Source organism: Cetorhinus maximus, chromosome 30, assembly GCF_964194155.1.
Source record: "Cetorhinus maximus chromosome 30, sCetMax3.hap1.1, whole genome shotgun sequence".
In the NCBI taxonomy this organism is placed as follows: Eukaryota; Metazoa; Chordata; class Chondrichthyes; order Lamniformes; family Cetorhinidae; genus Cetorhinus; species Cetorhinus maximus.
In genome coordinates, this window is record NC_135908.1 from 21,432,340 (window position 1) to 21,720,697 (window position 288,358).

Consider the following 288,358-nt stretch of genomic DNA (forward strand, 5'->3'; position numbering starts at 1 on the left):
AGTCAACAGTGAGGTTGGTGCTGGCTGTACACTGAAATCCTTCAAATCAGCAGAGAGCACATAGCTGGTGTGCTATCTTCATTGCAGTGAAAGGCCGCAGGATAATTACAAACCCACTGTCCGCTTTCAGGGACTGTCCAATTTAGCCCCCAGTTAAAGCACCAGGGGGCAGCAGTCTACAGCACATCTTGGACTGACTGGTATTAAATTAGTCTCTATTTAAATGTTAATGTGTGCTGGATCGGAAGATAGACACAGATGAGTGAGGCCATTTAATCCACCTTGGTTTATCCCTTCATTGACTCCTGATGTGAAGGTCTCGTGGAATTAGTGGCTCTCCCTAGTGCTCCAGCAGTGATGAGAGTCTGTTGTTGCCTCCTGGTGAATGCCGTAAATCTGCAGGAGACTAGTACCAGACTCCGGGGGCAGAATCTTCCGGTCAGCGTGCGGGGTCGGGCCCGACACGCTGACGTGTTAAATGATGCGCGATGATGTCGGGCAGGCGTCCCGAAGTCATCGCACGCCGTCACGATATTTTGTTCGGTGGACGCGCGCCAGAGTCAGCTGCGTGCCCACCCAAATGTCAACGGCCTATTAAGGCCATTAAGAAAGTAATTAAAGTAGTTAAGAACACTGCCCATCCAACCGGGATGAGGTTTCCTAAAGCTTTTATAAAATCAATAAATTAACTTTCCCACCTTTACAAACATTTCCCAACTCATGTGACACTGTCACACGAGGGGACATGTTTGAATAAATTTTTAAATCCATTCTTTATTCATTTTCATAACCATTCAATCTCCCTGAAGCAGCTCCGTGTCTCAGGGAGATTGCTGCGCTCTTTCGTGTGCATCCACGAAACACGCTGGCCCCAACTGTCCCTCCTCCCCCCGCCCGCACAGGTAGCGCTGAGCACTACCGGCCACGCATTACGCTGGGCAGGCCTTAATTGGCCCGCCTGCTTAAAATGGCGGCACGGAGCCAATCGCCGCCGGCTATCGGCTCTGCGCCCTCCTCCGCCCGCTCCTGCCCAGGCCACCCGCCATAGGAAAAATCCAGGCCCATGTGTAAAAGAGGTGAGAGACAGAAGTGGTTCTGGTGTTGCTTTCCCGGTGCTCCGAGAGCACAGAGCCGTAAGGTGAAGATACTTATTGGAGCCCACCAGAATGACAGCTGTCTGATGGAAATGTCACACTGGCCTGCATGCTTCTGTGAGGTTGAGACTGAGGTGTGTTGTGCAGGCAGAGTAAGTAGAGGGGACTGACGTGTAGCACCTAGAAGCGTCTCCACTTGAACTGGCAATGCTGAATGCTGATATCAACTGGAACAAGTAAAGAGGTGGGAAATCCTCCATGTATCACCACTGATGGGGTTTGACTTTTTGAGCACAAATATTCAGTGATAACAGATCTGCTCAAGTCAAACTGTACAACCTGTCATTAGGAGGGTAGGCATCCTGATTGATGATGTTCGCAGGATAACACTTGCCTAATGTAGCACACAGGAATGTAACGTGAATGCTTGAAACATTCAGACAGGACATTGGTCAATCAGCATTGTTACCCTGTGGCGTCATGGAGACTTGTCGTGGTTCCTTTAGTTGAGGAACCAGCATGTCTGTTCATGGCACAATGTTACTGGCTTTTATTTCTTGAGATCCACTTTGGGAAGGAATGGCTATTTTCAAATCCTCACCCACCATTTGGATTTGGGACACCCTTGTGTGAATACCCCGATAGTGACTGGTGTGATTTGGTATTAGTTAGTCTGGAAGTTGCTGAAATGCCTGATGTGACACTGATTTGGAGAAGCAGGGAGACCCAAGGTGATCAGCAGTGGATGAAACTGGGAAAAGAAACAATTAATCCAGTTTGGATCGCATCCTCGCTACTTCACAGGATGTGTGTGTGTGTCCATTAGCACCTTGTGACTCAGAGAATAGGTTCTGGAGCTGTAATAGTATTAACATTGCAAATTGGAGTGCATACAAAGACAAATCGGCATTCACAGCACAGATTCCTGAAGATTAAGTATACATTTTAAAAATAGATAGAGAAAAAAGATATTAAAAAAAAGAAACACATTGACATTTTGAAGTGAGCATTCTCAGTCATTGGTCATCGCACAGATCATGGATCTTTTCCTGGGCGTATCAGTAGAGTTAGAGTTCGTGGGGGTGGTGGTGATTGGGGGTGGGGGAGTGGGGGGGGGGTGGGTGTTGGTGGTGTAGGGGCTGAAGATTGGGGAATGGGGTGTTTGAATATTTTGCTGCTGCTCCTGCTTTAACAACACTGACCTAAACACTGTCACCCCATTGGAGCCTGTCTGAGAGCCATTAACATGCAACCAAAACAGTTTGACACAGTCATTAATGACCACAAGTTGGACTTGATAACGTATTTAATTACCCTTTCAGATAAGTAATGATTGATACTGGAGTGAGTCATTCAGTTCTGATGGCTACGTGTTTAGCTAGATAATACAAAATAGAAATGGGTGACATAGGAAGAACCTGTGGAAATATTGTTCTTGATTACTTGTGTGCTGTTTACATTAGATAAACAGATCAGTTGACACAATTCTATTCCTAGTACCACAGACTAAAACCATTTCAAAGAGTTTCCTACAGTTGTGCTACACATAACTGGACCTCCGCCAGGGAGATTGGATCAGTGGTGCTGATAAAGTAAGAGCCAATGGACATAATCCCAGATATCAGTGATACCTCTGTTCCCTCTGCTTGCTCTGTGCCCTTGGCTCGTGAATCTTGGCTGGATGATTGCACTGACTGACAGCCATCCTGAGAACACCATTATATAAAAAGGAACAGATTCTGGATATCATGCTTCTGCTGGACTACTTCTGTCACAGGCAATTGTGAGGCTAAAATGTTTTATTTTCCCACACCAGTTAAACATTGCTTAAAATGATCCTGGCTATGAAATAAGTGCTTGTGTGCAATCTGAGAATGGTGAATGCTTGCTGTCGAAGAACCTACTAGAGATTATATTCCTGCTTATTTCAATTTTAAGAAGAGCCTTAAACATTAGCATTTTACCTTCTGTCTATCCTTCATGGTATAGAGGTACAAATACAATGATTTGAGCGAAAAAAACCCTAAAGTTTTGCTATACTTCAACGTAGGAACAGCAGTAGGCCATTCAGCCCCTCGAGCCTGTTCCACCATTCAATTAGATCATGGCTGACCTGTATCTTAACTTATTTATCGATATCCTGCAATACTGGAAGCTACTGAAAATCCGTCAATCTCAGTCTCGAAAACTTCCCTTGTTCCAACATTCAGAACTGTTTGGGGTGGGGAGGGGCCCAGATTGGCTTCCCAGAGGAAGTCCTTACTGATTTCAGTTGTGAATGGGCGGGATCTTATTTTGAGGTTATGGCTCTTATTTTAATGTTCCTGGATTCCTCCTTATTTTCTGTTTCTATCCTATCGAATCCTTTTATCACCTGAAACATCTCAATTGTGCTTGGAAAAGTGAGGACTGTTAACGCCATTTTGGGCATGCACTGTTAGCAGCAGACATTCTCCAGATCTGGTGCAGCAGATTGATGCAGAGCCACCTCTGCTTTGCCCCATTGATGTGTCTTTGTCCCCGCCTCTGAACAGTACACTCTGCTGCACAGATGGAGACCTTTCCCGTTCCCCACAACAACCATTGTTGGGCCTATTGGAACAATAGTGCCTGTTAATGCCAAATCAGCAGCTTCGTGCTCTGGACCCATGCCCGCTAGAAACTGGATGAAGACAGTCCAGATCCATTTCAGATAGAACCCTTAGAGCCATCAGACTGAGGAGACCTAGCCACCTCATCTATCTAGACTGGATTTGAATCAGATTTATAAACTGAAGTGAGAGGGAATGAATTCCCACTGCTTTTCTCATCATCAGTTCTAGGATTTCTGTCAACACCTCCATCAAAATGCTGATGATCAATTAGATGAATCTCGATGAAAACTCTCTCCAGTGCTGCACAATGCAGCTCCTCAAAACACAGTTCCCCACTCCTTATGAAAGTTTTTCTTATAAGACTGACTCTAGCAGTTTATTGCTTCGAATATCAATGAACAAACTCGTCCCATCTAATGAAGGCACAGTGCTTGTAATGTGGACCAAGAAATATAAAACTTAAGGCAAATTAAACTAGTTTACAATTTTCCTTCTTTATGGAATATCTTTGTGATAGTCATTATTTTTAACAAAAGATTCTGATTTAATAAGCAATGAATTATTGTTCTGAATTTGAAAATTGATACATCTTTGTCAGAATTCACTGTCCTTATACTCAGTTTTTCTATTATTCTTGAATTCTCTTTCTCACACACGTATAAGTAAATGTTCTTGTTCACATCAAATCATATATGCAACAACTTGCATCTATATAGTGCCTTTAATGTAGTAAAACATCCCAAGATTTTTCAGCAGAGGAAAGCAGACAAAAATTGATACTAAGGCAAAGAAGCAGACTTTAGGACAAATGACCACAAGGTTGTCTAAAGAGGCAGGTTTTAAGCAGCGTCTTAATGGAGGAGAGAGCTGTGAAGTTGCGGAGGTTCGCAGAGGGAAGGCATGGCTACTAATGGTGGGGTGAAAGGAGCGGGGAATGCGTAAGAGGTAGGGTTGGAGGAATGCAGAATTCTTGGAGGATTGTAGGCCTGTAGGTTACAGAGATAGGGCTGGGGAGACCATGGAGGAATTTGAACATGAGGAAGAGGAGTTTAAATCGAGAGCTTGGTGAACCAGGAGCCAATCTACAGAGAGTGATAACTTCAATTTGCGACTTAGTTGCTTAATGAACAACCCATTAAATGTAGTCACTTATATTGCTTTTCCCTGACAAATTTATCTCAGCCCACCTTAGCTAAAGTTCAAAGGTTCATGCTTTCCAGTGTTTTAACCTTTTTTCTAAAGATAAGACCCTGATAATGTCAATGCTTCTTACCTTTGCTTCCTCTCTGTCGGTGTTGACAGTCATCTGTACTTTTCCATCACTGGACAGGAGGGCTTTCAAAAAGTTATTTTTAGTATTCTATGTGAATGGCCAATCTCACTGTCAATCATATAAAGAATTTGGGAAGTCCTAGATGAATTGTTTGCAGAGCATTATGCTGATGTGTTCATGGCGTTTAAGCACTTAAAAAATTACATTCACACCATTGAAAGGACAGGGAATGGAGATTCCAGTAGTTGGAGGCATGTGATGGGGCTAATAGTCTCCTTTGTGCGGTTGAATTGTATGATCTATCATTGTTGGTCCTTTTTTACTCATTCAATTGAATGACAGCTTAACTCATCATCTTAAGTGCTAGGCCCCTCAGAGAGGCACAGGCCCCTGGCATTATACACCTATAGTTTCTTGTACAGGTAAATTTAATAATTTTCTTGCTTATTTAACATTAATACTTTTATTGCATTACAAATATTTTCCAGCATCAAGTTCCTCAGACATTCTGGCTGAAAGGGTATTCAGAAAGTGTTTAGAATAGGTTAATTGACTCCCCCTCCTGCTTCCTCTCATTGATACCTTCCTGCTGATTACCCAGTGCTGATTGTCAGCCTTCTTCCATTTATTGGTGGGTTCCGGACCTGTTAACTCACGATTGTGACATTGTTTTATGAATATGCAGTCTCACTTAATTGAGTGTGAGTGTGACACAGAAATTTTCCAGACTTCTGAGGTGAAATGTGAAACCTGATTCAAGACATTGATGGATATTTTGGTGTATCTCCCATGGCATTGCTCACAGACCCAGATGATTATTGCCCTCTTGTCTCTGTGTTGTAAGTTCCTTGTATGCATACACTTCCCATTGCTTATATCTGTGTGTCTATCTCTCCTTTGCTGTTTCACCCTCCATTTCCCAATCTCTTCTGTTTCTCTTCTCTTTGTTCTGTCTCTTTCTCTCGCTTTGTGTAGTTGCCTCAGCCCCCTTCAGTTTTTCTGTGTCCCTTGAGTTTTTACAGATGGGAGTTAGTGGCAATGTAGCAGAGAATGTATTTCTTTGTGCTGTGTAATGTAAGGAAATCAACTGCTGCTTGGAACATTAGCACTGGGGAAATTCAGGCAAGGTGTGAAAGGCTTCATTGTAAAGACTGAGATCAAAACCATTTGACCAAGAAGGGAGGGTTTAGAAGTAACGAATGCATCAGGGTGGATGATGAAGGAGAAAATGGTGGAAGAATCAGACACTGCTTTAGACTAGCAGTTCAGTGGTGTGTTTTGCATTCACGGTCTCAGTTATAGTTAGTGAGAGAAATAGGTTGTCTATTAGCAAATACAGACTAAGGACCAGTGAGGGCATTGACCAGTGGTAGGATACTCTAGAAGAGAGCAGGGGGTGGGGTGGTGGCAGTGGCTGATGGGTTCAAAGGAATGGGCACTTGAGTTATTTGGGGCAGGAGGTGGTAGGAGTGAGTGGGAAATAGTGAAGGTCTGGCATTCAGTGTAGAAGTAAGATGGGAGGACAGGGTGAGAATACTTGTTCTTTTTTATTCTTTCATGGGATGTGGTTGTCACTTACAATGCCAGTATTTGTTGCCCAGCCCCCACTCCTAATTGTCTTTGAATTGAACTTTTCAGAGGATAGTTAGGAGTCAACCACATTGCTGTGGGTCAGGAGTCACATGTAGGGATGGCAAATGTATTAAAGGACATTTTAATACCAGATGGGCTTTTACAACAATTGACGATAATTTCTTGGTCACCATTACTGAGACTAGCCAGATTTATGAATTGAACTTAAACTCTACCAATTGCGATGATGGGATTTGAACCCATGTCCCCAGAGCATTAGCCTGGGCCTCTGGATTACTAGTCCAGTGACATTACCACTACACCACCATCTCTCTGCTGTGCTCTCAGCTTTAGATATCTACTGATAAAGTTTTTTCAATTTAAAAGAGGAAAATCTGGCGGACAGCATAACACGCTTGTAATAGGCACCCCACCCCACCCCCACCACAAGCCACCTCCCCTCTCCCCGAAACCCCACCTCCCCATGCCTCTCCCAATTTATCCTACCGTGCAACCCCTTGCCCCAATATTCACTCTGTCCAGGCGATCTAACACATCAAGTTCAGGATCAGGAGAGTTTTCCCCAAGATCTTTCATATTTCGTGAACAGGAGGTTTAATCAGGATAATTCCAGGGATGAAGAAAATTCATTTATGCTGTGACTGTTCTCCTTTGAGGAGAGAAGATTAAGGAAAGACCCAGTGGAGTTACTCAAAATGAAGCAGGATTTTGACAGGGACAGTAATGAGAAACTGGTTCCTCTGGCAAGTGTGTCAGTGACCAGGGGTCAGAGTTCAAATAATTGGCAAAAGAACCTCAGGGGAAATGAGGATAAACTTCTTCATGTGGAGGGTTATTCGCTGAAATCAGATCCCATAGGAACTTGCAAAAGACAATTAAACACGTGCTTGAAGAGAACTAATTTGCAGGATTATGGGGAAAAAGCTGGGGTGTGTGACTAAATTGGACAGCTGTTTCAAAGAGCCAGCATGGCAGGCTGAATGGCCTCCTCCTTCTGTACTGTAAAATTCGACGCTTCTCATCACTCTCAGACTGTTAGAGAATGTTTAAAAATCAGGCTTGGTGTGGAACGAAGTAAAAACACTGTCTTCACATTTGTCTGATGTGACAATTAACTGTTATCTGATCAAAGCAACTGTATGTTACATTAAGACTGTTTAGACAATTCCTGTTCAACTGTAACTATAATACAGTGGAACCCCCTTTATATAAAGTATCTAAATTACATTAACACAATGTCATTATGAGGAGTTTCATTATATGAAGAATGAAATGAATAACTATTTCCACCAGGAATTTAGTAATGTTTCACTATTTGGGAGTTTAATTATCAAGGGGAATTCTGCTACAAAGGAGATTTTATTCTAAATCTTATTCTTTTGCTGTAAAATTCTAAAAGGCGATTCATTATAAAGGGTGTTTCATTGTAACAATTTCATTATAACAGAAGCTTGATTTTCAACGCATTGACTATGTTAATAATTGTGGTGATGAGGTTAATATGCATCCCTCAAACTCAAGTCTTTTCAAATTCACATCACTGTGTATCAGAGTAGGAGAAAAGCAATAAAATATTGTCCAACTGAATTTGCAATTGATTGGGTGTTTCTTTTAGTTAAAAAGAAATCAGTATGTGTTCAAACCAGCTTCCCTCTACCACAATGTATTCGAAAAGAAAAGAAGCACAATGTAGAACAAGCTAGTTCAAGGCCCGACTGTCCCCACCCCAATTCTCTGCCCCTCAATGATCATGCTCCAAATCCCTTCCCCAAGTCTCCTTTCTTCTCTGCCCCAGCGGGTCTTTCAAAGTTGAAACCCTAATGTGCATAATCTTTAAAGGCAACACAGTTATACAGTAACAGTGTTAACTGTAATTATTAGCTATTGAAAGTTGTTCTGATTCAGTGTCCAACAACTGTGCTGGTTCAGTTTGAATTCTGACTGTGCTAAAACAAAATGGTGGACAGGCTAATACTACACTGTTACATCCTGTAAAATGTTTGTGTCCTTTTGCCTTCTGTAAAAACGTCCATACCAGTGTTCAGTACATCTACCAGTTTGTATGTAATAAACCAGATCTTTTTTATTCAATCATGGGACGTGGGTGTCACTGGCTAGGCCAGCATTTATTGCCCATTCCTAATTGCCCTTGGTGAGCAGCCTTCTTGAACCCCGGAAGTCCATGTGCTGTAGGTACACCCACAGCACTGTTAGGAAGGAGTTCCAGGATTTTGATCCATCGACAGTGAAGAAAAAGTGATATATTTCCAGGTCAGGAAAGTGAGTGGCTTGGAGGGGAACTTCCAGGTGATGGTGTTCCCATGTATCTGCTGCCCTTGTCCTTCTAGATGGTAGTGGTCGTGGGTTTGGCAGGTGCTGTCTAAGGAGTCTTGGTGAGTTCCTGCAGTGCATCTTGTAGATGATACACACTTCTGTCACTATGTGTCGGTGGTGAAGGGAGTGAATGTTTGTGGAAGGGGTGCCAATCAAGCAGTCTGCTTTGTCCTGGATGGCTTCTTGAGTGTTGTTGGAACTGCACTCATCCAGGCAAGTAGAGAGTATTCCATCACACTCCTGACTTGTCCCTTGTAGATGGTGGACAGGCTTTGAGGAGTCAGTAGGTGAGTTACTTGCTGCAGGATTTCTAGCCTCTGACCTGCTCTTGTAGCCGCAGTATTAATATTCCATTATTATCCACTTCAGAGAGAAAGAACGAAAGACTTACATTTATATATCATGTTTCATAACCCCAGGATGTATCAAAGTATTTTATAATTAACAAGGAACTTTTGGAAGTCTAGTCACTGATGTAATATATAAAATATGGCGGCCAGTGTATGCACAGCAAGGTCCCATAAATGGCAACGAAATAATGGCCAGATCATCTGTACTTGGTGTTGTTGTTAGAGGGATAAATATTGCCTAGGACACAAGAGAGAACTCCCCTGCTGTTTTTGAAAATAGTGCAACTGGGTCTTTTGTGCCTAACTGAGAGAGCACCACCTCCAACAATGCAGCACTCCCTCAATACTGCACTGCAGTATCAGCCTAAAATTTTGTGCTCAAGTCTCTGGAGGAGGCAACGAAACACAACCTTCAGTCCCAGCAGCAGGAGTGCTACCGACCGAGCCAAGGATGACACTTAAAAGCACCTTCTGCCCCCACCAACTGCCTGCCACACCAATGGCAGCTCTCAGCCTCTGGAGTTTACCTGTATGCAAGTCACCAAAATAGTGACTGCTTGAGGATATGCCGTGAGATAACGACAAGTCTGCACCCTGAAGCAGTTCGCTCTGACTGCATCTCTCTGTTCCATGTTCTCCTCCAAACACCTAGGTGCCCCTGGAGAAGAGGCACGGGCTGTTCGCCATCACGTTTGAGGCCTGTGACTGGTGGGCTCCTTGGCTGGAGGGCAGTGTAGACACGGGGAATGATATTAGATCAATTTTCCTTGTTTAATAGTTTAATTCCTTATGGGATTGGTCCTGTAGAAATGGGTAATTTCTGTTTGATACTTGTTTGGTAGCACTGGGGCAAACCTGAGTCCAGTTAGAAAAGGCATTGTGCACCGGTCACAACCAGTGACTGGCGCACCACAAACACTGAAAATGTATCCTGGACACCAGGGACAATATTATTATTTTGTTTGGTAATTTTATGTTTTCCTTTTGTTTAACTTCTGTTATTAATTATGCCTCTTTTTTAAAAAAAAGGTGAACATTTATTATTAATTTCCTTCATTTGATATTACAGGTTAAAGGATAAACTGAAACATCTGCACAGATTCAAAGTCAAATCCACTCTTTATTCAAGGCAACTGTTATGATTTTTCTTTACAATGTTCTGTTAAGGATTAACTGCATATTAAGTAATTAGTTCTTTGGCAATTCTAATTGAGTCAATAATGGTTTGTTAGTCACAATGTTCTCGGTAAATTTGGCTCCAGGTTTTTCTGACTCAAAACTGTGAGGTTGCTATTTGTGTGGATATTCCGTCTGGTTTGATAAGGCGGTTTCCACTTTGACGTAAGAATAACGAAGCAAGGCAAATGAAGCAGCCACCGTTGGAGACACTTATTTAAAGCTGTGGCAGGATAAGCTATCAGGTACATGTCTAACCACACACTGGTGGGACATTAATCAGTAAATCGGTCAATTGGGAGTTCAGACCTGCGCCAGAGTGAGTTATTGATCTGCTGTCTGACTGGCTGCCATCAGACTGATCCATTTTATTTTCTTTTTTGATGATTGCACACTTTGTTGGGTAACAGCGCTTGCAAAGAGCGCTGTGCAGGTGAAAACTTCCTGAGTGCAGAGCTGGAATCCTCATACAGTTTACGGCCTGGGGTGGCCAACCCTCCAGGAGTGTCCTAGAGTTTCCAGTAATTGATCCCAAGGGCAGTGTAGCGAGGAATCCGGGGGGAGAATTAATAGGATATTAACAAGATTCTGAATTTTATTGCTGACATTGTCTTTCCCTTAGTGGTTATAAGGAAAGATGTTGGAGGCGGGGGTTGAAGGGCTGTTTAGCTAAAGTTGAGAGTCATCCAGTCAGCCAGCAAGGACCCTGATTGCTTCTCAACTGGAAGATGGTGAGCCGTGAGGACAGACATGTCGGCAGACCAAAAGGAGGGTGGAGGGGCAGTTGGCGCCGGAAGTCATGAGATGAAACCACCAGGGACCCTAGCATGGCTGGGTGACTATGGGACACAATCACAGGTGCCCACCGACTGGCTCACCACTGGATGTGGCAAGTTATAGCTGGCCTTATTGCCAACGATGCTCAAATTGCTATCTCCCGTCACCAGCATGCATATTTAGTTTGCCTGGCTCTTTGGTTATGTATGATTGGTGTCTGGCCTCTGGGATTTGTCCAGGTGAGGACTCTCTATTTTCATAGACAAAGTAGCATCAAAGTATGAGGTAGTTCCCGCACTGGACAATATAAGACCTGATTAGCTGAGAGGAGAGATTAGCAGGAATGCTGGGTTTATAATGGAGCTGCATATAGTGACATCACTATTCCAGATCAGAAAGAGATGATTGGATAACGGTCCTGTCAATCACACCCAGAAGCCTCATCGCTGCAAGTGACTGGGATTGATTCCATGTACATTGTGTAACTATCTTCCACTCGGTGGAGATACATTCAAGCTTTTATTGGGAGAAGTCACTGTGATTTTGTTCATGAATTCTGTTTGCTGTAGTGTGTGGTTATTCTTTAACTAGACTCTGTAGAATATTTGCTGTAGCTCACTGCTGAAACATTTTGTTTTCTGAGTCAATAGACTGTTCTGTGAGTTCTGCTGTAAGTCCCGCACTGCCTCCAGCTCATGGGCTGACACAGTGATGTCAATTGACACTCTATTCCAGTTACTGTGGAAACCGTTTTAGGTGTACTCAAATGCAACCTTCATTGGTAAATGAAAAACAGTTTGAAACAAGTATTGAAGCAGCAAAACATTGTATTTAATTGACAAAGCCAAAAATACTTCATTCAACAAAATTTTAGTTTGACCCTTGTGAAGCCAGTTGACACCTAAATGGCAGCTCTGGCAGAGGTAGCACCAAATTTATTTTAGGTACAGTTTACCCCAGGGTGGCACCAGGTCCTATTACAGGAAACCTGTGCTGAGGCGTCTGACATTCATTCGCGCATCATTTTACGATGCTGTCCTCTCAGCAGAGTCAGGTATTGGTCAGCAGATAAGCTCCTCACCTCCAAGTCAGAAGATTGAAGTCCCTCCAGAGATTTGAGCACATAATCCAGTCTGTCGCTCCCTGTGGAGCACCGAAGGAGTGCTGCAATCTTGGACGTGCCGGCTTTTGGGTGAGGTGTTAAAACTGAGGCTGGATCTGCCTTCCCGGGCAGAATGGAGGAATTCTCTGCAGTATTATTCTTCCGCCAACATCACTAAAGATCATTATCTGGTCATTTATCTTATGCTTTTTATGGGATCTTGCTGTGTCATGTTTCCTACATTCCAACAGTGACTAGATTAGACTTCAAAAGGCACTTAATTGGTTTGGGATATTCTAAAGTTGGAAAAGGCACTATAAATAAATATACATCTTTCTTTAGGCACCTGGAAAGCAAGGCAGAAAATTCAGGAACAGAGCAATTCAGGCACAGAACATGGACAAAGGAATGGCATCCAAGTTCATGTGCCTTGTGCCTGCTTTCAGTTGCTATTTGAGTGCTAAACACACAACAATCTGCTGTATAGTTCCAAATGAAGGTTCCTACCAATACCATTATTCAGTTGATGGTTAGGGAATGGGTCTTACTTGCTTCCTTACGGTGCAGATGCACTTGTCTTATTGGCCACCCCCTGCACCAACAGAAAAGAATGACTGGGGATACTCACAGCTATACCTGACCGAGCCACTAGAAGGTGCAGCAATGTAGCTCGCATGCACATGAATGTCAAATATTTCTGCACAGGGATTACCTCCTTTGAGAGTGGTTCCAATTATAGAGACAGTCTGGCTGTAGAAAAATCTGTCCAGGCAGAATACCATGTCAGTCCCCTGGGAAGACAGGTATAGCTGTTGGGAGGCTACATCTGTGAAAAACCTTTGGAAGCAAAGAACTATTGAAATTGGTGGTAACAATCTGAGCAACACTTTGGGAAGAAAAGGCTGAATCTCCTTTAAGAGAAAGGATCCAACAGCTGAATAGGGGAACATCTATTTCTCATGGCCCAAAGCATCTGGAGCCTGCTCCGCCATTCGTTAAGATCATGGCTGATCTGATTGTGGCCTTAACTCCATTTTCCTGTCTGGCCGCCATAACCCTTGACTCCCTTGGCTGTCAAAAATCGATACTACCCAGTGCAGTCGGGTATTCTGACTGCACCTCTGACAGTGCAGCACTCCATCAGTTCTGATATCGACTTCCAAGTCTTGGGAGAAACTCGCCCAGGATCGCTGCACCTGGTGCAACCAAATAAAAAAAGCAAACGCGTATCAGGAGCAGAGAGAAAATGGCAAGGAGGGGAAATCCCCAGCCAGTAGCTTGTCCAAAACTCAGTCATCTGTGTTATCCTGTCCGATTTGCAGCAGAACCTTTCAGGCACAGATTGGCCTTAGTGGTCACCTACATACCCACCGGAACCCTGCCAAACACTGCAGATGATGAACGTGATTACCTTCACCTCAAAGGGCAAAGAAGATACTCCATCAGTATTTCAGCTGAAACACTCACCCTAGTCTTCAGGCTCTCATCCCCAAAGGGGCTTCTAGATCAGGTAATTGAGCATCAGGCCTAATGAGCAGCCTCAGTAGCAACAAGTGATGGGGAGCCCCAATTCTCAATAGGGAGAGCTGCTGAGCCATAGAAGGGACAATCCGCTATTTATACATTTGCTGCAAGAATTTTCATCCTCAGTCACTGGGAGTCGAGAACTACCCCCATTAAATGCCAGAAGGGATGCCAGTTCCTCTGAATGCTCATTTTAAACCTGTTAGCATAACCAGGCCTGTGTAAATGACAGTGAAACATTCTATCACTAGGTCCTCTGATCCCTCTCTATACCAATATGCTTACTGCAATTTATAAAGAGCCGGAACCTAAACTCCCTACAATGGATCAAATGAATTGTAATTTCCATACATTGCAATAGTGACTACACTTCAAACAGTTACCTCAGTGACAGTATGATGCTTTGAGGTTGTGAAAGGTTCTGTATAACTAGGAGATCTTTCTCAACTTAATACACAATATTGGTGACTTCAAATGGCATGTAAGGTTCTGAGGGAGTTTGACAGGATAGATGCTGAGAGGATGCTTCTTCTTGTGGGGGGGTATCTGGAACTAGGGGCACAGTTTCAAAATAAGGGGTCTCCCATTTAAGACTGAGATGAGGATCTCAGAGGGTCGCTAATCTTTGGAGAACAGAAGGATGTTGGCCCATTGAATATACTCAAGACTGAGACAGATTTTTGATTTGGGAATTGGGATGGAAGAAGGGAAAACGCAAAACTAGGCTCGATTCTCATGTTGTGGAGTCACAGAAATGATCAGAACAGGAGATGGCCCTTCAGCCTCGCTGTTTAATCACAGAGCCACTTACCCATCGCAAAACAGTAGGCAATAGACAAGCCGTGTGTGTGGCTTAGCTGTACCTCCCTCACCTCCAAGTCAACAAGTTGTGGGTTCGAGAGACTTGAGTACAAAACCTTTGCTGACGCTCCAGTGCAGCACTGAGGGTGTGCTGCACTGTCAGGGGCAGTACTGAGGGGAGTGCTGCACTTTCAGGGGCAGCACTGAGGGTGTGCTGCACTGTCAGAGGGGCAGCACTGAGGGTGTGCTGCACTGTCAGAGGCAGTACTGAGGGTGTGCTGCACTGTCAGAGGGGCAGCACTGAGGGGAGTGCTGCACTGTCAGAGGGGCAGCACTGAGGGTGTGCTGCACTGTCAGAGGGGCAGCACTGAGGGAGTGCTGCACTGTCAGAGGCAGTACTGAGGGTGTGCTGCACTGTCAGCGGCAGTACTGAGAGGAGTGCTGCACTGTCAGAGGCAGTACTGAGGGGAGTGCTGCACTGTCAGGGGCAGTACTGAGGGGAGTGCTGCATTGTCAGGGGCAGTACTGAGGGGAGTGCTGCACTGTCAGAGGGGCAGCACTGAGGGGAGTGCTGCACTGTCAGAGGCAGTACTGAGGGGAGTGCTGCACTGTCAGGGGCAGTACTGAGGGAGTGCTGCACTGTCAGAGGGGCAGTACTGAGGAGAGTGCTGCACTGACAGAGGGGCAGCACTGAGGGGAGTGCTGCACTGTCAGGGGCAGTACTGAGGGGAGTGCTGCACTGTCAGGGGCAGTACTGAGGGGAGTGCTGCACTGTCAGAGGGGCAGCACTGAGGGTGTGCTGCACTGTCAGGGGCAGTACTGAGGGGAGTGCTGCACTGTCAGAGGGGCAGTACTGAGGGGAGTGCTGCACTGTCAGGGGCAGTACTGAGGGGAGTGCTGCACTGTCAGGGGCAGTACTGAGGGGAGTGCTGCACTGTCAGGGGCAGTACTGAGGGAGTGCTGCACTATCGGAGGGTCAGTACTAAGGGAATTTTTTATTTCATGGGATGTGGGCATTGCTGACTAGGCCAGCATTTATTACCCATCCCTAATTGCCCTTGAGAAGGTGGAGGTGAGTTGCCTTCTTCAACCACTGCAGTCCATGTGGTGTAGGTACACCCACAGTGCTGTTAGGGAGGGAGTTCCAGGATTTTGACCCAACAACAGTGAAGTAACGGCGATATATTTCCAAGTCAGGATGGTGCGTGGCTTGGAGGGGGTTTTCGAGGTGGTGGTGTTCCCATACATTCTGCTGCCCTTGTCCTTCTAAGTGGTAGTGGTTGTGGGTTTGGAAGGTGTTGTCTAAGGAGCCTTGGTGGGTTCCTGCAGTGCATCTTGTAGATGGTACACACTGCTGCCTCTGTGCGTCAGTGGTGGAGGGTGTGAATGTTTGTGGATGGGATACCAAAGGGCTGCTTTGTTGTGGATGGTGTCAAGCTTCTTGAATGTTGTTGGAGCTGCACTCATCCAGGCAAGTGGAGAATATTCCATCACACTCCTGACTTGTGCCTTGTAGATGGTGGACAGGCTTTGGGGAGTCAGGAGGTGAGTTACTCACCACAAGATTCCTACCCTCTGACCTGCTCTTGTAGCTGCAGTGTTTATATGGCTGGTCCAGTTCAGTTTCCAATCAATGGTAAGCCCCAGGACGTTGATAATGGGGGATTCAGTGATGGTAATGCCATTGAATCTCAAAGGATGATGGTTAGAGTCTCTGTTGTTGGAGATTGTCATTGCCTGGCACTTGTGTGGCACGAATGTTACTTGCTATTTGTCAGCCCCAAGCCTGGATATTGTCCAGGTCTTGCATTTGGACACCGACTGAGTCAGTATCTGAGAAATGGTGCTGAACATTGTGCATTCATTAGTGAACATCCCCAATTCTAACCTTCTGATGGAAGGAAGGTCATTCACGAAGCAGCTGAAGATGGTTGGGCCTAGAACATTACCCTAAGGAACTCCTGCAATGATGTCTTGAGCTGAAATGATTGACCTCCAACAACCACAACTATCTTCCTTTGTGCTAGGTATGACTCCAACCAGCGGAGAGTTTTCCCCCTGATTCCCATTGACTCCAGTTTTGCTCGGGCTTCTTGATGTCGTACTTAGTCAAATGCTGCCTTGACATCAAGGTCAGTCACTCTCAGCTCACCTCAACTCAGTGCTGCACTGCAGAACATCAGTCCTGAGTGAGTGTTGCACTGTCGGAGAGTCAGTACTGAGGGAGTGCTGCACTGTTGGAAGGTCAGTGCTTCGGGAGTGCTGCACTGTTGAAAGGTCAATATGGAGGGAGTGCTGCACTATCAGAGGTTCAGTACTGAGGGAGTGGTGCACTGTCAGAGGGTCAGTACTGAGGGCGTGATGCTGTGTTGGTTGGTCAGTACTGAGGGAGTGCTGCACTGTTGAAGTGTCACTAGTGAGGGAGTGCTGCACTATTAAAGGGTCAGTACTGAGGGAGTGATGCACTGTCAGAGGGTCAGTACTGAATGAGTGTTGCATTGTTGAAGGGTTAATACTGAGGCAGTGCTGCACTGTCAGAGGGTCAGTACTGAGGAAGTGATGCACTGTCAGAGAGTCAGTACTAAGGGAGTGATGCACTGTCAGAGGGTCAGTACCGAGGGAGTGATGCACTATCAGAGGGTCGGTACTGAGGAAGTGCTGCACTGTCAGAGGGTCAGTACCGAGGGAGTGATGCACTATCAGAGGGTTGGTACTGAGGGAGTGATGCACTGTCAGAGGGTCAGTACCGAGGGAGTGATGCACTATCAGAGGGTCGGTACTGAGGGAGTGCTGCACTGTCAGAGGGAGTGATGCACTCTCGGTGATGTAGTCTTTTGGATGAGATACTAAACTGAGGCCCTGTCTCTCTCTCTCAGATTGAGGTAAAAGACCCCATGCCACTATGTCAAAGAAGAGCAGGTGAGTTATCCCCAGTGTATAAACTAAAAATTGATCCCACAACCAACATCAGTAATAAAGCAGATTTCCCAATCATCAATTCAAAAGGAAATTGGATAAATACTTGAAAGGGGGGAAAATTGCTGAATGAACGAGAGTGGGACCAATTAGAAAGCTCTTTCATAGGGCTGGCACAGACACAGGGGGACTTTAAAGCCCTTTGTCTCTGCAGTATGATTCTACTGGCATGGGCTCTTGGACATTTCTGCCCAATCCTTTGTTACAGGTCTCAGGTTGGTATTTAGAAGCCTACGCTTTGATCTGCCAATTGACAGAGTGCTTGGAGGTCATGGTGGCCCTGGTTCTGTCAGCTTTACTGATGGCTGTTTCAATCCACAGGAGACCATTGTTAACGTTCATGCCAATAGGGCATTGGGTGAGGGGGTGAAATTCTGCCCTTATCCTGCACATTTTCAGCATGACAGCCTCAGAAATTCTGGGGGACAAAATACTGGCAAAGATGCCACTTTGTAGTGTTGCCAACTCTGGTTGGACATTTCCCTGGAAGCTTCATCACATGACCCTCACAATGCCCCACCCCCATTCTCCTGCCATTGGTTCCCCAACCTGTCCATCCTCGCAATGCACTAGGTTCCTGCAAACTATTTGAAAACGAGCAGACGCTCCATGATCTGATTGGATGATTCTTAACTGTCAATCAAGCAGCCTTTTTTCCCATCTCTCTTGCCTTTATATTGGAAATGTCAAAATAATTTTTTTTGAAAAAAACAAATTTTTTAATCCCCAGGAATTTTTCCCTCAGGATTTCCTTTACTCTCTGCGATGTCCTGGAGACTAATCTTCAATTCCCAGAGACTCCAGGGCAATAATGGAGGGTTGGCTATACCTATTTTTAACGGGGTTCCTGCAGTGATCTCAGATATGGAGGAGAATCTCTCCCCTCCCACCTCATCCCCATCCTGGAAATTCATCACCTTGTACCTTAGCAGACCTCATTTGGATAGGATCAGCTGGGTCCTAATGACTTCAGCCACTCCATTAATCTGCATTTTGAATTCTTGAATTGAGTCAATTAACGAGATAATTTGAGCTAGATTTTCTCCTTGGGGAAAGATCCCAAGTGAATGGAGCTGATCCTCTGGAAAAGTCCCAGCCATGAATAGTCCAGCCTCTGATTGGGTGCTCGCTGTGACTGGTGCTAACTCTATGCTGCAAGACATAAAGACTTACAGCGTGGGCCAGAACTACAGAGAGGTCATAGGTCAAACTGTTCCAAGAATGGCTTCATTCATGGTTAGCACTGCTCATTATTCACGAGACGCTTGACAGCCTGGATATCCTGGGGTATGATCAATTATTGTTCTCAGGGTCTCCATCATTGTTGGGGACAGATTGACAAGGCATTGATTATGTATGTAGGTCAGGACAGGGATCCTGTTAATGTTCACCACTGTAAGGACATTGGCATCTTGTCCCCATAGCTCTCCTAACAGATTGATGATTAGGCTACGCAGGGATCATTGAGATGATGTCACTGCTTGTGTGTCATGGTCTCCCTTTCCCCGCCGCGATCCAACACAATCTGGGCACATTCTGATGTTACTGTCTCTCGTTCTCATCACCCTCCCACACAGATGCCTCTGAGGCCACTGGAAGTGGGGACAATCAATGGTTTCAAAAGGAAATTGGTTGGGCACTTGAAGGAAGTAAACTTGCAGGGCTATGTGGATAGAGCAGGGGAATGGGACTGACTGGATTGCTCTACCGAAAGCTGGCATGGACTGGATGGGCTGAATGGCCTCCTCAGCTCTCTCCACTCTATGAGGCTCACAGTGATAATGTCACAATGTGTAGGCCGACCACATTAAAACACAACACAAAGAGAAAAAAATTCAGTAAATCAGGTCCTAATGGACAGTCACTGCTGCACTTGTAACTACACGTACATGTAACAGGACTCAGAACTCCAGTCCTCGTCCTGTGGAGGATCTCCACATTTCAGGGTTGCATGATTTATCATATTAAGAAGCAAATGTTTGTTTGGTTTGTAGATGTTATCTTCTTCACAAAGGGAAAATGCATCAACTCATAACGTACAGACACTATTGTTATACAGACCAATACAGTTACTCAAAAATGTTACACTCTGATTGACACTTGACCATTGTCCAATGAAAGAAATCGTTCCATTTCCACTGGTCACCACACTGTGGAAAGAAAAGGAGGGTCAGTTCTGACAGACAGTGACGTAGCAACAAGAACACAAGAGAGTGTGTAGCAGGAAAAGGCCATTCAGCCTAACCCCTGCATCAAACTTACAACATTTGAACTTATCTATGCCTTGAAGTAATGACCTTGCAGACAGCTCTTTAATGAGGGCTGCTTTCTGTTGTGCGGTTACTTTGAGGCCCATATGTTAGCTCTCTTTGGCACTGTTTGTCATCTCTGTAGGTTGGCATCTGCGAGGTTTGGTTTTAGGCAACCTGAGACACTGCGACAAGCCATGAATCATTGGCTTGGAATTGCTTTCGATGATCCAGAGAAGATGGCAGCAAGATTATGGGAGAGGGAGATGGCAGATCCCACATAGTGGGCCACATTGTAAATTAGGTGGTGTCTCCGGCAACAGCTGCCTGGTCAAGACATCCACTGGATTTTGGACTGGCAGTGCCTGGATATTTAGCTAGCGAGATGGGGCAATATTGCCAAGGTGTTCAGGCCTGTAACGTGTGAGGCTGGAAGTTAGTTTGGGGGCGGGCGGGTGGTCATAAGATGTGTGGAAGGGTGAATGGTGGAAGGACCATGGATTGTGCATGTTTTGTATCGTTTTGGATTTAAATATAATAACTTGGCTTTATGCTTTTTTAACTTTGGGAAGAGAAGCATAATGAAATTATCAATGCTTGTGCAGCACAGCGATATTTCACTTTGGTCGTTGGGAACTAAATGGACGTTTGTTCTTTCAGAAAAAAAGTAGAATTGAGGTTCTGATGGAATGTGAGTGGTCATTCTAGGAGTCTTGAGAAGTGGTGTACCTTAGATAAGACAGCACTGAACAGAAACGGATCACTGGAGTGTTAAGCCAAATAATTCCTGAGACCAGCTTGCATTTCCCTGCTGGGAGTATAGACCTCTCCCCCGCCCTTCCACATGTGAAACCTTCCTGCCTCCACCTAGAGCTGACCATTATTGCTTTAATCTAGCTCACCAGAGTTCTAATTTAAGAAAAAAAATAACCTGCAAAACAGGAATTGCTTGTAAAAAGTTGGCGTTCCAGGTGTGAAAGAACAGTTATCAACCAAGTAACATCTGCGCCATACAAGTGTCAGGCAATGACCATCTCTACCAAGGGAGAATCCAACCATCTCCCTTTGATGTTCAATGGCATTACCATCGTTGAATCCCCCAATATCAACAACCTGGGGGTTATCATTGACCAGAAACTGAACTGGACTAGCCAATTAAATACAGTGGCTACGAGAGCAGATCAGAGGCTAGGAATCCTGTGACGAGTAACTCACCTCCTGACTCCCCAATGCCTGCCCACCATCTATAAGGCACAAGTCAGGAGTGTGATGGAATACTCCCCACTTGCCTGGTTGTGTGCAGCTCCAACAACACTCAAGAAGTTTGACACCGTCCAGGACAAAGCAGCCCGTTTGATTGGCATCCCATTCACAAACATTCACTCCCTCCACCACCATACACACAGGCAGCAGTGTGTACTATATACAAGATGCACTGCAGGAACTCATCAAGGCTCTTTCATCAGCACCCTCCAAACCTGTGATCTCTACCACCTAGAAAGATAAGGGCAGCAGATGCATGGGAACACCATGATCCGCAAGTTCCCCTCTAAGCCACTCATCAGCCTTCACTGTTGCTGGGTCAAAATCCTTGAAGTCCCTCCCTAACAACACTGTGGGTGTACCTACAACACATGGACTGCAGCGGTTCAAGAAGACAGTTCACCACCACCCTCTCAAGGACAGTTAGGGATGGGCAAGAAATGCTGGCCCAGCCAGTGATGCCCACATTCCGTGAATAATTTAAAAAACAGCAGGACTAGCAACCAATCGGTCTTGAGGGATTCAGGTGGGAAAAGTCAACTTATGACCACCTGAGCAAACTCTCCTGCTAGCCTGAAAGTGGACTAAGAAAAGGGGTGAAATTGATCTCTGTCAGTGGTGCGAAAGTCAGTAGAAAAGGTAACCAAGCCTGGGTGTAAAAGAGGCATTTGATTTGCAGTTTCTGCAGTACTGGTGGTGTTCAATTTCACCTCCAGGATTCAGCATCGCATAGCGGAAAAACTCACCTGTCACAAAGATTCTCACAGCAAGTGAAGAGGTCACCACTGGTCCCATTGAAGGCACTGTTGTTGAGGTATCTCGCACAGTCCACAGACTCCCGGGGCACAAAGAGAATTCCTAATGTACAGAAAATAAATGTGAGTAGGGTGGCTATTAGAGCATTCAGTCACTGACATCTCTTCTTTTACAGAATGTTTAGTACATGTTTAGTGGGGGGTGGGGGGGTGGGGGTGGGGGGGGGGGAGGTGGAGAGGAGTGAATGCGCTACAGAATTAAGAAGGATTGCACGCTGCATACCTGCGACACATGCATTCACCAATGAGACGATGAATCCTGTTATTAGAGCATGGATGACGATTTCCGCCATGTCACTCTTACGCTTTGGAGCTATGGCGGCTGTTGAGAGGGAGAGAAAATGTAGCTGAGTCTCATGGAAAGACAGACTTGCATTTCAAAACCTCAAGGCATCCCATAGCACTTTACAGCCAATGAAACATTTTTTTTTTACTTGGAGCGGTGATACAGATTAGATCATCTATTTTAGTGATGTTTGTTGAAGAATACATTTTGGTCAGGGCACTGCAGAGAGACTCTTGCCTTTAAAATAGCGCCATGGAATGTTTTACATCCACCTGAGAGGGAAGATAGGGGGCGGGATTTTCCAGCCCCTCCTGCCGGTGGGATCTTCCTGTCATCCTGCCAAAGTCAATGGACTTTTGGCTGCCTCGCCACATCTGCCGTGGCAGGACCCAACGCACTGGAGCCGGAAAATCCCAACCAGGGTCTCAGTTTACCATCTCATCCGAAAGACAGCACCTCTGACAGTGCAGCCTTCCCGTGGTGCTACGTTGAATTGTTCATCTGTATTATGTTCTCAAGTTTCTGGAGTGGGACTTGAACCCACAACCTTCAGACTTAGAGCCACGAGAGTTACAGCTGACACTGTATGATCAGGTCTTAGGCGCAATTCTTCTAAGGGGATAGGGCAGCTCCAGATAGATTCCGTGCCTGAAGTAAGCTGCTCTGAACACTAACTGGGATATTGGAGCTTGAACATGTTAGTTTGTCTCAGTGTGTCAGAATGTGTAGGTTCTGCTGGACTTGAGTACATAATCCAGGCTGACACTTTCCACGCAGTACTGAGGGTGTGCTGCACTGCCAGAGATGCATCTTTTGGGTGAGATATTTAACCAAGGTCCTGCCTGCCTCTTCAGCTGGGGTGAAAGATCCCACGGCACTGTGCAAAGATGAGCAGAGAGTTCTCCCAGTGTTTTGGCCGGCATTTACCGTTCTATCAGCGCCGCCACTGACAGATTATCTCACTTGCTCTCTGTGGGATTTTGCTGTTTGCAAATTGGCTTAAGGGGTTCTTGACATTACGAGAGTGACTTCACTTTAAAAATACTTCATTGGTTGTGAATTGATTTGGTGCATTTCCAGGATGTGAGAGGTGCTATAAAATTGTAAGTCCTTTGTTTCCAAATCTGGTGCAGCTCAAATTCTAAGAGGTAGCTCTAGCCATTTATATTGTTATTGACATTAAATTACTTTAATTATGTTTTTATACCCCAAACGACATGATAAAATAGTGACTTTTGCCACTTAACTATTATAAAGCAAGCTTCTCGAACCGACCTCACAGTCCACAATGACCCAGGGATAACTGTAGAACTCGGCTCAGCAAAGTTGATCTCAGCTGAGACAGCAGTTGGTGCAGTAAAATTGGCCTCAATCTGCCTGGAATAAGATTTGGAAAAATCGGCCAGGGCTCCTTATGATTATTATCCAGGGAGCCTTCACTTGATTAAAGAAACATGGACCCATGCTCCAAAAGTGTCTTCTTAGAGGAGCATAATAGGGAAAAACTGAAAAAACAGATCAGAGCGGACAAAAATCAGAATGTAGTGGTTGGGTGTCGTGATTTTGAAACACTTGGCGAGTAACTTGTCACATTGAAGACCTCTTGGACATTGACTGTGATTGGTTGGTTTTGCATTAGCTACTTACAGAGTCCTCCAAGCATGATACCAATTGAAGAGAAGTTAGCGAAGCCACAAAGGGCATATGTAGATAACGTCTCTGCTCTGACCTACAAAAATAAAGCAGAAAACGTAAACATTTTCCACAGGTTCCTCTGCTAAAATTTCCCAATTTGGGTTACACAACTTTTCTTTCAACCTAACTGAATGCAAAATCATCAAACCCGGTGGCTGAGCGTGTTAAGGAGACAAGCCCTTTCGTCTCTGGGACCTGGGTAAATTGAAGGGTAAGCAGAAAATGCTGGAAAACCTCAGTATGTCTGGCAGCATCCGTGGAGAGAGAAACAGAGTTAACGTTTCGAAATGTTAACTCTGTTTCCCTCTCTCTCTATAGATGCTGCCACACCTGCTGAGTTTTTCCAGCATTTTCTGTTTTTGGTTCAGATTTCCAGCAACCACAGTATTTCGCTTTCACTAAATCGAAATGTTTTGCCTCCCGTGAGTTTCTTAACTGAAATGTGGGGGAAAATTTTCCCGCAGGCTTTGGGATCTCAACATTGAGACTAAACGGGGGTCCTGAGCCTGTACTTGCCAGGAAGGAGGCTGGCTGGGCAATCTTACGGGAGGCGGCCTCCTAATTGGTTACTTCTGCACTCCCTGGTCCAATTACGGACAGCAGGTGAGCTCCCGATGCTCCCAGTCCAATCAGAGGGCCGGCAGCTCTAAAACCTTAGCAGCTCCACCCAGGAGGGGTGGGCACTGCTGAGCAGGTTGGAGAACGTGGGGCTGCTTCAAAATGGAGGTCCCTGCGGAGACGTAAATCGAAATAAGAACTCCAGAGGGGCCAAGCTGTGGTAGGATGCTCCTCTGGCAAAAGTGTTTGAGCCACAGGCAGGGCCTTTCCTGATGGCAGCCCCGTCTCTGGGGCGTGGAATCGCTGGGTCTAATTGCAGCCCTCGGGCAGAATCTTGCCCTTGTCGGGCGGACTTGGCAGGTGTCAGGTGGAGGCAGTCGGGAAATTGACTGCCGCCCGCGATTGAGGTTGGAAGGCAATTTCACGCTGGTGGGTCAGTGTTAAGGCCAGCCCAGTGTGAAACGCAAGCAGCAGTGCTCAGCGCTGCCTGTGCGGGCGGGGGGGCGGGGGGAGGAGGACGAGTGGGACAAGTGGGAACTTCGCGCATGCACACAAATGCACGTTTGAGAATCTCCCTGAGGCACAGAGCTGCCTCAGGGAGATGAAGAGTTTTTTTAAAAAAACTAACAAAGAAAAGGAATAATATAATAAGACATGTCCCTTCATGTAACTCTGTCACATGAGCAGGGACATGTCATTAATTACATTTTAACTTTTTTGTTTTATTATCAGTTGCTTTAGGAAACCTCATCCCGCCCGTGGATGAGGTTTCCTAAAAAGTGCAAAGGCCACTTGGCCTTTTCACCTGCCCGCCAATTGTATCTGACAAAATGAAACTGTACTTTAACAGAAGACATGAAATAACCAGCCAGGATGGCATCTTATTGTGGGGAGCACGAGTGATAGTTCCTCCACAGGGAAGGGAACTACTTTAATTGAACTACACAGTGCCCATCCAGGAATTTCCCAAATGAAGATCATATCGCGCAGCTATCTGTGGTGGCCAGGGATGGATGACGAAATGGAGAGTTTAGTAAAGCATTGTGTGCAACGTCAGCAATTGCATAAGTTGCCAGCGTCAGCTCCATTGCACCCATGGGTGCACATCGACTACGTTGGACCTTTCCTGGGAACAATGTTTCTGCTCATTGTCGATGCCCATTCAAAATGGTTGGACGTATATGAGGTGAAGTCACCAATGTCAGCCGCTACAATTGAGAAACTACGTCAAAGTTTTGCCATTCACGGACTACCAGAAGTAGTTGTTTCTGATAATGGCACGGCATTTACGAGTGCTGAGTTTCAACAGTTTATTAGCCTCAACGGTATCACTCATGTGAAATCTGCACCGTACCACCCTTCATCAATCAGACCGGCCGAAAGGGCAGTTCAAACATTCAAGGCAGGCATGAAAAAGCTAACTGGTGATTCCTTGCCAACCAACCTAGCACACTTCCTTTATCATTGCAGGACTACCTCTCACAACAACAGGCGTCATACCCCCGGAGCTATTGTTGAAACGCCGTCTCAGGATGAGATTGAGCTTAATAATGCCAAATTTAGGGGGGAAGGTGGAAAGGAGTCAGGGAAGCCATAAAACTAGACATGACTGGCATAGTCGCAGAAGGAAGTTTACCATGGGAGAGCCGGTGTAAGTGAAAAATTTCGGGGAAGGACCAAAGTGGTTACCGGGTGAAATAAGTGCAGTGACTGGACCCCTATCTTACCATGTGGAGGTGGAAGGCCGGATCATCCATAAACATGTGGATCATTTAAAGAAGAGAGAGACAAATCATCAAGATTTGGTTCCACCAGTGATCATGACTGGGTCTGTGTTTCCTGTTGAGGATGCTCAACCCAGGACTGATGTTCCTGTAAGAGTTGAGGATACAGAACGACAAGTGCCCACTGAAGCACTGGTGTTCAGGAAACTCCGGAAAAGGAGGTTCCTGACAAAGCACCTGAAGTTGTGGAGCTGTGATGTTCCACATACCAGGAAACCACCTGAAAGGCTGAACGTGTAAATTCCTTACCCAGTGTAAATATTATGTTGTCTTGTATTATATGTATAGCCAAGTTAAAGGGTGAGGAATGTAGTAATTATGGTTTTATTTAGTGTGTAATGTACCTTTCAGATTAATACATGTTAGGCAAGATCACATGATCTGTAGTAACCAATAGGGGAGTAGCCAGGCTACCTTAGCAGTCAGTGCATAGATGGAGTTGGAGTTGAAAGCACATGTGTAGTTGCTGCTTGTGTATTTTAAATAAACTTAATGTTTCCACACAAGAAGTGTCTGCAGATCAACTCTATCACTAATAGTAAAACTTGGCCATGGTCATCCTACAACAAGCCCCCAGTCTAAATTGCTCCTAATTGTGACCTTAAGCATGTAAAGTGACTGGCCACCTCTGTGCAGTAAGCAGGAAATCCACTTGCCAGGCCTCACTTAGGGGACTTGATATACTGTGGAAATGCATCAGGAAACTGTCCTGATTGAGGATATCCCCTTTCCGCTCCCACCGCTATCTCCCAATCTACCATCCCTGGGCCGGAAAAATCCAGCCCCTAGTTTCAATTGATCCCCTCCTTACTCAGACTGGCAATAAGGTTATAAACCATGACTTGTTGGAATCAATGGCATGTGGAGTTAGCACAACCTCCGGGATTTGAATCCATGAGGTGAAGGGTTCCTCACGCCATTGGCTATCAGCTCCTTTGGTGGTGGACTATTTGTTCAGGTTTAACTTAAACCGCTGTTGACACTGTGTGTACTCACTGAAATCCACTGTTTTTTGCCACTGATGTATTCTTCTACACCATCCAATCGTTTTTTCTGATACACAGAAAGTTTCTGGTAGGCTACAAACTCATTGAGAAAGAGTTTGACTCCAATCAGTTCGGCAACGAGGAAAGAATCATTCCAGTCCACACCCAACATGAAGGCAAGCGGCATGAAGATATAGGAACAGATCACCTGCATATACAATATAAGATAAACCTCACTACAGAAACAGATATCCTGCATATCCAATACAAGATATACCTCACTACGGGACTGTCAGCTTTAACCAGCATGAGAGTCTTTGCACAGTACAGTTGCAGTGTCCCACAGAATGCAAATCTGAGACTGCTTTTGTTGAATATATACATTAATGATTTGAATATTGACCTAGATGGAATAGTATCCAAATTTGCAGACCATATTAAAATAGGAATCAAATTAAATAATTCTAAGAACCAAAGGAAGCTGAAAGGGGATATTGGCATGATTAAGGAATGGACAAAAAAGTGACAGATGGAATTCAGTAACAGTACGCCTGAGGTGGTCAATTATACTTCACAAGACATTAAAAGCAGCACATCAAGTGGACAAGGTCATAAAGTAAAACTATTGTAATACTCAGGTTTATGGTTAAGATCCTGTGAATACAGAAACCTTAAGAACATAAGAAATATGAGCAGAATTAGGTCATATGGCCCCTTAAGCCTGCTCCACCATTCAATAAGATCATGACTGTTCTTATGTTCTTGAAATGTGGTGATAAATCTGGCGTGTTCAATGGTTTATTTGATCTGCATTTGATTATGTTAGTCTGTTCCCTGATCTATATAACTGTACTTGATTGCTTAAGCCTGTGTGTGGAGCTGGAGAGAAGCTTCCAGAGAGAAAGACCTGGGTTCTAGCTGACATCATGTGTGTGTACAAATCCTGTAGGTTCTGAGATGTTTTAAAGTATTGTAAATTAAACAGTTGCAGATTTAGTTGTATTGTTCTGAGATTAATCAGACATCTAAGATATATAGCAAATCAGTGAATACATAACAAAACCTATATAAAACCTTAGTAAGACCACAGTTGGAGCAGTGTGTACATTTATGGGCTCAACTATAGGAAGGATATTGAGGCAACAGAGAGAGTATAGGGTAGATTCGCTAGGATGTTGCCTGGTAGGATGATTATGTGATTCATTTCCTAGAGATGTTTAAATTATGAAGGGATGTGACAAAGCAATATGAATAAACTGTTTCCAATGGGTAAGGGGTCTAGAATGAAAAAACATAGATATCATACAAACTGTAGGAGACTTAGAACCATGCAGGAGAAACATTTTCATAGAAAGCATTGCGAAGCTGTGGAATGCACAAGCAGAGTTAGTGACTGAAGCAGACACCACATCAACATTTAAGTTATTTGAGATGGTTAAAGGAAAGCAGGAGAAAGGGATAAAGGAACAGGGTGGGTACACAGTATTAGGATAATCATGCGGAGGATAATCACCAACATGGCCTGTTTCTGCGTTGTAATATCTGCACAATACCTTTTGCTAAAGTAAGTAATTCCTTTCACAAAGTGGCTCCCTTGTCTCACCATTTTATTGCTTCTTTCGGATATTTCTCAATTATTTAGGTTAACTGGGTTGCCATTGTAGTATTAGGGTGTTTGGCATAGCAAGGGTTAATGGGGGATTGGAGAACAGTATCACCCACGGTATGATGTAGGCAGGGGACAGAGTTGTATGGAAAGGGTCAAGGTGAAGACAACATGAAGTTAGTTCCCAGTCTGGGCTGTGCTTTGTACATATGTAAATAGTTATGTGTTACCAATAAACACTACTGTTCAACCTTACAAGCGTCTGGACCAACACATACAACAGCCATGACATCTCTCTGTAGCTATAAGTTGGGAGGTGGAATTACCATAAACTGATTTGGACAGCCCTTTGACAATGGTGTCCTTTAGGTGGTGAAGTGGACACAGCCAAAACAGCAAGTGCAAATTCTTGATCGATTGTTAGATGGAGCTACACAGAATAACTATACTGTACCTGGAAGCTAAGCTCTGGGTAGTCCACCATACCTCCAAACCAGGAGAGAGCTGCATTTAAAAACTCCAGAACAGCCAAAAATGCAAGCAGGTTCACAGCGATGTTAGCAACCAGACTAATAGAGGCAGAGGCGCCATTACTTGCAGCTTCTAGAACATTCTGTTCTCCTCTGAAGGGGAATAGATGAAAATAATAGTTACTTTCACTCCAATGTGGAATTGGATAATCTACTCTCTCATGTGGAGGAATTCATACAGCACAGAAAGAAGCTATTTTTCCCCTTCTGCCTGGGCCCTCTCTTTCAAAGATTAGTTCTACTCCCCGGCTCTTTCCCCCCCCTAGCCTGGCAAATTTTTCCCATTCAAGTAATCGTGCTCTTTAAATTTGCTTTTTCTCATCAGCCCTCTGGCTCTTTTACCAATGATCTCAAATCTGTGTCCTCTGCTTACGGACTGCTCTGTCACTGGAGTCACTTTCTCGTTATTTGCTCTTAACAAAACCCCTCATGATTTTGAGAACTCTATCATAACTGAACATAACCTTCTCTGCTCTAAGGAGAACAATCCCAATTTTTTCCATTCTCTCCATTTAACTGAAGATAGTTTTAAAAAAAATTCAGTGATTATTGTTAGCTTTAATATTCTGAGTCCCCAAACTCATTGTTAAAACTACAGCGAACAGCACCTCTCGCGTACATCAGGGTTCTTTCTGAGGGGAGGATAGTTAAAAAATCACAATAGTGAGGGTGTAAAGTCAATCCTAGTCACTTCCAGCAGAGCGGGTTCCTGCGGTGATTGGCAGGGGAATTAATCAATCATCTCGATTCTGGGCGGGATTTGTGGTGTCACTCTAAATATCACCTCTTATTTTTGGTTAGTTAAATTTTGCCAGCTGGTAGTTCAGTGAAACAGGCCTCCAAGGCAGCTCATGAGTTCTAAGTGGGCAATATTGGGTGGCCTGTGGGCACTCAGGTAAATCATTGGTGGATTAGGGGGATTTTGGGAGGGTAGCTGGCCCATGAGAGGGAACCCAGGGTGACTGTGGCCCAAATCTTCATTGTGGGGCATGAAGGGGTACTCCTGGCCCCTCAGAAAGAAACTTTTGAACTACCTCAGAGCTGAACAGCTGGCCAGTTAGAGACATAGAATTATAAGAGTCAATATGACACAGAGGGAGGCCATTTGGTCCATGGTCTACTGCGTAGCAATCAGTCTGACTTTTCACAATTCACACACCATCCAACGCCATCAAAGTGGCCAGCAATTTAAAGCCAATTTCTGCATAGCCAGTTGCTTTGGGCCCATAGGAGGTGGATTGAGGCTGGCCAACTCATTTCAATGGGAGATCGAGTTTCTGAAAAGGACTTTCTCCTGATCTCCCATTATAATATTGGCGGGAGCACTAGATGTGGCCACTTACACCCAAGTTAAGGCAGAAGATCAGGAGAAGTTCCCATGGAAATCCGACTCTGGGACCTTCCTAGCCAGTAGAAGGTCACATTTACATCCCAATCCCTCTGGCTGGATTTTGATGCTGGGTCTTTGAGGGTAGTGCACTGAACCTATGGCACTACATACTGCTGAACGTAAGGCAGTCCAAAGTTTCTACATCCTAAAATGAACATTATGGTCACTATCAGGTAACAGGCTAATGTCACACACCCACAATCCAGTTTCACTCCTTCTTCACTCATGAATTTGGATTCTTCTACTTCTGGGTAGCTGAGTTTCGATAGAGCGAGTGCACATGGTGCAGCCATCACTGAGGCTGCTATCAAACTGGAAGGATTAATCTGCAACACAAGATCAGAACTTCATTTAATTGAAGCAGTTGATCAAAAAGACACTGACCAACACCACAGATTTTCCTGTCAATTTCTTGATAACTCATGGATTATTTACTAAAAAAAGTTAGGAATACTGTTTAGCAATTGGAACTGGAGTTAAATTAACCTCCAGATTATGACACCAGTCCTATATTAAGAAATATTCTCTATACTTGCATGTGCTTTAGACAGTGTTGTGGTTCGTCTGGTGGATCTTGTCCAGGGAACTTGACAAGGAGTGGGAGAAGCCAGAAGAAGCTGAAATGATTTGCTGAAAAGATTTCCAGCGGCTGGGAGAAGCAGGAGTTCTCCATTCTCCAAAAGGAATTTGTGCACTTGGAGAAGAGGATTGAGCTTCTTTTCATACAAACACATGAATTAGGAGCAGGATTAGGCCACTCGGCCCCTCGAGCCTGCTCCACCATTCAATAATATCATGGCTGATCTGATTGTAACCTCAACTCCACTTTCCCCGATAAGCTTTCGCCCCCTTGCTTATCTATAATCTATATAGCCCTAACTTAAAAATATTCAAAGACTCTGCTTCCACTGAATTTTGAGGAAGAGAGTTCCAAAGACTCACAACCCTCTGAGAGAAAAAAATTATCCTCATCTCTGTAAATGGATGACTCCTTATTTTTAAATGGTGAGCCCTTGTTCTAGATTGTCCCACAAGAGGAAACATCCTCTCCACATCCACCCTGTCAAGACCCCTCAGGATCTTACATGTTTCAATAAAGTCACCTCTTACTCTTCTAAACTCCAGTGGATACAAGCCTAACCTGTCCAGCATTTCTTCATAAAACAACCCTCCCATTCCAGGTATTGGTCTGGTAAACCTTCTCTGAACTGTTTCTAACGCATTTACGTCCTTCCTTAAATAATGAGACTAATACTGTGCACAGTACTCCAGATGTGGCCTCACCAATGCCCTGTATAACTGAAGCATAACCTCCCTACTTTTGTATTCAACTCCCCTCACAATAAATGATAACATTCTATTGGCTTTCCTAATTATTTTCTGTATCTGCATACTAACCTTTTGCAATTCATGCACTAGAACACCCAGAACCCTCTGCATCTCAGAGCTCTGCAAACTCTCACCATTTGGATAATAAGCTTCTTTTTTATTCTTCCTGCCAAAATGGACAATTTCACATTTTCTCAATTATGCTCCATTTGCCAGATCTTTGCCCACTCACTATCTATATCCTTTTGTATCCTCCTTATGTCCTCTTCACAACTTACTTCCCTACCTATCTTTGTGTCATCAGCAAATTTAGCTATTATAAAAAGTTGAGGTCCCAGCACTGATCCCTGTGGCACACCACGCATTACATCTTGCTAACCAGAAAATTACCCATTTATGCTTACTCTCTGTTTCCTGTTAGCTAGCCAACCTTCTATCTATGCCAATATGTTACCCCCTAAACCATGAGCTTTTATTTTCTGCAATAATCCCTGATGTGATACCTTATCAAATGCCTTCTGGAAATCTAAATACAGTACATCCATTTGTTCCCCTTCATCCACAGCACATGTTACTTCTTCAAAGAACTCCAATTGGCTTACACATTTAACCAGTATGATATGTTGTTTGATTTTTACAGGGGACAGCAGTGAGTGCTAGGCAATCTACATGAAGCTCTGGTGCTTAGCTCATCAGTAAAGGGTAATTGTTAGCTGAGTGATATGCTACGCCCATTCATAGGATCAGGAGTGAACCGTTCAACCTCTTGAGAGTGTCTACCATTCAATTGCACCATGGGTGATCTGTCTCTTAACTCCATCTAACCACTTTGGTTTAGGAACCCATAATATCCTTTCCTATCAAAAACTATCAGTCTCAGTTCTGACATTTTTAATTGACCTACAACCATGTCAGCTGTTTTGGGGCAATAGTTCCAGATTTCCACTATCCTTTGTGTGAAGGGTACAAGAGAAGAGACAGTTTCTAACTCTAGATAGTGCATTGACAGAATGGAGAGAAAGGGCCTGAACCATAAAAAGAACACTTACCCCAAAGGAGATATAAGCTCCTAGTACACTGCCAGCAATTGTGGCAAAACCTCCAGTCATTACGCAATGAATTTCGGACTTGGTCATTTCCATTAAATAGGGTCGGATGAGAAGTGGAGCCTCTGTCTGAAATAGAACCAACATTACTTATGGTTGTGTTACAAAAACCTTGGCCTAAAGTTTCCGTTCAGCGGGCAGGCAGAACTGAAGCTATTGCGGGCAGCCACGGACCTGATTGCCGGTGGCGATTGGGGCCACGCTGCCATTTTGCACGGACAGGCCAATTAAGGCCCGTCCAGCACATTTCCCACTCCCGTGGAGAGTGGGAGTTTTAAAATTGCGGCGGGCGTGCACAGACCGCCAGGTCCAATGGCGACCCGGCAGCCTGTACAAAAAAAGGCCGGGTAGCCTCCTTTAGGCTGTTCGCCATGGCCAGCTACAGGTGGCACCGCAGGGGGTCTGCACAGCAGGCCGATGTTGAGGGAAGGCCAGAGGAGGAGGGCAGGCTGCAGGGTAGGCCAGCGGAGGGCCAATGTGCCCCTCGCTTTTCTGATGACTGCCTTGCTGCCCTTGTCGAGGAGGTGGCAGCACGGTGGGAGGTGCTGTTTCCCCAGCATGGGAGGAAGAGGCCCCCCTCCACATGACGAAGCGTGCCTGGGAGGAGGTGGCGGAAGTGGTGAGCTCCCGCAATGTGGTGCGGCGCACCTGGATCCAGTGCTGTAAGCGGTTCAACAATTTGTTGCGCTCTAGAAGGGTGAGTACCATGTTGGCCTTGGGCATTTAACCCAGCTGGTAGCCTTAGCCTTTGAGGGCCCCTCCCACATCTTAGTGTCGTGACTGCATTGACTCATGTTCAGCATTTGGCATACGCTGGGTGGGCAAGCAGATAGTGCCCATGCTTACATCAGCCTTAGTGTTTAATGAGAAGATGGGTTTTCCCCCGCACCATGTGTTGGTCTTAGTCGCACTTGAGTAGTCTGGAGGCAACCTGCAGGAGATGCAGCTAGGCGCATACTCATAACTCCAACATATGTCCTATTCACGGTGATGAGATAGCGGAAGGGGAGCCTCAAGGTGTCGTGGCCAAGAGCCATCTGTTGGCCTCAGCGCCGCACCTAATTGCACCTCCTTGCCATGGAGGCTAAGACCGTGTGTTTCTGAAAGTGATGGACGCTGAATGTGTCCAAGGTGGCTGTTGGTGGGGGGGGGTGGGGTGGTTGGGAGCAGGCACACTATATTTTGGTGATCGTGGACAGGAGGTACTGGAGGCCTCAGATGGGCCACGGTGGTTGGGGTGCGGCGTGCATGTGCAGAGTACGTGAGCAATCAGCCCCAATAAATGGTGTTCTCTGTTCTGCAGGAGAAAAACGCGCACAATGTGCACGAATGTTCATGCACTGGAGGTGGCCAGGCCCAGCTCGTCATCTTGAGCTGTTTCGAGCAGTAGGCCCTGGAGCTAGAAACGCACCATGCGCCCAGGTCCACAGGTGTCAGTGAGGCTGGGATGCAGCGACCAGGTACTTGAGGCCCACAGTCCCATCCGCTCTGTCTTCCCATCATCCAAAGCACTGATGATTGTTGGAATCGTTAATGCAGCAAAACTGCCCATTCACAGGCTGATAGAGTCAGGCATGTGGGTCATAGACAAAGGTCCCGCAACCCTTCGAAGATGCGCGTCTCTAGCATCTTCCAAAGTCGCCTTATCCCATTTCTGACCACTATCCCCATGGCCTTACATGCCATGGCATCGCTGCTGCACATCCAAATACTTATTACATCTTAGGAGGGTTTCTGCCTCCACCTCCCTTTCAGCCAGTGCGACCCACATTACTCTGTCCAAAAGTTCCTCATCACCTCACCTGTCAACCTCATGCCCCTTAAATAAATGCCACCAGGTTAGTCATCCCTCCGCCAAGGGGAAATGTTGCTTTCTGTCCATCCGATCTATGCCCCTCATAATGGTACGAAGCTCAATAATGTCACCCGTCAATCTCCTGTGCTCCACAGCAAATTTCACCAGTGTATGGTATGTGTCCTCATAACTCCAACTCTCCAGGCCAGCCAGCATCCTGGTCACGAACCTCTGCACTCTCTCTACTCCAATAACATCCCTCCCGTGAAGTGCTGATCACAACTGAATGCGGAAGTGTAGCTGTGGCCTAGGCAGCGTTTTCTGCACTTGCAACATGACCTCCCTGTTCCTATATTCTATTCCTCAGCTAATAAAGGCAAGTATGGCTTTTACCTCCTTAAACGCCTTATGTACCTGTCCCGCTACCTTAACGGGCCTGTCGACATGCCCAGCAAGGTCCCTCTAACCACCCTTACTTTCCACGGTCCTACCATTCATCGTGTATTCCCGTACCTTGTTTCTCCTGCCCAAGTGCATCACCTCACATTTATCCACATAACATTCCATGTGGCATTCCTTAGGGCATCTGGCCAGCCTGTCTGTATCCGCCTGTAATGTTTGGGCCTCCTCCTGACTATTTGCCACCCTACCAATGTTTGACTCCTTAGGTTCTTGAATGTTGAGCGCATTATGAGCCTGGGGGGGGAAGGGGATGAATTGTGTTACTGACTGAACGCTAACTGATCCACTGTCCTTGTTGTTAATTTCAGCATCATCAGAGCATGGTCGCCAGGAGGAAGTGCAGATGCCCCCTCTCACACCTGAGGGGCCTGAACTGTCACCTGTGTCACACCATTTAAGCGAGGTAGGCACCAGCGCAGAGACTAGCACATCGGTGGGAATTGTAACATCGGCTAGTGTCCCGGGGCACAGTGGAGAGGGCACTTCACAAACGCTGGAGGAGATGGCAGAGACAGAGAGTGCCGATGGCACCAGCAGCTGGAGGACTGCAGGGGACCAGGCATATGCTGAGTCGGGCCGTGATGATGTGTCTCTGGAGTCGTCCGCCACGCAGCAGCTGCAGGAAATGCGGCCGGGTGCGCGGGAGCATCTGGGAATGTTGCATGAGAGTGTGCTTCACTTGGTCTCCATGGTGGAAGAATCCACGTGGAGCATCAGTGATGCCATAAGCCTCATGTCAGAGCGTCAGGCTTCCTTCATGGAGAGTTTGGCGACTCTCATGGAGAGGGGCTTCCAGCAGAATAACCAGCTTCTGCTGGGACAAAAACTAAAATAACTGGGTGTAGTTGTTGTTGTTGTTGTTTCAGATTTCCAGCATCTGCTTTTGCTTTTTTCAGCTTCTGCTGGAGATACGTTCGGACCTGCAAACCCTCACAGCGCTAGTGGCCACAGGTGGTCATTGGCAATGTGGGAAATGGTCTGGGCACCAAGTGTCCCAGCTCGGTGCCCATCCATCTACGGTGAGCAGGGAGGTCCGAAGCGACCTCACGTCGGCGCAGCAGCTGCCTGTCGTCTCTGCGGGCACCTCTCGGCGCTCCAGACGAGGGCAGCAGCTCCTCCACCCCTCTCCCAGTGACTGTTGCATCTGTTGAGGCTGCGATGACTGAGGAGGTGCCAGCTGTGGAACTGGCAGATCCCTCCCAGGTGGGGCCAGCACAGGCTCCACGGGCCAGAGGACGTCCGCCAAGGTCATCGACGCCAACAGGACAGCAGAGTCAGCAGGTTGTCTCAGATACCACTCCGAGCGATGTCTCCCAGATGTAGCACCCATAAACATAAGCATAAGGCACCCTAGGCTCACCATGGGTTTCTCACTGGTGCTTTTGTGTTGGCCCGAGATTAGGGAATTTACATTTTTTAATGTTGTAACAACGTTATGAATTCATTTTGTTGCACCATATGATGGATGAAAATAAAATCCACACGTGTTACCATGGCTGAGGGTGGCTCCTTTATGCTGCATTTGTATGTTTCACAGACATATCATGAGTGTTTGAGTGGCCATTGAGGTTTATTTACTAAGCCCTTAGTTGCAGATGATGAAGTGGCAGATTTAGCACTTAAGTGTCGAGTGTGGAAGCACCAGGCAAGGCTGGTCTCTCCTGATCCATGTGTGTGGAGCTAGCTGAAGGTTCGTTGGATTAAAGTCTCCCGGGTGTCCCTGCCTCCTTGGTGTAGTCCCGGGTCAGCGTTCAGCCCCTCATCATTCCCCTGTGCTTCCTCATCCTCCGAACCACTGTTGGAGTTATCGTGTGCAGCTGCATCCACTGCGTCAAGGTCTTCATCGTCCACTGCATCGCCCCTTTCCAGCGCAAGATTGTGCAGAGCGCAGCATGCTACCACTATCACAGAGACGCGATCTGGGGGGTACTGGAATGTGCCCCCTGAGCAGTCCAGGCATCGGAAGCACATCTTGAGAAGACCGATGGCTCTCTCCACCACAGCCCTTGTGGTGCCGTGGCTCCTGTTGTACCGCTGCTCAGCTTCTGTTCTTAGATGGCAGAGAGGCGTCAATAGTCACCTTCTGAGGGGACAGCCCTTGTCACCCAGCAGCCACCCATCAAACCGGGCTGGAGCACTGAAGAGCCCCAGCACCTGGGAGTGTCTGAGGATGTAGGTGTCGTGGGAGCTGCCTGGGAACCTTGCACAGACTTGTAGAATCTGCATCCTGTGGTCACACACTATCTGCACGTTCATGGAGTGGAAGCCCTTCCTGTTGACGAAGGCACCGGGCTCACCTGCTGGTGCCTTGATGGCCACATGTGTACAGTCTATAGCACCCTGGACACGGGGGAAGACAGCAATGGCCGTGAAGCCTCTGGCTCGTTGTGTCTGATTTGCCTGGTCCCAGTGGAAGTGGATGAAGGTCAATGCATGCCTGAACTGAGCGTCTATAACCTGCTTGACAAAGTGTGGACAGCTGATTGGGAGACACCGCAAATATCACCCACTGAGCCCTGGAAGGAGCCAGAGGCATAGAAGCTGAGGGCAGCTGTGACCTTCAGAGCCGCTGGCATGGGGTGTCCACCCAAACAATTAGGGGAGATCTCAGGGCCAATCATCTGACAGATACAGTTGACTGTTTCACTTGACAGTCAGAGTCTCCTTCGGCACTGCACCTCAGACATATTGAGGTAGCTGCTTCTCCGCCTGTAAACCCTGGCAGCAGGATAGTGGCGTCTTCTGCGGCCCCTTCCACCTTGGACAACCTCTTGGTCCTGCGCCCCTTGTGCCTGCGCCTGTCCTCCCAAAGATGGCTCCCCTGGAGGCTGAATGTGCACTCCTGGGCTCCTCCTTATTCAGGCCCTCCCTTCCTCCTCAGAGGAGCTGCCTCCAGTGGAGAGTTCATAACCTATACCCCCAGGCTAAATGGAGGCCTCTGGAAAGCTGCAGGCCCAATAAAGATTACTGACTGCAGAGAGCTGAGCTGAAGGTTCAAAGTACACAGAAAGCTGTTGGAATTCGTTCTGAACTGCTGCAGATCACACAGGCAAGTTTAAAACACTTTCTGCAATAAATACTTCACATAAAACATTGACAACCCCACTGAGCCCTCATATCCCGCCCGTGGGTGAGTTTTGTTAAAAAGTCACTTACCCGCCTGCCCATTGCACCCGTGCGCCGAGACAAAGATCACACGGGCGCCTGAAAATCGGCGTCGATTGCTGAGTAAAGGGCCTTAACTAGCCCTTTAATTAATGGCGGGCGCGCGTCACACTTCATCGCATGCTCGCCCAACTAAATATCGCGATGGCGCGCGGTGACATCGGGACGCTCGCCCGAGGTCAACATGCGCCATTTTACACGCTGACTTGCGGGGCCTGTCCCCCCGCACATCACCCTGAAAATTCTGCCCCTTGTCTGGAAAAAGTCCCCGTCTGCCACATGTACAATAAGTGGAGAAGATATGCTCCAGATCAATCCTTTGACATGTTCCTTGTCATTGACTGCGACCTGGAGTTCTGCCCTCTAGGTTTAATAAGCGTGTTGGCCTTCACCAAATCAAAAGAGGGCTGGGAGAGTGAGAGTAGAGCGGCTGAGGAAAAGCTTTGCCGTCGCTCATCTACATACCTGCCCCACAAAGATATTGCCAGCGACGCTCAGAGATTCCGTTGCTGATGTTCCCATTGTAATTTGCATCAACCATGCAATCTGATCCAAAAACAAAACACCAAGTATGACCAAGGAGTTCGCACAAATGGCATATTGGAATGAAATTGGATACAAAAGTGGTTTATTTAAAACATTGAAAGGTTGATGGCGTGGATGAGTGTGGTGGGGTAGCAATGTTTGGTGGGGTTGCAGAGGACTGCAAGGAGAGCTACCTCACATGGTGATGGCAGACGGACTTTCCTTCACATTGCGAGCACCTGCTGACTCCTCACTCAAGAGTTGTGCTGCCGTGAGGAAGTGCTGAAGGAAGCCCTTCACTCCCATGTGGGCAATGTCCTTATCAATCCAATCACACCTAACAATTGAACGTAACATCATAGGGACGGACGTGGGAGTAGACCATTCCTCGACGCTTTTCACCCATGGATGATGGTGCAGCTGAGGTAAAACTATGAGAATCGGTGAGGGCAGAGTATCACTACCTTAACTAAAGAGAGGGAGAGGAGCTCACATCAAACTGAATTCATCAAATAACAACAAAAACATTTCTTATTCAACCTTATTATTTTCAGCCTTAAAGAAAGTTGAGGGGGTAACATAACAGAGGTCTTTATAATTATGAATGGATTTGATAAGGTAGACTTGATGAAGATGTTTCCACTTGTGGGGGAACCAAAACAAAAGGTCATAAAAATAACAGAAGAAACATCTTCACCCAGAGAGGGCTTAGGATGGGGAATTTGCTACCACAGGAATAGGTGAGGTGAATAGCTTAGATACATTTAAGGGGAAGCTTAGTAAATACATGAGGGGACAAGGAACTTAGGGTATGGTGATTGGGTTAGATAAAATGGGGTGGGAGGATGCCCATGTGGAGTATAAGTGTTGGCATAGAGCAGTTCGGCCGAATAGCCTGTTTCTGTGCTGTACCTTAATAATCAGCCACTGCATCACACCAATGTAGTAGAGAATAGACATCACACAGCTGAAGAAAACAATAATTGGCAATGCCTGTGGACAAAGAGATGGAATATCACAACAAAGAATAAAAGAGCTAATTCAGAAAACCTGCCATGAGGTAAAGGACTCGTATTCCTCCACTGATGGCTACAGGACTTGAGTACGTGACCAAGACTGCCATCCCAGTGCAGGGGAGTGCTGCACTGTCAAAGGCGTCTTCCTTTAAGTGGGATATTAAAAACTGTCTGCCCATCCAAGTGAATCTGAAATGTCTCCTATTAGAGATAGACCGACTGAGTTCTCCCTGTGTTCTGAACCACATTCAGCCCTCAACCAATGGCAGCCTCGTTGCTTGTTTAACTCACCCTATAACTCCATGTTTCACATTCCTCCAATCAGGTTTCTGCTCCTGCCGCAACTCTAATCATAGTCACAAGAGACATCCTATGTGACTGAGACGATGGTTAAATGATCCTTCCTTGTTCTTCATGATCTGTCTGCAGTCTCTGATACAGTTCTGCTCCAACATTGTCCAGCTGGGTGACACTGTGCTTACCTCTTTCCATTTTTACCTATCCAGTCACAACCAGAGAATCTACTGCTTCTCTTCCCAATCCTGCATCACTACCTTCCATGTCCCTCAAGGATCTATCCTTGGCCCCTCACCTATTTCCCATTTACTTGCTGCCCCTTGGTGACAACAATCAAAGACAAGGCATCAACTTCCACCATTGACAATGTTTAGTTCTATCTCACCACCAACTCTCCCAGCTCTTCATTGACTCTGTGCTACCAGAATGCTGGCCCAACACTGATATCCTCTCCATCGCCAAGACTATTTCTGCCTCTATAGTCTTGTCTGACTCTGCTGCTATGTCAGTGCTATTGGAACCCTCACCAATGCTTTAGTTGCTCACATGAGACCTGTTCTCACTCTTATGTGCAAATCTCTCCAGGTCCTCCAACCTCCCTAACCTCCAACCCTACAACTCCAAAAGAACTTTGCATTCTTTTAGGCCGGGGCCTATGCATTCCAACTCTCTTCACCCCACCATTGGCAGCTGTGCCACCAGGCTCCCAACCTTGAAATCCCTCCCTAAAGCTTTCCACCTCTCTCTTCTCCTTTGAGAGGCTCCTTAGTACCTACCACTTTGACCTCACGGCCCAATGCCTTCGTTCATTGGCTCCTGTGAAATGCTGTGTGACCTTCTCCTGAGTTAAAGGTGTCATATAAATGCAAGTTGTTGTTGTAGTAGTGCTGTTTGTGGGATCTTACTGCGCACAAATGAGCCATCTGGATGACAGAGGCTACACTTCTGAAGGCCTGCTGATTATTTCAACAGACCTTTTCACTCAATTGAGGAGAAAGATCACGGGGACTGGTGGGGGTGGGGGGTGGTGTTGGTGGGGGGAGCAAGTGAAATAGCACAGGCCAGACAGGTTTCGGCCTCTTCTAGTTAACTGACCAATCTCCCTTTTTCTTAGCACAATGACAGCATCCTCAGAGGGGCAAAAATTGCCATTAAGAGCTGGCTCGGAGAATATTTCCATTCATTCCACTGTCAGAGTGAGTAATGCTGCCATTGTGTTGAAAATTTTGCATTTAATCACATAAAACCAGTTTTTAAGTGTGTTAATTCCTGTACTGAAAAAAACAAGAGATGCCTATATCAAGAATGAGGAATTTACCCCCTCCCAACCTTTTACATCCTGTGTCACCGTCAAGCACTTCCAGGTCAACTAGAACTTGGGCTAAATGCAAGTGTAGCTCAATACTGATCTAGCCACATTATGCTGATTATGTCACAGGAAGAAACTGTCGAGTATTTAGGTTTGGTAGAACTGAAATTTGACCCGGTTCACTTGACTAATATCTGGGATGGGGGGTGCTTTACCTTACAAGGGAACGGTGGACAGGCTGGGCCTGTATAGGTGATCTTATTGAAACAGATAAGATCTTTAGAGGACTTGACTGGATGCTGAAAGGATGTTTCCCCTCGCTCGAGAGACTAGAACTAGGGACACAGTTTTATAATAAGGGGTCTCCCATTTAAGATGGAAATGAGGAGACACTTTCTCTCAGGGTGTCGTGGGTCTTTGGAAATCTCTTCCCCAGAGCCCAGTAGAGGCAAGGTCACTGAATATTTTTAAGGCAGAGATAGATAGCTTCTTGACTAACAAGGGAGGGAAAAGTTATTGGGGGTAGGCGGGAATGTGGAGTTGGGGCCTGGATCAGATCAGTCATGATCTTATTGAAAGGTGGAGCAGACTCAAGGAGCCAAATGGCCTTATCTTGCTCCTAATTTGTATGTTTGTATGTATGAAACATTGTGCTAGAAGCAGGTCAGAGAAGGTTTACCAGACTAATACCAGGAATGTAATGCGGATGCTGGAAACCTGAAACAAAGACAAAAAATGCTGGAAAAAGTCAGCAGGTCAGGCAGCATCTGTGGAGAGAAAGACAGAGTTAACGTTGACTGTCTTTCTATCCACAGATGCTGTCTGACCTGCTGAGTTTTTCTAGCGTTTTTTATTTTTGTTAATACCAGGAATGGGTGGGTTGTCTTATGAGGAAAAGCTGGACAGGTTAGGCTTGTATCCACTGGAATTTAGAAGAGTAAAAGGTGGCTTGATTGAAACATATAAGATCCTGAGGGGTCTTGACAGGGTGGATGTGGAGAGGATGTTTCCTCTTGAGGAGAATCTAGAACTAGGGCCCACTGTTTAAAAATAAGGGGTCGCTCATTTAAGACAGAGATGAGAAGAACTTTTTTCTCTCAGAGGGTTGTGAGTCTCTTCCTCAAAAGGTGGTGGGAGCAGGGTCTTTGAATATCTTTAAGGCAGAGTGAGATAGATTCTTGATAAGCAAGGGGGTTGAAAGGTTATCAGGGGTAGGTGGAATGTGGAGTGGAGGTTACAATCAGATCAGCCATGATCTTATTGAATGGGGGAGCAGGCTCGAGGGGCTGAGTGTCCTCCTCCTGCTCCTAATTTGTATGTTTGTATGTATGTTTGCATGTTCGTACGATGTGACGCACACTGCTGAGCGTTTCCAGCATTTTTCCTGCCTTTAATATTCATTAATAATTGCAGCCACATGAATTCCTCCAACATCCCCTTTAATTCTAATTCAATCATTTCAATAAGGCCAGGCTTCATGAATGATTGACCCTCACATCTGAACTGGCCATCTTCAGCCGCTGAACTAACTAGCTGCATCGACAGTTCTCATCGCTAGATGACCAGAATTGGTGCTGGGTAGGTAACATTTTTTTAAAAATTCATCAGAACACCAATAGTTTGTACAGGTAATATTCCTTAATTTCAATATCGTTGATGGGCAACAATTATATAATTTTAACTTGACTTTTACTTGTGACTAGAATTTGGTCAGACACCACAATTCACCAGAATGTTAGAAAGTGCAAGACTTACCTGAAAAGCAAAAATACCATTGATCAGTTCGTTTCCAAACAGGAAACTGGAACCGGCTACCGTGTAGTTCAAAAAGATCTGTAAGATTAAATAAAAGAGGTTAACAGATATAGCAGGCAACTGTAATGTTTTCATTTTGAAGTTGACTCAGGATTTTTCCTATCCAAGATTGAGTGAAGTGGGATAGTGTTATTGAGGGCAAAAAATAAATATGGGGTAACTCAGCCTTTACCATCGTCCATCTTCAGTCCCTCTTCCTGGATTTTAAGCCATTTGACCAATCAGAACAGTGTCACCATGTTAATTATTATGTTAAAAAGTACAGGTCCAAGAATTGGATCAGGTCGGAAACAGGCCATGATGCAATGTATATTCTAGAGGCCAGTGTATACTCCAGAGGCTAGTGTGTATTCTAGAGGCCAGTGTATACTCCAGAGGCCGGTGTGTACTCCTGTAACCAGTGTGTACTTCAGAGATGAGTGTATTATTCTGTAACCAGTGTGTACTCCAGAGACCAGCGTATACCCCCGAGACCAGTACATACCCCAGAGACCAATGTGTATCCCAGAGACCAGTGTATACGCCAAAGACCAGTGTGTACCCCAAATACTAGTGTGTACCCCAGAGACCAGTGTGTATCCCAGCTACCAGTGTACACCCCAAAGACCACTGTATACCCCACAGACCAGTGTGTACCCCAAATACCAGTGTGTACCCCAAAGACCAGCGTGTACCCCAGATACCAGTGCTTATCCCAGAGACCAGTGTATACTCCAGAGACCCGTGTGTACCCCAGAGACCAGTGTATACCCCAGAGAACATTGTTTACCCCAGAGACCAGTGTATACCCCAAGAGACCAGTGTATACCCCAGAGACCAGCGTGTATCCCAGAGACCAGTGTATACCCCAAGAGACCAGTGAAAGAGACCAGTCTCTTATAACCAGTGTGCAATGGAAGTACAAAATCATTTCAGAAAATTTGTTCATTAAAAAATGCATTTTTTGGAGGTCCTATTCTTACTCATCACCTGCACACCCCATTCCTGTCCTTTCCCCTTGATCTTACCTGAACTTGTTTGCCAAGCCAGTTGAAAGCCTGAAAGCCAGGTTCCGTTCTGATGATGAAGATGCCAAGAACAAATTGCATGCCCAGTCCCACAAACAGAGCTCGAAAGGACACCTGAGCAGTGAGAAGCAGCAGTTAGCACACAGGAGAGCAAAGCACCAAAGCATGTACCGAAAATATTGCAAAGGCCTCCATGTGGCCCACTCAAACCATATTGGCACAACTACTTTGGGACTTTCCCTACTAGTTTGGGGTGAAGTGTTTGCTGTTCACATTTTGTGGGAGATGTTGGTGACTTTGGTGGTCAGCCTGAGCAGAGGATCAGAGATTCAGAATAATACAGCACAGAAGAATGCCATTCGGCCCATTGTATGTGTGTCAGCTCTTTGAAGGAACTATCCAATTAGTCCTACAGTTTCTCCAGAGCTTTGTAAGGTTTCCTTTACATGTATTTAACCAATTCCCTTTAGGGGTTATTGTTGAATTTGCTTTCATCACTCCTTCTGACAGTACATTCTAGATCATTACAAATTGCGATGTAATAATGTTTCTTTTTATTTCCCCTCTGGCTCTTTTGACAGTTAACTTAAATCTGTAACACCTCTATTAAATCTACTCTTAATCTTAGCGTTCCCCACAGCTTGCTGTGACGCTGTTGTGTGTGTGACTGAAGAGAGTTAGCGCGCTTCTGCTTTTGATGTGCTCAGTGCTTTTCACTCTCAGCCGACACCACTGGCTAGCAGCAATGTGAAAAGGAGAGCCAAAGGTGTAAGCCTCTCCCTGTCAGTACTCAGCCTCTCCATTGCTCCTCACTATGTCCAACCCTGCATTGGGAGGACCACCTCTCATTGCCACCAACTGTGCCATCCAACCAGCTAGGTGCTCCAACAATTGGATGGAAACAGGGCCTCACATGAAAGTTGGCTGGGCCTTTTAGCTTCATCCATTGGGTCTGCTGGTAGCGTACAGCCCTGGCAACCCCTCCCCCCCCCCGCAAACCCCACCTTTTTGGCAAGATTTGGAAATAGTCCATTGCAGCCTCCCCCCATCGATCTCTCCCCACTCCCTTTCATCCCCGGTGACAGGATCTGACTGAATCAGGCCGAATTTGGCGGAATTCTGCAAGGAAGAAGTGACTCACCGCTCGATGCCTTTTGGAGAAGATGAAGAGTAAGAAGACGAGCAGGCACAATCCTCCGAAGGAGATCAACTGCTCCGGCCTTCTTGCTGTGTCAACGACCAGCCAAGCAATCAATCCCACCAAAGCCAGAAAACTAATTATCCTGACAGAAATAAGCCAAGTAAAGTCAACAGTCATCCCATTTCTTTATTTAAATGCATTTTGCTTAACCGTTTATGAGATTGAGGTCAAAGATCACAAGGGTCTAATTTGCCCTGGTGAGTGCACCCACTTGACAGTTCAGTGAAGTACTGAGGGATGCTGCACTGTTGGAGATACTGGCTTTCAGGTGAGATGTTAAATTGAGGCTGCATCTCAGCCATATGTAAATGATCTCAAGGCACCATTTGGAAGAACTAGCTAATGGTGCTGTAAACAATATTTACCACAATATCATTAAGGAGAAACAGATATGTTCATTAGCTTAAAGTACTTTAGGATGTCCTGTGGTCATGAATAGGTGCTGTTTAAATACAAGTTATTTTCCTTTATATCATCCCGTGGGATCAAGGTGGACCCTACAAGGCTAAAACCCAACATTAGAAGACACAGAGGAATAGCAGCGTCCGTGCGCAATTCCTATGGGAATGACTTACCATTTAAACCATCGGGAATGCTCCTGGAGGTAGGAACTCACAGGGCTGAAGAGGTGAATGATCTGTTTTCCCAGAAACCTTTTTATGAGATCATAAATGACGAAGAAAGCAACCACGCAAGTTATGATGAGGAGGGCGAGAGCTCGTTGAAGGTTCAGGATGCAGGCAGTGATGAGGAATCCCAGAAAGGCTGAGTTGGAGAGTAACAGAACAAACCATTAGCTGATTTCCCTTTCATTTCTTGGGCATATTCTTTTATTCGCTCAGTAAGATTTGGACTTTCATTACCGTCAAACGTTGTTTCCCTCTCCCCCACCCCTGTTTATCCATTAAACAGCATCACGCTCCGAGTCCCAATGATGAGGCAGAGCGGCGGCAGAGAAGGAAAGAAAAGGAAACAAATTCCGCACTCCAGATCCCATTACCTTGTGGGACATCCTGCACCATGTGCCCAAAGACCTGTGGCTCGAGAATCGGTCTGTTCAGTCACATAAAGACTCGTGGCAGAAACTCATGGCCCTGAGTTGACATCATCCTCGAATCAAGAGGCAGCCAGCAATTTTAAAATTCTCACCCTTCTTTTCAAATCCCCCCAGGGCCTTGCCCCTCCCTATTTCTGTAATCTCCTCCAATCCCACAACACTTTGAGATCTCTGCACTCCTCTAATTCTGGCCTCTGGTGAATCCCTAATTTTAATCCCTCCACCATTGGCGGCTGTGCCTTCAGTTGCCTAAGATCCAGGCTCTGGAATTCCCTCCCTACCTCTCTCCGCCTCTCTGCCATGCTTTCCTCCTTTAAGACACAGCTTAAAACCTATATCTTTCATCAAGCTTTTGGTCATCTGACCTAATAGCTCCTTGTGTGTCTCGTTGTCATACTTGGTTTTATAATGCTCCTAAGAAGCGACTCCGGACATTTCATTACATTAAATATATAAAAATAAGTTGTTGTTGTTAACATGAGGCAATCTGGACTGTTTTCTCCAACATTAGAGGAACACCTCCCTCTGTACTGGTCTAATGCTTCCATCTTTGTAACTGTTCTGAGTGAGGTCTGCCTACTTAGTCCAAGTGTGGAGAATATTTGAGGCTGGAAAGACGATAGACATACATCTTCTGGGATGAGTTAAGACTGCCCCAAGTTGTAATTCGTAAGGAAAGGGAATTTTCATCTTGTCACTGGGGTCAGAATTGAAACCCAGATGGGAAAAGATGATTTACTGTGTCAACCTGTGGCCTCAGTCAGTAACGTTTACCTGCGAGGAGGATGCCTATGACGATACGTTTGATTAGAAGAGAGCGAGTTTTGAACGCCAACTTTGTTCTTGAGATGGACTCAGATACTTTACTAGAAAAGAGAAACATCAATATGTCAACCCATTGTTCAGAGTAAAGGATTCAAGGTTATTCTGTGATCTGAACGTTTGAGCCTAACTTTTGAGAAGCTCTATTGTATTGTTGAGTCTCTTGGAATCGCGTCAATGCATCAAAACCGCACAGTAGGCAAATCATCACTTCATCATCACTTTAGTTGGATTGAGAGGTCAACTGGTTATCAGCCTCAGGGTGACCTTGTGTCCACCTTCCTTCATTAAAACTCCTGCTCCATATTGTGTTCGTGAAGTGATTCTCCAACTAATGTTCTTCCCTTCTGAATTTTTCTGGGGGGAATGTTAATATCTTTGGGACATGAGAGGAAGAGGGAGAATTGATTGGGAATAATTGGTGAATAAAAAAACAAAATTGGGTGACCTTGCGTTTATTGACCTGAAAGCCATTAGTTCTCAAAGTGTGGAAATAATAAGGTAGCAGTTTCCTGAGCAGACATGTAAAATGGGCAGTTTCAGATCAGCTGCCCGTTATGTTCCTCACCTGAGAGTTTATTCTATTCACTTCTAAAGAGGTGAATATGAAGCAATATAATATCGCTCATTTAGAACCTCTTCTCCTGACGTCATCATTGCTTTTCTTGCTGATTACCTTTTGCCCTCTGGTTCTCAATCCTTCTACCAATAGGAACAGTTTGTCCCTATCTACTCTGTTCCTGTGCTTCATGATTTTGAATGCTTCTATCAAATCTCCTCTCACTTCTCTTCAAAAAGAATAGTCCCAACGTCTCCAATCTTTCTACATAACTGAATTTCCTCATCCCTGGAAACATTCTCATGAATCTTTTCTGCACCCTCTCCAATGCCTTCACATCCTTCCTAAAGAGTGGTGCCCAGAACTGGACGCAATACTCTAGTTGATGCCAAACCAGTGTTTTATACAGATTTAACATAACTTCCTTGCTTTTGTACTCTATGCCCCTATTTATGAAGCTCAGGATCCCGTATACTTTATTAACAGCTCTCTTAACCTGCCCTGCCACCTTCAATGATTTATGCACATATACACCCAGGTTCCTCTGCTCCTGCACCCCCTTTAGAGTTGTACCCTTTATTTTGTATTGTCTCTTTCCGTACTTCCTATCAAAATTAATCACTCCAAACTTTTCTGCACTAAATTCCATCTTCCACTTGCCTGCCCATTCCACTAACATGTCCATCTGAAGTTCCACACTATCCTCTTTACAGTTCACAATGCTTCTAAGTTTTGTATCGTTTACATATTTTGCAATTGTATCCTGTACACCAAGGTCTAAGTCACTAATATATATCAGGAAGAGCGGGGATCCAAACGCTGATCCCTGGGGAACTCCACTATAAATCTTCTTCCAATCTTAGAAACAACCATTCACCTCAGCTCTTTGTTTCCTGTTACTCAGCAAATTTCTTATCCATGTTGCTACTGTTTTTTTTATTCCATGAGCTCTAACTTTGCTCACAAGTCTGTTGTGCAGCACTGTATCAAATGTCTTTTGGAAGTCCATGTACACCACATCTACAGCATTACCCTCATCAACCCTCTCTGTTACCTCATCAAAAAACTCAAGCAAGTTAGTGAAACACAAATATTCCTTAACAAATCAATGCTGGCTTTCCTTAATTAATCCACATTTGCCAAGTGACTATTAATTTTGTCCCAAATTATTGTTTCTAGAAGCTACCCCGCCACCAAAGTTAAACAGACTGGCCTGTAGTTGCTGGGCTTATCTTTATACCCTTTTTCAAGTAAAGGCTAACATTTACAATTTCCAGTCCCCTGGCATCACCCTGAGTCTAAGGAAGACTGGAAAATTATGGCCAGTGCCTCCACAATTTCCACTCTCACTTCCCTCAGTATCCTTGGGTGCATCTCATCCGATCCAGATGTCTTATCAACTTTAAGTACAGGCAGCTTATCTATTACCTCCTCCTTTTTAATTTTAAGACCTTCAAGTGCCTGAACTACCTCCTCTTCCACCAAGGCCTGGGCAGCATCTTCTTCCTTGGTAAAGACGGATGCAAAATATTAATTCAATGCCTCAGCCTTGCCCCCTGCCTCCATGCATAAATCGGTCCCTACACAGCCCCACTTTTCCTTTTATCACCTTATACTATTTATATGCCAATGGAAAACTTTTGGATTCCATTTTATGTTAGTTTCCAGTCTCTTCTCATACTCTCTAGTTTAGCCAGTTGCAGAGTAAATGTTAATCTCCTCTATTCCCGCATGGTGCCTTAGTGCCCAGCCTCACAAGGGCATCTCCTACAGTACAGGTGTGCAATATTTCACTTCCCACATCATCCAACCTTTCTGTAAACCTGTCAGTTTAATTCTGAAATCATGTTAATTGACGGGGCTAAGGTGGTGCAGTGGTTAGCGCTGCTGCCTCACAGCTCATGAGACCCAGGTTCGATTCTGACCGTGAGTGTCTGTCTGTGTGGAGTTTGCACATTCTCCCTGTGTCCATGTGGGTTTCCGCCAGGTGCTCTGGTTTCCTCCCACGACCCAAAGACGTGCTGGTTAGGTGGATTGGATGCACTACACAGACTAGATGCCCTGTGATGGACTGGCAGCTTGTCCTGGATGTACCCAGCCTAGTGCCCATTGCATGTCAGGATAGGTCCTGACTCCTTGCAACCCTGAATTGGATAAAGCAGTTCTGGAAAAATGAGTGAATGGAGGGGCTAAGATGACTCTTCGCCCAATGATAAAGCACTAGATGCCCTGTTGATAACTACAAATACTCTGGTAGCACAGTACGAGTGCTTTGTAGCCTCACTGGTCCAGGCTTGGTTACTGGTCATTCTGGTGTCCTCCCCATGGAGTAAGAGTAAGGGGACAATAACTATACCATGATAAAATTGATTTAAAAAAAGGCTGATGCTTCTTTATATATTTGTTAGGAAGTGTCCAATTAATTTCAAGAATTTCTTTTTTATCCTTGTGAAGTGCTTAGGAATGCTTCCTGACTGTTGCAATTTCAATTGTACATTGCTGCCAAGAGAGACATTTTATTGATACTTTTTGTCCTGCACTCATCAGGACAATTGCAGAGAACAGGCCCCTGCTTATGAATACATGTCACTTCTAGAATGTGTAAATGGGTCACATTACGAACTCGACTGATTATCTTAAATATCTTGTTAGTGTAGCTATTAGCACACTCAGGATTGCTCAGCATGTGCCGCCCAATTATGGAATAACATCTAACAGTAGGTATTTTGTTTTGGTTTTGCAAGCACGTGCTGGCTGAGTGCTGCCTGTACTCTGTCTATTATGAACAGATCAGATCATTGTTCACTGTGTAACGCTTGCAAAACTTGCAAATGGGCCAAAGGCCACCTCTTTCGGACATAAAATTGCCTTGGAAAGGAAAAGTACCTCAAATATTTGAACAACAGGTTAAGTAAACTGCTACTATGTATTGGCAACACTCGTGGTATTTTCCACTAATCGGATGCTGGCGTCAGGCCAAAAAGATGTTCCGGCTACCGCACAACTGAGCAACTTCATGTATGAATTTAATTGCCAATACAATGCCAGATACGAAGGCTGTAATTTCCAATGATTGGCTGACTGAATCAAACAACCGTTCCTCTAGCTGTTTCTAATGGGAAGAGTACAGACTGCACTCAACCAACCCGGGCTTGCAAAACACAAAACAAAACCTTTACTGTTGGATGTGATTCCATGATTGGGCAGCACTTGCTAATCAATCCTGAGTGCACTAATAGCTACACTAACAAACTAAGATAATCAGTTAAACTCATAATGTGACCCATTTACACTTGCTCGAAGCAACATACATACACAGGGATCTGTTCTGAAAATGAAAGGAATACATTCAAGCCTCACACCCTTTTGAATTACCCAGGAGCTTGGGGAGCCCATAGTTAGTTTCCTGCTGCTTTCTCCATGGCAATGCCTCAGCCACTCAGAGTCAACTTGGCAACCGATCTGAACCCTTTTTTTCTGGTTGTGCAAATTGTTGAGATCGTTTGAAATTTGGCACTCTTGTGTTTGTCCTGATGAGTGCAAGATGAAAAGCTTTGGCACCATGTCTCTCTTTTCAGCAAGATTCAAGTTCTGTACTACCAAGCTCTTCAAGACCAAAGCAATGGAAGAGCAGTGTTGTTCAGAGATAGTCAGCTATAACAGCAATGTCCCATTTCGGTCAAGGGCATGACTGAAGGGATAGGTCTCTCTACCAGAGGCTGGTTTAAAGAGGCGCTCAAGTCTATCAGGCCTAGCTAGTGAGGTCCCAATTTGGATAGCATCATCAGGAGACATCTAGAATGAGGTGCACCATCTTAAAATGTGATCTGGGCTGTTGAAGGATGAAATCAGGAAGGCCTTTTACACACGAAGGAGATTGGAAATCTGGAACTCCCTCCCCCTGAAGACTGCGAATGCTGGGACAGTTGGAGCTTTCGTGACTTGAGATGGGTCAAGCTGTGTTGGGTAAGGCTGTCAAGGGATATGGAACAAAGGCAGGAAAATGGAGGTGAGGCGCAGATCAGCCATAATCTGATTGAATGGTGGAGCCGGCTCAAGGAAGTGAATGACCTCCCCCTGTCCCTAACATCCTGAGAAGCCCTTTAGAAGCAAACAGTGCTGGTACATTAAGAAAATAACTCATTTGGTTTCTACCTCAGGACTTTGGGATTCCTTTTCCTTCCAGATGATTGAGGCTGTGGGTCATCCGAAGACTTGGCAGATGCAATCTCCTGCAGAAATACAGCACAACTAAAAGAATCCAGTAGGATTAACAATCTCACTCTGACTGAGGTGGATCAGAAATATTTGAAGGACAAATAAGAGTGCTTACCTCTATTTCAAATGCTGCATTTTCCACACCCTGCTTATTTTCGGATACAATCTTCATGTCGTCCATTCCCAAAATTCACTTCAGTGCACATTAAAAAAAAGGATTCAACAAATAAAGAAAAATAGTCACATATCAGAATTGAGGAACAGTAGAGTTCAAGAATGAAGAAAGGTCATCAAGCTTGAACCTCTGACCCAGCCAATAAATGATGCAGATCAATTGTTGCTGAATATTTTGCCTGTTTTCCACCCACAGTTGGACATTCCTGTATGTAAACTGTCAAGCAAACCCATATACCCACAGTCATCAGCTTTCTGTATTACACTTCAACAGGTTGTAGGTCTCCTTAGCTCAGCACCAACAAGTAACTAAGAAGGCTAATGGAATGTTATCCTTTATTACAAGAGGAATTGAACATAAAAGTAAGGATGTTTTGCTTCAGTTATACATGAATTGGTGAGACCACACCTCGAATACTGTGTGCAGTTTTAGTCTCCTTATTTAAGGAAGGGTGTAAATACATTAGAGGCGGTTCAGAGGAGGTTTACTAGATTGATACCTGGAATGAACGGGTTGTCTAATGAGGAAAAGTTAGACAGACTGGGCTTGTTTCCACTGGAGTTTCGAAGAGTGAGGGGTGATTTAATTGAAGTATATAAGATCCTGAATGGCCTTGACAAGGTGGATGCAGAAATGATGTTTCCTCTTGTGGATAAGTCCAGAACTAGGGGGCACTGTTTTAAAATTAGGGGTTGCCCTTTTAGGACAGAGATGAGGAGAATTTGTTCCTCTCAGAGGGTTGTGCTGCTTTGGAACTCTCTGCCTCAGAAGGCAGTGGAGGTGGGGTCATTGAACATTTTTAAGGCATAGGTGGATAGATTCTTGTTAGGCAAGGGAATCAAAGGTTATCGGGGGTAGATGGGAATGTGGAATCCGAAACACAAACAGATCAGTCATGATCTTATTGAATGGCAGGGCAGGCTCGAGGGGCCGAATGGCCTCCTTCTGCTTCTATTTCATATGTTCGTATTTTCGTACCAACCGTCATTGAAAAATCCAACAAACATATCCCAGCATTTTTAACAGGTGATCAGATCTTTTTTCACACTTGCTGCTCATCCCCTTTACCACGCAAGGGGATGGTAACTTTCTGGTAATGTTGCTGGACTCGTACTCCAGGGACCTGGACAAATGCTTTAGGGATTATAGAGTTAGAACCCAACCATGTCAGTTGGGGAAATTTAAATCTAATGAATAAATCTGCATTAAAATGCAAGTTTAATGAAACTAATAAATTGCTGTAGAATCCATTTGGTTCACTACCTTCAGAGAGGAACTCTGCCTCCCTTACCTGGTCTGGTCAACATGTGTCTCCGAGACCCACAGCAATGTGGCTGACTCTTCACTACCCTCTGAAATAGCTTGAGCAACACACGCAATTGTACCAAACTACTGAGAGGAAAAAGCACTGTGGGTGTACCTACACCTCATGGGCTGCAGCAGTTCTAGAAGGTGGTTTACCACCAGCTTCTCAAGGGCAATTAGGGGTGGGCAATAAATGCTACCCTTGCCAACGATGCTTGCTGTTATATGCCTTTGAGGGATATCAGCATATTGAGAATGCAACGTGGTGACTGGGATAACTTTGGAGGCACAGTGCTGAGCTAGTGCTCAGGTAAAGAGCTGGTAAACAGAGGTGGTGAGATTGCAGTGCACAGCCGGTCAGTTCTGTGAGTGGGACAGCACGTCGAGAGGACCAGCCCTGTGTTAGTACAGTCGGCAAAGGTGAATGGCTAGGATGTGGGCTGGATCAATAGCGAGCAAGGGAGAGTCAAACAAACAAAAATTAGTCAAAAAAATCGAGAGAGAGAATGGTGGAGGCAAGTTCAATCGAAGCATTCAGGAGGGGATTGGATTATTATCTCAAAAGGAAGAATGTGCAGGGCTAGGGGAGAAGGCGGTGCAGTGGTACTGAGTAAATTGCTCCATCGGAGAGCCAGTGCAGACACAATGGGCTGAATGGCTTCCGTCTGTGTTGAGGGCGGACTGAGCAGGGAATTTTCCCAGCTCCCCTACCCACCTCAAGGATGAAAATCCAGACCTTGTTCCTATAGTTACAACATCTGCAACACACATAAAGGTGTTTCCTTGGGACCAATTATAGACTTCTGTCGGGAATTGGTGCGGTAGCCATATTGCCTGTTGTGGTGCCGAGTCTCAATTATCGGCCGCTCTGTGTAGTTTGTCGGTTGTGGGGGAAGGGGCAAGAATCAGCTGACCCTTCCAGGCTGAACCAAGGGGCAGGCCGGGCCTGGGAATAGGGGTGGGGGTGGGCGGGGGGGAGAGATGAGTTGCAATTGGAAAGACCTGAGCGTGGGCCAGGAGTATTTTTGTGGAAGTAGGTGTCACACTCCTTCTGGCTTCACAAAAATGAAAGATGAAAATATTCGGGCCCCTTTCTTGAATGTCCATGATTGGACCCTTTAAGAGCTGCTGAAGAGGCACCTCAACACCTGTCAGCAATAAGTGAACTCTGCCCATTTATACCTGAAAATTTCAAAGTGGGTCCTAACCTTTGTATGGGACTCAGGTTGGCATTTTTAAAGAGCCTCCATCTATTTAGGGACCCAACTGAAAATTACATGAGTGGGTGAAAGGACTTTGGCTTCAAGGGGCAACCGAGGTGCTACACTCCTGCAATTTTCAACGATCGGACACCCTTACCTTCAGACAAAAAAAGCAGTGAATAACAGCCCCCTTCCATCTACTATAGCGGTGTGCTTACATTGGTGCTATATGAGCTAATACTGGTTCACAATATTGTCCCCAGTTCAAAAGCACTTTCTGGGCCTTTACTTTTATTCATTCAAGGGATGTGGGCTTCGCTGGCTGGGCCAGCACTTATTGCCCATCCATAATTGCCCTTGGGAAGGTGGTGGTGAGCTGCCTTCTTGAACCGCTGCAGTCCATGTGGTGTAGGTACACCCACAGTGCTGTTAGGAAGGGAGTTCCAGGGTTTTGACCCAGCGACAGAGAAGGAACGGCGATATATTTCCAAGTCAGGATGGTGAGTGGCTTGGAGGGGAACTTCCAGGTGGTGGTGTTCCCATCTATCTGCTGCTCTACATTTTAGAGGTCGTAGGTTTGGAAGGTTCTGTCTAAGGAGCCTTGGTGAGTTTCTTGTAGATGGTACACACTGCTGCTACTGTGCATCAGTGGTGGAGGGAGTGAATGTTTGTGGATGTGGTGCCAATCAAGTGGGCTGCTTTGTCCCGGATGGTGTCGAGCTTCTTGAATGTTGTTGGAGCTGCACTCATCCAGGCAAGTGGGGAGTATTCCATCACACTCCTGATTTGTGCCTTGTAGATGGAGGACAGGCTTTGGGTAGTCAGGAGGTGAGTTACTTGCAGAGTTCCCAGTCTCGGATGTGCTCATGCAGCCTGCTAGCACACAGTCCCATTGAAACAGCAGAGCAAACTCCACCCCCTTCTCACAATGTCCTGCAAATTGCATTTCATCATTACACAAATATAAATCTCAAAGGAATGTCACTGGACAAGTTCACTAATCAGTCAGGTAACATTGTGTTTTGTTTGAGGAAATACAGGGTACATAATATGACAAAGCCATACAGTTAAGTTCCAAGTTACTACAACACAAATTGTCCAGGTAAATACAGGAAGTGGGAGACTGGAATTTTCCAGTTGGCTTTTAGCCCACCCCACCCCCCGAGGCTTCAGGAATTAGGCCGGGGATTTGCGGCCCTCCCTGCCTGCCTGGTTGTCTCAGGTTGCCCAGCTGCTGAGGTCATTTTTTTGAGTTAAAAGTTTTAAAATGTGCAGAGAGGGGCAGCACAAAATGGGGGTTCGCCCTCTCTCTCTCTCTCTCTCTCACCTGAACTGCAGGATTCTTCCCCTTCTATGTTGGAGGGGCCTCCTATTATCCCTCCAGCTTCAATAGCCTGCCCGCCATCTTTAATTCATCGGTGAGCCCCCTCCTCTAATAATTGGCCAATTGGGGAAAAATCACTGCCAGTCACTCTTCCCCACACAATGCGATGTTGTGACTCCCATTTGATCCCAACACCGGGGTCCGGACACAAATCTCCAAAATCCTGCACAGGATGTCTTAAAGTCACAGTCTACGTCTTCTGCCATTTTTTTTTAACATAGTCCCAACCAGGCAATTAACCCTGAAGACTATCAATTGCCCTACTGTAGATTATCAGATTATCTAAGGGCAGATTGCCCTATCCATCCCCTTCCCATTGTGTTCCAGTTTTTCACTGCACGTAGCTGTTCTCCTGCCTGACCCCTCACCTTAAACCCCTCTGTAAAATTCAGCTCAACAAAACTCTGCTGCCCGTACCCTAACTCAGACGAAGTCCCGTACACCCATCGCGCCTGTGCTCACTGACCTACATTAGCTCCCCGTCCAGTATAGCATCTCAGAAAATGATGATGGGGACAAAAAAACAGCGTCATTGTTATGTTCCTTCTATCAGGCCACTTTGCTCAGTGAAGACAGTTGCATGCTGATCTACTGAGTTGGTATTCAAGATGATGCAGATGAAGAGACCATTGTGAGATGAAGCACATGCTGTTTATTAACATAAGTAATGGAGCACTAACACAAGTGCCTTCTCAGACCAAACCCTACTCTAACACAACTGATTAACAATGTAGCCCCCGCTACACAGCAATTGGGTAATACAATCGCATAGTCAAACTGCTCACATTCTCTTAAAGGTGTACTGCACCTCAGATTACCACATCCCTCCCCCTTTACTCGAAGGTACAATTTACAATCTTTACAATATATCAACTATTTACATAAATAAACTATTTACAAATTCAGGCTCTCTGGAGGCTTCTTCAAACGTGTCGAATGTCATAGTTCTACGACTTTGGATGATTTATCTGAAGCCTCCCTTTCAGGAGTCATCTGTCCACTAGGCTCTCGAGTAGGAACCTGTAAGTTTGTTTCTTCGACTCTCTCAGGCTCAACGGATCCTACAGGCACTTCCAAACCAAGTGGAGTTCCTTCCGCATGTGGTGTAGACTCCAATGGGAATGCTTGGCGCATCCTTTCTTATAGATCTGTTTCCCTTTTCCTGAGGTGATCTGTGTGTCTCCTAATTATCCGACCTTTGACTGATATGTGATAGGACAGGGGTCCTGTCACTGCACTAACTTCACCTGACAGCCATTTGGGCCCACCTCCAAAGTTCTTTTCAAAAACAGTGTCTCCAGCAGTGAAGTTTCTTTCATGACTGTGGTAATTGTGTCCATTTTTCTGGGCCTCCTGACTTCTTTCTACCATTCCCCTCTAAATTCGGCCCCATGAGACTCAAAAGTATCTGGAGAATTCTTTTCATCAATAACTCTGCGGGGGCCTTATTGGTGGTCGTGTGTGGCATAGTTCTATAGCTGAGTAGGAAATGTGATAATCTAGTTTCAATAGAGCCTCCATCCAGTTTTTTCATTCTAGTCTTGAAGGTCTGGACTGCCCTCTTGGCCAATCCATTGGCTGCAGGGTGGTATGGCAAGGTCTTGACATGCCATTGAGACTTGTGAGTCTTTGGAATTCTCCGCTGGTGAAATCCATTCCATTATCAGACACCATTATCTCCAGTAACCCATAAATCGCGAAACTCTGATGCAATCTGTTTATGGTGGCGGCAGATGTGAGTGGCCTTACTTCGTACACATCCATCCACTTCGAGTGAGCGTCTATAATCAGGAGGAACATTGTGCCCAAAAAAGATTCCACGTAGTCAATGTGGAGGTGGACCCATGGCCTTCCTGGCCATTCTCAAGGATGCAGTGGAGCAGAAGGGGGCAATTTCTGTATCTGTTGGCACTGCATGCAGCTCTTGACTAAGTTTTTGGTTTCTGTATCCATCCCTGGCCACCATAAGTAGCTGCGCACCAACATTTCCATTCTAGACATGCCGAGGTGAGCACTATGCAATTCGGTCAATAATGGCTTTCTTCCTCTCAGAGGCACAATGACTCTGGCTCCCCACAGCAAGATACCATCCTGGCAGGTGAGCTCGTATCTCCTATTAAAATAGGGCTTCGTTTCGTCAGACTTTGGCTTGTTAGACCATCCCTGTAAGACTTGTTCCCTTACGTGAGACAAACTGAATCGTGGTTTGTCCACTCTCTTATTTGTTTGGCATGTTCTGGTGACAAATACAGAAATTTTAATAACAAGACAAGTTCTTGGGGAATTGGGACCAGACTTGCCGCATGAGCGGCAAAGTTTGGGCTGCCCAGCGTGGGCAAGGTAGCCATGGCTTCCCCTAATAGCGAAGCTGGAAGGAGGGTGGAGGATGGCTCCCTTACCATCGGCCTTGAGCGTGACCTTGACCTGGCTTTTGCTTGTCCAAATCCCGAAGGCATCTTTAACCTCGGTGCAGCTCCCAACCTTGTCGTCGTACCTGCTGAGGAAGGTGAGCAGGGACGTAGGGGTTGTAGAGATGCACAGTCACCACATGGTCCCATTGCGACAGCAGAGCAAAGAGCGACACCACCATCAGGATCCTCATCTGCGGCTGGTCTCTTTTCTCCTCGAACACCTTCAGGAACTTGACGCAGGCAGCCACACTCTTAAAGGTCACGTCGAAATATCCAGCGCTGGGGAAGTCTTGCAGGCAGTAGATCTCCGCAGCTTCAAATCCACACGACTCCAACAGGATCCGCTTGATGAAGAAGGCATGACCCATGGGTGCTCGCCCTTCACTGTCCTTCACCGCCATCCTGACGGTATTACGTACCCCCTGGTTTGGGGCTCGACTGGTTATAGCCATCGCTTCACGTCTACACTTGATCTTAGCCAAAAGGCAGAGAGTTTTCCCCTGATTCCCATTGACTCCAGTTTTTCTAGGGCTCCTTGGTGTAGGAGCTGATTGGCCCTGGTGGAACCCAAACTGGGCATCAGTGAGCAGGTTATTGCTAAGTAAATGCCTCTTGATGGCACTGTTCATGACCCCTTCCATCACTTTACTGATGATTGAGAGTAGACTGAAGGGACGGTAATTGGCCGGGTTGGATTTGTCCTGCTTTTTGTGAACAGGACATACCTGGGCAATTTTCCACATAGCTGGGTAGATGCCTTTGTTCCAGTGTTGTAGCTGTACTGGAACAGCTTGGCTAGGGGCGCAGCAAGTTCTGGAGCACAAGTCTTCAGTACTATTGCCAGAATGTTGTCAGGGCCCATAGTCTTTGCAGTATCCAGTGCCTTCAGCCGTTTCTTGATTTCACGTGGAGTGAATCGAATTGGCTGAAGACTGGCATCTGTGATGCTGGGGACCTCCAGAGGAAGCCGAGATGGATCATCCACTTGGCACTTCTGGCCGAAGATTGTTGCAAATGCTTCAGCCTTATCTTTTGCACTGATGTGCTGGGCTCCCCCATCATTGAGGATGAGGATATTTGTGGAGCCTCCTCCTCCAGTGAGTTGTTTAATTGTCCACCACCATTCGCGACTGGATGTGGCAGGGCTGCGGAACTTAGACCTGATCCATTAGTTGTGGGATCGCTTAGCTCTGTCTATCACTTGCTGCTTATGCTGTTTGGCACGTAAGTAGTCCTGTGTTATAGCTTCACCAGGTTGACACCTCATTTTTAGTTATGCCTGGTGCTGCTCCTGGCATGCCCTCCTGTATTCTTCATCGAACCAGGGTTGATTCCTTGGCTTGATGGTAATGGTAGAGTGGGGGATACACCAGGTCATGAGGTTATAGACTGTGTTCGAGTACAATTCTGCTGCTGCTGATGGCCGACAGCGCCTCATGGATGCCCAGTCTCAAGTTGTTAGATCTGTTCGAAATCTATCCCATTTAGCACGGTGGTAGTGCCCCACAACACGATGGATGGCATCCTCAATGTGAAGGCGGGACTTCATCTCCACAATGACTGTGTGGTGGTCACGCCTACTGATACTGTCATGGACAGATGCATCTGCGGCAGGCAGGTTGGTGAGGGTGAGGTCAAGTATGTTTTTCCCTCTTGTTGGTTCCCTCACCACCTGCCGCAGACCCAGTCTAGCAGCTGTGTCATTTAGGACTCGGCCAGTAGTGGTGCTACCGAGCCAGTCTTGGTGATGGACATTGAAGTCCCCCACACAGAGTATATTCTGCGCCCTTGTCACCCTCCAAGTTCAACGTGGAGGAGCACTGATTCATCAGCTGAGGGAGGGTTGTACGTGGTAATCAGCAGGAGATTCCTTGCCCACTTTTGACATGATGCCTAAGACTTCATGAGGTCCGGAGTCGATGTTGAGGACTCCCAGGACAACTCCCTCCCGACTGTATACCACTGTGCAGCACCTCTGCTGGGTCTGTCCTGCCGGTAGTACAGGGCCCAGGGATGGTGATGGTTGTGCCTGGGACATTATCTGTAAGGTATTCAGTAAGTATGGCTATGTCTGTCGCACGAGCCTGTTAGTGAGGAGGACTTTGCAGGGTCAAGAGGGCTGAGTTTGCCATTATCGTTTCTGGTGCCTAAGTCTATGTTGAGTGGTCCGTCCGGTTTCGTTCCTTATAAACTTTGCAGCAGTTTATAGAACTGAGCAGCTTGCTGGGCCATTTCAGAGGGCAGTTAAGACTCAATCACACGGTGTGGGTCTGGAGTCACATGTAGGCCAGACCAGGTGAGGACGGCAGATTTCCTTTCCTAAAGGACATTAGTGAACCAGATGGGTTGTACGACAATCGACAATGGTTTCACGGGCCAGGATTTTCCGGCCCCCATCGTGGGTGGGACCCAGCCAGAAGTCCATTGATTTGCAGCGGGACTGGAAGATCCCAGCAGTGGGCATCAAGCTCATCGTTAGACTTTTAATTCCAGATTTTTATTGAATTCAAATTCCACCATTTGCTGTGGTGGGATTCGAACCTGGGTCCCCAGAGCATTACCCTGGGTCTCTGGGTTACTAGTCCAGCGACAATACCACTACCACACTGTGCCTCGACAGCGCCTCCAAAAGGGTGTCTGCAACATGTGCATTTTGGGGGCCAAATTACACTGGATGACATATTGGGGAAGCCATTAGTTGTTGTGAGAGGTGCTGAGTTGGTACTATTGATAATGTTGATCAGCAGACACTTCTTAGGTGGAAACTTAAAGTTTATTTACAGAGGTGCTCAGCAGCAACTACACATGTGCTTTCACTTCAGACTCTTTCTCTACACTGCTAACTACTAACTACAGAAGTAGCCCGCACTACACTCCTATTGGGTATTGAAGATCATGTGATCTTCCTTAACAAGCATTCTCCTTAAAGGTATATTATACATCAGATAAAACTATAATTACCACATCCCTCCCCCTTTACTCAGATATACATTTTCTATTTACAAGTACAATTTTCTCAAGACAGCAAATTATTTACACCGGTCAGTAATTTACAAATTCAGTCTTTCTCGGGGTTTCCTTATGCGTGTGGAATGTCACAGCTCCACAACGTCAGATTCTTTGTCAGGAACCTCCTTTTCCGGAGTTTCCTGAACATCAGGTGCTTCGATGGGCCCTTACAGTTCTGTATCCTCAACTCTTACAGGAACATCAGACAGGTCAGACATGTCAGTCCTGGGTTGAGTATCCTCAACAGGAAATGTTAACCTGGTCATGATCACTGGTGGAATCAATTCTTGGTGATTTGTTTCTCTCTTCCTTAGATGATCTCCATGTCTCTGTATGTCTTGGCCTTCCATCTCCACGTGGTAAGATAGAGGTCCAGTCACTGCACTTATTTCACCCGGTAACCACTTTGGTCCTTCTCCAAATTTCTTCACATATACTGTCTCTCCTACAGTAAATTTTCTCTCGCAACTCTGCCAGTCATGTCTAGTTTCCTGGCTTCCCTGACTCCTTTCCACCTTCCCCTCTAAATTCGGCATTATTAAGCTCAATCTTGTCCTAAGACCGTGTTTCAACAATAATTCCACAGCTGGGACACCTGGTGTTGTGTGAGGGGTGGTCCTATAATGGAAAAGAAAGCGTGCTAGCTTGGTTGCTAAGGAATCTCCAGTTAGCTTCTTCATGTCTGCCTTGAATGTTTGAATTGCTCTTTCGGCCAGTCCGTTTGAGGAAGGGTGAAGCTTTTACGAGTGATACCGTTGAGGCTGATAAACTATTGAAACTCAGCACTCATAAATGTACTGTTATCAGAAACATCTACTTCTGTTAGTCTATTAAGGGCAAAACTTTAATGTAGCTTCCCAATTGTAGCAGAAGACGTTGGTGACTTCACCTCATATATGTCCATTCATTTTGAATGAGCATCAACAATGAGCAGAAACACTGTTCCCATGAAAGGTCCCACAGTCAATGTGTAACCCCACCCAGGGTCTTCCTGGCCACTCCCATGGGTGTAATGGAGCTGTTGAAAGCAACCTTTATATTTGCTGACATTGCACACAATTCTTCACTAAACTCTATTTCACCATCCATCCCAGGCCACCATAGATAGCTGTGTGCTATGGTCTTCATTCGGGATAGTCCTGGATGGGCACTGTGTAGTTCAATTAGAAGTGGCTCCCTTCCCTTTGGAGGAACTATCACTCGTGCTCCCCACAATAAGATGCCATCCTGGCTGGTTATTTCATGTCTTCTGTTAAAGTATGGTTTCATTTCGTCAGATGTGGGCTCTTGTGACCAACCATGAAGCACTTGTCCTTGTACTTGTGGTAGGACAGGGTCCCGGCTTGTCCAGTCTCTGATCTGTCGAGCGCATACTGGCGAGGAATCTAAGAAATTTAACAATAAATCAAGTTCTTGTGGAACTGGGATGTCCTCATCATTTTCTTGTAAAGGCAAAAGACTGAGTGCATCAGTGTTTGCATTTTGACTTCCAGGCCTATGTACAAAAGTGTATTCGTATGCTGCCAGGATTAAAGCCATCGTTGAAATCTTGCTGAGGTTATGGGTGGTATAGCCTTGTCTTCACAAAACAATCCTAACAATGGTATGTGGTCTGAAACGATTGTAAAATGGCGGCTGAGTTAGTACTGGTGAAATTTCTTCACACCAAAGATGATGGACAGGCCTTCTTTTTCTATCTGTGAGTATCCCTTTTCCGCTGTGGTGAGCGTTCTTGATACGTAACCTATTGGCTGTTCCTTGCCGTTGTCCATCCGATGAGAGAGCACCACTCCCACTCTGTAGGGAGATGCGTCACATGTCAACACCAATTCTTTCATCTGGTTATAATGCACTAATAGATTGGACAAGTGGAATAATTGCTCCACCTTTACGAAAGCTTCTTTCTGGGGTGCCTCTCAAGACCACCGTTGGTTCTTTTTGAGTAGAGAATGCAGGGGGGCAGCACTGTAGACAAATTGGGTAAGAATCGCCCATAATAGTTGATCATTCCTAGGAATGATTTGAGTTCTGAGGAGTTCTTTGGTGCAGGTGCCTCCCTTATGGCTCTCATGTTCTCCTCAACCGGGTGGAGGCCCTGTGAATCTACCCAGTGACCTGAATAGATTACCTCCCTCGCTTGGAACGTGCACTTTTTTTAAAACACACTCCAGCTTGCAAGAAACTTTTTAAGACTTCTTCTCAGTCACCAAAACATCCTCTAAATAGGCTACAACGTGGGGCAGTCCCTGCAGTAAACTTTCCATTGCTCCCTGAAATATGGCACAAGCTGAGGAGACGCCGGAAGGTAATCGAGTATATTGGTACAACCCTTTGTGGGTATTAATTGTGACAAATTCCCAGGAGGCGTTATCACACTCTAGTTGTTGATAAGCATGACTCATATCAAGCTTCATGTAGCTTGGCACACAGGCCTTAGATTTTTCGTATAGGGTGTCTGTCTAGCTTGGCCACTTTATTAACCGTCAGTTTGTAGTCTCCACAAATTCGGACGCTTTGGACGGGCTTAAGGACAGGGACAATGGGCGCTGTCCATTCTGAGAACTGAACAGGTTGTATAATGCCCAGTTTTTCTAGTCTGTTGAGTTTGGTGTTGAGTTTTTCTCACAGTGCGTGAGGTGCTAAGTCTGGCCTTCATGAATCGGGGGGTTGCCTCTGGATCACATGAAATTTTGGCTGCAGCCCCATGATCTTCCCCAGTTCATCCTTAAAGATGGTGGTGTACTTTCGTAGTAGCTCTGGTAGCCCACTTGCTCTCAACTGGAAAATTTCAGCCCATTCTAACTTAATGCCCTTTAGCCAGTTTTGCTCCAGGAGGCTTGGCCCCTTCACCGGCTACCACCATCAAGGGTAGCTTTGCCGATTGGCTTCCATACTGGACAGTTACTCTGCTTATGCCTCTGACTTGAATGTCTTCACCCGTGTATGCTTTTAATTGGGCAATTGTTTCTTTTAAATTTAATTGGTGTTCCCCATTATTCAGATATCTGAAGGTGTGTTCCACAATTAGTGTAGTGGAAGCTCCTGTGTCCACTTCCATTCTAATAGGTCTACCATTTACTACCAGTTTACCAAAATTTTTCGAATCTGGGGCACTGGGTGTCGCAAACTTCGAATGAGAAGGAATTACTTCTTCTATTCGAATGGAACTTCTACTTACAACTACTGGGCGAGGTACAGAGCCAATTTTGTTTTACTTGATTTCTTCTGTTAAACTTATTTTATCCTAGTCGCCAGTTTGTTGTGAGAGGTGGTTGAGTTGGTACTATTGATATGTTGACCAGCAGAGACTTCTTAGATGGAAACTTAAAGTTTATTTACGGAGGTGCTCAGCAATAACTACACGTGTGCTTTCACTTCAGACTCTACCTCTACTACTAACTACAGAGGTAGCCCGCGCTACACTCCTATTGGGTACTAAAGATCATGTGATCTTCCTTAACAAGCATTCTTCTGAAAGGTATATTACACATAAAAAAAACCATAATTACCACATTAGTATAAAGGGTTAACAGGTGGGATATGCTAATCTATGACACAGATAATGATGTACCACCTACTCTGTAACCTGTTCAGAAGAAGTACTCATAAACAAGTGTCAAGCAAATACCAGTTCATGTCTGGAGTCCGTCTAAGAACCAAGACCTATACCTAGAGTGCAGGACTGAAGGACCCAATCTCAGAACACCAGCACGCCCACCAGTGGCTGCCCCCTCAAAGTGCTCATCTGGTGCCTCTGCGTTGGAACTCATGTATGACCTTGCCCTCCGGTGAGCTGGCACCAATGCCGACTTGCCCCCCTGCCATGGCTTCACCCACTCTTGCTCGGGGTCTTGCCACTTACAGATTCCGCCTCTAAACTATCCTCTAAGATATGCGCAGTGTCCCCAGCGAGCTGGTCTCTGTGAATGTGAAATCAGGGGCTGATAGTTCATCACTAGCCCAGGTTGCATATCTGGGATATTCAAATGGAAAAGGGTAAGTCTGTGCAGTGGGAAGGGGGCTAAGTAAGAGGTTAATGCTTCTGCCATCTGCAGCTTATAAATCAGGGGAGATTGTAGGATGAGGGGAAAGCAGGATGTGAGTGGGATGACCACCTTCTCCTCCATGCGGGTGAGGACATGTCTGTCTCCCTCCGGTTAGCCCCTCTTCCTCTGGTTATGTGCCACCTTCTCCCGCAAGAGAGAGGGGAGTGTTTCAGTGAGTGTGCTAATGTGTTTGGGTCATATGGATGTTGAATAGCTGGCAGCATTTGGGGGAAATGGTGACCTAGCTGTAATGTCGCTACGCTGGTAATCCGGAGGTCCAGACTAATGCTCTGTGGACATGGGTTCAAATTTTAATTCTATTAGTTAATAAAATCTGGAATTGAAAGCCAGTCTCAATAACGATGACCATGGAGCTATCATCGATTGTCATAAAAACCCATCTGGTTCACTAATGTCCTTTAGGGAAGGAAATCTTCCATCCTTACCTGGTCTGGTCTACATGTGGCTCCAGACCCACAGCAATGTGGTTGACTCTTAAATGCCCTCTGAAATGACCTAACAAACCATCCAGTTCAAGAGAATTAGGGATGGGTGCCAAATGCTGACCTTACCAGTGACACCCACATCCCTTAAAATAAAAGTATGTGCAAGCTGGTTGTAAGGCTTGGTAAGCAGTGGTAACTCTATGAGAGTGAAATGAAGCAATGAATGTTAGGTATGAGTTTAATAGAGATTGTTGGTAGGTGAGTGATGAGACTGTGGTGCATTGAGCAGTGCCTGAGGCTATTGGTGCAGTTGGTGGGGTACAATTTGAAGATGTGTTCACTCATCTTGACCACTCGTGCGAGGTCATTGACCTTTTATCCGCACTGCATCCAGGTTCTCAAGGCTGGACTCCTGATTTTGACTAAGACAGATATCTGCCCCCACTGCCTTTTGACTGTGTGCCTGAAGGGCCTCCTGGTCCTCTGCAGATAAAGGACATGTCTTCTCCTTTCCAACTCCTCTACCAAGACCTCCGGAGCAGTGTTTGAAACCCTTGGAGGCCACTCTCCCACATGTCGTGCCATTCTTCACTGTTCCCCAGGCCGGATTCACTTCTCCGCACCTGCTCCAGCCACAATACATGTTCCCTTTAAGAGGTGAAGACTAGCGTGAAAGGGTGCTGGGTCAAGGCAACCTGAAGACACAGCCACCAATGGTGCAGCGATTAAAATCGGGGATAGAGAAGAGAGCAGAATTAGTGGAGTGCAGATATCTGGGAGGGTTGTAGGGCTGGAGGAGATTACAGAGATTTGGTTGGGGGGGGTGGGTGAGCGAGGCCATGGAGGGATTTGAAAACAAGGACAAGAATTTTAAAATCAAGATGTTGCTTGACTGGGAACCAGTGTAGGTCAGCGAGCACAAGGGTGAAAGGGGAACGGGACATTCTGCGAGATAAAACCTGGGCAGCAGAGTTTTGGATAACTTCAAAGTTATGGAGGGTAGAATATAGCCAGGAATGTGTTGGGTTGGTCAACTGTAGAGCTAACAAAGGCAGGAATGAAGGTTTCAGCAGCAGATGAGCTGAAACAGGAGGGAAGCCGGGCGATGCCATGGAGGTGAAATTAGGCACCCTGAGGTCATGAATATGAGGTCAGAAGCCAATCTTAGAGTCAAATGTGACACCAAGGTTGCAAACAGACTGGCTTAATCTCCAACAATTGCTACGGAGAGCAGTTGCAGACATGCTACAGTGGATGTGTGAGGATGGTACAAGACAGATGAGTGTGACGTACCATGACAGCAGATCTCCTCTTAAGAGTAGCCACGAGCCACAGATAATAGATAATAGAAAGTGTTGGAAATACTTAGGGGGTCAGGCAGCATCCGTAGAGAGAGAGAGAAACACAGCTAATGCTTCTGATTGATGAACCTTCATCTGATCGACTGGAAACATTAACTCTGTTTCACTCTCCACAGGCGCTGCCAGACCTGCTGAGTGTTTCTAGGTTTTCTTTTGCAGATTTCCAGCATCTGCAGTATTTTGCTTTTGTTTCACAGAAAACTTGTCTCGTAATCTAACATTTCAGCTGGTCTCAAACCTTAACTCAGAGATCTCGGGGGTGATAGTCCCGTGAGATTTCAGAAACTGGCTTTCGTTAAGTATGTGAAGAGGAAAGAAAATAACCAACGAATCACTTGTATCCTTCTTGGCCTGTGAATTTACATGGATTGACTCACGTTTAATAGGGAGTGAGTGTACAGATGTCAGAAAGGGAGGGTTTTGTTTTAATACAATGTCACTAAAACAAATTCACGATAAGAGAGATTGTGTTGCTAGTCTCCGGAAGTTTTGTAGTGAGATAGATTGTCTTCTCTTAAAAATGTATAAAGAATTCGACAAATCTCTCCCAAAGATCAAGGTCACAGGTGTTGCTGTTTTGTGACCATCTAACTTTACTGTCGTACCACACAGGACACAATAGCAGACCCTCGGATGTTCTTCCCTGAATCTAGGGGGGCTGGAATTTCTTGTTCTGAATGGTTTCACATCACCAAGGATCACCTACCTTGGTTTATGTGGTGTGATTATTACTTTTCAGACAAGATAGCTGAATTTGACTTCACTTGTCCTCAAATTTCAAAGAAAACGAAATAATAGCTCGCGTCAGATTTGTTGACTGAAAACGGCTTTGCGTGTGTGTCCACATCACTGAGCTGCTCACTAAACTTTCCTCCCAGGCCACTGTACAGTGCGGTAGCAAGCTTCCCCCAGTCATTAATGTCAATGCTGCCACGCTTCAAGGGGAGCTTCAGAGTGTCTTTGAAGCTTTTTCCTTGTCCTCCTCTAGAACGTTGGCCATTTGAGAGTTTAGAAAACAGGACCTGGCAGGGGAAATGCTTTGCGGCCATCTGGGCAGTGTCCAGTCCATCGAGGCTGCTCCCATCAAATCCAGAGGGCGTGGTGGATGCATTGCTAATGGAATTTCTCTCGCGTTCCTTTGTGTTGCTGATACACAGTCCAGGTCTCACTGTCGTACAGGAGTGTGGTGGTGAAAACCGTTCTGTACACCGGGACTTGTGTTGACTTGCGGAGGTCTTTGTTATCAAACACTCGCTGCCATAGTTTATGGAAGGCTGAGCTGGTGCAGTTGATCTGGTGTTGGATCTCCTTGTCAGTGGTGGCCCTTTGAGAGAGGTGGCTGCCAATGTATAGGAAGTGCTCAACATATTCCACAGTGTCTCCTTCAATATATATGGGAGGTGGAATATTCGACTGACCAGGAATGGGTTAATAGGAGGTCTGCTTTGGCAACATTCAAGGACAGGCCAAGTTTCTTGTGCGCAGAGTTTAGGAGATCGAGGGTGGCTTGCAAATCTGGTGCAGAGTGGGCAACGACACTGCAGTCATCCACAAACTGTAGATCATGTGTGTCTATGGTGGTCAGTTAAACTTTGGCACAGAGGCAACTGAGGTCAAAGAGTTTTCTATCTAGATGGAATTTAATACTGACAGCAGGGGGCAGTTGATCTTTGATGAGGTGAATAGTCACTGTCAGGTAGATTGAAAATATTATGGGAGCTATCACACAGCCTTGCTTGACCCCAGTCTGGGTTTTGAAGGCATCTGTTTTGGATCCTACTCATATCATCATGAAGCAATCGCGAGATGATGATGAAGTTTCTTGGACGTCCAAATCTTTGGAGCACAATCCACAGAGTCTAATGATTTACTGAGTCAAATGCTTTGGTCAGGCTGACGAACGCAGTGAAGAGTTCCTGGTTTTGTTCTCGACATTTTACTTGGATTTGTCCGGCAACAAGAACCATGTCAGAGGTTCCTCTGGAAGGTCTAAAGCCACATTCTGTCTCTGGGAGGACTTCCACAGACACAGGAAGTAGGTGATTCAGGAGAATGCACGTCAGGATCTTTCCTGCTATAGACAAGAGAGAGATACCTCGATAGTTTCCACAGTATGATTTATCTCCCTCCTTGAAGATTGTCACATCCCTGAAGTCAGGGTGGGGGATGAGGGGGATCCTTTCTCCTCATAAATCTTTAGGGTGAGTACATGGAGTCGTGATGTGTGCATAAGCCCACCAGCTTTGAAGGCCTCAGCTAGAATAACATCGGGGCTACTGGCTTTGTTGTTTTTCATTTGTTTGATTGCTTGTTGCAGCTCTCTCACCCATAAGTTCTGCCACAGGGCCTGGAGAGTACCAGCTGTCACTGTGGATTCACGGTTGAGGAGTTGTTGAAAGTGTTCTTTCCAGCATTGACGGATGGCATCGTCATCCTTAAGGAGAGAAACACCATTCTGTGAGTGAAAGGGATTTTGTCCATTTAGCCTCGGTCTATAACAGCTCTGACCATTTCAAAAAGCTTTGCCAGTCCTGATGGTCACTATATTGTTGCATCTCTTGGACTTTCTCTCCCAGAGTTGTCTTTGGGCGTCAGCCTTGAGCTGTTGGAATGCAGCAACTTGCGACCTTGGGTTGTTCTGCCAGGCAATAAAGGATGATCATCCAGGAAGTCACATATTTCAGCATCGTTTTCATCAAACTAGTCCTGGTGACGATGATGCTCGAACCCAGTGGTCATGAGCACAGGAGTCTAGTTGACTTTATTTGATCCCATTGTTCTGGAATTGAGTTGAGTGTGTGAAGATTTTCCAGATTAGCTGTGAGCTGCACTTGGAATTCTTTTTTTCAGTCAGGCTGCCGTAGGGCATTGATCTATTCATTCTATACATTGATCTCATCTCTCCTGGACTTTTGGTTCTTGCGATGTGGCAGGTGCTAGGTGGAAGTTCATCGCCAATTGAACAATTCTATGACCTGTCCTGATGGCATTAGCCCCCCTCATGGATCGAGTGATACAGACAGCACTTGGGTCTTTGACCTGAACAATGACATAACCCAAGAGGTGCCACTGTTTTTATCTAGGATGCCTCCATCCTATTCTATTTGTCCTTCTGGTGGAAGAGGGTTTGTTATGATGAGGCCATGTTGAGCACATTTGAGCAGCAGGAGGACACATTTCCATGGGCTTCCCACCCTGTTTTTCCCAATGATTCCTCTCCAGACATCAGTGCCATGGCCAATCCTGGCATTAGTCCCCCAGATGAAGGACCTTTACTTCCTTTGGGATGGCAGTGAGGACTTCATGAAGGTTGGAGCATAATTTTTCCTGAATATCTTCATCGGAGTCAAGGATTGGGACATAAGCGCTGATCATGATCATGGTGGCGTATTAGTTACAGCTGAGCTGTAGGTGAAGTGTAATTGATACAATTGGGAATTTCTGGCAGAGCATCCAAGATCCTATTCCGGATGACAAAACTAACCCGGTGGATGTGAGGGTCACTGCCAGCCTTTCCTTTCCTTTAGAAGGTGTATCGCCCCCCTGCTTGTTCCTTCAGCCATCCATCCCCAGGAAGACAGGTCTCACTGAGGGCACTGATGTCAATGTGGAGTCTCGATATCTCCCATGATACAATTACTGTCCTTCTTTCTGGAGATTATCCATAAGTTTTCCAACATGCCAAATTTCAAAATGTAAAGTTTTCATTCTTCGAAAGATGGTGATCCCAGCCAGGAGAAAGTGGGACAGCCTGTATTTAGGGAGCCTTTTCTAGCCCCCTCCCCATTTGGGGTGAGCAGAGGGTATCCTGAAGAGGACTGCTCAGTCACAGATGCTGCTGCCCAAAGAGACCTCTGTCCCAATACAGGTGTCCTACGGTCTTCATGCATCTGTTGTCTACGTGCAGATTCTTGACTAGGAACTCCAAGGTTCACAGCCCTGCCCCGCCTCTCCAATTCTCCACAGGAGTTGGCAAATGGACCCTGGAAGAAACCTGCGTGTGAATTTGTTTAACGTGGGGGCAATGCGGCACTATCATTGTCCACATGATCTTGATGGATTGGTGATTTTGGTGATGTGTTGAACCACGATGACTGGGACTACCTTGCCGCTGCTGCCTCCTTCTGCCTTCACAGCCAGCGAGACACAGTCTTCCTCTGCCTGTTTCACTGTGGAGAGCTTTCTTTTGGACAGCACTTTGTCTGGCACCTACCCCTGACCTTGCCACAATGGGTGGCCCTACTAGGAGCAAGGAGCTCCTGATGGCATCTCTCAAGGGTTGGTGGGAGTGCACAAGCCTGTCCACCATGTTAAGATGGCGATCAGCAGAGGAATATAAATATATGCTGTATGGTCATTTTTAAATCTGCAAGTCAGAAAAATCGCAGATACACAAGGAAGGGGTATGGGTAAATCAATACCCATGTTGGGCTTTCTCTACCTTGTTCAGTGCAATGTTGGAGATTTGCTGTCAGAGGGGGCTTGCAAATCCTGTCCTTTTATCTGTTATGACCTCTCGACTGGAACCTCCACATTCCCAGCATGTTGGAAAGCCAAGTGGCATGTTAAATCTGTCCAGTCATCCCATTCCATTATTCCATTACAACTGGCTCACACTTAATTAACCACCTCGTTGTCCGGATGGAGCCAGCACTGAATCAGCTGATCAGCTTCTTTATCGATGTTTAAACATTGTTCCATCCCATCAAGACTGTGCAGCATAGAGAATGGTCTTCAGTATAGATATTCTGAAGAGTACATTTGAATTATGGGGGGGTTCCTCCAAATGGGATGTGCCTCTTCAGAATGCAGAACATTAGGTGACAGTTTGTAAGATTGCCTCTGCACAGGAAGCATTTGGGAAGCTGGCAAGGAGACCTAGGATTGGCTATTCACAAGGAAGTGCTTTACCCCTTGACCCCATTCTCCAGCAGGGGTGGCTCTGATCCCTATAGGTTCTCTTGTGTTTTTATTCGGAACAGAGAAACGCAGGAATTTAACAAGGGAGGTTATTCAGCCCCTTGAGTCTGTTCTGCCATTCAGTTAGATCACAACTGTACCTTAAGTATCACCCCCTATACCTCAACCCCCTCCCACGGCACCTTCCTATGCAACTGCAGAAAGTGCAACACCTGCCCCTTTATTTCTCCTCTCCTCACTGTCCAAGGGCCCAAACACTCCTTTCAAGTGAAGCAACATATCACTTGCACTTCCCTCAATTTAGTCTACTGCATTCGCTGCTCCCAATGCGGTCTCCTCTACGTTGGAGAGACCAAACGCAGACTGGGTGACCGCTTTGCGGAACACCTTCGGTCTGTCCGCAAGCATGACCCAGAGCTCCCTGTCGCTTGCCATTTCAACACACCACCCTGCTCTTATGCCCACATGTCCGTCCTTGGCCTGCTGCAATGTTCCAGAGAAGCTCAATGCAAACTGGAGGAACAGCACCTCATCTTCCGACTAGGTGCTTTACAGCCTTCCGGACTGAATATTGAGTTCAACAACTTTAGATCATGAACTCTCTCCTCCATCCCCACCCCCTTTCCGATCCCCCTTTTTCCAATAATTTATATGTATTTTTCTTTTCCCACCTATTTCCATTATTTTTAAATGTATTTCCATCCATTGTTTTATCTCTACCTTTTAATCTATTTCGATCCCTTCCCCCCATCCCCACTAGGGCTATCTGTACCTTGCTCGTCCTGCTTTCTACCCTTAATGTCCCCCTTAGCACATTTCTTAGCTAATATCACCACCGTCAACACCTCTTTGTTCTTTAGTCTATGACATCTTTTGGCTATCTCCACCTATCACTGGCCCTTTATCCAGCTCTACCTGTCCCAAACCCCCTTAAACCAGCTTATATTTCACCTCTTTTCTATTTTTCCTTAGTTCTGATGAAGAGTCATACAGACTCGAAACGTTAACTGTGTTCCTCTCCGCAGATGCTTTTTGGGGAAGAGATTTCCAGATTTTCACTAGCCCATGTGTGAAGTATTGCTTCCTGATCACCCTGCTTGATTTAGTTCTAATTTTAAGGTTATGGACCCATTGTCCTGGATACCCCATGTGTAGTAAACATCTCTCTATAAACCCATCAAGTTCTTTAGTCAACGTAAACACATCAAAAGGTCACATTTTAATCTTCTATACGCAAGGGCATACAAGTTAAACCTCTGCAATCTGCCCTCATCATTTAACTCCATGTTTAATATGATGGTTAATCATGGTCAGGGGGATGGTGTAGTGGTATTGTCGCTGGACTAGTAATCCAGTCAGACCCAGGGTAATTCTCTGGGGACCTGGGCTCGAATCTTGCCACAGCAGATGGTGGAATTTGAATTCAAAGTCTAATGATGACCATGGAACCATTTGATCCTTGTTTTAAAAATCCCATTAATGTCCACTAAATGCCCTTTGAATTGGCCTAGTAAGCCACTCAGCTGTAACAAACCACTACAAAGTCACAAAAAAGTAACGGAAACTGGCATCAACCTAGGCACCAGAAACAATAACAGCAAACTCAGCCTTGTTGACCCTGCAAAGTCCTCTTTGCTAACATCTGGGTAGCCCCAAAATTGGGAGAGCTGTCTCACAGACTAGTTGACAGCCAGACATAGTCATCCTCACGGAATCATACCTTACAGATAATGTCCCAGAGACCAACATCACCATCCCTGGGTACAGCCTGGGCAGGACAGACCCAGCAGAGGTGGTGGCACAGTGGTAGATAGTTGGAAGGGAGTTGCCCTGGGAGTCCACAGCATCAACTCCAGACCCCCTGAAGTCTCATGGCATCAGGTTAGACATGGGCAAGAGAAACCTCCTGCTGATTACCATGTACCACCCTCCCTCAGCTGATGAATCAGCGCTCCTCCATGTTGAACATCACTTGGAGGAAGCCTTGAGGGTGGCAAGGGTGCAGAATGTACTCTGGGTGGGGGACTTCAATGTCCATCACCAAGAGTGGCTTGGTAACTCCACTACTGGCTGAGTCCTAAATGACATAGCTGTTAGACTGGGTCTGCAGCAGGTGGTGAGGGAACCAACAAGAGGGAAAAACATACTTGACCTCATCCTCACCAACCTGCCTGCTGCAGATGCACCTGTCCATGACAGTATCAGTAGGAGCGACTGCCACACAGTTGTTGTGGAGACAAAGTCCCACCTTCATATTTTTGTGTGGCACTACCACCGTCCTAAATGGCATAGATTTCAAACAGATCTGGGCATCCCTGAGGCACGGTGGGCCATCAACAGCAGCAGAATTGTACTCAACCGCAATCTGTAACCTCATGGCCTGGCATATCCCTCACTATACCATTACCATCAAGCCAGGTGATCAACCCTGGTTCAATGAAGAGTGCAGGAGGGCATGCCAGGAGAGCACCAGGCATACCTAAAAATGAGGTGTCAACCTGGTGAAGCTATAACACAGGACTACCTGCGTGCCAAACAGCATAAGCAGCAAGTGATAGACACACCTAAGCAATCCCACAACCAACGGATCAGATCTAAGCTCTGCAGTCCTGCCACATCCAGTCATGAATGGTGGTGGACAATTAAACAACTCACTGGAGGAGGAGGCTCCACAAATATCCCCATACTGAATGCCAATTCAATTCACTCCACATGATATCAAGAAACGGCTGAAGGCATTAGATGCTACAAAGGCTATGGGCCCCTGACAATATTCCAGCAAAAGCACTGAAGACTTGTGCTCCAGAACTTGCCGCACCCCTAGCCAAGCTGTTCCAGTACAGCTACAACACTGGCATCTACCCGGCTATGTGGAAAATTGCCCAGGTACAAAAAAAGGACAAATCCAACCCGGCCAATTACTGTCCCATTAGTTTACTCTCGATCGTCAGTAAAGTAATGGAAGGGGTCATCAACAGTGCTATCAAGTGGCACTTGCTCAGCCATAACTCGCTCACTGACACCCAGTTTGGGTTCCGCCAGGGCCACTCAGTTCCTGACCTCATTACAGGCTTGGTTCAAACATGGTCAAAAGAGCTGAACTCCTGAGGTGAGGTGAGAGTGACTGCCCTTGACATCAAGGCAGCATTTGACCGAGTGTGGCATCAAGGAGCCCTAGCAAAACTGGAGTCAATGGGAATTGGGGGAAAACTCTCTGCTGGTTGGAGTCATATCTAGTACAAAGGAAGATGGCTGTAGTTGTTGGAGGTCAGTCATCTCAGCTCCAGGACATCACTGCAGGAGTTCCTCAGGGTAGTGTCCTCGATCCAACCATCTTCAGCTGCTTCATCAAAGACCTTCCTTCCATCATAAGGCTAGAAGTGGGGATGTTCACTGATGATTGCACAATGTTCAGCACCATTTGCGACTCCTCAGATACTGAAGCAGTCCATGTCCAAATGCAGCAAGGCCTGGACAATAGCCAGGCTTGGACTGCCTAGTGGTAAGTAACATTCATGCCATACAAGTGCCGGGCAATGACCTTCTCCAACAAGAGAGAATCCAACTATTGCCCCTTGATGTTAAATGGCATTACCATCACAGAATCCCCCACTATCAACATCCTGGATGAGTACAGCTCCCATGACACTCAAGAAGCTTGACGCTGTCCAGGACAAAGCAGCCCGCTTGATTGGCACCACATCCACAAACATTCATTCCCTACACCATCGATGCACAGTAGCAGCAGTGTGTACAATCTACAAGATGCACTGCAGGGATTCACCAAGGCTCCTTAGACAGCACCTTCCAAACTCAAGTCCACTAACATCTAGAAGGACAAGGTTAGCAGATGATGGGAACACCACCACCTGGAAGTTCCCCTCCAAGTCACTCACCATCCTGACTTGGAAATATATCGGCCGTTCCTTCACTGTCGCTGGGTCAAAATCCTGGAACTCCCTCCCTAACAGCACTGTGGGTGTACCTACACCACATGGACTGCAGCGGTTCAAGAAGGCAGCTCACCACCACCTTCTCAAGGGCAACTAGGGATGGACAATAAATGCTGACCCAGCCAGCGAAGCCCACAATCTGTGAATGAGTAAAAAAATATATAGTGGAGGGGTTACAAGAGAAGAGTGTGAAGATATGAAAACAGCAGTAACTATATCAAATGCTTTAGGACAGAACAAAGAACAAAGAGAACAAAGAAAAGTACAGCACAGGAACAGGCCCTTCGGCCCTCCAAGCCTGCGCTGATCATATTGCCCGTCAACTAAAACATTTTGCACTTCTGGGGTCCGTATCCCTCTATTCCCATCCTATTCATGTATTTGTCAAGCTGCCTCTTAAACACCACTATCGTACCTGCTTCCACCACCTCCTCTGGCGGCGAATTCCAGACACTCACTACCCTCTGCGTAAAAAATTTGCCCCGCACATCTCCTCTATAGTTTTCTCCTCTCACCTTAAATCTATGTCCCCTAGTAATTGACTCTTCCACCCTGGGAAAAAGCTTCTGACTATCTACTCTGTCCATGCCACTCATAATTTTGTAAACTTCTATCAAGTCGCCCCTCAATCTCCGTCGCTCTAGTGAGAACAATCTGCATTTCTCCAACCTCTCCTCATAGCTAATAACCTCCAGACCAGGCAGCATCCTGGTAAACCTCCTCTGCACCCTCTCCAATGCCTCCATATCCTTCTGGTAATGTGGCGACCAGAATTGCATGCAATATTCCAAGTGTGGCCTAACCAAGGTTTTATACAGCTGCAGCATGACTTCCCAGCTTTTATACTCAATACCCCTGCCAATGAAGGCAAGCATGCCATATGCCTTCCTGACTACCTTATCCACCTGCGTTGCCACTTTCAGTGACCTGTGGACCTGTACACCCAGATCCCTCTGCCCGTCAATGCACTTAAGGGTTCTGCCATTTATTCCTACCTGTATTAGACCTTCCAAAATGCATTACCTCGCATTTGTCCGGATTAAACTCCATCTGCCATTTCTCCGCCCAAGTCTCCAACCAATCTATATCCCGTTGTATCCTTTGACAATCCTCTTCACTATCTGCAACTCCTCCAACCTTATTGTCTGCAAACTTACTAATTAGCCCAGTTACATTTTCCTCCAAATCATTTATGTGTACTACAAACAGCAAAGGTCCCAGCACTGATCCCTGCGGAACTCCACTAGTCACAGCTCTCCATTCAGAAAAGCACCCTTCCACTGCTACCCTCTGTCTTCCATGACCAAGCCAATTCTGTATCCATCTTGCCAGCTCACCTCTGATCCTGTGCGACTTTACCTTCTGTACCAGTCTGCCATGAGGGACCTTGTCAGAGGCCTTACTGAAATCAATGTATATAACATCCACTGCCCTTCCATCGTCGATCATCTTTGTCACTTCCTCGAAAAACTCAATCAAGTTAGCGAGACACGACCTCCCCTTCACAAAACCATGCTGCCTCTCACTAATACGCCCATTTGCTTCCAAATGGTAGTAAATCCTGTCACGAAGAATCTTCTCCAATATTTTCCCTACCACTGACGTAAGGCTCACCGGCCTGTAATTTCCTGGATTATCCCTGCTACCCCTCTTAAACAATGGAACAACATTGGCCATTCTCCAGTCCTCTGGGACCTCACCCGTAGCCAGTGGGGATACAAAGATTTCTGTCAAGGCCCCAGCAATCTCCTCCCTTGCCTCCCTCAGTCCTCTGGGGTAGATCCCATCTGGCCCTGGGGACTTATCCACCTTAATATTCTTCAAGACATCTAACACCGCCTCTTTTTTGATCTCAGCATGATCCAGGCTATCTACACACTCTTCCCTAGACAAATTGACTGCTAAGTCCTTCTCTCTGGTGAATACTGATGAGAAGTACTCATTTAGTGTCTCTCCCATTTCTTCTGACTCCACACACAGATTCCCACCTCTGTCCCTGAGTGGGCCTACCCTTTCCCTGGCTACCCTCTTGCTTTTTACATATGTATAAAAGGCCTTGGGATTTTCCTTAATCCTGGTTGCCAGTGACTTTTCATGACCCCTTTTAGCCCTCCTGACTCCTTGCTTAAGCTTCTTCCTACTTTCTTTATATTCTCCACGGGCTTCATCTGTTCCCAGCCTTCTAGCACTTATGAATGCTTCCCTTTTCTTTTTGACTAATCTCACAATATCCTTCGTTATCCAAGGTTCCTGAAACTTGCCATGCTTATCCTTCATCCTAGCAGGAACATGCCGGTCATGAATTCTTATCAACTGATGTTTGAAAGCCTCCCACATGTCAGTTGTTGATTTGCCCTCAAACATCCGCCTCCAGTCTAGATTCCTCAGTTCCTGCCTAATATTGTTATAATTAGCCTTCCCCCAATTAAGCACCTTAACCCAAGAACTCCTGTTATCCTTATGCACCAGTACCTTGAAACTTACTGAATTGTGGTCACTTTTCCCGAAATGCTCCCCTACTGAAACTTCGACCACCTGGCTGGGTTCATTCCCTTATACCAGGTCCAGTATTGCCCCTTCCCTAATTGGACTATCTACATGTTGTCTCAGGAAGAATCCTCCTGGATGCACCTTACAAATTCTGCACCATCCAAACCCCCAGCACTAAGTGATTCCCAGTCAATATAGGGAAAGTTAAAATCACCCACCACAACAACCCTATTGCTTTTAGATCTTTCCAAAATCTGCCTACATAACTGTTCCTCAATCTCCCGCCGGCAATTGAGAGGCCTATAGTAAACCCCCAACATTGTGACTGCACCCTTCCTATTCCGGAGCTCTACCCATATTGCCTCGCTGCATGAGCCCACCGAGGTGTCTTCCTGTCGTACAGCTGTGATATTCTCATTAACTAGCAGTGGAACTCCCCCACCTCTTCTACATCCCTTTCTATCCTGCCTGAAACATCTAAATCCTGGAACGTTTATCTGCCAATCCTGTCCATCCTTCAAACAAGTCTCTGTAATAGCAATAACATCATAGTCCCAAGTACTAATCCAAGCTCTAAGCTCATCTGCATTGCCTGTTATACTTCTCGCATTGAAACAAATGCATTTCAGACCCCCAGTCCCATTGGTTTCAGTAATTTCTCCCTGCCTGCTCTTCCTCTTAGTCCTACTGGCCATATTCACTGGTTCCCATTCATTTATTTCACCTGCTGACCTATTGCTCTGGTTCCCACCCCACTGCCATACTAGTTTAAACCCTTCCAAGTGACACTAGCAAACCTCGCAGCCAGGATATTGGTGCCCCTCCAGTTTAGATGCAACCCGTCCTTCTTGTACAGGTCCCACCTGCCCCGGTTGAGACCCCAATGATTCAGATATCGGAAACCCTCCCTCCTACACCGTCTGTTCAGCCACGTGTTTAGCTGCACTATCTTCCTATTTCTAGCCTCACTGGCACGTGGCACAGGGAGTAATCCTGAGATTTCAACCCTAGAGGTCCTGTTTTTTAACTTTCTGCCTAACTCCCTGAACTCCCGCTGCAGGACCTCATCACTCTTCCTGCCTATGTCGTTAGTACCAATGTGTAGCACGACCTCTGGCTGTTCTCCCTCCCCCTTCAGAATGTCCCGGAGGTTTAATAAGTGAAGCTATCGGACTTGAATCAGTTAGAAGTTCACAAGGTCAATATAAGTTCATTGCAGAAGGAAAAACCTATTCAAAATTTTCAAAACCCATAAAAAAATCAGTAAGACTGGCACCAGTAATACTGGAGTTCCATTTTCAAGTATTCAAGACCAGTTTTACTGCTACCCTTCATTTCTAATTCATTTTACTGGTTTTGCATTTTGGGATATGCTAGGCCAAATGTAGCCTCAATTTGCATAGCAACAGGGAGTAGAAATGAAAAATAGGGAAGATCGTTAAATTCTTCAGCAGAGAAAACTCCTCATCTCTGAATTGAGGGAGGTTAACACTTGGGGAAAGCCTGGGGATTAGAACAGCCCTGATTGGAGGAGGCCTTACTCTAGATGCCCTCCAAAGAGCCCTCCATATTCCTTCTCTAGCGGAGAGCATCCTGCAGATGGTGACTTAGAGCTCTGCACCCTGAAAAGGTACTTGGACCAACATCACCTCTGAATTTGTTCTTCAGGAAGAGAATGACGCATTGAATTTCTTGCATTTTTTTAGGATGAGAGAACCAAAGAGTTCCGGTGACTGGAAACACAACCCCCTTATCATATATTTGCTTAGCAACATTGTATTAATACAAAACCTTCCTTTTCTGATAGCTCATTCACTCCCTGCTTTGTATCTGCCTCTGTCAATTTACACAGCAATATCATTGAAGAACATGAAGGTTTTCTTTTACTGATCCAATGAAACCTAGTTTCTGGTCTCTCACTGGACTCTCACTGCAAGTTAGAGTTATGAGTTGAAACATTTGATTGCATGAACATACTGTTTGGCTATAAAACTGGAGCCTGGCCATGGGTGGGTGGGTAAGCCAGGACCCACTTAATTACCCTTGGCTCACCCAAATCTGATTGGCACTCGGCAGCAAAGTGCAGTCTTGGGGGCGTGGGGGAGATAGTCTAGCAGAAGCAGCAATCGAAAAAATTCTAAAAGCAGGCAGACGAGAGGAGGCAGTGCAAGTTGAGCCTCGGTATGTACCGTCCTGTGTATGAACATGTTTCTACTCTTCAGTCTCTGGAATAATTGAGTAGCCGCAGCATTTACAACAAAGCTTCAATTTTAATTATCTGTACAATACAAATACGATACATAGAAATGCTGTGACCTTTGACTGATGTGGATGTCCCTTCCTGTCAATGCCTCTGGTATTAAACTTCAGAATTATTCTGATATTCTGGGATGTAGCAAGTAAGGTTTTGTGAAGGTCTGCACAGTGGCAGTATTCAAGGCAAGGGCTTGCTGCATCCCTTTTAAGCAAATAACTAATTTAGAGAGGCAGAGAATATTTCCCTACAATACTTACATGTAACTTGACTCCAACTATCACCAGCGCAGCTCGAGATATGCAACACTTAGCAATCTTCGCTGTGTCTCAATTGCAGTGAAACAACCTTTTCCAGTCTCTGTCGGAGGGCCACTCCTTCTCATTCAACTCCAGTACTTTGATTGATTACACTTCAAGCACACCAGTTTATGTTCTAATTATCAATCTCCCTCTGCTTCTCATGCCAAGTTTGGTGATGAAACAGGGAAATGATATGAAAAGATTTACATGTGAATCTATTGCCCATGTGCAGGCTGGGCTTCGGGAACAAGTTTGCTTTAAGAGAGGTTTGGAGGTCACAGAATAGAAAGAGCTCCTATTGACACAACACCATACACCGCGTCAGGGCATTCCAAAGTGCTTCGCAGCCAATAAAGTACTTTCAAAAGTATGGTCACTGCTGTAACTCAAGAAACACTGTAGCAACCAATTTGCACACAGCAAGCTCCCAAGACCAGCAAGGTGATAATGTCCAGGTTATCTCTTTTTGTTGTGATGTTGGCTGAGGGATAAATGTTGATGGGAACATATAGGGTGGAATTTTACTCTGGCTGGATTTTACATTCCTGCCGAAGTCAATGGACTTTTGAATGGCTTGTTGGATCTTATGGCCTCGCCCCCAACGCGATGGGGCAGTAAAATCCCACCCATAAGATCCTGAGGGGTCTTGACAGGGTCGATGCGCAGAGGATGTTTCCTCTTGTGGGAGAATCTAGGACGAGGGTTCACTGTTTAAAAATAAGGGGCCACCCATTTAAGAGAGAGATGAGGAGAATTTTTTTCTCTCAGAGGGTTGTGAGTCTTTGGAACTCTCTTCCTCAAAAGGCGGTGGAAGCAGAGTCTTTGAATATTTTCAAGGCAGAGCTAAGCAGGCTCTTGATTAACAAGGGGGTGAAAGGTTTATCAGGGGCAGGCAGTAATGTGGGGTTGAGGTTACAATCAGATCAGCCATGATCTTATTGAATAGCAGAGCAGGCTTGAGGGGCAGAGTGGCCCACTTCTGCTCCTAATTCCTAATTCGTAATAAATGTTGGTTAGAAAGTCCACTTTGAAGAGCGCCGATGGATCTTTTATGTCCCCTTCTGAGGGCAGGCAGGGATTCGGTTAAATGCCTCGTTCAATAGGTGGCAGGACTGACAGTGCAGCACTCCCTCAGTACTACACCAGTCAGACTAGGTTTTGTGCACAAGCCCCTGGAGGGGGACTCGAACTCACTCAGTTGGCAGAAATACGACACACTGTGCCACAGCTGACACTGTAAGGAAGAGGCCGGGCTGGGCTGGGCTATTAAATGACTGCTGTTCAGGACTCCCCATTCTTCACGCTCCCCAGCTGAAAGCTCACCATTAGAACAGTTTCTCTCTGGCCGGGGCTGTTTGGGGAGCTTCCAAAGGGAATCCCCAAATTGGTGCCACGCTATCAATACCCCGGGGTGAGTTTTTAGGAGGGGCATGGATGTGGTGGGCATGGAATTTTGAGCCCGTTCCCTGGCTCCATCCCGTGGACGCCGGACCATTTTCCTGAAGGCAGGATGGGGTCCGGCAGCACTGCGTACCCACAAGCAGCAGGTAGCCAACTGAGTCAAGACCAGCATCGGACGCTGACTGGAATTGCCCAGGTTGCCTCCAGGCGTCACTGGGGGACAGAGTAGCTGCCTGGGGGCAGCCTCCTAATGGCAAACCCGGAGCCATGTGCTCCAGGCAGGCTCAGAGGCCCTCCCTCTCTGCCTGTTGTGGCCACAGACAGGCCCAAAGGAAAACCAGGAGGTCTTGTCTGAACTGCCCTTGTATGTCTGAAGATGGAACTTCAGTATTGCTGGTGCCAGCGTTACTGATTTCGATTGGGATTTGACCATTTTGAATTGGTTTTTCCTTCTGGGTATGGAGTGACAATCCCTCCATAATGAAGGCCTGGTTGCTAAGCCTATCTTTGTTTTAAATTTTAAAAATTTGGACACCTTCATCTTGGGGCACCCTCTCTACCTGAAAGACTGGCTTCTGTTTTGTCAGCGCTGGAGGGCCTCCTATTGGCCCTCCAGCTTCACGAGGCCGCCCACCATCCTTAATTGGACAGTGAGCTTGGCCTCTGGTCACTAATCGGCCAATTTGGCTAAAATCACAGCTGAGTGACTTCTCGATCCCCACACCGTCCAGGCTTCTGACCACCCCCATCCCACCACTTGAGCCTGATGGCCAAAATCCTGCCCTGCACCTCCCCCCCACCATCCACATCTTTGATCACCCCACAGTCACCCCCTAACCTGTTTGAGAAGTGGCTGGACAAACACGCCACAACAGTTTGTTCTAAATGGATGTGGAACTGACCTTATAGAAAAAAAGCTTTGTGATTTCATCACTAACACACGGAGGAAAACTTTCCCCAGTCCACCAAGAGGGTCGGATTCAGGTTAGACTCCAATCTGTAGAGCCAGCAAAAAGCCCATTCGGGGGGGGCTTTAATTCAATCACCTCTCCCACAGGACTACCATTGATGAGGAAGTCCAACACCGGGTCAACTGAACCAGCACTGCCTTCTTCAAGCTGTGCCAACTGTATTTCACAACAGGGATCTTTGCAAGACAACAAAGGTTCTGGTCTAAAAACAAAAATACCTGGAAAAACTCAGCAGGCCTGACAGCATTTGTGGAGAGGAACACAGTTGACGTTTCGAGTCTGTGTGACTCTTCATCAGAAAGGTTCTGGTTTATAAGGATGTTGCGTTGACCACCCTCCTCTACTGCAGCGAAACATGGACTGTCTGCCAATACCACATTAAGATCCTTGAGAGCTTCCATCAGTGGTGCTTGCGTCGAATCCTGGGGATCAAATGGGAGGACCGGCGGACTACCATGAGCACCCTCCATGAGGCTGCGTCTACCAGCATCGAAGCCCTGCTCCTGCGGGACCAACTCTGATGGACGGGCCATTGTGTCCGGATGCCCGGAAGCCACCTCCCTCAGCAGGTTCTCTTCCAGCGGCTCTCCGTTGGCTATGGCTGAAAGGGCGGCTTAAGGAAATGGGATAAGGATACGCTCAAGGTCGTCCTGCAGCACGGAGGCATTAACACCGCCGACTGGGAGGAGAGTGCTGCAGATCGCTGGGCACCACCTGGTCAAACCACTTTGAGTTTCAGCGGCTGGACCGTGAGGTGGGGCGGCAGCAGCAGCAGAGGAAGGAGAGGGGCCCAAACCAGGGCAACGATTTCCACTCCCCTGCTCAACAATGTGACCCCTCTGCGGAAGAACATGTGGACCCAGAATTGGGCTCCTCAGTCACCTGAAGTCTCACCAAGACTGACGGACGTCACCCTCAATTCAGGGGGACCGCTGACGACGATTCTTGTTTAAGGCATTGCTTGTAAATGTTTGACCATCTCGATTAAAACAAGGCAATTCAGTGTCGAGTGTCACTTTTAGACTGAACAAAGTTCTTAACTAATGTTCTTTCTAATGACTGTAATGTCATTCAGTCCGGTGCACACTCTACACTTTCTTGTTCAAGTTAGAATGCAGACAGGAGATGGGCCGAATGGCCTAGCTCTGTGCTGTAACAGTTCTGTGATTCCGTGAGGAGAGAGCTTTTATTTGTACAGTTTTGAAACTCTGCTACACTTTCTCAATCCTGTAGCGAGCACCTTAACATTGGCAAATAGAGTTTTGGAACTTTGCCCAGCGTTTGACAAAACAAACAGCCTGAAATCCTCATGCTGCAGAAATCCAGGGAGACATTTCCTATTAACCCTGTAGGGGATGGGGGCCTGGCCTGTAAAGTTCGAAGATAGCTGCACTGATTGGTTTCTGCAGTTTGTGTTTAACTGCTCTGGACCTCTGCCAATGGAATTCCTCTTTCACCACTTTTCCATGTTCTGCAGGGTTTTTGAGGTCAGTGTGTCCATTCAGCTCACGTTGTGCCCATGTTGAGGATTGACTTGGAGGTCAAAGGGGAGATGTTTCCTGTGGGCTTCGATGTCAGGGCCAAATGGGGATCCTGACCCCCCTCACAGGCCAGGAGCGAGACCGCGGGAGCAAGGCTTCCAGAGGCAGCCTCCTAATTGGCTGCCTCCGCGCTGCACTGTCCAATCAAGGATGGCGAGCAGCTCTCGAATGTGCCAACGCAATCACAGGACCAGCAGCTCCAGAACCGCAGTAACCCGACTGGGAGAGGTGGGCGCTGCTGAGGCAGGTGGGAAACTGGAGGGGGGTGGGCGACAGTTAAAAAACCGTTTAGAGGGACCAAGCAGGTAGGCTGCTCTGGTCAGAGGGGAAACTCTTCCGGTGGTAGTGTTCGGGTTGCAAGGCGTGGCCTTTGCTGTTGGCAGCCCCCTCTTTAGGGAATGGCCTCCTGAACTGCCCTGGAGAGGCTTTCTCCGACTGGCTGCCTCCATACAAGCGGAGGGTGGCGGAGGGCATACTGATCCTGGCAAAGCGCTGGAAAAACCACTCTTAATTATAGAGCCTTAACTATGCAGATGAGCTACTCGTTGCCTTGCAACTGACCTGACTTGTGACAATGACTTGGCAGCACCAATTTCACAGGAACAAGTGTGTGCAGCGCCCGCCCCACTCATGGTGCACCCCCCATTGTCAAGTGCAAGTGAAAGTGTAGGTCAAGCTGTTGCGGTGAATCTAAAGGGGCAAGTCCGTGATGCAGGGCTCCCACTGGGTGGAGTGGGGGGGGGGGGGCAGTGCCAATGTGGGGCACAGGGTGGAGAATTGGCACGACGCTCTTGGAGCCTGGTGCTTCCTTTGAACTCAGTCACTTCCTTGCTGGGAGAGCAGAATTATGGAATTACCAGTAAACCTCCCTCAAATGAATCTGTTTTCGACAGGTGTAGGAGTCAATGCAGCCAGGAGGTTAACCAATGATCACAATATAAAATAAATGCATTTTCCAATCTCTTGGCCTTTTTGCTCTGCAAAATAAATGAGCAGAAGAGGACACCTTCTCGAGATCAGTTTGCTCACTTATTCTACCCTTTATTTTATGACAATTTCATCCTTAGCTGGTCAGCTCCAATTCATAAACATTTCCTAATAATGCTAATGTTGTTTAAGAACATGAACAGGACCTTAATCTGTCATGACATGCTTAGGTTGCTTGATAATTAGTTCTAAGTCCTTTCTCCGTGATTAGATCCCAGTTGTTCATGGTTTCATTACAACCTAATGATGCCAAAAGAGCTATCAGTTCCAGCTGTGGCTCAGTTGGCCGCACTCTGAGTCAGGAGATTGTGGGTTCAAGCCCCACCTCAGATACCTGTGCAATCCACGAGACTGGAACTCCAATGCAGTGCAGAGGGAGATCCGCAATGTTGGAGGGACTGTCTTTGAGATGATGGGCAGGGTTTTTGGGTTTTGCGAACCGCGAAGTCGGGGTCCAGTGGGGGTCAGGAACCCTCAATGTGTGGGAAACAGTCACCAGGGAGTGATTTTCCCCAAATTGGCCAACTGGTAGCCAGAGGCCGGGCTGGACGTTCAAATCAGGAGGGCAGGGGGTGGCTCTCAGAGCTGGAGAGCAAGTAGAGGCCCCACCAGCTTGTAAGGAGTGGCAACCTACCTTGTAGGTAAGAGAGAGAGAGGGCACCTCCATCTTGAGGCACCCTGTCAGCACTTTGAAAACTTTCAAGTTAGAAAATTGCCACGTGGCTATCAGGCCACCATTGCCGAGTGGGAACCGTCCTACAGGGAGGCCTCTGGCTACAGGCTGGTGGGGAAGGCCTCAAAGCCTGACTTGAGTGCTGGTCCTGGAGGCTGTTCCCTATACCACAGGGAGAGGGGGGGAGGTGGGGAGTGCCAAAAGGCTGCCTGGAAAAATCCAGTCGTCCTCTGTTAATTGGCCTTAAGAGGCCATTTACTCCCCTTAATTGGCTACCCACTGCTTGTGGTTGGGAAGCTCCACTTCCAGGAGGATGGCCCAGAGTGTGGGATCGAGCACATCGATGCCGGTGTGAATGTCCATGCTCCTTCACCTCGGTACTTGCCCTCATAAGGGGCTAAAAATTCTGCCCCATATCTCAGGTGGATGTAAAAGAGCTCATGGCACTATTTTCAGATAACACGGGGGTTTTCCCCTGGGGAAGATTAAATCCTCAGACAGCATTTGACCGAGTGTGGCATCAAGGAGCACGAGCAAAATGAGTCAATTGGAATCAGGGGGAAAACTCTCCACTGGTTGGAGTTGTACTTAGTACAAAGGAGGATGGTTGTGGTTGTTGGAGGCCTATCATCTCAGTTCCAGGACATCACTGCAGGAGTTCCTCAGGGCAGTGTCCTCGGCCCAACCATCTTCAGCTGCTTCATAATGACCTTCCCTCCATCATAAGGTCAGAAGTAGGGATGTTCGCTGATGATTGCACAATGTTCAGCACCATTCGCAGCTCCCCAGATACTGAAGCAGCCTATGTCCATATGCAGCAAAACCTGGACAATATCCAGGCTTGGGCTGACAAGTGGCAAGTAACATTTGTGCCACACAAGTTCCAGTCAATGACCATCTCCAACAAGAGAGAATATAACCATTGCCCCATGACATTCAGCAGCATTACCGTCACTGAACCCCCACTATCAACATCCTGGGGGTTACCATTGATCAGGAAATGAGCTGGACTAGACATGTAAATACTGCGGTCACAAGAGCAGGTCAGAGGCCAGGAATCCTGCAGCGAATAACTCACCTCCCGATTCCCCAATGCTTGTCCACCATCTACAAGGCACAAGTCAGGAGTGTGATGGAATATTCACCACTTGCCTGGATGAGTGCAGCTCCAACAACACTCAAGAAGCTCAACACCATCCAGGACAAAGCAACCCACTTTATTGGCATCCCATCCACAAACATTCACTCCCTCCACTACAGAAGCAGCAGTGTGTACCTTCTACAAGATGCATTACAGGAACTCACCAAGGTTCCTTAGCACCTTCCAAACCCACGACCACTACCATCTAGAAGGACAAGGGTGGCAGACACATGGGAACACCACCACCTGGAAGTTCCCTTCCAAGCAATTTACTATCCTGACTTGGAACTATACCGCCGTTCCTTCAGTGTCGCTGGGTCAAAATCCTGGAACTCCCTTCCTAATGGCACTGTGGGTGTACCTACACCACACAGGCTGCAGCGGTTCAAGAAGGCAGCTCACCACCACCTTCTCAAGGGCAATTAAGGATGGGCAATAAATGCTGGCCTAGCCAGTGACTCCCACATCCCATGAACAAATGAATACAAAAAAACCTTGAAAACCTTGAAAATCTGGCCATTATCTCATTGCAGATTGTGGGAGCTTGCTGTGTGCAAATTAGCTGCTGCGTTTCCTACATTACAACAGGGTCTGTACTTCATTGGGTGGGAAGCACTTTGGGATGTTCTGAGGTCGTGAAAGGGGCTATAGAATTGCAAACCCATTTCTGTTTTCACTTTTCTCTGTGTAAGGCCTGTCATTGGAGAGAATATAGATTCCAAATTTGATATGACCACTCTCATGAAATCACTACAGTTGTTGAAATGAATTCCTGGAATGGATTCAAGACTTTAATCCAATGTTCAGGTTCAAATGATGATCATAAAAACCACTCGATATTTGCTCTTGTGTTTTATAGGCACTGGACCAACTCCCTCAGTTGGATTACAACCTCTTGCATTTGCCTGTGGCAGTAAAAATATAATTGAACCATGGCGATGTTGTTAAACAAAAGGCTGGGAGTTACTGTAACAAAGGCCATTACTGCCCCCACACTCAGCAAAAAGCACTAGGTAAAAGCCACACCAAATACTCAACCAGTGGAATATTCCACCCTGGAAACGAGGAAAAAGACTGAATAATGGCACAACATGGGAAAGCGCAGCATCCAAGATCCTGGGGTTGCTGCTCTGGAGAACCTGGAGGAGATGGGAAGGAGGAGAAATGTCCTGTATCCGCAGGGCACCAGGCGGCCCTCCAGACACACTCTGGGAAAGCAGAGGGAGCAGATAACCCAGGAGGTCAACCTCAGGGTCAGGCTCTGATGTAGTTAGGGTTGCCAACTCTCCAGGATCGTCCTGGAATCTCCAGGAATCTCCGGATCAATCTCCAGGACAATGCCGTGTGCAACCCCGGAGTAAAATTATTGGGGCATTAAAAAAGATCGTTTTTTTGTCATTTCCTTTGAACATTTCTCTTTACCAGATATGAATATGTTGCAAATGGAGCAAATTGGTTGAAAGTCAGCATCATCCAATTGGGTAATGAGTCTTTTTGCTTTCCAATTGCTGTAGGAAGGCAGTGCATCACAAGGATGGATGTGTTGGCCAACTAATGGCTGGAGTGTGGAGGCAAGTCAACTGATGAAACCTCCAGGAATACTTTTAATCATAGTTGGCAACCCTAGTTACAGTGCTGCAATGATGACCTCACATGAGTGGTCAAGGTCAGTGAATGCATCATCAATTTTCATATCCCACAAGCCTCAGCCGCTATTGAATGCAGCACATTCACCGACCAATCATCTCCATTAATCAGGACTCTTACTTAAACTTCATAGCTTCACCTCCGCCTCATAGACTTAGCTCTGCTCCAAGCCTAACATCCACATCTCACAGATGGCACACTGCCAGCTGCTGTCTGCTTTGTCTAACCCCTTTAGCATCTTATATACCTCAATTAGATCTCCTCTCATCCTTCGAAACTCTAGCAAGTATAGGCCTAAACTGCTCAATCTCTCCTCATAAGACAAGCCCCGCATCTCTGGAATCAATCTAGTGAACCTCCTCTGAACTGCCTCCAGTGCAACTACATCCTTCCTCAAGTAAGGGGACCAAAACTGTGCACAGTACTCTAGGTGCGGTCTCACCAATGCCTTGTACAGTTGCAACAACACTTCCCTATTTTTATACTCTATTCCTTTAGCAATAAATGCCAAAATTCCATTTGCCTTCCTTATAACCTGCTGTACCTGCATACTAGCTTTCAGCGATTCATGCATGAGGACACCCAGATCCCTCTGGACTGAAGCATTCTGAAGTTTCTCTCCATTTAAATAATAAGTCGCCTTTTTATTTTTCTGACCAAAATGGATAACCTCACACTTATCCACGTTAAACTCCATCAGCCAAATTTTGGCCCATTCACCTAACCTGTCCATATCCAGTTGTAAATTTCTTATTTCTTCATTGCAATTTACTTTCCCACCTATTTTGGTGTCATCTGCAAATTTAGCTATAGTACCTTCTATCCCTGAATCCAAGTCATTAATTTAGATTGTAAATAGTTGGGGCCCAAGGACCGAACCCTGTGGCGCCCCACTAGTTACAGCTTGCCATCCAGAAAAAGACCCATTTATCCCGACTCTCTGCTTTCTGTTGGTTAGCCAATCCTCTATCCAAGCTAATATATTACCCCTAACTCTGTGTGATCTTATCTTGTGTATTAATCTTTTGTGTGGCACCTTATCAAAGGCCTTCTGGAAGTCCAGATATACAACATCTACAGGATCCCCATTATCCACTTTGCTTGTCACAGCTTCAAAGAACTCTAGCAAATTAGTCAAACATGATTTACTCTTCGTAAAACCATGCTGACTCTAATGGATTGCATTTTGACTTTCCAAATGCTCCATTACCACTTCCTTAACAATGGATTCCAACAATTTCCCAATGATAGATGTTAAACTAACTGGTCTTTAGTTTCCTACCTTCTGCCTCCCCCACTTTTTGAATAAGGGCATTATATTAGCATTTTTCCAGTCCACTGGAACCTTTCCAGAATCCAGGGATTTTAGGAATATTATAGCCAATGCATCCACTATCTCCGCTGCCACTTCCTTTAAGACCCTGGGATGTAGGCCATCAGGTCCTGGGGACTTGTCACCCTTTAATCCCAATAGTTTGCTCAGTACTTTTTCTCCAGTGATGGTGATTGTTCTAAGTTCCTCCTTCTCTATATCCTCTGCACTACCTGTTACTATTGGGGTGGTACTAGTGTCCTCCACTGTGAAAACTGAGGCAAAATATTGATTAAACGTCACTGCCATTTCTGTGTTCCCCACTATTAACTCCCCAGTCTCGTCCTCTAAGGGACCAACATTCACTTTAGCTACTCTCTTTCCTTTCATATACTTGCAGAAGCTTTTGCTCTCAGTTTTTACATTTTGCACTAGTTTTCTTTCATAATTTACCTTTGCACTTTTTATTATTTTTTTAGTAACTCTTTGTTGATCTTTAAAAGTTTCCCAATCTTCCGGCCTCGATACCATTTCACTTCCTTGTTAGTCAAGAATCTACCTACTTCTGCCTTAAAAATATTCAATGACACAGCCTCCACCACTCTCTGGGGAAGAAAGATGCAACAATTCACAAACCACTGACAGGAAAAAAATTCTCCTTACCTCCTTCCTAAATGGGGGACCACTTATTTTTAAAATGTGTCCACTAGTTCTAGTCTCTCCCACAAGGGGGAACATCCTTTCAACATCCACCCTGTCAAACCCCCTCAGGATCTTATCTGTTTCAATAAGATCATTCTTCTAAACTCCAATGGATACAGGTCCAATCTGTCCAATCTTTCCTCATAACACCCTCATCCCATGTATCTGTCGAATGAACCTTCTCTGAACTGCCTCTAGTGCAATTATGCCCTTTCTTAAATAAGGAGACCAAAACGGAACACAGTCCTCCAGATGTGGTCTCACCAACGTCCTGCACAACTGAAGCAAAACATCCCTGCTTTTATATTCCATTCCTCTTGCAATAAACACAAACATTCCATTTTCCTTTCTAATCTCTTGTTGTACCTGCATAATAACTTTTTGTGATTCATGTACCAGGACACCCAGATCCCTCTGTAGCTCAGAGTTCTACAATCTCTCTCCATTTAGATATTCTGCTTTTCTATTCTTCCTGCCAAAGTGGGCAAGTTGACAATTTCTCGCATACTCCGTCTGCCAAATTTTTGTCCACTCATTTAACCTTTGCAGGCTCCTTATGTCCTACTCACAATTTACTTTCCTACCTATCTTAGTGTCATCAGCAAAAAAAAACACCTACTTGCCCCCCCCACCCAGGTCATGAAACACAATCTTACCCTTGTACCTTTCTCCTTCCACATACACAGCAGATGCAACCTCACCAGACAGTGGGGAGCAATGGTAAAGCTGGACAATCACTCACTCTCACACTCATGGCCACCAGCTCAGGTACTGATACTGCATCTAAACAAGCAGATAGCTTAGAAGCAGGATCTGCAAGCGGCGAGACTGTTGGTGAGTCGAAATCCTGGAGCAGGGCCTTCCAAGGCCTGAGCTGCTCGAGGTCAGCCTTCAAGGCCAACTGCAGTACCCACCCCCCTCAGTGAAAATCACTGCAGCCACTGGCTAGCACAGTGTAGGAATACGAGGACAGGCAAAGGACGATGGAAGGCAGGCATGAAGGGATTGTAATGAAGATAGAAAATGCTGGAAAAACTCAGCAGGTCTGGCAGAATCTGTGGAAAGAGAAACAGAGCTAACAGCTGGGATTCTCCGTGCCCGCCAGTGTTGGGGGTGTTCAGAGGTGCGAGCGGACAATATGATGCGATCGGTTTCACGACGGCGCGAAACCAGTTCGTAATCATCCGCTCAGCCGGCCGATGGCGCCCGTGTTCCCCGCTTCCAGACGTCGGGAACCTCACTGTAATACATCAGCATCTCATTACTGAGCCGGCCCGCTAGAATCGTCACACCCCCCCCCACCAAAACCCCCCCGCTAGAATCGTCACACACCCCCCCCCCCAAAACCCCCCCGCTAGAATCGACACACCGCACCCCCCCCCCAAAACCCCCCCGCTAGAATCGTCACACCGCCCCCCTCCCAAAACCCCCCCGCTGGAATCATCACACCCCCCGCCCCCCAAAACCCCCCCGCTAGAATCGTCACACACCCCCCCCAAAACCCCCCCGCTAGAATCGTCACACCCCCCCCCCAAAACCCCCCCACTAGAATCGTCACACCGCCCCCCCCCCCAAAACCCCCCCGCTAGAATCGTCACACCCCCCCCCCCAAAACCCCCCCGCTAGAATCGCCTCACACACCGCCCCCCCCCCCAAAACCCCCCCGCTGGATCGTCTGCCCACGTTGGCAGGAAAGCACGTCGGTGTAGAACACGCCTTGACCACTGTGACGTGCAGAAGTCAGGACTGACCCGCCAGGGCCTTGCCCACATCGCGGACATCCCAGGAGCTGAAGATGCTGGAGCCCAACACGAACGGCTCACTGGAGGAATGTGCATGGCATGCTGGGTGGATTCTCATGGACATGGCTCTTGCCTTTCGTGGACATCTCCTCTGCGGCAGCCGTGGGCCGGGAGCGTTGAGACGTGTGCGCGCGGCTGCACTTTAACTATGGCGCCTGGCGTGATGAAGCAGCGAAGCGATGGCGGGCAGGCTCTCTTTGCCCGCCCACCATGGGAATGGTGTGTTTCCCGGGAATGCATAAACAATGCGGCGGGTTTGAGATGATACGGCCTGAAAAACCGTCATCGTGGCCGGCGGGTAAAACCTTGAGTTACCCGGCCGCTACCGCACTTGGTGCAAATCTGGGACGATTCCACCCAATGTTTCCAGTCCATGTGACTCTTCGTCAGAGCTGTGCAGGAGAATCACACAGACTCGAAACTCAACTCTGTTTCTCTCTCTACAGACGCTGCCAGACCTGCTGAGTTTTTCCAGCATTTTCTGTTTTTATTTCAGATTTCCTGTATCTGCAGTATTTTGCTCCTAACAAAGAGATTGTCCCAGAGCGATTACTTTATGTTTTGATGCAATACAACATGGTTTCATTTATAAACTTGGTTGGGAATATGTTTTTTGTGATGGGTTTTGTTTTTGCGTTGTGACTAAGCGGACTCAGTGATGTCCAGTGACACAGGGACGCTGAGGTGTGGGACTGTTGGTAAATGGGGAGTTGGGGTTGTGGTTATTGGTATCACAGTCGGAAGAGTTGTTCACAGAGCCCACGCAGAAAGGAGCTGTCTAGGTTTCCGTTTAACTTCCTCTTCCCCATCCTTCTCATCCTCCCCCTCCTTCTGTTCCTCAGCTTCTCACAATGTAGCTTGTGGCTGTCCGCCCCTTGTTGGCGAGGGACGTGCAGCATGCAGCAGCCTGTGAACATTGACACCGACTGTCCTGATACTCCAGAGCTCCTCCAGAGGGGTCCAGTGTTGTTTCAGCATGTTACTTGGTCTGTTCTATCACATTTCATGAGACGGTGTGGCTTTCACCGTTTGCCAGCCGTGATGGTTAAATCACCCTTTGGCTTGTCGTGATGGCTCAAATGCAGCTGGCACAGTCAACTGCAACACAATGAGGGCATCATGACTCTTGCCAGGTCACTGGGCATTGCGCTACATGATTCTCTGTGAATGGCCGCACACCCGCTGGATATTGCGGGAGCGGAGACTCTGGCTGGGGTTTTCTGGTCCGGCTTGTGACGGGATGGGTCGGGGTTGGGGGTGGGTGGAAGGGGTGGAAAGTTTGGCCACCCAGCAAAATGTCCCATTGACTTTCAGCCGGAATTTCCAGCCCCGCCCGCGGAAAATCCCGGCCTCCGTCAATGGCTGCACATTTGTGAAGGGTGTTAGGGGAAAGGATCATCTTCCTGGGCTGCACCGCCATTTATCGGCTCCCCGAAAGCCAAGCCTGGCAATCGGCTGTGTGGCCAGTGCTTCCCTAAGGTAGCACTGCACAGGTCGCCCGCCAACCCCACCACTAGCTGCCAGCGATTGGCATCTTGGACAGTGATCTCCATGGCTAATTGGTGGGAGTGCCACTCACACCTGTAAATGAGGTGATCTAATGTCGTCACATTAGGTCAGGTCCGGCACACACAATACCGGGTGATATGTGGTCCTATCCTCTCAACCCCACGGTACTGAGCATCATTGGGAAGTTGATGCAATTTGATTGTAAAACTTATTTCATTAGTTAACCTTATATGATATGTAATATGTTACAATGTCTTTTAATGCCCACGTCAGCATATGAATCTGCACCGCAATGCTTTTTGTCAGCTGAATGACTATAACATATTTACATAAGAATATAAGAAATAGGAGCAGGAGTAGGCCATTCTGCCCCTTGAACCTGCTTCAACATTCAATATGATCATAACTGATCTTCTAACTCAACACTTTCCCACCCAATACCCATATCCCTTGATCCCCTGGTGTCCAAAAACTTACCACTCACAGCTTAATGACTGAGCATCCACAACCCTCTGGGATAGAGAATTCCAAAGATTCATAACCCTCTGAGTGAAGAAAACTCTCTCCACCTCTGCCCTAAATGGCCGAACCTTTACCCTGAGACTGACCTGGACTCTCCAGCCAGGTGGAAATGGATTTTCAGCACTTACCTTTACTGCTTTCTATGAATTTTCTGTTTCAATAGCATCACCTCTCATTCTTCTAAACTCCAGAGAGAATAGACCCAGTTTACTCAATCTCTCCTCAAAGGCCATCCTTCTCATCCAAGGACACAATCTAGTTTTAAAGTCTCCAAACCAAATTACAGTGAAATCCATGTAGATCTCCTATTGGCCAAATGTGGACAGTCCACACTATCTCTCCATAGGAAGAAACCGACTTACTTGATTCCAAAGACCATAAGCGCAATTTGTCAAGCGCTGAGTCTTTGGGAATCCTGAGTGTGCGGAATGGCACCCTGGATTTAACCAGCTAAGATTGGCACAGTTTATTAGCAGACTGCAAGCATTGGATACTTTTTCCAATTGGGTTACTCCTGCACAGTGCCAGGTTGACTTTTAAGATTGTCTAAAGTCTAATTGCCAGTGACAAATTAATCCTTTATTAAGGCCCCATTAATGGTTGCCAAGTTGCCAATAACAGTCCAACTCCTCCCGATCCCCATTATGGAGCCAATCCTCTGGTCAAACATCAACAACCCCATGGATTACATTCCTCCTGACCGGACCATTGGCTTCCAAATATGGACCATTGGGTTCTAATTTAGATGTGTGATTTTAAAGGGCTTTGATAGGGTAGATAGATACCACACTATACAATAGTATACTATATACTATAATATTTGATTCCATTGAGAGGAGGGTTGGTAATTTAATGTAATTAACAAAATATTTTTTGTTTCACACAGCGAGTTGGCTTGTTCTCCCTTGAGTTCAGGTAATCCTAAATGCCAGTCTGACAATAGTCAGAGTGATCTGTCTGGACAAGTCTCAGGAAGCTTGCAAGTCCAAGTGTAAACTGTGACAATCTCAGCTGTTTGAATTGTAGCAGTTCCTTGTTGCACACCTTCCTGAGCATTTCCAAATGGGGTGTGTCCCTAAAAGAGAGAGATTGAGCTCAACATATTGGGGAAACAGAAGTTGAGAATTTCTCTTGGTTTTGTTTGGGTAACATGTAGCAGATGAAAAATAAAAATTGTGTCACAATACACGAGGCTAATGTGTACATTAAATGACACAACCAGACACGCCACCTATAAAGACATAACAGACTTACATCTTTAGTGTAGCCTTTTACAATTCTATGACATTCCAAACACTTCACACCCACTGAAGCACTTTTGAAGTGTAGTCATTGTTCTAAGTTAGGAAGGCTGCGACAGACAGAGTACAAAAGCAAGGAAGTTATGATGAACCTGTATAAAACACTGGTTCAGCCTCAACTGGAGTATTGTGTCCAGTTCTGGGCATCGCACTTTAGGAAGGATGTGGAGACATTAGAGAAAGTGCAGAAAAGAGTCACAAGAATGGTTCCAGGGATGAGTAACTTCAGTTACCGAGATAGATTGGAGAAGCTGGGGCTGTTCTGCTTGGAGAAGGTTAAGAGGAGATTTGGTAGAGGTATTCGAAATCACGAGGGGCCTGGACACAGTTGATAGGGAGATGCTGTTCCCACTGGTGGAAGGATCGAGAACGAGAGGCCCCAGGCTTAAGGTAATTGGCAAAACAAACAATGGAGTCACGAGGAGAAACTTTTTTCACTCAGCAGATCTGGAATGTGCTGTGCGGGCAGGTTCCTGAGGCATTCAAAAGGGATAATTACCTGAGAAGAAGATAATTGCAGGGCTATGGGGAAAAGGCTGGGAGTGAGTTGCTTTTGCGGAGAGATGACATGGACAGAATAGGCCGAATGGCCTCCTGCGCTTAACCATTCTACGATTCTATAATTCTTTGAGACAGCAAAATGAGAGTGACAGGATAATCAGTTTTCAGCATGGAGCACAGAGCTGTCTAAACTGCAGCTGCAGCCTCCCTTCACCAATTAATTATTAAACTGAGTTACAAAGTTTACACAAAAACACTTACCAAAGATGAGAAATATCTCCCAGCTTGCTTATGTTTAAAAAGAGCCCCCAGTAACAGAGCAGCGGCGGGAACCCAGGTTTCAGCGATGAGCGTTACTCGTGTTAGATGGGCACAATGGTATATTGAGGCCTTGCCTGTTTTATAAGGAGAATCAGTACATTACTAATCAGCAGGAGGTTCAAAGTATTTCATGGATAATTAACTTGTTCAATTCCAAGCTGCTTCCTTGGAAAGATAACTGTAGTTCATCAGCATTCGAAGCTTAGGCCTGTTACAGGGACACTGCAACACAGAGCTGGTATGTAAAATTCACCCCCTGAGATAATTCAGCCCGGGGTCGACATTGAGCCTAAGGAGTCATCCTGAGAAAGTAAGTTTTCAAAAAAATTACTGAATGTAGAGTTGTGAGGTGCGGGAGCTTATCTTAAAAGTTCACAATAAAACTATTGGACATTGTTCCACCTCCTGATCGCACCCTCTCCCCCTCCCAGTCACTGCCTTTCATTCTCCCCGTCACTCCTCCTCCTTCTCTTGATCACTGCCTCTCTTGCTCCCTAACTGTTGTTCATAAAATTGTCATCCTCCATTGTTCCTCTTGTCTTTCTTGACTGACAGCTCCTCAGTGTTAAATATGCTCTATAGGCTCTCACTATCTCCTGATCTCGACCTTGTAACAGTGAGATAGAATTCCATCAGAAAATGTCACGCCTCTGTAGGATCGCCAGTTTATCGATTCCAAGAATTCAATGTTTTTGACATTTTGGTTTCAAGTCAGTTAATTATTGTACTTACAATTTACCAAATGTAAAACACCTTTGCTTCTGTGTATATTTATTCCTTGTGATACATTCAAGTCCCAGCCATGAATAGTCCAGCCTCTGATTGGGTGCTTGCTGTAACTGGTGCTAACTCTATGCTGCAAGATATAAAGACTTACAGCGTGGGTCAGAACTACAGAGAGGTCATAGGTCAAAATGTTCCAAGAATGGCTTCATTCATGGTTAGCACTGCTCATGACAGCCTGGTTATCCTGAGGTATGATCAATTATTGTTCTCAGGGTCTCCATCATTGTTGGGGACAGATTGACAAGGCATTGATTATGTATGTAGGTCAGGACAGGGATCCTGTTAATGTTCACCACTGTAAGGACATTGGCATCTTGTCCCCATAGCTCTCCTAACAGATTGATGATTAGGCTACGCGGTGATCATTGAGATGATGTCACCGCTTGTGCGACATGGTCTCCCTTTCCCCGCCGCGATCCAACACAATCTGGGCACATTCTGATGTTACCGTCTCTCGTTCTCATCACCCTCCCACACAGATGCCTCCGAGGTTTCAATGGTTTCAAAAGGAAATTGGTTGGGCACTTGAAGGAAGTAAACTTGCAGGGCTATGTGGATAGAGCAGGGGAATGGGGCTGACTGGATTGCTCTACCGAGAGCCGGCATGGACTGGATGGGCCGAATGGCCTCCTCAGCTCTCCCCACTCTATGAGGCTCACAGTGATAATGTCACAATGTGTAGGCTGACCACATTAAAACACAACACAAAGAGAAAAAAATTCAGTAAATCAGGTCCTAATGGACAGTCACTGCTGCACTTGTAACTACACGAACATGTAACAGGACTCAGAACTCCAGTCCTCGTCCTGTGGAGGATCTCCACATTTCAGGGTTGCATGATTTATCATACTAACAAGCAAGTGTTTGTTTGGTTTGTAGATGTTATCTTCTTTACAAAGGGAAAATGCGTCAGTTTGTACCATACAGACACTATTGTTATACAGATACTTATAGGTGGTAGAGGTTGTGGGTTTGGAAGGTGCTGTCAAGGGAGCCTTGGCGAATCACTGCAGTGCGTCTTGTAGATGCGACTCACTGCTGCCACTGTGCGTCGGTGGTGGATGGGGTGCCAATCAAAAGGGCTGCTTTGTCCTGGACGGTGTCAAGCTTCTTGAGTGTTGTTGGAGCTGCACTCATCCAGGCAAATGTAGAGTATTCCATCACACTCCTGACTTTTGCCTTGTAGATGGTGGACAGGCGTTGGGGAGTCAGGAGGTGAGTTACTCGCTGCAGAATTCCAAGCCTCTGACTTGCTCTTTTAGCCATTGTATTTGTGTGGCCGGTCCAGTTCAGTTTGTGGTCAATGGTAACTCCCAGGATGTTGATAGTGGGGGATTCAGTGATGGTAATGCCATTGAATGTCAAGGGGCGACGGTTAGATTTTCTCTTGTTGGAGATGGTCATTGCCTGGCACTTGTGTGGCACGAATGTTACTTGCCACTTGTCAGCCCAAACCTGGATGTTGTCCAGCTCTTGCTGCATTTGGACATGGACTGCTTCAGCATTTGAAGAGTCACGAATGGTGCTGAACATTGTGCAATCATCAGCGAACATCCTCACTTCTGACCTTATGATAAAAGGAAGGTCATTGATGAAGCAGCTGAAGATGGTTGGACCAAGGACACTACCCTGAGGAACTCCTGCAGTGATGTCCTGGTGCTGAGATGACTGACCTCCAACAACCACAACCATCTTCCTTTGTGCTCGGCATGACTCCAACCAATGGCGAGATTTCCCCCTGATTCCTATTAACCTCCGGTTTTGCTGGGGCTCCTTGATGCCACACTCAGTCAAGTACATCCTTGATGTCAAGGGCAGTGTTATGACACAGCAGTTGGTAAAGCTGAGTTATCTAAAAATCCCAGAGGGAAACTTTAAATAACTGTCATAACCTATATTTTAAGTGGTATGTTTGAGATGCAGTTCTAAAGTCAGGAATCAGGCCACCAGCTCTCAAAAGGTTTTTATATCAAACTACATGAGGCATTTATTAATTTACACAAGTTAAATATATACACATGGCTACAAATTACTATCATAGCTTTTAACAAATTCCCAAACTAATCTCTACTAAGGCAATAGCAACCCATAGACTTTAAGCAGACACCAGGCAAAGTAATTTCACCGTACAAATTCAAAATGAGGTTCCTTTCACTTTGGTTCCTGTGCAGACACAGTGGTAGGTTCCAGGCTTTGATCTTACATTGCCTCTGCACTGCCCACTCCAAACTGCTATCAGTTATACCCAGCACATCTCAATGAATGTAAATTCTCATTGTATCACCAGCCCCTTTGAACTCCACCTCTTCTAACAATGAAACCTCTTTCCAGAGTACCAATTTTATTAGTAATACAAACATTGCTTAGTCTCTGGTGGCTAGGTGCCAGATTTCACTCCCCTTCTTGAATGCTCTATTCAACAAAATGCAAATGCACTCTACCTCTCTTACATCACAAAACTAGTATACAAAGCACCCAGACTAGCTGGCCTTAATCCAATTAAGATACGCCCACAAACTAAACCTCTATTTAAAAAAAATAATTTCTAATAATGTTATAAACATTAATAACTTCAGGACAGGCAGTCACTCTCACCTCACCTCTGGAGTTCAGCTCTTTTGTCCATTTTTGGACCAAGGCTGGAATGAGGTCGGGAGCTGAGTGGCCCTGGCAGAACCCAAACTGTGCATCAGTGAGTAGGTTATTGCTGAGTAAGTGCCACTTGCTAGCACTGTCAATAAAACTTTACATCACTTTGCAGATGATTGAGAATGGACTTATGGGGCAGTAATTGGCCGGGTTGGATTTGTCCTGCTTTTTGTGTACAGGACATACCTGGGCAATTTTCCACATTGCTGGGTAGATGCCAGTCTTGTAGCTGTACTGGAACAGCTTGGCCAAGGGCACGGCAAGTTCTGGAGCACAAGTCTTCAGTGCTATTGCTGGGATATTGTCAGGGCCCATAGCCTTTGCAGTATCCAGTGCCTTCAGCTGTTTCTTGACAAGACGTGGAGTGAATCAAATTGGCTGAAGACTGGCATCTGTGATGCTGGGGACCTCTGGAGGAGGCCGAGATGGATCATCCACTTGGCACTTCTGGATGAAATTGGTTACAAATTCTTCAGCCTTATCTTATGCACTGCTGTGCTAGGCTGGGCTCCTCCATCATTGAGGATGGGGATATTTGTGGAGCCTCCTCCTCCAGTGAGTTGTTTAATTGTCCACCACCACTCACGACTGGATGTGGCAGGACTGCAGAGCTTAGATCTGATCCATTGTTTGTGGGATTGCTTAGCTCTGTCTATCACTTGCTGCTTATGCTGTTTGGCACGCACATAGTCCTCAGTTGTATCTGAATGCACGCAGTATACGAAATAAGGTAAATGAGCTTGTGGCGCAGATTAAAATTGGCAGGTATGATGTGGTGGGCATTACGGAGACATGGCTGCAAGGGGATCAGGACTGGGAGCTAAATATCCAAGGATATACATCCTACCGAAAAGATAGGCAGGTTGGCAGAGGGGGTGGGGTTGCTTTGTTAGAAAGAAATGAAATTAAATCGATAGCAAGAAATGATGTAAGGTCAGATGATGTAGAATCTGTGTGGGTAGAGTTGAGGAACCGCAAAGGTTAAAAAACCATAATGGGAGTTATGTACAGGCCTCCGAACAGTAGTCAGGATGTGGGGCACAAGATACACCAGGAGATAAAAAAGGCGTGTAAGAAAGGCAAGGTTACAGTGATCATGGGGGATTTCAATATGCAGGTAGACTGAGAAAATCAGGTTGATAGTGGATCCCAAGAAAAGAAATTTGTGGAATGTCTACGAGATGGCTTTTTGGAGCAGCTTGTGGTGGAGCCCACTAGGGAACAGGCAATTCTAGATTTAGTGATGTGTAATGAGGCAGATTTGATAAGGGAGCTTAGGGTGAAGGAACCCTTAGGAGGAAGTGATCATAATATGATAGAATTTGGCCTGAAATTTGAGAGGAGAAAGTTGGAATCAGATGTAACGGTATTACAGTTGAATAAAGGCAACTACAGAGGCATGAGTGAGGAGCTGGCCAGAATTGACTGGGAGATGAGCCTAGCAGGAAAGACAGTGGAACAGCAATGGCAGGAGTTTCTGGGAGTAATTTGGGAGACACAGCAAAAATTCATCCCTAGGAAGAAGAAGCATACTAAAGGGAGGACGAGGCAACCATGGCTGACAAAGGAAGTCAGGGACAGCACAAAAGCTAAAGAGAAAGCATACAATGCGACGAAGAGCAGTGGGAAACCAGGGGATTGGGAAGCCTACAAAGACCAACAGAGGACAACTAAAAAAGAAATAAGGAGGGAGAAGATTAAATATGAGGGTAAACTGGCCAGTAATATAAAAGAAGATTGCAAGAGTTTTTTTAGATATATAAAGGGTAAGAGAGAGGACATTGGGCCGCTGGAAAATGACGCTGGAGAAGTAGTAGTAGGGAACAAAGAAATGGAGGAGGAACTGAATAAGTACTTTGCGTCAGTCTTCACGGTGGAAGACACGAGTAACATCCCCAAAGTTCAAGAGAGTCGGGGGGCAGAGGTGAGTATGGTGGCCATTACCAAGGAGAAGGTGCTAGGAAAACTGAAAGGTCTGAAGGTGGATAAATCACCTGGACCAGATGGATTACACCCCAGAGTTCTGAAGGCGATAGCTGAAGAGATAGTGGAGGCGTTAGTGATCTTTCAGGAACCACTGGAGTCAGGGAGGATCCCAGAGGACTGGAAAATTGGTAATGTAACCCCCCTGTTTAAGAAGGGAGTGAGGCAAAAGGCGGGAAATTACAGGCCGATTAGCCTGACCTCGGTCGTTGGTAAGATTTTAGAGTCCATTATTAAGGATAAGATTTCAGAATACTTGGAAGTGCATGGTAAAATAGGGCAAAGTCAGCATGGTTTCATCAAGGGGAGGTCATGCCTGACAAATCTGCTAGAATTCTTTGAGGAGGTAACGAGTAGGTTAGACAAAGGAGAGCCAATGGATGTTATCTACTTGGACTTCCAGAAGGCCTTTGACAAGGTGCCGCACAGGAGGCTGCTCAGTAAGATAAGAGCCCATGGTGTTAGAGGCAAGATACTAGCATGGATAGAAGATTGGCTGTCTGGCAGGAGGCAGAGAGTGGGGATAAGTGGGTCCTTCTCAGATGGCGGCCGATGACTAGTGAAGTTCCGCAGGGGTCAGTGTTGGGACCACAACTTTTCACTTTATAGATTAATGATCTAGATGAAGGAACTGAGGGCATCCTGGCTAAGTTTGCAGATGATACAAAGATAGGTGGAGGGACAGGTAGTATTGAGGAGGTGGGGAGGCTGCAGAAGTATTTGGACAGGTTAGGGGAATGGGCAAAGAAGTGGCAGATGGAATACAACGTGGGGAAGTGTGAGGTCATGCACTTTGGTAGGAAGAATAGAGGCATAGACTATTTTCTAAATGGGGAGAGAATTCAGAAGTCTGGAGTGCAAAGGGACTTGGGAGTCCTAGTCCAGGATTCTCTTAAGGTTAACTTGCAGGTTGAGTCGGTAGTTAGGAAGGCAAATGCAATGTTGGCATTTATTTCGAGAGGACTAGAATATAAAAGCAGGGATGTGCTACTGAGGCTTTATAAGGCTCTGGTCAGACCACATTTAGAATATTGTGAGCAATTTTGGGCCCCGTATCTCAGGAAGGATGTGCTGGCCCTGGAGAGGGTCCAGAGGAGGTTCACGAGAATGATCCCAGGAATGAAAGGCTTAACATATGAGGAACGTTTGAGGACTCTGGGTCTATACTCGATGGAGCTTAGAAGGATGAGGGGGGATCTGATTGAAACTTACAAAATACTGAAAGGCCTGGATAGAGTGGACGTGGGGAAGATATTTCCATTAGTAGGAGAGACTAGGACCCGAGGGCACAGCCTCAGAGTAAAGGGAAGACCTTTTAGAACAGAGATGAGGAGAAACTTCTTTAGCCAGAGAGTGGTGAATCCAAGGAATTCATTGCCACAGAAGGCTGTGGAGGCCAGGTCATTGAGTGTATTTAAGACCGAGATAGATAGGTTCTTGATTGGTAAGGGGATCAAAGGTTACAGGGAGAAGGCGGGAGAATGGGGTTGAGAAACTTATCAGCCATGATTGAATGACGGAGCAGACTCGATGGGCCGAATGGCCTAATTTCTGCTCCTATGTCTTATGGTCTTATGGTCTCAGTTGTTGCTTCACCAGGTTGACACCTCATTTTTAGGTATGCCTGGTGCTGCTCCTGGCATGCCCTCCTGAACTCTTCACTGAACCAAGGTTGATCCCCTGGCTTGATGGTAATGGTAGAGTGGGGGATATGCGGGGCCATGAGGTTACAGATTGTGTTCGAGTACAATTCTGCTGCTGCTGATGGCCCACAGCACCTCATGGATGCCCAGTCTTGAGTTGCTAGATCTGTTTGAAATCCATCCCAATTAATACAGTGGTTGTGCCACACAACACGATGTAGGGTATCCTCAATGTGAAGGCTGGACTTTGTCTCCACAATAACTGTGTGGTGGTCACTCCTACCGATACTGTCATGGACAGAGATACACCTGCAACAAATCGATTGGTGAGGGACGAGGTCGGGTAAGTTTTCCTTCTTGTTGATTCCCTCACCACCTGCCGCAGACCCAGTCTAGCAGCTGTGTCATTTAAGACTCGGCCAGCTCGGTCAGCAGTGGTGCTACCGAGCAACTCTTGGTGATGGACATTGAAGTTCTCCACCCAGAGTACATTCTGTGCCCTTGCCACCTTCAATGCTTCCTGCACGCGGTGTTCAACATGGAGGAGCACTGATTCATCAGCAGGAGGTTTCCTTACCCATGTTTGACCTGATGCCATGAGACTTCATGGGGTCCGGGGCCATTATTGAGCATTCCAGACTGTCCCCCTCCTGACTGTCTTCCACTGCAGGGATGGTGATGGTGGAGTCTGGGGCATTATCTGTCAGATATGTTTCCGTGAGGATGACTATGTCAGGCTGTTGCTTGACTAGTCTGTGAGGCAGCTCTCCCAAATTTGGCACAAGGCCCCAGGTGTTAGTAAGGAGGACTTTGCAGGGTCGACAGGGCTGAATTTGCCATTGTCGTTTCCAGTGCCTGGGCCGATGCCTGATGGTCCTTCTAGTTTCATTCCTTTTGTAACGGTTTGATAAAACTGAGTGACATGCGCGACCATTTCAGAGGGTAGTTAAGAGTCAACTACATTGCTTTATTCTGGAGTCACATGTAGGCCAGACCAGGTAAGGATGGCAGATTTCGTTCCAATCGACAATGGTTTCTTGGTCACCATTAGACTAATTTTCTATTACAGGTTTTATTAATTGAATTTAAATTTCACCGGCTGCCCTTGTGGGATTTGAACCCACACCAGGATTTCCCGTGCCCATCGGCGTCGGGTGTATTCGGTGGCCTGAGTGGGCCAATCTGGAGCGATTGGTTTCATGAGGGCGTGAAACCAGTTCGCAATCGCCCGCTCAGCTCGCCATCCCCGCCTTCGGACCTCGGGAACTTCGTTGTGACACATCAGCAAATCATTATTAGGGCTGAGCGCCAGGATCGTCCAATCCCCTTGGATGGTCCGCCCGCGTCGGCGGGAAAGCACGTCGGCGTAGAACACGTCTCGACAACTGGGACGTGCTGAATTCGGGCCTTACCCGCCAGGGCCTCGCTCACATCGCGGATGTCCGAGGGGCAGAAGATGCTGGAGGCCGACAGCAATGGGATCCTGCAGGAACGTCCATGACCCGCTGGGCAGATTCTCAGGGACAAGGCTCCACCTGAAGCAGCTCACGGAGGTTGGAATGTCACTGTTGATGCTCACAACGGGTGATGGCCGAGGAGGTGGGAGAGGAAGAGGTGTCGGGGGAGGGTGAGGTTGGGAGGGGGGGAATGGAGGTGTCGGTGGGGGAGGTTGGGAGGGAGAATGGGGGGTGGAGGGGGTAACGGGGGAGAAGGCTACAACTGGGGAGGTAGGTGTGAGGGGGGTGGAAGGTGCAAGTGAAGGGTCGTGGAGAGGGGAGGGTGTGTGGGAAAGAGTTTGCACGAGGCTTTGAGAGACCCTGTCACACACACACTTCACCCTCCGCAATCACTCGTGGGCCAGCTGCTCCCTCCACAGTGACGGGACTTCCAGGCTGCTTATTTCCAACTCTGCAATGAGGAGGAATCCTCTTGGCTGGAGGTGAGGATGTGGATGGAGCTGAGGGACTGTCTGGCTGAGGGTGTCGGTCACTTGGCAGAGCTCCCTGTGAACCAAAGTAGAGATAATTAGTGCAGGGCAGCAGAGTCAAAAGCAGGAGAGAGAGAAACTCACAGTTGTGTTGAGGGAGGGATGATGTGGTGTAGGATCCTCATGAGGGTGTTCACTGCTGACCTCACCGTCACCGCAGGCAGGGTCCACATCCTCACCACTCAGCGCGATGGCCGCTCCTCACAGTGAGTGAGGGGCCTAATGTGGGCCACTCCACCCCCGGGTCTGGGATCTCTCCCTGCTGATGTGAGCCAGTTTCTCCTGCATGGAACCAGACAGAGAGAGTGTGAGCAGGACACATGGCACTGAGTGGAATGTTTGTGTGGTGAGCGGAGCCATGGACAGGATGAGGATGGGAGTTCCAGAGGATATGAGGCTGATGGAGATGTGAGGGTGTGTGTGAGAGTTAGTGGTGTTGTCCCTTGAGGTGTGAGATCCCTGTGGGTGTGCGATGGGTTTGTGAGTGTGAGAGTTGAGGGTGATGAGAAGAGTGAGTTACCCTGGTGGAACGGATGAGACCAGTCATCCTGTAGTGGCACAGGGTGGCTACCATCTTTTGCAGGGCATTGGCACTGACCACCGCCTCCCAAGCCTGGTTGGTCACACTGCTGCCCATCCTGGGGTAGAGGACATCGTGGCAGCCTCCACGGTGTCCGAAAGGCATTTCAGTGACGCATCACTAAACCTGGGGGGCTGCAGTCTTTTTGCCTTTTGTTGGACATCTTCCCTGCAGCAGTTGTGGGCTGGAAACACTGAGATGTGTGCCCGTGGCTGGATGTTAAATATGGTGCCCGGTGTGAAGAAGCGGTGAGGTGATGGTGTGGCGGGTGAATAAGATCCCGCCGGCCATGGAAATGGCGTGTTTCCCGGGAAGGTGTAATTAATGTGGCGGGTTTTGGACGATACGGTGTTAAAGCCACCATCGCGGCCGGTGTGGACAATTCTGTCCTGTGTCACTAAAGCATTAGCCTCGGGATTACTAGTCCAGGAACATAACCACTATGCCACTGCCTCCCCTTTATCCCTTTCAATAGTTGGCACTGTCACATTCTATTAGGCATGTCTTTAAGGACCTGCTCCTGGTTTTACTGGTATATAAACAAACTTGGGAGGCAGTGGCAGTGTTAAAATCCAGGGAGCCAGGCTAATGCTCGGGGGACATGAGTTCAAATCCCATCATGGCAGGTGGTGGAATTTAAATTCAATTGATGAATCTGGAATTGAAAGCTAGACTCAGTAATGGTGACCATTGAAACTATCATCGATTGTCTTAAAAACCCATCTGGTTCACTCATGTACTTTAGGGAAGGAAATCTGCTATCCTTACCTGGTCTGGCCTACAGGACTCCAGACCCACAGCAATGTGGTTGAGTCTGAAATGCCCTCTGAAACCAACCCATTACAGAAAAGTCAAAAAAGAATTAAATGGATTGTTGACCTGACATTGACCTAGGTACTGGAATGACAAACCCTGCCCTGTTGACCCCGAAAAGTCCTCCTCACTAACATCTGTAGCTTTGTGCCAATATTGGGAGAGCTGTCCCACAGGCTAGTCAAACAACAACCTGACATAGTCATACTCACCGAATCCTACCTTACAACCAGTGTCCCAGGCACCACCATCACCATCCCCGGGCAGTAGCATCCACTCCCTCCACCCTGGCGCAGAGTGAGTGCAGTGTGTACACACTTGGCTCGTCGAAAGTTTAGGGTTCAGACTGACTGTAAAAGGGATTCAATATCGCCGATACAGAGCTGCCGACTGTGGTTGGACATATTCCTTGAGATTTCATCGGATGACGTTTTGTCTTTGACCACCCTGTCCAGTTAAACAAACTTGCCACCCCTTCTCCAATATTTTATAAATGATTGACAGAAGTCATCAAAGAAAGTTTTTTTTTTAAATGCTTCAACCCTGTTTCTTGGGGATGAAGAATCCAGTCCAATCTTGGAGGGTTGGCAGCCTTATCACAGTGAAAACCTTTCCTCTGATAGGAATTAAGAACAAGGTTTTGGAATTTGGGGTATTTCGCCCTTTATTTTCCACTTCTGAAGTGTTAACCCTTATTAGTGACTGGTTATACTTATTCAGTTTAAATATGAGCAGGTCCATGTTAATATCACAGCAGCGTTAGACCCTGGGTTAGGCACAATCTCCACTTAAACATTCCCTGGTTGTGTCCCCAGGGTCTGTTGCGTCAGTCAATGTGACACCTAAAACGTCTTCAATTTCTGTGCTTGCAGTTTCTCTTCTCACAGTCTCTCTGCCCGGCAAAGTCGCTTTTAACCCAATCGCTACTTTGCTGTTATAAAAGCAAAACGCTGCGGATGCTGGAAGTCTGAAATAAGAAACAAAAAAGTGCTGGAAAATCTCAGCAAGTCTGGCAGCATCTGCGGAGAGAGAAACAGAGTTAACGTTTCGAGTTCAGTATAACTCTTCTTCAGAGCTGAAGAGAGGTGGGGATGTGATGGGCTTTACGATGTTGGGGAAGTTGCGGGGCAGGTGGGGAGGCTGGAGGAGCAGGTGGAGCTAAAGAGCGGGTCAGGGATGGGTTAGAGGGCGGGGGGGGGGTGATGAAATGACACAGGAAGATTTTGCTTTCAGACAGTGCTGACATCTGAAGAAGGATCACGCGGACTCGAAACATTAACTCTGTCCCTCCCGCCGCAGATGCTGTCGGACCTGCTGAGATTTTCCAGCACTTTCGGTTTTTCTCTCAGGTTTCCAGCATCTGCAGCGTTTTGCTTTTAGACGGTGCTGACATTTAATTGCTGTTAACGCCCTAATCTGAACAAGCTTTGTATCTTTAATACTATCATTACCACTCCCTTTGCCTGTGTTCCATGATATTTTTGTCCTTTTATCTCCGCTGCCCTTTAATCTCTCCCTGCTCTCTTCTGTTTTACTCCACCTGCCCCTCCCCCTTTTACAACAGCATAAATCCCATCACATCGCTACCTCTCTCCCGTTCTGAGGAAGAGTCACGTTGGGCTCCAAACGTTGATTCTGCTTCTGTCTCCGCAGTTGCCGTCGGACCTGCTGAGTTTTTCCGGAACTTTCTGTTTTCATGTTGACACCTCGCTATTCTCTTTCGTCCCAATTACAAAATATGCCATTTTTTTTTTGTGGGGTGTTGATTGAGGGATGAAAATTGGCCTGGACACCGGGGAGAATTCCCCTGCTCTTCATCAAAATAGCGCCATGGGATTTTTCACATTCCCTCCAGCAGAGAGATGGGGCTCAGTCTAAAGCCTCACTCTCACGGTGCAGCAAGTACTCAAGACCTGGGACTTGAACCTAGAACCTTGTGACTCAGAAGTGAGAGTGTTATCCGCTGAGTCACAACTGGCACATAAATGTGAGATTCAGCTAAGATGTTTATCGTTTAATTCTCACACAGCAGGACGCCTGTTTTCACACTCTGCTAGATTTCAACCGAAGCCAAGATTTGGTCCCTTTTCAAAACCTTGAGGGTTAAAAAACATCTGGACAGTAAAGGCCCAAACCCACATCAAGTGACCTCTCAGCCGGTTTTACCCACAGTGTGTCACAAACTGGATTAAAATTGTAATTGAGTTTAACAGTGAAATTAAACAAGTGTACAGTCAGCTAAGTCATCATTGATTCACAAGCCAACCCAAGTCAGGCCTTTCCCAAGATTCTTTCAGCCCTTCCTCAATCTCCAATCCCCCCTCTCAGAGGTAATTAGGGATGGGCAGTAAATGCTGGCCTAGCCAGCGACGCCCTTAACAGGTAAAAGAATTTTTAAAAAGTTCACTCCTTTATTTTCTAGTCCTGTTCTGGTCCTGACTGCGATGACATTTACTCAATCTCTTCTTCCCTGCAGCGGGGTCATTAATTCTCCATTATTAGTGCCAATTAAGTGGGTACATTTCAAGGAACACAACATAATACGTACAAAGGAAATCGGAAATCACTGCCCAGAAAGGTACCGCTTACTACATCGTCAATAACTCATGAGCTTAAAAGGTTCAAGAGCTCTCCCTTTTCCTGTCTTGTGGATAGTTCTTACTCAGTATTGCTCGCTTCTGCTTGCTTTCGAGGACTATCTACAGTAAACTCGTAGCCTTTGACGTGCCCAGAGAAAGGCCAGAGCTCTTTTGCGTCAGGGTAATTTGGACTGGGTAATATAGGCTGCCCGGGCCTATAGGACCAGAGACACAGCTGCAGAAATTCCCCCCGAGCACCAACAATGGCAACATGAACTGCCAGTTCTGTGGGCGTCCAATGTGCTGATCCCACATTGGATTCTTCAGTGTTGAGATGACCCACAGGAGACAAAGTCACTCATAGCTCAGAGACAGTCGAATACCGAGGAGGTTGTCACCACCACTAAGTATTACTTCTCCCTAACCCTCCCTATCCAAACCTTGTACCCCTTTTGCTTTCATTTTACTCCCTGTGACAGGTAACAGTGTGTTTAATTTTATCAAAGCTTAATTGTTAAAATATTGGAAATGAGGTGAAAGATTATTTGACTCTGTTGGAGGCAGACTGTAACGCAGTGAACTCTTCAAGAATAAGTTCAACTCTAGCTAACCCGTCTCTTGTCTTGGCTCAATTGCTAACAGGGATTTTATATGAGCTTTGTGTTTCTTTATAAATCTAGCATATTAATTCTGTGGGCCTGTCACCTGCTCCTGGGCATCCGATTCTCCAACATAAAGGTCAGTCTTACATGCAAAGGGTTGTGGAAATCTTTTCAAAAGTCTGGGGGACAATTCAACTTTTCCAGGTAAAGATTTTTGTTCAGAAAGGAATATGAATTAAAGGTGGGTGAGGTGGAATTGAGATAAGGACATGGGGTTAAGACATAGACCAACCATGATCTCACTTGAGTGGCCGAAGGGCCTTCTTTTTAAAATTCACTCTTGGGATATGAACGTCACTGAGAAGGTCAGCATTTATTGCCCATCCCCAATCGCCCTTGAGCTGCCTACAACTGAGTGGCTCCTTCAGCAATTTCAGAGGGCATTTAAGAGTCAACCACATTGTGTGGCTAAGAGTAGGTAAGGAGATAGGCCAGTCTGGGTAAGGATGGCAGATTTCCTTCCCTGAAAGATATTAGTGAATTGGGCTTTTATGACAATCTGATAGTTCCATGATCATTATTAATGAGACTAGCATTTTATTTCAGATTGATTGATGTTTAAATCCCCCAGCTGGTACAGTAGAATCCAGACTCACGTCTCTGGAGTGTTAAGACTGGTCCCTGGATTACTACACCACTAACATTACCCCGACACTACCAGCCTCCTCATTAATGGACTGCAGCAGTTCCTGTCTGCACTGATTGTGAGTGAAGCTTCCAATAGACCCACATTATTTCTCTTTGTTACAAAGTGGTGATCAGGCACAAACTCTGTTCACTCCTCTCACTCCCGACACCCCTCTGCTGGTGAAGGCGGCAACTTCATGTGTGTAAATGTGTACACAGACACACACATAAACTTGCACACAATTCCACAGGACAGGCTGAGTTATCTCTACTCTCAGGAGCAGGTACCAGTTCACTGTCCACCTCTCTGCCAGTTCCCCCTGAGCATATTGCCACAGCTGTAAACCGAATTCAATATACCCTGCACGTCTTAAATCTTTGATCCAATTGTTGGGAAATGGTAGCATTTGTCCACAGGAATGTACAGTACTTATGAAACAGATGTTAATAAAAATAATTATACTGATAAATGACAAGATATAGTCACTTAAGTCTTCCACTTTGAGGTTTTCCTAGGTTTCATTGCTGGCTTTCAGTTGGTATCTCCTCCAAATCATGTGTGTCAGTGGAGTAACATCGTCCACTCCTTTTGGAACAGGTAATAAGGAAACCATGGTAACCAACTATTAATAGTGATTATAGATACTGAGTACATTTGTGCTTCACTCAGTACAACAGCAGATATCTAAGGCCTTTCACTTTGTTCCCCATCTAACCACAGGTCAGTAGTTCGACATCATGATACGGAGTGAGATTTATAGCATCAGTTGCGAGTTATGACCTACGAGTGCCAAATAACCTTTACTCGTGATTGGTGCGGCTGTACCTAGAACATTAATTGTTCAAAGTACTTGATGCCTGTGCTGATTCCATCCTTGTGCCCTCTGTCTGAAGGCAGGTACTTGGCTCATTGCTCCATCCTGAACTGGCTTTCTCGACAGTTCCTGCCATTGCCTGCCACTCTCAGAGGGCGGGGCGGGGAGACAGGTCTCTGCTAGAGCAGGAATCGAACCCATATTGTTGGCAACATCATTGTAAACCACACACAATCTACCCAGCCCTCCTCTATGTAACCTGCCAAAGAAGAGTAGGATGAAAATGTAATTAGCAAGGGGAGTGAGGGAGTACACGGTACAGGGAATGTTTTGGATCACTGTCCGTTACTTGTGCTGTCTTCTTGCTCGATGAGGTTTCTCTTACTTTATGAGTGACTTGTTAAGTTCTTCTTCAAACTATTTTTTTTGGAAAAATATACTTTATTCACAAAATATCTGGAAGAACATTACAAAACATTTCTAAATGGCCATCACAAAAAGCGCAATCAGATCCAACTTTTACACATGGATCAAGAGGTGATTCAATACAATCAATGAATATTACAGTCATTTCAATGTGGTCATTACAGACAGTCAGACAGTGCAATGGGATTGGAGTTATCAACATACATCATGTTGCGCTTTGAGGTGCTTCAACACAAATATAATACACTTGGTATTCACTACATACAATCTATTTATTTACAGCTATTTACAACCAAGACCTGATGGTAAGTACATTGTCCTCTGGACACAGACTGTTCTGTCCCTTGTCCCCTTGGAGTCTCTTGGTCACCTGACCCGGATGTCATGCTTACATCATCATTAACATCATTGTCTAATTAACATAACCATTAACCTTTTACTAAAAACAGATTATCTGGTGATTATCACGACGCTGTTTGTGGGAGTTTTCTGTGATCAAATTGGCTGCCATATCTCAATTCTTGTCAATTCAAGTTTTCTCAGTCACTCGCTCACATCCAAACAATCACACCTTACAGAGTGACCTGATGAGATGCTCCTTATTGGACAGGTCACAATTGAATTAACCAGTGGCTGTGTTTGTTGCCAATGCCATGCATGTGCAGTTTTAATGTTTTACTCTGGGCAGGGTTTAGGAGCTTGGGGCAGGGTTATGGTCAGGAAGCCAGGGAGTGTGGATTTCTCTGACTGTCTCTGAGTTTTACCTCCTGCCAGTGTGAAACTCCTTCTTGTATAAAATTAGGAAAGGGAAATAATAAATTGGGCATTTAATTTATTATTAACCGTGATCGGAATGTTGATCTATAATAATGTAATTAGATGTCATTTTAACACCGTCCATTGTCTCAGTTTCCCAGCCTCTCCCTTCCCTCCGGCTGTAACATTAATCTCGCTGCCCCCTCAGCTGCAGCCTTACCCGAGGCTTTCCCTACCCGACACGCAGCCCAGACGACTGGGGGGCAGTTTCCCCAGGCAAGGGGAGGGGCTTTTGTTACCGTGTAGGGGGGGGGGGGGTTTAATTCTCTGAAATTGATGTTAGCTCTGGATCCCCATTGCATTGTCTCACTGGCCCAACAGGTGTGTGGTCACTGGATTCCTGTGCATGCGCTGACCAATGCGCAGTCGGCTATTGGTATCCATCTTGCATCTGGCCATGTTGTGTTGTCAGGAGACACAGTGTAAACCAACTGGGTAGCGGCGTTTGTTATGTCTCAGTGAATGACGAGGTTCTGGGTTCAAGTCCTACTCTAGCAAAGGTGAAAGCTGACACTCCTGTGTAGTGCTGCATTGTTGGAGATGCTGCCTTTCATCCAGTGGTTCTATATCAATGAAGGCTCTTTCTTCACTGGGCATGTGCAACCTGAGCCAGGTTACAGGAGGATTTGGTGTCTTCCATGAAATGCATGGGTAGAGCTGGAGTGTCGAGTCCAATTCCAGGCCTCAACATTTATGAAGGGTGGACACACTTGGAGAGGCTGAAGAGATTTACTGGGATGATACCAGGGATTTTGATTGTGTGGAGAGACTGGCTCATGATCACCTGACACCCCAAAGCATTTTACAGCCAATGAAATACTTTTGAAATTTAGTCACTGTGCTGATGTGAGAGATATGGCAGCCAATTTGATCACAGAAAACTCTTTCAAACAGCATCGTGATAATCACCAGACAATCTGTTTTTAGTGACTTGATTAAGGGATAAATATTGGCCAGGATATCTGGGATAACTGCTTTGCTCTAGAACCAGGGAATCTTTTACATCCACCTGAGAGGGCATCTGTGGCCTCGGTTTAATGTTTTATCTGAAAGACGGCACCTCTGACAGTCCAGCATTCCCTCAGTATGGTACTGGAATGCCTGCTTTAATTTTCAGCCTGGAGTAGGACTCGAATCCTTAACTTTCTGTCTGATAAGCAAGTGGCTACCCCACTGAACCATTGCCGGAAGCCAGAGATCGGAGGCGAGGAGGGGCTGCTGTGATGTAATCTCCAGGGTCCAGCAGCTCCACTCTGCCTAAAGGAGAATGTGAATTAATATAGATCGTGAAGACCAGGTGCATTATCGAGGTGATTCCACAATGTCACAGGGAGACTTCACCGATTGTAGAATTGGAACCACAGGGTTGTGAATTCACTGAGTCAGTGACAGATGTAGTTGGGCCTTTGGGAGGTGACTTTGTTGGACATTCCATGGTCGGTAATATTCAGCTGATATCTGGCTGAAGGGATGATGAACAGTTTACAGCCTGACCAACAAAGCAATCGAGGATTATGGGGTAACAGGAAGGTAAGCGGAGTTACATCCACAATCGGATAGGCCATAATCTTAGTGAATAGCAGAGCAGGCTCGATGGGCCGAATGGCCAACTCTTGCTCCTGGTTCTTTTTTTAATTTATTCGTTCATGGGATGTAGCGTCACTGACTAGGCCAGCACTTATTGCCCATCCCTAATTGCCCTTGAGAGGGTGCTGGAGAGTTGCCTTCTTGAACTGCTGCAGCCCCCCTGGTGTAGGTACACCCACAGCGCTGTTAGGGAGGGAGTTCCAGGATTTTGACCCAGAGACAGTGAAGGAACGGCGATATATTTCTAAGTCAGGATGGTGAGTGACTTGGAGGGGAACTTCCAGGTGGTGGTGTTCCCATGTGTCTGCTGCCCTCGTCATTCTAGATGGTAGTGGTCGTGGGTTTGGAAGGTGCTGTTTAAGGAGGCTTGGTGAGTTCCTGCAGTGCATCTTGTAGAAGGTGCACACTGATGCTACTGTGTATCGGTGTTGGAGGGAGTGAATGTTTGTGGATCTGGTGCCAATCTAGCGGAGCTGCTTTGTCCTGGATGATGTTGATAAAACCTGAAAACATCAAAAACAAAGACTGAAAATGAATAAAAAGCAGAAACTTTAATTAATAGGAATAAGAGGCTGAGCAAAGGAATGATTAAACACCAGTGGGGTAACAAGGTCCATTCACCATGTTATCAGAATCTGCATGGCTAATTATTGCCCCATAAGTCATTGCCAGATATCCACTGTCTGTTGTGTTTAAATTGTCCCAGTTTTGCAGAAATAATTTAAAATACCCTTTTAAAACCTGGTAAAAAAAATCACAAGATGATAGACAGTTCATTTAAATATTTCTTTTCACAGGCAGATTATTTTTAATTTTTCTTTAGTTTAGGTTAGTTTTACTGCTGTGGAGGAATCACTGTGATTGGATCAGGGAACTTGATTATAAAGAGTCCAAAGTAGAATAAAACCTGTGATAATTTAAAATCTTCTGGGAGTCTCGTGCTGCTGATTATAACCACCAGAGGGCAGACTGGCTGCAAAACTGAAGTCTTATCTCTCGCCTCCATGTGATCCAGTTTCACTGTTTACCTGTTGTTACCAGCAGAGGGCACAGCTTCATCATTGTGAAAGGACTTGCATTTATATAGCACCTTTCACTACCTCAGCACATCCCAAATCACCTTATAGCCAATAAAGTACTTTTTCAGATGTTGTCACACTTGAAAAATGTGGTATGTAATGTAGAAAATGTGGTAGCCAATTTCTGCACAGCAAGCTCCCACAAACAGCAATGTGATAATGACTATATAATCTATTCTTTATGATAAATATTGGGCAGAAACGCTTGCCCCTCTCTTCCCTTTACTCTATTGTTATCTCATTTGATATTAGGATATTTAAAGTGCCCATTATTGCTACTCTATAGTGTTAGGGGGAAATAAAGGGATACAGTATAGGTATGCAGTAAGAACTCATTGAAGGGAATCAATACTTAAAAATATCCCAGCAGGCAAAACCTGTCTATGTAAGCAGTTAACAGTTAAAGGCCAGGCTGGACAGAGAGAAATCTAAACTTTGCACATTCTCAGGGCTTGTGAGTATCAGCAAGGCCATATTGGACAAAGAAGAATGTAAATATGATAGATTGGGAGTTTTGGGAGTCAGACTGGAGCCTTAGGTTGGAAAACAACTAAGACTGAGCCTGTTTACAGCAGGTAGGGAAAGGACAGATGGTCTTCGTTTAGGTACGAGGGAGGGGTCTCTGCCTAGGTGAGAAACAAATAGGGACATACAATACATGTACTTGCCACTAGATTTGTCAGTTTAATGTAAACCTATATGTTGACAAGATCGAAATCTGGCAACTGTTCTTGTACGTGACCAATAATGTATAAATATGATGAACACTTGTAGTTTAGCAGAGTACTGTCTCAAGCTGTATTGAGATGGTGCCCTCCTTGCAATTGCTCGAATAAACGATCGTAACCTGTACCTGAGTCTCCTGTGGTCTGTTCATCAAAGACACCACATCAATTGTTTTCTCTATAAGCTCCCCGAAAATTTGCTCTTCTATATCTTCCCTACTCGTTGGTGGCCTATAGAATACACACAGTTGTGTAATGATACCTCTATTGTTTCTTAACTCTAAATAGATTTTGTCCTTGGCACCTCTAGGACATCCTCTTCCTCCAGCACCCTAGTATTCTCCTTGATCAATACCAGTACCTCACCTCCATTCTTTTCTTCCCTATCTTTTCTGAAAACCTTATATCCAGGAATATTTAGTATCCAGTCCTGCCCTTTTCTGAGCCAGGTCACCATTATCACCACTAAATCAGGTTCCCATGTGGCTTTTTGCGCCTGCAGCTCCCCAACCGTTTTTTAACCGTGTTCCCCGCCTTCACAAACATGCACATTAAAGCTAATTTAGGCCTTATTGTATTTCATCTTAGTGTGACCCCAGCTAATACCTTAATATTTCTCACTCTAGTGCTATCTGTCTCTCCCAATCCTGAGTTCATCTGGTTTCCCCTTTTCAATGCTACATCCTGTCCCCATCCACCTGCCACGTTAGTTTAAACCCTCCCCAATAACATTAGCAAACTGTCCTGCAAGGACATTTGATGTGGTGTTAGAAATTAGCTATATCTATCAATAAAGTGGAATTGAAACAGACAAAGGAATGGGTTAGCGATGTAAATTCATTCTAGCGGAAATTGCTTAAGATTTCATTTTCATAGAAACGAGGCTAGTGGGGAAAGTAGGATGAGCCCAAAAGAGACCCATGGACAAACAAGGTTTCTTGCAAAAGTGGGAGAGCAACTTAAGACAAACATCCATCGGACAAAGTTGCGTTAGGATTTTCTCTTAACTTTGCTGAATGAAGGTTCTTGCTGAAATATATGAGTTCATTGCTGTGTGTGTGTGTGTGTGTGTAGAATAGAAGTGACCTGAGTGAACAACAATAGCCTGATAAGGAATAAGAGCAGCCCAACTGATTGGCCATTATGAATAGCTTGTTTAACATGTCTTACAAACAGCCAGAAATAACCGGTAGTGGAATAGATGCAAATGAGGAAACCTTTGGGAGTGAGTTTGAAGCTGGAGATGGAATGTTACTGGAGGGTGTATTGCACTGCGAAAAGATGAGGTCAGAGCGATTGCTGGAGGCCGGGAGGTTCAAAAAGCAGGTGAATGGTGTTAAAGGCGGGATTTTCAACCCAAGGTTTAGACAAAGAGCTCGATGTTTGATAGGGTATTTCAAAATGAAGTAAATCATTACAGGGGCAAAACGGCCTCGTCAATAATCCAACAGGTATCCAGCTCTGAGAAAGGGTATAAAGTAACAGACTGAAAGTTCAGTTCAGGAGCTGGAAGCAACTCTCAAGGAAGACTCTGGTCAAACCCTCCTGAGGGGGTCTGAGAAGACATGAAGAATTGGGCAAGGAGAGAAGTGGAAGAAGAAAGAAAGACTTGTTTGCAATTGCCAGACATCCTGTCCAATCTACATCGGTACTCGCTACTTGTCAGGGTCGTATGTTTTTGCTAGATAACTATTATTGTATGTCCCATCTTAAACCCAACACCGCACCATATTGTTTGCATTTAATCCTGATTGATTGATTAGATAGAGATACCTCGAGGGTATCTTTCAAAGATTAAATACAGGACACTGGCTCTGTTCAGCTAAACCCCATGTGGTGTGTATAGGTCCCAATTCTCTCAGGATCAATCCCAATGTCCCAGGAATCTAAAAACCACTTTTTTTTTATTCATTAATGGGATGTGGGTGTCGCTGGCTGGGCCAGCATTTATTGCCCATCCCTAGTTGCCCTTGAGAAGCTGGTGGTGAGCTGCCTTCTTGAACCGCTGCAGTCCATGTGGTATAGGTACACCCACAGTGCTGTTAGGAAGAGAGTTTCAGGACTTTGACCCAGCAACATTGAAGGAACGGTGATATATTTCCAAGTCAGGATGGTGAGTGACTTGGAAAGGAACTTCCAGGTGGTGGTGCTCCCATGTATCTGCTGCCCTTGTCCTTCTAGATGGTAGCGGTCATGGGTTTGGAAGGTGCTGTCTAAGGAGCCTTGGTGAATTCCTGCAGTGCAACTTGATGATGGTACACACTGCTGCTACTGTGCGTTGGTGGTGGAGGGAGTGAATGATTGTGGGTGGGTTGCCAATCAAGCGGGCTGCTTTGTCCTCGACTATGTTATACTTCTTGAGTGTTGTAGGAGCTGCACTCATCCAGACAAGTGGAGAGTATTCCATCACATTCCTGACTTGTGCCTTGTAGATGGTGGACAGGCTTTGGGGAGTCAGGAGGTGAGTTGCTCACCACAGAATTCCTGGCCTCTGACCTGCTCTTGTAGCCACAGTGTTTATATGGCTAGTCCAGTTCAGTTTCTGATCAATGCTAATCCCCAGCATGTTGATAGTGGGGGATTGAGCGATGGTAATACCATTGAATGTCTAGGGGCAATGGTTGAATTCTCTCATGTTGGAGATGGTCATTATCTGGTCTATTATTGTGTTGTTGCGTTGCTGAAGATGGCTAGTTGCAAACACTAACTTTATTGTAACATATTTACAAATCTAAATTAGACTGTTACTCACTTTACATAATGAAAAGATTGTATGTGTTCAATTGTGTCTCTATCTGTCCAAATCTGATGCCTCCTGTCTGATATTTACAAATGAGGGGAATGCGTTTATTTCAACTTGTCATACACGAGAAATCACATCACTGCACAAGAAATAAAACAAAAGCATTCATTGAACTGTGTGGTTGACGGACACTCACTCATATCCTGAACCTTCTTCCCAAATTATGATGTGGAAATCCTACAGACGAAATCTACGATTATCAATCCTGAGCTTCCTTCAAAAAATGATTCACTAAATGCTTCACAATTCCAGGCATGTGGTGAATATTTCCCCAATCTCCTGACTTGATCCCTGGAGTTGACGGAGAGAATTCTGGCAGTCGCAGGTAACAGGATAAGCAGCCATTTGTAGCCATCGTGGGTAAGTCTAGCCCAGTTCAACCAGTGACCCCTAAGATATTGATGGTCAGGGATTCAGTGATGGCTTTTGAAGGTCAAAAGTCTTTGTCTGGATTTTCTCTTGTTGTTGATGGTCATCGCCTGGTAATTTTATGGAGCAAATGTTATTGGGATTGTACTGTGCATTCTCACGGACTCCTTCATTATTGGACCTGTGAATGGAGCTGAACACATCAGTGTGGAGTTCTGAGTAAACAACCTCACTTCTAACCTAATGACAGAGGGAAGCAGCTAAAGATATTGGGCGGAGTTTTCCATACCCACAGGTGTCGGGCATGTCCGGTGGTGTCAGTGGACAATGTGGCACAATTGGTTTTATGACAATGTGAAACCAGTTTGTGATTGTCCGCTCAGCCTGCCGATGGTGGGCCGTGTTTCCCACCATTGGATGTCGGGAGCCTCATTGTAATACATCAGCCTGTCATTATTAGGCCAGCCCACTGAAATCGATTCCCCCCCCCATCCCCCCCACTGTTGGATCGTCCGCCCATGTCGAAGGGAAGCACTCCGACATGTTTCACAACAGCACATAAAAAGCGTGCACTTGGCGGGCTGCACTTTTAGGGGAACTCAAAAGGTGAGGATACAGTAACAATGTGCAGCGCTCGCCAGGGTCGGCTGTTGGACTTCAAGCTGGGGGGGTTGGGGTTAAGGCCAGCCGAGCCGTCGAGGTGAGTTGGGGTGGGGGGTGTGCAAGGGCTGCCCTGCTGTTGAATATAGTGCACAAGTATTCGGGGTGGGGGTGTAGGGTGGGCGAGGGAAGTGGCCACTCATTAGGGAAACCTGTATAAAGTGACTATTCCTCTGCAGCTGAGACAGTTCAGGCACAGCCACATTGATATGATTGGAGTTGGGCCTCTAGCTTCTCTGCCCATTCAAGCATCGCAGAGGCATCAAAATGTCACCAAGTGCTCCAAAGCTTTTCATTGCCCCACCTTCCCCCTCGCACAGACTGCAAATTCATGAGCATTTTAGTGGAATGCAGAACAGTTGGACGACTGGACACGTTGTACAATCTCCTTGCTAAAGCTGGGCCATGGAGCAGTCAGTGCTGGAGACGCTCACAGCCCCTTGCAATGTCAGCATTCCGGTTTGGACCAGTCTCCCCCATGGTTTATGCTAACAGTGCAGCCTTGCAGTGCGGGTTAGGAGAATGCCTGTGCCTGAGCTGAGAGCACAGCATGCAGTCCAAAGGGCAAAGCTGCCGCCAATCGGTTGGGTGGAGTGGGGCGGAGGTGGGTGGGGTTTTGGGCAGCCATGCAGCGCACTAATCTCTGGCCATCCAAGTGGTGGCCAACATCTCCAGGAAGCATTAAGGGGCCTTCAGACTTAACCAGGACAGGTTCTTAGTACACCCATGCTAACCCGCGTGTCTCTTTCTTTAATCCTACAAGAGGAGTACATCAGGATCATGGAGCCTGGTGAACTAGCTGCATGCCTGATGGTCTTCAGAGTGCAAAGACGATGGAGGAGAGAGTGACTGAGGCTCCTGGCTGCGCAAAGACAGGAGCAGAAACCTCAGGCTGGGGCTCCTGCACACGCTATCGAAGAGCCACAGTGAACTGTCGCTGGTCGGTGCTTAGTGACACCCAATGTCTTTCATTCCTGCAGATGACCAAGAACCAGTGTCGCCGATGACTGTGCATGTCCAGGGAACTGGTTGGTCACATCTGCCACTTACAGCAGGATCTGGTGCCATGGGGACATGGAGGGCATCCACTGCCAGTGGCTGTGAAAGCGACTGCGGTGCTTAATTTCTATGCTAGTGACTCCTTTCAGGCTCCACAGGTGACCTCTGTGGGATATCACAAGCTGCCACCCACAAATGCACAACCCACGTGGGCTGATCCATGACTTAACTTCAGATACCTGACTCTTCCTCCAGTTCCTTAACACCACTGCTTAACAGAAATCTATCCTCTGCAGGCAAAGGGAACGTGAGACTTTTTTGGTTTTAGCAAAAGTGTGAAGGAACAATAGTTCCCTGGTGTGTTCTCCATGGAAAACAATCAGAGTCAACATGCCAAAGAATCAGCATCCTTTTCATGCAGTAAAATTATCGCTCCCTTAGACATCTACAATCTCAAACTGAAATACAGATCCTTGTAGAAAGTGATCCTGTTAATTAGATACTTGTCCATAATCCCAACGCTCTGCCTCCTGTCATTTTTAAACAGATCAGTAATTTGCCCACAATTCCAAGAGCTTCAACTTTAACTAACAATCCCTTATGTGGGATTTTATCAAATGCCTTCTGGAAGTCTATATAAATAACATCCATAGGCATTCCCCTGCCCATTACCTTAGTCACCTCTTCAAAAAGATTTCCCAGTCATGAGGCACCCTTTACAAATCCATGCCGCCTCTTTGACCAGCTGAAAAAGGTTTCAAAATGTTCACCACTCCATCATTAATTACAGACTGCGGTAATTTTCCAACACCAGAAGTTAGGCTAACTGCAGCCTTTAATACCCTGGTTCCGCTCTCCCTGCTTTTCTTAAATAGCGGAATGATGAGCAATTTTTTTTCAGCTGCTCTTCAGGGACCACAATTTCTACTCATCAACTTCCAGCTCTCATTCTAATGCTCAGGATTGCTGGGACATGGAGCTAAAGAGAAACCAGACCCTTCCCCCACAGTCTGGACAGCAGAGATCAGAGTGAAGTCAGTCAATCTTCTCCCACTGCCAACAACATCCCCACCCCACACCGTCTAGATGGCAGAGACCAGAGTGAAGTCAGTAAGGAGGAATCCCGTCAAGGAGGACACGTTGCCTTCTCATACTAGCAACAACTTCCCCACCCCACCTCACCCCACCAATGCCCCACTGCCACCTCCCCTCCTTGTACACAAGGACCTGCAAGTTATTAGCATAGCAGTCGTGCAACAAGTTTTACAGGTTTCCGTGTTTCAGACAATTCAGTGGCAGCAAAAAGTTGACAGAGACCAAATGTCACCAGTATTTGGACACCAAGGAACAGAGTTCTGAACAGGTTTAAGAATGTACATCAATCTATCAACAAACAAGAAATTTAATTCAGAGTTAAAAAAAATACTAAAATCTTCCAGTTAATCACAAAATAAATACAGAAATATCACAAATATGCATTTATGTGCACATAAATAAGCATTTCAAGCAAAACTTTCTACATTTTATTTTATTATAGCTCATCAGGAGTGTGATGGAATACTCTCCACTTGCCTGGATGAGTGCAGCTCCTATGACATTCAAGAAGCTTGATACCATCCAGGACAAAGCAGCCCGCTTGATTGGCACCACAACCACAAACATTCACTCCCTCCACCACCGACGCACAGTAACAGCAGTGTGTACCATCTACAAGATGCACTACAGGAATTCACCAAGGCTCCTTTGCCAGCAACTTCCAAATCCACGACCACTACCATCTAGAAGGACAAGGGCGCCATATAGATGGGAACACCACCAACTGGAAATTCCCCTCCAAACCACTCACTATCCTGACTTGGAAATATATCACTGTCGCTGGGTCAAAATCCTGGAACTCCCTCCCTAACAACACTGTGGGTGTACCGACACCACATGGACTGCAGCGGTTCAAGAAGGTAGCTCACCACCACCTTCTCAAGGGCAACTAGGGATGCGCAATAAATGCTGGCCTAGCTAGTGAAGCCCACAACCCGTGAATGAATACTTTTTTTAAATCAGTGTCCAGTAATTTTATGTAATTTTTAAGGAAAATTGACTCTGATGAAATATTTGGTGAAATTATTTAGAAAGGCATAAGGCCAATTTGGGAATGATGACCTGGTTGAACTTGGTCTGTAGATTTGGTGTCAAATTTTGTTAAAGCTCTTCTGAAGGGCGTCAGAGTATTTTACTATCTTGAAGACGCTGTGTAAATGTATGTTGATGTTGTAGAATGAAACTAGTAGAGTTATTCTGAGGCGGGGAGGAGAGGGTGGGGGGGGGAGGAAATTTTCAGGGAGAACCTGAGGACCAGTCTATATAAAAGAGGAAAGTAAAGATATTCTTCCCAACACCTCTGTTGGTAATTTACCCATTTTGCTCTTTTCCCAGTGCACAATTTATAATTTTCTTATTCAAATTTTTTGCTCACACATCAATCATAGTCACTTGGGTGAGGTTCAAGATGGTAGCCAGTGCTCATGAACAGTCCTTCAACAAAGAGACAAAATATTCAGAAGAGGGGAGAAAACTGGTGACTAGGACGTCACCAGGCAATACTGACAATGCTTCAGCAAGTGATAAAAGTCTCTTTACTTTTAATTAGATTCAGCTCAAGATTCTTGGATGTACACCAGAATCTATCTTGAACTCCAATTTTTTTGAATTACATGGGTTCCATGAATTGTACAGAGGTTGTGGCTCAGTGGGTAGTGTCCCTGCCTCTGAGCCAGAAGCTCTGGGTTCAAGTCCCAACCCAGGACTTGATGGCCAAGGAAGCTCATGATGTGGCCAAACAGGTTGAGTATCAACTTGTAAATCATTCCAGCAAACGCCAATGGCAGGCGGGTAAGAGTGGGAGGGGTTTCTGGTCAGCCATGTGATGGAAAGAAATTTGAGCCACTACCATCACCAACCATAGTTCCAGATTACAAGATGCATGGAAAAGTGAATGCTGCCACAGCAACTCAGGCTCCTTGGGGAAGGCCAGTTGGCTGGCGTGGGTCAGAATGGTGTCAACAGCACACAGTTCAACCCTTGTCTGGCCGGGGAGTATTTGGGACCTGCCACTTTGCCGTACCCATGGTGAAGTTGTGGCACTGGGGGTCGGACCTGCCATTGAACAGGGAACTCAAGATAAAGATGTGAACTCTAAATTCCAGGAACAGAGTTACGTTTGTTCCCTGGCAACATACTTCATTCGTTGCCAACTTGTGGTATTGAATGCAACAATACACCTTGCTTATTTCCCATACAAACACCATTTCACATCAAGAAGTCCAAGGGCAGAATGTTTAGCTCGGCAGGTGGGCGTGCGCCTGACCAGACCAAGTGTGAAATGATGCGCGATAACATCAGCCAAGCATGCTGACGTCAAAGCGCAGTCGCGCGATAGTTCAATCAGCGGGCGTGAACCGGAGCTGTTGGTGGGCACGCTGCCAATTCAAAGGCCTATTAAGGCTGTTAAATAATCAGCTGTGCTAAATTTTTCATGACCCCTTCGGCCCAACGGTTGGCGGGCAGGCGAAAAGGCCTTTGCATTATTTTGGAAACCTCATCCACAGGCAGGATGAGGTTTCAAAATCAAATACAATTGAAATTAAAAACTTATTTTTAAATTATTTAATTAAAAATATATCCCTGCCCGTGTGACAGCGCCATCCCTGCCGATCCCGCAAGCCAAGAGCAAAATTCTGCCCCAAGGGTTTAACAAGTTAGCTCTTCTATGGTATTCACTGCCCACTTCTTGGCAAGCAAGCAGTCAGGAAGCGTGCTCATGTTCTACAGATACCAGCAGACCTCCCCAAGGTCACCATTCTCAATTTGGAACCCAAGTCACTGGAGTATTGACAGATCACTTCGCCATGGAGGTTGGAGCATTCAGTGCAGAGCCTCATCCTGCCTTTATCTACAATGCTTTACAGTAATCAAAACAAAACTGGAAATGGGAGTTTTGGGGTTGCTTCCTGGGTGGGAAAGGGAAGCCTTCAATGTGATGGATGGAAAGCTCTCCACGATGGACAATTTGTTTCTATCTTTCCTGTTGAATCGTAGCTCAAATTCAGTGCAAAAAGAGAGCTGCGACTGTCATCAAAATAGAATATACAGCAACACTATATCTGGATAAATATATTGATGACCCACTGCCCTGAATGTAATAAGAGATATGAAGCTGTTCGTATCCTCTTTCATTTGAATTACACATGTAGTGGCCACTATTGGCTTTAGAGATGTCCTTTATGAAGAGCAGACATTCATCTCCACTCGAAGAACAGGCCTCCACCTCGTTCTGGACCTTCCATGAGTAATCGGCATGATGGGATTGCTTTGGGCAGGACAGGTACACAGGGCCAGTTCCCTTGAGAAAGGGTGATGATCTTATCTTCAATGACTCTCAACGAGGAGGAAGAAACAGAAATCATTAATTTGTTGCCTTTTTAAATCTCTCTTCAAAGATCAGAGACTTCTGAACTGTTGAGATTCTATTATTTTGGTCTTAAAATTGCTTATTGCAAAGATTTCAGTTTGGACATATAACTCAGAAGCATAAACATTTACAAAACAGGAGGCTATTTGCCACATCCTATTGGTGCGGGCTTCTAGCTCTTTGCTAGGGCAATCCCAACTAACCCCACTGCTCTGCAACCTCCCCAGGGTTATGAACTTTCCTCAGCTTCAAACTACTCTGCAATTATTTTTACCTCAGACACTGCCTTTTTATAAAGCATTCCATAGACCAAGAGCTCTCTGCATTACTTGTGCTTTGCATATGAACATACAAACATATGAACAAGGAGCAGGAGTAGGACATTCAGCTCCTTGTGCCTGCTCCACCATTTAATAAGATCATGGCTGATCTGACCTGAAATCTGCAACCCACCTACCCCCAATAACCTATCACCCTCTTGCTTACCAAGAATCTTATCTACCTCTGCCTTAAAAATATTCAAAGACTCTGCTTCCACCGACTTTTCAGGAAGAGAGTTCCAAAGACTCACAACCCTGAGAGAAAAAATTTCACCTCATCCCTGTTTTAAATGGCCAGCCCCTTATTTTTAAACAGTGACCCCTAGTTCTAGATTCCCCCACCAGAGGAAACATCCTCTCCACATCCACCCTGCCAAGACCCCTCAGGGTCTTATATGCTTCAATCAAGTCACCTCTTACTCATCTAAACTCCAGCGGATACAAGCCTAGCCTGTCCAACCTTTCCTCATAAGACAACCCGCCCATTCCAAGTATTAGTCTAGTAAACCTTCTCTGAACTGTTTCCAACGCATTTACATCCTTCCTTAAATAAGGTGACCAATACTGTACACAGTACTCTAGATATGGTCTCACTAGTGTTCTGGATAACAAAAGCAGTTACTTTTGATTTCAATTCCCCTCGCTATAAATGATAACATTCTATTACTTTCCTTATTATTTACTGTACTTGCATACTAGCCTTTTGCGATTCACGTACTAAGACACCCAGATCCCTCTCCATCTCAGAGCTCTGCAATCTCTCACCATTTAGATAATATGCTTCTCTTTTATTCTTCCTGCCAAAATGGACAATTTCACATTTTCCCACATTATACCCCATTTGCCAGATCTTTGCCCACTCACTTAACCTATCTATATCTTCTTTGTAGTCTTATGTCCTCCTCACAGCTTATTTTCTACCTATCTTTGTCATCAGCAAATTTGAAAACTATCCCATCCATCCCTTCATCCAAATCATTGATATAAATTGTAAACTGCTGAGGGCCCAGCATTAATCCCTGGGGCACACCACTCGTTCCATCTTGCCAACCTGAAAAAGACCCATTTATGCCAACTCTCTGCTTCCTGTTGGTCAGCCAATCTTCCATCCATGCCAATATGTTACCCCCTATACCATGAGATTTTATTTTCTGCATCGATATATTTTTGTTCCTGGGGATGAGGATGAGGGGGAAATAATTTAACCAAACCTTGTGATTGGCTGGAATGCTGGTTTTACACTCGCTCAATGCCTTCAATGGAGAGTCAGATTAAGGAGAGATATCAAACTGACCCAATTTCCGGCCAGAGAAACATGTAAAAGTCACAGTAAAAACAAAAGTTGCTGGAAAAACTCAGGTCTGACTGTGGGGAGGAAGACAGAGTTAACGTTTCGAGTCTGTATGACTCTTCATCAGATCTGAAGAGAAATAGAAATGTGGTGAAATATAAGCTGTTTAAGGAGGGATGGGACAGGTGCAGCTGGATAGAGGGCCAGTGATAGGCGGAGGCAAAGGAGAGATTGCCAAAGATGTCATAAACAAAAGGTCAAATGGGTGTTGACGGTGGTGATATTAGCTAAAGGATGTGCCAATGGTGACATGAAGGGGAGTAAGTGACAGATGGCCCTAGTGGGGGTGGAGTGGGGGAGAGGGATCAAAATAGGCTAAAGGTGGAGATAAAACAATGGATGGAAATACATTTTAAAAATAATAATAGAAATAGGTGGGAAAAGAAAAATATATATCTAAAAAAATTATAATAATTATTAGAAAAATGATGATCAAAAAGGGGATGAGGATGGAGGAGAGAGTTCATGATCTGAAGTTGTTGAACTCACTGTTAAGTCCGGAAGGCTGTAAAGTGCCTAGTCAGAAGATGAGGCGCTGTTCCTCCAGTTTGCGTTGAGCTCCACTGGAACATTGTAGCAGGCCAAGGACGGACATGTGGGCATGAGAGCAGGGTGGAGTGTTGAAATGGCAAGCGACAGAGAGGTCTGGGTCATGCTTGCGGACAGACCGAAAGTGTTCCGCAAAGGGGTCACCCAGTCTGCGTTTGGTCTCTCCAATGTAGAGGAGACCGCATTGGGAGCAGTGAATGCAGTAGATTAAATTGAGGGAAGTGCAAGTGAAATGCTGCTTCACTTGAAAGAAGTGTTGGGCCCTTGGACGGTGAGGAGGGGAGAAGTAAAGGGGCAGGTGTTGCACCTTCTGGGAAGGTGCCGTGGGAGTGGGATGAGGTGTAGGGGGTTATGGAGGAGTGGACCGAGGTGTCCCGAAGGGAACAGTCCCTATGGAATGCCGACAGTGGGTGGTGAAGGGAAGATGTGTTTGGTGGTGGCATCATGCTGGAGTTGGCAGAAATGGTGCAGGATGATCCTTTGGATGCGGAGGCTGGTGGGGTGATAATTGAGGACAAGGGGGACCCTATCATGGTTCTGGGAGGGAAAGGAAGGTGTGAGGGCAGATGCATGGGAGATGGGCCAGACATGGTTGAGGGCCCTGTCAACCACCGCGGGTGGAAAACCTCGGTTAAGGGAGAAGGAAGACATGTCAGAAGAACTGTTTTGGAAAGTGGCATCATCCGATGCGACGGAGGCGAAGGAACTGAGAGAATGGGATGGAGTCCTTACAGGAAGCAGGGTGTGAGGAGCTGTAGTCGAGGTAGCTGTGGGGGTCGGTGGGCTTGTAATGAATATTGGTGGATAGCCTAACATCAGAAATTGAGACAGAGAGGTCAAGGACGGGAAGGGAAGTGTCAGTGATGCACCATGTGAACATGATGGAGGGGTGGAAATTGGAAGCAAAATTAATAAACTTTTCCAGGTCTAAACGAGAGCATGAAGCAGCACAGAAGCAGTCATCAATGTACTGGAGAAAGAGTTATGGGAGGGGGCCTGAGTAGGACTGGAACAAGGAATGTTCCACATACCCCATAAAGAGACAGGCATAACTGGGGCCCATGCGGGTACCCATGGCCACACCTTTTATTTGGAGGAAGTGAGACGAGTTTAAAGAGAAATTGTTCAGTGAGAGAACAAGTTCAGCCAGACGGAGAAGATAGTGATGGTGGATGTGGATTGTTCGGGCCTCTGTTCAAGGAAGAAGCGGAGAGCCCCCAGACCATCCCAGTGGGGGATGGAGGTGTAGAGGGATTGGACGTCCATGGTGAAGAGGAGGCGGTTGGGGCCAGGGAACAGGAAATTGCTGATATAATGTAGGGCATCAGAGGAATCGCGGATGTAGGTGGGAAGAGACTGGACAAGGGGAGAGAGAATGGAGTCAAGATAGCAAGAAATGAGTTCCGTGGGGCAGGAACAGGCTGACACGATCGGTCTGCCGGGACAGTCCTGTTTGTGGATTTTGGGTAGGAATTAGAAGTGGGGCGTCCGAGGTTGGGAGACTATGAGGTTGGAAGCTGTGGAGGGAAGATCTGCAGAGGAGATGAGGTCAGTGACAATCCTGGAAACAATGGCTTGATGTTCAGTAATGGGGTCATGGTCCAGGGGGAGGTAGGAGGAAGTGTCTACGAGTTGGCGCTCAGCCTCTGTGAGGTAGAGGTCAGTGCGCCAGACAACAACAGCACCACCCTTGTTAGCAGGTTTGATGACAATGTCAGGGTTGGACCTGAGAGAACGGAGTGCAGCAAGTTCAGAGAGAGACAGGTTAGAGTGGGTGAGAGGAGCAGAGAATTTGAGACAACTGATGTCACGCCGACAGTTCTCAATGAAAAGATCAAGAGCAGGTAAGAATCCAGAGGGAGGGGTCCAGGTGGAGGGAGAATATTGGAGGTGGGTAAAAGGATCCGTTGAACGGGGACAGGACTCCTGCCCAAAGAAGTGAGCACGGAGACGAAGGCAGCGGAAGAAGAGTTCAGCATAGTGCCAAGGCCGAAATTTATTGAGATGAGGGCGTAAGGGGATGAAACTGAACCCTTTACTGAGCACTGAACGTTCAGCATCAGAGAGGGGAAAGTCAGGGGGTATGGTGAATACACGGCCGGGGCTGGGATTAGAAGACGGGATGGGGACAGAGGGACGGGCAGGGGTGGAGGGTCCTAGAAGGGCATTGGTGTCGATGAGTTGTTAGAGCTTGCGTTCCTTTGCACGTGAAAGAAAGAGACAAAGTTTCTTGTTAAGGCGTCGGATGAGACGACGAATAAAATGAAACTGAGGGCACACGCAGCTTAGAAAAAGGGTGCAGCGGTGCTGCTGGAGGGAGAGGTTGAGTGTGTTCATATGGCGGTATATGGCACTGAGCGTGGATTTCAGGGTGCGACGGGAACAGCAGTCCGAGGAGCGTTGTATGTCCCGGAGATACCTGTAAACCTGGTGGGTTCGAAACATGAGGGATGGAACTTCAGTTGGAATCCACATGGGGTAAGTTGGAGAAGGAGACAGTCACTGATGTAGGAAATATGGCTGGGAAAGCGAGTTTTAGTAAACACCTTGTCAAACACCAGGAGAGAAATGGAAAGCAATGAAGGTGAACAGGGCAAAAGCGACAAGCGGAAATCCTGTTGGAGAGAAGAAGAGCAGTACTTCTACAAGGTAGGCATTCCTGGAAGACAAGTGGCAGTCAATTAAACACTGAGATAAAAGCAAAATACTGCGGATGCTGGAAATCTGAAACAAAAACAAAAATTGCTGGAAAAACTCAGCAGGTCTGACAGCATCTGTGGAGAGGAAGACAGAGTTAATGTTTCGAGTCCGCATGCCTCTTCATTAGATCTAAAGAGAAATAGAAATGTGGTGAAATATAAGCTGTTGAAGGGGGGATGGGACAGGTGGAGCTGGATAGGTGGAGGCAAAGGAGAGATTGCCAAAGATGTCATAAACAAAAGGTCAAAGGGCGGAGGTGATATTAGCTAAAGGATGTGCTAATGGTGACATTAAGGGTAGAAAGCAGGATGAGCAAGTGATAGATGGCCCTAGTGGGGGTGGAGTGGGGGGAAGGGATCGAAATAAGCTAAAAGGTGGAGATAAAACAATGGATGGAAATAAATTTTAAAAATAATAATAGAAATAGGTGGAAAAGAAATATATATATTAAAAAAATAATTATTAGAAAAAAGGGGATCAAAAAGGGGATGAGGATGGAGGAGAGAGTTCATGATCTGAAGTTGTTGAACTCAATATTCAGTCCGGAAGGCTGTAAAGTGCCTAGTCGGAAGATGAGGTGCTGTTCCTCCAGTTCGCGTTGAGCTTCACTGGAACATTGCAGCAGGCCAAGGACGGACATGTGGGCATGAGAGCAGGGTGGAGTGTTGAAATGGCAAGCGACAGGGAGGTCTGGGTCATGTTGCGGACAGACCGAAAGTGTTCTGCAAAGCGGTCACCCAGTCTGCATTTGGTCTCTTCAATGTAGAGGAAACCGCATTGGGAGCAACGATTGCAACAGACCAAATTGAAGGAAGTGCAAGTGAAATGCTGCTTCACTTGAAAGGAGTGTTTGGGCCCTTGGACAGTGAGGAGGGGGGAGCAATGGGGCAGATGTTGCACCTTCTGCGGTTGCATGGGAAGGTGCCGTGGGAGGGGGTTGAGGTGTAGGGGGTGATGGAGGAGTGGACCAGGATTTCCCAGAGGGAACGCTCCCTACGGAATGCCACAAGAGGGGGTGAAGGGAAGATGTGTTTGGTGGTGGCATCATGCAGGAGTTGGTGGAAATGGCGGAGGATGATCCTTTGAATGCGGAGGCTGGTGGGGTGATAAGTGAGGACACGGATCATGGTTCTGGGAGGTAGAGGAAGGTGTGAGGGCGGATGCCCGGGAGATGGGCCGGACATGGTTGAGGGCCCTGTCAACCACCGTGGGTGGAAAACCTTGGTTAAGGAAGAAATAAGAGATATCAGATGAACTGTTTTGGAAAGTGGCAAAATCGGAACAAATGTGACGGAGGTGAAGGAACTGAGAGAATGGGATGGAGTCCTTACAGAAAGCGGGGTGTGAGGAGCTGTAGTCGAGGTAGCTGTGGGGGTCGGTGGGCTTGTAATGAATATCGGTGGATAGTCTATCATCAGAAATTGAGACAGAGAAGTCAAGGACGGGAAGGGAAGTGTCAGTGATGGATCATGTGAAAATGATGGAGGGGTGGAAATTGGAAGCAAAATTGAGAACATGAAGCGGCACCGAAGCAGTCATCAAAGTACCGGAGAAAGAGTTGTGGGAGGGGGCCTGAGTAGGACTGGAACAAGGAATGTTCCACATACCCCATAAAGAGACAGGCATAACTGGGGCCCATGCAGGTACACATGGCCACACCTTTTATTTGGAGGAAGTGAGACGAGTTTAAAGAGAAATTGTTCAGTGAGAGAACAAGTTCAGCCAGACGGAGGAGAGTGGTGGTGGATGGGGATTGTTCAGGCCTCTGTTCAAGGAAGAAGCGGAGAGCCCTCAGATTATCCCAGTGGGGGGTGGAGGTGTAGAGGGATTGGACGTCCATGAGGACGCGGTTGGGGTCAGGGAACTGGAAAATGTTCATGTGATGTAGGGCATCAGAGGAATCGCGGATGTAGGTGGGAAGAGACTGGACAAGGGGAGAGAGAATGGAGTTAAGATAGCAAGAAAAGAGTTCCGTGGGGCAGGGACAGGCTGACACGATCGGTCTGCCGGGACAGTCCTGTCTGTGGATTTTGGGTAGGAGGTAGAAGCAGGCCGTCCGAGGTTGGGAGACTATGAGGTTAGAAGCTGTGGAGGGAAGATCTCCAGAGGAGATATGAGGTCAGTGACAGTCCTGGAAACAATGGCTTAATGTTCAGTGGTGGGGTCATGGTCCAGGGGGAGGTTGGAGGAAGTGACTGAAAAGATCAAAAGCAGGTAAGAATCCAGAGGGAGTTGTCCAGGTGGAGGGACTGTCAAACCTGCACGAGTTATTGATGCGCATCAGGCCCTGTTTGCACCCCATCGGCCAGCTGGTGGAAAGAGCTCTGTAAAAATTGCAGGAGCTGGTGGCCAGAAATTGGAACCAACATGTGGGGAAATCAAGGTTGTTTCCTAGGTGGGAAAGTGAAGGTCTCGGTTTGACGAATGGAATACTCCCCACTTGCCTGGGTGAGTGCAGCTCCAACACCACTATCCAGAACAAAGTAGCCCGCTTGATTGCTTGATCGGCACCCCATCTCCCACCAGTGCATTGTGGCTAGCAGTGTGCACTGTCTACAAAATGCACTGCAGCAACTTGCCAAGCCTGCTTTGACATCTTCCAAACTCATGATTTCTACCACCTAGAATGATAAGGGAGCAGATGGATGGGAACACCACCACCTGGAAGTTCCCCTCTAGGCCACTCATCATCCTGACTTGGAAATATATCGCCGTTCCTCCACTGTCGCTGGGTCAAAATCCTGGAACTTCCTCCCTAACAGCACTGTGGGTGTACCTACACCACATGGACTGCAGTGGTTCAAGAAGGCAGCTCACCACCACCTTCCCAAGGACAATTAGGGATGGGCAATAAACACTGACCTAGCCAGCAATGCCCACATCCATGAGCAAATAATAAAAACAGATTTCACCAAGTAGAGAAGGACTTGAAAATTGGACAGAATGTGGTGGAGGTGGCTGATATACCCTCACCCATTTAGCCATAAACCCCTCCTCCCAGGGTGAATTTCACCCCCAAGAATAGTTTATAACTGGGGTGAGGCCTCCATATGTTTAAAGGGGAAGGAAAGCCAGGCGTCATTTCATAACTTGGAAACAAAAATGGAAATGTTTAGAATTTTAAAAGTAGAAGTGATTAGCTTCCAACATTGCAAAAGTGTATGCGGTTCAGTCAGAAATGTTTCTGATCATTTTGCACCACTATCTTTGAGCTGCTCATCTAGAAACATCCACTCACAGTGTCAAAGGACCTTTATAATCACTGTGCCTGTGAGATATACCTAGAAAATGAATTGAGAGCTGAATCTGTGACCAGGGCAATGACAGTGAGAATCTTGGGACTGTTTGTCAAAGCAATCTCACCTCTTGAGGACATTTCTTATGATCACCATTTTCAAGATCTTGGATAAAATATCTGCAAAAAAAAAATAAAGATGACGTAAAGGTTGAGTCTGCGTGCTGGGGTTGGTGAGTTTTGCTGTCTTCAATTCTACCCTTGTGAGGTTAGTTGTCGTGCAATACTGCCTTCACAGCCTTAACACTAAATAACTTCATTACGCTAGACACAAGGGAGATTATCGACAGTGACAGACATTCATTTAAATAATAACTTTCCTTTTAGCAGTGTTTTCCCGATTCTCTGTGTTTTGTTCCTTGTATCGGTTCGATTTGCTCAGTGAACACAGTTGCACGCCTATCTACTGCTGAGTGAGTTGTTAGACGAAGAGATCATTGTAAAATGAAGCACACGCTGATTCACACAAGCAATGGAGCACCAACACATGTGTGCTTCCCAAACCCATTCTAAAACTACTGATTAACAACGTAGCCCGCGCTACACATCAATTGGGTACTACAATCACATGGTCAATCTGCTCACATTCTCTTTAAGTTGTTTTGCACCTCAGATTACCACACTCTGTTTTCACACCTCTGGCATTTACAAGATTTGTTTCGCAAAATGTTTTGGTAAGAGGAAGGTTCTGCTTCCTGTGTTCCAACTTGCACTAACTTCTCTTCATCCATCATCCCAGTACTCACTGGCCTACAACGGCTTCCAGTGCAGTGACATCAAGTTCATTCCCTCATCAGTACTGAGTAATGGGCACTGTACCAGATAATGGGGACTCTACTGGGGAATTGGCACTCTACTGCATTATGGGCACTGTAAAAGGTAATTGTAGTGGGCAGTGTACAGGGCACTGTAAAGGGTAACGGTAATGGGTATTGTACTGGACACTGTAAAGGGTGATTGCAGTGGGCATTGTAATGGACACTGTGAAGGGTAATTGTAGTGGATCACTGTAGTGGGCACTGTAAAGGATAATTGTATGGGCACTGTAAAGGGTGATTGCAGTGGGCATTGTAATGGACACTGTAATGGGCACTGTTATTGAACTCTTCAGTGAGACACAGGTGAGCTTGTGTGGGACTCAACACGCTGATGACTTTGAAAGAAGGACTCGTATTTCTTGGCCATCCCGGGATATCCAAAAGCGCTTTATAACCAATGAAGTGTTTTTTAAATGAAGTCACTTTTGTAATGTAAGAAACGTGGCATCCAATCTGCACACAGCAAGCTCCCACAAACAGCGATGTGGTAATGACCTGATAATTTTGTGTTCAGTAATGTTGGTTGAAGGATTGGCCAGCGGAGAACTCCCCTGCTTTTCATGACACTAGTGTCATGGGATCTTTTGCATCCACCTGAGAGGGCAGAAAGGCCTCAGATTAAATTCTCAGCACAAAAGAAGGTATCTCTGACAGAGTAGCACTCCTTTAGTGCTGCATTGGAGGAAGGAGAGGGTTTGAAAAAATTAACAGAAGGCATTTAAAATATAGAAAACTGTTTTCAAGACGTACTCAAGTTTGGTTGTGCTGGGGATACATTTCTTTTCTCTGGGATTCCATGCACAGTAGGGGTCTCTGGCCATAACGCAACTGGCACAGACACCAGCATATTTTTCACACTGTGCCAGTGGGAACCGGATCAGCTCTTTGGCAGTGGTAACATACAGAAGTTTCTAAAAGAAGAAATAATTAAACATGTTAATTTCACTTTTTTTTAAAGCAGAGAACAGAAATTTCTCATCAATGTTACTGCTGGTTATCATTTCCAGGTCAGGATGATGACCCCCCCCCATTGACCTTTGCACTTACGCTTTCAGAGTCAAGAGACATTGACAAGATTGGTCCTGGCTCCTTTAAAACCTCAAGTTCTGAAATGGTGAAGACTGACCGACCGATCTCAAGGACCTTCTGGATTTTACCATTTCCTGTAGGAGAAAAAGAGAGGCCCAAAGTTTCAAAAATATAAAAACAATACGAATTCACATTCCTCTGACAACCTATAGCTGAAATCTCTAAAAGAGCCAAAAATCCCAATATGACAAGCTAGGCCTTGAATATCCTTAAAATATTCATTTAGTAATACGAATTGAATCATTTTACCTGATTGTATGTAATGGCAAAGGAGCAGGCTCGAAGGGCTGAGTGGCCTACTCCCGCTCCTATGTTCCTATTCCAAATTAATGACTATGAACATACAAACTAGGAGCAGGACTAGGCCATTCGGCCCCTTGAGCCTGTTCCACCACTCAACTAGAATGGCTGATCTTCTATCTCAGTAGTTTAGGTGAAGGATAAATATTGGCTAAAACATCTTCCTCAAAATAGTGTCATGGGATCTTTAACTGCCACCTGATACGGCAGATAGGGCCTTGGTTTAACACCTCAACCCTGTAATTGTACATGAGATAAAGTTTACACTTGGTTTACAAGTTTAATCAATTTTCCACTTACTGAGAAAAATAGGAACATAGGGTAGAATCTTACCTATGTAGGTCGGGCTGGGTGGGGGTGGAGCCGATTGCCACCCGCGATCGGCTGCGTGCCGCCAGTTTACGCGGGCATGCCAATTAATGCCCGCCCATCTCCCTGAGTCACGGAGCCAACTCAGGGAGATTAAGGGCATAATAAAAACGTTTAAATAATAAAGTAAAAAATTATTCAAACACGTCCCCTCATGTGAAAGTGTCACATGAGCTGGGTAATGTTTATGATTTTGATTCAGCGACAATGAAGGAATCCCAAATTTTACAGCATGAAGTTTATCCGTATAAATCATGTGGAGTCAAGGTGCGGAGTAGAGGGAAAAACAAGACGGAAAAACATGAGGGCAGTGGCAGCACAAACAAACACTATTTTCCTCCAAACCCACCTCCAGGAAAAGAACTGAAATGATGAGTCCCTGTCTCCACACAGCTTTACTCACAGAAAGATCTGAAGTATTATCCCACTATCTAAAACATCCATCTGAAGGGGAACAGTGGAAGCAGATTCAATTGGCACAATTTTGTGTCCCACGGGCAGGTGCATGCCCAGCCTGAATGGGGATAAAATTGTGCGAGATGACGTCAGGCGAGTGGACCCGTGCGATATTTCGCTCGGCGGGTGCACGCAAAAGTCAGAAGAGCGTCCGCCGACAATTAAGTGGGCAATTAATCTCATTAACGGACCAATTGAAAGCGATTATTAGTGGCCTGTCCAACCTTACAATTGGCTGCTGGGTCAATTGGCCAGGAGGGCTTTACATTTTTGATGAAACCTCATCCAAGGGCGGGATGAAATCTCTGTTAGGGTTTAAAATAAAAATATCTGGAGACTGTGTTTTTAAAATGAGGTCTGCTTTCAGGTGCTTGATTGTGCTGCCTTGACACTTTTTGCAGAATTTTTGTGCTTTCTTTTATTATTTGGGGGTCGGCAGCTGTCTGCCTTCAGGGAGCTCAGTGGAAGCGCTCACCAGCACCCGCCCTCTTCCTGCCCACACCAGCAGTGCTGAGCCTTTCTCCGGGCACATTTCACGCTGGCTGGCCGTTAATTAGCTAACCAACGTGAAATCAGGGTCGGAGGTCGATCGTGGTCGGGGGTGGGCAGTTTCCTGTCCGCTCCAAGGCCCACCGATCGCGCGTGCCAGACAAGCACACAATTCAGGCCAATGATTCGAAAGAGAATTGGATAAATACGTGAAAGAAAAAAATTGCAGGGCTATTGTGAAGGAGTAAGAGAGTGAGATAAATTGGATTGCAAAGAAACAACACGGACGTGATGGACTGAATGGCCTTAGCCTGTGCTGCATCATTCTATAATTCTATGATGTGCCACACATCTATTATACTTGACCTTGCCATAGTTGACAATCAATCTGTTAGGCATCTAGTAATCTACAAAGGCAAAATCAGGAATCTTCTGTACAAACCTTTAGCTGGCAAGACCTACCCATAGCCAGGAAAAGGACCCAGGACACTTTCCCATTGAAGTCAACAACAGAATCCACTACTATTTTCTTGAAGCGATCCTCTTTCTCCATCACAAGGGGAGCTTTTCTGATTGGCTGGATGTTGGTGACCATTTCAGGATGATTCTCTATAACGTTCAGTACTATATCTGGCAGTCCTTGAGTGTCTTTGCCACACTGCAATAAGGTGGGAAGAATGAGAGCCTGTAAGTTATTTATCAATTAGGCACCTTTTGGGGTCCCTCTGCACCATATCCCTGCCCAAGGTGAGAGGCCAGAGAGCCTCTCCCTCTCTTAGACAATGCTTCCCAAACTTTCTCGCTCTGTGACCCCATTTTAACGTTTAAAAATTGGTGTGACCCCAGAGTGATGCAAAGGGGTAGGTGGGGGTGGGGAGAGGGTATGGCAGGGGTACAGACACAAAATCACAATTTACAACTTTCAAAAGAGCAAAAGCTCTAGAAAAATAATCTTGGGCACTTAATGTTTTGGAGGCTTTGTTGGAAGCAGCGATCAAGCCTCGGAGCTCATTTCATTGGGCCACACCCACCAGGCCAAGGCAAGAAAGAAAATTGCGTGCATGCATGAGAGGGCTGATTCTAGGGCTGCCCCATCTGAGTCTCTGCTCCACACCACCATTGCCGCCTAGGAGCTCACAACCTCAACTGCTCACGTTGCAACCCCACTGGGGGTCACGACCCACAGTTTGGGAACCTTTGCTCTTTTTGCTAGTAACCGATTGGCTAAGTTTGTTCTGGTAGAATCGGATACGTAGAAATGGTAGGGAAAAGGAATTGAAATTCAGGAGAAAGATTTTCTGTAATATGATTGGTGAATGATGAAAGAGGAAATAACCAATTCAACCAATTAGGAAAGAGATAAGGAAGAAGAAAATTGACAGATGGGCACAGACTCAAACAAAAATTAGAAGAAATGTTAGATGAAAGATTATGTTTGATTAGATTTGATCAGTTCAGTCATGTGCAGATTGGATGTTGTAGTGATTCACAATGTTCTTCATCCTCTGGATTCCGTGATGGAACCCAGGTGGACTGATTAAACATCTGAGCCATAGTATTTGAATATACAGTCTAGGCCAGCATTTGCAGAGCACTACAAATCTGTGATTTTTGGGTTATTAGATTCCATTGAATGCTACTGAACAGTAAGAGATATTTGTGCTGTATGTGTATCAGACTAGTCTTTGATGCAGATTGTGTTTCTACAATGCCAGAAATGCATTGTAGTTGATCTTCTTTGGGGAGAAGTTCTGACTTAACTGCACATTAAATGGATTTTCAAGACACTGTCCAGTCAACTGGGCAAGTGGATGTCACTAAGCCGTGTATCCTCTTGTCACATTTTTGTGTCAATTTTTCTGTTATAAATTCCTTTGTGAACATTTATAATGGCAACTATCTATGTAAACATGTCACAGTGTGATTACACCCTCCCACCAGGTGTGCCACTGTGGTGCCTCAGTTTGGCACCTCCAAGCCTCTCAGCTTGTAATACTCCTTTGCTCCAACCAACTCTACTCTGCTGTTCAAAGTTGCAAGTTTTGCTACTTAACCATGAATATCATAATTGAATCCAAGCATTCTGTAAAAATAAGGACAGAGGGTGGAATTTTATGGCCCCCCCCGCCGACCGGATTTTCCGATCTCATCAAAGTCAATGGACTTTTGAACGGCTTGCTGCATTTCCCAGCTCTGCCCCCTGGCGACGGGGCCATAAAATTCAACCCAGAATGTATGACATTAAAGTGGACACATACCCTGGTCCAATTATCCCTCATCCTCCGAGCTTGATCAGAAAGATTACGTTTGTCTTCACTCCCAATGACAGAATAACTAGTGTCACAAAGATAGCATGACACTTCAATCCTCACTTAGTGATTAATTCATTGATTTCCCTGAAGTATTTCAAGCACATTTCCTTAATCAGATAAACTCAACAAACCCAATCGGCCAACAGTCAGTAATTTCTTACCGTGCCAGGTCTGGGATTAGGAATACCTTCAGAGAAACCTTTGAAATTGGAAGTTCTAAACACATTACTAATGTCCCTCACGGAGTAGGTGCAAATTGCTGCGCCGTTCCTGAAAAAGCCAAGATATTTAATGAAATGTTCAGGTTAAGAAAGAGAAATCAGACAAACTGCGTTAATTTTCCTGCAAGGTAATAACATCGAAGACCCAAACCTTGGTTTTCCGGACTAGTTTTAATGAAATGTTCCCCATCTCATTTGAACATTTTAAAAGCTATACCTGAACTTTTGAATTCTTATCCACAGGTCGGAATTTGATATTAGAGTGCAGGATGGGAATCTGATTCACATTAAACATTCTTCATGGGCAGGGGAGCTCTCTCTGACATCGCACTCAGGCAGCCTCGCTCAGTGTGCAAGTCCACACACTAGACATCACAACCAACTGCAGTCTTGTCCCCTCTCTCTCTATGACCACACTACAGCATTAATCCAGAGCTGGCTACATATTAAACGGTGAGACTTTATCACCCTCTTTCCCCGTCCCTAAATCTTTGTTTCACATTTTTCTCAGGGAGAAAGTGCCCTTTTAACCATGTGACAAAGCCCACAATGTACTTCCTGCAATGAATAAGTTGTTCGTGGGAGAAGTCACTCTGGTTTCAATCTGTTTAAGCCCACATCGTTTACACACTTTTCATGTTGAATGCCTCATGCTCGTTTGGATTCTAAAGACATTTTGTCCATCAGAGAGTTATAATACATTTTTATTTGTCAATGGATCATTAGCCTCAATGGTTGGGAAAAGTGAAGCATGTTTTAATGGGCAGGTGGACTGAAGATGTGACTGTATGGAGGTGAGAGGTGTGGGGAATGGGATCAATAACTTGAGCAGGTTGTACTATGTTGAGATGGGTCTGACTTTAATGAATCAGCTTTTTTATTTTTCATTATGTCCAATCCATTTTGCAATTCTTGTGGACTCACCAGTTACTTTTGAAAATTCCATAAACTCTGTCTTCACTGTTATTTGATTTAGCAACATAGACATCTTGAATCCGGTTGAAATGCACGTGATCAGTAGGAACACTACACAGCAGTCGTGCTTTCAAAAAGGTTGCCCACTTATGTTGCAAGCGCTGTCTAGAACCACCTTTGTCATCCTTGAGAGAAGAGAGATCAGAGTCTGTAACATTCCATCACATGTACAGTGAACCTATTAAGAGCAGTGGAATGGAAACCTGTCTATCACTGGAGTGACCAGAACGTATGTTCCTAATGAGTGAGCACTTAGAGCCACCTTCAACCTTTATGCTATGACATCAGTGAGCACCTCATGCATTGAATTATGGGAGTACAGGGTCAGAGTTTTACAATGTGATCTGAGGTTACACGACAATGTGTGAATACAGAAACCCCCCTGCTGCAGTGAACCTTCCTGTGGGGTGATTTGTCATTTTGGTAGATGGTGACCACTTTATTCAACCTCATGTACTGAATTGACCCACAAATCAACAACAGCAGCTTGCATTTATATTGCACCTTTAATCAAGTGAAACATCCTTCACAGGAATCACTACCAAACAAGAATGTGACTCAGGCAGAGTCAAAAGGGAACATTAGAGCAGATGAAGAGAAGGTTGTTTGAAGTGGTAGGTTTTAAAGAGTGTCTAAAAGGAGGAGATGTGAGAAAGTCTAGGGAGTTAATTCCAGAGTTTAGGGCCAAGCCAGCTGAAGGTACAGCTCTTAATGGAAATGAGGGACGGACCCGCAAGAGGGTAGAATTGGAGAAACACAGAGGGCTTGGAGGGTGGTGGGTTTGGAGGAAGTCACAGAGAAACGGAGGAGAGGTGACGAGAGACTTGAAAACAAAGATGAGAATTTTGAAGGATGATCTTGGAGGTTTATAGGGCTGTAGGAGGCTACAGCGATAGGGAGCCGCTCGACGTTGCACGTGGAGATGGATATCTGACCTCTTGATGGCTCAGCAATGAATAACTCATACCGATCCAGAGCCTCAGAAAATCTCAGGTTCCAGCTGTGATCGGTGCTGAGGTATTTGAACATGATGGGGGCGCTTCGAATACCTTATCACCTGTGGGTTAAAGAGGAGACGATTGACTGGGACTTCTGCTCTGGATCAGACAGTGGCTCGGACTGGAAGGGAAGGAGCTTGGCCGAGGACAGGTTTTACCTCAATGTTATTATGTTGTGGCTGTAGGCTCTGCCTTTTGAAGCCAAATACTGCTCCTTGGATTCAGTTGAGACGATTTCACTCCCAAACAGGAAGGAGATCGGGACAGATCACCAACAGAGCAAAGATAGATTTTAAAACACTTGACACTTTTATAAATTAGGTGGACGGTCCAAGTCACTAGCAAAGGAAATTAAACTCGAGCAGTTTCTACAACAAATCCCCAATCCGCAACATCAGTTGTCCCCCTGGTCAGTAAGATGAACACCAGTGTTGGGATAGATTATTCAAGAGGGTGGCCTATAGAATATTGAGAAGAGACAGCAACAAGTGCTGTACTCCCATACCTCAGGAAAATGTGACAACAGGTTATAGTGAAGTTTCATCCTGATGTATTAAACATCCATCTGAAAATGACAGCAAATCATGTCACTATATGTTAGACTTGCCCACCTTACAGACTTGGGCAACTCGTGACATCCAGGGGTCAATGTCTAGATTTTTCTGCATGTTCTTTTCCCTGAAGAACATGAAAATCTGGTCATCAATCGGCGACATTCCTACAAAATTAGGATCTAAATAGAAGCAAACAGGAATATTGATCAATAACATGGACGCTTGGCGAGGATGGTCTGGAGCAGATCAGGCAGCACATCTTAAATTGGAAACTGGGAACACAGAAAATAAAAGACAGCTGAAAGTCTGTAACTAGAGGTTCAGAAAGATAGATTTGCATTTATATAGCACCATTCATTGCCTCAGGACATCCCAAAGCCAATTTTGGAAGTGTAGTTACTATTGCAATGCAGGAAACATGGGTCAATTTGTTCACAGTAAGCTCTCACAACCAGCAATGGGATAAATGATTAGATCATGTTTTAGTGATATTGGTGAAGGGATAAATATTGGCTAAGACACTAGGAAGAAGTAACACCATTGGGTCTTTTACCTATCTTTTATCCATCAGAGAGGGCAGTTGAAAGATAGAACTTCTGACCAGTGCAGTACTGAGGGAGTGCTGCACTGAGTGTAGCCTAGATGATGTGTTCAGGTCTCTGGGGTGGTCTTGAATTTAGGGGGTCCAGCTGACACTCTATATAATTTAAAGCTCCCAAGTTTTTTCTTTGTAGTGTTTTTGCACACACACCCCGCCCCCCCCCCCCCCCCCCCCCAACCCCCCCACCCCCACCACATGCTTGGGAAAGTTTTCAATCTTTCTCTCCTATGAGTCTGTGCTCATTCACTCCATCAATGATAATGCAGAGCTTTCTGTGTTGCTTTTGGTCACATCAAAATGAAGGCGTTGTACCAAGATTACAGAACCTGTGTTTTCCCCATGTGAAGCTCCCATTGTGGAGTTTTATGACCTCATCGTGGTGGGGTCGGAGCTGTAAGGTGAGCCGTTCAAAATTCCATTGACTTTCGGCAGGATTGGAAAATCTCACCGGCGGGAGGGGCCGTAAAATTCCGCCCAGTGTGTTTTCATTTGTTGCTTCTGCTAATCTGTGACTTGGGTTTATCCTTGCTCTGCGGAACCCTGGCTGCGCCTGGCACTGCACAGAGTGGAAACGCGACGCACAAAATAGCAGCTAGACATTTAAAATACAAAACCACAGCATTGGTTATTAATAATTGGTAAACAGGAAGGAATGGAATATGCTGCAGTGACCTCACCCTTCTAAAGGAGAGGATCTGTTCCTGTTCAGCTGCTCCAAGGTCCTCTCGATGTCACAAGTTGAGCAATCTAATCTGCCCCCAGAACAGTCTAACAAATTTAACTGATAACTCAGTGAGTCTTACGGACCGAGGAAATGTCAGGTTGGCTGATTTGGTCTGTGCTCAGTTGACTGGTTAAAGTTCGGGGTTTTGAGAGTGCTCCAGCCGGCTGAGGGAGGTGCGATCATGGTGATTATTGAGTCAGGGAAGCTACCCTGCATCTGTTGGCACCACAGGACTTACTTCCGGCTGGAAAGCTGAGAGGCACCTGAAAGATTCTGATGCTGCCCGGCCCAATCCAGCCAGGGGGCCAAAAACGAGCCTTTGGGCTCTCACTTGCATGTATAAGGACCCCACTGCCTGCTTTAGATGGCCATTAGGGATGCCGGGAAAAACAATCGAACTCAATTTCAGTTCAGGCGTTTGACAGGCATCCTTATGGTGCAGGACATTAGGCCTCCAAAATCGGGCCTCATACTTCAATACTATGCCTGTAAAATGGGTGTAATGGGGTCCACTTCTGTCTTTTGTTATTAGCAGTGAGAAAAAGTAAACAAATACCAAGGGAATAGAAGTCATTCCCTTGTTAAAAATATAAGCAGAAGTTCAAAATACACAACACCATGACTGTATCACCATCATATGTTTCTCTATAACTCAGTGATTAAATAAAGTAGGAAGTGTGACACTGAGCCACAAAAGATTCAATCTCAAGTCCATGTTGAGGGATGTGATCTGAACCAACATGGTGATGGGTTGGTTGTGGGGGAGGGCGGGGGGAGTGGGATATGGATGGTTGGGGGTGGTGGTGGTGTGATGCTGTTGGGTATTCTATTGGCCTCAGTATCCCTGGGAAGGGAACTCCCACCAATTCACAGGCCTATTACTCCCGATATATCCTGAACCTCAGGTGACAGTCATGGAACTGATTCCACGGCTTTCGAGGTGGGGGAAAAAAAAATCGCTACCCTGCCAGAGTGATGTTGGGAAAGAGAGATATAAGCAGATTGAAACATTTAAAGAGAGTGGCAAAAAGCAATTGTGTTCACACTTACCTGTCAGCCACTTGTCAACAGAAAGTAGCCATGACCCACCAGCTTCCTTCTTAAACCCCCGAAGGAACAGACCATTTCCATTCTCATGTAAAGGTGCTGCTGAATAGAATCTTCCATCTGTAATTAGAAGTCAAAACACACACACACTGAGTAAGATGGCCCTTGGTCTCCAATGGATTCTGAATTTGAATTGCAAGAGGTCCTACCTTCAACCAATGAAGTGAAGCCGTGTTTTGGGGTGAAAGGACATACACCTTGCCCTAAGTGACGTCCTCCTTTGTTGATAATTGGGTTCAATTTATTGTTCAACTATTAAAAAAATCACCGTTGATTGGTATTTTTATTCTCTAAAATTAATGGATGATCTCATGTAACAGAAACAATAGTCCAAGAAGGATTCTTACTTAAATAGAAAGAAAAACGTGTGCAGAGTTGTCATATCGTCTGATAACCAGGATGGTAGAGGGTAATATAGATGAATCTTCATGGTCTTTTACCACTCAAACAATTTCTATATTGTTGTTCCAGGATTCCATGGAATCTGGTTTCTTGACTCCAAAAATGTTTATTAAAAATAAATGTGTTCACAAACATAGGAAATCAGAGCAGGAGTAGGCCATTCGGCTCATCGAGTCTATACCACCATTCAAACAGAGCATTTTCCCCCAATATACCCATATCATTTGGTGTCATCGGTATCCAGAAATCTATCAATTTCTGTCTTGAACATACTCAGTGATTGAGCTTCCACAATCCTCTGGGGTAGAGAATTCCAACGATTCACCACCCTCTGAGCAAAGAAATTCCTCCTCATCTCTGTCTTAAATGGCCGGCCCCTTATTATGAGACTTTGTCCCCTTGTTCTAGACTCACCAGCCAGGGGAAACATCTTATCCACATCTAACCCATCATACCCTGTAAGAATTTTGTAAGCTACAGTGAGATCACCTCTCATTCTTTGGAACTCTGGCAAATACAGGCTCAGTTTCATCAATCTCTCTTCATAAGACAATCCTACCATCCCAAGGATAAGTCTGGTGAACCTCTATTGCACTCCCTCTACGGCAAGTACATCCTTCCTTAGAAAAGGATACACAATACAATTGCTGGACAATACTGGTGCAGTCTCACCAAGGCGCTGTACAACTGCAGCAAGTAACTGCAGACAATGGTTACTAAAGTAGATGAGCTATATGATATGTGATGTGAGGAATGAATACGTCCGAAGTGAGTGATATTAATGAAAGTTGTCTCTCTTGCTGTATTTTTCCATCACAACCCTACACATCTGTTGTTGTTTCTCTGTATGTGTACAGAGATGAAGTTACTGTAGCTGGTAAGCCTGAGCTGTTTTTTGCTTTTCTAGCCTGCTTGTCAGTGAGAGTAGAACAGTATGTGTTTACGAGGGATACATGAAGGCCATGAGCAGACAAAACATGCTTAGGCAAATGGCTAGCTAAACCTGTACTGAATATAAATGTATGTTATTTTAAATGCAATTTTGAGAGATTCTGCAGCTTGAATCTTTCCCCTGCATGCTTGTAATAAAAATTACTTTTCTCTGATCAACTCCAGTCTCCGAGTGGCATTTGCCCCCCAATGATATGTTTACTATAATAGTCAAATTATATTCCTTTGATATAATGTCAGGCATTTTAGATGCGTAGCCATACAAATGTGTGTTTGGCAAATTAGTTTTTTTTAAGGTGGAACACTATTATCATTATTCTAATGTTACACTCCAGTGACACATTTCAATGGAGCTTATGCTATCAAAATGCAGGTTTGCAAATGAATAAGATGGAAGTAAGAAATTATTTTAAATATTTTCTTCATTATGAGTCTCTAGGTCTCCCTGAAAACATACAAGGAAGATGGTTGTGGTTGTTGGAAGTCAATCATCTCAGTCCCGGGACATCACTGCAGGATTTCCTCAGGGTAGTGTCCTAGACCCAACCGTCTTCAGCTGCTTCATCAATGACCTTCCCTCCATCAGAAGAGGGGATGTTCAATGATGATTGCACGATGTTCAGCACCATTCGCGACTCCTCAGATACTGAAGCAATCTGTGCCCACATGCAGCAAGACATGGACAACATTCAGGTTTGGGCTGATAAGTGACAAATCACGTTGGTGCCACATCAATGCCAGGCAACAACCATCTCCAACAAAAGAGAATCTAATTATCTCCCTTTCACATTCAGTAGCATTACAATCGCTGATCCCCCATTATCAACATCCTGCGGGGTTACCATTGACCAGAAACTGAACTGGACTAGCCATAAATACTGTGGCTACAAGAGCAAGTCAGAGGCTAGGAATCCTGCAGCAAGTAACTCACCTCCTGACTCCCCAAAGTCTGTCCACCATCTACAAGGCACAAGTCAGGAGCATGATGGGATACTGGATGAGTGCAACTCCCAACAACACTCAAGAACAAAGCAGCTTATTTGATGGACACCCCATCTACCAATTTAATCATTCATTCCCCCCACCACTGACACACTGTAGCAGCAGCATGTACCATCTACAAGATGCACAGCAGCAACTCACCAAGCTTCCCTTAACAGCACCTTACAATTCTGCAACCTCTACCACCTAGAAGGACAGGGGCAGCAGATGCATGGGAACATCACCACCTTCAAGTTCCCCTCAAAGCCACTCACCTTCCTGACTTGGAAATATATCGCTGTTCCTTCACTGTCGCTGGGTCAAAATCCTGGAACTCCCTCCCTAACAGCACTGTGGGTGTGCCTACACCATGGGGATTACAGCGGTTCAAGGCGGCTCACTAATAGGTGCTGGCCTTGCTTGTGATGTTCACATCCCAAGAACAAAGAAAATCAGCACAGAGTCCAGCCTGCTCCCGGTTCTCTATCCCTACTGCCCTGTGGCCCGATGATAGGAGATATGCAACAGGACAGTATCTAGGCCATTTTCCAGCACTTATTGGTCTCGAACCACGAGGCCTCTAGTGGCATGTCTGGGAAATGCCATTGGCCAGTCAATGGCTCAAACCTGAAGCCCGCCACCCTGTAACACATGAGGGGTTAACTCTGATGTTGGAGAGGCTAGCTGCCCTATATGTAGTCCAACCAATCAAAGAGGCAGAAAATAGGCAGGAGGCCCAACCTCACCAGTTAACTCTATTGTTCAAATTGATAATTGCCCCCAGTATGTTTAAGCTCCATCCATGTCGTCACTGTACACGCCTTTGACTGAAACTTTAAGATGAAAGGCACAGTTAGGAGAATTGCACTTTGAGATTTATTCCAAACATACTTACAAGCAGCCAACATCGCGGTTCACGGGCATTAGTTCCACAGAGAAGAAGCTCAGTTCCGTTGAATTTTTGCAGGACCATTATAGCATTCTCACAGTGACCCTGGAGTTAAATAAAGGTTATGAATGCTTAAACATCATTGGGGAACCGTGACAGTGTACCAAGATACACATTGAAAGTGATTTCGTTCAGAATGTATCTTGACACCTTTTATACAATATACAAAATGCCTCGGGACACACATGCCACAAAGCTTCTAAATGAACCACCCCCACAATTCCAACAGGAATGTCTCTGCAAATAGGCCCAAAGCTAAATGAGCCTTTGGTCTGGCCATGCTGAATCACTGGGGAGGAGGATTGCCAGGAACCAAGTCATATTTCAAGAATGGTGCAAAAATGGCAGCTCTGATTGGAAAGCCAGTTTATCACACAGGAGAACATTTCTTCTTAGTAGTAACAATTAAACACTAATAGTCATTTGAAAGTACAGAACTTGAGTATTGCTGAAAAAAGAAACATGTTGAAGCTTTTCATCTTGCACTCATCAGGACATTTGCAAGAATACCAAATGTAAAGGCAACAGCAATTTATACTTCATGAGAAGAGAGTGCTTATTCATGAAGTATAAATCGTTGTTCTCTTTACATTTAGTATTCTTGCAAAGTGTCCTGATGAGTGCAAGACAAAAAGCTTCAACATGTCTCTTTTTTCAGCAAGACTCACATCAAACGCTAGAGAAAAACAGCAGCAGTTGCAGAGATACTTGATTATAAAACCATTATAGAGACTTCTTCTGGGAAAGCCCTTTTAATTATTGAGTTTCAACAAAATGAAACGAATTGAAGGATTTTTCAGGTCAGAACTCACCAAGTTCCTCGGTTGGCATTTTCTTTTGGATTCCGGATCAGCAGACACTGAGATCTAGAAGGTGAAAAGATAAGAGTAATGACTGACATTGGGCAAAACCCTTTAACGTTGATAAGTAACACAGCTGATTGTACTCCTTTGTTTCACTATTGACAAACCTGTCTCAAAAACAATTGAGCATTTCAATAACAAAGCAGCATCTTACAGTGGGCTGTAATGAAGAGGGACTTGCATTTATATAGTGCCTTCTAAAGTGCCTTTCACAACCTCAGGAAATGCCAAATTGTGACCAATTAAGTGCTTGTAAAACGTAGTTACTGCTGTAATGTAGGAAACACAGCAGCCAATCTACACGCAGCAAACTCCCGCAAACTGATTGCGCATTTTAAGGTTTTGGTTAAGGGATCAACATTAACGAGCACACCAAATCATGTCATTCATTTTTTTTACATTCACCTGAGGGGGCAGATGGACCACTTGTGCACAACAGAGACACTGGAGCCTGCTGAACCCCCAATGTACCATATCACTGGCTTTACCAAAGACCATCAGCATGGTCTCACTGTGCCAGAGTGAAGATGGATGCTGGAGAAACAGACATAATGGGCGCATTTAATGGAGGTGCCAGGGGCCACGCCTGCCAGCTGGAGAGCCAACAAGAGCCCCACCTTGCTTTTTGGGAAGGCCTGCCCAAGTAAGTGCCAATCAGGCAAGCTCACACAAGCTGGGCAAGGACCCTCAGGGCGGAAATCTGGTCCCTCTGAGAGCTGCCAGCCAATCAGAGGCTGGCAGCAACGCATTGCCCAGCAGTGCCAGGAGGAATGGTTGCTGCCGTGGGCAATGCAGCCACCCAAGGCCCAGAATCGCCGAAGGGCCCAGACCAGAGCCGAGTGATGGGGGTTGTGGGATTGGGGTGGCAGGATGAGGGTTGGAGTGGAGGCAAAGGAGGGTCAGCACCAAGTGCAAAGATTTGGATCTGAGCAGACCCACCCCTTCCCAATGGGGCCCTCGAACAGGCACTATCTTTGAACAAGAGACAACCCCCCCACTCCCTGGATCCCACAAGCAATCCCGACAAGGTTTGCTTTTCGAGCTTCGAACTTCCTGCATGGCTGATCCCCCACCTGCCATTGGGTGAATCCCAGCAGCAGTAGGCTGAGGCCCTTAAGTGGGCGTTAATTGCCCATATAAGGGCCTCAATTAGCTGTGGGGTGGGAAGATCGCCCATGAGCCTTCCCTGCCCTGGAATTAGACTAGGCAGAGGTGGGAAAATGGCAGGGTCCTCACCCTTCACCCTCCCACCTGATTAAATGCCCCCCCCACCGCCCCACCCCAGCCATCAAACCTGCCCCTGGTGAGGGCATTAAATTCAACCCCATGAAACTCATTGGTTTTTCCTAATGAATCATTCAGAATTATACAGAAATGCCTGGTCTTTGCTATTGCAGTCTTTCCAAAAAATCTATTTATTTGTTTCATCATTAACAAACATTAGTTGTGTGAAGCCATTATGGTGCATATCCAACGAGATATTCCCCAGTCCCTTAAGAGCGATTACTGTCTTTGTATCATTATAACAACATTACAGTTCATTTTCTCAATTCTCCCAATGGTCTCAAAGTAGTCGCCAGTAACCAGTACTCCCAACATCTGAATTGTTTGAAAATTTTTTAAAGTTACTATTGAACAACTAGCTATGCAAAAGAAAATCTCATCTCCCCATGCTTTAGGTTGTAATGTGCCTTTAAGGGATAGCAGCATGACATCACAAGAAGGGAAGTGTGTCATGCGATCTAGTCTTAATCTCACTTTTGTCTTTGGGAAGAGCACGCACACACAAAGCTCTGGTGCTGATGCCTTTCTACCTGTAATGTTCCCATGTACCTAGTCTAAATAAATGAACCCACAACGTGTTTCCCCAGTCCCTTAAGATTGATTACCGCCTTTGTATCATTATAACAACATTACAGTTCATTTTGTCAATTCTCCCAAATCTGCCAGTGGAAACAATTTCTCCCTCCATACTTTATCAAGACCCATCATGATTCTGAACACCTCCATTAACCAGAGTAGGAAAGCAAAGCGCCGCAGATACTGGAAATCTGAAATCAAAATGCTGGGAGTACTTAACAGGTCAGGCAGTATCTGTTCAGAGAGAAAAAGAGGGATAATGGTTCAGGTCAATGACCTTTCAAGAGGCTTTTAATCACTTTAACCTTCCTTGTTCCAAGGAAAATAAGCCTTTTTTTTAAAGAATGTTCTGAGCAGTAATTAAAATTGGAAATTTAGTCTGAATTTACAGGAGAGAGCTGATGTGTTAACAAGTCATACCTTTGCAGCTGACCAGCAGCCAGCAAACACAAACATTATGGGCAGAATTGTTCCAGGTTTGCACAAAGTGCAGTAGCAGGTGAGAAAAAGACTGTTTTACCCACCAGCAGCAATGGTGTCTTTTCACGCCCTATCATCCAAATCCTGCCTCAGAATGCTGCCGTGGGCAATGCACCCACCCATGGGATTGGGGTGGCAGGATGGAGGTCGGAGTGGAGGCAAAGGAGGGTCAGCACCAAGTGCAAAGATTTGGATATGAGCAGACCCATCCCTTCCCAATGGGGCCCTCGAACAGGCACTACCTTTGAACAGGAGACAACCCCCCACTCCCCGGAGCCCACAAGCAATCCCGACAAGGTTTGCTTTTCGAGCTTCGAGCTTCTTGCATGGCTGATCCCCAACCAGCCATTGGGTGAATCCCAGCAGCAGTAGGCTGAGGCCCTTAAGTGGGCGTTAATTGCCCATATAAGGGCCTCAATTAGCTGTGGGGTGGGAAGATCGCCCATGAGCCTTCCCTGCCCCGGAATTAGACTGGGCAGAGGTGGGAAAGTGGCAGGGTCCCCACCCTTCACCCTCCAACCCCTCAGCCACCAAACCTGCCCCTGGGGAGGGCATTAAATTCAACCCCATGAAACTCATTGGTTTTTCCTAATGAATCCATCAGAATTAAAGAGAAATACCTGGTCTTTGTTATTGCAGTCTTTTCAAAAAATCTATTTATTTCTGTTTCATCATTATCAAACATTAGTTGGGTAAAGCCATTATGGTGCATATCCAACGAGATATTCCCCAGTCCCTTAAGAATGATTACTGTCTTTGTATCATTATAACAACATTACAGTTCATTTTCTCAATTCTCCCAATGGTCTCAAAGCAGTCGCCAGTAACCAGTACTCCCAACTTCTGCATTGTTTGAAAATTTTTTAAGGTTACTATTGAATAACTCACTATGCAAAAGAAAATCTCATCTCCCCATGCTTTAGGTTGTAATGTGCCTTTAAGGGATAGAAGCAGGACATCACAAGAAGGGAAGTGTGTCATGCGATCTAGTCTTAGTCTCACTTTTGTCTTTGGGAAGAGCACGCACACACAAAGCTCTGGTGCTGATGCCTTTCTACCTGTAATGTTCCCATGTACCTAGTCTAAATAAATGAACCCACAACGTGTTTCCCCAGTCCCTTAAGATTGATTACTGCCTTTGTATCATTATAACAACATTACAGTTCATTTTGTCAATTCTCCCAAATCTGCCAGTGGAAACAATTTCTCCCTCCATACTTTACCAAGACCCATCATGATTCTGAACACCTCCATTAACCAAAGTAGGAAAGCAAAGCGCAGCAGATACTGGAAATCTGAAATCAAAATGCTGGGAGTACTTAACAGGTCAGGCAGTATCTGTTCAGAGAGAAAAAGAGGGATAATGGTTCAGGTCAATGACCTTTCAAAAGGAAAATAAGCCTTTTTTTTAAAGAATGTTCTGAGCAGCAATTAAAGTTGGAAATTTAGTCTGAATTTACAGGAGAGAGCTGATGTGTTAACAAGTCATACCTTTGCAGCTGACCAGCAGCCAGCAAACACAAACATTATGGGCAGAATTGTCCCAGGTTTGCACAAAGTGCAGTAGCGGGTGAGAAAAAGACTGTTTTACCCACCGGCAGCAATGGTGTCTTTTCACGCCCTATCATCCAAATCCTGCCTCATTAATCATGCATTCTTGGGACTGACACTGTTTCGATGGCGGGCGGGCTCCGATTTGCCTGCCACGCCATCACCTCGCCGCTCCCTTACGCCGGGTGCCATATTTAAAGTGCAGCCGCATGCACACCTCTCAGTGCTTCCAGCCCAGGACTCCTGCAAGAAGACATGGCCCCGAATGGCAAAAAGACGGCAGCCCCCTGATTCAGTGACGCGTCCCTGGAACGCATTTTGGACGGTGTGGAGACCCACCATGATGTCCTCTACCTTCCCTTCTGGCAGCAGGAGGTCCAACAGTCTCACCACTCCGGCTTGGTAGGCGATGGCAGTGGTGATCAGTGCCAATGCTACACAGAAGAGGTTGTCCGTCCAATGCAGAAAGAAGACGACTGATTCATCCATGATGCCAGGGTAAGGCTACCATCTCATCGCTCTAATCTCACACTCAAGCCCATCACACATTCACTGGCATCTCACTCACTGCCAGCTCAAGGGACATCACCACCCATTCTCACACATATGTCCATCTGGCCTCATCTCCTCTGAAGACTGCCTCCTCAGCACTCACCATCTTGAGGTCACTTGCACAGATCAACATGTGTCCCCACACACACCCTGGGAGACACACCTTCCCCAGTACAGCCCTCACCCGGCAGCCTCTTCTCTTGCCTGAGGCCACTTCTCCCTCTTCCCCAAGCAAGCCCTAGCCCTGCAGCCACTGAAAAGCCACCCCTGCCTTACGGCTGGTCTGGTAGGTTGAGACCTGCTTGTGATCCCCCCTAAAAGTGATGTGGTGCTGCCTGTGAAGCCTGGCGCTGATGATCACGAGGGCTGCCTGAAGCAAGGTGGGCAAAGAAACCTCAAAGACCCGAGTGAAGTGCAGCTCGCCAGGTGCACGTTGCTTATGAAACATGTCGGCGTGCATGGATGACCCAGAGTTTGGGGGGGATGATTCTGGTGAGCTGGGCTTATAATAATATCCAGATGTTTTACAATCAGAGTAAACGATTGCAAACTGGTTTCACGATGTTGTGAAACTGATTTTTGGCCTTCTCGCCTGCAAATCTGTTTCTTCGACTCTTTCAGGTACAGTCGGCCCTTCAGATACATCTGTACTCAGTTGAGTTCTTTCAACAGGAGATGTTGATTGAGTCACAAACACTGGTAGAATCATTTCTGGGTGTTTTGTTTCTCCTCTTCTTGTATGATCCACGTCTCCATATGACTCGATCTTCCACTTTCACGTGGTAGGAAAGGGGCCCTGTTACTGCACTTATTTCACCAAAGAACCATATTGGTCCTTCTCAAATTCTTCACAAATACTTTCTCTCCTACGTTAAACGTTTTGTCACGGCTGACAGTCATGTCCAGGTTTCTGACTTCCCCGACTCCTTTCTGCTTTCCCCCCTCCAAGTTTGGCATAAGTAGGGTCAGTCTCGATCGGAGACGGCGCTTCATCAACAATTCCTCAGGTGTGACACCTGTTGTCGTATGAGGGGTGGTTCTATAATGGATAAGAAAGCGTGCTAGTTTAGTGGCTATAGAATCTCCAGACAATTTCTTCAGACCAGGTTTGAATGTCTGAACCACTCTCTCTTGGCTGGCCCATTTGAGAAGGGGGGGTACAGTGAAGTTTTCATGAGTAATACTGTCGAGGCTGAAGAATCAGTGAAACTCAGCGCTTGTAAATACTGTTCCATTGTCTGATATGACCGCTTCTGATAGTCCGTTGATTGCGAAACTTTGACGGAGCTTGTCTATTGTAACAGAAGATGTTAGTGACTTCACTTCATATACGTCCATTCATTTTGAGTGAGCATCGATGATAAGTAGAAACATTGTTCCCATAGGAGGTCCGGTCCCACATAGTCGATGTGTAATCACACCCATGGCCTTCCTGGCCACTCCCAAGGATGTAACAGAGCATTTGAAGGTAGCTTTTGCACTTGCTGACACTGCATACAACTTCTCAATAAGTTTTCTATTTCTCCATCCATCCCAGGCCACCGTAGATAGCTGCGTGCTTTTGCGTTCATTCTGGAAATTCCAGGATGTGCACTGTGAAGTTCAGGCAACAATGGCTTTCATCCTTTTGGAGGAACAATCACTCGAGCTCCCCACAATAAGATACCTTCCTTGCTGGTTATTTCATATCTTCTCTGGAAATATAGTTTCATTTCATCAGATTCCTGCTCTTGTGACCAACCATGAAGAACTTGTTCTCTTACTTTGGATAAAGATGGGTCTCAATTTGTCTAACCTCTAATCTGTCTAGCACATATCGGGGATGGATCCAGGAAGTTCAATAATTAAACAAATTCTTGAGGAATTGAACATCCTCACGTTTTACTTGCATGGGCTAAATGACTGAGTGCATCTGCGTTTGCAATTTGACTTCCGGGCCTATGAAGGAAAGCACTTATGGTGCCAAGGTCAACACCCATCTTGTATTTTTGCTGAAGCTATAGGGGATATAGCTAGTCTTCGCTGAACAAGCCCAGCTCCAACCTGCGAGAAATGTCTCAAAACTTCTTCCAAGTTGATCAAATATTCATTTTCAGTGAGTCCTGTCACCAGAATGTCATCTAAATAACACATCATGTGAGGCAGTCCCTGTAGTAAACTTTCCATGGTTCTTTGGAATATGGCGGAAGCTGAAGATATGCCAAATGGTAAATGGGTGTATTGGTACAACCTTTGTGTGTATTAATAGTAACAAACTTCCAGGAGGCCTTCTCTAATTCCAATTCTTGATAACATGACTCACATCAAGCTTCATGTAGGCAGTTCCACCTGCCAGTCCAGCGTAAAGTCTTCAACTTTGGTCTGTCCAACTTAGCCACTTTATTGACTGTTAATTTGTAGTCCCCACAAATTCGAATGCTTCAGTCAGGGTTGAAACCAGGTACAATTGGTGCTGCCCATTCTGAAAACTGCACTGGTTGTATCACTGTTTTTCTAATCTGTCCAGTTCGGTGTCTAGCTTTTCCCACATAGTGTAAGGTACTGATATTGCCTTCATGAATCTTGGTGTTGCCTCTGGATCTACATGAATTTTTGCGTGTAGCCCCTCAATCTTTCCAAGTTCATCCTTGAAGAATGAGGCATATTTTTGTAGTAGCTCTGATAGCCCATTAGCTCTCAGTTGGGAAGATTTCAGCCCATTCCAATTTAATTTCGTTCAGTCAGTTATGTCCAAGAAGACTAGGTCCCTCACCTGCTACCATCATCAAGGGTAATTTCAGTGTTTGACCTCCGTAGTGTGCTGTGACTTTGCATATGCCTTTGATTTGTAGGTCTTCTCCCATGTAAGTTTTCAATTCAGCATCTCTATCTTCCAAATTTTAGTTACATTCCCCACGATGCAGGTAATTAAAAGAATGCTCGCCCATAACCGTAATGGAGACTCCTGTATCCACCTCCATTCTGATCGGCCTCTCATTCACTCTCATGGTTACATAGGTTCTGTTCTTTCTACCTTTAAATTATACAATGAATAAATACCTGAATCTGTTACTTCAGGCTTTTTCAATGCTGTAGATCTCACTGGGTTTTTGCTCTTGTCTGAAAATCTGCCTGATTCTACCTTTACTCATCAGGTGTCTGTTTTGATGAAAGAAAACATGTTTGATCTTTTTAAACTGTGATTCATCACAAGGCTATCTGCTTCCACCTCTGTTACTATGAGGCCATGTTTTTGCTGCTAAGTTATCTCTTTTTATTTGTCTGCTAGCGGTGGCTGCTTCCCGCTTCTGAGTAAAGCTTTGCACTTTCGTGCTTTTTGGCTGAGGTTCCCCACCCAACATGGAGGACGGCACCATTTTGCGCTCCCGGTTTGGCTTGAGTCTCATACTGCACCTTCCATTGCCAGAGCGATTTCCAATGCCTTCTGAAAATCCAAATTTGTTAGACAGTAATTCCTTCTGAATCGTATCTTCATTTCTACCGCACACCAAATGATCTCTAAGCATTTCATTGATAGATCTACCAAACTCACAATATTCTGTTAATTATTTCAAACTTGCCACATAACAAGCAACTGTCTCCCCGACAGCTTTATTCCTCAAGTTAAATTTGAACCGTTGCATTGTCACCGAAGGCTTGGGCTGGTAATGAATCTTCACGAGGTTCACTAAGTCATCAAAACTTTGGAAATTTGTTGGTACCCAGTGCCCCAGATTCAATGAATCCATATGTCTGTGGAATGGATCAGTGCTGGGACCTTTGCTGTAGTATATGTAAATGATTTGGAGGAAAACGTAACTGGGCTAATTAGTAAGTTTGCAGACGACACTAAGGTTGGAGGAGTTGCAAATGGTGAAGAGGATTGTCAAAGGATACAACGGGATATAGATCGGTTGGAGACTTGGGCGGAGAAATGGCAGATGGAGTTTAATCTGGACAAATGCGAGGTAATGCATTTTGGAAGGTCTAATACAGGTAGGAATTATACAATAAATGGCAGAACCCTTAAGTGCATCGACGGGCAGAGGGATCTGGGTGTACAGGTCCACAGGTCACTGAAAGTGGCAACGCAGGTGGATAAGGCATATGGCATGCTTGCCTTCATTGGCAGGGGTATTGAGTATAAAAGCTGGGAAGTCATGCTCCAGCTTTATAGAACTTGGAATATTGCGTGCCACTGGTTGCCACATTACCAGAAGGATATGGAGGCGTTGGACAGGGTGCAGAGGAGGTTTACCAGGATGCTGCATGATCTGGAGGTTATTAGCTACGAGAAGAGGTTGGAGAAACTCGGATTGTTCTCACTAGAGCAATGGAGATTGAGGGGTGACTTGATAGAAGTCTACAAAATTATGAGTGGCATGGACAGAGTAGATAGTCAGAAGCTTTTTCCCAGGGTGGAAGAGTCAATTACTAGGGGACATGGATTTAAAGTCAGAGGAGAAAACTTTAGAGGAGATGTGCGGGGCAAGTTTTTTTACGCAGAGGGTAGTGAGTGTCTGGAATTCGCTGCCAGAGGAGGTGGTGGAAGCAGGTACGATAGTGGTGTTTAAGAGGCAGCTTGACAAATACATGAATAGGATGGGAATAGAGGGATACGGACCCCGGAAGTGCAAAATCTTTTAGTTTGACAGGCAATATGATCGGCACAGGCTTGGAGGGCCGAAGGGCCTGTTCCTGTGCTGTACTTTTCTTCTTTGTTCTTTGTCTTACTCCCGCATGTGGATAAGAGGATCACGTGCTTCTTCTCCTCCCCCGCGATGTCGTTCAGCTGGAAGAAGAGCGCGAGGTGTTCAACATAATGAGACCAGTTGTCCAAGGTTGGATCAAAAGGCTCAACTCTTCCGAATTGTGGCATGCTCCCTCCAAGGGGATAGCTTCAACAATCAGGAAGGAAACTTTTTTTTTTAAAACTTACAACTACCATGCTTTTGGTTCTCCTGATTTCCTTTGTTCTTTCTTGCTTTTTACCTCTGCCTTTCATGTCTTTTCTTGCTTCTTACTCTCATCACCAGTTTGTTGGATCCTGTGCCCTGCTTTGATGGGACTGGAAGGATCCGGGTTACACGCTTGTTTCAGGGTGACCGAGTTGGTACCAAGATAGAGAAGATCAGTGGACCGTTCTTAGGAGAAATACATTGTGTTTATTTACAAAAGGAACTTGGCAGCTACACTTGTGTGCTTCCAACTCAAAACTCTGCCTTCACTCTTCAGACTCTAACTCAAGACTACTGACTACAAAGGTAACCCATGCGACTCTGCTACTGGGTACCAAGATCATATGATCTTCCATTGCCACTTTTGTCTTAAAGGTATATTACACATCAGGTTACTACACTAGCTCTATATTGCAGATTTATTCACTGAATTCAAATTCCCCCAGCTGCCATGGTGGGTGAACCCATGTCCCCAGAGCATTAGCCTGGGTGTTTAGATTACAAATCCAGTGACATCACGATGACACCATCTCCCCACGCTGAACCTTGTTCTCCTGTTCTCCAGTTTCGAGGTTCTGCAAACAAGCTTGTATAGCCACCTAATGATGTTGAAAAGTTGGTTTCCACCCTGAACAATGGTGTTTGTTCGAAGTCAATCCATGTTTATACATCGTGATGTGGGGAGGTTGAAAATGCCACTCACTTCAGGATTTCAGCTTTGAACACATTTGTGCAAAATAATTACCTTGGCTGTGAAACACATTAGCAAGCCCTGAGGATGTGATAGGTGATATATAAATGCAGGTTCTTTCTTTTATTTCTTTTTAACTTGTTTAGTCGCTGTTTAAAGGCATTTTATCTCCTAATTTTCTTGACATTTTCGCTTCCTCAGACAACACACTTTCAACAGCAAATATGATCGTGGGGCAAGCAATCTGCTGCTTTTATCACCACTAAAGAGGCTGGAGATGTTTCTGGCTCTCTCTCACTCCCTCTTTCTCCAATGTTCCCACCTATCCCCATTAAGATGGGAGGACGAAGGACAGATGAGCTCTGCTCAGCATCTTGCAGAGCAATACAATGAAATCTGTAACTTAGTAAATCAGGAGGCAATTGATTCTCCCTCTCATTGCGCCCCGGATACCTTATGCTGATGGGGGCTGATCTTGCTCTCTTTAAATGCTGGCTCATTTTTTATGTAAGCCTTCCACCTGGGCTGCTCAGTGTTGAGAGGATAAATATTGGCCGGGACTCCAGGACTAACGTCCCTGCTCTCCATCAAAATTGTGCCATGGGATCTTTTACAGCCACCTGAGGGACCAGATTGGGCCTCCGTTTAGCATCCCCAAGTGTGCAGCACTCCCTCAGTACTGCACTGGAGTGTCAGCCTTGGTTTTTGTGCTCAAGTCCTGGAGTGGGGCTTGCTGACATTGCTGAGAGGTTTGTCCATGAATGTTTCACACTGCATTCTTTACAGAAACCAAAATAGGCAAATAATACCCCTTGGAGGATCTTTAGAATACAGAGGTAGCTTTTCCTTTGAGGGTCAAACAACCTCCCTATAACAGTTAGGCCATGAAAATCTCACTCCCTTTTTCATTTTGATAATAGTTTTAAATTATCAGCTTAGTTTGTACCACTCCCACGGCTGGCTTTCACCCTGAACACTATTAGAAATTAATAAACGAGTTATAGCATAAACTTAGAATAAACAAGTTGTATCAACAATCCAAATAAACTTTATCCTAACTTAAAGCATTATCCCACTACCTGCCAACAATTCCCGAGCTTACATTTTGAACTTTTTCATCCAGTCAATACTCTTGTGAACTTAACTCTTTTTCAAATGGTGTAATGAGCAATTTCTGCTTCTGTCTCACGTAGGAACTAGGGGTAGGCCATTCAGCCCATCGAGCATGCTCTGCCATTCAAACAGAATGTGCTATTTTAGCAATGTGCGATTTTAATTTTATTCCAAAAAAAGACAAAAAACGATGAGCTCTTCACTTTGTAGTTCTGTTTTCGTTTATGTTAGAGGTGCTAGGATTTTGGGGAAGGGATGTGGGTGGTTGGGGCGTGGTATTAATACTTGCCACCTAAGGCTAGATAACAGAATCAAATGCAAATGTTCCACCCATGGGTCTGAAAATGGTTTCAGTCTAGATTTAATCAACCAACGTCTTCAGGGTATATTTTTCAAATCAACAATCATGTTTAGAAAATTCAACTGCTTGAACACAGAGCTATTGGAGTAGAAATCTGCTTCGGACAGCAGCATTAAGCAAATGGTATTGCATTAGTCGTCTGTTATGCAACCCACCCAATATTCAGCTCAATTGACGTCTCTGATCCTTTTTTTATCATCTCACTCAAGGACAATGTTTGCACCATTGTTTTTGAGCTGAATGTATTTCAACATGTTGCTGACAAGCAAACAAAATAGTGATAAACAGTGAAGCATGTGACAGCTGCATTCTGAGGCAGTTCCATGGTGTCCTGGATATGGAACGTAAATAATACATGTGCTTCCGGTCAGCACACAGCCCAGGAAGGATTCGCATGTGATTCTGGTTCTATGGTGAGTTTGGGGGATGGAGTGCAGAGACGGAGAGACATCTGAGAGTCTTCCTTAATAATCAATCGTGTGCTCATATCTGCTGATGAGTCACTCAAAACAACAAGCTCAGTTTTACTGGTTCTTCCCATCGATAACATCGTTTGAAAACTCTTCCCCCAGTGCTAACCAAGTTTCCTGGGAATGCTTAATATGATTATGTGCAAGCAAGAACAAGGGATCACAAAACAAAAGTCCCTGGGTAGTTACCACACTCGACATGACAATACAGGGCTGGAAAATGCTTGTTCCTTCACAGGTTGCCAACAATTCATCTGCAATTTTACAGATAACGGATACTGGTCATGATGTTACATCCTAGTAACACATCAGGGTCCGGCTGCTTCTACTGTACCTTTTGTACTAGATTGGGAGATTTGTCAAAGTTTATCTGATAAAGAATTTCATTTCCACCAACATAAACAGTGCTTCCTTCACGAAGTGTGGTTGCGTATTCCTCAGATGATTTGAATTTGAATCTTTTTTGAATTTCATCTGCAAAGATATAAAGGGCGTGGTTTTACTGGTTACTGATAAACACAAAAGACAGGGTAAAAAACAAAATGTCATTTGAAAGCAATGGTAATCCTAGCGATTGGAACTCAAGGATCGGGATCAACTGAAATGGCCCAGTTTCTCATGACTATGATGCTATGTAAACAAAATATGCAAGCACAAAAGAATAAGATTATTCTCCATATGAACACAGCCATTATAATTTCTCCACTGGGATAGCAAGTGATGGACAGGCAATTACCTATACCTAGAGCCAGCTCATAAATGCAGCCCAGCTGACCATCTCATGAGGAGCCATGATTGCGAAGGGAAGGAGATATACGACCTTAGTTTGATGGGCTGATACAATATTTACTGAACTGTCCTCAAACTTCCTGTTTATGCAACCCAAAAATAAAACAAGTTATTCATATTCGCTGACACTTTAGCATAGACTGTTACTGTGGCTAGCTCAGGATGTCAGGCCAACGCAAGGAGATTAAACCCAGGCATGTGCTGACTTTGACAATCTAAGTGAACATTGAAGGTTATTGTGCAAAAGGAATCAACATTATTAAGTGTTTATTATTTCTGGGAATCTGGACCTTGGAAGTGAAACTTAGATGAAACTGCTTTTCATTCACATTCACTGTATCCAAAAGTGCTGTGAGTGGGAATTTTATTTCCATAATGTGGTCTAAAGTAAAGTGAATGGCACTTTCTGCTGCTTCAGTTACAACCCTGCAACTTTTTTTCCCCTTTTCAAGTATGTATCAAATTCTCATTTGAAGATTCCTATTGAATCTGCTTCCACACATCCAGGTCGTGCAGTCCACGTGTGTAAAGTCATTTCTCTTCATCACTCCTTTGGTTCTTTTATCAATTATCTCAAATTTGACCCTCTGGTTTCTGTTCCTCTGAAGTTTCCTTCATTCGCTCAATCAAAATCCATCACAGTTTTGAGCACTTGCTTTGAATCTCCCTGAACCTTCTCTGCTCTAAGCTGAACAATCTCATCTTCTCCAGTCTCTCCCCATCACTGATGGCACTCTGGTAAACTTTATCTGCAACATTGCCAAGGACTTGACATCCTTTTGCTGAATGTCAGCATTAAATCAATGAAAATATAATCTTAGACAATAACTGACGAGTCCAAGATGAGTAATCACTTTTTTCCAATTTCTGTCGGTTAAGAAATTTGTAACCATACTTTAGAAACCAAGCATTTAAGGGCATTTGATTAAAAATAAAGAACAGCAAAACTGGTTAGATGTAATTTTTCTAGGCTTTTTTATTCTTTCATAGGATGTGAGCAGCGCTGGCAAGGCCAGCATTTATTGACCATGAGAAGGTGGTGGTGAGCTGCCTTCTTGAACCGCTGCAGTCCCTGTGGTGTAGGTACACCCATGGTGCTGTTAGGAAGGGAGTTCCAGGATTTTGACCCAGCGACAGTGAAGGAACGATGATATATTTCCAAGTCAGGATGGTGAGTGGCTTGGAGGGGAACTTGCACATGTTCCCATGTGTCTGCTGCCCTTGTCCTTCTAGATGGTAGAGGTCGTGGAAAAAGTCTGCCAAATCTGCAAGGAGAATTTGCAGGTGGCAATTTAGGATTTTTGAACAATTTGTATCTGCAATTGGTTCCAAAATAGGTCAGGATTGTGTTGCATTCTGCATTGCCATTAAACAATGGTAGAACTATGGTTTATACTACCGTGGACAGCATTCAGGCTGCAGCTAATAAGTGGCAACCAACATTCACACACAAATGCCAGGCAAAGGCCAACTCCAGCAACACTCAGGAAGCTTGACACCATCCAGGGCGAGGCAGTCCGCTTGATTGGCGCCCCATCCACAAACATTCACTCCCTCCACCTCCAATGCACAGTGGCAGCAGTGTGTACCATCTACAACATGCAGCGACTCGTCGAGCTCCCATTCACATGTTAAGGGGAAATTAAAAACGCTAAAAGAGAATACAGTAAAAATTTACTGAAAAATCCTTAAAATCTCCAGGCATACATGGCTGCTACCAGATGAACATTGCACAGCCTTGACAGTCAGACTGGAGACAAAAGTATGACATAAATTAAATTAAGTGTACTCCCCTCTCACATAGGGAAGGGGTAGATGGTTTTAGCTTAGATATGGGAAGACAAACAATGGACAAAGAGGGGGCTTTGATGAAACACAAACAGTCTTGAGTTGTGGGAACCAAGGTCTTTGTGTACGTGTTTTAATTTTGATTGGATAATATAATTATGTATGTATCCTTTAGAATAACTGGTTAGCAAAATCAAAGGCGGAACAATGATCTGGTGAGTATTTTCATTTATAAAGATACTCTCCAGTTGTTCGTGTCAGACTAGAATGGAGGTGTAATAGGGCGGATCCGAACGTTTCGGCCAGGGAGACTCAGGTGGACAGTTGGGGCAATTGAGCCGCGGGAGACGGAGTGTCTCCGGGGAACTGTGGGTCCCTGTTTAGTGTGTGAATGTGAGTATGATTGAGAAAATTGAACTCGAGTTTGTTGCAGAATGGGGAGGTGAAGGAACCATATCCCTTCAACTCTCCAGGAAGCATAAAAGCTGATCAGCAGAATGAAACAAGAAGGTTGGCAGCCAAGCTATTCACCACTACACCCTAAGGAGTGGTGGAAAGCTCAGAGTAGTGATGAAACCGACAAAGCTACAGATCTCATTTTGAGTCTGTATCTGCAACAAACTAAACTAATCCAAAAATATCTTGGTCGAACTACGCCAGTCGCAGCGGCAGGTCGATTTCTCCCAGGGGCCACCAACAGAGAATGGGAATATGTGGAAAGATGATTGGGACTCAAAAGGTCCCCTGCTGAATTTGTTTTGTAACTTAAGGAAATGAATTGATCTAAGTTAAAAGAGCTGTTTGTGCTGAAGATAGAGAGAGAGAGAGAGAGAGATAGATAGATAGATAGATAGAAAGGGGATACCCCTAGGGGGTTAATGAGCAGTGACAGGCTTGACATCATCCAGGACGAGGCAGCCCGCTTGATTGGCGCCCCTTCCACAAACATTCACTCCCTCCACCAGCAATGCACAGTGGCAGCAGTGTGTACCATCTACAACATGCAGCAACTTGGCGAGCTCCCATTCACAGCACCTTCCAAACCATTACCTCTACCACTACTGCTTAATCGAGTTGCTGCATGTTGGAGATGGTACACACTACTGCCACTGCTTAATCGAATTAACAGAAATTGACAGAAACACTCAGACAGAATCTGTGGGCGATTGAAACAAATGTTTTAGATCAATGACCTTTCATCAGAGCTCTGTGAAATGGTCATCAACCATTTGATGGTTCTGTTTCTCTCCTCAATTACTGCTTGACCCGTTGTCTCCAGCATTTTCTGTTATCATTTCAGATTTCCAGACTTCACAGTGCTTTGATTTTTGTTTTAAAACTGTTTTCTGTTACACAGTTCATTCAATCCACAAATCTCAATCCTCAATTACACAATCCACACAATTCTCTTCAATTCCTTCCTTTCCTTCTAATTTTTTTTGCTTTTAACTGTTAGTTCTGTTGCGTATCTGAAATGCTCCATTCTCAGAGCTTGGCCTGCTGTACAATTCCAGCATTTAGTGAGGTTCTTTTCCTGCCTAATGCCACAATATACAGAGTGTATAGGACAACCCCAGACACAAACAGGTATACAACCAGTCCAACAGTCTCTTCTGTTGGTCTTTCTACTGTGTACAATTGACCATCCAGCCTTGTCATTGTTCCTTGTGACATAGAATTTACACCAGAGGAACAGGCCATCTAGTCCATTTTGGTGTTTAAGCGCCACATTAGCCTCCTCCATCTACCCAACTTCATCTCATTCTATCTGCATCTCCTTCCATTACTTTCCCTCTGTTTATCCAGCTTCCCCTGAAGGCACTAATGCTATTCACCACCCTCTGGTAGCAGGTTCTACATTCTAATCTCCCTCTTGGTAAAGAAGATGCTCCTGAATTCCCAATGAATTTATTTGTGACCATCTTATATTTATGGTCTCCACACAAGTGGGAATATTTTTTTTCTGCGTCTATCCTATCAAACCCCATCATAATTTTAAAGAGCTCTGTCACCCCTCAGCCCTCTCTTACCCAGAGAAAAGAGCTCCAGCCTCTTCAGTCTTTCCTTATAGCTATAGCCTCACAACATTGACCTTTTAATAACACTGCCATTGTTCTCATATAGGCAAATAGAAACCCACTGCCACCCTCACCCAACCATGGCCCCCATGTCAACTGAGGCAATTTTATTTCCTCTTTATGACTCGATGCTTGCATTAGATTGAGGTGAGTAGAGAGTCACACACCTCTTACCAAATATTCTGAACATTCCATTCCCCACCATGGATCATGAATCATTCTAAGGTCATCAGTTACCTAACAGGTACTATGACAGTTACCTTAATAATCCATTAGATCACTGACGTAACCCTTGCCATGTCATTTCCACGTATCACTTACCTTTATTGCACAAACACCATTATTGCAATGCAATTTGATAATTCTACTATCTCTCATCTCCCTGGCAAGTAAAAACATTCTTGCTGTGTCAACCCAATCAAACCTCCATAGTTTCAAAGAGTTTCACCAGGTTACTTCTCAGTCTCTATTTCAGAGCCTCAGTCCCCCTCACTGACAGCTCAGAGTTACACACTTACATCTTAAAGCTAGGGGTCAGGACCTCCCACCCCCAAGACCTCATTTCCCCTCTTTCCTGATAGTTATAACCCGATAGTAAGACCGTGTAGCACTAAAATGGCTACAATTACATTGCTAAAAATTACTAAGACCACAGTAAATAAAATCTGGGAACTGTTGTGAAAGCTCAGTACAGAGTTTTACAATAAATGCCCATCAACACTATGAAAATGTCTGTTGTTTTGACACACAAAGAAATGTCAGATATTACAACAAACAATATCCATGTACATGGGATGTACTCGTCAATGGGAAATGCGCTTTACCCAACACATTAGTTTTGCATAAAATACTTTGAATAAGGGGTGTTGTTTGTGTAATAGATTCCATTCCAAGCACCACAGGACCTACATCACTTGATACCAAAACATTCACAATTATATAAGAGATAGGCCAATAGAAAGAGTGAGACATTGACAGACAAGACATCTATAATGAGATGGGAATCGATACAAATAGATATAGATAATAAAAATAGTGATCATAGAAAGTTTACGGAACAGGATGAGGCCACTCTGCCCATCGTGTCTGCACCGGCCACTCTGTCCATCGTGTCTGCACCGGCCAAAGAAAGAGCAACCCAACCTAATCCCACTTTCCAGCATTTGGTCCATAGCCCTGCAGGTTATGGCAGTTGAGGTGCATATGCAGACACTTTTTAAACGAGTTGAGGGTTTCTGCCTCTACTACCCTTTCACGCAGTGAGTTCCTGACCCCTACCACCTTCTGGGTGAAAATATTTTTCCTCATTTCCCCTCTAATCCTTCAACCCATCACTTTAAATGTATGGCCCCTAGTCACTGACCTCTCTGCTAAGGGGAAAAGGTCCTTCACATCCACTCTATCCAGGCCCCTCACAACGTTGTACCCCTCAAATAAATCTCCCCTCAGCCTCTGTTGGGTCGCTAGAGATACAGGACGAGAGAGATAGATAGAGCTAGAAAGGTAGAGAAAGAGAGAGATAGAGATATATAGCGAAATGGAGGCAAAGATAGAGAAATAAAGATGCGCAGTGGTAAAAATAATGGAAGATTTGAATCGGTGCCGATCACAACCACGAGAGAGAGACACAAATATGAATAAATGGACATTAATAAATCTGCAGCTGTCTCAGGGCTCCACACAGTGAAGAATATGGAGCAATGCGGTGTCTGTAATTTAAATACCAAACTCACCCCCTCCTCACTGACAGCTCAGAGTTAAGCACTTACATCCTAAAGCCGGGGCTCAGGACCCCCCAGACTGGGGCTCAGGACCCTCCCCCCCCCCCAGACTGGGGCTCAGGACCCTCCCCCCTCCCCCCCCCCCAGACTGGGGCTCAGGACCCTCCCCCCCAGACTGGGGCTCAGGACCCTCCCCCCCAGACTGGGGCTCAGGACCCCCCCCCCAGACAGGGGCTCAGGACCCTCCCCCCCCCAGACTGGGGCTCAGGACCCTCCCCCCCCCCAGACTGGGGCTCAGGACCCTCCCCCTCCCCCCCCCCCAGACTGGGGCTCAGGACCCTCCCCCTCCCCCCCCTCCAGACTGGGGCTCAGGACCCTCCCCCTCCCCCCCCTCCAGACTGGGGCTCAGGACCCTCCCCCCCACCCCCCCAGACCGGGGCTCAGGACCCTCCGCTTACCTCTCAGATCCAGTTTGAGTCGGGGTGAGGTTGGAGCTGAAGCGGAGATGAGGAGCAGGAGGAGAGAGAAGCCGCTCCAGAGACATCGAGACATTGTAAACAAAACCCTTCAGCCGCTCCGGGCGCATCAACCGGCTCCGGCCCCCAGACCGGGGCTCAGGACCGGGGCTCCGGGGACGGCCCGAGGATTTCACCCCATCTTCAGGGACAACAACAAAAACCTGAGGCGGGAAGGATTCAAAATTCAGTCAGAGTCAGGATCACTGGGCTGAATTTGAGCGCGGGCGGGAGCGGAGGCGGGAGCGGGGGCGCGAGGGAGAGGAGCGGGGGCGGGAGCGAGGGCGCGAGGGGGAGGAGCGCGAGCGGGGGCGGGAGCGAGGGCGCGAGGGGGAGGGGGCGGGGCCCACTCGCCAACGCTCAAACTGACGCTGGATGACGTCAGGCGCAAGTTCCCGACGTCACCCCGGCCCATTTAAATTTTCAGGAAGGCGGGGCCACTTCACAATGAGCTGTGGCCCCGCCCACCTGTCAATAAAGACTGAACAATGGCTCAACATGGGAGAGCGCAGCCTCCAAGATCCTGGGGTTGCTGCTCTGGAGAACCTGGAGGAGATGGGAAGGGAGGAGAAATGTCCTGTGTCCGCAGGGCACCAGGAGGCCCTCCAGACACACTCTGGGAAAGCAGAGGGAGCAGATAACCCAGGAGGTCAACCTCAGGGTCAGGCTCTGATGTAGTTAGGGTTGCCAACTCTCCAGGATCGGCCTGGAGTCTCCAGGAATCTCCAGATCAATCTCCAGGACAATGCCGTGTGCAACCCCGGAGTAAAATTATCGGGACATTAAAAAAGATTGTTTTTTTGTCATTTCCTTTGAACATTTCTCTTTACCAGATATGAATATGTTGCAAATGGAGCAAATTGGTTGAAAGTCAGCATCATCCAATTGGGTAATGAGTCTTTTTGCTTTCCAATTGCTGTAGGAAGGCAGCGCATCACAAGGATGGATGTGTTGGCCGACTAATGGCTGGAGTGTGGAGGCAAGTCAACGGATGAAACCTCCAGGAATACTTTTAGTCACAGTTGGCAACCCTAGTTGCAGTGCTGCAATGATGACCTCACATGAGTGGTCAAGGTCAGTGAATGCATCATCAACTTTTATATCCCACAAGCCTCAGCCGCTATTGAATGCAGCACATTCACCAACCAATCACCTCCATTAATCAGGACTCTTATTTAAACTTCATAGCTGCCTCATAGACTTAGCTCTGCTCCAAGCCTAACATCCACATCTGGAAAACAGTGGCAGAATCGGACAGAGTCAGCATGGATTTACGAAAGGGAAATCATGCTTGACAAATCTACTGGAATTTTTTGAGGATGTAACTAGTAGAGTTGATGAGGGGGAGCCAGTGGATGTGGTTTATTTGAACTTTCAGAAGGTTTTTGACAAAGTCCCACATAAGAGATTAGCGTGTAAAATTAAAGTGCATGGGATTGGGGGTCTTGTATTGAGATGGATAGAAAACTGGTTGGCAGATAGGAATAAATTGGTCTTTTTCCGAATGGCAGGCAGTGACTAGTGGGGTACCGCAGGGATCGGTGCTGGGACCCCAGTTATGCACAATATATATTAATGATTTAGATGAGGGAATTAAATGTAATATCTCCAAATTTGCAGATGACACAAAGTTGGGTGGGAGGGTGAGCTGTGAGGAGGATGTAAAGATGCTTCAGTGTGATTTGGACAAGCTGAGTAAGTGGGCAAATGAATGGCAGATGCAGTATAATGTGGATAAATGTGAGGTTATCCATTTTGGTAGCAAAAACAGGAAGGCAGATTATTATCTGAATGCTTATAAATTGAGAGAGGGGAATATGCAACGAGACCTGGGTGTCCTTGTACACCAGTCGCTGAAGGTAAGCATGCAGGTGCAGCAGGCGGTAAAGAAGGCAAATGGTATGTTGGCCTTCATAGCCAGAGGATTCGAGTACAGGAACAGGGATGTCTTCCTGCAATTGTACAAGGCCTTGGTGAGACCACACCTGGAATATTGTGTGCAGTTTTGGTCTCCTTATCTGAGGAAGGATGTATAGAGGGAGTGCAGTGAAGGTTTACCAGACTGATTCCTGGGATGGCGGGACTGACATATTAGGAGAGATTAAGTTGATTAGGATTATATTCGCTGGAGTTCAGAAGAATGAGGGGGGATCTCATAGAAACCTATGAAGTTCTAACAGGACTAGACAGGGTAGATGCAGGAAGGATGTTCCCTATGCTGGGGGAGTCCAGAACCAGGGGTCACAGTCTGAGGATATGGGGTAGACCATTTAGGACTGAGATGAGGAGAAATTTTTTCACCCAGAGAGTGGTGAGCCAGTGGAATTCGTTACCACAGAAAGTAGTTGAGGCAAAAACATTGTATGTTTTCAAGAAGGAGTTAGGTATAGCTCTTGAGTCGAAAGGGATCACAGGATATGGGGAGAAAGCGAGATCAGGCTATTGAGTTGGATGATCAGCCATGGTCATATTGAATGGCGGAGCAGGCTCGAAGGGCTGAATGGCCTACTGCTCCTAGTTTCTATGTTTCTATGTAACATTTTTTATAGCTTGAATTAGAGGGAGAAGCAAAAGTGGTTTGTACATTTGGGAAAATAAATTACGCGACAGATTGTAAACAAATGTGATCTATGTTCAGTAAATTTCTTTTATAAAATCCCTTCTTTACAAAAGCCAGGCAGGTGATATGTTGGCTTATATGGACATGGGTGTTAAACAATGAATTACATATGGCTGTGACCCTTTAATTTTACAAGGTCAGGGTGAAGCCTTGGTCACAGGGAGACCTCACCGATGGTCAAGGTAGCGGGTTTGGAAGGTGCTGTCGAAGGAGTCTTGGTGAGTTCCTGCAGTGTATCTTGTAGATGGTACACACACTGCTGCTATGGCGTGTGGATGGTGGAGGGAGTGAGTGTTTAAGGTGGTGGATCGGATGCCAATCAAGCGGGGCTGCTTTGTCCTGGGTGATGTCAGTAAAACCTGAAAACACCAAAAACAAAGACTGAAAATGAATAAAAAGCAGAAACTTTAATTAATAGGAATAAGAGGCTGAGCAAAGGAATGATTAAACACCAGTGAGGTAACAAGATCCATTCACCATGTTATCAGAAACTGTATGGCTGATTATTTTTATTTTTGAAAAAATACTTTATTCATAAAATATCTGGAAGAACATTACAAAACATTTCTAAATCGCCATCACAAAAAGTGCAATCAGATTCAACTTTTACACATGGATCACGAGGTGCTTCAATACAATCAATGAATATTACAGTCATTTCAATGTGATCATTACAGACAGACAGACAGTGCAATGGTACTGGAGTTATCAACATACATCATGTTGCACACTGAGGTGCTTCAATACAATTATAATACAATTAGTATTCACTGCATACATTCATTGTGAGCTGTACAGCCCAAGGGGTCTATACCTTTCCCTGTCCCTCAGTGCACTATGGCAGAAAGGTCTTATACAGCGACCTTTCCCCATTGCGCCTTTGCAGCGGCTGCCCCGAGCTTTAATGCGTCCCTCAACACGTAGTCCTGGACCTTGGAATGTGCCAGTCTGCAACACTCGGTCGGGGACAACTCTTTGCACTGGAAGACCAACAAGTTTCGGGCAGACCAAAGAGCGTCTTTCACTGAGTTGATGATCCTCCAGCTGCAGTTGATGTTTGTCTCGGTGTGTGTCCCTGGGAACAGCCCGTAGAGCACAGAGTCCTGTGTCACAGAACTGCTCGGGGTGAACCTCGACAGAAACCACTGTATCTCTCTCCAGACCTTCTTTGCAAAGTCACAATCCATAAGGAGGTGAACAACGGTCTCATCCCCACCACAGCCACCTCGAGGGCAACGTGCAGAGGGGGTGAGACTCCTGGCGTGTTGGAAGGATCTGATGGGGAGGGCCTTTCTCACCACCAGAATCTGCATGGCTAATTATTGCCCCATAAGTCATTGCCAGATATCCACTGTCTGTTGTGTTTAAATTGACCCAGTTTTGCAGAAATAATTTAAAATGCCCTTTTAAAATCTGGTAAAAAAAAATCACAAGATGATAGACAGTTCATTTAAATATTTCTTTTCACTGGCAGATTATTTTTAATTTTTCTTTAGTTTAGGTTAGATTTACTGCTGTGGCGGAATCACTGTGATTGGATCAGGGAACTTGATTACAAAGGGTCCAAAGTAGAATAAAACCTGTGATAATTTAAAATCTTCTGGGAGTCTCGTGCTGCTGATTATAACCACCAGAGGGCAGACTGGCTGCAAAACTGAAGTCTTATCTCTCGCCTCCATGTGATCCAGTTTCACTGTTTACCTGTTGTTACCAGCAGAGGGCACAGCTTCATCATTGTGAAAGGACTTGCAGAAAAGGTGAAAACAAAAACAAAAATACCTGGAAAAACTCAGCAGGTCTGGCAGCATCGGTGGAAGGGAGCACAGTTAACGTTTCGAGTCCGCATGACTCTTCAACAGTTCTGTAGAGACTGAGACTGAGCAGTCATGAAATGCCAGTGAGATAACAAGGTCCATTAACCAGGTTATCAGAATCTATACAGTTAATTATTGTCCCGTAACTCAATGATAGACACCCCCCCAATCTGTCTGCTGTGTTTAAATCGTCCCAGTTGTGCAGAAATAATTTAAAATACCTTTGTGGAATCTGTAAGATAGAAATAAATCACAAATGATGGACAGTTCACTAAAATGTTTCTTTTTGCAGCCAGTAAACTGTAAGATTAGTTTTAATGCTGTGGAGGGATATACATGTATCTACTACATATATTCACACACAGGGCCCTGATCTCTGCAGGCAGAAGGAACATCTCCACGCATTGCGGCTTTTCCAATTAAACAAAAGCTTGGTGGGGGGGGGCAGCCATTCCCTGGTTCATTCCCCATGGCAATGCCTTGACCAATCAGAGCTGACTTGCCTGGTTTGAATTTAAACAAAAGTTTGGCAGTTAACTGTTCCCTGGTGCATTCTCCATGACAATGCCTCCCCCAATCATGGTCCAATTGCCTACCAATCAGCGCCCTCTTCTCATGCAGTATAAATTGTTGTTCCCTTCGAGATTTGGTATACTTACCTTTGTCCTGATAAATGCAGGAAGAAAAGCTTCAACAACATGTCTCTCTTGTTCAATTTAAATTATTTTGGAATTCGAGTACTACTGGATATGACCACCAGAGGGTAGGCTAGCTGCAAAATTGGAGCAATCTCAGCCTCATCCCCCGTCCCCATGTGACCCTTCACTATTTACCTGTTGTTACTAGCAGAGGGCAGTGCTTCATCAGTGTGAAAGAACTTGGCATTTATATAGCACCTTTCACAGCCTCAGCGTGTTCCAAAGCACTTTACAACAAATAAAATACTTCTTTTCTTATAAGAACATAGCATAAGAAATAGGGTCAGGAGTAGGCCATTTGGCCCATTGAGTCTGCTCCGCCATTCAATAACATCATGGTGGTTCTGATCCTGGCCTTAATTCCACTTTCCCGTCTGTTCCCCCATCCCCATAGTCCATAATTCCCTTGTCAATCAAAAAACTATCTAACTCAGCCTTGAATATATTCAGTGACCCAGCCTCCCTGTGGAGAGAGATGTGGTGGGCTCTTAACTGCCCTCTCAAATGGCCTAGCAAGCCACACAGTCAAGGGCAGTTAGGGATGGGTAACATATGCTGGCCTTGCCAGTGACACCCACATCTCATGAAAGAATAAAGAGAAAAAAAGGAAATTCCAAAGATTAAAGATTCTCTGAGAGAAGAGATTTCTCCTCATCGCCGTCTTAAATGGGATACTATGATTTTTAAATAGTGCCCCTTATTCTAGATTCCCCACAAGGGGAAATATCCTCTCAGTATCAGCCTTATCAAGCCCTGTCAAAACATATAAGCATATGAATTTGAAGCAGGGGTTGGCCATTCGGCCCCTCAAGCCTGCTTCCCCATTTGATAAGATCATGGCTGATCTGTTTTTGGCTGCTACTTTCCTGTCTACCCCCTGTAACCATTTGACTCCCTTGTCAATCAAGAATCTATTTACTCCAGCCTTAAAAGTATTCTTAAAAAGCATCTACTGCTTTCTGGGGAAGAGAATTCCACAGACTAAGGACCCTCAGAGAAAGAATTTCTCCTCATCTCCTTCATTTTAAACTGTGTCCTCTAGTTCTGGTCTTTACCACAAGGAGAAACATCCTTTCAGCATCCACCCTGTCAAGATCCTCTTAAACGTTTTAATAAGATCAGCTCCCAGTCTTCAAAACTCCAATGGATACAGGCCCAGCCTGTCCAACCTTTCCTCATCCCAGGAGATCAGCCAAGTGATCCCACTCAGTACTGCATTGAATTATATCCTTCCTTAAATAAAAAGGCAAATACTGCACATTGTACGCTAGATGTGGTCTCACCAATGCCCTCTACAACTGTAGCAAAATATTCCAGCCCCCTTGCAATGCTCGGTAGCACCACTACTGACCGAGCTGGCCAAGTCCTAAAGGACATAGCTGCTAGTCTGGGTCTGCGGCAGGTGGTGAGGGAACCAACAAGAGGGAAAAACATACTTGACCTCATTCTCACCAACCTGCCTGCCACAGATGCATCTGTCGGTGACAGTATCGGTAGGAGTGACCACTGTACAGTCAATGTGGAGATGAAGTCCTGCCTTCACATTGAGGATACCCTCCATCGTGTTGTGTGGCACTACCACCATGCAAACTGGGATAGATTTCGAACGGATCTAGCAACTCAAGACTGGACCTCCATGATGTGCTGTGGGCCATCAGCAGCAGCAGAATTGTACTCGAACACAATCTGTAACCTCATGGCCCAGCATATCCCCCACTCTATCATTACCACCAAGCCAGGGATCAACCCTGGTTCAATGAAGAGTGCAGGAGGGCATGCCAGGAGCAGCACCAGGAATACCTAAAAATGAGGTGTCAACCTGGTGAAACTAAGCATAGGACAACTTTTTGTGCCCCGAGCCAAGCTGTTCCAGTACAGCTATAACACTGGCATCCACCCATCTATGTGGAAAATTGCCCAGGTATGTCCTGTACACAAAAAGCAGGATAAATCCAACCCGGCCATTTACTGCCCCATCAGTCTACTCTCGGTCATCAGTAAAGAAAGGAAAGGGATCATCAACAGTGTAATCAGGTGGCACTTGCTTAGTAATAACCTGCTCATTGACACCCAGTTTGGGTTCTACCAGGGCCACTCATCTGACGTCATTACAGCCTTGGTTCAAACATGGACAAAAGAGCTAAACTCCTGAGATGAGGTGAAAGTGACTGCCCTTGACATCAAGGCCGCATTTGACTGAGTGTGGCATCAAGGAGCCCTAGCAAAACTTGAGTCAATGGGAATCGGGGGAAAACTCTCCGCTGGTTGGAGTCATACCTAGCACAAAGGAAAATGGTTGTGGTTGTTGGAGGTCAGTCATCTCAGCTCCAAGACATCACTGCAGGAGTTCCTCAGGGTAGTGTCCTCGGCCCAACCATCTTCAGCTGCTTCATCAATGACCTTACTTCCATCATAAGGTCAGAAGTGGGGATGTTCGCTGATGATTGCACAATGTTCAGCACCATTCACGACTCCTCAGATACTGAAGCGGTCCATGTCCAAATACAGCAAGACCTGGACAATATCCAGGCTTGGATTGATAAGTGGAAAGTAACATTCACACCACACAAGTGTCAGGCAATGTCCATCTCCAATGAGAGAGAATCCAACCATCGCCCTTTGATGTTCAATTGCATTACCATCACTGAATCCCCTAATATCACCTTCCTGGTGGTTGCCATTGACCAGAAACTGAACTGGACTAGCCATATAAATACTGTGGCTACAAGAGCAGGTCAGAGGCTAGGAATCCTGTGATGAGTAACTTACCTCCTGACTCCCCAAAGCCTGTCCACCATCCACAAGGCACAAGTCAGGAGTGTGATGGAATACTCTCCACTTGCCTGGATGAGTGCAGCTCCAACAACACTCAAGGAGCTTGACACCATCCAGGACAAAGCAGCCCGCTTGTTTGTCACCACATCCACAAACATTCACTCCCTCCACCACCAACGTACAGTGGCAGCAGTGTGTACCATCTACAAGATGCACTGCAGGAACTCACCAAGGCTCCTTAGACAGCACCTTCCAGACCCACGATCACTGCCATCTAGAAGGACAAGGGCAGCAGATAGATGGGAACACCACCCCCTGGAAGTTCACCTCCAAGCCACTCACCATCCTGACTTAGAAATATATCGCCGTTCCTTCACTGTAACTGGGCTAAAATCCTGGAACTCCCTCCCTAACAGCATGGTGGGTGTACCTACACCACATGGACTGCAGCGGTTCAAGAAGGCAGCTCACCACCACCTTCTCAAGGGCAACCCGGGATGGACAATAAATGCTGGCCCAGCCAGCGATGCCCACATCGTGGATGAATTAAAAAAACCAACATTTAATTTCCCTTCCTAATCACTTGCTGTCCCTGCATACTAACATTTTGTGACTGATGCAACAGAACACCCAGGTCCCTCTGCACCGTAGAGTCCTGCAATCTCTCTCCATTTAAATAATAAACTGCTTTTCTGTTCTTCCTGTCAAAGTGAACAAGTTCACATTTTCCCACATTATACTCCATCTGCCAAATTTTTGCCCATTAACTTAGCCTATCTATACCCCTTTGCAGGCTCCTTATGTTCCCTTCACTACTAACTCTCCTACTGATCTTTGTGTCATCAGCAAATTTAGCAACCATGAATTCGGTCCCTTCATCCAAGCCATTGGCTGGGATTTTCCAGCCCCATCGCAGGTGGGACTCACCGTGGGCGAGGTGGTGCCCCAGCTAGAAGTCCATTGACTTGCGGTGGGACCGGAAGATGCCAGTGGTGGGCGGGTGTGGAAAATCCCCCCCATTGATATAGATTATAAATATTTGAGGCCCCAGCGCTGATTCCCGTATCATGTTACTGGTTACATCTTGTTAACCCGAAAATGACGCATTTACCCCTCGTCTCTGTTTCCTGTTGGCTAACCAATCTTCTAACCATGCTAATATGTTCCTCCTGCAGGAACCTTTGATGTGGCATCTTGTCAAATGTCTTTTGGAATGCGAAGTACAACTACAGGTTCTCCTTTCTCCACATTGCATGTTACTGCTTCAAAGAGCTCTAATAAATTAGTCAAATACGATTTCCCTTTCACAAAACTATGTTGACTCTGCCTGATTATCTTCAGATTCTCTAAGTGCCCTGATATAACCTCCTTAATAATGGGATTCTACCATTTTCCCTATGACAGATGTTAGGCTAATTGGCCTGTAGTTTTGTGCTTCCTGACTCCCTCCTTTCTTGAGTAGAAGAGTTACATTCACTATTGTCCTATCTGATCAGACCTCTCCAGAATAAAGGGAATTTTGGAAATTAGAAGCAATGCTATCGCAGCAACCACTTGTTTTAAGATTCTAGGATGAAGTCCACCAGGTCCTGGGGACTTGTCAGCTTCTCAGGGAGTCTTTCTTTCTCACTGGAATGTATCTTTGCTGAGTGTTATGAAAAATCTCCTTAATCATCTTCCACAGCATCTCTACTGACCTACCGCTTAATTTCCCAGTTCACTTTAGCCAGCCCAGTCTTCATACCTTTATATTTGCCTTATCCTCTCCCTTCGATTCATTACAATTTCCCTCATGATCCTTCGCACTCCCCCCACAACTGTTTAGTTTAAAGCCCGCTCTACTGCCCTAGTTATAGGACTCACCAGAACACTGGTCCCAGCACGGCTCAGGTGAAGACTGTCCGACACTGTCCACTTTCTCCAGGGCTGGTGCCAGTTCCCCATGAATCGAAACCCATTTCTCACACATCAATTTTTGAGCCACACATTCAACTCTCTAATCTAATTTACCCTACGCCAATTTGCTCATTGCTCAGATGATAATCGAGAGATTATTACCTTTGAGGTTGTGCTTTTTAATTTAGCCCCTAGCTTCTCCCTAAGCAGAACCTCTTTCCCATTTCTATCAAGGGTCATTGCTACCTAATTTACCATAACAGCTGGATCCTCCCCCTCCCTCTGTAAGTTCCTCTCCAGCACACAGCAGATGTCCTGAACCCTGGCACTGGGCAGACAACATGCCATTCTCTGCTACAGAGAACTATGACTATCCCCCTGTGAATTCTGTTACTATCCCCTAATATCACAGAGGTGGCGGTGGCATAGTGATATTGTCACTGGACTAGTATTCCAGATAACCAGCGTAATGCTCTGGGGACCCAGGTTCTAATCCTGCCATGGTAGATGGTGATATATGAATTCAATAAAAATCTTGAAGCCTGATAATGACCATGAAACCATTGCTGATTGCCGTAAATATCCATCTGGTTCATGAATGCCCTTTAGGGAAGGAAGTCTGCCATCCTTACCTGGTCTGGACTAAATGTGACTCCAGACACACAACAATGTGGTTGACTCTTAAATGCCCCCTGAACAAGGACAATTAGGGATGGTCAATAAATGCTGGCCTAGCCAGGGATGCCTACATTCCATGAACGAATAAAAATAACTACATTCCTATTTACTACCCCACCCCCCCTTCACTGCTTGAATGCCATGGTCACTTCACTCATTCCACTCTGCATCCCCTGCTCTCATCCTATCGGTTGCCAGAACCTCAAACCTGTTGGATTATTGCAAAGGATGAGACTCCTCCACTTCTACCCACTTGAGCTCCAAACCTGCCTCACTTGCAGTCACATCCTCCTGTCCCTGACCATGGACCAAATCAAAGTACCTAGTCTAAGGGGTGTGACTGCCTTCTGGAGCAAAGTGTCCAGGTAACCTCCCCGCTCTCTGATGCATTGCAGTGTCCGAAGCTCAGATTCAAGCTCATTACCTCTGAGCCCAAGTTCTTCAACACTTACTATGGACAGAAAAGCAAAAAACTACAGATGCTGGAAATCCAAAACAAAAACAAAAATACCTAGAAAAACTCAGCAGGTCTGGCAGCATCTGTGGATAGGAGCACAGTTAACGTTTCGAGTCCGAATGACCCTTCAACAGAACTTACTATGGACATGTTTGCCTTGGATCACACTGGGGTCCACCAGAATCCACATACTGCAGCTGCAACACATCACCCTGCCATCTTTATAGTGTTTTAATTAAGTAATTAATGATTTTACTAATTAAGTTTTAAATTAATACCCCTAGTCCTGCCTGTGCTTATAATTTTATTATTTAACTTTAAAGGCTTGTTTATCTGGATCGGAAATATTGAGGTCCAGAAAACACAGCTTGATGCATTGTCGGAACAAAGTAAACTCAGGTAGGAGATCAACTGCCTTCTGGTTAAGTATTGTAAATTTTGTGGACATCTTTTAGGTTTTTTGCAAAATTTGTAATGCTATCTGGAGATTTTAACAATTATGCAAGTTCCTTCCGGCTCTTTTAGAGTCAATTTAAGCCTGAGTTGCAAAACCTTTAGTAAGCACTTTAGCTGCTTGACTGCAATGGTGGCGCAGTTGAGCTCTTTCTGACTTTTCCTGATTTAACTTTAAACTCGGCCTACAACGCTGAGACTTAGGCAGGAAAATGGCTGCAGACTTCGAAAACAAAAGCAAACAGTGAAAAAAAGCTTTCTTTACAAGTTTCTTCTAGTAGCTTAGAGCAATTATTGGATAGACTATTCTTTCCAGTCCAGTCTGCAGTGTTTAACTTCAGCAGTAATGAATTGTCCTGTCTGTGGAGCTCCACTAAATTTCTGTTCCTGCTTAAACTTTGCAGCAGTTAGGCTTTTACTAATTAAGCTCTCCCAGGTTTGAATGATCTTACCAGGACCCGATGTCTGTTGGATGGAGCAAGGTGTGATGACAGAATGGAGATACGATGTGTAGAATCCCTACAAAGCTGCAGGAGCCTTACATACTATATGGTTTGATAGTTGTTTCACTTTCACACTAGCTCTTTTCTTCTGCCGGATGTGAAGGTGTTTGAGGCTTGTATTCTGCTCAGTCAAATCTTCAAAAACTGTGCTGCCACCATGTTACATTTTTCTGTTGTTGACGTAAACATACCAATCTTACACAAGGATTGGTGAAACAATAATGTGGGTTCTTTATTTGAAGATAAGACGATATACAGACAGATTTTCTAGGAGGCTAATGTGATGCATCTGATCTCCACTCTGCTGCTTGAAGACTGACTATAAGACATGGGAGTGCTACATCATATCCTGTATCACGGGTAGTAGTGATTGACAGCAGTTTAAGGCAGAGGCAGATCCTATCACAACACAGGCCTCCCAATGAAGTTTGCCTGATTGAAGACTTGGGTTGGGCTATGGAGGCCGCCACCAAGTTAAGTTGATGGGAATGGGGTGGGGGTGGAGGTGTTCTGTGAGTCTGACTATGGGGAGGCAGCAAACAGCAGCCCAGATTGTTTTTGTTTGTCATTTCTGTATGTCCGTGTCCCCTCCCACCCCCCCACCCCCAAAATAATCAGATAAATAATTTTGGCCTGGCCTCTTTGATTCCCTCATGTGTGGACTGCATGGCACACATTCCAGTCTAGTTCTGGTTAAAAATGGTGAACAGGGTCCTATTTGCAACACAGGACCCTGATTTCTATGTTAAAATTGGGCTTCGTGTCTGAAAGGGGCAGATTCCCTAGACTCCCGGGTTTCAAAATGGCACCAGGCACATCGCCGATAGTAACGACCCCAGAGTGTTGTGGGTGACCCCAGGGCTTGAATCATTGTATTATTGCTACCTCTAGCTCGGTAGTAGTGCTGGTGGAGGTTTGCTCAAGGGCATGCCCTCTGCCCACTTCTCCACACCCTGCAGTCTTGCGTTTTCCTCTTCAGTTGCTTGTAAGAGCCTCCTATTTTCAACTTCAATAAGCCATCCCAATAGGCAGGCGATGGCACAGTGTATTGTTGCTGGATTATTAATCCAGAGACCCAGGATAATGCTCTGGGGACAAAAACAGAAACAGAAATACCTGGAAAAACTCAGCAGGTCTGGCAGCATCGGCGGAGAAGAGCACAGGTGACGTTTCGAGTCCTCAAGGACTCGAAACGTCAACTGTGCTCTTCTCCGCCGATGCTGCCAGACCTGCTGAGTTTTTCCAGGTATTTCTGTTTCTGTTTTTGTTTTGGATTTCCAGCATCTGCAGTTCTTAGCTTTAATGCTCTGGGGGCCTGGGTTCGAATCCTGCCATGGCAGATGGTGCAATTTGAATTCAATAAAAGTCTGGAATTAAGAGTCCAATGATGATCCTGAAACCATTGCTGATTGTTGTAAAAACCCATCTGGTTTACTAATGTCCTTAAGGAAATCTGCTGTCCTTACTTGGTCTGGCCTACATGTGACTCCAGGCCCACAGCAATGTGTTTGACTCTTAAATGCCCTCTAAACAAGGGCAATTAGAGATGGGCAATAAATGCTGGCCTAGCCCAGAGAAGCCCACATCCCATGAATGAATTAAAAAAAAACAATCATCATTATGACGCACTAAGATGTGGCGCTGTCTAAACTGCTCGCTATCTGACTAAAAACAAAAAACTACTGCGGATGCTGGAAATCCAAAACAAAAACAGAATTACCTGGAAAAACTCAGCAGGTCTGGCAGCATCGGTGGAGAAGAAAAGAGTTGACGTTTCGAGTCCTCATGACCCTTCAACAGAACTAAGTGAAAGTAGGAGAGGGGTGAAATATAAGCTGGTTTAAGGTGGGGAGTGGGGGGGTGGTGGGGGGGGAGAAGTTGGTGGGGCGGGGGTGGTTGTAGGGACATGCAAGCGGTGGTAGGAACAGATAATCAAAAGATGTCACAGATAAAGGAACAAAGAGATGTTGAAGGTGGTGATATTATCTAAACGAATGTGCTAATTAAGATTGGATGGCAGGACACTCAAGGTATAGCTCTAGTGGGGGTGGGGTGGAAAGACTGACAGGGCATTAAAGGTATAGATTTAAAAATAATGGAAATAGGTGGGAAAAGAAAAATCTATATAAATTATTGGAAAAAACAAAAGGGAGGGGGAAGAAACGGAAAGGGGGTGGGGATGGAGGAGGGAGTTCAAGATCTAAAGTTGTTGCATTCAATATTCAGTCTGGAAGGCTGTAAAGTGCCTAGTCGGAAGATGAGGTGCTGTTCCTCCAGTTTGCGTTGGGCTTCACTGGAACAATACAGCAAGCCAAGGACAGACATGTGGGCAAGAGAGCAGGGTGGAGTGTTAAAATGGCAAGCGACAGGGAGGTTTGGGTCTTTCTTGCGGACAGACTGCAGGTGTTCTGCAAAGCGGTCGCCCAGTTTGCGTTTGGTCTCTCCAATGTAGAGGAGACCGCATTGGGAGCAATGAATGCAGTAGACTAAGTTAGGGGAAATGCAAGTGAAATACTGCTTTACTTGAAAGGAATGTTTGGGCCCTTGGACGGTGAGGAGAGAGGAAGTGAAGGGGCAAGTGTTGCATCTTCTGCGTGGGCATGGGGAGGTACCGTAGGTGGGGGTTGAGGAGTAGGAGGTGATGGGAGGAGTGGATCAGGGTGTCCCGGAGGGAATGATCCCTACGGAATGCCGCCGGGGGGGTGAAGGGAAGGTGTGTTTGGTGGTGGCATCATGCTGGAGTTGGCGGAAATAGTGGAGGATGACCCTTTGAATGCGGAGGCTGGTGGGGTGATAAGTGAGGACAAGGGGGACCCTATCATGTTTCTGGGAGGGAGGAGAAGGCGTGAGGGTGGATGCGCGGGAGATGGGCCGGACACGGTTGAGGGCCCTGTCAACCACCGTGGGTGGAAAACCTCGGTTAAGGAAGAAGGAGGACATGTCAGAGGAACTGTTTTTGAAGGTAGCATCATCAGAACAGATGCGACGGAGGCGAAGGAACTGAGAGAATGAGATGGAGTCCTTACAGGGTGTGAGGAGCTGTAGTCGAGGTAGCTGTGGGAGTCGGTAGGCTTGTAATGGATATTGGTGGACAGTCTATCATCAGAAATTGAGACAGAGAGGTCAAGGAAGGGAAGGGAAGTGTCAGAGATTGACCATGTGAAGATGATGGAGGGGTGGAGATTGAAAGCAAAATTAATAAATTTTTCCAGGTCCCGACGAGAGCATGAAGCAGCACCGAAGTAATCATCGATGTACCGGAGAAAGAGTTGTAGGAGGGGGCCGGAGTAGGACTGGAACAAGGAATGTTCCACATACCCCATAAAGACACAGGCATAACTGGGACCCATGCGGGTACCCATAGCCACACCTTTTATTTGGAGGAAGTGAGAGGAGTTAAAGGAGAAATTGTTCAGTGTGAGAACAAGTTCAGCCAGACAGAGGAGAGTAGTGGTGGATGGGGATTGTTCGGGCCTCTGTTCAAGGAAGAAGCTAAGGGCCCTCAGACCATCCCGGTGGGGGATGGAGGTGTAGAGGGATTGGACGTCCATGAAGAGGTGAAGAGGAGGCGGTTGGGGCCAGGGAACTGGAAATTGTTGATGTGACATAAGGTGTCAGAGGAATCACGGGTGTAGGTGGGAAGGGACTGGACAAGGGGAGAGAGAAGGGAGTCAAGATAACGAGAAGTGAGTTCCGTGGGGCAGGAACAGGCTGACACGATCGGTCTGCCAGGACAGTTCTGTTTGTGGATTTTGGGTAGGAGGTAGAAGTAGGGCGTCCGAGGTTGGGCGACTATTAGGTTGGAAGCTGTGGGAGGAAGATCTCCAGAGGAGATGAGGTCAGTGACAGTCCTGGAAACAATGGCTTGATGTTCAGTGGTGGGGTCATGGTCCAGGGAGAGGTAGGAGGAAGTGTCTGCGAGTTGATGCTCAGCCTCCGCGAGGTAGATGTCAGTGCGCCAGACAACAACAGCACCACCCTTGTCAGCGGGTTTGATGACAATGTCAGGGTTGGACCTGAGAGAACGGAGTGCAGTAAGTTCAGAGAGAGACAGATTAGAATGGGTGAGAGGAGCAGAGAAATTGAGACGTCTAATGTCACGCCGACAGTTCTCAATGAAAAGATCAAGAGAAGGTAAGAATCCAGAGGGAGGGGTCCAGATGGAGGGAGAATATTGGAGGTGGGTAAAAGGATCCGTTGAACGGGGAGAGGACTCCTGCCCAAAGAAGTGAGCACGGAGAGGAAGACAGCGGAAGAAGAGTTCAGCTCTAAACCTCCAAACCTCCCTGTCGTTTGCCTTTTTAACACTCCACCCTGCTCTCTTGCCCACATGTCTGTCCTTGGCTTGCTGCATTGTTCCAGTGAAGCCCAACGCAAACTGGAGGAACAGCACCTCATCTTCCGACTAGGCATTTTACAGCCTTCCAGACTGAATATTGAATGCAACAACTTTAGGTCTTAAACTCCCTCCCCCATCCCCACCCCCATTTCCGTTTCTTCCCCCTCCCTTTTGTTTTTTCCAATAATTTATATAGATTTTTCTTTTCCCACCTATTTCCATTATTTTTAAATCTATACCTGTAATGTCCTGTCAGTCTTTCCACCCCACCCCCACTAGAGCTGTACCTTGAGTGTCCTGCCATCCATTCTTAATTAGCACATTCTCTTAGATAATATCACCACCTTCAACACCTCTTTGTTTGTTTGTCTGTGACATCTTTTGATTATCTGCTCCTATCACTGCTTGCTTGTCCCTACAACCACCACCCCCCCCACCAACTTCTCCCCCCACCCACCACCCCCCCCCACCCCCCCCAACCTTAAACCAGCTTATATTTCACCCCTCTCCTATTTTTACTTAGTTCTGTTGAAGGGTCATGAGGCCTCGAAATGTCAACTCTTTTCTTCTCCGCCGATGCTGCCAGACCTGCTGAGTTTTTCCAGGTAATTCTCTATCTGACTATGTTGACTTTCTGGCAGACCTCCACCGTCTCCATCAGGAACACGGGGGTCTCATGAATGTGTGTGAATTGGGTGGGGTTGTCATTTGCCTTTCGCTATCAATTCCTGACCCCTGACAGGTATGGGTTCAGGAGGTGGCAATTTCACCCGATAGTTTCTGTTGGAGAAGAGTCTGGTCCAGAAAGGGTTAATGTGGGACTGAGCACAGTCCCGCCCACACAGTGATGTAAGAAGACACCTGACCCTGAGCCAGACTCGAGCTGGAGTCAGTCGGGTTGAGACCGACAGTGAGGTGAACTCCGTACTCCTGTAAATATGTCAATCGTGCTGAGTTGTTAATAAAGACTTGCTGTTAACATAGTCCTGCTGGAAAACTATTTCATGGTTGCCGGAAGCAGGATCCTTCAGTTTGGAGAAATAACGCTGCTACATTGGTGGAACATATTTTATCTGTTGGACTTTCCAAGTGCCCGGTGGAACATTCCGAGCTGTGAGCTGTCTTGGATAAGATGTGTTTCCTGTGTTTGTGGGGGGGGCGGCCCTCTGTCAAGGCCTGGTTCCTTAACCTTTCTGACTCATGAGAGAACCCACGGCTGGGTTTCTGTTGTCTTTCCCATGGCCCTGAGGTAACAGCCACGCAAAAGCACACTTCCTGTCCAAGATGGGCAGGTTGCCCTTTAACGGGCAACAATGACTCTCCCTTCCTCTTCCCACTCTCTCCGTTGGTGAGCTCTGCTAAGTCACAGTCCACCGAGTCCCAGCCCCCCGCCCGGCCTACGCCAGGCAGTGAACCTCCTTGATTCACTGCTGTGCATGCGACAGGCGCTATGCAGATGCAGAGGCTGTAAAGCCGCTCGGTCGGGTCAGTGCAGGTCTGAATCAATGGGACTTCTGTTAGGGAGTGAGCACATCCTGGTCCATTTCCCTGTTCTCACTTCACTCCTGTGATCCAGTGCCCGGGTGTGGGTGTGTGGACAGTTACACATTCACTAATCAACGCCATGAGCGTGAAGAGCTCTCTCGCCTTCCAAATGCTTTTGATTTGCTCCGTCCCTTTCCGCTATAAAAAGATTTAATTCCCTCTGTCAACAGTCAGCGCAAAGCCAAAGGGGGCAGGACAGAATTTTCAACATCTCTCCCCTCACCCGGTTTGGATATGACACCCTCCAATATTTCACCCCTTTTTTCCACCCACCTTCTCAGGCAGCACTATTTGACAATGGAGGGCTTCACTGGCCTGTCTCACTGTCTGTTGGGGTGGGGGTGGGGGGAGGGGAGTGGAGGGGGGGGGGGGGAGTGGAGGAGGGGAAACCTCCCCCCCCTCAACCCCCTCAAACCCCTCACCCCTTCACCCTCAATCCAGGCTGCTGCGCAGTAGAATAAACAGAACACAACTGCCTGGCCATTGTCATGTAGCCGTTTGTGGGATCTTGCTGTACACATTTTGGTTGCTGAGTTTTTTAGGCTGCCACAGCGGATTCTCTTCCGAAAAATTCACCGTCGGTTGTAAAGCACTTTGGGGTGATCCTGTGGTCATGAATGGCGCTATATAAATGCACATATTTCTTTCTCAATGGGCCCAACTAGCCACTCGGCTCAGTGAAGGAAGACCCACCATCAGCACTGTCAGCTACCCCCCTATGGGGTAACCAGAGATGCCCCAAGGGGAATATTACATTTACCTTTTCTATGCATATCTGCCAACTCTGTAGACGATTGGCTTAAAACGGAGAAAACGTTAGCACCATGTGATAGTAACTGAAAAACCCCCTAAACAAGATGTGTGACCTCCTTGAATTTCTGACGTTTACACATTCTGTTGACTAAGGAAGGAAAATAGTTTGCAATCCCATTCCAACAGGTGTCCCAGATCTCCCCTTCTCCGTTGTACCCCGGAGGTACTCTGGAAAATGCACTGGGGGACTCCTCGGACATCGCCATGCATGCGCTGAATGGGAATTGTCCAGGAGTTTCCATTTCTATTGGGCAATTACCTTCTGCCCGGAACCCTCCACACTCCAATTTAAAGTTGGAGACTTCAGATTGGTTCTAACTCACTTCACCAAATTTTTTTCTTTATTTATTCTTTTACACACGGAGGTGTCGCTGGCTGGGCCAGCATTTTTACTGCCCATCTCTAATTGCCCTTGGGAAGGTGGTGGTGAGCTGCCTTCTTGAACCACTGCAGTCCATGTGGTGTAGGTACACCCACAGTGCTGTTAGGGAGGAGTTCCAGGATTTTGACCCAGCGACAGTGAAGGAACGGTGATATATTTCCAAGTCAGGATGGTGAATGACTTGGAGAGGAACTTCCAAGTGGTGGTGTTCCCATCTATCTGCTGCCCTTGTCCTTCTAGATGGTAGTGGTGGTGGATTTAGAAGGTGCTGTCTAAGGAGCCTTGGTGAGTTGCGGCAGTGCATCTTGTAGATGGTACACACTGCTCCCACTGTGCGTCAGTGGTGGAGGGAGTGAATGTTTGTGGATGTGGTTCCAATCAAGTGGGCTGCTTTGTCCTGGATGGTGTCAAGATTCTTGAGTGTTGTGGGAACTGCAAGTGGGAGTATTCCATCACACTCCTGACTTGTGCATTGTAGATGGTGGACAGGCGCTGAGGTGTCAGGAGGTGACTTACTCACTGCAGGATTCCAGCCTCTGACCTGTTTTTATAGCGACAGTATTTACATAGCTAGTCCAGTTCAGTTTCTGGTCAGTGGTAACGCCCAGGTTGTTGATAGTGGGGGATTCAATGATGGTAATGCCATTGAACATCAAGGGGGGATGGTTATATTCTCTCTGGTTGGAGGTGGTCATTGCCTGGTAATGTTACTTGCCACTTGTCAGCCCAAGCCTGAATATTGTCCAGGTCTTGCTGCATTTGGACATGGGCTGCTTCAGTATCTGAGGAGTCGTGAATGGTGCTGAACATTGTGCAATCATCAGCGAACATCCCCACTCCTGACCTTACGATAGAGGAAAGGTCATTGATAAAGCAGCTGAAGATGGTTGGACTAGGACACTACCTTGAGGAACTGAGAACCCGAGTATAGTTACCCACGAAAAGTTAAAAGGATTGAAACCAGCTCTAACTATACTACTGAATCCCTGACTACCACCTGGACTCCCTGAGTACTGCCCCACTGACCACCCAACTGGCCCCCAACCTTCCAACTACACCCCACTGAATATCCACCAGACTACCTGCCCCACAACCATCGGAACCCTCCCCATCCTATCACCCCACTCCCCTCTCCACCCACCCTACGCCACCCCGTCATCACTTACCCTACACACTTACCTACTCCCCTAGCCTCTCTGGCCGGCGCTTACTGGTTTATGGCAGCTAGTGCCGTAAAAAGGGGTGTGGCTTTGTTTCCGCTGACAGTCTTGCCCTGCACTGACAGTCTCCAGGGGTATCTACGCTCCACGTTTCCCAGGAGGTCCGGATCGGAAGTCCAGGTGAGAAATGTACGGCTCCAGACTAAGGTAGGAAAATAAGAGCGGATTGCCGATCTGATGGCGACTGCCACTCTTGGGGGACCTGGCCCTTCGTTTAACTCAACTATGGAGTGTTTGCAAGATGAGGCATTAAACCGAGGTCCTGTCTACCCTCTCAGGTGGGGCTGAAAGCTCCCATGGTACGGTTTTGAAGAAGAGCAGGGGCGTTATCGCCCAGTGTCCTGGCCAATGTTTATCCCTCAGCCAGACTAACTGCTCATTGTCACATTGCTGCTTATGGGAGCTTGCTGCACTCAGAATGGCTGGCGCGGTTTCTACATTACAACAGGAAGGACACTTCGAAAAAAACACTTCATTGGCTGTAAAGTGCTTTGGAGGTGCTGAAAGGCGCTATAGAAATGCAATCTTTTCTCTTTCTCTACAGGATCAAACAAATAGTTACTCTGCATGTCTCAAAACCGGCATGTCTTAAAATAGCAAAATATTATTCCTGAGTCTGGAGCCTGTGACTGAGTGAAGAAAACGAATCAGATTTTGTGTCTCAGTAATTACAGGGAGGCAACATGTTGCTTCATTCAAATTACTGTGATTGCATAAATACTTCAAAGATGAAACGGGGAATTCGGAAGCATGTAATTTAAGCCACACAAGCTATTTGAGGACAAGGCTGGTTGCTTCAGTTCACTGGGGCCAGGAAGTCTTTGATTTGCTAGCCAACATATTCCTGAATACCTGGGCTATCTGCTGCTTCACTCCCGTGTGTGCTGCCGACACTACTCCCATTTGTGCTGGTAGCGAACTTCAGTTCGATGTTTCATCACCTCGAGGTGCCTCACCCAGCCCGGCAACTCGAGGCACAGCCCACGTTCCAGAAATAAATGATTACAAAGCTCAGCCAGACTTTCGTTCTTACTCCTGACTCCCTCAGTTCCAATCAACCCAACTGTTTTTGCTGGTTAAAACGGATCTTTCTTGAAGGAAGCAGGGCTGAAGCATTCCGAAAATATTAAATTCCCGATCAGCTGGACTCTTTCAAATGGGAGTTCTCCCCAGTGCCCTGGCCAATATATATCCCACAGCTAATGTCACTAAAACAGGTGATGTGGCCACTTGTACGTTGTTGTTTGTGGGAGCTTGCTGTGCACAAATTGGCTGCCATGTTTCCAACATTACAACAGTGACTACACTTCAACAGTATTTCATTGGCTGGAAAGCTCTTTAGAAGATCCTGAGGTCGTGAAAGGCGCTATATAAATGCAAGCCCTTTCTTCATTTCCTGTGATTAATTGATGAGCATGATGATGTCACATGGTACTCCAAATCACGGAATCGTTACAGTTCAGGAGGAGGCCATTCAGTCCATTGTGTCTGCACCAGCTCTCCAAATGAGCAATATGACTCAATGCCAATCTCCTGTCTTTATCCTCTAACCCCAAACATTTTCCCTCTTGAATGCCTCGATTGAACCTGCCTCCACCACACTTCCAGACCCGAACCACTCACTCAAAGTATTTTCTCACATCGCGTTTGCTTCTTTTGTAAATCACTTTAAGTCTGTACCCTCTCATTCTTGATCTTTTTACGAGCGGGGACAGCTTCTCCCTATCTACTATGTCCAGGCCCCCTCATGACTTTGAACATCTCTGTCAAATCTCCTCTTAGCCTTCTCCAAATAGCGGCTAATCGATAGCTTACACAGTGCCGATAATAGTTCATTGATTGCTCTAATGGCGACACAACTTCTGGCGATCGCATCTGTGTTGAAACCTATAAGTTGCAGTGTGCCTCATTGAGCTGTTCCAATCCTTAAAGTAGCAGGATCTTTGGTGGGCAAATTTTTGGCTATTTACCCAAAGTTTGCACGAATTTCTCCTCAAGCTCAGGCTGATAATCGCAGGGCCTCAGAGTGTGGTTTCCAATGGGAGAGGGGGTGGGGAGGGACAGTTGAACCTCTTATTTGGAGATTTGTTAACCCAAGCAAATCCCAACTATCTACAGACAGGGAAAATGAAATAACTCAATGCATTTTCAAAACAACCATTGGGTGGTGGTGTAGGAGTTGAATATAGGTGGTTTCACTGTGTTCTCTCTCTCTCTGTCTCTTTTTCTCCCTCACTTTCTCTCTCTCAGTTACCAACTCTCCAGGATTGGCCTGGAGTCTCCAGGAATTGAAGACCAGTCTCCAGGACATTGCCGTGTGCAATGCTGCAGAAAAATCATCGGTACATTAAAAATGATTGGGTTTTTTTTTACCATTTCTCTTTACAAGATATAAGGATATTGAAAATGGGGATAAAGGCTGTTTGGCTGACAGTCAAGCATCATCCAGTTGGATAATTCGTCTTTCTGCATTGCAGGCGGAGTAGGAAGGCAGTGCGTCACAAGGAAGGGCATGTTGGCTGATTAATTGCTGGAATGAGAGGGCAAGTAATGTGATGAAACCTCTAGGAATACATTTAATCATACTCTCCAGTTGGAAATCCTACTCTCTCTCTCTCTCTATCTCCACAATGTCTGTGTAGGATTTCTCTCTCTCTCTCTCTTTCTCACCCTCTGCCTGTCATCTCTCTCTCTCTCTTGCTGTCTGGTGTTTAAGTCTTTCTCTCTCCCTTTGTGTGTGTGCCTGTCTCTGTCTGTGTCTCAATCCATTCCCTTATTGTCTCTATCTCTCTGGATCTGGTGTCTATCTCTGTGTCTCTTCTCTCAGTCTCTGTGTCTCCGTTTCTGTTTTTCTCTGTATTTATCTCCCTCTCTCAGTTGCTCTCTCTCTCTCAGTGGCTGGGAGTTTACGTGTGGAAATCGGGACTGCTGCCACCCTGTGCGTTGTAGGACGTTGTGTGTGCCTGCATGCCATTGTAATATAAAGGTGTTCGGCGGAGCAAGGGTTAATGTGAGACTGGATAATAGCACCACCCAGGGTATGATGCATAGAGTCACTTGAGAACAGTCTAGAGAGGACACTCTAAAATCCACCCACCTGCATGACAGCAGCACCATGTGAGACAGTGACCTGGGATTTGTAAATAGTTAAACACTACCAATAAAGTGTTCATGTTTAAACATACACATCTCAAGACCTCATCATTGAGACATCTAAATAACCCATATTACAACATGGTTGGCAGCAGTAAGGACTTCTAAAAGACATCGCATCAGCGGTGATATGGAAGGTGGCATTTTAAACGATGAACCCAGAACAGTATCCCAAGGTATGAAAAACTAGAAGCAGCTGAAGCCAAACTAGAGAGACGTGCACCTAAGAAGAAAACTTGAAGAAACAATTGAAGAAGCTTTGCTGCAGACTTAGAAGTTGAGGGATCCACCAGAGTGAGTGGAAGTCCATTGAGAAACCCTCGAGTGATGCAGAGTTATAAAAAAAAAACCTGGTCAGCTCACCAAGATGGGTGAGCAAAAATACAAAAATTGCAAGAGCCTGAGAGATGCAGTGTGAAGAATACTGGACAGTTCATGAGACAGTGAGCCAAAATTACAAAAAGAAGCTGTATTTACATTGTGGAATAGGTGGCAGTCCCAGGGCTCAGCATATCCAGAGGGAAACTGAAAGACAGATTGTCAGTTAAAAAAAAATCCTGTTAAAAAAATAACAGACAGAGCAGAGGAAAAACTGCACAGTAAAAAACTGCAGAGTAAAGGAAGACCTGAAGAGTAGTTGGCTGGGGAAGGCAGGTGAAAGTTAGCACGCTGCTCTTTTAGGGTGTGGGGGAGGTACTGTTAATGTTGAAATTGTGCTGCAATTGAATGCATGCTTTAAGTTGGTAATTAAGCTCTGCTGTCCCCAACTGGAGAAGGAATAGGGAATAATTTCAAGAGTATATAAACCAGTTCACATGGCTGCCTCACGCTGCAGCTCTTCCCCGTCAGGAGGAGCGGCTGTTGTCAGGGAGCTGCTGGTCAGGAGCCTGCACCTCCACCTATACCACTTCAGGTGGCTGGGGGAGGAGAGGGCTGTGGCTGACGGGGTGAGTAGAGTCGGGGACGTGCTGGGTGGTGGAGAACTGGTCTGATGACCCCATTTGTACTGGTGTGTTGTGCATTTGGTGGGTGTCCAGCTCACGTCCGATGTCATCCAACGCCTTAAAACAACGGTGCTCGGCCCAGATGGCACGCGTGGCTTAGAGGCAGCTCAAGTGTGTGGTGGACTCCCGTCTGTGCGTACCCCTGCTTGGGGCAGAATTGCACATTGGGCCCCAAGCCCCAAAACCTCCCTCGGGAGCCTTGAACTGTCGTGTGGAAATTCCGTCCATGCCCTCTCCTTCTTCGTGGAGGGCTGCTGCTGCACAACCTTCACCCCCTGACCTTTGCCCGCTGTCTGACATGCCCTGGCATGCTCTCTTACCATCTGGTGGCAGAGGTCCTCATTTGGGGGGGGGGCTCTCTACGCGAGGGTCCTCCTCCTTTCCCGAGATGCCTTGCGTTTTTTGCGGCCTTGTGGAGTCCGTGGACCATGTTCACGTCAGTTTTAAAACATTTTTTTAACCTAAAAATTCTAACAACAGTCATAATGAGTAACCGCACAAAAAAACCGCTTACAGTGCAGCGATAATTCAACACACTTACATTTGGAAGAGAAAGAGAAAGAAAGGAAAAGAGAAGTAGGAGGAAGAAGAGGAAAAGGGAACGAGAAGAAAACCCCTCCTCAAACCCCAAAAAATAAATAATAAGAAGATCAACAACAGCCATAGGTCAGGTATAGTTTCACCTGCTGGAACACATACAACCTAACTAGGGTCAGTTGTATGAAAGTAGAGAGCTGTAGTTTCTCAAAGTAATCGAGGAAAGGCTGCCAAGCTACATAAAATCCATCAGTGGAGCCTCTTATAGTCTACTTTATTTTCTCAAGTTTAAGATTCTGCACAAGATCTCGTATCCAATTAGGAAAAGAAGGGTGGGGCTGACTGCTTCTAATCTAATAGAATAATACGTCTAGACAATAATATTGAAAAGGCAAGTGCATTAGTCAGGATGTTTGTAAGAAATAATAATGCTACTTGCTTCCACTCCAAAGAATGCTGTAATAGGGCAAGGTTCAATGAAAATATGTGGCAGCGATCTAAAAATATTTTGTCCAAAACATAGCCAATTTAGGACACGACCAGCACATTTGAATTAGAGTGGCTGGGGCAGTATGACACTTATCACAGGCTGGATCAAAATTTGGATAAATCTCAGATAATTTTGCCTTGGGTGGATGGATACGATGTTAGATTTTAGAGAATACAATTTGGAACTGTACCCCCCCCCCACCTAACAAAAGGATTTAATTCTAACATAATATCTATCAGTGATTTAGGGGGCAATAAAGGAAACTGCGCGCAAAATCTCTGGTTTGTAAATAGCGAAAGAAGTGTGTGTGGGGCAGATCGTATTTCGGAGAAAGAATGTGAAAAGAAGCAGAAATGTTATCAATGTATAAGTTAGCAAGGGTTTGGATGCCTCTTGCGTGCTGCAGTGGAAAGGAGGAAATAAATAGTTGGGTGGGAAGAGAGATTGCAGCACTTAGTTTATTCTGAACTGGGTCCAAATCTTAAGTGGCTGACTAACAATAGGGTTTGAAGAAACAAAAACAAAATTACCTGGAAAAACTCAGCGGGTCTGGCAGCATCGGCGGAGAAGAAAAGAGTTGACGTTTCGAGTCCTCACGACCCTTCAACAGAACTGAGTATAGTTAGGAGAGGGGTGAAATATAAGCTGGTTTAAGGTGGTGGGGCGGGGGGGGGGGGGGGGGGGTGGTGGAGGGGGGAGAGAGAGAGAAATTGAGTGGGGGTGGGGTGGGGGGGTGGTTGTAGGGACAAGCAAGCAGTGATAGGAGCAGATAATCAAAAGATGTCACAGACAAAAGGATCAAAGAGGTGTTGAAGGTGGTGATATTATCTAAGAAAATGTGCTAATTAAGAATGGTTGGCAGGACACTCAAGGTACAGCTCTAGTGGGGGTGGGGTGGAAAGACTGACAAGGTATTAGTTGTAGATTTAAAAATAATGGAAATAGGTGGGAAAAGAAAAATCTACATAAATTATTGGAAAAAACAAAAGGGAGGGGGAAGAAACGGGGTGGGGATGGGGGGAGGGGGAGTTTAAGATCTAAAGTTGTTGAATTCAATATTCAGCCCGGAAGGCTGTAAAGTGCCTAGTCGGAAGATGAGGTGCTGTTCCTCCAGTTTGCGTTGGGCTTCACTGGAACAATGCAGCAAGCCAAGGACAGACATGTGGGCAAGAGAGCAGGGTGGTGTGTTAAAATGGCAAGCGACAGGGAGGTTTGGGTCTTTCTTGCAGACAGATCGCAGGTGTTCTGCAAAGCGGTCGCCCAGTTTGTGTTTGGTCTCTCCAATGTAGAGGAGACCGCATTGGGAGCAACGAATGCAGTAGACTAAGTTAGGGGAAATGCAAGTGAAATGCTGCTTCACTTGAAAGGAGCGTTTGGGCCCTCGGACGGTGAGGAGAGAGGAAATGAAGGGGCAGGTGTTGCATCTTCTGCGTGGGCATGGGGAGGTGCCATAGGTGGGGGTTGAGGAGTAGGGGGTGATGGAGGAGTGGACCAGGGTGTCTCGGAGGGAACGATCCCTATGGAATGCAGCCAGGGGGGGTGAAGGGAAGATGTGTTTGGTGGTGGCATCATGCTGGAGTTGACGGAAATGGCGGAGGATGATCCTTTGAATGCGGAGGCTGGTGGGGTGATAAGTGAGGACAAGGGGGACCCTATCATGTTTCTGGGAGGGAGGAGAAGGCGTGAGTGCGGATGCGCGGGAGATGCTTGCTGCATTGTTCCAGTGAAGCCCAACGCAAACTGGAGGAACAGCACCTCATCTTCCGACTAGGCACTTTACAGCCTTCCGGGCTGAATATTGAATTCAACAACTTTAGATCTTAAACTCCCCTCCCCCCATCCCTACCCCGTTTCTTCCCCCTCCCTTTTTTTGTTTTTTTTTTCAATAATTTATATAGATTCTTCTTTTCCCACCTATTTCCATTATTTTTAAATCTACAACTAATACCTTGTCAGTCTTTCCACCCCACCCCCACTAGAGCTGTACCTTGAGTATCCTGCCATCCATTCTTAATTAGCACATTTTCTTAGATAATATCACCACCTTCAACACCTCTTTGATCCTTTTGTCTGTGACATCTTTTGATTATCTGCTCCTATCACTGCTTGCTTGTCCCTACAACCACCCCACCCTCAACTTCTCTCTCCCCCCGCCCGCCACCTTAGACCAGCTTATATTTCACCCCTCTCCTAACTATACTCAGTTCTGTTGAAGGGTCGTGAGGACTCGAGACGTCAACTCTTTTCTTCTCCGCTGATGCTGCCAGACCTGCTGAGTTTTTCCAGGTAATTTTGTTTTTGTTTTGGATTTTCAGCATCCGCAGTAGTTTTTTGTTTTTATCTCAAGGTTTGAAGAAAAGTGGTTGAGAAAGACTGCCTCCAATTGCACCCACGCTAAATTAGCTGAGTCAGAATGAAGGCAAAACGGATATTTGCAGACCAAGAATTAAACTGAAAGTTTGGCAGTGCCAAGCTACCTAAATGCTTGGGACTTTGTAGAAAAAACTTTACGAATTCTGGGTGTTTTCTTATTCCAAATAAGGAAGAAATTAATTGGTCCATTGCAACAAAAAAAACACTTGGGAATAAACAGTAGAATGCGCTGAAATAAATATAGAAAACTTGGCAAAATATTTATCTTTACAGAATTTATATGACCAACTATAGAAAGGGGTAAGCTAGACCAACGTGCTCAGTCCTGCTTCGTACATTCCAAGAAAGGGTCAAAATTGAGCTTGAAAAGGTCTCTGAGGGAGCGAGTAACTGAAATGCCTAAATATTTAAAACTGTTTACTGAGACCTTAAAAGGGAGGGAAGAAAAGAGGTAACTCCTTGCGATAGAGTTAATAGGAAAAATGTCACCCTTTCGCAAATTAATTTTGAAACTTGAAATATGACCAAATCGCTCAAGAATGGAGAAAATATGTGGGAGCGATGAGGCCAGATCAGAGATGTAAAGAAGCAGGTCATCAGCAAATAGGGAGAGTTCCTGCTCGACTTGACTCTGTGTAACACCCTGTGTATCTCCACAGCTCCGCAGTGAAATTGCCAGGGGCTCAATAGCAATGGAGAAAAGTAAGGGGGTAAGGGGTCAATCCTGTCTAGTACCTCGATGGAGGTCAAAAAGTTTAGAGTGGATATTATTTTTACGCACTGAAGTAACCGGGGAAGAATACAAAAGTTTTATCCATTTTATAAAAATGGATCCAAATCGAAAGTTTTGAAGAGTGAAGCAAAGGTTGTCCCATTCCAATCTATCCAAACCCTTTTCTGCATCCATAGTTATAAGAACCTCAGAGAGAGGAGTAGTTGAATGTGTATAAATAATATTGAAAAGATGCCTTAAATTAGTGAAGGATTGCCTGCCCTGAATAAAAGCTGTCTGGTCAGGAGAGATAACAGATGGAAGGAGAGGCTCAAGACAGTGGGATAAGGCTTTAGTTAGTACCTTGACATCTGCATTTAAAAGGGAAATAGGCTGGTATGAACTGCAAAGCAGAGGATCCTTATCCCTCTTTAAAAGAACAGACAAAGATGCCTCACGGAGGGAACGTTTCAGAGAGAATGCATTCTGAAAACAGAGACAATAATAATGGAGAAAATGGCGATAAGAATTTTTAAATAAAATTCTATTGGAAATCCATCAGGCCCTGGTGCCTTATTATTTTACATGGATTTAATTGCCTTTAGCATTTTTCACCTTGAGAAAGGGGAGCTGCTAACACTTCCATGGAGTTGGATGTTAGAGATGGGATGTCCGTTTTATCAAAAAGATTGTGAAATAAACCCAGGATCTGAAAAGGAGACTGAGTGATAAAAACTGGAATAGAAACGTTTGAATTGATAATTGATCTCCTGATGATCGGTGGTGGTTGGCCCTGTTGGAGTGGTGATTTCAGTAATAAGTTGAGAGGAAGCAGTCTGGCGAATCTGGTGAGCTAGGAGACCACCAGTTCATTCACCATGACCATAGAATGTACCACCTGATCGAAGTATAAGCTTCTCTGTTTGTTTAGTGGAAAGTAAATCAAATTCAGTCTGTGGAGCCAGACACCGTTTGTATAATACTGGGGTAGGTGCAATAGCATCCTGCTGGTCCACTCAGAGAATTTGGCCAATTAACTGGGACAATTTTGAGGTATTGAGTTTAAGTTGAGCAGTATATGAAATTATTTGTTCAAATAGGTTAAGCCTTCATACTCTCCCAGACAGTAGCAAAGGAAATATCTGGAATAGTATTAAGTTAGTTACTCTTTAGGAAACAAGTACAGATATCGTGTATTTTTCATCCCAGGTTTGCACTTCCCAATGAAATAGAATCATAGAATTGTTACGGGCTTAGTGCCTATCTCCTGCCTTTTCCCCATAACCCTGCAAATTGTTTCTATTTAAATAATCAGCTAACGCCCTCTTGAATGCCACAATTGAACCTACCTCCATCACTTCCAGGCAGTGCTTTCCAAAACCTAACTACCCTCTGTGTGAAAAAGTTTTTTCTCACCTCGCATTTGCTTCTTTTGCAAAACACTTTAAAACTGTGCCCTCTGGTTCTCGATCTGCTTACGAGCGGGAACAGTTTCTCCCTATCTATTCTGCCAAGACCCCTCATGATTTTGAAAACTTCTACCAAGTCTCCTCTTAGCCTTCTCCTCTCCAAGGAAAACAGCCCCAACTCCTCCAATCTTTCCTCATAACTGAAGTGTCTCATCCCTGGAACCATTCTTGTTAACCTCTTCTGCAATCTCTCCAATGCGTTCACATCCTTCCTATAGTGTGGCACCCAGAATTGGACACAGTGCTCCAGCTGAGGTCTAACCAGTGTCTTATTTAAGTCATGCTTGTAGGGCTATGGGGTTAGAGTGGGGAAAATGGATTTATTGTACAGAGAGCTGGCATGAACTCGGTGGGTCAAATAGCCTCCTTCTGTGCCACAGACTCCATGACTTTATACCTACTAAACCTGACTAGAGCATTAGTCACATGGGGTCTGCTTTACAGCTTTAAAAGATGGACAGAATTAGATTTCCTGGCTGAGTTTTGGAAAGGATGCAGCTCTGATTTTGTTGTTCTTACACATGATAACAGTTGACCTTTCCACAGGTGACAGTCACCCCAGTACCTCATCCACATGGGCCGCCTTCATGGGTGAGCGCCAAGCACAAGAGTCACCTGGCAATTCACCTACAGGGTGCTTCACTGCCAAGTCCAATCCCATTGTCCTCCAAGATCCACGTGTGCACTGGGTCTGGGTAGTGATTGCCAGCAGATTTCTCCTTTCTGAGCCCAACTGCCATAGTAGCAGAGATCACTTCAGCCAAGTGCAAGAGTTGAACCAGAAACTTGCCTGATCTGTGTCACACATAGCCACTGTGTTAACCAGGTAAGTCATTTGGGGAGCGACAGTGTACCCTTTAACAAAACTCTGCTTGGCTTGCAATTATCTCACAGACTTCAGATTGAGATAGTATCTAATCTTTTTCTTGCATATTCAACATGCAGTGGATAGAAGTACTTGATATTGTAACTCAGCAGTATGATCATTAAAGCTTATGGTGCAGAAGGAGGCCACATTTGCCCCATCACACCTGTGCTGACTTTTTGAAGGAGTTATCCAGTTATCCGCACTCTGCTTCTCTTTCCTCAACAGTCCTGCTATTTGCTTTTATTCTTTCAAACATTTATCCAATTCCTTTTTGAAAGTCACTCTTGAATTTGCTTCCGCCGCCCATTCAGGCAGTACATTCCAGATTGTAACTCGCTGCATAAAATAAATTCCCTTAATTTCACTGCTGGATTTTTTTCCCAAAATTATCCTAAAATGTGTTCCTTCGGATACTGACCCTCTTCCCTCTAGGAACAGTGTAGTAATCTTGGTTTTGTTAAATGTTGGACTGTACCTTTAAGAATAGTCCTGTGATGTAGGGTCACATGATCTGTGTAAACCAATGTGTTGGCAGCATGGGTTACCTCCACAGTCAGTGTAGAGATAGAGATGGAGTTGAAAGCACACGTGTAGTTGCTGCTGGCTGCATTGTAAATTAACCTAATGTTTCCACTTAGAAGGTTGTCTACAGATCATCTCTTCCAAATAGTTGACTCGGCCGCGCTACATCAAACAGTTTCTCGGCATTTAGCCGATCAAAAAACCTCATGATTTTAACGCCTCTATTAAATCTCTCCTTAAACTTCTCTTGTCCAAAGAGAACAATCCCAGCTCCTTTAGTCAGTGCAGAGCCTAGACCTGGCTGGAAAGGTAGCGACAAAGGGGACATGGTGGTGGGGTGGTAATATCACTGGACTTAGTGATCCAGAGACCCAGGGAACAAAAACAAAAATACCTGGAAAAACTCAGCAGGTCTGGCAGCATCTGCGGAGAGGAACACAGTTAACACTTCCAGTCCGAATGACCCAGTCATTCAGCTGCCCTCTGAAATGGCCTAGCAAGCCACTCAGTTCAAGGGGCAATTAGGGATAGGCAATAAATGCTGGCCTTGCCAGCGATGCCCACATCCCGTGAAAGAATAAAAAGAAATTTACTGTTCCTGAGTGATATCAAATGGCAACTGCTTGAAGTATATTAATTCATTGGTTTTAAAATCCCACCAAGTGAATCACAATCATTGTCAAGTGGCCAATCGTTTGCTCCACCAAAGTCCGGGTTGCTGCATGAGCCTCATTATAGCGTCGCTCTGCTGCAGTCTGAGGCTGGCGCACGGGCGGCTCAGCCCCAGCCTCTGTGGGCAGCCCTTGTGCCCGAGGAGACATCCCTGCAGCAGCTCTGTGGACCCTGGAAGCCGTCAGGGATCTGAGACCTACCGAGGGTGTAGGAGTTGTGGATGCTTCCGGGGTATTGCATGCAGATCTGTATGATGCATACATCTGCTGTGGTCGCAGACCAGCTGAACGTTCAGCAAGTGGAAGCCCCTGCGGTTGATGTATCGGACTACTTGTTGCCGCAGAGATCTAAGCGCCATGTGAGTGCCGCTGATGGCACCCATGCAAAGCCCAACACCCTTGCTTCCTGGCTTGCCTGATCCCAGTCGAAATGCATAAGGTTCTGTGCCCTTGCAAAGAGGGTGCCCGTGGCCTCCTGGGTGCACTTGTGGGTGAAAGCTTGCAATCTCCACACAGGTCACCCGTGGAGCCCTGGAAGGAACCACTGGCGTACAAATTGAGCAACGCGGCCACTTTCACTGCCACTGGCAATGGATGTCTTCCAACTTGCAGAAGGTGGCATATGAGAGTGACCAGTTCCCTAGACATGCACAGTCTTCAACGACACTGGTTCTTGCTCATCTGCAGAAATGAAAAGTGCCGTCTATAGAGCCTGGGTCTAGCAAGGCGCCGCTGAGTGACCGCTCGCTGTGGATCTTCAACTGTGTTCACAGGAGGCTCTGCCGCACCTTCACCTTGAGAGTGCTGCTGCTCCCCTTGCCGAGCCAGGCACCTCCATCGCAATCTTCTCCTTCTTCTCTGTTCCCTGTAAGCCATGAGGCGTACAGCTAGATCACCAGGCTTAATGATCCTGATGTTCTTCTCCTGCAGAGAGACGCGAGGGTTAGCGTATGTCTCCTGAGGACCTCTCTCGGTTAAGTCTCTGGCTCTGGCTGCGTCTCAAGGCCCCTTCGTGCATGCCGGAGAGTGCTGGCCACCACTTGGATGACCAGAGTTTAGTGTGCTTCATAGCTGTCCGAAACCCCAACCACCTCCACCCCACTCTACTTCACCAATTGGCGGCAGCTTTGGCCATTGGACTGCAAGCTGTGCTCTCAGCTCAGGTGCAGGCATTCTCCTAACCCGCACTGCAAGACTGTGCTGTTAGCTTGAACCATGAAAGTTACTGGTCCAACCTGAATAAGGGTTTTTGCAAAGGGCTGTGAGCACCTCCACCAGTAACTGTTCCGTGCCCACTTTTCACAAGGGTGTTCTGCATTCCCCAAAACCTCACCGTTTGCAGTCTGCGCCCGAGGGGGTGAAAGGTTCTGGAGCACTTGGTGCCACTTTCATGCTTTTGCTTCTCTTGCGTGGACAGAAAAGCTTCAGAGGCCGGACTCCAAGCCTGTCAATGGAACTGCTGCTGACCGGTCTCAGCTGCAGAGGAACGCTCACTTTTGACAAGCTTTTCCAAGTGTGTGGCCACTTCCTCACTGTCCCCTGCCCCACCTCGCACACCCACCCCGGTCACACTGTGGACCCGTGTACTTCCATCAGTCTGTGCTGCCTTGCCCCAACCACCCCCCCCACCATCCCTCCCCCCAGCCCCACACCCGCACTGGAGCCCTTGCCCTGGCATCGCACTGAAACCCAGCCGGGAAAAAATGGCTTGCCCGTGCCCCCCACTGAGTGCGCGGCACCTATCCCTCCCTACGGGCGATCCTCACGAGTGCTGCGTACTCACCTCCGAGCTCCCCTCGAGTTTCAGCTCACCAGGGACACGCCTTTTAAAGGCAGCAGTAAATCACACCGCTCCGCAGTCACAGTGACCTGGGGGTTAAATTTGACGTGGCTGGGGGGGGGATGATTCCGGTGAGCAGGCACAATAATAAGATGTAAACGGATTAAAATTAAGTTCCTGACATTGGATGGTGGGAAACGCGGCCCACTGGTAGGGGGAGGGGACAATCCCATCCTGGATTTACACTGCGACCAGGGAAATGCGACCAGGGCCATCTCCAGATGTTTTCCGCTCATGCCACCAAACACACAAATGGGAGGGGAAAATTCCACCTCTGAGGCTGACAGGAAAGTGGATAGAACGTAGCATCTTAGGAGATTTTCCCTTGGTGCAAGTTTGAATTTTCTTGCCACTAACACATCCTTCATCTTCATTAAATTACTTCTGGCTACCTCCTTCTGTCTGGCTACCTCCATCCTCCTTCTGTCTGGCAACCTCCATCCTCCTGCTGTCTGGTTACCTCCATCCTCCTTCTGTCTGGCTACCTCCATCCTCCTGCTGTCTGGCTACCTCCATCCTCCTTCTGTCTGGCTACCTCCATCCTCCTGCTGTCTGGCTACCTCCATCCTCCTTCTGTCTGGCTACCTCCATCCTCCTTCTGTCTGGTTACCTCCATCCTCCTTCTGTCTGGTTACCTCCATCCTCCTTCTGTCTGGTTACCTCCATCCTCCTTCTGTCTGGTTACCTCCATCCTCCTTCTGTCTGGCTACCTCCATCCTCCTTCTGTCTGGTTACCTCCATCCTCCTTCTGTCTGGTTACCTCCATCCTCCTTCTGTCTGGCTACCTCCATCCTCCTTCTGTCTGGCTACCTCCATCCTCCTTCTGTCTGGTTACCTCCATCCTCCTTCTGTCTGGCTACCTCCATCCTCCTTCTGTCTGGTTACCTCCATCCTCCTTCTGTCTGGTTACCTCCATCCTCCTTCTGTCTGGCTACCTCCATCCTCCTTCTGTCTGGCTACCTCCATCCTCCTTATGTCTGGCTACCTCCATCCTCCTTCTTTCTGGCTACCTCCATCCTCCTTCTGTCGGGCTACCTCCATCCTCCTTCTGTCTGGCTACCTCCATCCTCCTTCTGTCTGGCTACCTTCACACTCCTGCTGTCTGGCTACCTCAATCCTCCTTCTGTCTGGCTACCTCCATCCTCCTTCTGTCTGGCTACCTCCATCCTCCTTTTGTCTTTGGCATTGCATCTCCAAACTTTTTTTTATTCTTTCATGGGATCTGGGTGCCATTGGCTAGGCCAGCATTTGTTGCCCATCCCTAATTGCCCTTGAGAAGGTGGTGGTGCGTCGCCTTCTAGAACCGCTGCCGCCCCTGTGGTGTAGTTACACCCACAATGCTTTTTCTGTTAACATCTTCTGTTAGCATTTGTCCTGAGTAGATAAAGCTTATCTACTTGTTCCAGTGTGACACCATCCACTTCAATCTTCACTCTGTCTGCTTCTAGTTTATCTAGCTTCCCCTTAAAGACATCCGTGCTATTTGCCTGAACTATTTCATGTGGTTTGCAAGTTCCACATTCTAATCACTGAGATAAAAACAAAAAGCTAAAAGCTACTGCGGATGCTGGAAATCCAAAACAAAAACAGAATTACCTGGAAAAACTCAGCAGGTCTGGCAGCATCGGTGGAGAAGAAAAGAGTTGTCGTTTTGAGTCCTCAAGACCCTTCGGCAGAACTGAAGTATAGTTAGGAGAGAGGTGAAATATAAGCTGGTCTAAGGTGGGGGGCGGGGGGAGAGAGAAGTTGAGGGTGGGGTGGTTGTGGGGATAAGCAAGCAGTGATGGGAGCAGATAATCAAAAGATGTCACAGACAAAAGGATCAAAGAGGTGTTGAAGGTGGTGATATTATCTAAGAAAATGTGCTAATTAAGAATGGATGGCAGGATACTCAAGGTACAGCTCTAGTGGGGGTGGGGTGGAAAGACTGACAAGGTATTAGTTGTAGATTTAAAAATAATGGAAATAGGTGGGAAAAGAAAAATCTATATAAATTATTGAAAAAAAAAACAAAAAAAAGGAGGGGAAAGAAACGGGGTGGGGATGGGGGGAGGGGGAGTTTAAGATCTAAAGTTGTTGAATTCAATATTCAGCCCGGAAGGCTGTAAAGTGCCTAGTCGGAAGATGAGGTGCTGTTCCTCCAGTTTGCGTTGGGCTTCACTGGAACAATGCAGCAAGCCAAGGACAGACATGTGGGCAAGAGAACAGGGTGGAGTGTTAAAATGGCAAGCGACAGGGAGGTTTGGGTCTTTCTTGCGGACAGACCGCAGGTGTTCTGCAAAGCGGTCGCCCAGTTTGCGTTTGGTCTCTCCAATGTAGAGGAGACTGCATTGGGAGCAACGAATGCAGTAGACTAAGTTAGGGGAAATGCAAGTGAAATGCTGCTTCACTTGAAAGGAGTGTTTGGGCCCTTGGACGGTGAGGAGAGAGGAAGTGAAGGGGCAGGTGTTGCATCTTCTGCGTGGGCATGGGGAGGTGCCATAGGTGGGGGTTGAGGAGTAGGGGGTGATGGAGGAGTGGACCAGGGTGTCCCGGAGGGAACGATCCCTATGGAATGCCGCCAGGGGGAGTGAAGGGAAGATGTGTTTGGTGGTGGCATCATGCTGGAGTTGGCGGAAATGGCGGAAGATGATCCTTTGAATGCGGAGGCTGGTGGGGTGATAAGTGAGGACAAGGGGGACCCTATCATGTTTCTGGGGGGGAGGAGAAGGCGTGAGGGCGGATGCGCGGGATATGGGCTGGACCCGGTTGAGGGCCCTGTCAACGACCGTGGGTGGAAAACCTCGGTTAAGGAAGAAGGACATGTCAGAGGAACTGTTTTTGAAGGTAGTGTCATCAGAACAGATGCGACGGAAGCGAAGGAACTGAGAGAATGGGATGGAGTCCTTACAGGAAGCGGGGTGTGAGGAGCTGTAGTCGAGGTAGCTGTGGGAGTCGGTAGGCTTGTAATGGATATTGGTGGACAGTCTATCATCAGAAATTGAGACAGAGAGGTCAAGGAAGGGAAGAGAAGTGTCAGAGATGGACCATGTGAAAATGATGGAGGGGTGGAGATTGGAAGCAAAATTAATAAAGTTTTCCAGGTCCCGACGAGAGCATGAAGCAGCACCGAAGTAATCATCGATGTACCGGAGAAAGAGTTGTGGGAGGGGGCCGGAGTAGGACTGGAACAAGGAACGTTCCACATACCCCATAAAGAGACCGGCATAGCTGGGGCCCATGCGGGTACCCATAGCCACACCTTTTATTTGGAGGAAGTGAGAGGAGTTAAAGGAGAAATTGTTCAGTGTGAGAACAAGTTCAGCCAGACGGAGGAGAGTAGTGGTGGATGGGGATTGTTCGGGCCTCTGTTCAAGGAAGAAGCTAAGGGCCCTCAGACCATCCTGGTGGGGGATGGTCTGGGTAAAAAAGTTTCTTCTGAATTCTGTATTGAATTAATTAGTCCCATAGCACTCATCCTTCCTCACAGCAGGAAACATCCTTCCTACGTATATCCTCACAAAGCACGTCATCATTTTAAATTCCTTTCTCAGGTCATTCCTCAGTCTTTTGTCTCCCAGAGAAGAGACAAGAAGAGACAAGAAGAGAAGAGTCTGTTCCGCTGTTACTAATGAGTGTTGTTTTGACTATTGAGAAACACAAAGAGGAAGTCATTTCCTTCTCGGTTTTTTTTGTTGTCTTGTTCTACATTTAACTTATTTTTAAAACTACCATAGTTGCTGTTCTACTTAAGGAACCAACATCCCAAAAATGATCAGTTAGAAAGAACAGTAGCTTTTTAAAGCATTCTCCCCTGCCATTGGATTTTTTCCCAAGTATTTCTTTCAATGGCAGAAACCATCACCTTATTTAATAAGAACATAAGGACATAAGAAATAAGAGCAGGATTAGGCCATTCAGCCCTTTGAGCCCATTCCCCCGTTCAATGAGATCATGGCTGACCTTTGACTTCATCACCATTTTGCTGCGCTATACCCACATGTTAAGGTAGGTGGTTGGCAAATGCCAAGCTGCTCAAATCCCAAAGGGAAACTTGAAACAACTGTCACAACTGTTTTGCAATTTGTATTTATTTTGAGATGCGGGCTTTAAATTCAGTAGTAATAAGACCATCGAGTCTTGTAGTTTGCTTATAAAACTAAATTAAACCTTTATTAATAAAAAAAATGATTTTAAGCACATACATAAGTTTACAAATTACCACTATGATAACTCCTAACTCCCCTAGTTAATATATCTCCCAGTTACACCTTTGTTAAGGCAACAGTAAGACATAGATTTTAAAAGACCCAGGCAAAGTAACACAATACCCTGAACAGTTGAATTCAAAGTGAGTTTTCTTAACTTCAGTTCTTGCAGACAGCAGTTTAGCTATCTTCTCGAATGAAAAAAGAATGCTTCAACATCCCTTTCTTCAAAATTTGGAAGAGCTTGTATAAATTTAAACATCTCTCCACTGGGTTCTGATCTGGAAATAAATCCTCCCTCACCTACTGGCATCTCTTTTTCAACTGCCAGCATTTTAAGCTGGAGTTTTCTCTCTCTCTCTTTTTCTCTTTCCTCCTTTTCTAACCTCGCCATTTCTAATTCCATTTCCTGTTTTCTTTCTTGTTCCTGCCTTTCTGTTGGTTCCCTTTGAAATGCTTTTAAAAATTTTTTCTGCTGCCTCTAATTCCAGTTAACTCAGTTCCTTTGCTTGTTCAAGTTCAAGCTTCTTCATAACGAGGTGTCAGCTGTGGCTCAGTTCATTGCACCCTCGCCTTTGAATCAGAGGTTTGTGGGTTCATGTCCCACTCCTGGAAAACCAAGAACTGTGAATGTACTTGAAAGAGTTACATGCGATCTGTTGATAACTCGAAGGAGTTACATCCTTCTTGGAGGTGTCAGCTGTGGCTCAGTTCATAGCACCCTCGCCTTTGAATCAGAGGGTTGTGGGTTCATGTCCCACTCCCGGAAACCAAGAACTGTGATTGTACTCGAAAGAGTTGCAATCTGTGACTGTTGATAACTCGAAAGAGTTTCAAGCTTCTTCATTTACGGCTGAAGTCTCATTGCCTCCAGCTGTGACTCACTAGCGTCAGATATCACTTACAACTTTAAATGCTGTGCTATGCTATTTTTGCCCATGCAGGTGATCCCAATTGTAACTTATCTGCCAATTCCATTAATGTAACTTTGTTTCCCTTTTGTGAACCAGCCAAATTTATAACTTCAACTCCCAGACAAGTCTTAGCAACTGCCAAAGCCACATTCCAGTCTCACCATTTCAAAAAAAATACTTCACACCAGCCAGACTCACCAACTCCAACCCAATCAAGGAATATCAATATTTTTTTAATTCATGAGATGTGGGTGTCGCTGGCTAGGCCAGCATTTATTACCCATCCCTAATTGCCCTTGTTCAGAGGGCATTTAAGAGTCAACCATATTACTGTGGGTCTGGAGTCACATGTAGGCCAGACCAGGTAAGGACGGCAGATTTCCTTCCCTAATGGACATTAGCGAACCAGATGGGTTTTTAATGACAATCGGCAATGGTTTCTTGGTCATCATCAGACTTTTAACTCTAGATTTTTATTGAATTAAAATCTCACCATCTGCCACAGTGGGTCTTGAAACCAGGTCCCCAGAGCATTACCCTGGGTCTTGGGAAAACTAGTCAGTGACAACACCACTATGCCACCACTTCCCCACAAAGAGCTCCGATTTTGTGATGGCACAGCTGATAGTAAATGCTGAGCTACTCAAATCCCAAAGGGAAACTTGAAACAACTGCCACAACTTTTTGCAATCTGTACATAATTCGAGATGTGTGCTTTGAATTCAGTAGTAATAAAACCACCGGTAGGTTTCTTACAAAACTAAATTAAACCTTTATTAATAAAAAATGATTTTAAGCACATACATAAGTTTACAAATTACCACTAAGATTAACTAGGGGAGTTAGGAGATATCAATCTCCCAGTTACACCTCTGTTAAGGCAACAGGAAGACACATAGACTTTAAAAGACCCAGGCAAAGAAACAAGATACCCTGAACAGACGAATTCAAAGTGAGTTTTCTTAACTTCAGTTCTTGCAGACAGCAGTTTGAGGCTTAGAAACTAGAGGCTTTTCACACTTGTTAGATCTTAGAATGCCTTCCCTTGCACACAGCCTTCTCTCCTTTATACATATTTTCCCCTTTTGAATGCAAATTCACATTGGCCAACATTACCACCCTCCCGTTGGGGGGGATCGGGGGGGAAGAGTGGGAGTGGGTGCCGGCTGGTGGGCCTCCGATCGGCACCCCCAGTTGGGGACGCGCAGCCATTTTAAGTGGACGGCCAATTAAGGCCCGCCCAGTGTGACGTGCACCAGGAAGCGCTACGGGCTCCCTGTACAGGTGGGGTGGGGGGGGAACCCCTCAGCCTGGAGTGCGCTCTTTCGCGCATCCATGCAAAACAGCACACAGATCTCCCTGGGGCAAAGTGCTGTCTCAGGGAGATCACCTCCGATGTAAAACCTGAAATAAAGAGGTTTGAAAAATTTCCCTGCCATGTCCCCTAAGGTGACACTGTCACATGAGTTGGGACATGTCCATAACTTTTATTGAAACCTTTTGTAAAAATTTATTGACCCTCATGAAACCTCATCCCACCCGTGGATGAGGTTTGATGCTTTTTCCCTGGCCCGCCTGGGCTCCCGGCCTGCCCGCCAACCTTAAGGTTGAACGGACAGATCCATCAATCACGTTAATTGGTTTTTTAATGGCCTTAATAGACTGTTGACCGTTTGGCTGTGCGCCCGCCGAACTGACAATCTAAATGACGCGGGGTGACGTCGGGACACACGCTCGATGTATCTCCACGTCATCTGACGCATCGGCGAGTGGACCCCACCCCAGCTCGCCGACTGGAAAAACCTGCCCATTGTTTCTCTATGTCTTTGGACTTTACCTGTCTAATAATAAAAATCTATCATAGTACCAATTTTACCAGTAATCTTTGGGAAAAATAAACACACTGTTTCTTCACTTCTCCTGGCTAGGTGAAACATTTCACCCCCCTCTTTTGAATTCAAGCTAATCTGATTTATTTAAAAATGGAAATGTTCCCTTTACACCTATGTTTAACTACTTAACATTTCAAACCGAGCTTATCTTCTGTTACATCAAAGTCTTCAGACCAGCTGCCTCTAATACAATTAAGGCACACACACACAAACACTGGCCCCACTATTACCCTACTTTACAATAAATTCCAATAACATTATGAAAATTGTTTTATCTTCTCGACACCGTATCTGTTTTTAATATGTAGAAATCTATCGATCTCAGTCTTGAATATACGTATGAGCTAGCAGCAGGAGTAGGTACTTGGCCCTTCGAGCTTGCTCTGCCGTCCAATAAGATCACGGCTGATCCCACCTACCCCCAATAACCTTTCACCCCATTGTTTATCAAGACTCTATCTATCTGTGCCTTGGAAATATTAAAAGACTCTCCCTCCGCCACCTTTTGCAGAAGAGAGTTCCAAAAACTCGCTGCCCTCTGAGAGAAAAATATGTCTCCTCAATTCTGTCTTAAATGAGTGATCCCTTATCTTTAAACAGTGACCCCTAGTTCTAGATTCTCCCACAAGAGGAAACATCCTCTCCACATCCACCCTGTCAAGACCCCTCAGGATTTTATATATTTCATTCAAGTCACCTCTTACTCTTCTAAACTCCAGTGGATACAAGCCTAATCTGTCCAACCTTTCCTCATAAGACAACCCACTCATTCCTGGAATTAGTTTAGTAAACCTTCTCTGAACTGCTTCTAATGCTTAAATAAGGAGATGAATACTGTACACAGTACTCCAGATGTGGTCTCACTAAAACCCTGTACAACTGAAGCATAACCTCTCTATTTTTATATTAAATTCCCCTCAATAAATGATAACATTCCATTTGCTTTCCTAATTACTTGCTGTACCTGCAAACTAGCCTTTTGCGATTCATTCACTAGGACACACCCAGATCCCTCTGCATCTCAGAGTTCTGCAATTTCTCACCATTCAGACAATATGTTTCTTTTTTATTCTTCCTGCCAAAATGGACAATTTCACATTTTCCCGCATTATACTCCATTTGCCAGATCTTTGCCAACTCGCTTAAACTTTCTATGTCCCCTTATAGCCTCCCTATGCCCTCTCCACATCTTACTTTCCTAACTATCTTTGTGTCATCAGCAAATCACTCCACTCATTCAAGTCATTTATATAAATTCTCAAGAGTGGAGACCCCAGCACAGATCCCCGTGGCACATCACTTGTTTCATCCTGCCAACCAGAAAAAGACCCTTTTATGCCTACCTTCTGTTTCCTGTTAAGTAGCCAATCTTCTATCCATGCTAATATGTCACCCCCTATACCATGAGCTTTTTATTTTCTGCAATAACCTTTGACATACTCAACCTCTGAGCCTCCATAACGCTCTGGGGCAGAGAGTTCCAAAAATTCATCACCCGAGTGAAAGAAAGAATTTTCTTGAAAGAATTTTGTTTTCCTCAATGATAAATTTTATTCATTAAATTTGTAAAGAAACGTTAAATGCGGTTTCAATTTGACATTACTAAGATGCAAGGTACATAAGTTTCTGTCAATAAAGTTCACTAAAGATTATGTTTATAATTTACCATTTACGATTCATGTCAAACATTCTCTGGTACATACAGCCTCAGAAGTTTCAGTTTCCAGCACCTCGGCCTTCTATGGCAGAAGGGCCATAGACAGTGGCCTTTCCCCCATTGAGCCTATGTGGCAGGTGCCCCAAGCTTTAGTGTGTCCCTCAACACATATTCATGGGCCTTGGTATGTGCCAGTCTGCAACACTCAGTCGTCAGCAACTCTCTTCACTGAAAAACCAACAAGTTGAAGGAATTACCCAGTTTTTAAAAAATTCAATCATAGGATGTGGGTGTCACTGGCTGGGCCAGCATTTATTGCCCATCCCTAGTTGCCCTTGAGAAGGTGGTGGTGAGCTGCCTTCTTGAACCGCTGCAGTCCATGTGGTGTCGGTACACCCACAGTGCTGTTTGGGAGGGAGTTCCAGGATTTTGACCCAGTGACAGTGAAGGAACGGCGATATATTTCCAAGTCAGGATGGTGAGGGACTTGTCAGGGGAACTTTGAGGTGGTGGTGTTCCCATGTATCCGCTGCCCTTGTCCTTCTAAATGGTAGTGGTCGTGGATTTAGAAGGTGCTGTCTAAGGAGCCTTGGTGTGTTTCTGCAGTGCATCTTGTAGATGGTACACACTGCTCCCACTGTGCGTTGGTGGTGGAGGAAGTGAATGTTAGTAGATTTGGTGCCAATCAAGTGGGCTGCTTTGTCCTGGATGGCATCAAGCTTCTTCAGTGTTGTGGGAGCTGACTCATTCAGGCAGGGGGAGAGTGTGAGAAAGTTGATGTACAGAGATGATGGGTATACTGTAATTTTGCCTTGGTCAAGTGACTGTGAACCTAGTGTGAGGTTATTGGTTTTTATGAAGAAATGTTTGGTTTTTTTTCTGGGCTGAGGCAGATAGTCACACGGGCTGTGTGTTCAGGTGACGCTACAATGTGTAATGCAATCTCGTGGCTATTTTGCAAACAAACAAAAAAGACTTGCTGAAATGTTTATTTCATGAAGGCTATCAAATCAGCTCCCTTGCCTATCAGGCTTTAGGAATTATTGCGAGAAGTCAAAATTAGTCATAACTCATTGCAACTAATTGATAGACTCTTTCCTTGGGAAGAGGAGCAGTTTGAAGAATTCAGTGAATGAGCTGAGTTGGTATTCCATTGGAATTGGATGAAAAGATACAACACATCCACAATCCAGTTATTGAAGCATTGAATGATAATTCCAAATTAAGTTACCCGCACTAAGATAAAAGCAAAATACTGCGGATGCTGGAAATCTAGAACAAAAACAAAACTACCTGGAAAAACTCAGCAGGTCTGACAGCATCTGCGAGGAGGGATACAGTTGACGTTTCGAGTCCGTATGACCCTTCATTAGAACTAAGACATAGAAATGAAATGAAATATAAGCCCCACCCCCTTTCCGATCCCCCTTTTTCCAATAATTTATAACTTTTTAACAAGTATATTTTTCTTTTCCTTCCTATTTTTAAATTTATTTCGATCTATTGTTTCATCTCCACCTTTTAGCCTATTTCAATCCCTACCCCCCGCCCCACCCCCACTAGAGCCATCTCCCACTTGCTCGTCCTGCTTTCTACCCTTAATGTCCCCATTAGCACATTCTTTAGATAATATCACCACCGTCAACACCCCTTTGTCCTTTTGTCTATGACATCTTTGGCAGTCTCTTCTTGGCCTCCACTGGCCCTCTATCCAGCTCTACCTGTCCCACCCCTCTCTACCAGCTTATATTTCATCTCATTTCTATATGTCTTAGTTCTGTTGAAGAGTCATACGGACTCGAAACGTCAACTGTATCCCTCTCCACAAATGCTGTCAGACCTGCTGAGTTTTTCCAGGTATTTTTGTTTTTGTTCTAGGTTGCCAGCACTGTCGTTTACATCTACAGAATCAATTTAATCCATAGCTTCCCAAAAGACATACAGTTAATACACTTCAAAGGGCTTTGCTTTGGTGTGGCCTGAGGCCATGAAAGCACGATATAAATAGTATTTCCAAAAGACGGTTACATTGGAATAAAGAACGAGATCAAAGGGTAACACCTAGACTGCGAAATTAGAAACCGAATACAAATACTGCCCAGGACTAGCATCAAGCTTTGGGGGTAATTCTAGAAACTGTAGGAGGAAATAAACACAGGGCAACAGATTACTGAGGCCAGAGAAATTATTTATAGGCAGAAAGTATCTGTGTCAATGAAAGACGTCCTGATTAAAGAGATCAGACACAGAAGGCAATAATGAAAGGGATATGGGGACATGTAGCACAGCTGCAGAGGGAGCTTGTACACAGAGAACGGATATCAAATCAGCCAGAACTCCTGAGCATGAAAGGACAGGCCATAACTGATGAGACAAAATCAGTTGGAGGAACAGATTTGCAACTTTCTTATTTGATTTGCATGACACTGGCAGGGTGGTATTCATTGCTCGTCCCTACTATGGGCATCAAAGGTTTAATCATTTAGGTTGCAGCCACATGGAGAGTAAGGCAGCTAGGGGTTCTTTACCTGAAGGACATTGGTGAACCAGTGGAGTTTATTATGTCAACTCAGCAGTGTACATGGCCATCCTTCTCTGATTGCTATTCTCTAGCTGTTACGTGACAATGATCCTTTGATATTTAGAGAACTGAACAATAATGATACCAAAATCAATAATACTGAAAGTTGACAGTAATGGCAATAGGATTAGTGAAAATTACTGAATTTAGAAAATGAACATTTTCTTCGTACGAGAACAGGAACCGAGGGAAAATTAAAAGTTCATTGAGTGAGCACAATCTTGTAAATTGAGAATTTAACAAGATTTCAAGAAAGATTTCCGTGTCACTTCTAACCTTACTTAATTAGTTTCAACAAATCATTCAGTTTAGAAACGCGGGCATTCCTTGTTGGCAGCACTTTGAGAAGCACTGCCCTGGAAATCCTTCGACCTCCATGGGGTTCGAAGGGAGGAATTTCCCAGTTGCACAATATGTGTTCAATCATGCTGCTGAGCATCAGGACAAGTTGCCTAACTACCCTCCCACGGGTTTCTTTTCCTTTAGGCAATCGTGACCATTGCTGGTCATAACCATCTTGAAAATGGTAAAGGGAGGGGGGTTGTTGTGGGAAGGCTAGGGGGAGAAAAGGGGGGAGGGGGAAATGGAAGAGGAGGAGAGGGGGATGGGAGCCGGGAACAGGAATGGCACATTTTCCTCCTCACCGCTCTAGTTATTGTCACCTCCAGGGACTGCTGTGTGGAAGGTGCTGATAAAAGCCCTTTCAAACAGCAGGAAAGGGTTAGGGTTTCTCCCAGTGGAGAAAGAAGTTCATGACCCAGATTCCTCTTCTTCCAGTTGGCCCAGGAGACCTACCCGAATGAGTCAGGGAACATCTAGTGGTAGAAGAAAATTGTCCAATGATCATGGGATGTGGGTTATACCAGAAAGAGCAACATCAACTCTGGAACTGAGGTCAAGGGAGTTTTCAGAAGTCTGAAGTTGCATACATTTATTAGAAGTGAATATTAAGGAAAGTTTTTATTAAATGAGCTGCTGTCATTTCTTATTTCTCTTTTGAAACATGGAGAATGATACCAGATAGAGCGTTTTGAGGTGTGATAGATCCGACAGAGTGCTAGTGGTGGTTGGCCACAGGCGTCCATGGAGTATCTGAGAGGTGTGCGCCTGTGAAGTGTTGACAAGCTGACTCAGTCATGAAGAGAAATGCTGAGCTCAAAGGCCGATAAGTCCACTCCGTATACTCACGAAGGAGAGATAGCTTGAAGATATTCTCCAGAAGATGGTCATCCCACAGGTAGAGAGAGGGGAGAAGGAATCAGTGATAAAAAGGAGGACCTGTCAGATTGAACTGGAACCAGAGACTCTGAGAGCGGATGCTCAAATCAGCCAGAATGTTTGATCATGAAAGGACAGGCCACAACTAACGAGACAAAATCAGCTGGAGAAACAGAGACACAACTTCAAACCTGCGCTCCCCCAGAAAGAACAATGTATTCTGATTTTTGATTAATGTCCTTTCTTCCTATGTGTTATCACAAGCAGGAGCGAGTCAGGCAATGGCTTCTATTATAGTAGTCAATGTGGTTCTCAAACTGCGGGTTTTTTGCTAAAGTGGCCCTTGCTTGAAAAATAGTGAAGATCACTGCCATAGCCTCTCATTACAAATGCACGCATCTGTCACCTTTATTTCTCATCTCCCTGCTCCCACAGACAAGCTGTCTTTACCAACCTGCCCCCAGTTTAATCACACACACACACACAGGGCAGAACTTTGCCCTCGGCGGGGGTGGGCAGGAGCAATCGGGAAGCCCACGATCGGGCCTCGAGCGCCATTTCCCGCTGGCAGGCCAATTAAGGCCCACCCAGTGTGAAACGCGTGCTGCAGCGCTCAGCGCTGCCCGTGTGAGGGGGGAGAGAGGGGCAGGGAAGGAGGGTGAGCTTGCAAGTTTGCTTATGCCCGTGGGTGTGCACAGGATAAGATGCCTGAGGCACAGAGTGCACGATGACGTTGGGACACTCGCCCCACATCATCGAGTGTCATTTTACACTCGTTTGGGTTGGGCGCGCGCCCGCCCAATGAGTGAAACATTCTGGCCTCAAACACACTCTCAGTCTCCTTTACAGAATGCCACCATATTCCCAAAAATATTCAAGAAAAAACATCCATCTTCACAGCAGCAGAAATTGAGTGTCACCAATTGTAGGTTATTTTCAGGTACCAGGGATTGAACTGAGAGGGCGGGAATGATAGGAGGAGTAGTCAGGGGTTGTGCTTTCAGTGGAACAAGTCATGGGTCTTTTGAGGAACCAGGTGAGCAGTTAAGGAGTATGATCTTCACAGTGTTCATCAGATTACTCTCCAATGCCATTCACTTCACCAGCCTGGAAGAATAAGATAATGCTTGAGGCAGGGACTTTCAAAAGGAATTATTCTGGGGGTGTGGGCGTCACTGTAAAGATGCATTTATTGCCCATTCCCTGGTTGTCCTGAGAATTGCTGGTGGCATCCTGTTTTAATCATCGCAGCCTTTGCTGGGCACCCACCTGATGGTATTAGGTAGAATCATTGAATCATAGAATGGTTACTGCACAGACGGAGGCCATTCATCCCATCGAGTGCATGACAGCTCCCTGCAAGGGCAACCCACCTGGATCCACTGTTCCGCCTTTTCCCTGTAGTCTGCAATTTTTTTCTCTTCAGCTAATTACCCAATTCCCTTTGAAAGCCTCAGTTGGATCTGCCTCCACCATACTCACAGGCAGTGCATTCCAATCCTGACCACTCCCTGTGACTTTTTTCCTCTCGCTTCACCATTGCTTCCTTTGCCGATCACCTAGTGTCCTCGGGTTCTTGATCCTTCCACCAATGGGAACACATTCTCTATCCACCCTGCCCAGGTCCCTCAGGATTTTGAATACTTCTACAAAACCTCCTCTTAATCTTCTCTTAGAAGACGAACAGCCCAGCTTCTCTAAACTACCCACGTAGCTGAAGTTCCTCATTACTGGAACCATTCTCGTGAATATTTTTTGCCTCTGCTTTTCAAGTGTGATACCCAGAACAGGATGCGACACTCCAGTTGAGGCTGAACCAGCATTTTATATGGATTCTCTAGAACTTTCTTTCTTTTGTACTCTCTACAACTCTACAGCCCAGAATCCCAAGTGTCTTACTAATCACTCTCTCAATCTGCCCTCCCACCTTCAATGATTTATATACATAAACCCCCAGATCTCTCTGCTCCTGCACGCACTTTAGCACTGTACCCTTTATTTTATTTTGTCTCTTTGTTTACTGATCAAAATGGATCACTTCATCCTTGCTTGCATTCAACTTCAGTTGCCATTTGTCTGCCCATTCCAGTAGCCTGTCTATGTCCTCTTGAAGTTCTACACCCTCCACCTCACAGTTCACAGTATTTTGAGTTTTGTGTCATTTGCAAATTTTGAAATTGTGCCCTGTCCATCCAAGTCTAGCTCATTAATATATACCAAAATACTGACCAGTGATAATGGAGGAATAATGACCCGTCTCAGATCAGGATGGTGTGTGGCTTAGTGGGGAATCGAGACATTGCCGTGAATTTGTAGGTTTCTATTCAGCCGAATGAAGCTGTTATTTCTGGAGCTTGAAGCAAATCACAGATTACATTAAGCTGTCTGACCTCAAGGGTAAAGTGCTGTTAAGACGTAGGTGGCCATGCAGTGAATTATTACCTTAGTCCATTTACGGGAACACCTGGCTTCACACGGGTAAGGATAACAGATTATTATTGAAAAGAGAGACGTGGTTGACAAAGCTTTTCATCATGCACCTAAGATAATCAGTCGAGCTCATAATATGGCTCTTTTACACTTTCTAGAGGTGACATACATTCATATGGAGGGGCCATTCTCTCCAATCAAAAGGAATATATTCAAGCCTTGCACCTCTTTCGAATTACCCAGGAGCTTGGGGAGCCTATAACTCCCCCTTGCTTTCTCCATGGCAATGCCTAGGCCGATCACTCAACTTGCCAGCCAATCAGCACCCTTTTCTCCTGCAGTATAAATTGCTGTGATTGTTTGAAATTTGGCACTCTTGCATTTGTCCTGATGAGTGAAATATGTAAAACTTCGGTAACATGTCTCTCTCTTTTCAGCAACATTCAAGTTCTGTACTACCAAACTAATTAATAGATTATAAACTGATAGAGAGTGACCATTTTGAAAATCTTCTTTATTTTTTTTTATTGTTTATTATTTTATTTAATTTTATTCCTTTCTTTATATTTTATTTTTTATTTACTCTGGAAGCTTACTTCAGAAAGTGAAGACTTCATCCAGACACTTGCCACGACTGTCATTTCAGCTTTCCACCTGAACAGCTCGGAGGCCAGGGAAGGACTTCATGTCCAGTTCTGTGGCTGACCACTCACCCACAATCCGACACCAAAGTACCTTGGGTAATGGTTTGAGTCTGTATAATCTTCTTCAGAGATCTGAAGAAGAGTCATATGGACTCGGAACATTAACTCAGTCTTTCTCTCCACAGATGCTGTCAGACCTGCTGAGTTTTTCCAGCATTTTTTGTTTTTGTTTCAGATTTCCAGCATCTGCAGTATTTTGTCCTTACCAAAGTACCTTGGCATCACTCTTGACCGGACATTAACTTACTGGCAAAACCTCCAGAACACTGGAGTCAAGGTCAAGATGAGAATGAATCTCATACGGAAACTGGCAGAACCAATGTACTACGCACTCTTTCACTTGCCCTGTTCTATTGCTGCTCAACCTGGCTCAGGGGCTGCTGTACAAATGTGGCAGGTATTCAACCCCAAGAAGCTGTGAGGATTATTTTTAGGACATTGAGACCAATGCAGCTTGAGCGGCTTCCTGTGCCAGCACACATTGAACCTCCTGATGTCCGCAGGGAAAGCATCCTCCTCCAAGAACACCTCCAACTGACAGCTAATGAAGCCCCCTCATTAACACAGGACATTAAAAAAAAAACCCCCACTCAATCGTCTGAAATCCTGTAGACCCTCCTGGAACGCACTCCACACCTGACAAACTGATGACAGACCTGCCTCTCAAAGATGCACCCCCTAGCTGACTGCAAACATCACCGACCGCAACTTGGTAACTGGCGCGAGTGGTGAAGTCCCAGGTCTCAGCCTTCCACGGGAAGTCTGAACGACCCTCAACCACTTGAGGACGGGTCAGGGGAGATGTGGCCACTCCCTCCACAAGTGGAACGCGAGGATCAGCTCAAATTGTGACTGTGGCCATTCAAGTCAGACCATCGCCCACGTACTGAACTCCTGCCCTGAGAGATCCATTCCTGGGGGCATCACAACCATTCACACTATGTCAACTGAAAGTGTTGAATGGATTGTTAACCTTGATATCGAACTATAGCCACTTCCCCAGTCATATGAATAAAAACATTTGGTTTTTCATTCAGCACATTACCATGTTTAATGCTGATAAAGAAATTATTTGCATTCCTATATAGCCTTTAACATCCTCAGCACATTATATTAAGCTTTGAAGCCAATTCAGTTCTTTAGGAGAAAATCCATAGTTTTCTTGTAGCTGGAGAGGATGTAATTAATATATACTGTGCAGTGGAGAGTGTGTCACAAGAAATGCAGGCTATTTCTGGGATGTGGTGGTATTGCTAGGATATACTGCTGCATCCACACGTTCAATGGTAGGAAGGAAAGGAGGGCAGGAAGGAAAGATGAGGGAAGATTGATAAAGTGTGCTACATGTTCTCAGGATGTCCATTCGAAGTGCAGTCACTGTTGTAATATAGGAATTTGGAAAAAAGTTAGTCCCGATTCAGATGAGTAATGGTGAGTAACTCGCCTCCTGACTTCCCAAGGCTTGTCCACCATCTACAAGGCACTAGTCAGGAGTGTGATGGAATATTCTCCACTTGCCTGGATGAGTGCAGCTCCCACAACACTCAAGAAGATCAACACGGACAAAGCAGCCCCGCTTGATTTGCCCCCCATCCACCACCTTATTTATCCATTCCCTCCACCACTATAGCACAGTAGCAGCAGTGTGTGTGCCATCTACAAAATGCACTGCAGAAACTCACCAAGGCTCCTTTGATAGCACCTTCCAAACACACAACCTCTGTCACCTAGAAGGACAAGGGCAGCAGATACATGGGAATACCACCACCTGCAAGTTCCCCTCCAAACCACTCACCATCCTGACTTGGAAATATATCACCGTTCCTTCACTGTCGCTGGGTCAAAATCCTGGAACTCCCTTTCTAACAGCACTGTGGGTGTACCGACACCACATGGACTGCAGCGGTTCAAGAAGGCAGCTCACCACCACCTTCTCAAGGACAATTAGGGATGGGCAATAAATGCTGGCCCAGCCAGCGACACCCACATCCCATGAACAAATGAATATAAAAAAAGATAATCTCCTAAATAAGGTGAGAGGATCTTGACATGGATTTCCTCTTCCACCCACTCTTTTTCAGAGAAAAATTGTTTCAGTATTTGAAGTCAACTTTATGAATATCAGCTGTGCTAGGCTTGTCTTTCCAAATCTAATGTCCCTGAATGTTGTTTGTGGACAGAACCCTGTTCATCCCTTTCTGAGCTCACTCCACCATTGCTACTAATAGTCCTGCCAGAACCAATTGACTTGTAACTCCTGACCTCACCACAGCTTTGGATGCAAGAGTTGAATGACTGTAGGAGGTGACAATGAAGTTCGAGATCAAGGCAGCATTTGACCTACTGCACTTCCAAGGATTCCTTGTTCAGCTCAGGTCAATGAGGTCAAAGAGCAAGTTGGTTGGAGTCATAACTGACACAAAGAAAGATGGCTACCATCCTCAGAGGCCATATCCAAGCCCCAGGACAAGAAGTGTCCTCGGCCCAAACATCTTCTGTTCCTTCAACGATGACTTTCCCTTTATCATAAGGCCAGGAGAGAGGCTGTTCGCCAGAAATTCTAAAGTGTTCACCTCCATTCTCAACTCTCCCGGTAATTGGGCTGCCCATGCAAACTTACAGCAGGAGACCAGGTCTAGGCTAACAACGTTCACATCACATAAATGCCAGGCGATGGTGATCTCCAACTCTAGGACAGCAGCAATAATCCCTCTGCTCTTCTGCGAAATAGTACATGGGATCTTTCATGTCCACCTGAAAGAGCATACGGAGCCTTAGGTTAACATCACATGCCAGAAGACAGAACCACCAACATTGAGGCACTCCCTCAGTACTACACTGGAATATTTGCCTTGATTTTTGTGCTTGAGTTTCTGAAGTGGGATTTGAACCTACAACCTTCATAATTCAGTGGTAAATTTGCTACCAACAGAGCCACAGCTGACCTGACACTGTATAAAGGGTAAGGATGCAGGGTCATTGCAAATGGATTTCTTTGTCACGTCTTTATTTCAGCTGTTTAGCATTCGGTTAGAACGTCTGTATGTGCCATTTGGGCAAAATGGAGTTTACCTGTGGTGGCTCTATGGTCAAAGATTCTGCCACCACCACATTTAAAGGCTCACCTGTGAAGGGTGGTGATGGGTGATATGCCAGGGCACCTGGTCGTAATGGAACTGGAGTGCAGCAAAGGCTCAAGCTTCACCAGGAAGCCTGTAACCTGGTGGAGTGGAGCACCCACCCATTGATTACAATGGAGTGGAGTTCGGGCAGGATCTACAGTGGGTCGGATACCCACTCTGCCAGTTTACCAGCTGGGCAATGGAATCAAAAATTATCCCCCTTCCAATCAGTACATTCAGGAGAGGAGAGGAGAGGGAGAACTGCGATTAAAAAAGGAAGGAAAGAAAACACAATACATCGATATAAAAAGACAATATCTGATGTGCTAAACCAGAGCCAGTCCGGTTATTATTAACAGGACGCAGTCTCTGCTGATAGGGCGAGATGAAATAAGGTGGGTGAAGGCTCATGGACCAGATGGGCCGAATGGCCAGTTTCTGTGCTGTGGCCTCTGAATAAATAAAATATCCGTGTCCCTTGTGTTGTGGGCCACAGTTGAATGTGTGAGAGCTCCGGACAGCATGTGGAATTTTCTAATCCATTCCAGCTAAGCTGCTTTTAAACACAAGCGGATTTGAGTTCGTGGCCAGGTTGCAACATTGTTTTGGCTAAACAGGGTTTTGTTGTGTCCTGATGCAGCCGTGATTGTTACAAATCTCTCTCGCTGTCGTGTGCCTGTCTTACTGAGCACTAAAATATAGACTGACACTCCAGTGCCGCATCGAGGAAGTGTTGGACCTGCTCACTTTTAGACGAGATGTTAAGCTGAGGGCTCAGGTGGGTGTGAAAAACCTGATGGCACAAAGATAAAGAGGGGAGTTACCCTGCTGCCCTGGCCAATATTTATCCCTCAACCAACATCACTAAAAACAGAACTATCTGGCCGTCGCTGTTTATGGGAGCTTGCTGTGCACAAATCGGCTGCTGTGTTTCCTACAACAGTGGCGGCATTCCAAAAGAACTTCATTGGTTGTAAAGAACTTGGGGTATCCTGAGGTTGTGAAAGACGCTATATCAATGCATTTTTGTTGTTGTCTGTTCAGCGAGTGCTGAGAGGACAGTCCAGCATTGAGGGGGAAACGTATGTAGCAGAGTTCACAGGTCAGAGGGGCTTAGTTGGCACCGGGCAGGGGTGCTGGGTGTTATTTTTAATTGAGTCCTCCTTTTCAGGGCCTATTTCAAAGGGTACTGTATATTCTGGATCCCTTAGAGGGATGTAAATTTTAATATTTTTCTGTGTCCTAATGAGCCTTTTGCACATTGATTAGCTGCAGGCTCCCAATGTCTCTTGTACTGAAAGGCCGCATACTCGATATCTCAGCGAGGCCACAAGCTTTCATAACTACTAACACGGGACAGAGGCTACCTGAAAATTGGCCCTGTTCATCCTGTTGTGGATTTGTTCTCGGTAATCCCTTCATGGGTGGCTTTAATAGCGTCCCCGTGGTGGACTGAACAAGGCACTGAAATATGTTTAATTAGACGACTAGGTTCCACTTTCGTACCTGGGCCTACTTTCTGAGCATATGCTAGATAGTGCATTGCTGGGCGGGCACATTGCCTAGTCCCCCTACCCACCAATGTCAATGCACTGCAGTAAGATTGCAAGATTGCAACTTTCCTACAAGACTGACCGGCAAGGTTTCCCACTAAGGTTGCTTAAAGAAAGAAAAAGATTGACATTTTTATAAAACTTTTCATTATGTCAGGCTCATCCCAAAGCGCTTCACAGCCAATGAAGTAATTTCAAAGTCTAGGCACTGCGCTAAAGTAGCCAAATATGACAGCCAATTTGTGCAAAGCAAGATCCCACAAACCAAGGTATCTGATTGACCAGATAATCTGCTTTCATCTTGTTGATTGAGGGATGAATGTTGGGTAGGACACCAGGGAGAATACCCTGGCTCTTCTTCAAATGAGGAAGAGGGATTTGCCTCTCAGTGCTTTGGTTTGATGCCTCATCTGAAAGACTCCACCTCTGAGAGTGCAGAACTTCTAAAGGACGTGGACATGTTGGTGGATTGGGCAGACAAATGTCAGATGAAATTCAACGCAGAGGAAGTGTGAGGCGATTCATTTTGCAGGAGGAATATGGAGAGACAGTATAAAATAAAGGGAGAGTCCTTAAAGGAGGTGCAGGAACAAAGGGACCTTGATGTATACGTACATAAGTCATTGAAGATGCAGGGCATGTTAAGAGATCAGTTAATAAAGCATATAGTATCTTAGGCTTTATTAATAGGGTCAATTAGTACATGAATAAGGAAGTCATGCTGAACTTGTATAAGACATTAATTGGGCCTCATCTGGGGTATTGCGTTCAGTTCTGGGCGCTATACTTGAGTAAGGATGTGAAGGCATTGGAAAGAGTACAGAGGAGATTCACAAGAATGATTTGCGGGATAAAGAACTGTAGCTATGAGGATAGATTGGAGAGGTTGGGAGTGTTTTCCTTGGAGAAAAGAAGGCTGAGAGGAGACTGGATAGAGGTATTCAAGGACCTGAGGGGTATGGGCAGGGTAAATAGTGAGAAATTGTTTCCACTCAAAAGAACATCAAGAACTAGAGGGCACAGATTCAAAATAATTGGCAAAGAAGTAACAGTGATGTGAGGAAAAATGTTTTCACCCAGAAGGTGGTTGGAGTCTGGAACGAGCTTCCTGGGAGGGTGGTGGAGGCAGGTTTGATCGAGGGATTCTAAAGGGAATTGGATTGCTACCTGAAAAGAGGGAATGTGCAAGGTGGATAAGGCAGGGAAGTGGGACTGGGTGTAATGCTCTTTCAGAGAACCAGTACAGACTTGATGGGCCGAATGGCCTCCTTCTGCACTGTAAAGATTCTGTGACACTCCTTCAATACTGAGCTAGTGTGAAAGGGGCAAAAGCCCATTTCAAAACTTGATCTGTTTTTATTTTCATTGAAGTCAGTAGGAACGACAATTAGAGGAAATGGATCTGGTGCCTCCTGTCTGATATTTACAAATGAGGGGAATGCATTTATTTCAACTTGTCATACATGACAAATCACATCAATGCACAAGAAATAAAACAAAAGCATTCACTGAACTGTGTGGTTGACAGACACTCATTCATATCCTGAACATTCTTCCCAAATTATGATGTGGAAATCCTACAGACGAAATCTACGATTATCAATCCTGAGCTTCCTTCAAAAAATGATTCACTAAATGCTTCACAATTCCAGGCATGTGGTGAATATTTCCCCAATCTCCTGACTTGATTCCTGGAGTTGACAGAGAGAATTCTGGCAGTCGCAGGTAACAGGATAAGCAGCCATTTGTAGCCATCGTGGGTAAGTCTAGCCCAGTTCAACCAGTGACCCCTAAGATATTGATGGTCAGGGATTCAGTGATGGCTTTTGAAGGTCAAAAGGCTTTGTCTGGATTTTCTCTTGTTGTTGATGGTCATCGCCTGGTAATTTTATGGAGCAAATGTTATTGGGATCGTACTGTGCAATCTCACGGACTCCTTCATTATTGGACCTGTGAATGGAGCTGAACACATCAGTGTGGAGTTCTGAGTAAACAACCTCACTTCTAACCTAATGACAGAGGGAAGCAGCTAAAGATATTGGGCGGAGTTTTCCATACCCACAGGTGTCGGGCATGTCCGGTGGTGTCAGTGGACAATGTGGCACAATTGGTTTTATGACAGCGTGAAACCAGTTCGTGATTGTCCGCTCAGCCCGCCGATGGTGGGCCGTGTTTCCCACCATTGGACGTCGGGAGCCTCATTGTAATATATCAGCCTGTCATTATTAGGCCAGCCCACCGTAATCGATTCCCACCCCCCATCCCCCCCACTGTTGGATCGTCTGCCCATGTCGAAGGGAAGCACTCCGACATGTTTCACAACAGCACATAAAAAGCGTGCACTTGGCGGGCTGCACTTTGAGGGGAACTCAAAAGGTGAGTAAACAGTAACAATGTGCAGCGCTCGCCAGGGTCGGCTGTTGGACTTCAAGCTGGGGGGGGTTGGGGTTAAGGCCAGCCGAGCCGTCGAGGTGAGTTGGGGTGGGGGGGGTCAAGGGCTGCCTTGTGGTTGAGGCGATATGTGGAGGTGGGGTTAAGGGCAGCCCTGCCAATGAGGCGACTTGTGATGGGGGGTGGGGGTTGTGCAAGGGCTGCCCTGCTGTTGAATATAGTGCACAAGTATTCGGGGTGGGGGTGTAGGGTGGGCGAGGGAAGTGGCCACTCATTAGAGAAACCTGTATAAAGTGACTATTCCTCTGCAGCTGAGACAGTTCAGGCACAGCCACATTGATATGATTGGAGTTGGGCCTCTAGCTTCTCTGCCCATTCAAGCATCGCAGAGGCATCAAAATGTCACCAAGTGCTCCAAAGCTTTTCATCGCCCCACCTTCCCCCTCGCACAGACTGCAAATTCATGAGCATTTTAGTGGAATGCAGAAGAGTTGAACGACTGGGCACGTTGTACAATCTCCTTGCTGACGCTTTGGTCTGAAGGCTGCATAAAGCACAGGGAAGAGGCCCTGAGCTGAGATACCTGCTTTTATCTTGTACAGAAAAGTTTCGCATCTGAGTGACACAAATACTGCTCATCAGAACCAGGAGTTATAGGCAGGGAGACATTCTTGGGAGTTTGTTGACAATAGTGAACAGTATATACAGTGATTAACACACATGCCCAGGCTGTGCAACTAATTCCTCTTAACTTTCCTAACCCTGCCGCTACGTCTTGGTGCTCCCTGGACATCCACAGTGCAGGTGGAGGCAGCTGCTGACTGCGATGCCCTGTCGGTGATGACCTTGACTGGCATCCTCTGCAGGCTGAGACTTGGAGGGTCCCGACCTGCTTTTGGGGTCCTGCCGTGTGGCAGTGGCACCCTCCTCGGCCTGTGGGGCTGGAGCTGCTGGGGTCACAGGAAGAGGGGATTTGGATGTCCTGGACGAAGGTCTCCATGGCGGCCGCCATCCTACCACTGTTGACCTCGTTGCTTTGGCAATGCCGGCGCTATCGCCTTAAGAGTGAAAGTGGACGAACATCCCCCATTGTGTCTTGCAATCTGAGGAGTGCAGTGGACATCCTTTCCTGATGTTCCTGAGCTTGCCTTTGCAGCTCCAGCAACTGTGACCAAGTCGAGAGGCTCATCATCTGATTTGGACTCAGCAACGTTCTGGCCTCCAGCAGTCCTCCGAGTGCTGGACTCCTAGGAAGTCCCTGCTGTGGATCAGACAGTGTGATGTGCTCACCAGATTGTGGTCCCGAGGCTACTCTAAAGCTAGATCCCACCGAGGTGTGTGTCTCCGCGCTGGCGGAGGGTGTGGGTGAGCGCTGTGATGGAACTTTAGGGAGGGTGCTTCCAGATTCCTCTTCAGTGGTTTCCTCAGGGCTTGATTGAAGACTGGGTCATGGACTCTGTCGGCTGTTTGCCAGATGTGCCTGTGGAAGGAAGGGGAGATAATCAGTGCATGGCAGTGGCCTGTGAAACAGGACACATCACTCACAGCATTGTTGTCTGATGGATGTTGCACTGCTGGATCCTCACTTGGTAGGGCAGCGCTGACCTCACCATCAGCACAGGAACGGTCCAGATCATAGCCAACCAGCTGGATGACTCTGTTTTCAAAGTCCGTGAGGACCTTGATTTCAGGCATTCCTCCACCAGTCTGTGACCTCTCCCTCTTGTTGTGTGCCAGCTTGTCCTGCATAAATAGAGATGGCGAAAGTATAAGCAGTATGCCTGACAGGCCAGATGATAAGTATGTCTGACCTGTGTGGGTGGCAAGTGGTCCCATGGACAGGATGAGGACAATGATGGTGAGTGTGAGAGAGTGAATGGTGGTGTCCCTTGAACTGGCAGCGAGTGAGATCCCTGTGGATGTGTGATGGGTTTGTGAGTGTGTGAGTTGACAGCGATGAGAAGAGTGACTTACCCTGGTGGAACTGAGGAGATCATTCATCCTCTTGTGGCACAGGGTGCCTCTTTTGAAGGGCGTTGGCACTGACCACTGCTGCCACTGCCGCCACTGCCTCCCAAGCCAGATTAGTCATGTTGCTACCCTTCCTGTGGCCAGAGCGCGGGTAGAGGACATCCCAGCAGGTCTCCACGGCATCCAAAGGGGCATTCCAATGACTCGTTGCTGAACCTGGGGGCTGCAGTCTTTTTGCCTTTCCGGGCCATGTCTTCCCTGCAGCAGTTGTGGTCTGGAAGCTCTGAGATGGGTATGCGCGGCTGGGTTTTAAATATGGCGCCTGGCGTGATGAAGCAGCGAAGCGATGGTGGGCGGGCGAATGAAAACCTGCCTGATATGGAAATGGCGTGTTTCCCAGGAATACATAAGTAATGTGGTGGGTTTGGGACGAAGTGGCCTGAAAACCCGCCATCATGGCCAGAGGGCAAAACGTCGTTTTACTCGCCCCCCCTACCGCACTTAGTGCAAATCTGGGACGATTCCGCCCATTGAGCTGTGGATGCCCCCTGAGGAACACCTGCAGTGATGTCCCAGGGCGGTGATACCTTTGACAATCAGGATTGCTTTTCTTTGCATCAGATATTATTTCACTGGAAGGTTTGCTCTGACTCCCATTCCCTACACTTTTGTAAAGTCTATGGGGTACAATATTCAGTCACATGCTGCCTTGATGTTGAGGTTAGCTATTCCACCCACTCCTCCAGCAGCTATATGCAGTTTCCAAGTCTGGATCAAGGCTGAAGCAAAGGCTGGAGTTGAGGAGGAACCGGAAATGAATATTGATGAGCAGCTTATTTGTGGCAATAATGATAACTCCTTCCATCACTTTACTGATGATGATGAGAGGACTCCTCAGTCTGTTAGATTTATCTTACTTTTCTGTGGCAAGGGTATGCCTGAGCAATCTTTTACATTGTTGGAGATTCCAGCATTATATAGCTCTACTGGAACAGCTTTTTAAAAATTCTTTTCATGAGATGTGGGTGTCGCTGGCTAGATCAGCATTTATTGCCCATCCCTAATCGCCCTTGAGAAGATGGTGGTGAGCTGCCTTCTTGAACCGCTGCAGCCCATGTGGTGTAGATACACCCACAGTGCTGTTAGGGAGGGAGTTCCAGGATTTTGACCCAGTGACAGTGAAGGAACGGCCGATATATTTCCAAGTCAGGATGGGGAGTGGCTCGGAGGGGCAACTTCCAGGTGGTGATGCTCCCATCTATCTGCTGTCCTTGTCCTTCTAGAGGGTAGTGGTTGCAGGTTTGGAAGGTGCTGTCAAAAGAGGCTTGGTGAGCTGCTGCAGTGCATCTTGTAGATGGTGCCAATGTGCGTCGATGGTGGAGGAAGTGAATGTTTAAGCTTGGGTGGGTCTGTAGCTAGCTTTGGTGCACAGGTCTGAGGCACCACAGCTGGGATGTTGTAAGGGTCCATAGCATTTGCTGTTCCCAGTGCACTTAGTCACTTCTTCATGTTAATGAATTGAGTGGTCATGTTAGTAGTTTGATTAGAATCATCTATTCAGCACTTTTGGTTAAAGACAGATGAGAACAACTAAGCCATGTTTCTTGGACTCAGATGCTTGGCTCCACCAAGATTCAGGGTGGGACTATTCCTGGAACCTCCTCCTAATCTTAACTGCTTGGAGGTCCATCACCATTCTTGATTGGATGTGATAGGGTTACAGAGCTTTGTTCTGATCCATTGACCCTGGGACAAATCAGCTCTGTCTCTAACCTGCTGTTGGTGCTCAGCATTGAGGTAACCCTGTGTAGTCATGTCACTCCGTTAACATGTTATTCTGCAGTTTGTCTGTTTCATTCCACACTCAGTATTTAGCCAGGATTGCTCTTCTAGTCTGACAGTGGTTATGGAGTGAGGTAGTGTCACACTATGTGATTGCAGATTCTGCTGCTGATGACTCACACAAACGACCCACGTTGGGCTGCTGAACCTGTCCTTTGCTTGTGTGGTGGCAGTGCAGCATGGCATGATGAACAATGTCTTTGCGGTGGAGACCAGGCTTTTTCCTTACAAAGACTGTGCAGTGTCCACTTCTACCAGTGTTATCATGGGCAGACACGTCCACAGCAGGTAAGTTAGTGAGAAGGAGGTCACGTAGGATATTACTCACTGAGCTTTCTTTTTTAATTCATTCATGGGTTGTGGGCTTCTCTGGCTAGGCCATCATTTATTGCCCATCCCTAGTTGCCCTTGAGAAGGTGGTGGTGAGCTGCCTTCTTGAACCGCTGCAGTCCATGTGGTGTAGGTACACCCACAGTGCTGTTAGGGAGGGAGTTCCAGGATTTTGACCCAGCAACAGTGAAGGAACGGCGATATATTTCCAAGTCAGGATGGTGAGTGGTTTGGAGGGGAACTTCCAGGTGGTGGCGTTCCCATCTATCTGCTGACCTTGTCCTTCTAGATGGTAGTGGTCATGGGTTTGGAAGGTGCTGTCTAAGGAGCCTTGGTGAGTTCCTGCAGTGCATCCTGTAGATGGTACACACTGCTGCTACTGTGCGTCAGTGGTGGAGGGAGTGAATGTTTGTGGATGGGATGCCAATCAAGCGGGCTGCTTTGTCCTGGATGGTGTCAAGCTTCATGAGTGTTGTGGGAGCTGCACTCATCCAGGCAAGTGGACACTATTCCATCACACTCCTGACTTGTGGCTTGTAGATGCTGGACAGGCTTTGGGGAGTCAGGAGGTGAGTTAATCATCACACGATTCCTAGCCTCTGACCTGCTCTTGTAGTCACAGTATTTATGTGGATAGTCCAGTTCAGCTTCTGGTCAATGATAACCCCCAGGATGTTAATAGTGGGGGATTCAGTGATGTTAATGCCATTGAACATCAAGGGGTGATGGTTGGATTCTCTCTTGTTGGAAATGGTCATTGCCTGACACCTGTGTGGTGTGAATGTTACTTGTCACTTGTCAACCCAAGCCTGGGTATTGTCCAGGTCTTGCTGCATTTGGAGATAGACTGCTTCAGTATCTGAGGAGTGGCAAAGTGGTGCTGAACATTGTGCAATCATCAGCAAACATCCCCATTTCTGACCTTATGATAGAAGAAAGCTCATTGATGAAGCATCTGAAGATGGTTGGGCCTAGGACATTATCCTGAGTAACTCCTGCAATGATGTCCTGGAGCTGAGATGACTGGCCCCCAACAACTACAACTATCTTCCTTTCTGCTAGGTATGGCTCCAACCAGTGGAGAGTTTTCCCCCGATTCCCATTGACTTCAGTTTTGCTAGGGCTCCTTAATGCCACATTCGGTCAAATGCTGCCTTGATGTCAAGGGCAGTCACTCTCACTTCACCTCGGGAGTTCAGCTCTTTTGTCCATGTTTGAACCAAGGCTGTAATGAGGTCAGGAGCTGAGTGGCCCTGGCGGAACCCAAACTGAGCATCAGTGAGCAGGTTATTGCTAAGCAAATGCCCTGTTGATGACCCCTTCCATTACTTTACTGATGATTGAGAATAGACTGATGGGACGGTAATTGGCCGGGTTGGATTTGTCCTTTTTTTGTACCCGGACAATTTTCCACATAGCCGGGTAGATGCCAGTGTTGTAGCTGTACTGGAACAGCTTGGCCAGGGGTGCAGCAAGTTCTGGAGCACAAGTCTTCAGTGCTATTGCCGGAATATTGTCAGGGCCCATAGCCTTTGCAGTATCCAGTGCCTTCAGCCGTTTCTTGATATCATGTGGAGTGAATCGAATTGGCTGAAGACTGGCATCTGTGATGCTGGGGACCCCCGGAGGAGGCCGAGATGGATCATCCACTTGGTACTTCTGGCTGAAGATTGTTACGAATGCTTCAGCCCTATCTTTTGCACTGATGTGCTGGGCTCCTCCATCATTGAGGGTGGGGATATTTGTGGAGCCTCCTCCTCCAGTGAGTTGTTTAATTGTCCACCACCATTCATGACTGGATGTGGCAAGACTGCAGTGCTTTGATCTGATCGGTTGGTTGTGGGATTGCTTAGCTCTGTCTATCACTTGCTGCTTATGCTGTTTGGCACACAAGTAGTCCTGTTTTATAGCTTCACCAGGTTGACACCTCATTTTTAGGTATGCCTGGTGCTGCTCCTGGCATGCCCTCCTGCACTCTTCATTGAACCAGGGTCGATCCCCTGGCTTGATGGTAATGGTAGATTGGGTGATATGCCGGGCCATGAGGTTACAGAATGTGTTCGAGTGCAATTCTGCTGCTGCTGATGGCCCACAGCGCCTCATGGATGCCCAGTCTTGAGTTGCTTGATCTATTCTAAATCCATCCCAGTTTGCACGGTGGTCGTGCCACACAACACGATGGAGGGTATCCTCAATGTGAAGGCTGGACTTTGTCTCCACTATAATAACTGTGCGGTGGTCACTCCTACTGATACTGTCATGGACAGATGCATCTGCGGCAGGCAGGTTGGTGACGATGAGGTCAAGTATGTTTTTCCCTCTTGTTGGTTCCCTCACCATCTGCCGCAGACCCAGTCTAGCAGCTGTGTCATGTTCCTGTCACGTTCCTGTAAGTGAGCGTGTCAACCTAGGAAGAGCAGAACCAGTCATTTTGTATTCATTCAGTAACCATTTGTTCTGTTTTATTTTCTATTGGGTTTTACTTTAGTTGTTCTTTTCTGTTTTTACTTCTTTACGGTAAGTCAGAACCAGAATTTACTCTTTACTGGAATGTTACTTGTTTTTGATCTACACTCTCTTTTGCTTCTCTTTTAAATATCTCTTCCTTTTAAGATAAGATGGTGGTGCGGTGACAATATCACTGGACTAATTTCGGGGCCCCGCTGGGGACATGGAAATCCCAACACAGCAATTGGTAGAATTTAAAATTCAATTAATCAAATTTGGAATATAAACTAGTCTCAGTTGACCATGACAACCATCATTGATTTTTGAAAAAACCCATCTGGTTCACTAATGCCCTTTAGGGGAGGAAATCTGCGATCCTAACCTGGTTTGGCCTACATGTGACTCCAGAACCACAGCAATGTGGTTGACTCTTAACTGCCCTCTGAAATGGCTTAACACTTTACAGGAGAGGTGCCAGAGGACTGGAGGACAACCAATGTGGTACCGTTATTCAAGAAGGGAGGAAGGGAACTACAGGCCAGTCAGTCTAACCTCAGAGGTGGGGAAACTATTGGAAGCAATTCTGAGGGACAGAATTAATCTACACTTGGAGAGGCAGGGATTAATTGAGGACAGTCAGAATGGTTTTGTTAAGAGGAGGTCATGTCTGACCAATCTGATTGAATTTTTAGAAGAGGTGACCAGGTGTGTAAATGAGGGCAATGGATTTGACGTAGTCTACTTGGACTTCAGCAAGGCTTTTGATAACGTCCCACAGGGGAGACTGATAACGAAGGTAAGAGCCCATGGGATCCAAGACAATTTGGCAGATTGGACCTAGAATTGGCTGAGTGGCAGGAAGCAGAGGGTGATGGTCAAGGGGTGTTTTTGTGACTGGCTGCCTGTGTCCAGTGGGGTTCCACAGGGATTGGTGTTGGGTCCCTTGCTGTTTGTGGTATATAAATGATTTAGACTTGAATGGAAGAGGGTTGATCAGTAAGTTTGCGGATGACACAAGAATTGGCAGGATGGTAAATAGTGAGGAGGATAGCCTTAGATTACAGGAGGATATAGACGGGCTGGTCAGATGGACTGATCAGTGGCAAATGGAATTTAATCCGGATAAGTGTGAGGTGATGCGCTTGGGCAGAACAAACAAGGCACGGGAATACACGATGAATGTTAGGACCCTGGGAAGTACCGAGCATCAGAGGGACCTTGGTGTGCATATCCACCAGTCCCTTAAGATAGCGGGACACGTAGATAAGGTGGTTAAGAAGGCATATGGGATACTTGCCTTTATTAGCCACGGCACAGAATATAAGAGCAGAGAGGTTATGCTGGAACTGTATAAAACGCTGGTTAGGCCACAGCTAGAGTATTGTGTGCAGTTCTGGAATCCACATTATAGGAAGGATGTGATTGCACTAGAGAGAGTGCAGAGGAGATTTACCAGGATGTTGCCTGGGCTGGCGAGTTTTAGTTATGAGGAGAGATTGGATAGACTGGGGTTATTTTCCATGGAGCAGAGGAGATTGAGGGGAGACATGATTGAGGGGGGGCATAGATTTAAGGTAAGGGGCAGGAGGTTTAGAGGGGATGTGAGGAAGAATTTTTTCACCCAGAGGGTGGCGGGAATCTGGAACTCACTGCCTGAAAGGGTGATAGAGGCAGAAACCCTCATAACATTTAAGAAATATTTGGATGTGCACTTGCGACGCCATGGAATACAAGGCTATGGGGTTAGTGCTGGAAAATGGGATTAGAATAGTTAGGTACTTGTTTGACTGGCACAGACTCGATGGGCCGAAAGGCGTGGTCCTCCTCTGGGATAAAAACAAAAAGCTAAAAGCTACTGCGGATGCTGGAAATCCAAAACAAAAACAGAATTACCTGGAAAAACTCAGCAGGTCCGGCAGCATCGGTGGAGAAGAAAAGAGTTGACGTTTCGAGTCCTCATGACCCTTCGGCAGAACTGAAGTATAGTTAGGAGAGGGGTGAAATATAAGCTGGTCTAAGGTGGGGGGCGGGGGGAGAGAGAAGTTGAGGGTCGGGTGGTTGTAAGGGCAAGCAAGCAGTGATAGGAGCAGATAATCAAAAGATGTCACAGACAAAAGGATCAAAGAGGTGTTGAAGGTGGTGATATTATCTAAGAAAATGTGCTAATTAAGAATGGATGGCAGGATACTCAAGCTACAGCTCTAGTGGGGGTGGGGTGGAAAGACTAACAAAGTGTTAGTTGTAGATTTAAAAATAATGGAAATAGGTGGGAAAAGAAGAATCTATATAAATTATTGGAAAAAACAAAAGGGAGGGGGAAGAAACGGGGTGGGGATGGGAGGAGGGGGAGTTTAAGATCTAAAGTTGTTGAATTCAATATTCAGTCTGGAAGGCTGTAAAGTGCCTAGTCGGAAGATGAGGTGCTGTTCCTCCAGTTTGCGTTGGGCTTCACTGGAACAATGCAGCAAGCCAAGGACAGACATGTGGGCAAGAGAACAGGGTGGAGTGTTAAAATGGCAAGCGACAGGGAGGTTTGGGTCTTTCTTGCGGGCAGACCGCAGGTGTTCTGCAAAGCGGTCGCCCAGTTTGCGTTTGGTCTCTCCAATGTAGAGGAGACCGCATTGGGAGCAACGAATGCAGTAGACTAAGTTAGGGGAAATGCAAGTGAAATGCTGCTTCACTTGAAAGGAGTGTTTGGGCCCTTGGACGGTGAGGAGAGAGGAAGTGAAGGGGCAGGTGTTGCATCTTCTGCGTGGGCATGGGGAGGTGCCATAGGTGGGGGTCATAGTCCTCCTCCGGGACTCTGACTCGATGATTTAAACTCCTCCCACCCCAGTTGCTATTGGACTTTAGAAGCGAGAGTGACATTAATGCGGCAGTTTCCTGTTCATCCTCAAGCTGAGCGGTTGATGCGCCCGGAGCGGCTGAAGGGTTTTGTTTACAATGTCTCGATGTCTCTGGAGCGGCTTCTCTCTCCTCCTGCTCCTCATCTCCGCTTCAGCTCCAACCTCACCCCGACTCAAACTGGATCTGAGAGGTAAGCGGAGGGTCCTGAGCCCCAGTCTGGAGGGGGGGGGGAGGGTCCTGAGCCCCGGTCTGGGGGGGGGGGGGAGGGTCCTGAGCCCCAGTCTGGAGGGGGGGGAGGGGGAGGGGGAGGGTCCTGAGTCCCAGTCTGGGGGAGGGGGAGGGGGAGGGTCCTGAGCCCCAGTCTGGGGGGGGGGAGGGTCCTGAGCCCCAGTCTGGGGGGGGGGGGGGAGGGTCGGGTCCTGAGCCCCAGTCTGGGGGGGGGGGGGAGGGGGAGGGTCCTGAGCCCCAGTCTGGGGGGGGGGGGAGGGGGAGGGTCCTGAGCCCCGGTCTGGGGGGGGGAGGGTCCTGAGCCCCGGTCTGGGGGGGGGAGGGTCCTGAGCCCCAGTCTGGGGGGAGGGAGGGGGAGGGTCCTGAGCCCCAGTCTGGGGGGGGGGAGGGGGAGGGTCCTGAGCTCCAGTCTGGGGGGGGGAGGGTCCTGAGCCCCGGTCTGGGAGGGGGGAGGGTCCTGAGCCCCGGTCTGGGGGGGGGGGGGAGGGTCCTGAGCCCCAGTCTGGGGGGGGGGAGGGTCCTGAGCCCCGGTCTGGGGGGGGGAGGGTCCTGAGCCCCGGTCTGGAGGGTCCTGAGCCCCAGTCTGGGGGGTCCTGAGCCCCGGCTTTAGGATGTAAGTGTTTAACTCTGAGCTGTCAGTGAGGAGGGGGTGAGTTTGGTATTTAAATTACAGACACCGCATTGCTCCATATTCTTCACTGTGTGGAGCCCTGAGACAGCTGCAGATTTATTAATGTCCATTTATTCATATTTGTGTCTCTCTCTCGTGGTTGTGATCGGCACCGATTCAAATCTTCCATTATTTTTACCACTGCGCATCTTTATTTCTCTATCTTTGCCTCCATTTCGCTATATATCTCTATCTCTCTCTTTCTCTACCTTTCTAGCTCTATCTATCTCTCTCGTCCTGTATCTCTAGCGACCCAACAGAGGCTGAGGGGAGATTTATTTGAGGGGTACAACGTTGTGAGGGGCCTGGATAGAGTGGATGTGAAGGACCTTTTCCCCTTAGCAGAGAGGTCAGTGACTAGGGGCCATACATTTAAAGTGATGGGTTGAAGGATTAGAGGGGAAATGAGGAAAAATATTTTCACCCAGAAGGTGGTAGGGGTCAGGAACTCACTGCGTGAAAGGGTAGTAGAGGCAGAAACCCTCAACTCGTTTAAAAAGTGTCTGCATATGCACCTCAACTGCCATAACCTGCAGGGCTATGGACCAAATGCTGGAAAGTGGGATTAGGTTGGGTTGCTCTTTCTTTGGCCGGTGTAGACACGATGGACAGAGTGGCCTCATCCTGTTCTGTAAACTTTCTATGATTCTATGATCACTATTTTTATTATCTATATCTATTTGTATCGATTCCCATCTCATTATAGATGTCTTGTCTGTCAATGTCTCACTCTTTCTATTGGCCTATCTCTTATATAATTGTGAATGTTTTGGCATCAAGTGATGTAGATCCTGTTGCGCTTGGAATGGGATCTATTACACAAACAACACCTCTTATTTAAATTATTTTATGGCAAAACTAATGTCACAGAATCACACAGTGCAGAAGAGCCCCTTCAGCCCATCGAGTCTGCACTGACACGTGAGATACACCTGACCTGCCTACCTAATCCCATTTACCAGCACTTGGCCCATAGCCTTGAATGTTATGACGTGCCAAGTGCTCATCCAGGTACTTTTTAAAGGATGTGAGGCAACCCACCTCCACCACCCTCCCAGGCAGCGCATTCCAGACCGTCACCACCCTCTGGGTAAAAACGTTTTTCCTCAAATCCCCCCTAAACCTCCTGTCCCTCACCTTAAACTTGTGTCCCCTAGTGACTGACCCTTCGACTAAGGGGAGCAGCTGCTCCCTATCCACCCTGTCCATGCCCCTCATAATCTTGTACACCTCGATCAGGTCGCCCCTCTGTCTTCTCTGCTCCAACGAAAACAACCCAAGTCTATCCAACCTCTCTTCGTAACTTAAATAGTTCATCCCAGGCAACATCCTGGTGAATCTCCTCTGCACCCCCTCCAGTGCAATCATATCCTTCCCATAATGTGGTGACCAGAACTGCACACAATACTCCAGCTGTGGCCTCACCAAGGTTTGATACAACTCCAACCTGACCTCCCTACTTTTGTAATCTATGCCTCGATTGATAAAGGCAAGTGTCCCATATGCCTTTTTCACCACCCCACTAACATGCCCCTCCGCTTTCAGAGATCTATGGACACACACGCCAAGGTCCCTTTGTTCCTCAGAATTTCCTAGTGTCATGCCGTTCATTGAATACTTCCTTGTCAAATTACTCCTTCCAAAGTGTATCACCTCACACTTTTCAAGATTAAATTCCATCTGCCACTTATCTGCCCATTTAACCATCTCGTCTATATCTTCCTGTAGCCCAAGACACTCAACCTCACTGTCGTCCGCAAACTTACTAATCCTACCCCCCACATAGTCATCTATGTCATTATATAAATGACGAATAATAGGGGACCCAGCACAGATCCCTGTGGTATGCCACTGGACACTGGCTTCCAGTCACTAAAGCAGCCTTCTGTCATCACCCTCTGTCTCCTACAACTAAGCCAATTTTGAATCCACCTTATCAAATTACCCTGTATCCCATATGCATTTGCCTTCTTTATAAGTCTCCCATGTCGGTTGGGTATGTGTTGGGAAATGTGTTGGGTAAAGCGCATTTCCCATTGACGAGTACATCCCATGTACATGGAGATTATTTGTTGTAATATCTGACATTTCTTTGTGTGTCAAAACAACAGACATTTTCATAGTGTTGATGGGCATTTATTGTAAAACTCTGTACTGAGCTTTCACAACAGTTCCTGGATTTTATTTACTGTGGTCTTAGTAATTTTTAGCAATGTAATTGTAGCCATTTTAGTGCTACACGATCTTACTATCGGGTTATAACTATCAGGAAAGAGGGGAAATGAGATCTTGGGGGTGGGAGGTCCTGACCCCTAGCTTTAAGATGTAAGTGTGTAACTCTGAGCTGTCAGTGAGGGGGACTGAGGCTCAAATAGAGACTGAGAAGTAACCTGGTGAAACTCTTTGAAACTATGGAGGTTTGATTGGGTTGACACAGCAAGAATGTTTTTACTTGCCAGGGAGATGAGAGATAGTAGAATTATCAAATTGCATTGCAATAATGGTGTTTGTGCAATAAAGGTAAGTGATACGTGGAAATGACATGGCAAGGGTTATGTCAGTGATCTAATGGATTATTAAGGTAACTGTCATAGTACCTGTTAGGTAACTGATGACCTTAGAATGATTCATGATCCATGGTGGGGAATGGAATGTTCAGAATATTTGGTAAGAGGTGTGTGACTCTCTACTCACCTCAATCTAATGCAAGCATCGAGTCATAAAGAGGAAATAAAATTGCCTCAGTTGACATGGGGGCCATGGTTGGGTTGGGTGGGGGTGGCAGTGGGTTTCTATTTGCCTATATGAGAACAATGGCAGTGATATTAAAAGGTCAATGTTGTGAGGCTATAGCTATAAGGAAAGACTGAAGAGGCTGGAGCTCTTTTCTCTGGGTAAGAGAGGGCTGAGGGGTGACAGAGCTCTTTAAAATTATGATGGGGTTTGATAGGATAGACGCAGAAAAAAAATATTCCCACTTGTGTGGAGACCATATCTAGGGACCATAAATATAAGATAGTCACACATAAATTCATTGGAAATTCAGGAGCATCTTCTTTACCCAGAGAGAGATTAGAATGTAGAACCTGCTACCAGAGGGAGGTGAATAGCATTAGTGCCTTCAGGGGAAGCTGGATAAACAGAGGGAAAGTAATGGAAGGAGATGCAGATGGAATGAGATGAGGTAGGGTAGATGGAGGAGGCTAATGTGGCGCTTAAACACCAAAATGGACTAGATGGCCTGTTCCTCTGGTGTAAATTCTATGTCACAAGGAACAATGACAAGGCTGGATGGTCAATTGTACACAGTGGAAAGACCAACAGAAGAGGCTGTTGGACTGGTTGTATACCTGTTTCTGTCTGATGTTGTCCTATACACTCTGTATATTGTGGCATTAGGCAGGAAAAGAACCTCACTAAATGCTGGAATTGTACAGCAGGCCCAGCTCTGAGAATGGAGCATTTCAGATACACAACAGAACTAACAGTTAAAAGCAAAAAAAATTAGAAGGAAAGGAAGGAATTGAAGAGAATTGTGTGGATTGTGTAATTGAGGATTGAGATTTGTGGATTGAATGAACTGTGTAACAGAAAACAGTTTTAAAACAAAAATCAAAGCACTGTGAAGTCTGGAAATCTGAAATGATAACAGAAAATGCTGGAGACAACAGGTCAGGCAGTAATTGAGGAGAGAAACAGAACCATCAAATGGTTGATGACCATTTCACGGAGCTCTGATGAAAGGTCATTGATCTAAAACATTTGTTTCAATCGCCCACAGATTCTGTCTGAGTGTTTCTGTCAATTTCTGTTAATTCGATTAAGCAGTTTACAATATTCAACCAACTAACTCCCTCTCTGTGATGGGGACATTAGCAGTTTCTCACTCTCCCAGTTATTCACTCCCAGTCTATGATATCCAGTGCATTAAAATTAGAAACATAGACATAGAAATTGGGGCAGGATTAGACCATTCGGCCCTTCGAGCCTGCTCCGCCATTCATTATGATCTTGGCTGATCATCCAACTCAATAGCCTGATCTCGCTTTCTCCCCATACCCTTTGATCCCTTTCGCCCCAAGAGCTATATCTAACTCCTTCTTGAAAACATATAATGTTTTGGTCTCAAGTACTTTCTGTGGTAACGAATTCCACAGGCTCACCACTCTCTGGGTGAAGAAATTTCTCCTCATCTCAGTCCTAAATGGTCTACCTCATATCCTTAGACTGTGACCCCTGGTTCTGGACTCCCCCACCATTGGGAACATCCTTCCTGCATCTACCCTGTCTAGTCCTGTCAGAACTTTATAGGTTTCTATGAGGTCCCCCCTCATTCTTCTGAACTCCAGCAAATATCATCCTAACTGACTCAATCTCTCCTCATATGTCAGTCCCGCCATCCTAGGAATCAGTCTGGTAAACCTTCGCTGCACTCCCTCTATAGCAAGAACATCCTTCCTCAGATAAGGAGACGAAAACTGCACACAATATTCCAGGTGTGGTCTCACCAAGACCCTGTTTAATTGCAGCAAGACATCCCTGTTCCTGTACTCGAATCCTCTTGCTATGGAGGCCAACATACCATTTGCCTTCTTTACCGCCTGCTGCACCTGCATGCTTGCCTTCAGTGACTGGTGTATGAGGACACCCAGGTCTCGTTGCACATTCCCCTCTCTCAATTTATAGCCATTCAGATAATAACCTGCCTTCCTGTTTTTGCTACCAAAGTGGTTAACCTCAAATCCACATTATATTGCATCTGCCATGCATTTTCCCACCAAATCACCCTGATGCATCTCTGTATCCTCCTCACAGCTCACCCTCCCATCCAGATTTGTGTCATCTGCAAATTTGAAGATATTACATTTAGCTCCCTCATCTAAATATTAATATATATTGTGAATAGCTGGGGTCCCAGCAGCGATCCCTGTTGTACTCCACTAGTCACTGCCTGCCATTCGGAAAAAGGCCCGTTTATTCCTACTCTTTTGTTTCCTGTCTGCCAACCAGTTTTCTAATACACTACCCCCAATCCCATGTGCTTTAATTTTACATGCTAATTCCTTATGTGGGACTTTGTTGAAAGCCTTCTGAAAGTCCAAATAAATCACATCCGCTGGCTCCCCCTCATCAACTCTATTAGTTACATTCTTGAAAAATTCCAGTAGATTTTTCAAGCATGATTTCCCTTTCGTAAATCCATGTTGACTCTGTCTGATTCTGCCACTGTTTTCCAAGCGCTCAGTTATTAAATCTTTTATAAAGGGCTCTAGAATTTTCCCCACTACTGACGTCAGGCTGACTGGTCTATAATTCCTTGTTTTCTCTCTACCTCCCTTTTTAAATTGTGGGGTTAGATTAGTTATCCTCAAATCTGTAGGAACTGTTCCAGAGTCTATAGAATCTCGGAAGATGACCACCAATACATCCACTATTTCTAGGGCCACTTCCTTAAATACTCTGGGATGTAGATGATCAGGGTCTGGGGAATTATCGGCCTTCAATCCCATCAATTTCTCCAACACCATTTCCCTACTGATACTGATTTCTTTCAGTTCCTCCCTCTCACCAAACCCTGTGTTCCCCAACATTTCTGGTATGTTATTTGTGTCCTCCTTTGTGAAGACAGAACCAAAGTATGTATTTAGTTGGTCAGCCATTTCTTTGTCCCCCATTATAAATTTCCCTATTTCAGACTGTAAGGGACCTACATTTGTCTTCACCAATCTTTTTTTCTTCACATACCTATAGAAACTTTTACAGCCAGTTTTTATGTTCCCCGCAAGCTTACTCTCGTATTCTATTTTCCCCTTCTTAATCAATCCCTTGGTCCTCCTTTGCTAAATTCTAAACTGCTCCCAATCCTCAGGTCTGTTGTTTTTTCTGGCCAATTTGTATGCTTCTTTCTTGGATCTAATACTGTCTCTAATTTTCCTTGTAAGCCATGGTTTGGCCACCTTTCCTATTTTGCTTTTGCACCAGACAGGAATAAAGAATTGTTGCAGTTCACCCATGCGCTCTTTGAACGTTTGCCATTGCCTATCCACCGTCATCCCTTTAAGTAAAATTTCCCAATCCATCATAGCCAACTCGCGTCTCATATCATCGTAGTTTCCTTTATTAAGATTCAGGACCCTAGTCTCAGAATCAACTATGTCACTCTCCATCTTGATGAAGAATTCTATCATATTATGGTCGCTCATCTCCAAGGGGCCTTGCACAGCTAGATTGCCAATTATTCCTTTCTCATTACACAATACCCAGTCTAGGATGGCCTGTTCTCCAGTTGGTTCCTCAATGTATTGGTCCAGAAAACCATCCCGTATACACTCCAGGAATTTCTCCTCTATGGTATTAAAGGGTGAATATCAGCCAGTGAGATGCATTGACCCCCGCTCAAGCAGGAAAGGTCGCAAAAATTTTTCTTAAATTATTGGAAAATTCATGCTCTGCACTGAGCCAAGCCTGACACCTTACATTTTTTCTTTTTTTTATTTGTCCTCAGGATGTGAGCATCACTGCAACTGCCAGCATTTATTGCCCATCCCTAATTGCCCTTGAAAAGGTGGTGGTGAGCTGCCTTCTTGAACCGCTGCAGTCCATGTGGTGAAGGTACACCCACAGTGCTGTTAGGGAGGGAGTTCCAGGATTTTGACCCAGCGACGGTGAAGGAATGGTTGATATATTTCCAAGTCAGGATAGTATGTGGCGTGTAGTGGAGCTTTTAGGGGGTGGTGTTCCCATGCATCTGCTATGCTTGTCCTTCTAGGTGGTAGAGGTAATGGTTTGGAAGGTGCTGTGAATGGGAGCTCGGCAAGTTGCTGCATGCTGTAGATGGTACACACTGCTGCCACTGTGCATTGGTGGTGGAGGGAGTGAATGTTTGTGGAAGGAGTCCCAATCAAGCGGGCTGCTTTGTCCTGGATGGTGTCGAGCTTCTTGAGTGTTGTTGGAGCTGCACTCATCCAGGCAAGTGGGGAGTATTCCATCACACTCCTGACTTGTGCCTTGTAGATGGTGGACAGGCTTTGCAGGGGTCAGGAGGTGAGTTACTGAAATCAGAATTCCCAGCCTCTGACCTGCTTTTGTAGCCACAGTATTTATATGGCTGGTATGGTTCAGTTTCTGGTCAATGGTAAACCCACCCCTCACCACCAGCCCTCTCCCCCCCCACCCCCAACCCATTGATATTAGGGGATTCAGCACTGTCAATGTCATTGAATGTCAAGGGGAGATGTTTAAATTCACTCCTGCTGGAGTTCGTCTTTGCCTGGCATTTGTGTGTGAATGTTGGTTGCCACTTATTAGCTGCAGCCTGAATGCTGTCCACGATAGTATAAACCATAGTTGTACCATTGTTTAATGGCAATGCAGAATGCAACACAATCCTGGCCTATTTTGGAACCAATTGCAGATACAAATTGTTCAAAAATCCTAAATTGCCACCTGCAAATTCTCCTTGTAGATTTGGCAGACTTTTTCCATGACACCTACCATCTAGAAGGACAAGGGCAGCAGACACATGGGAACGTGTGCAAGTTCCCCTCCAAGCCACTCACCATCCTGACTTGGAAATATATCATCGTTCCTTCACTGTCGCTAGGTCAAAATCCTGGAACTCCCTTCCTAACAGCACCATGGGTGTGCCTACATCACATGGACTGCAGCGGTTCAAGAAGGCAGCTCACCACCACCTTCTCATGGGCAATAAATGCTGGCCTTGCCAGCGCTGCTCACATCCTATGAAAGAATAAAAAGTTTAGAAAAATTGCATCTAACCAGTTTTGCTGTTCTTTATTTTTAATCAAATGCCCTTAAATGCTTGGTTTCTAAAGTATGGTTACAAATTTCTTAACCTACAGAAATTGGAAAAAAGTGATTACTCATCTAGGACTCGTCAGTTATTGTCTAAGATTATATTTTCATTGATTTAATGCTGACATTCAGCAAAAGGATGTCAAGTCCTTGGCAATGTTGCAGATGAAGTTTACCAGAGTGACATCAGTGATGGGGAGAGACTGGAGAAGATGAGATTGTTCAGCTTAGAGCAGAGAAGGTTCAGGGAGATTCAAAGCAAGTCTCAAAATTGTGATGGATTTTGATTGAGCAAATGAAGGGAAACTTCAGAGGAACAGAAACCAGAGGGTCAAATTTGAGATAATTGATAAAAGAACCAAAGGAGTGATGAAGAGAAATGACTTTACACACGTGGACTGCACGACCTGGATGTGTGGAAGCAGATTCAATAGGAACCTTCAAATGAGAATTTGATACATACTTGAAATGGGGAAAAAAATGCTGCAGGGTTGTAACTGAAGCAGCAGAAAGTGCCGTTCACTTTACTTTAGACCATATTATGGAAATAAAATTCCCACTCACAGCACTTTTGAATACAGTGAATGTGAATGAAAAGCAGTTTCATCTAAGTTTCACTTCCAAGGTCCAGATTCCCAGAAATAATAAACACTTAATAATGTTGATTCCTTTTGCACAATAACCTTCAATGTTCACTTAGATTGTCAAAGTCAGCACATGCCTGGATTTAATCTCCGGACCTTGCGTTGGCCTGACTTCCTGAGCTAGCCACAGTAACAGTCTATGCTAAAGTGTCAGCGAATATGAATAACTTGTTTTATTTTTGGGTTGCATAAACATGAAGTTTGAGGACGGTTCAGTAAATATTGTATCCGCCCAACAAACTAAGGTCGCATATCTCCTTCCCTTCGCAATCATGGCTCCTCATGAGATGTCAGCTGGGCTGCATTTATGAGCTGGCTCTAGGTATAGGTAATTGCCTGTCCATCACTTGCTATCCCAGTGGAGAAATTATAATGGCTGTGTTCATATGGAGAATAATCTTATTCTTTTGTGCTTGCATATTTTGTTTAAGTAGCGTCATAGTCATGAGAAACTGGGCCATTTCAGTTGATCCCGATCCTGGAGTTCCAATCGCTAGGATTACCATTGCTTTCAAATGACATTTTGTTTTTTACCCTGTCTTTTGTGTTTATCAGTAACCAGTAAAACCACGCCCTTTATATCTTTGCAGATGAAATTCAAAAAAGATTCAAATTCGAATCATCTGAGGAATACGCAACCACACTTCGTGAAGGAAGCACTGTTTATGTTGGTGGAAATGAAATTCTTTATCAGATAAACTTTGACAAATCTCCCAATCTAGTACAAAAGGTACAGTAGAAGCAGCCGGACCCTGATGTGTTACTAGGATGTAACATCATGACCAGTATCTGTTATCTGTAAAATTGCAGATGAATTGTTGGCAACCTGTGGAGGAACAAGCATTTTCCAGCCCTGTATTGTCATGTCGAGTGTGGTAACTACCCAGGGATTTTTGCTTTGTGATCCCTTGTTCTTGCTTGCACATTAAGCATTCCCAGGAAACTTGGTTAGCACTGGGGGAAGTTTTCAAAAGATGGATGTTAATTTGGCCAGCTGCATTTCAGAAATTCACAAATGTCAGATTAACTATGCTTGTAGCGAGCCATCACGAACTCGATGGGCCAATTAGCCTCCTTCTGTGCTGTACTCATTCTATGATTCCAATAAAAATGATCTGCCCTTCCAGTAATTCAGTGCGAAGCTGCATTACAAGGGCTGATGCTGAATTGCGTCAGTCAGTTTTAAACAATATTGCGGAACAGTTAGACCATTTAAGAAGAGTTAAACATTGAAGAAAGTTTAAGCAAACCAGTAGGGAAATAGAACTTGAAAAATATCAGTTGAAGGCAAATGGAATATTTTTGAGGGTCTCTATTGAGAGGGGGAACCATAAAAGCACATAGCAAGAACCCACAGGCACAGATTAAAGAACCGTGCTCCATTGTAATTAACATTAGAAAGAATGAAGTGAAATGTGTTTTTAAAAAATCAACTCTACAAGTATGTAGGAAGGTAGTGAGGGAAGAATTAAGGATCTTTCAAAAGGACATGGTATATAGAGAACAGCTGTAAGGCTCATTCCTAGCGTTAGAAAACCCTGGACTCTCAAGCCTATACAAGAGGCAATTGAGTGAGGACCTCATCGAGGGCATTAAATACAAAGTGGGAGAAGGGAGGTTAGTCCTGAACCCTATTTCAAGTTAACGCCTGACTTCAGGACCGTGGGTGCAGGTATAAATGGGCCAAAGGCAAGTGTTGGAGAACATCAAAAAGTGGATATAAATAATATTTTGGGTAGGGCAAAACAGAGGTGGTTAAATGCTCCTGCTGGAAGGATGAGCTAGATGGATTGAATGGTCTCCCTTATCTTACTTAAGGAGGCACACACTTGTGTTGGAAGTAGTTCATTGAAGGTTCACTGGGCTGATTCCCTGGGTTGAAGGGGTTGTCTTATGAGGAAAGATTGAGCAGGTTGGGTCTATACTCATTGGAGTTTAGAAGAATGAGAGACAATCTTATTGAAACGTATAAGATTTTGAGGGAGCTTGACAGGGTGGATGCTGAGAGGATGTTTCCTCTCGTGAAGGAATCTAGAACTAGGGGCACTGTTTAAATAAGGAACCTCCCATTTAGGACGGAGATGAGGAGGAATTTCTTCTCTGAGGGTTGTTAATCTTTGGAATTCTCGGCCCCCAGTGAGCAGTGGAGACTGGGTCATTGGATATGTTCAAGGCTGAGTTAGACAGGTTTTTGACTGACAAGTGAGTTCAGGGTTATGGTGATGGACAGCAAAGTGGAGGTGAGGCCACAGTCAGATCAGCCATGATCTTATTGACTGGCAGAGTAGGCTCGAGAGGCTGCCCAACTCCTGCTCCTATTTCTTATGTTCATCCTTACCTTTTATTTTGAATTCTCAGAATCTCTGTTATTGGCAGGGGGTAAATAATCAGCCAAGTTTCATAGTTCTGTTCACCATTCAGTGATCCCTGCTGGGCGCTGTGGTAGCCACGGACCTGTACCAAGGTATACCTACCATTCGAGGAAACTGAACTCCAAGTTAACGTCAAAAAATGCTGGAAATACTCAGCGTCTGTGGAGAGTTTCAGGTCAATGACCGGTCCTCAAAACTCAGAACCGAGCACTTCTGTTTCAAGTTTAAAACATTTTCAATATTTTGCATATGCGTTGAGTTAAACTTCCCCTTTTCATTCGCCTGAAGAAATACTGACATTTGGGAAATGCAGTGTCTCAATAGTAGGTCTGGTGATAGCTGATTGACTTTCAGAAGAGGCCCCATGTGTTGTCAACTAATATCCTTCCCTTTCGGTTTGATTCTTTTTATATTGCTTTATTTAATTAAAGAACTCGGTAAAAATCAGGGGAAAAGTTCATGTTACCCATGGGAAGAACCAGTAAAACTGAGCTTGTTGTTTTGAGTGACTCATCAGCAGATATGAGCACACGATTGATTATTAAGGAAGACTCTCAGATATCTCTCTGTCTCTACACTCCATCCCCCAAACTCACCATAGAACAGGAATCACATGCGAATTGTTCCTGGGCTGGGTGCTTGTGCGCTGACCGCAAGCACATATATTATTTAGGTTCCGTATCCAGGACACCATGGAACTACCTCAGGATGCAGCTGTAACATGCTTCACTGTTTATCACTATTTTGTCTGTTTGTCAGCAACATTTTGAAATACATTCAGTTCAAATTCAATGGAGCAAATACTGTCCTTGAGTGAGATGATAAGAAAAGGATCAGACATGTCAATTGAGCTGGATATTGGGTGGGTCACATAACAGACGACTGATGCAATACCATTTGGTTAATACTGCTGCCCGAAGCAGATTTCTACTCCAATAGCTCTGTGTTCAAGCAGTTGAATTTTCTAAACGTTATTGTTGACTCGAGTTGACAAAGTTTATTTGGATTGTTGATACAACTTGTTTATTCTAAGTTTATGCTATAACTCATTTATTAATTTCTAATAGTGTTCAGGGTGAAAGCCAGCCGTGGGAGTGATACAAACTAAGCTGATAATTTATAACTATTATCAAAATGAAAAAGGGAGTGAGATTTTCATGGCCTAACTGTTATAGGGAGGTTGTTTGACCCTCAAAGGAAAAGCTACCTTTGTAATCTAAAGATCTCCCAAGGGGTTTTATTTGCCTATTTTGGTTTCTGTAAAGAATACAGTGTGAAACATTCATGGACAAACCTCTCAGCAATGTCAGCAAGCCCCACTCCAGGACTTGAGCACAAAAACCAAGGCTGACACTCCAGTGCAGTACTGAGGGAGTGCTGCACACTTGGGGATGCTCAACGGAGGCCCAATCTGGTCCCTCAGGTGGCTGTAAAAGATCCCATGGCACAATTTTGATGAAGAGCAGGGAAGTCAGTCCTGGAGTCCCGGCCAATATTTATCCCTCAATTAACACCACAAGAAACAGATAGCTGGTCATTATCACATTGCTGTTTGTGGGAGCTTGCTGTGTGCTGTTATGCCTACAGTAGAACAGTAACTACACTTCGAAATATTTTATTGATTGTAAAGTGCTTTTGCCACAAAAGGCGCTATATAAATGCTTCTTGTTTATTACCTTCTATCTGGAAATAAATTTGGAACACGTCAATTAGGTTGTATGTTTCATTAGCCAATCTATTTTGTTTTTGAAGTGATGACAGAAGCAACCTTTGGGGATTTTCTGACCATTTTTCGTCAGAATTTTTTTAAAAGTTCCCTTTGGTTGTATTTTAAGGACAAAGAAAGGTACTCAGACAAAGGGTGATTACTATTTAAAGTTTCCCCAAAACTTTTAAATAATAAACAATCACTTAGCTAACAACGCACATTGCATTGGGAAGTCTCTGATCCTTACCAAAGATTGCCTTTGGAAAATTCTGGTTTGTGGCCGAAACTATGGGGAAACAAAAAGAAATAATGTCACAGGCAGTCAGCTACATTTTTAAAATGGAATGTCACAAGAACATATTTTGACCATGGTCATAAGTTTAGCATGAAGTAAAGTTAGGTCAAGAGCCCCACTGATGTGGGGAAATGTAGCATGTTCATAATTTATTGTTATTACATGAAGACAAATTCATGAGTTGAGTGAATCTGATCAGTGGTTCTGTATGCTCATTTGCTGTGAAATGAGGCAGCTTAATGATCCTGTCAAGCTTTACCTGATAATGCTCTGTGAAACTGGGATATTTTACTATGTTAAAGGTGGTGTATAAATGCACGTTGTAGTTGTATCTGGCCTTGATTTGACAGGTAGTTTTTCAAAAAGAACAGCATAGAGAGTTTCTGAGACTGTGCCAATGGATGGGGCACACTGGCCTAAAAACATGGGCAGCAGGAAAAATTCACCCCATCTATTTGCATATACCATTTACCCACATCAAATAGATTGTAGTTGAAACCAAAATTAATGACTGTCACGCCACACAATGATCCCCAATTTGATTCGCTCTGCTGTTGGTGGGCATTTAGGTGCTGAGATCTTCAGCTCTGGAATTCCTTGCCTAAATCTCTCAGCATCTCCACCACTCCCTCCTTCTTTAAGACACTCCTTAAAACCTAACTGTTTGACCAAGCTTTTGGTCACCTGTCCGATTATTTTCTATTGTGGCTGAGTGCCAAATTTTATTCCATAATTGTCCCTGTGAAGTTCCTTGGGATGTTCCACTATGACAAAGGTGCTATGCAAATGCAAGTTGTTGTTGTTGTTGTTATGCATTAGATGTATTGCAGCTTATCCACCCTTCTGGAGCATCTATTTGCCAATTGCTCCTTGCATGCTTCACCTACTCGCTAACCCCGATGACAAGCACGGAGCAAACAGATGGCCATTTGCTTCTCAACACTGAGCAGCCCAGGTGGAAGGCTTACATTAAAATTGAGCCAGCATTTAAAGAGAGCAAGATCAGCCCCCATCAGCATAAGGTATCCGGGGCGCAATGAGAGGGAGAACCAATTGCCTCCTGATTTACTAAGTTACAGATTTCATTGTATTGCTCTGAAAGATGCTGCGCAGAGCTCATCTGTCCTTCGTCCTCCCACCTTAATGGGGATAGGTGGGAACATTGGAGAAAGAGGGAGAGGGAGTGAGAGAGAGAGAGAGCCAGAAACATCTCCAGCCTCTTTAGTGGTGATAAAAGCAGCAGATTGCTTGCCCCACGATCATATTTGCTGTTGAAAGTGTGTTGTCTGAGGAAGCGAAAATGTCAAGAAAATTAGGAGATAAAATGCCTTCAAACAGTGTCTAAACAAGTTAAAAAGAAATAAAAGAAAGAACCTGCATTTATATATCACCTATCACATCCTCAGGGCTTGCTAACGTGTTTCACAGCCAAGGTAATTATTTTGCACAAATGTGTTCAAAGCTGAAATCCTGAAGTGAGTGGCATTTTCAACCTCCCCACATCACGATGTATAAACATGGATTGACTTCGAACAAACACCATTGTTCAGGGTGGAAACCAACTTTTCAACATCATTAGGTGGCTATACAAGCTTGTTTGCAGAACCTCGAAACTGGAGAACAGGAGAACAAGGTTCAGCGTGGGGAGATGGTGTCATCGTGATGTCACTGGATTTGTAATCTAAACACCCAGGCTAATGCTCTGGGGACATGGGTTCACCCACCATGGCAGCTGGGGGGATTTGAATTCAGTGAATAAATCTGCAATATAGAGCTAGTGTAGTAACCTGATGTGTAATATACCTTTAAGACAAAAGTGGCAATGGAAGATCATATGATCTTGGTACCCAGTAGCAGAGTCGCATGGGCTACCTCTGTAGTCAGTAGTCTTGAGTTAGAGTCTGAAGAGTGAAGGCAGAGTTTTGAGTTGGAAGCACACAAGTGTAGCTGCCAAGTTCCTTTTGTAAATAAACACAATGTATTTCTCCTAAGAACGGTCCACTGATCTTCTCTGTCTTGGTACCAACTCGGTCACCCTGAAACAAGCGTGTAACCCGGATCCTTCCAGTCCCATCAAAGCAGGGCACAGGATCCAACAAACTGGTGATGAGAGTAAGAAGCAAGAAAAGACATGAAAGGCAGAGGTAAAAAGCAAGAAAGAACAAAGGAAATCAGGAGAACCAAAAGCATGGTAGTTGTAAGTTTAAAAAAAAAAAGTTTCCTTCCTGATTGTTGAAGCTATCCCCTTGGAGGGAGCATGCCACAATTCGGAAGAGTTGAGCCTTTCGATCCAACCTTGGACAACTGGTCTCATTATGTTGAACACCTCGCGCTCTTCTTCCAGCTGAACGACATCGCGGGGGAGGAGGAGAAGCCGGCGATCCTCTTATCCACATGTGGGAGTAAGACATATGGATCAATTGGAAATTTGTTGGTACCCAGTGCCCCAGATTCAAAGTTTTGATGACTTAGTGAACCTCGTGAAGATTCATTACCAGCCCAAGCCTTCGGTGACAATGCAACAGTTCAAATTTAACTTGAGGAATAAAGCTGTGGGGGAGACAGTTGCTTGTTATGTGGCAAGTTTGAAATAATTAACAGAATATTGTGAGTTTGGTAGATCTATCAATGAAATGCTTAGAGATCATTTGGTGTTCGGTAGAAATGAAGATACGATTCAGAAGGAATTACTGTCTGTAACAAATTTGGATTTTCAGAAGGCATTGGAAATCGCTCTGGCAATGGAAGGTGCAGTATGAGACTCAAGCCAAACCGGGAGCGCAAAATGGTGCCGTCCTCCATGTTGGGTGGGGAACCTCAGCCAAAAAGCACGAAAGTGCAAAGCTTTACTCAGAAGCGGGAAGCAGCCACCGCTAGCAAACAAATAAAAAGAGATAACTTAGCAGCAAAAACATGGCCTCATGGTAACAGAGGTGGAAGCAGATAGCCTTGTGATGAATCACAGTTTAAAAAAGATCAAATGTGTTTTCTTTCATCAAAACAGACATCTGATGAGTAAAGGTAGAATCAGGCAGATTTTCAGACAAGAGCAAAAACCCAGTGAGATCTACAGCATTGAAAAAGCCTGAAGTAACAGATTCAGGTATTTATTCATTGTATAATTTAAAGGTAGAAAGAACAGAACCTATGTAACCATGAGAGTGAATGAGAGGCCGATCAGAATGGAGGTGGATACAGGAGTCTCCATTACGGTTATGGGCGAGCATTCTTTTAATTACCTGCATCGTGGGGAATGTAACTAAAATTTGGAAGATAGAGATGCTGAATTGAAAACTTACATGGGAGAAGACCTACAAATCAAAGGCATATGCAAAGTCACAGCACACTACGGAGGTCAAACACTGAAATTACCCTTGATGATGGTAGCAGGTGAGGGACCTAGTCTTCTTGGACATAACTGACTGAACGAAATTAAATTGGAATGGGCTGAAATCTTCCCAACTGAGAGCTAATGGGCTATCAGAGCTACTACAAAAATATGCCTCATTCTTCAAGGACGAACTTGGAAAGATTGAGAGGCTACACGCAAAAATTCATGTAGATCCAGAGGCAACACCAAGATTTATGAAGGCAAGATCAGTACCTTACACAATGTGGGAAAAGCTAGACACCGAACTGGACAGATTAGAAAAACTGAGTGAGACAGCCAGTGCAGTTTTCAGAATGGGCAGCACCAATTGTACCTGGTCTCAACCCTGACCGAAGCATTCGAATTTGTGGGGACTACAAATTAACAGTCAATGAAGTGGCTCAGTTGGACAGACACCCCATACCAAAAGTTGAAGACTTTACGCTGGACTGGCAGATGGAACTGTCTACATGAAGCTTGATGTGAGTCATGTTATCAAGAATTGGAATTAGAGAAGGCCCCCTGGAAGTTTGTTACCATTAATACACACAAAGGTTGTACCAATACACCCATTTACCATTTGGCATATCTTCAGCTTCCGCCATATTCCAAAGAACCATGGAAAGTTTACTACAGGGACTGCCTCACATGATGTGTTATTTAGATGACATTCTTGTGGCGGGACTCACTGAAAAGAGAAAGAGGTAACCTACCTAGGTCACAAGGTAGATTTACAAGGCCTACACTCAGTTGAAGAAAAAGTGAAAGTCATTAGAGAGGCACCAGCACCAAAGAATACATCCAAACTCAAATCATTCTTGGGGATGATCAATTACTATGGATGTTTCTTGCCTAATTTGTCAACAGAATTGGCATCACTGTATTACTTGCTCAAGACGAATCGATGATTGCCTTGGCAAACACCACAGAAAGAAGCTTTCACAAAAGTGAAACAGTTGTTGCAATTATCTACACTTCTACATTTTGACCTAAAAAAGAGTTGGTGTTGACATGTGACGCATCTCCCTATAGAGTGGAAACAGTGCTTTCCCATCGAATGGGTGATAGATCAGAATAACCTATAGGTTATGCAGCAAGAACACTCGATACAGCAGAAAAAGGGCACTAGCAGATAGAAAAAGGAGGCCTGTCAATCATCTTTGGTGTTAATTTTCACCAGTATGTACACAGTCATCATTTTACTATGATATCGGACCATAAGCCATAACTGGGCTTGTTCAGCGAAGACTTGGCTATATCCCCTCTAGCCTCAGCAAAAATACAAAGATGGGTGTTGACCTTGGCACCATGAGTATACTTTCATAGGCCCAGAAGTCAAATTGCAAACGCAGATGCACTCAGTCATTTAGCCCATGCAAGTAAAAAGTCAATTCCTCAAGAATTTGTTTAATTATTGAACTTCCTGGATCCATCACCGATATGTGCTAGACAGATTAGAGATTAGACAAATTGAGACCCAGCTTTATCCAAAGTAAGAGAACAAGTTCTTCATGGTTGGCCACAAGAGCAGGAATCTGATGAAATGAAACTATATTTCCAGAGAAGGTATGAAATAACCAGCAAGGAAGGTATCTTATTGTGGGGAGCTCGAGTGATTGTTCCTCCAAAAGGACGAAAGCCATTGTTGCCTGAACTTCACAGTGCACATCCTGGAATTTCCAGAATGAACGCAAAAGCGCGCAGCTATCTACGGTGGTCTGGGATGGATGGAGAAATAGAAAACTTATTGAGAAGTATGCAGTGTCAGCAAGTGCAAAAGCTACCTTCAAATGCTCTGTTACATCCTTGGGAGTGGCCAGGAAGGCCATGGGTGTGATTACACATCGACTATGTGGGACCGGACCTCCTATGGGAACAATGTTTCTACTTATCATCGATGCTCACTCAGAATGGATGGACATATATGAAGTGAAGTCACTAACATCTTCTGTTACAATAGACAAGCTCCGTCAAAGTTTCGCAATCAACGGACTATCAGAAGCGGTCATATCAGACAATGGAACAGTATTTACGAGCGCTGAGTTTCACTGATTCTTCAGCCTCGACGGTATTACTCATGAAAACTTCACTGTACCCCCCTTCTCAAATGGGCCAGCCAAGAGAGAGTGGTTCAGACATTCAAACCTGGTCTGAAGAAATTGTCTGGAGATTCTATAGCCACTAAACTAGCACGCTTTCTTATCCATTATAGAACCACCCCTCATACGACAACAGGTGTCACACCTGAGGAATTGTTGATGAAGCGCCGTCTCCGATCGAGACTGACCCTAATTATGCCAAACTTGGAGGGGGGAAAGCAGAAAGGAGTCGGGGAAGTCAGAAGCCTGGACATGACTGTCAGCCGTGACAAAACGTTTAACATAGGAGAGAAAGTATTTGTGAAGAATTTGAGAAGGACCAATATGGTTCTTTGATGAAATAAGTGCAGTAACAGGGCCCCTTTCTTACCACGTGAAAGTGGAAGATCGAGTCATATGGAGACGTGGATCATACAAGAAGAGGAGAAACAAAACACCCAGAAATGATTCTACCAGTGTTTGTGACTCAATCAACATCTCCTGTTGAAAGAACTCAACTGAGTACAGATGTATCCGAAAGAGACGAAGAAAGAGATTTGCAGGTGCCTACTGAAGAGCCAGATGCTCAGACGACTCCAGTGAAGGAGGTTCCGGATGAAACATCAGAAGCTGTAGAACTGAGACGTTCTACATGCGTAAGGAAACCCCCAGAAAGACTGACTTTCTAAATTACTTACCTGTGTGAGTAATTTGATATTTTGAAAAAATTGTAAAATGTATTTGAGTAAAGGGGGAGGGATGTAGTAATCTGATGTGTAATATACCTGTAAGACAAATGTTGTAATGGAAGATCTCATGACCTTGGTACGCAATAGCAGAGAAGCGTGGGCTACCTTTGTAGCCAGTAGTCTTGAATTTGATAAAAGCAAAAAACTGCGGATGCTGGAAATCCAAAACAAAAATAAAAATACCTGGAAAAACTCAGCAGGTCTGACAGCATCTGCGGAGAGGAACACAGTTAACGTTTTGAGTCCGTATGATTCTTCAACAGAACTAAGGAAAAACCTTAGTTCTGTTGAAGAGTCATACGGACTCGAAACGTTAACTGTATTCCTCTCCGCAGATGCTGTCAGACCTGCTGAGTTTTTCCAGGTATTTTTAATTTTTGTCTTGAGTTTGAGCCTGAGGAGTAAAGGCAGAACTTTGAGTTGGAAGCACACAAGTGTAGCTGCTGAGTTCCTTTTGTAAATAAACAGAATGTGTTTCTTCTAAGAACGGTCCACTGATCTTCTCTGTCTTGGTCCCAACTCTGTTACCCCAAAACGAGCGTGCAACCTGGATCCTTCCAGTCCCAACAAACCAGGGTACAGGATCCACAGCTAGTCTCAGCAATGGTAACCATGATAACTATCATCGTTTGTTGTACAAACCCATCTGGTTTATTGATGTCCTTTAGGGAAGGAAATTTGCTGTCCTTACCTGGTCTGGCCTACATGTGACACCAGACCACACCAAGTGCTTGACTCTTTACTGCCCTCTGAAATGACCTAGCAAGGACAATTAGGGATGGGCAACAAATGCTGGCCTTGCCAGTGATGCCCACATCCCATGAAAGAATAAGTAGCTTTAGGGAGGATCAGCCCAGGGTGCTTTAGCGCAACAGAGAAACAGAGCAGGAGAAGCTGCCATCATTGAGGGGGTGGATGGGTGGTTGGCTATGAGTCAGATTGGTTACTGCCAGAGGCAATCCATTGCAAGAGTGGGGTTGCTTTAAAGGAGGAACATTAAATGGAATTTAAATTGGTAGAAGTGTGGGATGAATGGAATGAACGAATAGAAGACAGAGAGTTGGGATACTGAGGGGAATTTCAGGATGGCAACCTGTAACTAGTGGAGTGCCACAGGGATCAGTGCTGGGAGCTCCATTATTTACAATATATATCAATGACTTGGATGAGGGGAAGTGAATGTACTATCGCCAAGTTTATGGATGACACAAAAATAGGTGGGAAGGCAAGTGGTGAGGATGACACAAGGACTCTACAGAGGGATATAGACAGGTTAAGTGAGTGGGCAAAAAAAGTGGCAGATGGAATATAATATGGGAAAATGTGAGGTTCTGCACTTTGGCAGGAAGAATAGAGGAGCTGAATATTATTTAAATGGAAAAAGACTGAAGAAATCTGCAGCACTGAGGGATTTGGGGGCCCTCATGCATGAATCCCAAAAAGCTAGCGTACAAGTTCAGGTAATAGGTAAGGCAAATGGAATGTTGGCCTTTATTTCAAAGGGAATGGACTATAAAAATAGGGAAGTCTTGTTAAAACTATACAAGGCACTCGTTAGACCACACCTAGAATACTGTGAATCCTTTGGTCCCCTTATCTAAGGAAAGATATACTGGCATTGGAGGCAGTCCAGAGAAGGTTCACTAGGTTGATCCCAGGATGGAGGGATTTTCTTAGGAGAGGTTGAGTAGGCTGAGTCTGTACTTATTGGAATTTAGAAGAATGAGAGGTGACCTTATTGAAACATAAGATTCTTAGGGGGCTTGACAGGGTAGATGCTGAGAGGTTGTTTCCCCTTGTGGAGAGTCTAGGACCAGAGGGCACAATCTCAGAGTAAGGGATCACCCATTTAAGACAGAGATTAGGAGGAATTTCTTCTTTGAGGATAGTCAATCTGTGGAATTTTTTACCGCAGAGGGCTGTAGAGGCTGGGTCGCTAAATATATTCAAGGCTGAGAGAGACAGATTTTTAATCAATAAGGGAATCATGGGTTATGGGGAAAAGGCAGAAAAGTGGAGTTGAGGATTCAGGTCAGCCATGATCTCATTGAATGGCGGAGCAGACTCGATGGGCTGAATGGCCTACTTCTGCTCCTATGTCTCATGGTCTTAAGGAATGTATCATATTGTGTGGGAGTAGGTGTGCGAATTCAAAACCATTCTTCTCTCTTCCCATGTTACATGGGGATTGCCACGATGCTGCTTGATCTCTCCTTCATAGCAACCATCAGCCTTTGGAATTGGTGGGTGGTTTTGCAGCCAGATGCCCTTCCTTTGCCCATTTATCCAGGCTGAAGACTTCGATGAGCATTTAGCATTCAAATATTTTAATTTGAAGGAAAAGGACTGAAGACCAGAATAGGACGAGTGTAGCATCCTATAACCAGAAGAGAATAAAGATGCTCAGATTAATTGTTGAGTTGCAGTTCAGTTGGAAACATAAAGCGTCGGGTCAAAGCATGAGCTATACCTTTGAAAATTCCATTTATAGCAAGTACAGACTTTCTGATACTGACCAGGATAATTAGCTTAATCGGAACTGTCTATCTCTATAGGCTACTGGTTTACTTTTCATTTAATCTGTTTACGCTCTAACCCTTTAATGCTCTTTCCATAATTGAGCGCCCAAATTACAGAGTACTTCAGTCATGGTCTAGCCATTTCCTTGTACTAATTAAACAATTGGTGTCTTTCCATTAATACATCCTGTTATTTCCTGGTTTATCCATTAAGCTTCTGATAGAATTCTACAAAATGAAGCTCTGGGTATACACGGAAGCACGTGTTGATATGTACCATGAGAGGTGGTTTCCATAATTGGCCGTTACCTCAAGGATACGTCAGGTACTGAGATAACCAAGTGCTGTTATCATTGGGAATCAGACATTCCCAGGCTAGTTGGCAGTTTGACCATTTATCCTGGGATAGTTTCAAGGATAACTAAGTCCATAGGGTGAATCTAGTTAATGGATTGACATTGTTCTCTACATACAGATAAGACCAGAACAACCTCCTTCCCTTCGGGAACTGCTGTTCAAAGCATATAATAGCAATTTACATCAATCAGCATTCATTGTGTAAAACACAAAGACTGAGTAATTGCTTGGGCATTTGCAATGGAAGGTTTACACAATGCCCATTCAGTTTTCACTTCTTGGCTTGTATCTTTATAGCAACAAAAACAAAAATACCTGGAAAAAGTCAGCAGGTCTGACAGCATCTGTGGAGAGGAATACATTTAACGTTTCGAGTCCGTATGACTCTGTATATTTATAGCATTGGAAGCTTTCTCTATTTTCCCCTTATCATTATGTTGATTCATGAATTCATGTTGGTTCATGAATGATTGATGAAAACCTGTTGAATGTTTTTAATTAATGTGGCCATCAACTTACTGTATTCCTCCTGTAAAAATTACCTGGTCGGAGACTATGGGGAAAACATTACCAAATGTAATTAAGGTAAAAGGCACACTGCAGCATTTTTCCAGCGAGTGTTTTGAATTATGGTTTATTACTCTTTCCACTAATTGCTTGATGCCAATTTCGTGCATACAATTTGAGATTAAGAAAATATACCAAATGACATGGGTGGAATTTTCCGTGCCCGCTGGCGTCGGGCGTGTTTGGTAATGTGAGCAGACAATATGACGAGAAGGCCAAAAATCAGTATCACAACATCGTGAAACCAGTTTGCAATCGTTTACTCTGATTGTAAAACATCTGGATATTATTATAAGCCCAGCTCACCGGAATCATCCCCCCCAAACTCTGGGTCATCCAAGCACGCCGACATGTTTCATAACTGTACATAAGCAACGTGCACCTGGCGAGCTGCACTTCACTCGGGTCTTTGAGGTTTCTTTGCCCACCTTGCTTCAGGCAGCCCTCGTGATCATCAGCGCCAGGCTTCACAGGCAGCACCACATCACTTTTAGGGGGGATCACGGGCAGGTCTCTACCTACTAGACCAGCCATAAGGCAGGGGTGGCTTTTCAGCGGCTGCAGGGCTAGGGCTTGCTTGGGGAAGGGGGAGAAGTGGCCTTAAGCAAGAGAAGGGGCTGCCGGGTGAGGCCTGTACTGGGGAAGGTGGGTCTCCCAGGGTGTGTGTGGGCACACATGTTGATCTGTGCAAGTGACCTCAAGATGGTGAGTGCTGAGGAGGCAGTCTTCAGAGGAGATGAGGCCAGATGGACATATGTGTGAGAATGGGTGGTGATGTCCCTTGAGCTGGCAGTGAGTGAATGTGTGATGGGCCTGAGTGTGAGTTTAGAGCGATGAGATGGTAGCCTTACCCTGGCATCATGGATGAATCAGTTGTCTTCTTTCTGCATTGGACGGACAACCTCTTCTGTGTAGCATTGGCACTGATCACCACTGCCATCGCCTACCAAGCCAGAGTGGTGAGACTGTTGGACCTCCTGCTGCCAGAAGGTGGGTAGAGGACATCATGGTGGGTTTCCATGGCGTCCAAAATGCGTTCCAGGGATGCGTCACTGAATCAGGGGGCTGCCGTCTTTTTGCCATTCGGGGCCGTGTCTTCTTGCAGGAGTCCTGGGCTGGAAGCACTGAGAGGTGTGTATGCGGCTGCACTTTAAATATGGCACCCGGTGTAAGGGAGCGGCGAGGTGATGGCGTGGCAGGCAAATCGGAGCCCGCCCGCCATCGAAACAGTGTCAGTCCCAAGAATGCATGATTAATGAGGCAGGATTTGGATGATAGGGCGTGAAAAGACACCATTGCTGCCGGTGGGTAAAACAGTCTTTTTCTCACCCGCTACTGCACTTTGTGCAAACCTGGGACAATTCTGCCCATAATGTTTGTGTTTGCTGGCTGCTGGTCAGCTGCAAAGGTATGACTTGTTAACACATCAGCTCTCTCCTGTAAATTCAGACTAAATTTCCAACTTTAATTGCTGCTCAGAACATTCTTTAAAAAAAAGGCTTATTTTCCTTGGAACAAGGAAGGTTAAAGTGATTAAAAGCCTTTTGAAAGGTCATTGACCTGAACCATTATCCCTCTTTTTCTCTCTGAACAGATACTACCTGACCTATTAAGTACTCCAAGCATTTTGATTTCAGATTTCCAGTATCTGCTGCGCTTTGCTTTCCTACTCTGGTTAATGGAGGTGTTCAGAATCATGATGGGTCTTGATAAAGTATGGAGGGAGAAATTGTTTCCACTGGCAGATTTGGGAGAATTGACAAAATGAACTGTAATGTTGTTATAATGATACAAAGGCAGTAATCAATCTTAAGGGACTGGGGAAACACGTTGTGGGTTCATTTATTTAGACCAGGTACATGGGAACATTACAGGTAGAAAGGCATCAGCACCAGAGCTTTGTGTGTGCGTGCTCTTCCCAAAGACAAAAGTGAGACTAAGACTGGATCGCATGACACACTTCCCTTCTAGTGATGTCATGCTTCTATCCCTTAAAGGCACATTACAACCTAAAGCATGGGGAGATGAGATTTTCTTTTGCATAGTGAGTTATTCAATAGTAACTTTAAAAAATTTTCAAACAATGCAGAAGTTGGGAGTACTGGTTACTGGCGACTACTTTGAGACCATTGGGAGAATTGAGAAAATGAACTGTAATGTTGTTATAATGATACAAAGACAGTAATCGCTCTTAAGGGACTGGGGAATATCTCGTTGGATATGCACCATAATGGCTTCACACAACTAATGTTTGTTAATGATGAAACAAATAAATAGATTTTTTGAAAAGACTGCAATAACAAAGACCAGGCATTTCTGTATAATTCTGAATGATTCATCAGGAAAAACCAATGAGTTTCATGGGGTTGAATTTAAGGCCCTCACCAGGGGCAGGTTTGATGGCTGGGGTGGGGTGGTGGGGGGCATTTAATCAGGTGGGAGGGTGAAGGGTGGGGACCCTGCCACTTTCCCACCTCTGCCCAGTCTAATTCCGGGGCAGGGAAGGCTCATGGGCGATCTTCCCACCCCACAGCTAATTGAGGCCCTTATATGGGCAATTAACGCCCACTTAAGGGCCTCAGCCTACTGCTGCTGGGATTCACCCAATGGCTGGTTGGGGATCAGCCATGCAGGAAGTTCGAAGCTCGAAAAGCAAACCTTGTCGGGATTGCTTGTGGGATCCAGGGAGTGGGGGATTGTCTCTTGTTCAAAGATAGTGCCTGTTCGAGGGCCCCATTGGGAAGGGGTGGGTCTGCTCAGATCCAAATTTTTGCACTTGGTGCTGACCCTCCTTTGCCTCCACTCCAACCCTCATCCTGCCACCCCAATCCCACAACCCCCATCACTCGGCTCTGGTCTGGGCCCTTCGGCGATTCTGGGCCTTGGGTGGGTGCATTGCCCACGGCAGCAACCATTCCTCCTGGCACTGCTGGGCAATGCATAGCTGCCAGCCTCTGATTGGCTGGTAGCTCTCAGAGGGACCCGATTTCCGCCCTGAGGGTCCTTGCCCAGCTTGTGGGAGCTTGCCTGATTGGCACTTACTTGGGCAGGCCTTCCCAAAAAGCAAGGTGGGGCTCTTGTTGGCTCTCCAGCTGGCAGGCGTGGCCCCTGGCACCTCCATTAAATGCGCCCATTATGTCTGTTTCTCCAGCATCCATCTTCACTCTGGCACAGTGAGACCATGCTGATGGTCTTTGGTAAAGCCAGTGATATGGTACATTGGGGGTTCAGCAGGCTCCAGTGTCTCTGTTGTGCACAAGTGGCCCATCTGCCCCCTCAGGTGAATGTAAAAAAAATGAATGACATGATTTGGTGTGCTCGTTAATGTTGATCCCTTAACCAAAACCTTAAAACGCGCAATCTGTTTGCGGGAGTTTGCTGCGTGTAGATTGGCTGCTGTGTTTCCTACATTACAGCAGTAACTACGTTTCACGAGCACTTAATTGGTTACAATTTGGCATTTCCTGAGGTTGTGAAAGGCACTTTAGAAGGCACTATATAAATGCAAGTCCCTCTTCGTTACAGCCCACTGTAAGATGCTGCTTTGTTATTGAAATGCTCAATTGTTTTTGAGACAGGTTTGTCAATAGTGAAACAAAGGAGTACAATCAGCTGTGTTACTTATCAACGTTAAAGGGTTTTGCCCAATGTCAGTCATTACTCTTATCTTTTCACCTTCTAGATCTCAGTGTCTGCTGATCCGGAATCCAAAAGAAAATGCCTACAGAGGAACTTGGTGAGTTCTGACCTGAAAAATCCTTCAATTCGTTTCATTTTGTTGAAACTCAATAATTAAAAGGGCTTTCCCAGAAGAAGTCTCTATAATGGTTTTATAATCAAGTATCTCTGCAACTGCTGCTGTTTTTCTCTAGCGTTTAATGTGAGTCTTGCTGAAAAAAGAGACATGTTGATGCTTTTTGTCTTGCACTCATCAGGATACTTTGCAAGAATACTAAATGTAAAGAGAACAACGATTTATACTTCATGAATAAGCACCCTCTTCTCATGAAGTATAAATTGCTGTTGCCTTTACATTTGGTATTCTTGCAAATGTCCTGATGAGTGCAAGATGAAAAGCTTCAACATGTTTCTTTTTTCAGCAATACTCAAGTTCTGCACTTTCAAATGACTATTAGTGTTTAATTGTTACTACTAAGAAGAAATGTTCTCCTGTGTGATAAACTGGCTTTCCAATCAGAGCTGCCATTTTTGCACCATTCTTGAAATATGACTTGGTTCCTGGCAATCCTCCTCCCCAGTGATTCAGCATGGCCAGACCACTTCATGGAGCAGTTAGGAGTGGGCAGTTTTTATTGCAAAAGTGGATGTGGGAATGAATGATTTGTGTAGGCCAGACATAAGGACACCAAAATTGTGTCATGCTGCAATCCTTGCACTTGTGACAGGTTCTTACCTGCCAGAGACCTTCGCCATTGGCACCTTTGGATGATGTGGGGTTGGTGGAGGACGCCTCCTTTGACTGGAGCTAGTAAGAACCTGTGTTACTAGGGATTCATCCTGGATACCATTTATCTAAGGAGGCTGCAAAATGCAGGATTTGGCGGTCAGCTTGGGAGGGATGTTGTGACCCTTCTACCACCGCGCCCCCCCCCGCCCCCTCTCCTCCCCACTGAAAAACTAGACTAGATCCCCAGAAACTGCCTTTAAAATATTTGTAAAAATTGCATGGGCCTGATCTGGAGCCCCAGTTCCAACATCTCTTTCTTCCCACGGGTCAGACTCTGAGGATTTTCTGGGTTTTGTCAGTGACCTCATTTGGAGTGAGGCACTGCCCCCACACCAAACAAAGGCTCATTTAGCTTTGGGCCTATTTGCAGAGACATTCCTGTTGGAATTGTGGAGGTGGTTCATTTAGAAGCTTTGTGGCATGTGTGTCCCGAGGCATTTTGTATATTATATAAAAAGTGTCAAGATACATTCTGAACGAAATCACTTTCAATGTGTATCTTGGTATGCTGTCACGGTTCTCCAATGATGTTTAAGCATTCATAACCTTTATTTAACTCCAGGGTCACTGTGAGAATGCTATAATGGTCCTGCAAAAATTCAACAGAACTCATCTTCTTCTCTGTGGAACCAATGCCCGTGAACCACGATGTTGGCTGCTTGTAAGTATGTTTGGAATAAATCTCAAAGTGTAATCCTCCTAAATGTGCTTTTCACCTTAAAGTTTCAGTCAAAGGCGTGTACAGTGACGACATGGATGGAGCTTAAACATACTGGGGGCAATTATCAATTTGAACAATAGAGTTAACTGGTGAGGTTGGGCCTCCTGCCTATTTTCTGCCTCTTTGATTGGTTGGACTACATATAGGGCAGCTAGCCTCTCCAACATCAGAGTTAACCCCTCATGTGTTACAGGGTGGCGGGCTTCAGGTTTGAGCCATTGACTGGCCAATGACATTTCCCAGACATGCCACTAGAGGCCTCGTGGTTCGAGACCAATAGGTGCTGGAAAATGGCCTGGATACTGTCCTGTTGCATATCTCCTATCATCGGGTCACAGGGCAGTAGGGATAGAGAACCGGGAGCAGGCTGGACTCTGTGCTGATTTTCTTTGTTCTTGGGATGTGAACATCACAAGCAAGGCCAGCACCTATTAGTGAGCCACCTTGAACCGCTGCAGTCCCTGTGGTGTAGGCACACCCACAGTGCTGTTAGGGAGGGAGTTCCAGGATTTTGACCCAGCGACAGTGAAGGAACAGCGATATATCTCCAAGTCAGGAAGGTGAGTGGCTTTGAGGGGAACTTGAAGGTGGTGATGTTCCCATGCATCTGTTGCCCCTGTCCTTCTAGGTGGTAGAGGTTGCAGAATTGTAAGGTGCTGTTAAGGGAAGCTTGGTGAGTTGCTGCATCTTGTAGATGGTACATGCTACTGCTACGGTGTTAGTGGTGGGGGGGAGTGAATGATTGAATTGGTAAATGGGGTGTCCATCAAATAAGCTGCTTTGTTCTTGAGTGTTGTTGGGAGTTGCACTCATCCTGTATCCCATCATGCTCCTGACTTGTGCCTTGTAGATGGTGGACAGACTTTGGGGAGTCAGGAGGTGAGTTACTTGCTGCAGGATTCCTAGCCTCTGACTTGCTCTTGTAGCCACAGTATTTATGGCTAGTCCAGTTCAGTTTCTGGTCAATGGTAACCCCCAGGATGTTGATAATGGGGGATCAGCGATTGTAATGCTACTGAATGTGAAAGGGAGATAATTAGATTCTCTCTTGTTGGAGATGGTTGTTGCCTGGCATTGATGTGGCACCAACGTGACTTGTCACTTATCAGCCCAAACCTGAATGTTGTCCATGTCTTGCTGCATGTGGGCACAGATTGCTTCAGTATCTGAGGAGTCGCGAATGGTGCTGAACATCGTGCAATCATCATTGAACATCCCCTCTTCTGATGGAGGGAAGGTCATTGATGAAGCAGCTGAAGACGGTTGGGTCTAGGACACTACCCTGAGGAAATCCTGCAGTGATGTCCCGGGACTGAGATGATTGACTTCCAACAACCACAACCATCTTCCTTGTATGTTTTCAGGGAGACCTAGAGACTCATAATGAAGAAAATATTTAAAATAATTTCTTACTTCCATCTTATTCATTTGCAAACCTCCATTTTGATAGGATAAGCTCCATTGAAATGTGTCACTGGAGTGTGACATTAGAATAATGATAATAGTGTTCCACCTTAAAAAAAACTAATTTGCCAAACACCCATTTGTATGGCTACGCATCTAAAATGCCTGACATTATATCAAAGGAATATAATTTAACTATTATAGTAAACATATCATTGGGGGGCAAATGCCACTCGGAGACTGGAGTTGATCAGAGAAAGGTAATTTTTATTACAAGCATGCAGGGGAAAGATTCAAGCTGCAGAATCTCTCAAAATTGCATTTAAAATAACATACATTTATATTCAGTACAGGTTTAGCTAGCCATTTGCCTAAGCATGTTTTGTCTGCTCATGGCCTTCATGTATCCCTCGTAAACACATACTGTTCTACTCTCACTGACAAGCAGGCTAGAAAAGCAAAAAACAGCTCAGGCTTACCAGCTACAGTAACTTCATCTCTGTACACATACAACAGATGTGTAGGGTTGTGATGGAAAAATACAGCAAGTGAGACAACTTTCATTAATATCACTCACTTCGGAAGTATTAATTCCCCACATCACATATCATATCGCTCATCTAATTTAGTAACCATTGTCTGCAGTTACTTGCTGCAGTTGTACAGAGCCTTGGTGAGACTGCACCAGTATTGTGCAGCAATTGTATTGTGTATTCTTATCTAAGGAAGGATGTACTTGCCGTAGAGGGAGTGCAATAGAGGTTCACCAGACTTACCCTTGGGATGGTAGGATTGTCTTATGAAGAGAGATTGAGGAAACTGAGCCTGTATTTGCCAGAGTTCCAAAGAATGAGAGGTGATCTCATTGTAGCTTACAAAATTCTTGCAGGGTATGATGGGGTAGATGTGGATAAGATGTTTCCCCTGGCTGGTGAGTCTAGAACAAGGGGACAAAGTCTCATAATAAGGGGCCGGCCATTTAAGACAGAGATGAGGAGGAATTTCTTTGCTCAGAGGGTGGTGAATCGTTGGAATTCTCTACCCCAGAGGATTGTGGAAGCTCAATCACTGAGTATGTTCAAGACAGAAATTGATAGATTTCTGGATACCAATGACACCAATTGATATGGGGATAGTGGGGGAAAATGCTCTGTTTGAATGGTGGAATAGACTCGATGAGCCGAATGGCCTACTCCTGCTCTGATTTCCTATGTTTGTGAACACATTTATTTTTAATAAACATTTTTGGAGTCAAGAAACCAGATTCCATGGAATCCTGGAACAACAATATAGAAATTGTTTGAGTGGTAAAAGACCATGAAGATTCATCTATATTACCCTCTACCATCCTGGTTATCACACAATATGACAACTCTGCACACGTTTTTCTTTCTATTTAAGTAAGAATCCTTCTTGGACTATTGTTTCTGTTACATGAGATCATCCATTAATTTTAGAGAATAAAAATACCAATCAACGGTGATTTTTTTTTTATAGTTGAACAATGAACCGACCCCAATTATCAACGGAGGAGGACGTCACTTAGGGCAAGGTGTATGCCCCTTCACCCCAAAACACGGCTTCACTTCATTGGTTGAAGGTAGGACCTCTTGCAATTCAAATTCAGAATCCATTGGAGACCAAGGGCCAGCTTACTCAGTGTGTGTGTGTTTTGACTTCTAATTACAGAAGGAAGATTCTATTCAGTAGCACCTTTACATGAGAATGGAAATGGTCTGCACCTTCGGGGGTTTAAGAAGGAAACTGGTGGGTCATGGCTACTTTCTGTTGACGAGTGGCTGACAGGTAAGTGTGAACACAATTACTTTTTGCCACTCTCTTTAAATGTTTCAATCTGCTTATATCTGTCTTTCCCACCATCACTCTGGCAGGGTAGTGATTTTTTTTCTTCCCCATCTCCAATTTTCTATCTCGAAAGCCGTGGGATCAGTTCCATGACTGTCACCTGAGGTTCAGGATATATCAGGAGTAATAAGCCTGGGAATTGGTTGCGAGTTCCCTTCCCAGGGATACTGAGGCCAATAGAATACCCAACAGCACCACCCCCGCCCCCCCCAACCATCCATATCCCACTCCCCCCGCCCTCCCCCACAACCAACCCATCACCATGCTGGTTCAGATCACATCCCTCAACATGGACTTGAGATTGAATCTTTTGTGGCTCAGTGTCACACTTCCTACTTTATTTAATCACTGAGTTATAGAGAAACATATGATGGTGATACAGTCATGGTGTTCTGTATTTTGAACTTCTGCTTATATTTCAACAAGGGAATGACTTCTATTCCCTTGGTATTTGTTTACTTTTTCTCATTGCTAATAACAAAAGGCAACATTCTACACTCTTGGGACAGAAGTGGACCCCATTACACCCATTTTACAGGCATAGTATTGAAGCTATGAGGCCCGATTTTGGAGGCCTAATGTCCTGCACCATAAGGATGCCTGTCAAATGCCTGAACTGAAATTGGGTTCGATTGTTTTTCCCGGCATCCCTAATGGCCATCTAAAGCAGGCAGTGGGGTCCTTATACATGCAAGTGAGAGCCCAAAGGCTCGTTTTTGGCCCCCTGGCTGGATTGGGCCGGGCAGCATCAGAATCTTTCAGGTGCCTCTCAGCTTTCCAGCCGGAAGTAAGTCCTGTGGAGCCAACAGATGCAGGGTAGCTTCCCTGACTCAATAATCACCATGATCGCACCTCCCTCAGCCAGCTGGAGCACTCTCAAAACCCCGAACATTAACCAGTCAACTGAGCACAGACCAAATCAGCCAACCTGACATTTCCTCGGTCCGTAAGACTCACTGAGTTATCAGTTAAATTTGTTAGACTGTTCTGGGGGCAGGTTAGATTGCTCAACTTGTGACATCGAGAGGACCTTGGAGCAGCTGAACAGGAACAGATCCTCTCCTTTAGAAGGGTGAGGTCACTGCAACATATTCCATTCCTTCCTGTTTACCAATTATTAATAACCAATGCTGTGGTTTTGTATTTTAAATGTCTAGCTGCTATTTTGTGCGTCGCGTTTCCACTCTGTGCAGTGCCAGGCGCAGCCAGGGTTCCGCAGAGCAAGGATAAACCCAAGTCACAGATTAGCAGAAGCAACAAATGAAAACACACTGGGCGGAATTTTACGGCCCCTCCCGCCGGTGGGATTTTCCAATCCTGCCGAAAGTCAATGGAATTTTGAACGGCTCACCTTACAGCTCCGACCCCACCACGATGAGGTCATAAAACTCCACAATGGGAGCTTCACATGGGGAGAACACAGGTTCTGTAATCTTGGTACAACGCCTTCATTTTGATGTGACCAAAAGCAACACAGAAAGCTCTGCATTATCATTGATGGAGTGAATGAGCACAGACTCATAGGAGAGAAAGATTGAAAACTTTCCCAAGCATGTGGTGGGGGTGGGGGGGTTGGGGGGGGGGGGGGTGGTGTGTGTGCAAAAACACTACAAAGAAAAAACTTGGGAGCTTTAAATTATATAGAGTGTCAGCTGGACCCCCTAAATTCAAGACCACCCCAGAGACCTGAACACATCATCTAGGCTACACTCAGTGCAGCACTCCCTCAGTACTGCACTGGTCAGAAGTTCTATCTTTCAACTGCCCTCTCTGATGGATAAAAGATAGGTAAAAGACCCAATGGTGTTACTTCTTCCTAGTGTCTTAGCCAATATTTATCCCTTCACCAATATCACTAAAACATGATCTAATCATTTATCCCATTGCTGGTTGTGAGAGCTTACTGTGAACAAATTGACCCATGTTTCCTGCATTGCAATAGTAACTACACTTCCAAAATTGGCTTTGGGATGTCCTGAGGCAATGAATGGTGCTATATAAATGCAAATCTATCTTTCTGAACCTCTAGTTACAGACTTTCAGCTGTCTTTTATTTTCTGTGTTCCTAGTTTCCAATTTAAGATGTGCTGCCTGATCTGCTCCAGACCATCCTCGCCAAGCGTCCATGTTATTGATCAATATTCCTGTTTGCTTCTATTTAGATCCTAATTTTGTAGGAATGTCGCCGATTGATGACCAGATTTTCATGTTCTTCAGGGAAAAGAACATGCAGAAAAATCTAGACATTGACCCCTGGATGTCACGAGTTGCCCAAGTCTGTAAGGTGGGCAAGTCTAACATATAGTGACGTGATTTGCTGTCATTTTCAGATGGATGTTTAATACATCAGGATGAAACTTCACTATAACCTGTTGTCACATTTTCCTGAGGTATGGGAGTACAGCACTTGTTGCTGTCTCTTTTCAATATTCTATAGGCCACCCTCTTGAATATCTATCCCAACACTGGTGTTCATCTTACTGACCAGAGGGACAACTGATGTTGCGGATTGGGGACTTGTTGTAGAGACTGCTCGAGTTTAATTTCCTTTGCTAGTGACTTGGACCGTCCACCTAATTTATAAAAGTGTCAAGTGTTTTAAAATCTATCTTTGCTCTGTTGGTGATCTGTCCCGATTTCCTTCCTGTTTGGGCAGTGAAATTGTCTCAACTGAATCCAAGGAGCAGTATTCGGCTTCAAAAGGCAGAGCCTACAGCCACAAAATAATAACATTGAGGTAAAACCTGTCCTCGGCCAAGCTCCTTCCCTTCCAGTCCGAGCCACTGTCTGATCCAGAGCAGAAGTCCCAGTCAATCGTCTCCTCTTTAACCCACAGGTGATAAGGTATTCGAAGCGCCCCCATCATGTTCAAATACCTCAGCACCGATCACAGCTGGAACCTGAGATTTTCTGAGGCTCTGGGTCGGTATGAGTTATTCATTGCTGAGCCATCAAGAGGTCAGATATCCATCTCCACGTGCAACGTCGAGCGGCTCCCTATCGTTGTAGCCTCCTACAGCCCTATAAACCTCCAAGATCATCCTTCAAAATTCTCATCTTTGTTTTCAAGTCTCTCGTCACCTCTCCTCCGTTTCTCTGTGACTTCCTCCAAACCTACAACCCTCCAAGCCCTGTGTTTCTCCAATTCTACCCTCTTGCGGGTCCGTCCCTCATTTCCATTAAGAGCTGTACCTTCAGCTGGCTTGGCCCTAAACTCTGGAATTAACTCCCTAGACTTTCTCACATCTCCTCCTTTTAGACACTCTTTAAAACCTACCACTTCAAACAACCTTCTCTTCATCTGCTCTAATGTTCCCTTTTGACTCCGCCCGAGTCACATTCTTGTTTGGTAGTGATTCCTGTGAAGGATGTTTCACTTGATTAAAGGTGCAATATAAATGCAAGCTGCTGTTGTTGATTTGTGGGTCAATTCAGTACATGAGGTTGAATAAAGTGGTCACCATCTACCAAAATGACAAATCACCCCACAGGAAGGTTCACTGCAGCAAGGGGGTTTCTGTATTCACACATTGTCGTGTAATCTCAGATCACATTGTAAAACTCTGACCCTGTACTCCCATAATTCAATGCATGAGGTGCTCACTGATGTCATAGCATAAAGGTTGAAGGTGGCTCTAAGTGCTCACTCATTAGGAACATACGTTCTGGTCACTCCAGTGATAGACAGGTTTCCATTCCACTGCTCTTAATAGGTTCACTGTACATGTGATGGAATGTTACAGACTCTGATCTCTCTTCTCTCAAGGATGACAAAGGTGGTTCTAGACAGCGCTTGCAACATAAGTGGGCAACCTTTTTGAAAGCACGACTGCTGTGTAGTGTTCCTACCGATCACGTGAATTTCAACCGGATTCAAGATGTCTATGTTGCTAAATCAAATAACAGTGAAGACAGAGTTTATGGAATTTTCAAAAGTAACTGGTGAGTCCACAAGAATTGCAGAATAGATTGGACATAATCAAAAATAAAAAAGCTGATTCATTAAAGTCGGACCCATCCCAACAATAGTACAACCTGCTCAAGTTATTGATCCCATTCCCCACACCTCTCACCTCCACACAGTCACATCTTCAGTCCACCTGCCCATTAAAACATGCTTCACTTTTCCCAACCATTGAGGTTAATGATCCATTGACAAATAAAAATGTATTATAACTCTCTGATGGACAAAATGTCTTTAGAATCCAAACACACATGAGGCATTCAACATGAAAAGTGTGTAAACGATGTGGGCTTAAACAGATTGAAACCAGAGTGACTTCTCCCACGAACAACTCATTCATTGCAGGAAGTACATTGTGGGCTTTGTCACATGGTTAAAAGGGCACTTTCTCCCTGAGAAATATGTGAAGATTTAGGGACGGGGAAAGAGGGTGATAAAGTCTCACCGTTTAATATGTAGCCAGCTCTGGATTAATGCTGTAGTGTGGTCATAGAGAGAGGGAGGGGACAAGACTGCATTTGGTTGCGATGTCTAGTGTGTGGACTCGCACGCTGAGCGAGGCTGCCTGAGTGCGATGTCAGAGAGAGCTCCCCTGTCCATGAAGCTGAATCAGATTCCCATTCTGCACTCTAATATCAAATTCCAATCTAGGGATAAGAATTCAAAAGTTCAGGAGTAGCTTTTAAAATGTTCAAATGAGATGGGGAACATTTTATTAAAACTAGTCCGGAAAACCAAGGTTTATGTCGTCGATGTTATTACCTTGCAGGAAAATCAATGCAGTTTGTTTGATTTCTCTTTCTTAACCTGAACATTTGATTAAATATCTTGTCTTTTTCAGGAACGGCGCAGCAATTTGCACCTACTCCGTGAGGGACATTAATAATGTGTTTAGAACTTCCAAATTCAAAGGTTTCTCCGAAGATATTCCTAATCCCAGACCTGGCACGGTAAGAAATTGCTGACTGTTGGCCGATTGGGTGTGTTGAGTTTATCTGATTAAGGAAATGTGCTTGAAATACTTCAGGGAAATCAATGAATTAATCACTAAGTGAGGATTGAAGTGCCATGCTATCTTTGTGACACTAGTTATTCTGTCATTGGGAGTGAAGACAAACGTAATCTTTCAGATCAAGCTCAGAGAATGAGGGAAAATTGGACCAGGGTATGTGTCCACTTTAATGTCATACATTCTGGGCTGAATTTTATGGCCCCGTCTCCGGGGGGTGGGGGGTGCAGAGCTGGGAAATGCAGCAAGCCGTTCAAAAGTCCATTGACTTTGATAAGATCGGAAAATCCGGTCGGTGGAGGGGGCCATAAAATTCCACCCTCTGTCCTTATTTTTACAGAATGCTTGGATTTAATCATGATATTCATGGTTGAGTAGCAAAACTTGCAACAATTTGAACAGCAGAGTAGAGTTGGTTGGAGCAAAGGAATATTACAAGCTGAGGGGCTGGGAGGTGCCAAACTGAGGCACCACAGTGGCACATCTGGTGGGAAGGTGTATTCACACTGTGACATGTTTACATAGATAGTTGCCATTACAAATGTTCACAAAGGAATTTATAACAGAAAAATTGACACAAAAGTGTGACAAAAATGTGACGAGGATACACGGCTTAGTGACATCCGCTCGCCCAGTTAACTGGACAGTGTCTTGAAAATCCATTTAATGTGCAGTTAAGTCAGAACTTCTCCCCAAAGAAAATCAACTACAATGCATTCTGGCATTGTAGAAACACAATCTGCATCAAAGACTAGTCTGATACACATACAGGACAAATATCTCTCACGGTTCAGTAGCATTCATTGGAATCTGATAACTCAAAAATCACAGATTTGTAGTGCTCTGCAAATGCTGGCCTAGACTGTATATTCAAATACTATGGCTCAGATGTTTAATCAGTCCACCTGGGTTCCATCACGGAATCCAGAGGATGAAGAACATTGTGAATCACTACAACATCCAATCTGCACATGACTGAACTGATCAAATCTAATCAAACATAATCTTTCATCTAACATTTCTTCTAATTTTTGTTTGAGTCTGTGCCCATCTGTCAATTTTCTTCTTCCTTATCTCTTTCCTAATTGGTTATTTCCTCTTTCATCATTCACCAATCATATTACAGAAAATCTTTCTCCTGAATTTCAATTCCTTTTCCCTACCATTTCTACGTATCCGATTCTACCAGAACAAACTTAGCCAATCGGTTACTAGCAAAAAGAGCAAAGGTTCCCAAACTGTGGGTCGTGACCCCCAGTGGGGTTGCAACGTGAGCAGTTGAGGTTGTGAGCTCCTAGGCGGCAATGGTGGTGTGGAGCACAGACTCAGATGGGGCAGCCCTAGAATCAGCCCTCTCATGCATGCACGCAATTTTCTTTCTTGCCTTGGCCTGGTGGGTGTGGCCCAATGAAATGAGCTCCGAGGCTTGATCGCTGCTTCCAACAAAGCCTCCAAAACATTAAGTGCCCAAGATTATTTTTCTAGAGCTTTTGCTCTTTTAAAAGTTGTAAATTGTGATTTTGTGTCTGTACCCCTGCCATACCCTTTCCCCACCCCCACCTACCCCTTTGCATCACTCTGGGGTCAACCAATTTTTAAACGTTAAAATGGGGTCACAGAGCGAGAAAGTTTGGGAAGCATTGTCTAAGAGAGGGGGAGGCTCTCTGGCCTCTCACCTTGGGCAGGGATATGGTGCAGAGGGACCCCAAAAGGTGCCTAATTGATAAATAACTTACAGGCTCTCATTCTTCCCACCTTATTGCAGTGTGACAAAGACACTCAAGGACTGCCAGATATAGTACTGAACGTTATAGAGAATCATCCTGAAATGGTCACCAACATCCAGCCAATCGGAAAAGCTCCCCTTGTGATAGAGAAAGCGGATCGCTTCAAGAAAATAGTAGTGGATTCCGTTGTTGACTTCAATGGGAAAGTGTCCTGGGTCCTTTTCCTGGCTATGGGTAGGTCTTGCCAGCTAAAGATTTGTACAGAAGATTCCTGATTTTTGCCTTTGTATATTACTAGATGCCTAACAGATTGATTGTCAACTATGGCAAGGTCAAGTATAATAGATGTGTGGCACATCATAGAATTATAGAATGATGCAGCACAGGCTAAGGCCATTCAGTCCATCACGTCCGTGTTGTTTCTTTGCAATCCAATTTATCTCACTCTCTTACTCCTTCACAATAGCCCTGCAATTTTTTTCTTTCATGTATTTATCCAATTCTCTTTCGAATCATTGGCCTGAATTGTGTGCTTGTCTGACACGTGCGATCGGTAGGCCTTGGAGCGGACAGGAAACCGCCCCCCCCCCCTGACCACGATCGCCCTCCGACCCTGATTTCATGTTGGTTAGCTAATTAACGGCCAGCCAGCGTGAAATGTGCCCGGAGAAAGGCTCAGCACTGCTGATGTGGGCAGGAAGAGGGCGGGTGCTGGTGTGCGCTTCCACTGAGCTCCCTGAAGGCAGACAGCTGCCGACCCCCAAATAATAAAAGAAAGCACAAAAATTCTGCAAAAAGTGTCATGGCAGCACAATCAAGCACCTGAAAGCAGACCTCATTTTAAAAACACAGTCTCCAGATATTATTATTTTAAACCCTAACGGAGATTTCATCCCGCCCTTGGATGAGGTTTCATCAAAAATGTAAAGCCCTCCTGGCCAATTGACCCATCAGCCAATTGTAAGGTTGGACAGGCCACTAATAATCGCTTTCAATTTGTCCGTTAATGAGATTAATTGCCCACTTAATTGTCAGCGGACGCTCTTCTGACTTTTGCGTGCACCCGCCGAGCGAAATATCGCACGGGTCCACTCGCCTGACGTCATCTCGCACAATTTTATCCCCATTCAGGCTGGGCACGCGCCTGCCCGCGGGACACAAAATTGTGCCAATTGAATCTGCTTCCACTGTCCCCCTTCAGATGGATGTTTTAGATAGTGGGATAATACTTCAGATCTTTCTGTGAGTAAAGCTGTGTGGAGACAGGGACTCATCATTTCAGTTCTTTTCCTGGAGGTGGGTTTGGAGGAAAATAGTGTTTGTTTGTGCTGCCACTGCCCTCATGTTTTTCCGTCTTGTTTTTCCCTCTACTCCGCTCCTTGACTCCACATGATTTATACGGATAAACTTCATGCTGTAAAATTTGGGATTCCTTCATTGTTGCTGAATCAAAATCCTGGAACTCCCTCCCTAACAGCACAGTGGGTGTACCTACACCATGTGGACTGCAGCGGTTCAAGAAGGCAGTTCACCACCACCTCCGAGGGCAATTAGGGATGGGCAATAAATGCCCACATCCCATGAATGAATTAAACAAGAGTGTGGTAGCTGTCACTCAGAGGAACATTATAGGTCTCCTGGAAGTATCAGGGTGATAATTTTGCAACACAGTGGCGCATTTTTGTGCAAAATTGTGTCACAGTGATGAGTAAATGCTGAGGCAAGTTACAATTAAACACAGTTTGCTACCACTGCAGAAGATTACCGATTTGAAGCTTATGCCAGGAATATATCAGGATTTGGCAGCAATTGACTTCTGCCCTTGTGTGAATGCGAAGAAATTCTTTTATGATATTAATCAGCCTTGTTCTAATTAAATGGCAGAACAAGCTTGAGGGACTAAATGGCCTCCCCCTGTTCTATGGGTGGAATATTGCTGTTGGCGTGCGGGGGTGGGCCTGAAACGCGGACGGGTAAAATGACGCACGATGATGTCGGGCGTGCATCCCAATGTCATTTCGATATTTCATTTGGCTGGCGGGCGGCGGCCGAACTGTCAACGACCTATTAAGGCCATTAAAAAAGCAATTAAAGTTGTTAACAATGCTGCCCGTGCAACCTTAAGGCTGGCGGGTAGGCGAAGAGCCCAAGTGGCCTTCGCGTTTTTCAGGAAACCTCATCCACGGGCAGGATGAGTTTTCCTGAAGCTTGTATGAAGTAAAAAAATAAATTTTATTGATTTCATAAACATGTCCCAGCTCATGCGACACTGGCACATGAGGGGACGTGTTTGAATAATTTTTTACTTTATTATTTAAATGTTTTTATTATGCCCTTAATCTCCCTGAGTTGGCTCCGTGACTCAGGGAGATGGGCGGGCATTAATTGGCATGCCCGCGTAAACTGGCAGCACGCAGCCGATCGCGGGTGGCAATCGGCTCCACCCCTACCCAGCCCGACCGACATTGGTAAGATTCTACCCTATGTTCCTATTTTTGTCAGTAAATGGAAAATTGATTAAACTTGTAAACCAAGTGTAAACTTTATCTCATGTACAATTACAGGGTTGAGGTGTTAAACCAAGGCCCTATCTGCTGTCTCAGGTGGCAGTTAAAGATCCCATGACACTATTTTGAGGAAGATGTTTTAGCCAATATTTATCCTTCACCTAAACTACTGAGATAGAAGATCAGTCATTCTAGTTGAGTGGTGGAACAGGCTCAAGGGGATGAATGGCCTAGTCCTGTTCCTAGTTTGTATGTTCATAGTCATTCATTTGGAATAGGAACATAGGAGCGGGAGTAGGCCACTCAGCCCTTCGAGCCTGCTCCTTTGCCATTACATATAATCAGGTAAAATGATTCAATTCGTATTACTAAATGAATATTTTAAGGATATTCAAGGCCTAGCTTGTCATATTGGGATTTTTGGCTCTTTTTGAGATTTCAGCTATAGGTTGTCAGAGGAATGTGAATTCGTATTGTTTTTACATTTTTGAAACTTTGGGCCTCTCTTTTTCTCCTACAGGAAATGGTAAAATCCAGAAGGTCCTTGAGATCGGTCAGTCAGTCTTCACCATTTCAGAACTTGAGGTTTTAAAGGAGCCAGGACCAATCTTGTCAATGTCTCTTGACTCTGAAAGTGTAAGTGCAAAGGTCAATGGGGGGGTCATCATCCTGACCTGGAAATGATAACCAGCAGTAACATTGATGAGAAATTTCTGTTCTCTGCTTTAAAAAAAGTGAAATTAACATGTTTAATTATTTCTTTTTTTTAGAAACTTCTGTATGTTACCACTGCCAAAGAGCTGATCCGGTTCCCACTGACACAGTGTGAAAAATATGCTGGTGACTGTGCCAGTTGCGTTATGGCCAGAGACCCCTACTGTGCATGGAATCCCAGAGAAAAGAAATGTGTCCCCAGCACAACCAAACTTGAGTACGTCTTGAGAACAGTTTTCTATATTTTAAATGCCTTCTGTTAATTTTTTCAAACCCTCTCCTTCCTCCAGTGCAGCACTGAAGGAGTGCTACTCTGTCAGAGGTACCTTCTTTTTGCTGAGGTGGATGTAAAAGATCCTCTGGCACTAGTGTTATGAAAAGCAGGGGAGTTCTCCACTGGCCAATCCTTCAACCAACATTACTAAACACAAAATTATCAGGTCATTACCACATTGCTGTTTGTGGGAGCTTGCTGTGTGCAGATTGACTGCCACGTTTCTTACATTACAAAAGTGACTACATTTAAAAAACACTTCATTGGTTGTAAAGCACTTTGGGATATCCTGGGATGGCCAAGAAATACGAGTCCTTCTTTCAAAGTCATCAGCGTGTTGAGTCCCACACAAGCTCACCTGTGTCTCACTGAAGAGTTCAATAACAGTGCCCACTACAATCACCCTTTGCAGTGCCCATTACAGTGACCCCCTACAATGTCCACTACAATTACTCTTCACAGTGTCCATTACAATGCCCATTGCAATCACCCTTTACAGTGCCCGTTACAGTGTCCAGTACACTGCCCACTACAATTACCTTTTACGGTGCCCATTACGCAGTAGAGTCCCCATTATCTGGTACAGTGCCCATTACTCAGTACTGATCAGAGAATGAACTTGATGTCACTGCACTGGAAGCCGTTGTAGGCCAGTGAGTACTGGGATGATGGATGAAGAGAAGTTAGTGCAAGTTGGAACACAGGAAGTAGAACCTTCCTCCTACCAAAACATTTTGCGAAACAAATCTTGTAAATGCCAGAGGTGTGAAAACAGAGTGTGGTAATCTGAGGTGCAAAACAACTTAAAGAGAATGTGAGCAGATTGACCATGTGATTGTATTACCCAATTGCTGTGTAGCGCGGGCTACATTGTTAATCAGTAGTTTTAGAATGGGTTTGGCTTTGGCGTTGGTGCTCCATTGCTTGTGTGAATCAGCGTGTGCTTCATTTTACAATGATCTCTTCGTCTAACAACTCACTCAGCAGTAGATAGGCGTGCAACTGTGTTCACTGAGCAAATCGAACCGATAAAAGGAACAAAACACAGAGAATCGGGAAAACACTGCTAAAAGAAAAGTTATTATTTAAATGAATGTCTATCACTGTCGATAATCTCCCTTGTGTCTAGCGTAATGAAGTTATTTAGTGTTAAGGCTGTGAAGGCAGTATTGCACGACAACTAACCTCACAAGGGTAGAATTGAAGACAGCAAAACTCACCAACCCCAGCACGCAGACTAAACCTTTACATCATCTTTATGTTTTTTTTGCAGATATTTTATCCAAGATCTTGAAAATGGTGATCATAAGAAATGTCCTCAAGAGAGAGGTGAGATTGCTTTGACAAACAGTCCCAAGATTCTCACTGTCATTGCCCTGGTCACAGATTCAGCTCTCAATTCATTTTCTAGGTATATCTCACAGGCACAGTGATTATAAAGGTCCTTTGACACTGTGAGTGGATGTTTCTAGATGAGCAGCTCAAAGATAGTGGTGCAAAATGATCAGAAACATTTCTGACTGAACCGCATACACTTTTGCAATGTTGGAAGCTAATCACTTCTACTTTTAAAATTCTAAACATTTCCATTTTTGTTTCCAAGTTATGAAATGACGCCTGGCTTTCCTTCCCCTTTAAACATATGGAGGCCTCACCCCAGTTATAAACTATTCTTGGGGGTGAAATTCACCCTGGGAGGAGGGGTTTATGGCTAAATGGGTGAGAGTATATCAGCCACCTCCACCACATTCTGTCCAATTTCAAATCCTTCTCTACTTGGTGAAATCTGTTTTTATTATTTGTTCACGGATGTGGGCATTGCTGGCTAGGTCAGTGTTCATTGCCCATCCCTAATTGTCCTTGAGAAGGTGGTGGTGAGCTGCCTTCTTGAACCATTGCAGTCCATGTGGTGCAGGTACACCCACAGTGCTGTTAGGGAGGAAGTTCCAGGATTTTGACCCAGCGACAGTGGAGGAACGGCGATATATTTCCAAGTCAGGATGATGAGTGGCCAAGAGGGGAACTTCCTGGTGGTGGTGTTCCCATCTATCTGCTCCCTTATCCTTCTAGGTGGTAGAGGTCATGAGTTTGGAAGGTGCTGTCAAATCAAGCTTGGCAAATTGCTGCAGTGCATCTTGTACACAGTGCACACTGCTGGCCACAATGCACTGGTGGCAGATGGGATGCCGACCAAGGAATCAAGCGGGCTACTTTGTCCTGGATGGTGGTGTTGGAGCTGCACTCACCCAGGCAAGTGGGGAGTATTCCATTCGTCAAACCGAGACCTTCCCTTTCCCACCTAGGAAACAACCTTGATCTCCTCACATGTTGGTTCCAATTTCTGGCCACCAGCTCCTGCAATCTTTACAGAGCTCTTTCCACCAGCTGGCCGATGGGGTGCACATCAATAACTCGTGCAGGTTTGACAGTTGTTTGAACCCTTCACCAGAAACCCACCCGTTAAAATTTCTCCAAAGTGGGGGTGACTTTTACATATTTCTCAGGCAGGAAATTGGGTGGAAGCTCAGTTTGACATCTCTCCTGAATCTGACTCTCCATTGAAGGCATTGAGCGAGTGTAAAACCAGCATTCCAGCCAATCACAAGGTTTGGTTAAATTATTTTCCCCTCATCCTCATCCCCAGGAACAAAAATATATCGATGCAGAAAATAAAATCTCATGGTATAGGGGGTAACATATTGGCATGGATGGAAGATTGGCTGACCAACAGGAAGCAGAGAGTTGGCATAAATGGGTCTTTTTCAGGTTGGCAAGATGGAACGAGTGGTGTGCCCCAGGGATCAATGCTGGGCCCTCAGCAGTTTACAATTTATATCAATGATTTGGATGAAGGGATGGATGGGATAGTTTTCAAATTTGCTGATGACACAAAGATAGGTAGAAAATAAGCTGTGAGGTGGACATAAGACTACAAAGAAGATATAGATAGGTCAAGTGAGTGGGCAAAGATCTGGCAAATGGGGTATAATGTGGGAAAATGTGAACTTGTCCATTTTGGCAGGAAGAATAAAAGAGAAGCATATTATCTAAATGGTGAGAGATTGCAGAGCTCTGAGATGGAGAGGGATCTCGGTGTCTTAGTATGTGAATCGCAAAAGGCTAGTATGCAAGTCCAGTAAATAATAAGGAAAGTAATAGAATGTTATCATTTATAGAAAGGGGAATTGAAATCAAAAGTAACTGCTTCTGTTATCCAGAACACTAGTGAGACCACATCTAGAGTACTGTGTACAGTATTGGTCACCTTATTTAAGGAAGGATGTAAATGTGTTGGAAACAGTTCAGAGAAGGTTTACTAGACTAATACTTGGAATAGGTGGGTTGTCTTATGAGAAAAGGTTGGACAGACTAGGCTTGTATCCGCTGGAGTTTAGATGAGTAAGAGGTGACTTGATTGAAGCATATAAGACCCTGAGGGGTCTTGGCAGGGTGGATGTGGAGAGGATGTTTCCTCTGGTGGGAGAATCTAGAACTAGGGGTCACTGTTTGAAAATAAGGGGCTGGCCATTTAAAACAGGGATGAGGTGAAATTTTTTCTCTCAGGGTTGTGAGTCTTTGGAACTCACTTCCTGAAAAGTCGGTGGAAGCAGAGTCATTGAATATTTTTAAGGCAGAGGTGGATAGATTCTTGGTAAGCAAGAGGGTGATAGGTTATTGGGGGTAGGTGGGTTGCAGATTTCAGGTCAGATCAGCCATGATCTTATTAAATGGTGGAGCAGGCACAAGGAGCTGAATGTCCTACTCCTGCTCCTTGTTCGTATGTTTGTATGTTCATATGCAAAGCACAAGTAATGCAGAGAGCTCTTGCTCTATGGAATGCTTTATAAAAAGGCAGTGTCTGAGGTAAAGATAATTGGAGAGTAGTTTGAAGCTGAGGAAAGTTCATAGCCCTGGGGAGGTTGCAGAGCATTGGGGTTAGTTGGGATTGCCCTAGCAAAGAGCTAGAAGCCCGTACCAATAGGATGCGGCAAATAGCCTCCTGTTTTGTAAATGTTTATGCTTCTGAGTTATATGTCCAAACTGAAATCTTTGCAATAAGCAATTTAAACACTGAAATAATAGAATCTCAACAGTTCAGAAGTCTCTGGTCTTTGAAGAGAGATTTAAAAAGGCAACAAATTAATGATTTCTGTTTCTCCCTCCTAGTTGGATATCACCGTTCCTCAGAGAGAGTCAGTGAAGATACAAACCTCGTCCTTCCTCTGGAGGGAGCTGGCCCTGTGTACCTGTCCTGCCCAAAGCAATCCCATCATGCCGATTACTCATGGAAGGTACAGGACAAGGTGGAGGCCTGTTCTTCGAATGGAGATGAATGTCTGCTCTTCATAAAGGACATCTCTGAAGTCAATAGTGGCCACTACATGTGTAATTCAAATGAAAGAGGACACGAACAGCTTCATATCTCTTATTACATTCAGGGCAGTGGGTCATCAATATATTTATCCAGATATAGTGTTGCTGTATATTCTATTTTGATGACAGTCGCAGCTCTCTTTTTGCACTGAATTTGAGCTACGATTCAACAGGAAAGATAGAAACAAATTGTCCATCGTGGAGAGCTTTCCATCCATCACATTGAGGGCTTCCCTTTCCCACCCAGGAAGCAACCCCAAAACTCCCATTTCCAGTTTTGTTTTGATTACTGTAAAGCATTGTAGATAAAGGCAGGATGAGGCTCTACCCTGAATGCTCCAACCTCCATGGCGAAGTGATCTGTCAATACTCCAGTGACTTGGGTTCCAAATTGAGAATGGTGACCTTGGGGAGGTCTGCTGGTATCTTTTGAACATGAATTGTCAACTTTATTACATGAGGGGAGAAAGTTGGAGGACAAATGTGCTCCCTGCTTGAGAATTTTGATTTATCTTTTGATCCACTTACCAAAACATGAATAAAATAATATTTTGTTTTTATTTTGGCTCCGTCTGGAGAAATCAGGCTGGTGATTGACTTGATTTCTTTCAATTAGTGAAAGAGGTTGGCTCTGGAACCCACCTCCACTTATCCTGCATGTCCCAACTCTATGCTACTCATTGATGCACGCTTCCTGACTGCTTGCTTGCCAAGAAGTGGGCAGTGAGTACCATAGAAGAGCTAACTTGTTAAACCCTTGGGGCAGAATTTTGCTCTTGGCTTGCGGGATCGGCAGGGATGGCGCTGTCACATGAGCAGGGATATATTTTTAATTAAACAAATTAAAAATAAGTTTTTATTTCAATTGTATTTGATTTTGGAAACCTCATCCCACCCGTGGATGAGGCTTCCAAAATAATGCAAAGGCCGCTTGACCTTTTCGCCTGCCCGCCAACCACTGGGTTGAAGGGGTAGTGAAAAATTTAGCACATTTGATTATTTAACAGCCTTCATAGGCCTTTTAATTGGCAATGCGCCCGCTGAGAGCTCCGGTGCGCGCCCGCTGATTGAACTATCGCACGACTGTGCGTTGACGTCGGCATGCTCAGCCAATGTTATCACGCATCATTTCACACTTCGTCGGGTCAGGCGCGCGCCCACCTGCTGAGCTAAAAATTCTGCCCTTGGACTTCTTGATGTGGAATGGTGTTTGTATGGGAAATAAGGTGGGTTGGGACTTGAACCCAGAGCTTCTGGCTCAGAGGCAGGGACACTACCCACTGAGCCACAACCTCTGTACAATTCATGGAACCCATGTAATTCAAAAAAATTGGACTTCAAGATAGATTCTGGTGTACATCCAAGAATCTTGAGCTGAATCTAATCATTAAAAGTAAAGAGACTTTTATCACTTGCTGAAGCATTGTCAGTATTGCCTGGCGATGTCCTACTCACCAGTTTTCTCCCCTCTTCTGAAGATTTTGTCTTTGTTGAAGGGCTGTTCATGAGCACTGGCTACCATCTTGAACCTCACCTGAGTGACTATGATTGATGTGTGAGCAAAAAATTTGAATAAGAAAATTATAAATTAGGCACTGGGAAAAGAGCAAAATGGGTAAATTACCAACAGAGGTGTTGGGAAGAATATCTTTACTTTCCTCTCTTATATAGACTGAGCCTCAGGTTCTCCCTGAGAATTCCCCCCCCCCCCCCCCCCCCTCCCACCCCCTCCTCCCCGCCTCAAGCCCCAGTTAAATTTTACTCCACAGTTCCAATTTTGCAAACCTAATTTCAAAGGAGCTGACGAGAAAGGAAGTCAGGAAATCCCTGAAAGTTGATTTTTCACCTGAAGAAATTTGGGAAAACTAAGTGCATTATAACTGTAACTGTGTAACAAAGCTAACAATGTGAGTGGGATCCTCTATACTATTCCACCCACCTTAGTAATCCAGTGCTAGATCATAACAGAATTGTTTGTGAAGTGCACATTCTCATGGGGTCCTGTAGCAGCCCAATTTAAAGCCAGAATTTGACCCAGTGTATGTCAGAACTTCAGCTCTGGAAAGGATCTCTTTTAAGAAACAATTAGATGGATGGGAGGAGCAGAGTTATTCTGGGTGCTGTTTTAAGATGGGCTGAATGGCCTTCCTTATCTGTCAGCATCTCGTGAGAACAAAACTTCTCACTTGTGAGAGGACATTTCCACATTCCGGCTGTCTGTGTGAAAAATAGTATTATGGTATGATTGCTAAGGGTGGTGGGGAGCTGCATGACTGAGGTGAAAGCATGAGTTTGATACCTGATCAGATTTGTGCAGTGTGAGCTGCTCCTAGCTTTGTGGCTGCTCTAGTGAACTTTAAACAGAGCATGAACATATAGGGCAGTCTGACACTGCAATTTTCAGCATTAATCATGGCGGGGAGTCCTCACGAGCTTTCAAAGATGGCTTGTGGCCTTTAGGTTGCACAGGAGCCTTCTAGATCTGAGCTGCAAGAGTTGGCCACTCACTTCCAATGATGACAGACAGCTATTGCTGCTAAACTGCAGCAATTGAACACATTTAGCATCATGCTCTTAAATGACTACTTCACCTACAAGCTTGTAGCTTTGTTATATTTAGCTTGGAATTTATTTGACGAGCCACTGCAGATATTGCTTAATAGTATAACCATTGTGTGTTCTTTGGAAAAAGACCATTCTTATCCAGGCTGTGAGTACAAATAACAATTGTGTTTTTGCTAGCATGCAACCATAATCGTTTTAACTGCAGTGTTTAGGTGAACAAGATCCTTTCTCATAGCTGAACTAGTCAACTATATCGACCCAACTTCATGGAAGCAGCCATCCTGCTGAAGCCCGCAGCCATTTGTTTCATTTTGAGTGAAATAATAACAGCTTTGAAGTGAGAACTAATTTTTGTTCTTGAAGCTAGCTTCAGAATAACTCTACTAGTCTCATTCTACAACATCAGCATACATTTGCACAGTGTCTTCAAGATAGTAAAATACTCCGAGGCCCTTCATAAGAGCATTAACAAAATTTGACACCAAATCTACAGACCAAGTTCATCCAGGTCTTCATTCCCAAATTGGCCCCATGCCTTTCTAAATAGTTTCACCAAACATTCATCGGAGTCAATTTTCCTTAAAAATTACATAAAATTACTGGACACTGATTTTTTTAAAAAAATTCATTCACGGGTTGTGGGCTTCACTAGCTAGGCCAGCATTTATTGCCCGTCGATGGTTGCCCTTGAGAAGGTGGTGGTGAGCTGCCTTCTTGAACCGCTGCAGTCCATGTGCTGTCAGTACACCCACAGTGCTGTTAGGAAGGGAGTTCCAGGATTTTGACCCAGCGACAGTGAAGTAACAGCGATATATTTCCAAGTCAGGATGGTGAGTGGTTTGGAGGGGAACTTCCAGTTGGTGGTGTTCCCATCTATAGCCAGGGAACGACAGGCCAATGGTAGAGAAACTATTGGAGAAAATTCTGTAGGAGAGAATCTATCTCCACTTGGAGAGGCAAGGATTGATCAGGGATAGTCAGCATAGCTTTGTCAGAGGCAGGTCATGCCTAACAAATTTGATTGAATTATTTGAGGAGGTGACCAGGTGTGTAGATGAGGGTAGTGCAGTTGATGTAGTTTATATGGATTTCAGCAAAGCCTTTGACAAGGTCCCACACGGGAGACTTATAAAGAAAGCAAATGCACATGGGATACAGGGTAATTTGATAATGTGGATTCAAAATTAGCTTAGTTGTAGGAGGCAGAGGGTGATGACAGAAGGATGCTTTAGTGACTGGAAGCCAGTATTCAGTGGTGTACCACAGGGATCTGTGCTGGGTCCCCTATTATTTGTCATTTATATAAACGACATAGATGACTATGTGGGGGGTAGGATTAGTAAGTTTGCGGATGACACAAAGATTGGCCGGGTGGTTAACAGTGAGGTTGAGTATCGTGGGCTACAGGAAGATATAGACGGGATGGTCAAATGGGCAGATAAGTGGCAAATGGAATTTAACCCTGAAAAGTGTGAGATGATACACTTTGGAAGGAGTAATTTGACAAGGAAGTATTCAATGAACGGCATGACACTACGAAGTTCTGAGGAACAAAGGGACCTTGGCATGTGCGTCCATAGATCTCTGAAGACGGAGGGGCAGATTAGTGGAGTGGTGAAAAAGACATATGGGACACCTGCCTTTATCAATTGAGGCATAGATTACAAAAGTAGGGAGGTCATGTTGGAGTTGTATAGAATCTTGGTGAGGCCACAGCTGGAGTACTGTGTACAGTTCTGGTCACCACATTCTTGGAAGGATCTGATTGCACTGCAGGGGGTGCAGAGGAGATTCACCAAGATGTTGCCTGGGATGAAACATTTAAGTTATGAAGAGAGGTTGGATAGACTTGGGCTGTTTTTGTTGGAGCAGAGAAAACTGAGGGGCAACCTGATCGAGGTGTACAAGATTATGAGGGCTATGGACAGGGTGAATAGGGAGCAGCTGTTCCCCTTAGTTGAAGGGTCAGTCACAAGGGGACATAATTTCAAGGTGAGGGGCAGGAGGTTTAGGGGGGATGTGAGGAAAAATTTTTTTACCCAGTGGGTGGTGACGGTCTGGAATGCACTGCCTGGGACGGTGATGGAGGCGGGTTGCCTCACATCCTTTAAAAAGTACCTGGATGAGCACTTGGCACATCATAACAATCAAGGCTATGGGCCAAGTGCTGGTAAATGGGATTAGGTAGGTAGGTAGGTCAGGTGTTTCTCATGTGTCAGTGCAGGCTTGATGGGGCAAAGGGGCTCTTCTGCACTGTGTGATTCTGTGATTATGGTGCCCTTTGTTCTTCTAGATGGTAGTGGTCGTGGGTTTGGAAGGTGCTGGCAAAAGAACCTTGGTGAATTCCTGTAGTGCATCTTGTAGATGGTACACACTGCTGCTACTGTGCATCAGCGGTGGAGGGAGTGAATGTTTGTGGATGGGGAGGCAATCAAGCGGGCTGCTTTGGCCTGGATGGTGTCAAGCTTCCCGAGTGTCGTAGGAGCTGCACTCATCCAGGCAAGTGGAGAGTATTCCATCACACTCCTGATGAGCTATAATAAAATAAAATATAGAAAGTTTTGCTTGAAATGCTTATTTATGTGCACATAAATGCATATTTGTGATATTTTTGTATTTATTTTGTGACTAACTTGAAGATTTTAGTATTTTTTTTAAAATGTGAATTAAATTTCCTGTTTGTTGATAGATTGATGTACATTCTTAAACCTGTTCAGAACTCTGTTCCTTGGTGTCCAAATACTGGTGACATTTTTGATACTTGTGAAGAGCTGATGGTCTCTGTCAACTTTTTGCTGCCACTGAATTGTCTGAAACACGGGAACCTGTAAAACTCGTTGCACGACTGCAATGCTAATAACTTGCAGGTCCTTGTGTACGAGGAGGGGAGGTGGCAGTGGGGCATTGGTGGGGTGAGGAAGTTGTTGCTAGTGGGAGAAGATTGACTGACTTCACTCTGATCTCTGCTGTCCAGACTGTGGGGGAAAGGTCTGGTTTCTCTTTAGCTCCATGTCCCAGCAATCCTGAGCATTAGAATGAGAGCTGGAAGTTGATGAATAGAAATTGTGGTCCCTGAAGAACTGCTGAAAAAAAATTGCTCATCATTCCGCTATTTAAGAAAAGCAGGGAGAGCGGAACCAGGGTATTAAAGGCTGCAGTTAGCCTAACTTCTGGTGTTGGAAAATTACCACTGTCTGTAATTAATGATGGAGTGGTGAACATTTTGAAACCTTTTTCAGCTGGTCAAAGAGGCGGCATGGATTTGTAAAGGGTGCCTCATGACTGGGAAATCTTTTTGAAGAGGTGACTAAGGTAATGGGCAGGGGAATGCCTATGGATGTTATTTATATAGACTTCCAGAAGGCATTTCATAAAATCCCACATAAGGGATTGTTAGTTAAAGTTGAAGCTCTTGGAATTGTGGGCAAATTACTGATCTGTTTAAAAGTGACAGGAGGCAGAGCGTTGGGATTATGGACAAGTATCTAATTAACAGGATCACTTTCTACAAGGATCTGTGTTTCAGTTTGAGATTGTAGATGTCTAAGGGAGCGATAATTTTACTGCATGAAAAGGATGCTGATTCTTTGGCATGTTGACTCTGATTGTTTTCCATGGAGAACACACCAGGGAACTATTGTTCCTTCACACTTTTGCTAAAACCAAAAAAGTCTTGACACGTTCCCTTTGCCTGCAGAGGATAGAGGATAGATTTCTGTTAATCAGTGGTGTTAAGGAACTGGAGGAAAAGTCAGATATCTGAAGTTAAGTCATGGATCAGCCATGATCGCACTGAATGGCAGAAGAAGCTCAAGGGACTAATTGACTAGCTTTTTTGGTAAAGCTTGCATAGAATACAAGCTCAATGTTTGTTCATGGAATTTGTAAGTGAGGTGTGTGATTTGCACTTTAAACAACTTGCCAATAAAGCTAGCATTTGTAATGCAACTACATACGCCTCAACTTGTTAATATGTGACAAAATGAAACTCAGACAAGCGTTTAAATTTCAACCTCTCTCATTTCTGCAGATGTGCTATTTTAAGTGCTAACACGCATAAGCCTTGGTGTTATCTGTCACTTTTCATTCTCTATCCCAACAAAGCTGAAAGTA

At 45.5% G+C, this 288,358-nt stretch overlaps 3 protein-coding genes and 1 long non-coding RNA gene across 10 annotated transcripts; 2 read left to right on the forward strand and 2 right to left on the reverse strand.

Annotated features, from left to right (window-relative positions):
- Positions 1–19,549: 19,549 nt before the first annotated feature.
- On the reverse strand, positions 19,550–183,058 carry slc28a1 (solute carrier family 28 member 1). Of its 4 annotated transcripts, XM_078532597.1 has the most exons (19): positions 97,969–98,209; positions 97,160–97,256; positions 52,555–52,632; positions 52,377–52,453; positions 47,615–47,706; positions 46,359–46,548; positions 45,724–45,865; positions 44,583–44,696; positions 43,516–43,593; positions 40,051–40,131; positions 39,079–39,159; positions 33,135–33,260; positions 30,952–31,082; positions 29,291–29,459; positions 27,241–27,438; positions 23,855–23,936; positions 22,145–22,243; positions 21,853–21,964; positions 19,550–19,744 (listed from the first exon to the last, which is right to left on the reverse strand). In XM_078532597.1, the coding sequence occupies exons 3-19, from the start codon at positions 52,618–52,620 to the stop codon at positions 19,624–19,626; spliced, it is 1,959 nt and encodes a 652-aa protein (XP_078388723.1). In that variant the 5' UTR covers positions 52,621–52,632; positions 97,160–97,256; positions 97,969–98,209; the 3' UTR covers positions 19,550–19,623. The 4 variants fall into 4 exon arrangements, with proteins under 4 accessions (XP_078388723.1, XP_078388724.1, XP_078388722.1 ...); XM_078532598.1 differs by lacking the exons at positions 97,160–97,256; positions 97,969–98,209 and adding an exon at positions 182,976–183,058; XM_078532596.1 differs by lacking the exon at positions 97,160–97,256.
- LOC144670136 (uncharacterized) lies at positions 98,229–124,258 on the forward strand. Its single transcript, XR_013573824.1, has 3 exons — positions 98,229–98,338; positions 111,729–111,854; positions 124,154–124,258. It is a non-coding gene; the product is annotated as an uncharacterized LOC144670136 (long non-coding RNA).
- LOC144669947 (semaphorin-7A-like) lies at positions 135,350–169,410 on the reverse strand. The gene is made up of 13 exons (XM_078532230.1): positions 169,305–169,410; positions 162,805–162,944; positions 150,405–150,458; positions 149,539–149,637; positions 146,459–146,561; positions 146,253–146,369; positions 143,935–144,056; positions 142,275–142,450; positions 141,291–141,399; positions 139,280–139,475; positions 137,162–137,277; positions 136,865–137,025; positions 135,350–135,416 (listed from the first exon to the last, which is right to left on the reverse strand). Exons 1-13 carry the CDS (start codon positions 169,396–169,398, stop codon positions 135,350–135,352), a joined length of 1,554 nt encoding a protein of 517 aa, XP_078388356.1. The 5' UTR covers positions 169,399–169,410.
- Positions 183,059–186,446: 3,388 nt separating the features above from the next.
- Positions 186,447–288,196, forward strand: LOC144670137 (semaphorin-7A-like). Of its 4 annotated transcripts, none has more exons than XM_078532602.1 (15): positions 186,447–186,509; positions 188,079–188,245; positions 245,228–245,367; positions 262,335–262,388; positions 263,683–263,781; positions 266,743–266,845; positions 266,935–267,051; positions 269,274–269,395; positions 270,878–271,053; positions 271,917–272,025; positions 273,850–274,045; positions 276,839–276,954; positions 277,089–277,249; positions 278,580–278,635; positions 281,474–288,196. In XM_078532602.1, the coding sequence occupies exons 5-15, from the start codon at positions 263,704–263,706 to the stop codon at positions 281,830–281,832; spliced, it is 1,593 nt and encodes a 530-aa protein (XP_078388728.1). In that variant the 5' UTR covers positions 186,447–186,509; positions 188,079–188,245; positions 245,228–245,367; positions 262,335–262,388; positions 263,683–263,703; the 3' UTR covers positions 281,833–288,196. The 4 variants fall into 4 exon arrangements, with proteins under 4 accessions (XP_078388728.1, XP_078388727.1, XP_078388726.1 ...); XM_078532601.1 differs by lacking the exons at positions 186,447–186,509; positions 188,079–188,245 and adding exons at positions 196,985–197,024; positions 243,644–243,882; XM_078532600.1 differs by lacking the exons at positions 186,447–186,509; positions 188,079–188,245 and adding exons at positions 235,359–235,470; positions 243,644–243,882.
- The last annotated feature ends 162 nt before the right edge of the window (positions 288,197–288,358 follow it).

Excerpts from the sequence above, each read along its gene's own strand:
- LOC144670137 (XM_078532599.1), top strand. The coding sequence starts at position 235,377 with ATGTCTCGATGTCTCTGGAGCGGCTTCTCTCTCCTCCTGCTCCTCATC. Across the intron at positions 271,054-271,916 it reads GGAATTTTCAAAAGTAACTG|GAACGGCGCAGCAATTTGCA; the intron begins GTGAGTCCACAA and ends TGTCTTTTTCAG. Across the intron at positions 274,046-276,838 it reads GGTCCTTTTCCTGGCTATGG|GAAATGGTAAAATCCAGAAG; the intron begins GTAGGTCTTGCC and ends TTTCTCCTACAG.
- slc28a1 (XM_078532598.1), bottom strand. The coding sequence starts at position 52,620 with ATGGACGACATGAAGATTGTATCCGAAAATAAGCAGGGTGTGGAAAAT. Across the intron at positions 52,454-52,554 it reads ATGCAGCATTTGAAATAGAG|GAGATTGCATCTGCCAAGTC; the intron begins GTAAGCACTCTT and ends GTATTTCTGCAG. Across the intron at positions 31,083-33,134 it reads GAGCTTATATCTCCTTTGGG|ATTAATCCTTCCAGTTTGAT; the intron begins GTAAGTGTTCTT and ends CTTGTGTTGCAG.
- LOC144669947 (XM_078532230.1), bottom strand. The coding sequence starts at position 169,398 with ATGTCTCGATGTCTCTGGAGCGGCTTCTCTCTCCTCCTGCTCCTCATC. Across the intron at positions 146,370-146,458 it reads CTTCACTTCATTGGTTGAAG|ATGGAAGATTCTATTCAGCA; the intron begins GTAGGACCTCTT and ends TTCTAATTACAG. Across the intron at positions 142,451-143,934 it reads GAGTTGCCCAAGTCTGTAAG|GATGACAAAGGTGGTTCTAG; the intron begins GTGGGCAAGTCT and ends TCTTCTCTCAAG.